The sequence below is a fragment of the Symphalangus syndactylus genome, chromosome 19 (assembly GCF_028878055.3).
Source record: "Symphalangus syndactylus isolate Jambi chromosome 19, NHGRI_mSymSyn1-v2.1_pri, whole genome shotgun sequence".
NCBI classification, from domain to species: Eukaryota; Metazoa; Chordata; class Mammalia; order Primates; family Hylobatidae; genus Symphalangus; species Symphalangus syndactylus.
Window position 1 is genome coordinate 88,792,692 of NC_072434.2, and position 288,358 is coordinate 89,081,049.

General features: G+C 41.2%; 3 protein-coding genes across 13 annotated transcripts; 2 read left to right on the forward strand and 1 right to left on the reverse strand.

Moving 5' to 3' along the window:
- The first annotated feature begins 1,730 nt into the window (after positions 1-1,730).
- CATSPERE (catsper channel auxiliary subunit epsilon) lies at positions 1,731-172,058 on the forward strand. Of its 10 annotated transcripts, none has more exons than XM_055233566.1 (23): positions 1,731-1,872; positions 4,775-4,823; positions 18,584-18,657; positions 18,949-19,018; positions 20,768-20,835; positions 28,779-28,832; positions 29,783-29,807; positions 34,698-34,775; positions 52,786-52,892; positions 87,624-88,116; positions 95,862-96,339; positions 107,319-107,761; positions 113,189-113,247; positions 115,252-115,327; positions 119,839-119,891; positions 123,063-123,113; positions 124,795-124,828; positions 124,899-124,978; positions 137,451-137,550; positions 142,004-142,090; positions 149,270-149,427; positions 167,283-167,336; positions 171,711-172,058. In XM_055233566.1, exons 9-23 carry the CDS (start codon positions 52,810-52,812, stop codon positions 171,862-171,864), a joined length of 2,403 nt encoding a protein of 800 aa, XP_055089541.1. In that variant the 5' UTR covers positions 1,731-1,872; positions 4,775-4,823; positions 18,584-18,657; positions 18,949-19,018; positions 20,768-20,835; positions 28,779-28,832; positions 29,783-29,807; positions 34,698-34,775; positions 52,786-52,809; the 3' UTR covers positions 171,865-172,058. The 10 variants fall into 10 exon arrangements, with proteins under 10 accessions (XP_055089541.1, XP_055089537.1, XP_055089535.1 ...); XM_055233560.2 differs by lacking the exon at positions 1,731-1,872 and adding an exon at positions 2,169-2,366; XM_055233562.1 differs by lacking the exons at positions 1,731-1,872; positions 28,779-28,832 and adding an exon at positions 2,163-2,366.
- Positions 172,059-185,142: 13,084 nt separating this feature from the next.
- On the forward strand, positions 185,143-242,621 carry DESI2 (desumoylating isopeptidase 2). Of its 2 annotated transcripts, XM_055233584.2 has the most exons (5): positions 185,143-185,444; positions 219,926-219,998; positions 222,569-222,662; positions 225,234-225,375; positions 238,875-242,621. In XM_055233584.2, the coding sequence occupies exons 1-5, from the start codon at positions 185,403-185,405 to the stop codon at positions 239,106-239,108; spliced, it is 585 nt and encodes a 194-aa protein (XP_055089559.1). In that variant the 5' UTR covers positions 185,143-185,402; the 3' UTR covers positions 239,109-242,621. The 2 variants fall into 2 exon arrangements, with proteins under 2 accessions (XP_055089559.1, XP_063469625.1); XM_063613555.1 differs by lacking the exon at positions 222,569-222,662 and having other exon boundaries at positions 185,182-185,444; positions 225,239-225,375.
- Positions 242,622-265,333: 22,712 nt separating this feature from the next.
- On the reverse strand, positions 265,334-266,581 carry C19H1orf202 (chromosome 19 C1orf202 homolog). Its single transcript, XM_055233575.2, has one exon. The coding sequence runs from the start codon at positions 265,934-265,936 to the stop codon at positions 265,349-265,351; it is 588 nt and encodes a 195-aa protein (XP_055089550.1). The 5' UTR covers positions 265,937-266,581; the 3' UTR covers positions 265,334-265,348.
- Between the last annotated feature and the right edge of the window lie 21,777 nt (positions 266,582-288,358).

Here is a 288,358-nt window from a genome sequence, read left to right on the forward strand (position 1 = left end):
CAGAGTCTAGTTCTGTCGCCAGGCTGGAGTTCAGTGGCTCAATCTCAGCTCACTGCAACCTCCGCCTCCCAGGTTCAAGCGATTCTCCTGCCTCAGCCTCCTGAGTAGCTGGGATTACAGGCATGCATCACCATGCCCAGCTAATTTTTGTATTTTTAGTAAAGATGGGGTTTCATCTTGTTGGCCAGGACAGTCTTGATCTCCTGACCTCGTGATCCACCCACTTCAGTCTCCCAAAGTGCTGGGATTACAGGCATGAGCCACCGCGCCCAGCCTGGGCTTGGCTTTTAAAAAGTCTTAGCTGAGATTCTTCATGGAACAGAGTTCTATCAGAGCCAATGAAAAAAGCCTAAGTGAAAAATAATTATTCTTGCTGCACTTTATGCAAATAATCAGGCCAAGTACAGTAAGACTAAAGTTTATTTTGTAAACAAATCAGTTCTATCATGGTTTGTTTTGAATAAAAATGGAGACTGGAGAGAGAAAAATTATGCTTCAAAAGAAAAACTATGGTATACCGTTGTTAGCTGGTCTTGAGGTTTTTTTGTGCAGTTTAGACTACACACTAAATTATTTGTGGGTTAGAAGTCCCCAGACTAATGCTTTCAAATCTTTGCTTTTAAAATTGGGAATTGTACTCCTCATCCTAGGACTCATTATTTACCTTATAGCAGGCGGTTCACTTAAACACTGTAGTAAAGCTATAGATGAGAGTGCTAATGTGTTCGCCATGCAAGCCTTGGAAACTCAACCAGGCCTGCATGAGTCACTCAGACAGTTGCAAAGCGATTCCACTCTTCTCATCTTGGGGTTTGCTCCCATTCCCATTACGTCCCCTGTCAGCAGGAAGAAGCCACAGTGATCAACGGCCTTTTCCCATCTTCATAGCCTACCCAAAGGGAAGGATTGAAACCATCTTTGCAAAATTATGATTGAGACAGTGAAAGAGATCTAACTTAACAGACTGCATCTTGCTTCTAACCTCAAAGCTGTCCTTGTTCATTCCTGGGCATAGGCTGAACTAACTTTGGGAGAAACTTAGTTAATAGTTTACATAAAGACGGTAACAGCCCTTTCCCAAAGCAGACCTCCTTCTTGCCTGGAGACTAGATTGCCTTTGTAGGGCCAACATTAACCGCAAGATTTGAAATCAGGTTTAGGAGTCATGCAGCTGGAGGATACAAGATTCTGACTTGCCCCAAACGGCTCCTAAGATCAGTGCTTGAGAGATTTTGCAGACCCTGCACTTGATGGATCAGCTGGCACCACCCAGATCAATAAACTGGATCATCTGATCTTGCGGCCCCACCCAGGAAGTGACTCAGCACAAGAAGACAGCTTCTACTCCCTAGGATTTCATCCCTGACCAATCAGCACTCCTGGCTCACTGGCTTCTGCCAACCCACCAAGTTATCCTTAAAAACTCTGCTCCCCAATTGCTCTGGGAGACTGATTTGAGTAATAATAAAACTCCAGTCTCCTGCAATAAATAAATTAATTAATTAAATAAAAATCATTTATGGTGTGCCTGGCAAGGTCTGGTGGCTCATGCGTGTAATCCCAGCACTTTGGGAGGCTGAGGCGGATCACTTGAGGCCAGGAGTTCGAGACCAGCCTGGGCAACATGGTGAAAACCCGTCTCTACTCAAAATACAAAAATTAGCAGGGACTTGTGGCACACGCCTGTAATCCCAGCTACCCTGGAGGCTGAAGCAGGAGAATCGCTTGAACGCGGGAGGCGGAGGTTGCAGTGAGCCGAGCCAGATGGCGCCACTGCACTCCAGCCTGGGGGACAGAATGTGACTCTGTCTCAAAAACAAACAACAACAAAAATCACTTATGGCGTTCCTGCCCCCTGGAGAGCATTGCCAGGTATGTATTTGTTATTGCAGTGTCTATACACAGTCACATGAAGATTTGGGCTAAAAGACACACTAACTTAAAAGTTTCACATTCATTCTGGCAAATTGGATTTTTCTTTTTCCTTCCTTCCTTCCTTCCTTTTTTTTTTTTTTTTTAATTGGCAACTCGGATTTTTCGAAGTGTTTTTGCTATCTCACTGCTGGAAAGCCTGGTTCTGCCTTTCCTAAAATCTGGTGTGCAGGTTTGCACTCCGGCTACTTTCAGGCCTCTAGGGAGCCTAGGTAGCGGCGCGCATGCGCACACTTCTCCCTCGCTGGTCATCAGGCCCGGCCCGCCCTGTCAGCGCCTGCAGCCGCCCGCCTGTCTGACGTCCCCCGGGAATGCGCGAGGCCTGGACGGGAGTGGCCGAGGCGGTTGGGCGGAGGCGGAGCAGGCGCCATGTCAGCCCGGGAAGTGGCCGTGCTGCTGTTGTGGCTGAGCTGCTGTGGCTCGGCCCTTTGGAGGTAGAGAGACGCCAGTCGCAGGCGAGCGACTAGACGGGGATTATCCCCGGCGGGGCAGGCGGGAGGGTCCTGCTCCCCACCCCATGCGCCCCGGGACCGTTCGCCCTGCCGACCACCGCCTCGTCTCCCGGCTCCCCAACAACACCACCACCAGTGTCCCGCCGCTCCCACCCCATGAGCGAGAGGGGACGCTGTTAGCACTTTGCTACCCTGATCCAGTTCCTGCAGTAAGGTCGCAGTACCTTCATGCTGCTGTCCTCACAACATCTGAGCCCCAGTGAAATCTTACTTTTTTGGTTTTTTAGGGCGGGGGTTGTCTGTTTGTTTTAGAGACGGCCTCTTGCTCCGTTGCCCAGGCTGCAATGCGGTGGCGCCATCATAGCTCTCTGAAACCTGAAACTCCTGGGCCCAAGCGCTCACCGCACCTCGGCCTCCTAAATAGCTGTGACAACAGGCATGCGCCACCACGCTTGGCTAAATTAAAAAAAAAAAAAATGGTAGAGACAGGGTCTCACAATATTGCCCAGGCTGGGCTTGAACTCCTGGCCTTAAGTGATTCTGCTGCCTGGGCCTCCCAAAGTGCTGTAATTACAGGCCATGAGCTCTGAGCCATGAGCCATCACACCCCAGCCCCTGTGAATTCTTACATTCCTCTCACTTTGTGCAGCCTTCTTTTGCCAGAGGAGAGGATCATTGTGGTCCAAGAGTGAGATGACAGTGCCCTTTTCATTAAAAAATAGCACATGTCCATCTGCACACCCCACACACCTATGGGCCTCTTAGATCCGTTTCCAACAAGAATACATTAAATATTAGACATTAATAAAGCAAGGATGAAAAGGCATTATCATTGTTATCTGGGACTAAATTAATAAATTAAACGTGACTCTGAGCTACTGTTCTCTCCCTAGCCTGTCCTCAGCCCCAGTAGGAGTGAGAAGCTGCTGAGGGAGCAGTTGAGGAGAAAAGGCCTGCCAGGAACGGTCATTTCATCCTTTCACTACCAGATTTTATTAAATTGCATAATTTAACTTTGTAAATTAAAGTACAAAATTTGCCACTTGTATTTTTCTCTCTGTAATGAAAGGGATCTTAGATTCATAAGAAGTGTGAGGTGGTTCACGCTTCAATAAAAGCCTTTGATGAGAATAGATTTCATTTTTATGTATAGGTATATACATGAACTTTTTTTATTCGATCTCTATATACAGAAAATGTGTTTCATTATAAAGGTGACTGATTTCTGTTAAAAATAAGAATTCAGAGTGCTATTAAGGCTTGTATAATTCTGATAAGGGAATTGCATAATGATATCCTAGCAACTCTTCTCTACATACAGAAAAAAGGCCTCTAATTTAAAACTTTAGAGATGGAGCAATTCCAATTGCAATTAGGTATGCAATGTAGACATGGAATAGATTCTTGAAACAAATGGAAGGTGAAGGAATTGTAGGGTGATGATTTATGATAGTCACCAGCTACATGTGCCTTTTGAGTACTTCAAATATAGCCCAAATTTAGATGTGTTGTAAGTGTAATGTACACACCAGATTTCAAAGACTTAGTCTGAAAAAAGAATGTAAAATATCACTAATAATTATTTTGTACTGATTACATGTTGAATAAAACTTAAAATTAAGTGTTAATTTTAAGTTTAATTTAAGTTTAGTTTTAATTAAAAGCTAAAAATTAATTATTAAAATTAATTTCACCCATTTCTTCTTGTGCTTTTAAAGTAGCTACTTGAACATTTTTAATTAATAGGAGGTGGCTTGTATTATATTGGACAGTGCTGTGTTAGATGAATCAGATAGCAATTAAGAACCCTCCATTGCAGCAACATGGCAAAACCCTGTCTCTACTAAAAAATACAAAAATTAGCTGGGCGTAGTGGCATGCGCCTGTAGTCCCAGCTATTCGGGAGGCTGAGGCGAGAGGATCACTTGAGCCTGGGAGGTCAAGGCTGCAGTAAGCCAAGATCACTGCACTGTACTCCAGAGCAAGACCCTGTCTCAAAAAAAAAAAAAAAAAAAAAAAAAAAGAGAAATACTGAGTTTTTAAAACTCCAGTCTTTATTATTCTTATTTTAACTCTTTATAAGTGAAGGAGTTAGAGCCAGTGTTCTTCAAGAGTTTTCATCCTACAAAAAAAAAAAAAAACAGGTAAAGAGTATTAACTTCTCATCTTATTTTATTGTCTTTAGATACTGAGCAAACCCTAACACATCTAGAGATGTGGGTAGAGGTCACTGATAGCCCCAATTTTAGCCCTGAGTTGCTGTCAAGGAAGGGAATGGGGCAGAAAGGTGAAGCTCCTGGCAGCCCAGCTATGCCCTGACCATGTAGAGAATCTTCATATTTGAAGAATAAATTAGTTTTAATATTCATACTTGGCCTCTTCCTCCACAGGTATTCCACCAACAGCCCAAACTATCGCATTTTCAGTACCAGAACTACTGTAAGTGTTGAATTTTTAATAAACTATAGTTAAATATTAAATTTTTTGAACTTTAGAGCAGAGAGCAGAGTTAATCATACTGAGTTTTACAGTCATTGTCACTCTTCTGTTTCGTTTCTTTCATCCCGTGTATTACCCTAACATAGGTCCCCTCCTTAATCCATGTCCTTAAGTTTGCATGTAGCAAAAATAGTGTTGTTTTGAGTGTTTTCGTGATTTGCTATTCACAACGTGATGTTATTATATAGGTAGGATAACCATTCAGTATGTTGCCTAAACCCATGAGAATGGGAGTGCTGTTAATAATTACACAACAGGTGGCCAGGCGCAGTGGCTCAAGCCTGTAATCCCAGCACTTTGGGAGGCCGAGGCGGGTGGATCACGAGGTCAGGAGATTGAGACCACGGTGAAACCCCGTCTCTACTAAAAAATACAAAAAATTAGCCGGGCGTGGTGGCGGGCGCCTGTAGTCCCAGCTACTCCGGAGGCTGAGGCAGGAGAATGGCGTGAACCCGGGATGCGGAGCTTGCAGTGAGCCGAGATTGCGCCACTGCACTCCAGCCTGGGCGACAGAGCGAGACTCCGTCTCCAAAAAAAAAAAATAATTACACAACAGGTATAAATTAGAACTGTCTAGACAGATCAGGATGTATGGTCGCCCAAACTATAGACCTCATTCTCTATATTACTTTTCTTATTCAACACTTTCTACTTCGTTTCTTCTTATCTGCCTAATTACTGGTGTAAATCAATTATATTTTATATACCCCTACTGCTGGACATATATCTTCCTACCATCACAAACAATACTGGGATGAGTGTCCTCTACAAGTCCTTTTATGTATCTGTGTATCTGTGCAATCATTTTCCTGCTATATGTGGCCAAATAGAGTTGCCTGGCCATGGGAAATACACTTAATTTAACAAAGTTCCGCAAGATTGTTTCCAGAATGGCAGTTACAATTTATATTCTCACTCAATGTACATCTTCACAGAAATTTGGTGTTATTAAATTTCCTACTTTTTACCAATCTCGTTATCCAGTGATAGTATTGCTGTTGTTATTTTCAGTTCTTTGATGACTAGTGATTTTGAGCATCTCTTTGCATATTATGCAGGCTTCTCCTTCTATTACCTGTTCATACCCTTTGCCTATTTTTCATTTAATTTTCTGCCTTTTTCTTATTGATTAACACAGTGCTATCTACATTGCATTGTAAAAATTAATCAAATGTTGGTTTCAAAGATTCAGTTATCTCAAGTTTCTCTTAACTTTGTTTATGGATACTTCACTGAAAAAAAAACTGAAGTTTCATGAGCCAAATCTCTCCCCTCCTTTGCCTTATGATTTAAACTTTTGGAGGCTCTTTTTTTTTGAGACATAGTCTCACTCTGTCACCCAGGCTGGAGTGCAGTGGTGCAATCTTGGCTCACTGCAACCTCTGCCTCCCGGGTTCAAGCGATTCTTCTGCGTCAGCCTCCTGAGTAGCTGGGACTACAGGCGCACGCTACCATGCCCGGCTAATTTTTGTACTTTTAGTAGAGACGGGATTTCACCATATTGGCCAAGCTGGTCTTGAACTCCTGACCTCGTGATCCACCTGCCTCGGCCTCCCAAAGTGCTGGGATTACAGGCCTGAGCCACCACACCTGTCCAGGGCTCTTACTTAATAAAAATCTTTGCTTACCCTGAACTGAAATTTTTTTATAATTTTATTTTATATTTCTTACATTTTTACCTTTAAAATATAGGTCATAAATCCATCTAGAGTCTACTTTTTATATAGTACAATAGGCATTCACATTACTTTTTTCACATAATGAACCAGAATCTATTAAACAACTCAGTGTTCCCCTATTACATTTCTCATGTCACCTTTGTTCCATATGTAGATGAGTTGATTTGTGAACTCTCTTATTTGTCCTAGTGCCAATTCTACACTCTCTTAACTGCTATAGCTTTCTAATGAGTCTTCGTATCTGGTCCTGTGAACATCCAGTTTGTTCTTCCACAAGACTACTTTGGCTATTTGCGTTTTTATATAAATTTTAGAATGAGGCTGTTACTTTTCACAAGCAAAAATCTGCTGAGATTTTGATTGGGATTGCACTTGGGGAGAACTGACATTGTTATCATAGTAACTGGTGTCATTATGACATTGAATCTTCCAATTCATGAAGAATGATGTAGCCCTCCAGAGTTGATCTCATTATCTTCTTCCTAACTTTAGTAGATTTCTTCTAACGTCTGCCAATTAAACAGATGCTCCCTTTTGGGCAGAGAGAGATACATTTCATTAAATTAACTAAGTATTCATTGATTCCTCATTTATTGAATATGGTAAAAATAGCTGCTATAAGTGATATTGATAGTGAATTGTGAAGTGCCTTTTCACAGTCTACAGAAAAAAGTTTCATGAGTTTTCTCAGACTTGTTATCATAGTGAATCATATTAATATATTCACTTATATTGTATCATCTTTGGATTTTGAAAAAACCCCACACGGTACCAATGTGGTATATCAATATGCTCTCAGGGACTGTTGTTAATATTTTGTAGAAGATTCTTTTATCGATATTCGTACATGAGTTTGCTCCACAGCAGTGTACCTCAGTGGGGATGCCACTGAAATTTCGAGCAGGAAAAGTTTTCATTGTATGGACCTATCCTTTGCTTTGCAGAACAACTTGCTTCCCTGGTTCCCAAACACTAAGTAGCAGTGACAATCCTCAGGGATTGTGTAACCTGAGACACTCTTCCATATTTCCAGATGCCCTCTAAGGCAGGCAGAATCCAGCCGGTACACACTTGGATAGCATGCTGCCTGCCTGGTATTCGCTTGGAACTGACAGTGTCTGTGCTGTACAACTTGTTAAATACTTGTCATATTATCCCTGTCTTTAAGGGAGCGTGTAGCAGTCAGGGGTCAGAGGACAGCAGTAACCACTCTAGATATATCAAGCAGAAATTTATTTGCTACAGGAAATTAGGTGCTCACCAAACTGTTGGGAGGGCTAGGAAAGCAAGGGTCTTGGAAACCCCCACTAGTTCTTAGGTTTATCAATAGTCAAAAAGCTGCAGTTGCCACCAGAGATCAGGACCTGGAGGAAATTGGTGCCCATGTCACAAGTCTCTCCCAGTACCTAGTGGGGGATGGTGCTCAATGGAAAGATAGGATAGAGGCCTTCCCCAAAACCACCTATCTTTGAAGCCTGGACTTTTGGTACCACTGCTTGAGGAAGAAGAATGGCTTCCTCTTTTTTACAAGTTCCAGTCCACATCTGATTTTCAATCATTCAGAACCCTTGAGGGTTCCTGGTTTCCAGCTCCTGCAATCTAGGGATAGCCTAGAGTTACGTAGGAATGCACAATCATGGCTGAGAATACAATACACAACAGTCAACTCCTAGCACTGTGTGATGTCACCCGTAAATTAGAATCAGGAGTCTTTAGTTAACTTTTACTAAATAATTCAACAATTTCTGTTGTGTTTTCTATCAGTGTTGTGCTCCCTTTATAAATAAATAAGTATTTATAATTTGAACCAGGCCCAGATGGTTTCGTATGGGAATTCTACCAAATCTTTAAGAAGCACATCATTTCAATGTTGATTAAATTTTTCTAAAGTATAAAAAAGAAAGGAGGAAAAGACCTAAGGGGATATTTCACAAAAAAGGATGTACAAATGACCAGTAAACTTATGAAAAATTAGTGAAGTGTGAATTAAAATTACAGGGAGATGTAATGACAAGCCAATCAGAATGCCTAAAATTAAAAAGACTGAAGATAACAAGGGGTGGTAAGAATGTAAAGCAATAGGAACTCTAATACACTACTAGAAGGAATGCAGGTTGGTATAACCACTTTGAAAACCTGTTTGCTATTATCCAATAGTGTTGAATATATATGTATCCTGTGACACACTAGTTTGACTCCTAGGTATACATCGAGCACCAGAAGACCTATGTAGGAATGGTTACGACAGCATTATTCCTAAGAACTCCAAACTAGAAACAACCCAGTAGCATGTCAATCAGTAGTATAGAGGGATAAATGCATTTCTGAATATTCACATAATGGGATACTATATGGCAATGAAAATAAGTGCATTGTGTCTACATGTCAACACAAAACAATATGGATGAATCTCACTATAGTGTGTGAAAGTAGCCGTACAGAAAATAACACATTCTGTATAAACTTTATAATATTCCAAACCAGGCAAGAGGAATCTATGTAATATATATTTTGTTTTACAATTGTGTTTTCAAATTTATTGCTATTCATTTCTTTATAATCTTTGCTTACCATTTCAATCTCTATTTTTAGCTGTTTTGTGTCTCTAATAGAATTTATTTGGGTACTTTATCTTCCTTTCCTGGACAATTTTGCCATGTATTGGACCATTTTATTGTTTTTTTTTCTTTTTTCTTTGAGACAAAGTCTCGCTCTGTCACCCAGGCTGGAGTGCAGTGTGCAATCTTGGCTCACTGCAACCTCTGCCTCCCGGGTTCAAGCAATTCTTCTGCCTCAGCCTCCCGAGAAGCTGGGACTACAGGTGTGTGCCACCATGCTCCGCTAATTTTTTGTATTTTTAGTAAAGACGGGGTTTCACCATGTTAGCCAGGATGGTCTCAATCTCCTGACCTCATGATCCACCCGCCTCGGCCTCCCAAAGTACTGGGATTACAGGCATGAGCCACTGCACCCGGCCTTATTGGTCTTTTTAAGAATCACCTTTTTAATCTCCATGTTCCTTTATTATTTTTATGTAGGTGGCAGAAATGGTCCATCTTTAATTCATAAATGACCGCCAAAACAGTTATGTCATTTTAGAAATGCAAATTGGACCCTAGAGTTTGATTATCAGCAAGAAAGGTAGATAAAGGGCAAGTGAGTAATATTACAAAGCCAATGATATAGCAGCTTCCTTGAAAGTGATATTAAGAGAAAGGAAGGGGCCTGGTGTTGTGGCTCATGCCTGTAATCCCAGCACTTTGGGAGGCCAAGGCAGGTGGATCGCTTGAGCCCAGGAGTTTGAAACTAGCCTGGGCAACATGGCAAGACCCCGTCTCTACAAATAATAATAAAATATCAGGGCATGGTGGTGCATGCCTATAGTCCCAGCTACTTGGGCAGCTGAGGTGGGAGAATTGCTTGAGCCTGGCAGGGAGAGGCTGCAGTGACCTATGATCATGCCACTGCACTGCAGCCTGGGTGGCACAATGAGACCCTGTCTCAGAGAGAGAGAGAGAAAGGAAATATTGAATGTACAGAAGACCAGAGATTTTCCATGACTCTTCTTGATGAAAAGCATGTCTAAAAAATCCTTCTCCACTCTATGTAAATTGAAACAGTGTATCAGTTTTCTGTTTAAATAATACCAAGTCACTTAAACATGAAGTTGGTAAGCATAGTGGGAACTTTCTGCAGGGACTTGACTACATTTAAGTTAATCATTGGGGAGGTTTATATGTAAGCTTGGTAATTTCCACAGAATTTGTTCTCTGTTTTGAACTTACATCTTTGAAACTTTTATTAGTAAAACATTTAAATATACATAAAATATAGAAATTAGTATAATTTAGACATACATAAAAGTATGGAGATTAAGTCCTTATATATCCATTACTCAGCTCCAGTATTACAGCTCATGGCCATTCTTCTTTCGTTGACTTTATCACCCACTTTCTTCCCTCCTGAATTATTTTGAAACTATCCCAGACATATCCTTTCATCCATACCTATTTCAGTGTGTACCTTTAAATGATAAGACTCTTTTTAAAAATGACCACAGCCAGGGCAATAATGCAAGAAAATGAACTAAAAGGCATCCACTTTAGAAAGAGAAAGATAAACTATTTCTATTTGCAGATGACATGATTCTTTATATAGAAAGCCCAAGGAATCTAACAAAAAACTATTAGAACTAATAAATTATTTTAACAATTTCTTATGGCAATTCAAAGGAAATTGTAAATGGAAATTCAAGAGTACCAGAATAGACAAAACAGTCTTGAAACAGAAAAAGTGGAAGGACTCACAGTTCTTGACATTTATACAATAATTGGTCATTTGAATACTAAGCTTACTACAAAGCTGCAGTTAATTGAGACAGTTTGGTACTGACATAGGATAGGAATATACATCAATGAGATAGAATTGAGCGTTCAGAAATAAAACCTCATATTTACAGTCAGTTGATTTTTGATAATGATGCCAAGAGAATTGAATGGAAAAAGAATGGTACTGAAACAACTAGATATCTACATGAAAAAAATGAATGTGGACCCCAACCTCACACCACATCCAAAATTATAACTCTGAATGGATCAAAGACCTAAATGTAAGAGCTAAAACTGTAAAACTTATAGAAGAAAACATAAGGGAAAATCCGTGACCTTGGATTAGGCGATGGTTGCTCAAAAGCACAAGCAACGAAAGAAAAAATAGATAAATTGGACATCATCAAAATTAAAGTCTTTTGTGCTTCTAAGGACATCATCAAGAAAGTGAAGACAATTCACAGGATAGGAGAGAAATTTTGTGAGTCGTATATCTTATTATGGACTTGTTTTTAGATATATAAAGAACTACTATTGATATAATTTGGTAATAAAAATACAACCCAGTTTTTTAAATGGGCAAAGGATCTGAATTGTCATTTCTCCAAAGAAGATATCCAAATGGCCAATAAGCACATCCCCGTCAGGGAAATGGAAATCAAAACCATAATAAGATACTACTTCACACCCGCTCAGATGTCTATAATCAAAAAGACAGATAATAACAAGTATTCTTGGGGATGTAGAGAAATGGGAACTCTTATATTGCTGTCAAATGTCAAATGGTGCAGGCACTTTAGAAAACAGCCTGGTAGCTCTTCAAACAGTTAAACATAGTGTTACCAATATGTTCTGCAGATTGCACTTCCAGTTTTACATCCAAGAGAAATGAAAATATAATGTCCACACAAAAACTAGTATATGAATGTTCATAGAAGCATTATTCATAATAGCCCCCAAGTGCAAACAATGCAAATGTTCATCAACTAATGAAAGGATAAATAAAATGTAGTATATTTATATAATGGAACATTACTTGTCAATAAAAATGAATGAAGTACTTTTATGTGCTACAATATAGATAAGCCTTGAAAACATTATGCTAAGTGCAAGAAACCTTTCACAAAGGACCACATGTTGTATGATTTCATTCGCATGAAATGTCCAGAAGAGGCAAATGTATAGAGACAGAAAGTAAGTTAGTGCCTGCCTAGGGCTAGGAGATAGGGCTGGGGTGGTAACCTCTGAGGAGTGTGGCAGTTTTTTTGTGGAGTGTTGAATATGTTCTAAAATTGATTATAGTAATAGTTGCAGAACTATATGAAGATACTAAAAACCATTGAATTTTGTACACTTTAAATGAATGAATTGTATGACATGAATTATATCTCAAAGTTGTTTAAAAAACCATAACCACAATACTAATTAGCACACCTAAAAATTAATAATCATTCCTTAATGTCATCAAATATCTAGTCAGTATTCAAATGACCAATTTTCATATAAATGTCATTTTCTGTTTATGTAAATCAAGATCCAGATAAGGTTTATACATTATGATTATATATTTCTTTAGTTCCTTTTGTAAAAGGCAAATTAATTGAGGTAATTACATGCAATGAAATTTACTCCTTTTAAGCATATAGTTTGGTGACCTTTGGCAATGCATACAGTTGTGTTATCACTGTAATAATGAAGATATACAACATTTACCACACCCCAAAAAGTTTCATCATGCCCTTTGCAGTCATGCTTTACCTTCCCCATCTCAGCCATTGGCAGCCACGAGTCTATTTCCTGATCCTATAGTTTTGCGTTTTCTAAATAGTCATAGAAATGAAACCATACTGTATATAGCCTTTTGGGGTCAGTTTTCTTTCACTTGGCTTAGTGCTTTCAGATTCATCCATAATGTTGCATATATGAGAACTTCATTCCTTTTTATTGCTGAGTATTCCGTTGCATTCTTATGCCACCATTTGTCCATTCTCTTGTTCATGGCCATTTGGGTTATTTCCAACTTAGAGCTATTTCAGATTAAACTGCTATGGACATTCATGTACATATGTGGGAACATATATTTTTATTTTGGTTAAATACCTAGGAATAGGATTACTGTGTTAGAAGGCAATGATATGTTTACAGCAAATAAGAAACTACACAACAGTTTTCTTCTTTTTCTTTTCTTTTTTGAGACAGACTCTTACTCTGTTGCCTAGGGTGGCGTGTGTGGCGCGATCATGGCCCACTGCAACCTCAAACTCCTAGACTCAAGTGATCCTTCCGCCTCAGCCTCCTGAGTAGCTGGGACTGCAGGCGTGCACCACCACACCCAGCTAATTTTATTTTATTTTTAGTAGAGACAAGGTCTTATTATGTTGCCCTGGCTGGTCTCAAACTCCTGAGCTCAAGCAGTCCTCCCATCTCGGCCTCTGAAAGTGCTGGGATTACAGGCATGAGCCACTGCACCTGGCCCACGACTGTTGTCTGAAGTAGGTGTACCATTTGCATTCCCACCAGCAGCAGAGGAGAGTTCTCATTGTTCTGCATCTTGAATACGTTTTGGCTTGAATTCTACCTTATCTAATATCAGAGTCACAATTCCTGCTTTTATATTGATTATTTTTTTGACAGGACCATTTTCCTGGTATACGTTTGCCCACGGCTTTTAAAAAAATTTTTAAGAGTTAACAGACTTTATTTTTAGAGCAGTTTTAGGTTCATAGAAAAATGGGCAAAGAGTATAGAGAGATCCCATAAAACCTCCCCAGTTTGCCCTATTACTAACATCTTGCATTAGTGTGCTACATTCCTTACAGTTGATGAGCCAATATTGATACATCATTATTAACTAGAATCTCTAATTTACATTAGTGTTCACTCTTTGTGTTGTACATTCTGTGAGCATGGACAAATGTTTAATGACATGTTTCTACCATTATAGTAACACACAGAATAGTTTCACTGCCCTAAAAATTCTCTCTGCTCTGCCTTTTCAATCCTCCCTCTCCCCAGCCCCTTACAACACTGATCTTTTAACTGTCTGCATAATTTTGCCTTTTCCAGAATGTCATTTAGTGGGAATCAAACAGTATGTAGTCTTTTCAGATTGGCTTCTTTCACTTAACAATACACATTTAAGTTTCCTCCATACCTTTTCATGGCTTGATAGCTCGTTTCATTTTAGCACTGAGTAATACTCTATTGTCTGGATGTACCATAGTTTATCCATTCACCTAGTGAAAGATATCCCAGTTGCTTCCCAGTTTGGGCAATTATAGATAAAGCTGCTGCAAACATTCACGGGCAGGTTTTCGTGTGTACCTCATTTGGGTAAATACCAAAAGTGCAATTGCTAGATATATGGTAGGAGTATGTTTGGTTTTGTAAGTAATTGCCAAACTGTCCTCCCAGATGGCTGTACCGTTTTACATCGTCACCGGCAATGAATGACAGTGCCATTGCTCCACATCTTCACCAGCATTTGGCGTTGTTAGTGTTTTGGATTTTTGCGATTCCAATAGGTGTGTTGTGGTATCTCGTTGCTTTAATTTGCAGTTCCCTAGTGACATACAATGTGGAGAGTCTTTTCATATCTTTGTCACCTGTATATTATCTTTGGTCAGGTGCCTGTTCAGATCTTTTGCCCATTTTTAAAGATGGGTTTTCATTTCCTTATTGTTGAGTTTTAAGAGTTTTTTTGTGTATTCTGGGTACCAATCTTTTATCAGATATGAGTAACTTTGCAAATATTTTCTCCCAGTCTGTTGCTTGTCTTTTCATTCTCTTAACAGTGTCTTTTACAGAGCAGAAGTTTTTAATTTTAATGAAGTCCAATTTATCAAACTTTTGTTTTGATTTGTGCTTTTTGTGATGTATCTAAGAAGTTGTTGGCAAACCCAAAGTCACCGAGGTCTTCTCTCATTACTTTAGTCTTTCTGGGTCACTTTTTCTTCTGGTATTTCTTTCGAACAGCATGTATTGGGTCTTGCTGTGTGAGTTAAGCCCATTCACATTTAATTATATAACATATCTTTGGTCTCAATTTTCATATTAGTTTATCTTAGGTGTGTTATATTTACTGTTTCTTTCTCTGCTGGATTCTTTTCTTTTAAAAAATTATCTTTCTATATTTAGAAAGGTTTGTATTTTTGTTTGAGTGATTACCTTTGTGCTTATACCTTTTGAACATCTTTGGTGTCCTGCTCTTTTATTTACTCTTTTACTGCCTGGTTTCTTTCTTTTCTTTTTCTTTTTTTTTTTTTTGAGATGGAGTCCTGCCCTGTCACCCAGACTGGAGTGCAATGGCATGATATCGGCTCACTGCAACCTCCGACTCCCAGGTTCAAGCAATTCTCTTGCCTCAGCCTCCTGAGTAGCTGGGATTACAGGTGCCCACCACCAAGCCTGGCTAATTTTTTTGCATTTTTAGTAGAGATGGGGTTTCACCATGTTGGCCAGGGTGGTCTCGAACTCGTGATCTCATGATCTGCCCGCCTCAGCTTCCAAAGTGCTGGGATTACAGGCGTGAGCCACCGCACTCAGCTTACTGCTTAACATCCAGGCAGTGATCTTATTCTACTTTCCTTTTTCATTCTCTCCCATATTTTTTAGTCAATGACTTTATTCTACTTTCAATGACCTTATTCTATGTTCATTCTAGTTTTTCAATTTTATGTATTACTCTTTAATTATAGAATATTACTATAAGAAGATTATTGTTCTTTGATTATATTTACTGTTATTGCTGTGTTCCAAACATTTTGGTTTTCTTCTTCAGGATCTCTGGATATATGTATATTGGATTTTCTGTGCCTATCTTTCATATTTGTCGCTTACTCTTAAATCACTTAATCATTTTTTAATCCCTTCTTTTTCTTCTTTTTTTTTTTTTTTTTTTTAGAGACAGGGTCTTGGTCTTGCTCTGTCATCCAGGCTAGAGTGAAGTGATGCAGTCACAGCTCACTGCAGCCTTTAACTCCTGCACTCAAGCGATCCTCCCACCTCAGCCTCCCAAGTAGCTGGGGCTACAGGTGTGTGCCACCACACCCAGCTAATTTTTAAATTTTTTATACAGAGGGGTCTCCGTATGTTGCCCAGGCTGGTCTTGAACTCCTGGGCTTAAGTGAGTTTTATTATTGATTGTTGTCCAGTGTTTTTGGGGACTATCCTAATTGTTCTTTCTGTGTTTATTAGGAAATTTAAATAGATTTTAAAAACTACATCCCCAAGGCCCCTTCCCAATGCTCTTTCATTTGTTTTCTTTTATAAATTTCTATTTTTTCTCTTTCTTATATCCTTCCTTTTATTTGGGGGGATTTTCTCTATTGTCCTTTTATTATCATCTTACACTGAAAACAGAGTTTATTCACTTTCAAATTATCTTGAGACTTTTTTTTTTTTTTTTAATCTCACTCTGTTGCCCAGGCTGGAGTGCAGTGGTGTGATCTCGGCTCGCTGCAGCCTCCTCCTCCCGGGTTCAAGCGATTCTTCTGCCTCAGCCTCCTGAGTAGCTGAGACTACAGGCATGTGCCACCATGCCTGGCCAATTTTTGTATTTTTAGTAGAGACAGGGTTTCACCATGTTGGCCAGGCTGGTCTCGAACTCCTGGCCTCAAGTGATCTACCTACCTTGGCCTCCCAAAGTGCTAGGATTACAGGCATGAGCCACTGCACCTGGCCATAATTTTTTTTTTTTTTTTTGAGACAGAGTCTCACTCTCTTGCCAGGCTGGAGAGCAGTGGCACGATCTCAGCTCACTGCAATCTCCAACTCCCTGGTTGAAGCGATTCTCCTGCCTCAGCCTCCTGAGCAGCTGGGATTACAGGCACGTGCCACCACGCCCAGCTAATTTTTGTATTTTTCGTAGAGATAGGGTTTCACCATGTTGGCCAGGATGGTCTCGATCTCCTGACCTCGTGATCCGCCTGCTTCAGCCTCCCAAAGTGCTGGGATTACAGGCGTGAGCCATACCACAGCCATACCACAAATTTTTATAATATTAAATGCTTTTACTGTTTATTCATAAACATTTTATACTTTACATTATGACTTTTGCTTATGAATCATTTAGAAGTACAGTTTTTTTTTTTTGTTTTTTTAAAGACTCCAAATATCTTAGGATTTTTTTCTGGCTAACTTTATGAGAAATTCTAATTTTACTTCACTAATATCAAAGGGCATGGTATATGTGATAGTAATTCTTCAAGGTTGGTTAAAACTTTCCTTGTAAATGTGGTCAGCTTTGCTAATTGTTCTATGTGAGCTTGCAAATGATGTATATATTTTATATTGCTTAATTTTAGGGGCTGGGTACAGTGGCTTATGCCTGTAATCCCAGCACTTTGGGAGGCTGAGGTGGGAGGACTTCTTGAGGCCATGAGTTTGAGACAAGCCTGGTCAACATAGTGAGATCCTGTCTCTATTTAAAAAAAATAAAAAGAAAAAACTTTAGGAATGTATATAGTTTTAACATATATATCATAAACTTACTAATTATATTTTTTAAGTTGTTGACTACCTTTCCCTCCCCTCCCCAAGTTTATTTAGTTTGAGAAAAATGTATTATAAAATCTACCACTATATTTATGGCTTTTGAAATTTCTTCTAGCAATTCTATCAAAATTTGCTTATTATATTTCAAAGTTACGTTGCATCTTCTCATGTATTTTTCTCTTTTTTCTTCTTATACACTATCCTATAATGTCAAATCTATGAAATGGTTTACCACCTGTTATAATCTCCATTTTCCGAGTTAAAACACCAAAGCAATTTTCGTGTATTATCTATGTGTATATAATTTTGTGTCACAAATATTAAAAGGTAAACTGGAGTTCCACCTCTGGCTGAAGAAGAGGATCAGTGCTGAAACTAAGACTGACAGTGTTAGAAAGTGAATTGGTATACTTCAGGAGGGGAAAGAGAATTTCTAAATGAAAGAATAGAGAGGCAGGAAAAAAGTAGCTTTAGAAATAAGAAAAAGATGATGAAAGTTATGTTAATAGTCAGTAATGGGTAAATAATAGGATCTCAGAATTAAAAGTGACTTGTGTTTAAGCGAAGGATCATTTCTCATTCGTCTTTTTTTTTTTAATCCCCAGAACCTTCCAGAGTGTCAGTCCCTTCTTAGATACTTAATAGATTATTTCTTTTCTTTTTTTTTTTTGAGACGGAGTTTTGCTCTTGTCTCCCAGGCTGGAGTACAATGACGTGATCTCGGCTCACTGCAACCTCTGCCTCCCAGGTTCAAGCGATTCTCCTGCTTCAGCCTCCCGAGTAGCAGAGATTACAGGCGTGTGCCACCACACCCAGCTAATTTTTGTATTTTTAGTGGAGACAGGGTTTCACCATGTTTGCCAGGCTGGTCTCAAACTCCTGACCTCAGGTGATCTGCCTGCCTCGGCCTCCCAAAGTGCTGGGATTACAGGCATGAGCCACTGCGCCCAGCCAATGGATTATTGCTGAAGTAAATAAAATTAAAAGTTTACAGTTTTTTGGAGTGACTGCTTAAGTGTCCCAGGTGGGTTAAGTTACCTTCTCTTTGTCACATTACTTTGTACAATTTAAAGGGAATTGAATTTTAGTTATTCTTTCTTTAAATAATTAGGACCCAGAAAATTGAATCCTACAACTGAACCCTGAGGTGAAAATTTTGAATCATAATTTTTGTTTGAACTCTTGTTTTCTTTTTTAGATTAAGTTAGAGTATGAAGGAACATTATTTACTGAGTGGAATGTGCCAGAAACTTGTTTTGTGCTAAATAAAAGGTAAGATTTATGCCATGAATATCAATGTATGTGTATATTTTTTAATTCATTCATATAATGTGAACATTCAGATTCAAGGCTGTGATTTAATATAAATTTTCTTTCATTAAGTAGATGTGAAAAGCAAGACAAAATCAGGTCGAATATAGTATAGAAGTAAAATATTGCAAATATTTAAAAATATCTCTTATCAGCATACAATTGAAGTTTTTAGGCTTAAAAAATAGTAAGGGAATTTTATTAATATCATATGCACCTATAATTATTCTTTCCCATCTTTTTAAACACTAGCTCACCCACGACAGAATTGCATTGTTCCTCACCTGGTGTTCATGCTGTAAAACCAATTGTTACCGGCCCAGTAAGTTGATTTTAATGATATGTTATTAAATCTTGAATAATCATCCTGTTATCCTGTTACATTTTATTTTGCCTTTCTTTTGAGATTCTCAGTCTAATTTAACTTGTTTTAAATAGTATTGTTAACTATAAACAAGCCCTATTTTAAAGTTATTGTCAGTATGTCAATTTTTAGATATATCTCATGTTAAATTCTAAATTATAAAATTATATGCATTTTTATCTTAGTCTTTTTATTACTAAGTATGTTAAAGTTCATAGCCACAACCTTAATGATAATAGGACCTCAGATGAGTGGGTCTCCTGTCATACACTCCTGTGACAACGCTAGGATTAAGAGTAATTTCTAGCAGATTTATTTTTACTCCACTGCATTTTCTTCAACTGAAGAAAACATGAGAATGCAAATGAATTAGAATGAGGTTGAACCTCTCTAGTTTACCAAAAACACCCAAAGACAAAGTAAAGCATTTTAAGACACTGGCATTTTAGTAATTAGTAACAAAATACTGGCTACATACCTCACAGCTGATGTTCCCACGCAAGTGTGCCTCAAGCTGCGGTTCTACAGATACCATGTCACCAATCCTGCCTTTACTTTGAGGCTTGTGACTTCTCTTTAATTAAAAAAGCTTTATTGTCAAGGCACAAGTAGACAGAGCGATGTGGGAGAGTCCAGATGAATATTTATTCATTTTTCAATCCTTATGAAGTGAAACATATTTGAATTTGTCTCTTTGAGTCTATGAGTATTTGCCAGTTTCAAGAACACAATTCATGCGGGGTGTGGTGGCTCATGCCTGTAATCCCAGCACTTTGGGAGGCGGGCAGATCACCTGAGGTCAGAAGTTCAAGATCAACCTGGCCAACATAGTGAATGAAACCCCGTCTCTGCTAAAAATACAAAAATTAGCCGGGCATGGTGGCAGGCACCTGTAATCCCAGCTACTCAGGAGGCTGAGGCAGGAGAATCACTCGAACCCGGGAGGCAGAGGTTGCAATGAGCCAAGATCGCACCACTGCACTCCAGCCTGGGGGACAAGAGTGAAACTTCATCTCAAAAAAAAAAAAAAAAAAAACCGATTTATGAGGAAGTAAGGGACTCCTTTTCCTTTTGTTTTTTGTTTTTTGTTTTTTTTCCCTTGAGATGGAGTTTCACTCTTATTGCCCAGGCTGGAGTGCAATGGTGCAATCTAGGCTCACTGCATCCTCCGCCTCCTAGGTTCAAGCAATTCTTCTGCCTCAGCCTCCCAAGTAGCTGGGATTACAGGCATGTGCCACCACGCCCAGCTAATGTTGTATTTTGAGCAGAGATGGGGTTTCACCATGTTGGTCAGGCTGGTCTTGAACTTCTCACCTCAGGTGATCCACCTGCCTCGGTCTCCCAAAGTGCTGGGATTACAGGTGTGAGCCACTGCACTAGGCCACATCTGACTTTTGAAAAGCACTCAGTTGTAACAACCAAAAGCATCTCTAGGCATTGCCAAAAGTCCCTGGGGAGCAAAATTACCCCACTGAATGAGAAAATTATTTGAATTGTATTTCAGTGAGGAAGACAAATGTAATAAAAATGATAAAGATGGCAATATATAAATATTTAAATATATATTTAAATTCTGTTCTGAAATTTATTCTTCTTCCTCTGATCTTAGATAAGTAACTTACTTCCTCTGTGACTGTTATGCCTATATCCATATTTGCATTTGATTTAATGTTAATATATCACAGTTTCTTTTGCATTTTCTTTTAGGATGAAGAAGAACGCTATTTATTTGTGGAAAGTTCTCATACTTGCTTTCTGTGGTACTATACAGTTAGGTAAGTAATGCAGTACTGAATAGGTAATTATGCTTTTAAAGAATAATTTGCTTCAACTTTTAATTAACCACAAATAGATTATCTATATTATAGTTTCCATACAACCTTCATTCACCAACCAAGCTATTCTCAAATATACTACCAAAGAAATACTGAAGAACAAACAGTAAAAATAAGAGCAACCACTATTTGAGCACACACTATGTCTACATGTTTGTGTTTTAATATAAATTCTTTCTTAATTTTTATAATAACCATACAAATGTAAGTCTTTATAGATGTGGAAACATAAGCATGGATGGGTTAAACAATTTGGAAAAAGTACAAAGCTACTAAAAGACAGCATTGAGATTTGAACCTGGTTTTTCAATCTGCAGCCTCTCCTATTATATGCATTTCAAAAATACCTTCTTTGTATTGGATAGCTTTTCAAACTCATGACAAAATGAAGGTAGCTGAATATAAGAAGGGAAAAAGTGGTACATAACTACATAATTAACTGCATAAAAATCATTCAATAAGTTAAAAAAGTATCAGTGATTCAGAATATGCTTTAGCATCATAGTCACAGCAACATCCCAGGCACTGTGTAGGATATAAGGAACTATAGGGTGTGGATCCTAACCTCAAGATGCCTGGAAGATACTTATTTCTTTTTATCCACTTCACATTTATTCCCTTGGGTAAACTACTCCTCCCTATTCTGTGATACTATTGTTAATTTCATGTGACATATATGGTCTAACTCTACAAACCCACGTTTCCTTGGTTACAGTTATTAGTTGAGGCTTGGCACATACACGATCCAGGCAGAACCAATCAGAATACTCATGTCTTCAGTAAAGCATGGTTGCTGCTAATAGTTTTATTGTCCTGGTCCACGCAGTTCCTTAAAGTCGGGTGGTTCTGCAGTTTATGTGGAATTTTTGGATTGGACATCCTGAGCTAGATTGTAAGTCCTAATAATACCGAGGTTTCAGCAAGCCCCACCGCGAGTACACATTAACCCAGTCCTCTCTCACGCACTGCCACTTTCCCGGAGTCTTATTGAGAAGCAGGGAGGATTGAGTCTCTGCTACTCATGAAACTGGCAGGCTTCTGTCCTTGTTGGCAGTTTCAGAAATCCCAATCACCAGCTTTTCCTCTATGGGTTCTGAACCAGTTGAGAAATAGACAAGGGCAAGTTTGGGGATAACAAATCCTGGTAGAGGCCAGGCACGGTGGCTCATGCCTGTAGTCCCCGCTACGCAGGAGGCTGAGTTAGGAGAATCACTTGACCCCAGACATTTGAGGTTACTATGTCAAGGTTACAGTGAGCTGTGATTATGCCACTGTACTCCAGCATGGTGACAGAATGAGACTCTGTCTCATAAAATAAAATAATAGGCTGGGCACAGTGGCTCACACCTGTAATACCAGCATTTTGGGAGGCCAGGGCGGGTGGACCTGAAGTCAGGAGTTCAAGACCAGCCTGGCCAACATGGTGAAATCCCATCTCATTAAAAATACAAAACAAGATGGCCAGACGTGGTGGTGGGCGCCTGTAATCTCAGCTACTCGGGAGGCTGAGGGAGGAGAATCACTTGAACCTGGGAGGCGGAGGTTGCAGTGAGCTGAGATCGCGCCACTGCATTTCAGCCTTGGCAAACGAGCAAAACTCCATCTCAAAATAAATAAATAAAAATAAAATATTCCTGGTAGAGTTGAATTGTAAAAAAGGACCTGCCCCTTTGGCCAAATGGGCTACTTTCTATTCTCCCAAGTAGAGCTCTTGGGAACCCTCAGAGAAGATAATCTGTTGCAATAAGACCATATGTTTGTGTCCCACCCCATTTACCCCCAAATTTTTATGCTGAAACCTAATCCCTGATGTGATGGTATCTGAAGGTCACACCTTTGGGAAGTGGTTAGATCATGAGGGTACGGTCTTTATGAATGGGATTAGTGCTCTTACAGAAGAGCCCAAAGAGTTCCTTTTTCCCTTCCACCATGCGAGGACCCAGCGAGAAGATAGCACCTTGATCTTTGGACTTTGCGGCCTCCAGAACTATGAGAAATAAAGGTTTGTTGTTAAAGCCATGCAGTCTATGGTATTTTTGTTATAGCAGCCCGAACTAGGACATCTGCCAAGAAGCATTGAATGGATTACCAATTTCATTTACACACATTAAGACCCGAGAGCTAGGGCTGAAAGAGGTGGGCCTGCACGCTACCCTGATCTAGACGTTTTCTCCATGTAAGTAAGAACAGAAGGAAAAGCACCTATCCAGGGGGCAGGTTAGTCCGAAAGAGAGAACTCCGTAGGGGCTAAGAGTTTTTTTGTAATATATATTGTAAGAATTTTCAGTCTGTCACCTGTAAAAATATCAATTAAAAATAAGAATGAGGCCTAGCATGGTGGCTCATGCTTGTAATCTCAATGTTTTGGGAGGCCAAGGTGAGAGGATTGCTTGAGCCCAGGAGTTCAAGACCAGCCTGGGAAACAGAGCAAGACTTGTCTCTACAAAAAACATTAAAAAGTTGTCAGGAGGTTCGCTTGAGCCCAGGAGTTCAAAGCTACTGTGAGCTATGATTGTGCCACTGCACTCCAGCCTCCATGACAGAGTGAGACCCCATCTCTAGAAAAAATAAAAATAAAAACAAAATAATAATAATTAATGGCTAGAAAGATTACATAAAGAATAAAAAGGATAGTAATGAAATCAGTACCCACATATGCATTACCCAAATCAAGAAATAGAACATCACACCTCTTTATGCCCTACCAATCACATTCTATTCACCCTGCAAGAGTTAGACACTATCCTGGATGTTGTTTTTTGTCTTTTTGTTATTTTATCCTAAATATCATGTAATGAGTGATTCCTTGCTTTTTTCTTTTAGTTTAGCGACTATGTTTGATTGTAATAAATTGTTTAGTTTTGTCAGTTCTTGAACATTATTTAAATTGAATCATATGGTAAGTATTCTTCCATGAGTTGCTTGTTTCTCTAAAAATTGTGTTTTTGAGACTTATCCATATTTAAATTAGAATCTTTAGTTCTTTCATTGTGACTGCTCTATGGTATTTCATTGTATGACTCTGTTCATTCTGCTGATGCATTTTATTTACAACTACAAATGAGGCTGTGAATGATCCTGAACATACCTCATAGTATCTTGCTACTCAAAATGTAATCTGAGGATCAGCAGCACTGACATCACCTGGAAATTTATTAGAAGTGAAGAATGTCAGGCCTTATTCCAGACCTGTAGGATAATAATATGCACTTTAAGAAGATTCTATAGTAATTTACGTGTGCATTATAGTTGGGGAAGTAGTACTGATTTAATGCATATAAATGAAAGTTTCTCTAAGGTAGAGACCTAAAAGTACAATTGCCTAAAGGTAGGATGTGCATTTGTTCACCTTTACTGGGTGATGCCTAAGTAACTTTTGAAAGATTGTCCAATTTTATATCCACACTAGTAGTACATGAAAGTTTCCATTTTGCTGTATCCTCACCAACACTTAAAATTGTCTGACCTTTTAATTTTTCCAGTCTACTAGGTACGAAATTATGTCATTGTATTTTTATTTACATTTTACTGATTACTGATGCACTGAGTATTTTTTGTCTATTCAGCAGGAATTTTTCTTCTCTTTTCTATTCAGTAAGTATTTTGATCCACTTTTGAGTTATTTTTATTTTCCTAATAATTTACAGTATTTCATTATATGTCTTAATTACTACTCCATTATCACTTATATATACATATTGAAAGTATTCTGTCCCAGTTTATGCAGATTTTTACTTTCCACGCCTCCTATTGATAAGAGAGGTCTTTAGTATTGTGGATAAATTTATTAATCCTTTCCTTCGTGGGTTTATGCCTTTTAAAATCTATTTAAGAAATCTTGCTACTTACAAGATCATAAGGATTTCTCCTATATTGTTTTTTTTTTAAGTTTTATGTTTTTTTCTTCTAAAATTAGGACTTTAATCCACCTGGAATCAGTTTTTGTACAAGCTTAGAATAGGAATTCACTTTATTTTTTCTACATGAATAATTAATTTTCTCATACTCAGTTAATGCATAATCTATTTATCCAGAATATCTTCTCTTTCACATATCAATTTTCCATGTATGCATGGGTGTTTTTCTGGGCTGGCTATTCTTTTCAGCTGATCTATTTGTCCATACTTGAACAAAACTATATTATCCTTATTACTATAACTGTATTTTTTAAATCTTGACAAGTGATAGTAGAAGTACCCACCCCACTCCAACTCTTCCCAACTTGATTTATACATTCAATGCAATCCCAATCAAAATCCCAGCAAGTTATTTTATAAATATCAATAAACACATCCTAGAGTGTATATGGAGAAGCAAAAGACTCTGAATAGCCAACACAATATTGAAGAAGAAAAACACTGATAACACCCACTTCTGGTGAGGACATGAACCAGTAACAACTGTCTTTCATTACTGGTGGGAACACAAAGTGATACAACCATGTAGGCTTCAGATGAGCAGTCTTATGCATCTTCTGTTCAATTTATTTTAAAGTATTTTATGTTTTTGGTGCAATTGTAATTGGTGTTGCAAACTTTAGAATTAGTAGGAATTTTACCTCCAAATATTCCCTTCCCGGTTTTTGGCTTACTCCTTACCATCATTTTGGTGCTTTCTAGTTGTTTGTCTATCCTTCATATTGGACATTTTTCAGTCAATATTTATTTGGGTTTATCCACAGACCTATTGTTTCTTTGGTCAACAATGCTTATATTCTCAGACGTGTTTTCTCATATTACTTTCTCTTCCTGAAGTATAGCCTTTAAGGGTTCCTTCAGGGAAGATTTCTTAGTGATTAAATTTCTCAGTATTCGTGCCTCTGAAAATATCTTTATTCTATCCTCACTCTGGAAAAATCATTTCTCTGGGAATATTATAGGTTGCTTGCTATTTTCTCTCAATGCTTTAAAATTATTTTTTCTTATGTCTAGCTTCGACTTCAGCTGGTAAGTCGGCTGTCTTTCAAATGGTTTTTCCATTTTAGGTAATCTGTGTTTTCTCTGTGGTTGTTTTAACATCTTGCCTTATCTTTGGTGTTTTACTATTGCATATTTCTTTTGAGATGTATTGCAGTTCCTGAATCTGAATATTGGTGTCTTTCATCAATTCTGGAAAATTCACATTGTCTTTTTTCTTTTTCTTTTTTTTTTTTTTTTGAGACAGAATCTCACTCTGTTGCCCAGGCTGGAGAAAGGTGGCATGATCTCAGCTCACTGCAACTTCTGCCTCATGGGTTCAAGTGATTCTCCTGCCTCAGCCTCCCTAGTAGCTGGAATTACAGGTGCCCGCTACCACACCTGGCTAATTTTTGTATTTTTAGCAGAGATGGGGTTTCATCATGTTGGCCAAGCTAGTCTCGAACTCCTGACCTCTGGTGATCCACCCACCTCAGCCTTACAAAGTGCTGGGATTACAGGCATGAGTGGCTGTGCCTGGCCCATCTTTTTAAATATTCGTTCTCCCTCATTCTTTTTTTTTCTTTCTAGATTTTCTTAAGAGAAATGTATGTCACCTTTTAATTCTGTCCTTCCTGACTCTTAAAATCTTGTCAACTTTTTCCATCTTTCTGTCTTATTGTGATTCGTTCTTGGTTATTTTTTAAATGTTTCATTCAGTTCACTAATTATCTCATTATCCATGTCTAAATTTTTTTTTTTTTTTTTTTTGAGATAGGATCTTGTCCTGTCACCCAGGCTGGAGTGCAGTAGTGCAATCATAGCTCGTGTAACCTCAAAGTCTTGGGCTCAGGCACTCCTCCCACCTCAACTTCCTGAATACCTGGGACTACAGGCACACACCACTGTGCTCTATCTTGTTTTTTCTTGTGCAGACAGGGTTTCACTTTGTTGCCCAAGCTAGTCTCCAGCTATTGGCCTCAAGCAATCCTCCTGCCGTGGCCTCCGAAAGCACTGGGAGCCACCACACCAGGCCTGTGTCTACATTTTGTAATCCCTGAAATTCTTTCACCTAGAGGGAATTACTATACTCTTCTGCCATTTCTGCATCATTACCTCCAAAATTGGCTACATAAATTTGTGGGGCCTGATGTAAAATGAAAGTGTGGGGGTCTCTTGCTCAAAAAGCAGGGGGAAAATACTGTTAAAGGTATCAAATATAAAGCTTTTTTCTCCTATAGTCACTCTCATTACCTGTCATGGTGTTTTTTTATTTGCAATTTAAGGTCATGCTCCCTTAGACAAGGAATACTCGTGGGCCAGGTGCAGACCCCCGTAGTCACCTGGTGGTGGTTCAGCGTGTGGAATACTCGTGGGCCAGGTGCAGACCCTCTTAGTCACCTGGTGGTGGTTCAGCGTGTGGAATACTCGTGGGCCAGGTGCAGACCCTCTTAGTCACCTGGTGGTGGTTCAGCGTGTGGAATACTCGTGGGCCAGGTGCAGACCCTCGTAGTCACCTGGTGGGTGGTTCAGCGTGTGGAATACTCGTGGGCCACATACAAACCCTCATAGTCACCTGGTGGGTGGTTCAGCATGTGCACGCCCACCAGCCGCCAGATTTCCCTTCTCAATAGACCTACACATCATGCCAGCCAGTGGAGGGGTCTGAGGTAGTCAAGCCATGTGTCTTCCCTTCATGGGCCTCCCACCTCAACCCATGGCAGATGGACAACCCCCGAGGGTATTGCAGCCTCTACACTGGGCCATGCTAGATACCTGGATTACGGGGAGGCAAGAGGTTTACTTCTGCCAAGATGAGTAAGCCACGCCATCATCACCATCATCACGCCATGGTGCTGCCAGCCAGCATGGGACAGCCGCTGCCGTGCCTTACTCCAGGACACTGCAGTGTGCAGTTGCCCTACCCTGACAATTCCCCAACACCTGAGCCTAGGCCCTCACCCAGGTCAAAGACAGAAGCACCTTGTGGGACAGGGGTTAAGGAGGGGAAGGCTGGTCAGGACCCAAGGTGCCAGACCATGGAGGGGAATCAGGGGTAAATAATCCATCCCAGGGAGGCAGAGAGGCAGCAGGAGGCGGGACTGTACGGGAGCCAAAACCCCTCGTCCCCAGTGCATGCTTCATTGTCTCATCACATTTCGCTTACAAAACATAATTTCAAAGATAAATTTGTTAAGAATTTCAAGATAAATACTGTAGAGTACAGGACCCTCCTAAGCACTGCCTCTTTCCCCAGGCTCTGGACACCTATTGACTCTGCCCCCAAACTAGAGTTCTGACACTAGAAAGAATTCAGGAACAAGTATCATGTTAGCATCCAAACTCTCTTGCTTTCTTCTTTCTCTGTCTCTCAAGGGTTAGAACAGAGAATAAAAAGGGGAAAAAGGATCCATGGAGCTGTGCTGAAACTAGCCTTCCCAAGTTCACTGTGACATTTCTCTGTTTCATCACTGTATCCCACTACTATCTCTCTATCTACTGAAACTGCTGTGGCAAAGTCACTGAAGGTAATTGCCAAATTCGATGGGATTTTTTTGATCCTCTTACTGTAATACTTAATTTCTATACCACATTTAATTCTGAGAATCACTTTCTGTTTGAAACTCTTTCATTCCTTCACTCTCTGATACCACTATGTTCTATTTCCATAATGTTTTTTTCCCAGTCTTTTTCTTTGGCTTTTTCTCATCTGTCCTTACATTAAATGTCAGTTCAATCCAGGGTTTTCTCTTCGGTCTTATTCTCAACTCTACACTTCAGCCTGTGCATGCACTAACTCAAGAAAGCCAAGAGAACTGATAAAGACCCAGCAGAATGCTGCTAATATTGTCTTTCCATGGAAATTGAGGCTGTCACTTTAATGTCAGCTGGCACTGATTCCTCCTCTACAAGGTTACTGTATTAATACCAAAGGCTTTCTTTTATTATCTACAAGTATTTCCTTTTGCCTTCAAATTTTCCTTCCAGATACGCTGGTAACTCACTCGGTGACTCAGTTCTTCTTTCCTGTGCCTCTGACAAGTAAGCATAACACAAGGCCGAAGGTATCAGCCCTGGAGCCGGGGTCTTCTTAATCAACCTTGGACTGTGTTGAACTCTGGGCATAGTTTACCTATTAAGATTTATAGTAGCTATTTTCAGCAGCTTTCTAACATATCAGATTGAACACATGAAATAGAATATTCATTATATGGTCTCAGAAACTCACTGCATACTCATTTACTGATTCCCAAAACATTTTCATTTTGTTTTGTGCATGATAACGTACTAGACACTGCAGTAATCAGCAAATGGAAGGACATAGTCATGAGGCACTGACTTTTAGAGATGATATATGCTAAAAATATGCAGGTAATTTTACAGTGAAAAAAACTTTCTAGAAAACATACAACTAAACATACAAATGAATATTAGTCCTTTTTTATTTTATAATTAAAAATAGAGACACGGTCTCACTATGTGTCCCAGGCTGCTCTCAAATTCCTGGGCTCAAGCAGTCCTCCCGCCTCGGGCTCCCAAAATTCTGGGATTACAGGTGTGAGCCACCAGGCCCAGCCTGTTATTCCTTTCAGGGCTGGTGAGGGAAGGATTTGTCATGCTAAAAGACGAATTTCTGTTTGACATAAATTATAACATGTAAAGACTGTAGGGTTTTTTATGTAGAATGACAATATCAACATTTTAAAGAAGATTAATCATGAAGTTTTGATTCTGTGAACTTGCAGTATTAAGGAAGCATGCAGATTTAAGCCACTCAGCCTTCTGTGATGACAAATGAGAATCAATAATGATATTGATAAATAGACATATGTGAATTTTTTGTTTTTACATTTAGCCTTTAATTTTATATACTGTAATGAAATATAAAGAGAATATGCAAAGGTTTAGAAACATGTATCTTGAAAGTAGAATATTCAAATTCATGTTTAACAGGCTGTTTACTAAAATGTGTTTCCTCTTTTTCCAAGCAGACATTTCTTTAACAACTTTACCCAGGTAAAATATTTTTTAAATTTTGTATTGCCTTCATATATCACTACTATATTGTTTCTCTCTTATCTTCTATATTTACCAGATGAGGAATTTTTCAAACTAATTTTGCAATGATATTTGCTTAGAGTATATCTTTCTGTAAGACCCATTCAGAAGGTCCATGAGGTTCACCCTTTTCCAACCACCTATCTGCGTAAGGATGGATTTTCCCCCTTTTACTTCTACTGAGATAATTTTCACCAACAACTTGGCTGAAGGAGCAGAGATGAATATCCAGCTGTCTTTTATTAATACAAATATTAAAGATAGTTTTTAAAATATTGAGCATCCATTCTTAATATTTTTCTTTTGAGAAATAGTTATTTTTCATAAAAATATGTTAACATATAATAGATTTACCATAGTTTTGAAAATAAATAAATTATCTTTAAATGTTCTCAATCTTAATTTGTTATATAGTAAATACAGGTGGATCTAAACCACGTAAAACAAACGCCTTGTAGGATTCTCAATAATTTTTAAAAGTATGAAGGGGGTCCTAAGATCAAAAAGTTTTAAAATTCCAGAATAGAGGATGATTAGAAGTATGATGGAAAGATATATTCAAAATGTTGAAAATTGAAATGAGGTTATAATATTTGGAAATTACACCTCTATATAGATATTATAAGTCTCTAAAAGCAGCAACTTACTGGAAAAAAAGAAGTAGTAAAAAAAGATAAACTGTGTGTAGTGGATCAAGATGATTGAGTAAGCTCATGTGCCCGTAACTACTCCTACTCCAAATCCCATTGATATTACTGAATTATTTTTTGAGACTACAACTATAACAATGCTCAAATGCAAGAAATAATATTATCAGTAATTAAGGAATTTTAAGATACATAGAAAATATAGGAGAACTTACAGAAGTAGAATATATATTACAGACTCAAAAAATGCAGAATAACCTCCTTCTCACTCAAAACACATAGAAATGCCTATAGAAAATATATGTGTGTATGCTGCTAGTACACACACTCACAGACCTTTATGTTAATATAGGTGCGGGTGTGCATATGGAATTTAAAAGCAAGAAAAGGAATTTCCTGATGGTCAGAAATAATTAAGGAACTCAAAGCCATAGTTGTAAGATTGAATTAGAACAGAATGTGAGCTTTCTAGAAAATATACAACTAAACATACAAATGAATACTATTCCTTTTTTGTTTTATTTTATAGTTAAAAGTAGTGGAAAAGGGGTGATGTTTTAATGATTTTATGGGAATAGGGAATGAAAGTTTTGGCCTGTGGGAGTAAAGGGAGCTGAAACTAACCTCCCTATATGAAGTTAGGATTTAGAAAATGTCTTGGCCGGGCGCGGTGGCTCACGCCTGTACAAATCCCAGGACTTTGGGAGGCCAAGGCAGGCAGATCATGAGGTCAGGAGATTGAGACCATCCTGGCCAACATGGTGAAACCCAGTCTCTACTAAAAATACAAACATTATCTCAGCATGGTGGCATGTGCCTGTAATCCCAGCTACTTGGGAGGCTGAGGCAGGAGAATCACTTGAACCAGGGAGTCAGAGGTTGCAGTGAGTCGAGATCGCGCCACTGCACTCCCGCCTGGCAACACAGCAAGACTCCATCTTAAAAAATAATAATAATAATAAAATCTTTAAAATGTATAAATGTCTGTAAAATGGGGACTGGTAAAGCTCTACTGACTGGCTTAGGATAATTGCAAAGAAATGATACACCTCTTTTTGGGGCTGTAAACAGATAAGGGATTACCCAGATTTCAGATGCACATCCTAATTTAACAGCCCAAGAGATTCAGGAAGCTACAGCCAAGAAATATATACAAATATAACTTTGCAAGCAGTCAAACACATAGCGCCCAGGCGGAAGTGATTGCAAAACCTATTTCCATGACATGACCTTGCTAAGTTTTGATTTATATTCAGGCCTGTGAAATCAGTAACAAAAACAAAAAAGGATCAGTAACAAAATTACCTAGAAAATCCCCATGTTGGGGAATTTAAACATTTCTGTATCCATGGGTCAAAAAAGAAACCAATCGTTTAAACTAAATAATTAAGACCTCCAGGCAGATAGTAAAGGACACAAAACAACTTCACTCCTGCTTTAAAAAGAAATCACGTGATAAAATGTTAAAATTCTTTAAAGTCTCAAAGAGCTGTGAGTAAAATGAAATCTAAAGGTGTTACATTCCAGAAGAATGAGTCCTTGCTAGGTGAACAAAAGCCAGAGAGTACTTTCATGCTTAGGACCACTTGCTAAGGTTGGAGACAGGACAGAAGAGCAAACTGCCCAATGATGGATGGATAGACTTGGCTGGGATGAAGTGAAACCAGTTGAACTTTTGACTAATGTGTGAGCTGGTGTATCTGATTTGAATCTGAAAGAGTACCAAAGCAAAGATAATTCTCTCCGCTTGTCAATGTCTCACATGGGAATTTTACTTAATAATATGCATGATACCTATATGACAAAACTTCAGAACTCTCCCGAAGGAAAGGCATACTATTCCCTTAATAAATGTGCTCTACAACGTAAAGATGTGGATTTTCCTGAATTTATAAATGCAATGCCATCTTAATGAAAAAAATATACTTTTTCAGAACTAGACAAGATGTTTCCAGAATTCCTATGGATTACACAAAAACAGTGTTCAGAAAAACACTGAATAAGAACAGGGATAGGGTACTGGTCATGGCAGGCATTAAAATACACTGTGAAGCCTTCATATTTAAAGTGTGAGATACTAACTCTTGAAAAGGCAGTCAAGATCAATAGAAAAGCATAAGAATCCAGAAATAACCAAAATACAGTTAGGTCTTTACTAAGCAATGGAGGTAGCATCTCAAATCCCTGGGGAGAAGATGGACTAGTCAACAAATGATATTTAGATAAGTGGGTAGTCACACTTACTTAATAAAAAGCAAAGATTGGAGTCATATCTTACAGAGTACACCAAAATAAATTCAAAATAATTTTACATTGAATATGTAAATACAATAAATCCAGTAACAATTAAAGAAAACATGGAAGAATTCTCTTACAACCTGATAATTGGAGACCTTGCTAACTATATCACAAAATCCAGAAAACAAACCAAGCTATATGATAATTTTTACTCCATAAAGCTAGAAGATAAGTAAATGACAGATAACATGGCCAAAAATTATCATAAACTCAAAAGAAAATGGAATACAGGTAGAAAAATACAACTGATTCAAGTAAACAAATCAATGTGTTCTTCATACATAAAAAAATTTCAAATAAGCCATTAAAAGAGAAAAAGTCCAACAAAAAAACGAGCAAATGAAATACAAGTGGAACTTGAACATATGAAAAGATGCTCAAACTTTCTCAAAATAAGAGAAATGCATATTTAAACTATACCGCAGTACCAGGCTGGATATGGTGGCTCATGCCTGTAATCTCAGCACTTTGGGAGGCTGAGGCAAGCAGATCACTTGAGGTCAGGAGTTCGAGACCAGCCTGGCCAACATGGTGAAACCCCGTCTCTATTAAAAATACAAAAAATAGCCAGGCATGGTGGTGGGCACTTGTAATCCCAGCTACTCAGGAAGCTGAGGCAGGGAAATCGCTTGAACCCAGGAGGTGGAGGTTGCAGTGAGGTGAGATTGCACCATTGTACTCCATCCTGGGTGATAGAGCAAAACTCCATCTAAAATAAAAATAAATAAAATTTTTAAAAAATGATACCACAGTACCATTTTCCACCCATCAGACTGGCAATAATCAAATGTATGACAAAACCTGATGTTGGAAAAGAACATGAGGAAAGATTGGTGCAACTGCTGCAGAGAGCAATTTATCAGTATCTATGAAAATTACAATGTATTTACCCCATGACTCAACAATTACACTTTTAAGAATGTGCCCTACCAATATGCTCAAAGTTGTACAAAGTTGCTCATTGTAGCATTGATTGATTATAATGGCAAGGGAGAAACAAACGGTTATCAGTAGGCTACTGGTTAAATAAATTGTAGTTCCTCCATAATTTAGAATAATATCCAACTGAAAAATCAGTGAAAATATGTAAAGATCTCTAAAATAACTTTAGATGATGAACAGAAGATTCAGAAAAAATATGTTTAGCATGCTAGCATTTTGTAAAAGGGATGAAAATAATATATCTATTGGTTATACACAAACGTTTTATAGGAATCTAAGCAAGAACTTATGAATAATCCTTATCTATGGGGTGCAGATGGATTTATGGGAATTGAGTGATGGAGTACAGGGTGGGAGAGAGCTTTTACTATATTTTTAATATAATTTTTAAGTATATGAATAAATATTCAAGAAAAATAAGAAAGAAAACAATTAGTTCTGTATCTATTGAACTGGCCTTGCATCAGGTGACAAATGTTAAGTTACAAATAACAGGTACAGGGTGATTTCATTTTTATAAAAAGTATGTGAGTGGGGGTGAGGTTGCCGTGTCTATTTATGGCTATAAAGAAAGATGGGCCGGGCATGGTGGCTCACGCCTGTAATCCCAGCACTTTGGGAGGCCGAGGCAGGCGGATCACCTGAGGTCAGGAGTTTGAGACCACCCTGGCCAACATGGTGAAACCCCGTCTCTACTAAAAATACAAAAATTAGCCAGGCATGGTGGTGGGCACCTGTAATCCTAGCTACTCGGGGGGCTGAGGCAGGAGAATTGTTTGAACCCACGAGGTAGAGGTTGCAGTGAGCTGAGATTGCACCCCTGCACTCCAGCCTGGGCGACAGAGCAAGACTCCATCTCAAAATATAAAAAATAAAAACGTGTTTATAGCTATGTTTTGCCACAACTAAAAATGAAATTTGTACAAAATGTAAAGAAATGCAAACAAATTTTATTTTCTAGCTTGTCATTGTGTGGGCATATGATCCAGAAAGTGCAGATCCTGATGAGTTGCTCGGGAATGCAGAAGAACCTTCAATAGTAGGTGGAAACATTAGTATCGTCATAGTAAGAACAGAATGCTGCCTTTCTTTTGTAGGGACTGTGAATAATTTATAATCAATAGACAGGATTTTAAGCTGCCCACACCTAACTAAATACATTTGCATGATCCCTTTTAGTTGAGCCATTATAGTGGTTTTGAACTCATGCTCGATCTCTACAATAATAAACCTTTCTTTAGAACTCTAATTGAACATTCTTCATATTTTCTTTTTTCTTTTTATTTATTTATTTTTAAATTTTACTCTAAGTTCAGGGATATATGTACAGAATGTGCAGGTTTGTTACATAGGTATACATGTGCCATGGTAGTTTGCTGCACCTATCAACCCATCAGCTAGGTTTTAAGCCCCGTATGCATTAGGCATTTGGCCAAATGCACTCCCTCCCCTTTTCCCCCACCCCTCAACAGGCCCTGGTGTGTGATGTTCCCCTTCCTGTGTTCATGTGTTCTCATTGTTCAACTCCCACTTGTGGTGTTTGGTTTTCTGTTCCTGTGTTAGTTTGCTGAAGATAATGGTTTCCAGTTTCATCCATGTCCGTGCAAAGGACATGAACTCATCCTTTTTTATGACTGCATAGTATTCCATGGTGTATATGTGCCACATTTTCTTTATCCAGTCTCTCATTGATGGGCATTTGGGTTGGTTCCAAGTCTTTGCTATTGTGAACAGTGCCGCAATAAACATACATGTGCATGTGTCTTTATAGTACAATGATTTATAATTCTTTGGGTATATACCCAGTAATGGGATGGCTGTATCAAATGGTATTTCTGGTTCTAGATCCCTGAGGAATCGCCACACTGTCTTCCACAATGGTTGAACTAATTTACACTCCCACCAACAGTGTAAAAACGTTCCTATTTCTCTGCATTCTCACCAGCATCTGTTGTTTCCTGACTTTTTAATGATCACCATTCTAACTGGTTGCAAGATAGTATCTCATTGTGGTTTTGATTTGCATTTCTCTAATGACCAGTGATGATGAGCTTTTTTTAATATGTTTGCTGGCTGCATAAATATCTTCTTTTGAGAAGTGCCTGTTTATATCCTTTGCCCACTTTTTGTGTTTTTTTAATTGTAAATTTGTTTAAGTTCCTTGTAGATTCTGGATATTAGACTTTTGTCAGATGCATAGATTGCAAAGATTTTCTCCCATTCTGTAGTTTGCCTTTTCACTCTGATGATAGTTTCTTTTGCTGTGCAGAAGCTCTTTAGCTTAATTAGATCCCATTTGTCAATTTTGGCTTTTGTTACAATTGCTTTTGGTGTTTTAGTCATGAAGACTTTGCTCATGCCTATATCCTGAATGGTATTGCCTAGGTTTTCTTCTAGGGTTTTTATGGTTTTAGGTTTTACATTTAAGTCTTTAATCCATCTTAAGTTAATTTTTGTATGAGGTTTAAGGAAGGGGTCCAGTTTCTGTTTTCTGAATAAGGTTAGCCAGTTTTCCCAGCATCATTTATTAAATAGGGAATCCTTTCCCCATTGCTTGTTTTTGTCAGGTTTGTCGAAGATCAGATGGTTGTAAATGTGTGGCGTTATTTCTGAGGCCTCTGTTTTGTTCCATTGGTCTATATATCTGTTTCGTTACCAGTACCATGCTGTTTTGGTTACTGTAGCCTCGTAGTATAGTTTCAAGTCAGGTAGTGTGATGCCTCTAGCTTTCTTCTTTTTGCTTAGGATCATCTTGGCTATTCAGGCTCTGTTTTGGTTCCATATGAAATTTAAAGTAGTTTTTTCTAGTTCTGTGAAGAAAGTCAGTGGTAGCTTGATGGGAATAGCATGAATCTATAAAATTACTTCCGGCAGTATGGCCATTTTCACAACACTGATTCTTCCTATCCATGGGCATGGAATTTTTTTCCATTTGTTTGTGTCCTCTCTTATCTCCTTGAGTAGGGGTTTGTAGTTCTCCTTGAAGCGGTCCCTCACATCCCTTGTAAGTTGTATTCCTAGATATTTTATTTTCTTTGTAGTAATTGTGAATGGGAGTTCACTCATGATTTGGCTCTCTGCTTTTCTGTTATTGGTGTATAGGGCATATTTTCTATTAACCTCATCATTCATGAAGGGGCTGACCATTAAGGTGCTTTAGAGATGTTCATTGAGCATCCATATCAAAGCCTTTTTAAAAATCTGTCTAATCACTTATTGAATCCTTTATCACTTGAAGATAAATGAATTTTCTAAAAGTCCAACACAGTGAATAAATAAATCCTTTCTTTTTTTGTTACAAATTTACCTCTTTCAAGATTTAAATTTTGTCTTCTGTTACAATTAAAATGTATTAAAGAAAAATCTAAAATGAGGAATTAGCTAACTTAATTTCTCATGGGACTGTTTACATTTTAATGAGTCAAGAGCTGTCTGATTTTTAAATAGCATGTTATCCTACCTCATGGTAATCAAATTCACAAGGGAAAGATTGATAAATCAGAAGGATATGCAACCAATTGTTTCATCTGGTAATCAACTTTAGAGGGAATAAAATAAATTAATGGTAATTAAACACTTTATGATACTGACCTAATTTCTAATCATTTTAAGTAAATATGCACATTTTAATGTTATTTAGTGCATTCATACTTAATACTTTCTTTTCATCTGCACATTTATCCATGATGATGTAATTTTATCAAATCCTTTCTATGGCTCTCCATTAGAAACAGCATAGACTCCTAACTCTTCGGCCCTTAAAATACAAAACCTTATCTGCCTCTGCCCCTCTTCTCTGGCCTCAGCTCTCTACACATCTTGCCTCTGGCCATTGGACTCTGCTGTCTCCTCACACACACCTGCTGTTCTATGCATCTGTGTCTTGGCTGATGCTGTTCCCTGCACATCAACCGCCCATCCATTTTCTTCGTCTCGGTAACTTCTACTCATATTTTAGGTCTCTAATTAGGTGTCACTGCCTCCAAGATGACTGCCATAACCAAATCAGGGCTTTTTTTTCACAGGAGCAGTTTGAGGGGATTATTTTGAAACTACAGTTTTGATCAATCATCCACAATGATGAAATGAAGTGATGACTATCTTTATCTTTAGAAATGCTTGGTTTTACAATGTGTTTTTCTGATATAGCTAAACCAGATTTGGGGGGATGAATATTTGTGGGTGTACATTTTTCCTGCTTTCACTTTCAGCTTCCTGTATCCTTACAGTTTTTTTCAAACACCAACTCAAACCAGACTTATATTTTTAATGTGTCTTATAAACACTATAAAGTTGAGTTTTTGTTTCTGTTTTTCATCTTGACTGGTATTATATGTCTTTAATTAGAGCATTACGTTCGTTTTTATCTAATAGAGACACAATATATTCTTAGATTTGCTTTATATTTGTTCTGCCTGCTGTATATTCTTTTTAACTGGCAACTCTCTTCAGTTGCCAGTTAGCAGTTTTTCTGTCTCAGTGTTTTGAAGATACTGTTTCACTGGCTCCTTACTTCCATCGCTGCTGTTAGGAAACCATCTTTCTGCCTGTTACTCCTTCAAAAGTGTCTTAACCTGGGCTCCCCAGAAGTGTGCTTGTAGTTCATTTTTGGAGGTGATGCCAGGAAATAAGAGTGGAGGACCAGGAAAAGTGTGCCAGGAAAGGAGGGAGATAAAATTTTTAGGCTATCGCTGCCGTGGACCACTAGAGCATAGTCTCGCTGAGCTCCTCCAAGAAGCCATGTGGAATAGGTTTTAAAATTGTCCAACAGAAGAACAGAAAATGCCTCAGAGTTGCCTCATAGAGGAGAGAAAGGTTCCCATCCCCCATTGGTCAGAGGTTTCCCCCTGGCTTGTTAACTCCTGGTACTTCCTGTCCTGGTTGTGCATATCTAAGTGCAGAATAGGTTTCCACGGACAGCCAAGATGCAGGGATAGACAGGCCTTGACAGAGAAGGGAAAATGATGCTTGAATTGATGATGCTAGAGTTGATGTGAGATTCTGTCAGGTTATAAATGTGTGAAGTGTGTTGCCAGAATTGGCTAGATTAAAAAGTAGGGTACTACAGGTTACAAGAGGTGTTGAATAAGTAAGTAATCCATCTTTTCTCCTCTGGCTGCTTTTGAGATTTTTCTCTTTGTCTTTGTTTTCTGCAGTTTTACTATGATGTATCTAAATGTGAATTTAAAAAAAAATTTACTCTACTTGGAATTATTTGACTTTATGAATCTGTGGATTGGGCTTTCCACAATCTTCTGAAAATTATTAGCCATGTCTTCTCAAATATTGTCTGTGCCTCATCATTTTTCTCCCTTTCCTCTGGGATTCCAAATAAACATGTTCTTATTCCATCTCCTGAAATTCCATTTCAACATATATTAGACCCATCTGATTCATCTGCCATCACATTTACCCTCTTATCAATATATTCCCTCTTTTTATCTCTGTGTGCCATGTTTGGCTCAGATATTTCTTCTGACCAACTTCTAGGTTGCTAAAATAATTTCTTTTTAAAATTTTTGTTTCTTTTGAGATGAGGTCTCACTCTGTCACCCAGGCTGCAGTGCAGTGGCACAATCATGGTTCACTGCAGCCTCAACCTCCTGGGCTCAAGTGATCCTCCCATGTAGCTGGGGCTACAGACACACACCACCACACTTAACTAATTTTTGTATTTTTTGTAGAGACCAGGTCTTGCCACGTTGCCCAGGCTAGCCTCAAACCTCTGGGCTCAAGCGATCCACCCACCTGAGCCTCCCAAAGCACTGGGATTACAGGTGGGAGCCACTGCACCTGGAAAATTATTTCTAATATGGTATTAAACCCACTCACTGAGTTCCTCATATCAGCTATTTTCAGACATTTTATTTGGTTATTTAACAAATTTTGTGTTTCACTTTTATTGTTTTCTATGACCTGGAGATATTTCATGCTTATTTTTTCCTTTTTTTCTAAAGTTTTATTTTTGACTCTGTATATAAGCATGCTTATTTTTTATTTAACATGGTAACCATAGTAGAATGTAAAACCAATGTGGGACAGTTAAATATTCCTCTATTCACCATGTTTAACAAATAAAAGAGCACACAAATATCCAGCTATTTATCTGCACTTGAAATACTGATGGCAATACCATGTTCCTTTTATTTCATATCTAAGCATTTTGAAAGAGTTTTTTAAATATAAGGTTTCTATGTCCTCACCTTGCATTCATTCACTTTTCAAAAACACTCTTTCTTTTAGAACAGTTTTAGTTTTACAGAATTATTACAAAGATAGTACAAGGAGTTCCTATTTATCCCACACCTAGTTTTCTCTATTATAAATATCTTACTCTTGTATATTTGTCATAATTACTGAACCAATATTGATACATTATTATTAACAGAAGTCCATATTTTATTCACATTTCCTCAGCTAATGTTCATTTTGTATTCCAGAATCCCACCAGGAATAGCAAATTATATTTAGTTGTCTTATCTCTTTACGTTCTTAATTGTGACAGTTTCTAGACTTTCATGGCTTTTGATGCCCTTGAAAATGTTGAGGATTGCTGGTCAGATATTTTGTAAAATGTCAGTCCGTTGGGATTCATCTGAGATTTTTCTCATAATCAGATTGGAGTTAGGTGTTTCAGGCAGGAAGACCACACACGTGAAGTGGCATTCCCATTACACACAATCAAGGGCGCATACAATCACATGATGTGTCGCTGCTGATGTTACCGTTCATCACCTGGCTTGAGATCGTGATCGTCTACTGTGAAGTTCCTCTTTCTTCTCCCCGTCCGTGTTGTTCTCCTTGGAAGTAAGTCACTCAGTACAGTTATACTTTACCTTCTTAAGGAAAGGAGCATCTATGTAAATATTTTTGGAATTCTTGTTTTATGGCAGACTTGTCTTATGCCTGATTTATTTATTTACTTATTCAATCATTTATTTATATCACTATGGACTCATAAATATTTATTTTATGTTTTGGGTTATAATCCAATACTACTTTATTTATTGGGAGCTCTTTCAGTCAGCTCCTGCATCCCTTTGACATTCTCTCATCATTGTGGGGTTTTGTTGTTTGGTTGTTTTGTTGTTTTCTTTGTTGTTAACACTCTCTTACTTACTGGCACTATAAGATGCTCCAAGCTAATCCTGTATAATTCCTGCATCATAGCACGTGCACCATCTTACATTCCCAGTCCTAGAATCAGGCATTTCTCCTAGGAGCTCTGGACCCTTTTGGTTCTTTTATTAGAGAATGGTATTAGAAATCAAGATCGGGGTACTAGGTGTGCTTATTGATGTTTGGTTGTTTTCCTCTCTCAGCTGTCAGAGCAAAGAAACATATATGTGCACTAATCCAACATATAGACACACATATCTATAAATTTTTCCATATTTAACTACCTGTATTTATATTAAGCTAAATGTGAGTTTATACAGATGGCTTCAACTCTAATCTATGACCTCGTTAATCATTCTGGACTCCTTCCTTGCTTAGCTGTGATCTCCTACCTTAAGAATCAGAAACCAGCCTCTCTTCACCACCACCCCCACCAGCCTTCCCAGCATCTGGTGACCGCTTTTCAACTCTCTACCTCATGAAATCCACTTTTTTAGCTCCCATATGTGAGAACATACGATATTTCTCTTTCTGTGCCTGGTTTATTTCACTCAAAATAATGGCCTCTAGTTCCATGCATATTGCTGCAAATGACAGGTTTTCATTCTTTTTTTTTATAGCTGAATACTATTAATGTATATATATAGACTGCATTTTCTTTATCCATTCTTCCATTGCTGAATATTTAGGTTGTTTCCATATTTGGCTATTGTGAATAATGCTACAATAAACATGGGGGCTCAGGTATCCCTTTGATATCCTGATTTCATTTCCTTTGGATAAATACCTAGTAGTAGGATTGCTGGATTGCATAGTAGTTTCATGTTTAGTTTTTTGAAAAATCTCCATACTGTTTTCCATAGGAGTTGTACCAATTTACATTCCTACCAACAGCATATGAGGGTTACCTATCAAATGAATAGTTTGCAAGTATTTTCCCCCATTCTACAGACTGTCTCTTCACTTCGTTGATTGTTTCCTTTGCTGTGTAGAAGCTTTTTAATTTAATAAAGTCCCATTTGTCTGTTTTCGTGTTTGTTGCATATGCTTTTGAAGTCTTAGCCATAAAATGTTTGCCCAGACCAATGTCCTAAAGCATTTCCTCTGTTTCCTTCTAGTAGTTTATAGTTTCATGTCTTACCTTTAAGTCTTTAATTCATTTTGAGTTGATATATATATAGTGAGAGATAAAGGTTTAATTTCATCCTTCTGCATATGGATATCCAGTTTTCCCAGCACAATTTATTGAAGAGGGCATCCTTTCCCAAATGTATGTTCTTGGTGCCTTTGTCAAAAATTAGTTGGCTGTAAATATGTGGATTTATTTCTGGATTCTCTATTCTATCAGTCTATGTTTTTATAACAATACCATGCTGTTTTTGTTACTATAGCTTTGTACTATATTTGAAGTCAGGTTGTGTATGCCCCTAGCTTTGTTCTTTTTGCTCATTATTGTTTTGGCTACTTGGGATCTTTTGTGGTTCCATATGAATTTTAGGATTTTTTTTTTCTATTTCTGTAAAGAATGTCCTTGATATTTTGATGAGATTGCATTGAATTTGTACATTGCTCTGGGTAGTATGGTCATTTTAACAATATTAATTGGTCTGATACTGCATTATGGAATGTCTTTCCATTTGTTTATGTCATCTTCAATTTTTTTACCTCAGTGTTTTATACTTTTCTTTGTAGAGGTCTTTTACTTCCTGAAATTTATTCCTAGGTAATTTTTTGTAACTATTGTAAATGGAATTGCTTTCTTGATTTGTTTTTCAGCTAGTTTGTTATTGGTGTAAGAAACACTACTGTTCTTTCTTTTCTTTTTTTTTTTTTTTTTTTTGAGACAGAATCTCACTCTGTCACCCAGGTTGGAGTGCAGTGGCGCAATCTTGGCTCACTGCAAGCTCCACCTCCCAGGTTCACACCATTCTCCTGCCTCAGCCTCCCGATTAGCTGGGACTACAGGCACCCACCACCATGCCCAGCTAATTTTTTTTGTATTTTTAGTAGAGATGGGGTTTCACCGTGTTAGCCAGGATGGTCTCAATACCCTGACCTCGTCATCTGCCCACCTCGGCCTCCCAAAGTGCTGGGATTACAGGTGTGAGCCACTGCACCCGGCCAGAAACACTACTGTTTTTTCTATGTTGATTTTGTATTGTGCAACTACTGAATTCATTTGCTAGTTCTACACATTTTTTTGGTGGAATCTAGGTTTTTCTATATATAAGATTGTGTTGGCTGGGTGTGGTGGCTCATGCCTGTAATCCCAGCACTTTGGAATGTCAAGGTGGTGGGGATTGCTTGAAAGGAGCTCAAGACAAGTGTGGGCAACATAGTGAGACCCTATCTCTAAGAAAAAAAAAAAATACAAAAATTAGCCAGGCATAGTAGCACATGCCTGTAGTGCCAGCTTCTTGGGAGGCTAAGGCAGGAGGATCACTTGAGCCCAGGAGTTTGAGGCTGCAGTGAGCCATGATCTGAGTGAGATTCTGTCCCCCTTCCCCCACCAAAAAAAAAAATTGTGTCATTGTGTCATCTGCAAAGAAGAACAATTTCTTTTCCAACCTTGATCTTTTTTTTTTTCTTTTGTCTATTGCTCGGCTAGGACTTCCAGTATTATGTTGAATAGGAGTGGTAGAAGTGGGCATCCTTGTTTTGATCCAGTTCTTAGAGGAGAAGCTTTCAACTTTTCCCCATTCAGTATGATGTTAGTTGTGGGTCTCTGATATATGGCTTTTATTATGTTGAGGTATGTTCCTTCTATGCCTAATTTGTCAAGTTTTTTTTTTTTTATCATGAAGAGATGTTGAATCTTATCAAACACTTTTTCTGCATCTATTAAGACAATCATATGGTTTTTGTTCTTCATTCTGTTGATGTGATATATCGTATTTATTGATTTGCATATGTTGAACCACCCTTGTATCCCTGGGATAAATCTCACCTGATCATGGTGAGTTATCTTTTTGATGTCTTGTTGGATTCATTTTGCTAGTATTTTGTTTTGAATTTTTGCATCTGTGTCATCAGGGATATTGGCCTATAGTTTGTCATTGTTGTTGTTGTTGTGTCCTTGTCTGGTTTTGGTGTCAGGGTAACGCTTGCCTTGTAAAATGAGTTAGGGAGAATTTCCTCCCCTTCAAATTTTTGGAATAGTTTGCAGAGAACTGATATTATTTATTCTTTATAAGTTTGGTAAAATTCAGCAGTAAAGCCATCTGGTCCTGGGCTTTTCTTTTTTGGGAGACATTTTATTGGAGATTCAATCCTGTTACTAATTATTGGTCTATTCAGGTTTTCTATTTCTTCCTGGTATAATCATGGTAGATTTTATGTGTCTAGGAATTTATTCATTTCCTTTAGGTTTCACAGTTTTTTAGCATATAGTGGTTCATAAGTAGTCCTTAAGGATCCTTTGAAGGTTTGTGGATCCACATCAGTTGTAATGTGTCCTTTTTTGTTTCTGATTTTATTTATAGAGTCTTCTCTCTTTTTTTCTTGGTCACTCTAAGTAGCAGTTTATCGATTTTGTTTACCTTTTTTAAAAACCAACTTTTTGTTTTGTTGATTCTTTGTATGTTTTTTAGTCTCTATTTCATTTAGTTCTGCTCTGTTCTTTATTCTTTCTTTCTTTCTACTAATTTTGGGTTTGATTTGTTCTTGCTTTTCTGGTTCCTTGAGGTGCATTATTAGGTTGTGTATTTGAGATCCTTTTGCTTTTATGACCTAGGTGTTCATTGCTATAAACTTTCCTCTTAGCAATGCTTTTGCAGCATCCCATAGATTTTGGGATGTTGTGTTTCTATCTTCATTTGTGTCAAGGAATTTTTAAATTTATTCTTAATTTCTTTCCTGACCCAATGGTCATTTAGGAGCATGTTGTTTAATTTCCATGCATTCTTTTCTTCCCCAGAATGTCCACTTTCATCCACGTACTTTTATAGTGTCAAATATTCCTCTTGTTTTTGACATCTAATTTTATTCCACTGTGGTCAGAGAAGACACTTGATATGAATTCAATTTTTAAAAAAATGTTTGAGACTTGTTTTGTGTCCTAACATATGGCCAATTCTGGGAAATGTTTCACATGTTGATTAAAAGAATGTGTATTCTGCACTTTTCATGCAAAATGTTTTGTAAATGTCTGTTAGGTCCATTTAGTCTGAAGTGCAGTTTGAATCCAATGTTTCTTTGTTGATTTTCTACGAGAGTTCTGTCCAATGCTGAGAGTGGGGTGTTGAACTCCCCAACTATTATTTTTATGGAGGTCTACTTCTCCCTTTAGATGTAATTATATTTGCTTTATATATCTGGGTGTGTTGAGTGCATAAAACATTTCTTTCTTTTTTTTCTTTTCTTTTTTTTTTTTTTTTTTTGAGACAGAATTTCGTTCTTGTTGCCCAGGCTAGAGTGCAATGGCAGCATCTCGGCTCACTGCAACCTCCACCTCCCAGGTTCAAGCAATTCTCCTGCCTCAGCCTCCCGAGTAGCTGGGATTATAGGTGCCCACCAGCATGCCTGGCTAATTTTGTATTTTTGGTAGAGACAGCGTTTCACCACGTTGGTCAGGCTGGTCTCAAACTCCTGACCTCAGGTGATCTGCCCACCTCAGCCTCCCAAAGTGCTGGGATTACATGCATGAGCCACTGCGCCTGGCCTAATGCATATAACATTTCCAAATAATGCTATATCCTCTTGCTGAACTGATTTATTTATTATTGTCTAATGACTTTCTTTGTCTCTTTTTATGGTTTTTGACTTAAAGTCTGTTTTACCTACTATAAGAATAGCTATTCCTGCTCACTTTGACTCCATTTGTGTGGAATAACTTTTTATATGCCTTCACTATGAATCTTTGTGTATCTTTACAAGTGAAGTGAGTTTCTTATAGGCAATATATAGTTGGATTGTGTTTTTTTTTAATCCATTCAGCCAGTCAATATCATTTAAATGGAAAATTTAATTCATTTACATTACATTCAGGGTTATTATTTATAGGTGAGGACTATTTCTGTCATTCTGTTAATTTTTTTCTGGTTCTTTTGTATATCCTTTGTTCCTTCATTCTCTCATTGTTTATCATGGCAGTTTGGTGGTTTTCTGTAGTGGTAACATTTGATTCCTTTCTCTTTCTTCTTTGCATTATTGATATACCATTGAGTTTTATGCTTTTGCGTGTTTTCATTATGGTAGATACCATCCTTTCACTTCCAGATGTAGGACTTCCTTAAGCATTTCTTGTAGGGCTGATCTATTGTTGATGAATTCCCCCAGGTTTTGCTTACCTGGGAAAAACTTTATTTCTTTATTTTTGAAGGATAGCTTTGCTAGGTATTGTATTCCACACTGGCAGTTAGAACTTTGACTATATCATCTCATTCTCTCCTGGCCTATTAGGTTTCTGCTGAGAAATCCACTGTTAATATGAGGAAGATTCCCTTATATGTGACTTGATGCTTTTCTCTTGCTGATTTTAAAATTCTCTTTTTGCCTTTACCTTTTGGCAGTTTGAAATTCATGTACCTTGGAGAAAACCTTTTTGGGTTAAATCTACTTGGAGATCTTTGAGCTTCCTGTACCTAGATATCTACATATCTTGCAAGACTTGGGAAGTTTTCAGTGATTATTTTGTAAAATAGGTTTTCTATGTGTTTGTCCATCTCTTCACCTTCTGGAGCTCTCAAAATTCAAATATCTGGTTGCTTTATGGTATCCCATATGTCATATAGGCTTTCTTCATGCTTTCTTATTCTTTTTGTTTGACTGGGTTATTGCAAAACACCTGTCTTCGAGTTCAGAAATTCTTTCTTCTGCTCGATCTAGTCCATTGTTAAAGCTCTTAATTGTATTTTTTATTTTATGCATTGAATTCTTCAATTCCAAGATTTCTGTTTGACCTTTTTCTATCTGTTTGTTAAACCTCTTATTCAGATCTTGAATTGATTTCCTAATTTCTTTATATTGTTTATTTGTGTTCTCTTGTATCTCACTAAGTTCCTTTTTTTCCTCCTCTCTGAGTTTCTTTATTATCTTTACTTTTCCCCCTCTCTGAGTTTATCTTTATCTTTATTTTTATTTTTCCCCTTTATCTCTTTATCTTTATTTTTTTCCCCTTTTATCTCTTTATCTTTATTTTTCCCCCTCTCTGAGTTTCTTTATTATCATTATTTTCAATTCCTTTTCAGACATTTCTTAGATTTCCTTTTTGTTGGGATCTGTTACTGAGAATTATTGTGTTCCTTTGGAAGAGTCATGTTCCCTTGCTTTTTCATGTTTCTTGTGTCTTGCACAGATACATTGGTATCTGTGCATCTGGTATAAAAGCTGCTTCTTTCAGTTTTATAGATTGGCTTTCATAGTGAAAGACATTTTCCTTTGGATATTTCTTCAATGTTGGTTGGGTAGGTTGCTTTGGCTTTAATTCTGGATGGGCACAGTAGTGTAGTCTCTGCATGATTTCTTCAGCTGTATAATCAGCATCAATGATGTCTCTGAGTTTTTCAGTGGCTTAGGCTGTAGTTGTTATTGAAGGCTATGGTGGGGCTTTGTTGGGGACAGAAGAACCAGGCAGGCTGGTCCATGGACACCAGTGGTAGGGGCAGCTGGCTAAACATCAGGTTCTTGAAACCCCTGGCAGCCTACATGGGCACTAGTAGTAGCAGGTCTGGGTAGACCAATTCTTGGGCTTCCAGGTGGCTTGCTTGAGTGCTGGCAGTGGCAGCAGTGGGCCAGATGGGTGTCAGGTCCGCAGGCCGCTTGGCAGCATTCATTGCATAAGCAGTGGCAGTAGCAGCAGCAGGCCAACCCTTCAGCCCCCTTGCAGCACTTGAGTACCAGCAATTGCAGTGGTGGGCTGAATTGGCCAATCCCCAGGCCTCCAGGTGGCACACACGTGGGTACCAGTGCCAGTGGCAGGTAGAGCAGGCCAGTCCCAAGGTCTTCAGTAAATCCACATGGTGGCAGTGATGAGCAGGACAGGTCTATTCTCAGGCCCCTGAAAGGCATACATAAGTTCCAGTGGTGTCAGGCAGGGCAGAACAATCCCCAGGCCCCTGGAGGGTATATGTGAGTGTCAGTAGTAGTAGTTGGGGCAGATCAATCTCCAGGCCCCTGGACAACACGCATATACACTGGCAGTGGCAGTTGGGGTGAGTTGACCCCTAGGCTTCTGAATGATGCATGTGGGCACTGGTGAAGGTGGAGGTAGGCAGGTCTGGCCTATCCTCATGACTCCAATGGTGCATGTGGGTGCCACTTGCAACAAGCAGGGTGGATCTATCCCCAGGTCCCCAGACAGCATGCTGGGGCACTGGTGGTGGTGGTGGTGGCAGTGGACAGGTCAGGACCATCCTCAGGCCCTTGGATGGTGTGCATGGGCACTGGCAGTGGTGGGCAGGGCAGGTGGATCCCCAGGCCTCCAGATAAAAAATGCATGTAGGCTCCACTGGTGGAAGCTGCAGGTGGGTTGGGTATAACCTTAGGTCCTCCAATGGTGTATATGGCCACTGGCTGTAGTAGGTGGAGCAAATTGATCCCTGTGCTCCAAGACTCGTTTTCTAATTAGGTTGTTTGGTGTTATTTTTTATTGCTCAGGTTTAAGTTTTCTATATATTCTGGATATTAACGTTTTATGAGATATGTGATTTGAAACTATTTTCTTCTATCCTGTGGATTATCTTTTTATTCTGTTCATAGGGACTTTTGAGGCACAGAAGTTTTTAATTTTAATGAAAGCCATTTTTCCTTTTGTTGCCTGGGCTTTTGGTGTCATATCCAAGAAATCATTGCCAAATCCAATGTCATGAATATTTTTCCCTATGTTTTCTTCTAAGAGTTTTATTGTTTAGCTCTTAACATTTCAGGAATTAACTATTGATAACGCCCAACAACTTGGATGGATACTGAGTTAAATAGCCACCTTCAAAGTGTGTTGAATACTGTATGATTCCATTTATAGAACATTTTAGAGGTGACAAATTGTAGCAATAGAAAACAAATAAGTGTTTTTCGGGGCTTAGGATATGTGGGCAGTTGTGAATCTTAAGTGGTAACATGACGGAGTTTCTTCTATATGATGTATTCACTCTTGTGTTCTGGTTGTGGTGGTAATTACGTGAATCTACACGGGTGATAAAGTTTTACAGAACTATGCTAAATAAACAAATAAAAGAGTGCCTGGAAAAATTGGTGAAATCTGAATAAGGTCTGTACCCGAGTTAATAATGTTGTATCAGCATCAATTTCCTAGTTTTGACAATGCATTAGGATTATGTAAACTATTCCCATTGGGAAAAGCTGGGGAAAGGGTACATGGAAACTTCTTGTGAGTCAAACAATTTTGAAATAAAATAATTTAAAATCCTATTTTAAAATCTCTTCAATGTTTGCCATTGTACTAAGAATAAAATCTAACCTCTTTTCCAAAGCACACAGTGCTTAGCATGATGTAGCCCTTGCCTATCTCTTCTCTGACCTTATCCACTTACTAGTCTCCCCCTTCTACTATACACAAGCCATCATTTTCCTGTCAATTCCTCAAGCATAGTAACTCCTCTCCCACCTCAGGGACTTTGTAACTGTTGTTCCTTCTGTCTAGAATTCTGTTATCACAGCTGTCTCATGAAAGATATGAAAGATACATACTCTCCTCTGGGTGGTGAGATTTTTTTCATTATTTGTTCAACAAATATTTATAAATGCAGGTTTGAGAGGCAAAGCCTCAAGGCAGCAGTGTAGTTTTGAACATATTGGTTTAAAGTGCTTCTGAGACAACTGGAAGTCACAATTAATAATCTAATTAGATCCTCAGATCTAGAACTAGATATAAAATTTGGGATCTGGCTTACAATTTGATGAGTTGTACAGGAATTGGATGGTACTTGAAGCCATGTGAGTGAAATGAGATCACGTAGGAAAAGAATATACTCTGAGAAGAGAGGGGGGCCTAAGGCCAGACCCTGGGAACCATTAGTAGAGCAGGAGGGAGTGATAACATGGAAGCCAAGTAGAGTGTTTCAAATGGGAAGATTCATCCAATGTACCAAATGCTGCTAAACAATCAGGTAAGATCAACAGAACTATGTTTATTAAATTTAACAACATGTATAGCCATATATTGATATAACTAGAAACATACTATTAAAAATAATAATCCTATTATTTTTAATACGATTATTACTTTAATAACAATACTATAATATTTTATAATACTATTTTGTATATTTTTAAATATTATTAAAAATAATAATATAATAATAATAATACTATTAAAAACAATAATACCAGGCATGGTGCCTCACACCTATAATCCCAGCATTTTGGAAGGCTGAGGCAGGAGGATTGCTTGAGTCCAGGAGTTCAAGACCAGTCTGGGCAACATAGCAAAACCCCATCTGTACAAAAAATGCCAAAATTAGGCAGGCGTGGTGGCACACACTTGTTGTCACAGCTATTCAGGAGGCTGAGGTGGGGAGATTGCTTGAGCCTGAAAGGCAGAGTTTGCAGTGAGCTGTGATTGAGCCACTGCGCTCCACCCTGGGTGACAGAGTAAGACCTTGTCTCTAATAATAATAATAATAACACAAACATGAGCAGTAATATAATGAAATTTGTTCTGTCATAGATCACTAGTAATAACATAAATTGGTATAATTCTTTTAGAAATTATTTTGGCAATATGTATCAAGAGAGTTTGTTTGTTTGTTTGTTTTTAGAGATGGGGTCTCACTCTTTTACCCAGGCTGGAGTGCAGTAGTGTGATTATAGGTCACTGTAGCCTCAAACTCCTGGGCTCACGTGATCCTCCTGTCTCAGCCTCCTGAGTAGCTGGGACTACAGGTGCACCCCACCATGCCAGGCTAAAGGGGTTTTTTTTTTTTCTTTTGGAGACGGAGTCTCTCTGTTGTCCAGGCTGGAGTGCAGTGGCACGATATCAACTCACTGCGACCTCCACCTCCTGAGTTCAAGCGATTCTCCTGCCTCAACCACCTGAGTAGCTGGTACTACAGGCGCATGCTACCAGGCCCAGCTATTTTTTGTATTTTTAGTAGAGACAGTTTCACCATGTTGGCAAGGCTGGCCTCGAACTCTTGACCTCAGGTGATCCACCTACGTTGACCTCCCAAAGTGCTGGGATTACAGGCTTTGAGCCACTGCACCCAAATTAAAAGAGTTTTTAAAGTGTTTATAAGTTTTGACCCGGCAATCACACTTCCAAGAATCTTATCAAAAGAAATAGTCCTAACCATGGAAAAGACTGTGTATCTGATGATGTTCCTAGCAATAATACTTACCAATAGTGAAAAAAATAAAATCACCAAAATGTCCAATACAGGAGTGTTAAGCAAATGATGATAATTCACTCAGTGAAAAATTATGCAGACATTGAAAATGATGTTTATAGACTGAACATGAATATAAAACAGTAGCCTGTACTTGGTAAATCTGAAGAAAACACTAATGTGGTTTTTGCCTTTTTGATAATTTCTATGTGTTAATTTTTTCCATATTTATAAAATTATCTTTAATGACCATGAATTACTTTCTTAATCAAAAAATATATATTTTTAAGCTTGTTTATATGATTATATTAACTTTTTCTTGATATTTTTCCTACAATCTTCTTATATGTGTTATTTATTATACTTTACTTCCATCTTACTCTTTGCTACATTAAGAATGCTTCATTTACTCTTTCCTCAGCAGTTATACAAAAGGTAGTTGTATTTAAAATTCTGAATAGTGAATATGATTTTCAGAAACAAAATTGAAATATCTATTATTTATTATTTATTAGGCAAACCTATATTTCTCTATAAAAATCATCAAATGGGCTGGGTGCAGTGGCTCATGCCTGTAATCCCAGCACTTTGGGAGGAGGAGGTAGGTGGATCATCTGAGGTCAGGAGTTCGAGAAGAGCCTGACCAACATGGTGAAACCCCATCTCTACTAAATATAAAAAAATTAGTGGGGCATGATGGTGCATGCCTATAATCTCAGCTACTTGGGAGGCTGAGGTAAGAGAATTGCTTGAACCCAGGAGGGGGAAGTTGCAGTGAGCCGAGATTGTGCCATTGCACTCCAGCCTGGGCAACACAGCAAAACTCTTGTCTCAAAAAAAAAAGTCATCAAATGAGTATTCTTCAGGAAAGGCCTTCCCTGACCATTATTACTACTTCCCACAATGGGTTCTACTGTCAGATAACCCCGTAGCCCCCCTAATTACTCCTTACTGACACTCATGATAACAATCTTAAAGATTCCTTTGTGAGTGGATGCCATGTTTTTAGAAAATTAAACAAAAGCAGTATTAGAGGATTAGGATAGAATTCTAGACTAGCCCTCATCATCTGATTTTTTAATTCTAGAAATTTCCCATAGTAAAACAGTTGCTTCCATTCTAAAAGTACCTTATTAGGAATAATTCCAACTCGATTCCCCTTCTCCTTATGTATCATGAGAAAAAGGGAGCTTTTCAGATCTATCTGATTTCTAAGAGCATTTTTCTTAAAGCCACCAGATATCGTTTGAAACCTGCCTTGAAAGAGTATGTCATTTTGAAGGCAGGCTCATGTAGAAAGAATTCTAACAGATTAGTTTCAGAAACTCTACTATGTATTTCATTGAGATTAACACTAGGGTTATTTATTTAAGTATCCCCATAGTTTCAGTGCATTCAGGATTCTGATTGTGTGTAGAGTTTTTGACGAGTTGGAAACTGTATTACGACTTATTTATAATTCATAAAGTTCGCATGGGGAGGAGGCTATAAGGTAGAAAGAACAAAGCTGAATCTTGAGCACGTGGTAAATTTACAAATGTAAGCAATGTCTTAACCAAAATAACAAATTCAATATATCATGATGTCATATCAAAATACTTTAGCTATGAAAATAATAAAAAATGAAATTTTATTTTGTTTTTACAGAATTCCATAGTACTCAGCACACAGATGGCCACATTGGGACAGAAGCCTGTCATACATACAATTCTGAAGAGAAAGGTTTATTCTTCAAATGAGAAAATGAAAAGGGGGTATTTAATTTTTTTAATTTTAAATATAGAAATATGAAAACTTAAACTAGATTTTAAAATCCTAGTGGAACTTAATGGAATGTGTCTTATATGTTGTTTTCAAGTGCCTTCTTTTATAAAACACAAAAAATTTGATAATCAGAACTAATTACTAACTTAGAAAATGCTAGACTCTTGGATTAGAGTTTTACAATTTGTGTCCATACGTAATCCTCAATCCAAGAGCCTCATTCAGGTTGGTGGCAAATCCTGGAAATATCTCAAAATGTGTCCTACTGGTTTATAAAAGTCAACCACGGTGGTGTCCAGTGCCCATACACACACATACACACACACACACACACACACACACCACAAATTCTACCTGAGAGGCAAGATACATTACTGTTAAAGTTAGTAGGTTATCACAAGGTATAGACAGACTTTCTTAGTCTATTAAGCACCTAGACACAGGGCAAGGTGCTTTTAACTAAAGGATAAAGTACCTGCCTTCAATAATCTTTCATTTAGTGCAAGAGACAAACAAGAAACAGATATTCTATAGGAGTGAGGCCAGGGTGCAGAGGAACACAAAGAGGATGCACCAACCCTGGCCTGGAGGAGAGGGAGTCAGGGAGGACTTTCCTAAAATGGTGACATCTGCATTATTGCAAAGAAGTAAAACCTAGCCAACTGGGGGAGAATTCCAAACATAGGAAATGACAAACAGCAGGTCCTCAAATAATGTTCATTATAACATTGATTAGAAAAAACTTGATTCCCTGTTGGGGCCACTGCTGTGTGGAGTTTGCATGCTCTCCCTGTGTCTGCGTGGGTTTCCTCCAGGTATTCTGGTTTCCTCCCACATCCCAAAGCTGTGCACTTGCAGTTCATTGGCGTGTCTGCGTGGTCTCAGTTGGAATGAGGGTGAGTGTGAATGTCAGTGTGCCCTACAATGGGATGGCGTCCTGTCCAGGGTAGGCTCCTGCCTTGAGCCCTGAGCTGCCAGAATGGGCTCTGGCCAACCACAACCCTGAACTGGAATAAGCAGGTTAGAAAATGGATGAATACAAACTATTGTAAAAGAAGAATTTGTAAAGTAGACAAGGCTATGACATGACAATAAACAAGGCTATAGGAAAGCGCTCAGAGAGCCGCCGCATTTGTGATTGTTGAGTTTTGAACTGTGTGATGGTAGGAGGTGTTTCTTAACAATTTGGCAAACATTAATTTCTTGATTTAACCCACCATCACTATGATCACCCTCACTCACTGATTCACCAAGAGTTGGGTCAATAATTACCTTACTTGTGAGCCACCACAACTAGCCCTAAGAGTTCTTTATATTCTAGATACAAGTCTTTTATCGAACATATGATTTACAAGGATTTTCTCCCATTCTGTGAATTGTCTTTTCAGGTTCTTCATGATATCCTTAAAGCACAGAAGTTTTACATTTTTATGAATTCCTAATGACCTGTTTTTTTCCTTTGGTTCTGTGTGCTTTGGGTGCCATATCAAAGAAACCATTGCCAAATCCAAAGTCACAAAGTACCACACTGTTTTTTCCTGTAGTATTATAGTGTTCGCTCTTACATTTAAGCTCTTGGTTTATTTTGAGTTTATATTTGGTCTATATTTGCAGTGAGTTCATTTTGTGGTAGGGGTCCAAATGAATTCTTTTCTTTCTGGAGATCTAGTTGTCCCAGCATAATTTGCTGAAAAGACTGTTGTTTCCCCCATTGAATTTTTTTGGCACTCTTGTTGAAAGTCAGTTGAGTGAATGTGACAGTATATTTCTGGATTTTTAAATTCTATTCCATCGCCCTACATATTCATCCTTATGCCAATACCACACTTCTCCCATGGGTCTCTGCAACCCACGATCAGGAGATGCCCTTATGAGCCCATGCCACCAGGACCTTGGGTCCAACACACAGAGCTGTGTGGAGTCTCGGCAGAGCAGCCACTCAGGCACACGCAGAGACCCAGGAGTTTTACATACTGTGGACCCAGGACCCCTGCCAAGGTGGAAAATTTGTCCGTACATATCCCTAGGAAGGGGGCTGAATCCAGGGAGCCAAGCAGCATTGTTCTGTGGGCCCCAATTCCACAGCACCTAAGGAAAAATTCTAGAAAAATATAAATCATCAAAATTGACTCAAAAAATACATATAGAACTTGAGTAATGTTTTAACTGAAAAGAAACAATTATTATTTAACAATCATTGAGGAGGGGAAGAAAGCACTAGCACAGATAATTCCAATCCTAAACAGTGAGATGAAGTTATCAGCATACCCAAATTCAGGCAAGAGCTATATAAGAAAGGAAAATCACAAGCTAATCTTATTCGTGAATGTAGATGCCAAATCCTGAATAAAATATTATCAAATAAATTTAGCAATAGGCCAGGCATAGTGGCTCACACCTTTAATCCCAGCACTTTGGGAGGCCAAGGCAGGAGGATTGCTTGAGGCCAGGAGTTTCAGACCAGTCTGGGAAACATAGAGAGACCCCATCTCTATAGAAAAATTAAAAATTAGCCAAGTGTAGTGGCATGCACCTGTAGTCCTAGCTACTTGGGAGGCTGAGGCAGGAGGATTGCTGAAGCCCAGGAATTTGAGGCCACAGTGAGCTATGATCATGCCACTGTACTCCAGCATAGGTAATAGAGTGAGACCTTGTCTCTACATAAATAAAGAAATAAATCCAGTAATATATATGAAAAATATATGATATATGATCAAGTTGATTTATACCAGAAGTGCAAGTTGAGTATAATATTTTTAAAAGTTTTAATGTAATTTATTACATTAATAGCTTAAAGGAGTAAAATTAGATGAGCATCTCAATAGGGACAAAATAAAACTTTATTTCAAAATGTTTTTTACTTCCTGCTTTCCTCAGCTTAGTAAAAAATAAAATAAATTTTTTTAACCTCATACTGTACGTAAAAATAATCTCAGATGAATTAAATATGTACATATGAAAGGCTAAACTGAAAAAAACTAGAAATATAGAATATCTTTATTGTCTTAGGATAGTGAAGGATTTCTACAACAATTCAAAAGTTACTCAAACTATACAAGTAAACATTTGATAAATCCAGTTCATTAATGAATACATGACCTGATGTTCAGCCTCATTAGTAATCAAAGAAAAATATTAATAGCCCAGTGAGATCCATTTTACACATACCAGATTGATAAATATATTAAAGTTTTAGAAAGTCATTGGTGAGGATACGCCACAATGGAACACTAATGTGGATCACTGATGGAAGTGTAAATTGGCACAACCAATTTGAAAGAATTTTACATTATCAGGCAAAGTTAAAGATGCACATACCCCATGGTTACAAGCTCAATACCACTCTATACCCTAGAGAAACCCATGCACAGTTACCTCAGGAGATGTGTAAAATAATATTTGTAGCAGCATTGTTTGTAATTGCAAAAAAAGAAGAAGAAAGAAACTTTAATTTCCACTCATGGAGAAATGTATAATGAAGAAACCAAACATGCCTATTAGTATTGGTTTAACTGTAAATAACAGAAAACTTGATTAATAATGGCTTAACAACAAAAAAAAATTTTCTGCTACTTAAAAAGAAGCCTAGAAGTAGCCAATGGTTAAGGCCCTAGGCTTTTTCCAACCTTCTTCTCCACCATCCTTAGAGTGTTGGCCTCATCTGTGGCCTTATGGTCACAAGATGGCTGCTGAAGCTCTAACAGCACAAGTCTGCACTCGGTGTGAGAAAGGCAGGTGACAGTGAGTGGGTAGCCAACATAGCAAAGACGACCTTTTCCTTAATGGTGCTAACCTTTTCTCGGAAAAGAAAATAACTGTGCCAAGTGTGGTGGCACATGCCTGTAATCCCAGCACTGGGAGGCTGAGGTGGGTGGATTGCCTGAGCTCAGGAGTTCAAGACCAGCCTGGGCAACATGACAAAACCCTGCCTCTACACACAAAATACAAAAATTAGCCAGGCATGGTGGCACACACCTGTAGTCTCAGCTACTGGGGAGGGTGAGGTAGGAAGAATGCCCAAGCCCAGGAGTTTGAGGCTGCAGTAAGCTATGATTGGGCCACTACACTTCAACCTGGGTGACAATGAGACCTTGTATCAAAAAGAAAAAAAAAAAAGGAAAAGAAAATAATTTCTTACATGTCCTTGTATATCTCATTGGCCACAGTGGGTTATATGGCCAATTCTAGCTACAAGAGAGACTAGAAAAAAAATATCTGGCTTTTCCAGCCTATACAATGGGAGGCTAGCAAGGATAAGGCAATGTTTTTCAGTGGCACTCACTGGTTTCTACCACAACAAAATCACCTGCGATTCAACCAATAGATTGGCTTAGTCTTTTTCTTTTTTTTATTTTTAGACAGGGTCTCACTCTGTCACCCAGGCTGGAGTGCAGTGGCATGACCACAGCTCACCACAACCTCAAACTCCTAGGTATCGGGGGAACCTGCCCCCGATAGTCACGTAGGTTCTTTTCAATTTTCCCTAAGTGTCGGCCGGCCTGAGAAATAAAGGGAAAGAGTACAAAAGAGAGAAATTCTAAAGCTGGGTGTCCAGGGGAGACATCATATGTCGGCAGGTTCCGTGATGCCCCACAAGCCACAAAACCAGCAGGTTTTTATTAGTGATTTTCAAAAGGGGAGGGAATGTACGAATAGGGTGTGGGTCACAAAGATCACATGCTTCACAAGGTAATAAGATATCACAAGGCAAATGGAGGCAGGGCAAGATCACGGGACCACAGGACTGGGGCAAAATTAAAATTGCAATGAAGTTTCAGGCACGCATTGTCATGGATAACAACTTATCAGGAGACAGGGTTTGAGAGCAGACAACCAGTCTGACCAAAATTTATTAGGCGGGAATTTCCTCATCCTAATAAGCCTGGGAGCACTACGGGAGACTGGGGCTTATTTCATCCCTACAGCTGCGACTGTGAAAGAGAACCTCCCCTGAAGCGGCCATTTCAGAGGCCTCCCCTCAGGGACACATTCTCTTTCTCAGGGATGTTCCTTGCTGAGAAAAAGAATTCAGCGATATTTCTCCCATTTGCTTTTGAAAGAAGAGAAATATGGCTCTGTTCCACCCGGCTCACTGGCAGTCAAAGTTTAAGGTTATCTCTCTTGTTCCCTGAACATCACTGTTATCCTGTTCTTTTTTCAAGGTGCCCAGATTTCATATTGTTCAAACACACATGCTCTACAAACAATTCGTGCAGTTAACGCAATCATCACAGGGTCCTGAGGTGACATACATCCTCCTCAGCTTACGAAGATGACAGGATTAAGATATTAAAGTAAAGACAGGCATAGGAAATTACAAGGGTATTGATTGGGGAAGTGATAAGTGTCCATGAAATCTTCACAATTTATGTTCAGAGACTGCAGTAAAGACAGGCGTAAGAAATTATAAAAGTATTAATTTGGGGAACTAATAAATGTCCATGAAATCTTCACAATTTATGTTCTTCTGCCATGGCTTCAGCCAGTCCCTCCATTTGGGGTCCCTGACTTCCCACAACACCTAGGCTCTAGCAATCCTCCCATCTCAGCCTCCCAAGTGGCATGTGTCACCATGCCTGGCCAATTTTTCCACTTTCTGTAAAGACAGGGTCTCGCCCTGTTGCCCAAGCTGGTCTTTATTTTTTTTCTTCAACTTTTAAGTTCAGGGGTATAGCAGGTGTGTTACATAGGTAACATGTGCCATGGTGGTTTGCAGCACAGATCATCTCATCAGCCAGGTATTACACCCAGCATCCATTAGCTATTCTTCCTGATGCTCTCCCTCTCCCCATTCCCCCCAACCAACAGGTTCCCTGCATATGTTGTTCCCACTCACCCCACCATGTGTCCATGTGTTCTCATCATTCAGCTCCCACTTATAAGTGAGAACATGCAGTGTTTGGTTTTCTGTTCCTGCATTAGTTTGCTGAGCATAATGGCTTCCAGCTCCATCCATACCCCTGGTATAAACATGCTAAAAATGTATACACTATACAACAGTGAAAATATACAAAGCAACACTAATCAATATGAATGAATCTCACAAGCATAATATAGAATGATAAAAGCAAATCATAGAGGAAAGGTAAAGTGTAATTCCATTTATATAAAGTACAAAACTAGAAAAATTAAATAATACATTGTTTAGTAATGGGCAAACTAGTTTTTTAAATTTTTTTATTTTTAATTTTTGTGGGTACATAGTAGGTATATATATTTTGGGGGTTTATGAGATTTTTATGTAGGCATACAATATATAATAATCACATCAGGGTAAGTGGGGTATCCATCACCTTAAGTATTTATTCTTTGTGTTACAGTCTAATTATACTCTTTTAGTTATTTTTAAACGTCCAATTAAATTATTATTGACTATAGTCACCCAGTTGTGACATCAAATACCACATCTCATTCTATTTTTTGAACCAGTTAACCATCCCTACTCTCCCCCACAACAATCCCCCACCACACACACACACACACACACACTACTCTTTCCAGCCCCTGGCAACCATCATTCTACTCTCTATGTCCAAGAGTTCAATTGTTTTAATTTTTAGCTCCCACAAATAAGTGAGAATATGGTGAAGTTTGTTTTTTTGTGCCTGGCTTATTTCACTTAGCATAATGGCCTCCAGTTCTACCCATATTATTGCACATGACAGGATCTCATTCTTTTTTATGGCTAAATAGTACTCCATTGTGTATATGTGCCACATTTTCTTTATCCATTCACCTGTTGATGGACACTTAGGTTGTTTCCAAATCTTGACTTGTGAATTGTGCTGCAATAAACATGGGAGTAGATATCTCTTCAATATATTGAATTCCTTTCTTTTGGGTGTATACCTAGCACTGGGATTGCTGGATCATATGGTAGTTCTATTTTTAGCTTTTTGAGGAACTTCCAAACTCTTCTCCATAGTGGTTATACTAATTTACATTCCCACCCACAGCATACAGGGGCTCCCTTTCTCCAGCATTTGTTATTGCCTGTCTTTTGGATGAAATCTATTTTAACTGGGGTGAGATGATATTTCATTCTAGTTTTGATTTGCATTTCTCTAATGATCAGCGATGTTGAGCACCCTTTCATACACCTATTTGCCATTTTTATGTCTTCACCTAAGAAATGTCTATTTAGATTTTTGCCCATTTTTATCTGGATTATTAGATTTTTTTCCTATAGTGTTGTTTGAGCTCTTTATATATTCTGGTTATTAATCCCTTGTCAGATGGATAGTTTGCAAATATTTTCCCCCATTCTGTGGGTTGTCTCTTCAATTTTTTGATTGTTTCCTTTGCTGTGCAGAAGGTTTTTTTTTTTTTTTTTTTGAGTCTCACTTTGCAGAAGCTTTTTAACTTGATGTGATTCTACTTGTCCGTTTTTGCTTTGGTTGCCTGTGCTTATGGGATATTGCTCAAGAAATCTTTGCCCACTCCAATGTTTTGGAGAGTTTCCTAAATATTTTCTTTTAGTAGTTTTATAGTTTGAGGTCTTAGACTTAAGTGTTTAGTTCACTTGTTTTTTGTATATGGCAAGAGATACGGGTCTAGCTTCATTCTTCTGCATATTGATATATAGTTTTCCCGGCACCAATTTTTTTTTTTGAGACAAGAGTTTCAGTCTTGTCGCCCAGGCTGGAGTGCAATGGCATAATCTTGGCTCACTGCAACCTCCACTTCCCATGTTCAAGCGATTCTCCTGCCTCAGCCTCTGAGTAGCTAGGATTACAAGCGTGTGCCCACCATGCCCGCGTAACTTTTGTATTTTTTAGTAGAGATGGGGTTTCCCCATGTTGGCCAGGCTAGTCTTGAACTCCGGACCTCAGGCAATCCCCACCACCTCAGCCTCCCAAATTGCTGGGATTACAGGCGTGAACCACCGTGCCCAGCCCCCAGCACCATTTCTTGAAGAGACTGTCCTTTCCCCAATATATGTGCTTAGTACCTTTCTCAAAAATGAGTTCACTGTAGATGTATTGATTTGTCTCTGGGTTCTCTGTTCTGTTCCATTGGTCTATGTGTCTGTTTCCATGCCAGTACCATGCTGTTTTGGTTACTGTAGCTCTGTGGTATAATTTGAAGTCAGGTAATGTGATTCCTCCAGTTTTGTTCATTTTGTTTAGGATAGCTTTGGCTATTCTGGGTCTTTGGTGGGTTCCATAAAAATTTTAGGATTTTTTTTCCTAATTCTGTAAAGAATGTCTTTGGTATTTTGATAAGGATTGCATTGAACCTGTAGATTGCTTTGGGTAGTGCGGACATTTTAACGATATTGACTCTTCCAATCCATGAACATGGAATGTTTTCCTTTTTCGTGTCCTTTTTAATTTTTTGCATCAACATTGTATCGTTTTCATTGTAGATATCTTTCGATTCTTTGGTTAATTCCTATGTATTTAGTTTTATTTGTACCTATTGTAAATAGGATTAATTTTTTATTTCTTTTTCAGATTGTTTGCTCTTGGCATATAGAAATGCTACTGATTTTTGTATGTTGATTTTATATCCTACAACTTTTCTGAATTTATGTATCAGTTCTAATAGTTTTTTGATAGAGACTTCATGTTTTTCCAAATATAAGATTATATCAGCCAGGCACGGTGGCTAACACCTGTAATCCCAGCACTTTGGGAGGCTGAGGCAGGCAGATCACAAGGTCAGGAAATCGAGACCAGCCTGACCAACATGCTGAAATCCCGTCTCTACTAAAAATACAAAAAAAAAAAACACAAAAATAGCCGGGTGCGGTGGCATGTGCCTGTAATCCCAGCTACTCGGGAGGCTGAGGCAGGAGAATGGCTTAAAGCCAGGAGGCGGAGGTTGCAGTGAGGAGAGATTGAGCCACTGCACTCCAGCCTGGGTGACAGAGGGAGACTTGGTCTCAAAAAAAAAAAAAAAAAAAAAAAGATTATATCTTCTGCAAGCAAAGATGATTTGATTTCTTCCATCCCAATCTGGATGCCCTTCATATCTTTCTCTTGTCTAATTGCTCTAGCTAGGACTTCTAGTACTGTTGAATAACAGTGGTGAAAGTGGATATACTTGTGTTCCAGATCTTAGAGGAAAGGCTTTCAGTTTTTCCCCATTTAGTATGATACTAACTGTGGATCTATCATATATGGCTTTTATTATGTTGAAGTATGTTCTTTCTATACCCAATTTTTTAAATGTTTTTTTTTTGTCATGAAGGGATGTTGAATTTTATCAAATGCTTTTCAGTATCAATTGAAATGATCATATGGCTTTTATACTTCATTCTGTTGATATAATGTATCACATTGATTGATTTGCATATGTTGAACCATCCTTGCATCCCTTGGATAAATCCCACTTGGTCATAATGAATGATATTTCTAATGTGTCGTGGAATTTGGTTTGTTACCATTTTGTCTTAGATTTTTGCATTAGTGTTCATCAGGGATATTGACCCTGTAGTTTTCTTTTTTTGATATGTCTTTTTCTGGATTTGGCATCAAGGTAATACTGGCCTCATAGAATGAGTTTCAAAGTATTCCCACCTCTTCTATTTTTGGGGATAGTTTGAGTCAGATTGGTATTAGTTCTTTAAATGTTTGCTGAAATTCAGCAATGAAGCCATCAGGTCCTGGGCTTTTCTTTGCTGGGAGACTTTTTATTATGGCTTCAATCTCATTACCTGTTATTGGTCTGTTTAAATCTTAGATTTCTTCATGATTCAATCTTGGTAGGTTGTATGTGCTAGGAATGTATCCATTTCTTCTAGGATTTCCAATTTATTGGCATATAGTTGCTCATAGTAGCCTCTAATGATCCTTTGATTTCTGGGGCATTGGTAGTTGTCTTTTTCATCTCCAATTTTATTTATTTGAGTCTTCTCTCTTTTTTTCTTAGTTTATTGATTTTATTTATCTTTTCAAAAAACAAATTTTTCCTTTCATTGATCTTTTGTATTGTTTTCTTCATTTCAATTTAATTTTTTTTTTTTTTTTTTTTTTTTTCTGAGACAGAGTCTCGCTCTGTCGCCCAGGCTGGAGTGCAGTGGCGCGATCTCAGCTCACTGCAAGCTCTGCCTCCCAGGTTCATGCCATTCTCCTGCCTCAGCCTCCCGAGTAGCTGGGACTACAGGCGCCCGCCACCATGCCCGGCTAATTTTTTTTGCATTTTTAGTAGAGACGGGGTTTCACCGTAGTCTCGATCTCCTGACCTCGTGATCCACCCACCTTGGCCTCCCAAAGTGCTGGGATTACAAGCGTGAGCCACCGCGCCCAGCCCATTTCAATTTAATTTATCTCTGCTCTGATCTTTGTTATTTCTTTTCTTCTACTAATTTTGGGTTTGGTTTGCTCTTGCTTTTCTAGTTCTTTAAGATGTATCATTAGGTTGTTTATTTGATGTTTTGCTACTATTTTTGGTATAGGCACTTACAGCTATAAACTTCTCTCAGAACTGCTTTTGCTGTATTCCCTAGGTTTGGGTATGTGTTATGTTTTTTTTGTCATTTGGTTCAAGAAATATTTCAATTCCTTCTTTCATCTGTGCCTGTTGTCTGAACTGTAATTGCCTGCCCTTCAGTTCCCTCTTAACTTCTTCAGTGACCCACTGGTCATTCAGGAGTATATTGTTTAAATTTGATGTGTTCAAATAGTTATCAAAATTCCTCTTGTTATTGACTTGTAGTTTTATTCCATTGTGGTCAGAGAAGATACTTTATATTTGAATTTTTTTAATGTTTTAAGACTTGTTTTGTGGTCTAATATATGGTCTGTCCTTGAGAATGATCCATGAGTTCAGGAGAAGAATGTGTACTCTACATCTATTGAATAAAATGCTCTGTAAGTATCTATAGGTCCATTTGGTCTGTAGTGGAGATTAAGTCCAATGTTTCTTTGTTGATTTTCTGTCTGGATAATCTGTCCCATGCTAAAAGTGGGATGTTGAAGTGTCTGGCCATTATTGTATTGGGGTCTCTCTCTCTCTTTAGCGTTAATAATATTTGCCTTATATATCTGGGTGCTTCAGTGTCAGTTGCATATATATTTACAATAAAGTTATGCCTTTTGCTGAATTGACCCCTTTATTATTATGTAATAACCTTATTTGTCTCTTTTTATGGTTTTTGTCTTGAAATCTATTTTGTCTGATATAAGTGTAGCTACTCCTCCTATTTTGTGTTTTCCATTTGCATTGAATATATTTTTCCATTCTTTTATTTTCAATTTATTCATGTCTTTATAGGTTAAGCATATTTCTTTTAGGTAACAGATTGTTGGGTCTTGTTTTTTAATCCATTCAGCCACTGTATGTCTTTTGATTGGAGAGTTTAGTCCATTTACATCCAGTGTTATTATTGATAAGTAATGATGTACTGCTGTGATTTTGTTATTTGTTTTATGGTTGTTGTGTAGTCTTCTCTTCCTTCTTTTCTTTCTTTCTGTCTTCATTTTAGTGAAGGTGATTTTCTCAGGTGGTATGTTGTAATTTCTTGGTGCTTTTTATTTTTTGTGTAGCTGTTGTATGTTATTTGATTTAAGACTGCCATGAAGCTTGCAAATAATTATAGCCCATTATTTTAAACTGATGACAACACTGATTGCCTAAATGAATGAGAAATTTGAAAAGAAAACTAATAAGAATTCTACACTTTAACCTTGTCCCCCTGCTTTTAAACTTCTTCTTGTTCCTATTTACATCTTATTGTACTGTCCACATCTTGAAAGTTGTTGTAGTTATTATTTTTGATTGGTTCATCTTTTAGCCTTTCTACTTAACATGTGAGTGATTTACACACAGCAATTACAGTGTTTAATATCCTATGTTTTCCTGTGTACTTAAAATCAGCAGTGAGTTTTGTGCCTTCAGATGATTTCTTTTTTTTTTTTTTTTTTTTTTTTTTTTTTTTTTTTTTTTTTTTTTTTTTTTTTATTATTATACTTTAGGGTTTTAGGGTACATGTGCACAATGTGCAGTTTTGTTACATATGTATCCATGTGCCATGTTGATTTCCTGCACCCATTAACTCGTCATTTAGCATTAGGTGTATCTCCTAATGCTGTCCCTCCCCCCTCCCCCCACCCCACAACAGTCCCCGGAGTGTGATGTTCCCCTTCCTGTGTCCATGAGTTCTCATTGTTCAATTCCCACCTATGAGTGAGAACATGCGGTGTTTGGTTTTTTGTCCTTGCGATAGTTTACTGAGAATGATGTTTTCCAGTTTCATCCATGTCCCTACAAAGGACACGAACTCATCATTTTTTATGGCTGCATAGTATTCCATGGTGTATATGTGCCACATTTTCTTAATCCAGTCTATCGTTGTTGGACATTTGGGTTGGTTCCAACTCTTTGCTATTGTGAATAGTGCCGCAATAAACATACGTGTGCATGTGTCTTTATAGCAGCATGATTTATAGTCCTTTGGGTATATACCCAGTAATGGGATGGCTGGGTCAAATGGTATTTCTAGTTCGAGATCCCTGAGGAATCGCCACACTGACTTCCACAATGGTTGAACTAGTTTACAGTCCCACCAACAGTGTAAAAGTGTTCCTATTTCTCCACATCCTCTCCAGCACCTGTTGTTTCCTGATTTTTTAATGATGGCCATTCTAACTGGTGTGAGATGGTATCTCACTGTGGTTTTGATTTGCATTTCTCTGATGGCCAGTGATGATGAGCATTTCTTCATGTGTTTTTTGGCTGCATAAATGTCTTCTTTTGAGAAGTGTCTGTTCATGTCCTCTGCCCACTTTTTGATGGGGTTGTTTGTTTTTTTCTTGTAAATTTGTTTGAGTTCATTGTAGATTCTGGATATTAGCCCTTTGTCAGATGAGTAGGTTGCAAAAATTTTCTCCCATTGTGTAGGTTGCCTGTTCACTCTGATGATAGTTTCTTTTGCTGTGCAGAAGCTCTTTAGTTTAATGAGATCCCATTTGTCGATTTTGGCTTTTGTTGCCATTGCTTTTGGTGTTTTAGACATGAAGTCCTTGCCCACGCCTATGTCCTGAATGGTATTGCCTAGGTTTTCTTGTAGGATTTTAATGGTTTTAGGTCTAACATATAAGTCTTTAATCCATCTTGAATTAATTTTTGTATAAGGTGTAAGGAAGGGATCCAGTTGCAGCTTTCTACATATGGCTAGCCAGTTTTCCCAGCACCATTTATTAAATAGGGAATCCTTTCCCCATTTCTTGTTTTTGTCAGGTTTGTCAAAGATCAGATAGTTGTAGCTATGCGGCATCATTTCTGAGGGCTCTGTTCTGTTCCATTGATCTATGTCTCTGTTGTGGTACCAGTACCATGCTGTTTTGGTTACTGTAGCCTTGTAGTATAGTTTAAAGTCAGGTAGCGTGATGCCTCCAGCTTTGTTCTTTTGGCTTAGGATTGACTTGGCGATGCGGGCTCTTTTTTGGTTCCATATGAACTTTAAAGTAGTTTTTTCCAATTCTGTGAAGAAAGTCATTGGTAGCTTGATGGGGATGGCATTGAATCTATAAATTACCTTGGGCAGTATGGCCATTTTCACGATATTGATTCTTCCAACCCATGAGCATGGAATGTTCTTCCATTTGTTTGTATCCTCTTTTATTTCATTGAGCAGTGGTTTGTAGTTCTCCTTGAAGAGGTCCTTCACATCCCTTGTAAGTTGGATTCCTAGGTATTTTATTCTCTTTGAAGCAATTGTGAATGGGAGTTCACTCATGATTTGGCTCTCTGTTTGTCTGTTATTGGTGTACAAGAATGCTTGTGATTTTTGTACATTAATTTTGTATCCTGAGACTTTGCTGAAGTTGCTGATCAGCTTAAGGAGATTTTGGGCTGAGACAATGGGGTTTTCTAGATATACAATCATGTCATCTGCAAACAGGGACAATTTGACTTCCTCTTTTCCTAATTGAATACCCTTTATTTCCTTCTCCTGCCTGATTGCTCTGGCCAGAACTTCCAGCACTATGTTGAATAGGAGCGGTGAGAGAGGGCATCCCTGTCTTGTGCCAGTTTTCAGAGGGAATGCTTCCAGTTTTTGCCCATTCAGTATGATATTGGCTGTGGGTTTGTCGTAGATAGCTCTTATTATTTTGAGATACGTCCCATCAATACCTAATTTATTGAGAGTTTTTAGCATGAAGGGTTGTTGAATTTTGTCAAAGGCCTTTTCTGCATCTATTGAGATAATCATGTGGTTTTTGTCTTTGGTTCTGTTTATATGCTGGATTACATTTATTGATTTGCGTATGTTGAACCAGCCTTGCATCCCAGGGATGAAGCCCACTTGATCATGGTGGATAAGCTTTTTGATGTGCTGCTGGATTCGGTTTGCCAGTATTTTATTGAGGATTTTTGCATCAATGTTCATCAAGGATATTGGTCTGAAATTCTCTTTTTTGGTTAAGTCTCTGCCAGGTTTTGGTATCAGGACGATGCTGGCTTCGTAAAATGTGTTAGGGAGGATTCCCTCTTTTTCTATCGACTGGAATAGTTTCAGAAGGAATGGTACCAGTTCCTCCTTGTACCTCTGGTAGAATTCAGCTGTGAATCCATCAGGTCCTGGACTCTTTTTGGTTGGTAAGCTATTGATTATTGCCACAATTTCAGAACCTGTTATTGGTCTATTCAGAGATTCAACTTCTTCCTGGTTTAGTCTTGGGAGGGTGTATTTGTCGAGGAATTTATCCATTTCTTCTAGATTTTCTAGTTTATTTGCATAGAGGTGTTTGTAGTATTCTCTGATGGTAGATTGTATTTCTGTGGGATCGGTGGTGATATCCCCTTTTTCGTTTTTTATTGCATCTATTTGATTCTTCTCTCTTTTCTTCTTTATTAGTCTTGCTAGCGGTCCATCAATTTTGTTGATCTTTTCAAAAAACCAGCTCCTGGATTCATTAATTTTTTGAAGGGTTTTTTGTGTCTCTATTTCCTTCAGTTCTGCTCTGATTTTAGTTATTTCTAGCCTTCTGCTAGCTTTTGAATGTGTTTGCTCTTGCTTTTCTAGTTCTTTTAATTGTGATGTTAGGGTGTCAATTTTGGATCTTTCCTGCTTTCTCTTGTGGGCATTTAGTGCTATAAATTTCCCTCTACACACTGCTTTGAACGTGTCCCAGAGATTCTGGTATGTTGTGTCTTTGTTCTCGTTGGTTTCAAAGAACATCTTTATTTCTGCCTTCATTTCATTATGTACCCAATAGTCATTCAGGAGCAGGTTGTTCAGTTTCCATGTAGTTGAGTGGTTTTGACTGAGTTTCTTAATCCTGAGTTCTAGTTTGATTGCACTGTGGTCTGAGAGACAGTTTGTTATAATCTCTGTTCTTTTACATTTGCTGAGAAGAGCTTTACTTCCAACTATGTGGTCAATTTTGGAATAGGTGTGGTGTGGTGCTGAAAAAAATGTATATTCTGTTGACTTGGGGTGGAGAGTTCTGTAGATGTCTATTAGGTCCACTTTATGTAGAGCTGAGTTCAATTCCTGGATATCCTTGTTAACTTTCTGTCTCGTTGATCTGTCTAATGCTGACAGTGGGGTGTTAAAATCTCCCATTATTATTGTGTGGGAGTTTAAGTCCCTTTGTAGGTCACTGAGGACTTGCTTTATGAATCTGGGTGCTCCTATGTTGGGTGCATATATATTTAGGATAGTTAGCTCTTCTTGTTGAATTGATCCCTTTACCATTATGTAATGGCCTTCTTTGTCTCTTTTGATCTTTGTTGGTTTAAAGTCTATTTTATCAGAGACTAGGATTGCAACCCCTGCCTTTTTTTGTTTTCCAGTTGCTTGATAAATCTTCCTCCATCCCTTTATTTTGAGTCTATGTGTGTCTCTGCACGTGAGATGGGTTTCCTGGATACAGCACACTGATGGGTCCTGACTCCTTATCCAGTTTGCCAGTCTGTGTCTTTTGATTGGAGCATTTAGCCCATTTACATTTAACGTGAATATTGTTATGTGTGAATCTGATCCTGTCATTATGATGTTAGTTGGTTATTTTGCTCGTTAGTTGCTATAGTTTCTTCCTAGCCTCGATGGTCTTTACAATTTGGCATGTTTTTGCAGGGGCTGGTACCGGTTGTTCCTTTCCATGTTTAGTGCTTCCTTCAGGAGCTCTTTTAGGGCAGGCCTGGTGGTGACAAAATCACTCAGCGTTTGCTTGTCTGTAAAGTATTTTATTTCTCCTTCACTTATGAAGCTTAGTTTGGCGGGATAGGAAATTCTGGGCTGAAAATTCTTTTCTTTAAGAATGTTGAATATCGGCCCCCACTCTCTTCTGGCTTGTAGAGTTTCTGCTGAGAGATCAGCTGTTAGTCTGATGGGCTTCCCTTTGTGGGTAACCCGACCTTTCTCTCTGGCTGCCCTTAACATTTTTTCCTTCATTTCCACTTTGGTGAATCTGACAATTATGTGTCTTGGAGTTGCCCTTCTTGAGGAGTATCTTTGTGGCGTTCTCTGTATTTCCTGAATCTGAATGCTGGCCTGCCTTGCTAGATTGGGGAAGTTCTCCTGGATAATATCTTGCAGAGTGTTTTCCAACTTGGTTCCATTCTCCCCATCATTTTCAGGTACACCAATCAGACGTAGGTTTGGTCTTTTCACATAGTCCCAAATTTCTTGGAGGCTTTGTTCATTTCTTTTTATTCTTTTTTCTCTAAACTTTCCTTCTCTCTTCATTTCATTCATTTCATCTTCTATCAGCGATACCCTTTCTTCCAGTTGATCGCATCTGCTACTGAGGCTTCTGCATTCTTCGCGTAGTTCTCGAAACTTGGCTTTCAGCTCCATCATCTCCTTGAAGCCCTTCTCTCCATTGGTTATTCTAGTTATCCATTCTTCTAATTTTTTTTCAAAGTTTTTAACTTCTTTGCTATTGTTTTGAATTTCCTCTCGTAGCTCAGAGTAGTTTGATCGTCTGAAGCCTTCTTCTCTCAACTCATCAAAGTCATCCTCCATCCAGCTTTGTTCCGTTGCTGGTGAGGAACTGCGTTCCTTTGGAGGAGGAGAGGTGCTCTGTTTTTTAGAGTTTCCAGTTTTTTTGGTCTGTTTTTTCCCCATCTTTGTGGTTTTGTCTACTTTTTGTCTTCGATGATGGTGATGTACAGATGGGTTTTTGGTGTGGATGTCCTTTCTCTTTGTTAATTTTCCTTCTACCAAACAAGACCCTCAGCTGCAGGTCTGTTGGAGTTTACTAGAGGTCCACTCCAGACCCTGTTTGGCTGGGTCTCAGCAGCGGTGGCTGCAGAACAGTGGATTTTCGTGAGACCACAAATTCAGCTGTCTGATAGTTCCTCTGAAAGTTTTGTCTCAGAGGAGTACCCGGTTGAATGAGGTGTCAGTCTGTCCCTACTGGGGGGGTGCCTCCCAGTTAGGCTGCTCAGGGGTGAGGGACCCACTTTAGGAGGCAGTCTGTCCGTTCTCAGATCTCCAGCTGCATGCTGGGAGAACCACTACTCTCTTCAAAGCTGTCAGTCAGACAGGGACATTTAAGGCTGTGGAGGTTCTCGCTGAGTTTTTGGTTGTCTGTGCCCTGCCCCCAGAGGTGGAGTCTACAGGGGCAGGCGGGCCTCCTTGAGCTGTGGTGGGCTCCACCCAGTTCGAGCTTCCTGGCTGCTTTGTTTACCTAAGCAAGCCTGGGCAATGGCGGGCGCCCCTCCCCCAGCCTCGTTGCCGCCTTGCAGCGTGATCTCAGACTGCTGTGCTAGCAATCAGCGAGACTCTGTGGGCATAGGACCCTCCGAGCCAGGTGCGGGACACAATCTCCTAGTGTGCCGTTTTCCAGGCCCGTTGGAAAAGCACAGTATTAGGACGGGACTGACCCGATATTCCAGGTGCCGTCTGTTTCCCCTTTCTTTGACTAGGAAAGGGAACTCCCTGACCCCTTGCGCTTCCCGAGTGAGGCAATGCCTCGCCCTGCTTCGGCTCGCGCACAGTGCGCTTCACCGACTGTCCTGCACCCACTGTTAGGCACTCCCTAGTGAGATGAAACCGGTACCTCAAGCAGAAATGCAGAAATCACCCGTCTTCTGTGTCGCTGGGGCTGGGAGCTGGAGACCGGAGCTGTTCCTATTCGGCCATCTTGGCTCCACCCCCCAGATGATTTCTGATTGCTCACTCATGTCTTTTTCTTTTAAATTAAATATCTCCCTTTAGCATTTCTTGTAGGACAGATCTTGTGTTGATGAAATCCCTCAGCTTTTGTTTGTCTGGGAACATCTTTATTTCTCCTTCATGTTTGAAGGATGTTTTCACCAGATTTACTATTCTAGGGTACAAGATTTTTTCCCTCAGCACTGTAAATATATCATGCCACTCTCTCCTTGCCTGTAAAGTTTCCACTGAAATGTCTGCTGCCAGATGTATTGGACCTCCACTGTATGTTAGTTGTTTCTTTTCTCTTGCTGCTTTTAGGATCCTTTCTTTATCCTTCACCTTTATAGTAGCTTGATATTAAATGTCTTGAGGTAGTCTTCTTTGGGTTAAATCTGCTTAGTGTTCTGTAACCTTCTTGTACCGAATATTGATGTCTTTTTTGAGGTTTGGGAAGTTCTCTGTTATTATCTCTTTGAATAACCTTTCTACCCCTATCTCTGTCTCTACCTCCTCTTTTAGGCCCATAACTCTTAGATTTGCCCCGTTGAGGCTATTTTCTAGATCTTGTAAGCATGCTTCATTCTTTTCTATTGTCTTCTATGGTTGTGTATTTTCAAATAGCTTGTCTTCAAGCTTACTAATTCTTTGTTCTGCTTGATCAATTCTGCTATTAAGAGACTCTGATGCATTCTTCAGTATGTCGATTGCATTTTTCAACTCCAGAATTTCTGTTTCTTTTTAATTATTTCAATCTCTTCTTTTAAATTTATCTGATAGGATCTTGAATTCCTTCTCTGTGTTATCTTGAATTTCTCTGAGTTTCCTCAAAATAGCTGTTTTGTGTGTTAGAAAGACCACATATCTCTTTCTCTCTGTGATAGGTCCCTGTTGCCTTACTTACTTCATTTGATGAAGTCATGTTTTACTGGATGGTCTTGATGCCTGTGGTTGTTCACGGGTGTCTGGACATTGAAGAATTAGGTATTTATTGTCGACTTCACAGTCTGAGCTTGTTTTTACCTATCCTTCTTGGGAAGGCTTTCCAGGTATTCAAAGGGACTTGGGTGTTGTGATCTAAGTTTTTGGTCACTGCAGCCATATCTGCATTAGGGGGCACCCCAAGCCCAGTAATGCTGTGACTCTTGCTGGTCTTGGAAAAAATCTGGAAAAATTCTCTGAATTACCAGGCAAACACTCTTGTTCTCTTCTCTTACTTTCTGCCAAACAAAAGGAATCTCTCTCTCTCTCTCAGTGCTGAGCTGCCTGGAGCTGGCGGAGGGGTGACACAGCACCCCTGTGGCCACTACCACTGGGACTGCACTGGGTCAGACCTGAAGCTAGCACAGCACTGGATCTCACCCAAGGCCCGCTATAACCTGGCTACCACCTATGTTCGCTCAAGGCCCTAGGGCTCTACAACCAACAGGTGGTGAAGCTAGCCAGTCTTGTGTCTTTCCCTTAAGGGCTGCAAGTTCCCCCAGGCCCCATGTGGGTCCAGAGGTACCATCTGGGAGCCAAGGCCTGGAGTCAGAAACCTTAGAAATCTACCTGGTGCTCTATTTTTCTGCAGCTGAACTGGCACTCAAACCACAAGACATAGCCCTTTCCACACCTCTCTTTCCTTTTCACAGACAGAGGAGTCTTTCCCTGTGGCCACCACCACCATAGGCCCGCAGTGAGTGCTGTCAGGCTACCATTAATGTTCACTTAAGGACCACTTAGTCAGCTTGTGGTGAATGCTGCCAGGCTTGGGACTCACCTTTCAGGGCAGTTGGTTCCCCTCTAGCCCAAGGCAAGTCTAAAAATGCTGCAAATGCTGTCCAAGAACCAATGCCTGGAATTGGGGATGCTAAGAGGCCACTTGGTACTCTACTCCACCGTGGCCAAGCTAGTACCTAAGCTGCAAGACAAAGTCCCTTTTACTCTTCCTTCTGCTCTTCTCAAGCAGAAGGAGTCTCTCTTTGTAGCTGCCACAGCTGGGAATGTGCCGGGTCACACATGAAGCTGGCATATCTCAGAGTCTCATCCAACGCCCATGGTGTGTACTACTTAGCTACCTCTGCCGTTTATTCAGGGCCCAAGAGCTGGTGATGAATCCTGCCAGGACTGGCTCCTTCTCTTAAAGGCAGCAGGTTTCCTTCTGGCCCAGGTTGTGTCTAGAAATGTCATCTAGGAACTAGGGCCTGGAATGGGGGCCTCAGGACTGCCCAGTGCCCTTTCTACTGTGGCTGAGCTGATATCCAAGTTGCAAGACAAAGCCCTTTGTAGGCTTCCCTCTCCTCTCCTCAAGCAGAAGGAAGGAGTCTCTTTCATAGCTGTGAGCTGTGCTGCCTAGCGTTGGGGAGGGGTGGCACAAGCACTCCATTAGCTACCCAGGGTGGTGTCTCACTAGGTTGCACGCCACCCCTGTCCACTGGCTCTGAGCCCAGTACAGCACTAGGTCTTGCCTAGGAGTTGCAGTCTTTGTGGCCTCGACTATCTTTCAAGTTTATTTAGGACTCCAGAGAACTTTAGCCTGTAATGGCAAGGCTTGCCAAAACCCATGTTCCCACCATGAGGATGGGCAATTCCCTCTGGCTAGGGCTGGTCAAAATGTTCCCTCTGCGGTTATCATCTGAGTTCTCCCTGGTGTTGCTTTCCACTGTGACAGGGCAGCCCTGAATTCCGATGGAAAGTCCCACAGTCACTGTACTCTGTTTCCCCAAAGCACACAGATTCATTGTCTGCACTATGCAGCCACTACTGAGAGATGGGGAAGGGGTGATGTTGGCAACTCAAGACTGTCTTTCCCACCTTCTTCAGTGTCTGTTTCCTTGATATCATGTTAAAACCAGATACTGTGATTTACTCACTTGATTTTTGGCTCTTATGAAGTTGCTTTTTTGGGTAGATAGTTGTTAAATTTCATGTTCCTATGGAGAAGATGTTTGGTGGAGGCTTCTATTCACCCATCCTGTTCTGCCTCCATCCTCAAACTAGTTTTTTAAAGCATGTGAATTGACTTTTGTATGGACTTTGTATCCTGCAGGTATAATTTTTATTAGTTCCAGGAGGTTTTTTTTCTGTTCTTTAAGATTTTCTAAATAGTCATTTATGTCATCTGCAAACAAAAACCAGTTTTATTTATGCCATCCCAATCTGAACACCTTTTATTTCACTTTCTCATGTTAGCTAGCATTTCCAATGCTATGTTGAATAGAAGTAATGAGAGGAGACATCCTTGTCGTGTAGCCAGTCTTAGGAGGAGAGCATCCAGTTTCTCACCGTCAAGTTTTTGTATGCTTTCTTTAGACTTTTTTTATCAAGTTTAAGAAGGTCCCCTCTGTTGCTAGTTTGCTTTGAGTTTTTAGCATGAATGAGTGTTGACTTTGTCAAATGCTTTTGCTGCATCTACTGTATGATTTTTCTTCTTTAGCCTGTTAATTTGGTGGATTACATTAATTGATTTTTGAATGTTGGACCGGCCTTGCATATCTGGAGTAAATCTCATTTGGTCATGGTGTGCAATTCTTTTTACACATTGTTGGATTTAAAAGGTCTGTAGCTTTCCTTTCTTGTGATGTCTTTGTCTGGTTTTGGTATTAGGGCAATGCTGGCGGGCTTCATAGAATGAGTTGGGAAAAATTCCCTCTGCTTCTATTGGGAGAGTTTCTAGAGAATTAGCATTATTTGTTCCTTAAGTGTTAGCATTCACTCGTCTAAAAAGAAAGTCATTGGGCCTGGTGCTTTGTTTTGGAAGATTATTAATTATTTTTCCAGTTTATTTAATAGATACAGCTTTTTATGTGGATTTGACTTCTAGTTTTAATTACATTGTGGTTTGAGACCGTACTTTGTATGATTTCTATTCTTTTAAATTTTCTTAAGGTGCATTTTATGGCCCAGCGTATGGTGCATCTTGGTGAATTCTTATGTGGGACTGAGAAAAATATGTATTCTCCTGTTGTTGGATGAAGTAGTCTATAAGTATCCATTAAATCTAGTTGATTGATTAGTTCAGCTATGTCCTTACTGATTTTCTGCCTGCTGGATCTGTTAATTAATGATAGAGAGGTGTTGAAGTTACAAAAGATAATAGTGGATTTTTCTATTTCTCTTTGCACTTCTATGTTGTTAAGACATATATGTGGCAAAACTAGTTGTAGAAACGCATGGGAGGCCAGGCACAGTTGCTCAGACCAGTAATCCCAACACTTTGGGAGACCAAGGTGGGAGTATTGCTTGAGCCCAGGAGTTCAATGCCAGCCTGGGCAACATAAGGATACCCCGTCTCTTTAAAAAAAAAAAATGTTTTAATTAGCTGGGCATGGTGGTTTGCACCTGTGGTCCTAGCTACTTGGGAGGCTGAGGTGGGAGGCTGTCTTGAGCCCAGGAGACTAAGGCTGCAGTGAGCCATGATCTTGTCACTGCACTCCAGCCCGGGTGGAAGAATGAGACCCTGTCTCCCCACCAAAAAAAAAAAAAAAAACCCATGGGAATGTAAACATAAATGCAATCACTAAATCAGGTCAGTGATTACCTGTGAGCAGGTGGGGGAGGTAGGGAAGGTGAGGCATACGGGAAATTTCTAAGGTATTGGTAATGTTCTGATTCTCGGTCTGGATGGTTAACACACAGGTGTTCATCTTAGTATTCTTTAAATGGTGTATGTGCATTATATACTCCTTTGTATACATGATACAGTCATAATGAAATTATTAAGTTATACTTTAAAATAAATATGAGGAAAATATGCCTATGTAGAGAATTCAGAGAACCATTTAGAATATGTAGCCTGGGATGTCATAACATTTTATTAACATGATTGACTAATATGAGCTTAGGAAATATTATTCCTATAAAAGAGATATTTTGTGGGAAAACAAGAAAGAAAAATACAAGAGGTAGTAATTGTGCAGGACCTTGAAGAACAAGTATAGTATAGGGAAGGAGAAGAGGGAAGTGGGTACTCCAAGACAGGGGAAGACTATAAACAGTTTTGGAAGGAGGAAAGAACACATCTGAAATATAATATGACAAATGAAACTGAATGGCAAAGAAAAGGAAAAAATATGGAGATTCCCAGAAAATCATTTGGAAAAGTTTGAGGTTTTTTTCCTGTATATAATTAAGGGGCCACCTAAGCTCCTAAGCAGAACATAACTAGGCTGGGTGCAGTGCTGCGCACCCTCGGGGGGCTGACACAGGAGGATGTCTTGAGCCCAGGAGTCTGAGACCAGCCTGGGCAACATAATGAGACCCCCATCTCTTATTTTTAAAAAATCTTTTCAAAAGAAAAAAAGGAACACGGCTTATTGAAACTTAGTTAAATGAAGATAAATTAAAACATGGCAGATTAAGTACGTTCATTTATCTCTATTCTCTACCAAAATCTTACCAAAACGACAGGGAGAAAAAAAATTTTTTAAGGTTACAAACCTATAAAGTCAAAAATTGGAAGGGAGGCAAGAACAAAAGATAGAAAGCAGAGGGAGAAGTGGTAACTGAGTAGTGTTTAGCAATTCTGTTAAGTAAGCACTTATAGAAGAGAATTCTAAATTGCTGGGAAGTTGCATCAGCAAGATGGTAGAATTGGAGTTCTCTGGCCCAACTCCCCTCATCCCTAGAAATCCAGCTAGCAACTATCCACAAACAAGACTACCTTTGCCAATATCCAAGAACTCAGAAGTGAGGCTGAAACACCCCGTTGGACTGCAGAACTAACAAAAGCCATATTCAAAGGGTAAGAGGAATTGTTTCTCTTTGACCATGTCACATGTCTCCCAAGCTGCACAGCGGCACACATAGATACCCCTAGGCCCACAGTTTCCCCCATGGGGAAAGATAGTGGAGCTGGATATTCAACTTTCCCACCATTCTGGGACCCTTCACAGGAGGCTTAGTCGTGTCTCACCCCACAGGACCTCATTGGGAGTACCAGCAGGGCTAGACCACCTGGGATCAGTTAGAAATGAAGAACGGGGCCTGGAACATACAGCAACCAGTGCATGATATTAGTGAGGCCTCTGCATTCTGGCAAATGGGGCGCCACACCAGAGGGACTAGCCAACAGCATCACTCTGCAAGAAACATGATCCATAGGTCTGCCAGCCTCATGTCGCTAGCTAGCTGCCCCATCCAGCTGTAGCATTCTCCTTAAACCTTCCCCAGGCCAGAAGGCAGGTGCAGGTCCGTGTTTTCCTCTGGAGGGAGCATCTGGCCCTGCTCAACCGCAGAAGTAGGGCAGTGTTCCAACCAAACCCTGGTGCTTTCCTGAAGCCTCCCCGACCAGGAGGCAAGTGGAGGTCAGCATTTACCTGCAGAGGGAGTATCTGGCCTCACACAACACCAACAGCTGAGTGACAACACCAACAGCTGAGTGGCAACTCCACCACACCTTGATGCTGTGCTTTTCTGTTTTTAAATTTTAGATTCAAGGTGTACGTGTGTAGGTTTGTTACATGGATATATTGAGTAATGGTAATATTTGGGCATCTAGTGTACCCATTACCCAAATAGTGAACATTGTACTCAATAGGTGATTTTTTAACCCTCACTCCCCTCCCATCCTGTCCCTTTGTGGAGTCCCCACTGTCTATTATTTCCATCTTTATGTCCTTGTGTACCCATTGTTTAGCTCCCACTTACTTATAAGTGAGAACATGCAGTATTTGATATTCTGTTTCTGAGTTATTTCACTTAAGATAATGGCATCCAGCTTCATTTATGTTGCTGTAAAGGACATATTTTATTCTTTTTTATGGCTGCATAGTATACCATGGTGTATAAGACTACCCTGGATCTAAAGATAAGCTCAGCCAATGCATATGTGTGGAGCATAGCCTCTGGCCCTGTCCACTCTGTAGCCCTCACCTAGCCTTAGGTCCCAGCATGCAGCCCTGCCCAACTACAGATTCCAAACAACAATACAATAGGTACGTGAAAAAAAGTGCAGCATCTCTAATCATTAGGGAAATGCAAATTAAAAGCACAGTGAGGTATCACCTCATACCTATTGGAGTGACTTTTATCAAAAAGATGAAAGATAACAAGTATTGGTAAAGATGTGGATCAAAAGTATACCTGGTACATTGTTGTTGGGAATATAATTTAATATAGCCATTATGGGAAATGGTATGGAAGTTTCTCAAAAAACTCAAATAGAATTACCAGCAATCCACTACAGCTACCAGTGGGATCCAGCAATCCCACTTCTAAGTGTATATCCAAAGGAATCGAAATCAATATGTGGAAGGGATATCTGCATTCCCGTGTTCACTGATTCACAATAGCTGAGACACAGAAACAACTTATGTGTCCATCAGAAGATGCATGGATAAAGAAGATGTGATATATATACACAGTGGAATACTATTCAGCCGTCTAAAAAGAAGGAGATTCTGTCACTTGTAACAGCACAGGGAAACCTGGAGGACATTACACTAAGTGAAATGAGCCAGGCATAGAAGGACAAATACTGTATGATCTCACTTATATGAAAATGCTAAAAAAGTTGACCTCATAGAAGTAGAGAGTAGAATGACGGTTACCAGAACCAAGGTGGGGGAGGGTGTGAAAAGGAGGAAGTATTAATCAAAGGGTACAAAAGTTCAGGTTTACAGGAGGAATAAGTTTTCAGATTATTGTGCATCAGGGTGACTATAGTCAATAACAGTAATATATATATATTTTTATTTTTATTTTAAATTTTACTTTAAATATATATATTTATATATATATAAAATAAAAGTAAAATAATAATATGGTAGCAACTCCCCAGTGTGCATTCAGCCCTTTTTTCCAGCCCTCCTCCCTAAATATAGAAATATATATCCTCTTGACAAGGTAAGAGAGGATTCTTCTATGGATTAACTGATCAGACCTACTTAAAAGAACTTATATTATGAGGTGTGGGGAGAAACATAGTGGGTCACAATGGAAGCAAGAGGTGTCATACGCTCAGTGATAAAGCTGACTCGCACCTTGTCATGGCTCCTCTCTTAAATATTAGTGTACAGTGAAGGACCACCAGAAAATTTCAGAAAGCCTACAACATGAAAGTCAGACACCTAACTCAATAACCAGAAAAATGGAAATCAGAAGAAACAGCACAAAGCAGGGAGCAAAAGAAAACTTCACAAAAAATATACATAGCAGACTTGAGCCTGTCTATAGACCCAAAAGCCCTTAAATAAAGAGGTGGGTGCATCCCCTTCAGGAAGGACCTTTATACATCATAAAAATTTATGTTGTTAATCTTTTTCCCAGCCTACCTCAAAGGGACCTGTGGCCTCTAACCAGGGTAATTGTACATTGGGGAAAAGGAAATATCAGACATTTCACAGATTACTGGCCACTGGCTCTGAACTGACACTGATTCCAGGAGATCCAAAATGTCACCATGGGCCTCTATCAGAATACGGGCTTATGGAGGTTAGATGATCAATGGAGTTTTAACTTAGGCCTATCTCACTGTGAATCCAGTGGTCTCCAAACCCACGCTGTGATTCTTCCTTCAGTTCTAGGATGCATACTTGGGATAATACTTAGCAGCTGACAGAATGCCCATATTAGTTCCTGTCCTGTGAAGTGAGGAGAATTATGTTGAGTAAGGCAATGTGGAAGCCATTAGCACTGCCTCTACCTTGGAAAATAGTAAATCAAAAGCAGTGCTGAATTCCTGGAGGGATTGCAAAGACTAGTGCCACCATCAAGAAACTGGAAGATGCAGGGATGGTATGATTTCCACGTCCCTATTCAACTTATCTATCTGGCTGGTGCAGAAGACAGATGGATCAGTGGACAGTGGGTCGTCATATGCTTAACCAGGCAGTAATTCCAATTGCAGCTGCTGTACCAGATGTGTTTCATTGCTTGAGCAAATTAACACATCCCTTGCTACATGCTTTGCAGTTATTGATCTGGCAAATGGCTTTTTTTCCATCCCTGTCTATGAGGCCCAACAGAAACAGTTTACCTTCCATGGGCAAGGCCAGCAATACACCTTCAATGTCCCACCTCAAGGGTATATCAACTATCCAGCCCTATGTCATAATTTAGTTTGCAGGCATCTTGGTCACCTTTCCCTTTCATAAGATATCACACTGGTCCATTATATGGATGACATTATGTTGATTGGACATAGTGAGCAAGAAGTGGCAGTGACCCTAGATATATTAGTAGGACATTCACAAGCTAAAGAGTGAAGAAAAAATCCAACTCAAATATGGGGCCTTCTACCTCAGTGAAATTTCTTGCAGTCCAGTGGTGTGAGGCCTATCAGGATATCCCTTCTAAGGTGAAGGTTAAGTTGTTTGCATCTGACCCCTCCTATAACCAAGAAAGAGGCACAATGCCTAATGGGCCTCTTTGGATTTTGGAGGCAACATATTCCTCATTTGGGATTGTTATGCTGAGCCATTTCCCAGGTAGCCCAAAAAGCTGTGAGTTTTCAGTGGGACCCAGAATAAGAGAAGGCTCTAGAATAAGTCTAGGCTGCTGTGCAAACTGTTCTGCCACTTGGGCCATTTGATCTAGCAGATGTCAGTGGCAGATAGGGATGCTATGTGGAGCCTTTGGCAGGCCCTTATAGGTAAATTGAACCACACTCCTTTTGGATTTTGGAGAAAGGCCCTTTCATCATCCTTGGATAACTACTCTCGTTTTAGGAGACAATTCTTGGCCTACTATTGGGCTTTAACAGAGACCGAATGCTTGATCATGGGCCAGCAAGTTACCATGCAACCCTAGCTGTCCATCATGAACTGAGTGTTACTTGACCCAGTGAGTCATAATGTTGGACATGCACAGCAACACAATACTCCATTATCAGATTGAAGTGGTATATATATGATCGGGCCCTAACAGGCCCTCAAAGGACAAGTAAATTTTAGGGGAAGTGGCCCAAATTCGCATGGTTCCTACTGCTGCTACACTGTCTTCTTTCTCCCTATTTGCACCTCTGGTCTCATGAGGCATTCCCTACAATGAGTTAACAGAGGAAAAGAAGATTTAGGCCTGGTTTACAGATGGCTTTGCATGCTATGCAGCAGCACCAAAAAGTGGACAGCTATAGGAACATAGCCCCTTTCTGGGCACCCCTGAAGCAGAATGCTAAGGTAAATTGACTCAATCTCTGGCCTGCATCACTGCCAGCTGACTACAGAGGCCTTGGGTTTTGGAGAAACCTCAGCAGCAGGCAGATCTTAGAGGCTGTGGACTTCAGATGCACCCCATCACTACACCATCTTCAGTGGCCAAGGGTTTCCAGCTTGGTGCTGTACCAACTGTGATGGTCCTGGGCTTAAGGTGCCCCCCAGTGTTTCAGTGGCTGCCATGGTCATAGGTTTATGGGCCACACCAGCTGACCCACCTAGAATCTCTGGACAGGCTTACTGTTGAATTGTTTTCCCAGACAAAACTATACTGTGAAGATTGGAATAAATATCTACTACTTCAATGCACAGATATCAATGCATGACCAGAAAGATCAAGAAAAATCAGGGAAATATGGTGTCCCCAAATGGACAAAATAAAGTGCCAGTGACTGGCCCTAAAGAGATAGAGATGTATGAACTGTCTGACAAATAATTCAACATAACTGTTTTAAGGAAGCCCAGTGCACTTCAAGAAAATACAGAGAAACAGTTCAACAAAATGAGGAAACAATACATGATCAGAATGATAAATTTAACAGAGATTGAATTTTTTAATCAAACAAAAATGCAAGTGCTGAAAAATAAGTGAACAAAGGGAAAAATGCAATAGAGAGCATCAATAGCCAGTTGATCAAGGAGAAGAAAATATCTGTGAACCTGAAGACAGATTATTTGAAAATATACAGTTATGATGGAAAAAAAGAATGAAAGGAATGAAGAAAGCCAGTGGGATTTATGGAACAGCATCAAAATAGCAAATGCTTAAGTCATTGGGGTTTAAGAGGAAGTAGAGAAATATAGTGGGGTAGAAAGTTTATTTAAAGAAATAGGAAACTTTGGCCGGGCACGGTGGCTCAAGCTTGTAATCCCAGCACTTTGGGAGGCCAAGGCGGGCGGATCACGAGGTCAGGAGATCGAGACCGTGGTGAAACCCGTCTCTACTGAAAATACAAAAAATTAGCCAGGCGTGGTGGCGGGCGCCTGTAGTCCCAGCTACTCGGAGAGGCTGAGGCAGGAGAATGGCGTGAACCCGGGAGGTGGAGCTTGCAGTGAGCCGAGATCGCGCCACTGCACTCCAGCCTGGGTGACAGAGTGAGACTCCGTCTCAAAAAAAAAAAAAAAAAGAAAAGAAATAGGAAACTTTTGAAACCTGCAGAAAATTATAATTATCCAGGTACATAAAGATTAAAGGTCATCAGTCAGATTCAATCCAAATAAGACTACCCCAAGACTTATTGTAATCAAATTGTCAAAGATGAAAGACAAAGAGAGGATCCTGAAAGCAGCAAGAGGAAAGAAGCAAATAACATATAAGGGAGTTCCAATACACCTAGCATCAGACTTCTCAGCAGAAGTCTTACAGGCGAGAAGGGAATGGGATGATATATTCATATTCAAAGTGCTAAATAAAAAAAAAATGCCAACCAAGAATACTGTGCTCGGCAGGCCATCCTTCAAAAATGAAGATTTTCACAAGCAAACAAAATCTGAGGGAGTTTATCACCACTAGACCTGTCTTACAAGAAATACTAAAAGGAGTGCATTGAGCTGAAAGAAAAGGATGCTAATGAGTAGTATGAAAACATCTGAAAGTATAAAACCAGTGGCAAAAATCAGTCAAATTTAGAATATTCTAATACTGTAATGATAGTTTGTAAATCACATACTGTATAAAGGTTAAAAGCCAAAACTATTAAAAATAATAACCACAATAATTTGTTAAGGTATATGCAATATAAAAAGACATAAATTGTAAATTGTGAGGAAGAGTAGAGTAAAATATAGAAAAATTTCAATCCAAGTTAAGTTGTTATTAGCTCAAAATAACCTATTATAACTATAAGATGTTATGTGTAAGCCTCATGGTAACCACAAAGCAAAAACCTGCAATAGATTCACAAAAATAAAAGGGAAGGAATAAAATCATACTACTAGAGAAAATCTGTTAGCGAAAAGAAAGATAGTAAAACAGGAAGAAAGGATCTATAAAACAACTAAAAAACAATTTTAAAATGTAAGTAGAATTACATTGAATGTAAGTGGATTAAATTCTCGAAAGACACAGAGTGGCTGATTGGATTGAAAAATAAGACCCAATTACAAGCTGCCACTTCACCTGTGAGGACACACATAAACTGACAGTAAAGGGATGGAAGAAGAAGAAATGACCAGACACGCTATTATATACCAATTCATGGGCTGCAGCCAATGGTTTGGCTGGATGATTAGGTACTTCAAAAGAACATGATTGGAAAATTGGTGACAAATAAATATGGGGAAGAGGTATGCAGATAAAGCTTTCTGAATGTGCAAAAATTGTGAAGATATTTGTATCCCATGTGAATGGTCACTAAAGAGTGATGTCAGCAGATGAAGATTTAACAATTAAATGGATAGGATGACCCATTCTGTGGATACCAGTTAGCCTGTTTCTCCAGCCACCATTGTCATCACCCAATGCACACATGAAAGAAAGCAGCCATGGTAGCAGAAATTGAGGTTATTCATGGGCTCAGCAACATGGACTTCCACTCACCAAGGCTGACTTGGCTATGGCCATCTCTGAGTACCCAGTCTGCCAGCAGCAGATACAAACAGTGGACCCCCAATATGACACCATTCTGTGTGGTGATTAGCCAGCTACCTGGTGGCAGGCAGACTACACTGAACCATTTCCATCATGGAAGTGCAGTGTTTTGTTCTTACTGGAATAGACACTTACTTTGGATATGAATTTGTCTTCCCTACACATAATCGTTCTGCCATTATTATCATCCGTGGACTTACAGAATATCTTATCCACTCTCATGGTATTTCACACAGCATGTCTTTTCAGAACAAGAGAAGACAGCACTGGATCCATGCTCCTGAAATTCACTGGTCTTACCATGTTCTCCAGCTGGCATGATAGAAGAGTGAAACGGTCTTTTGAAAACTCAATTACAGTGACCCCAGGTGGCAACACCTTGAACGGCTGAGCAAGGTTCCCCAGAAGGCTATGTATGCTCTGAATCATGCCTAATATATGGTGTTGTTTTTCTGATTGCCAGGATTCTCAAGTCCAGGAGTTGGGGTGGAAATGGGAGTGGCATCACTCACTATTACCCCTAGAGACCTATTAGCAAATTTTTGCCTCCTGTTCCCAGGACTTTATGCTCTGCTGGCTACCACCTCACCACTTGGGACTCCTCATGGCTCTGAGTCAACAGGCAAAGACAGGAGATACTGTATTTGCTGGAGTGATTTATCCAGACTACCGAGGGAAAATTGGACTACTATTCCACAATGGAGATAAGGCAGACTATGTCTGAAATACAGGAGATCCCTTATGCATCTCCTAGTATTACCATGCTCTGTGATTAAGGCCAATGGAAAACTATAAGAACCCATTCCAGCCAAGACTACAAATGGCCCAGACACTTTAGGAATGGAGATTTGAGTTATCCCTCAGGTAAAGAACCATGACCAGCTGAGGTTCTTACAGAAGGCAAAAGTAATACAGAATGGGTAGCAGAGGAAGTCAGCTATAAATACCAGCCTATAACCACATAACCAGTTACATAAATGAGGAATGTAATTGTCATGAGTATCTCCTCCTTATTTTGTTAAGAATACATTTGTGTGTGTGTGTGTATATATATATATATATATATACATATACATACATAATATACATATATTAAACAAATATATTTGTTTTCCTTCCTCTCTTATCCCCTTATTATGTAACATAACATGTATTAACTTTGTCTTTAAGTATTGTTAACTTTTTACCATATAATTTAAGTTACAGAAGAGCCAACATCACTCAAGGACTTTAACCTCCTCTTCTGGAGAAGAGAGTAGTGCATTTTCAGTTGTTGTGCAGGATAGTTGTACCATGTTAGGTAGAATTATGACCTTGTTATTGTCTTTATTTGGAGATACTTTGAGATGCTTATGGGTGCCAAGTTGACAAGGAATGGACTTGTAATGGTTAGTTGTATACATCAACTTTACTGGGCTAGGGGATGCCCAGATAGCTGGTAAAACATTATTTCTGGGTGTGTCTGTGAGAGTATTTCTGGAAGATATTAGCATTTGAATTGGTAGACTGAGTAAAGAAGATAACCCTCCCCACTGTGGTTGGGCATCATGCAGTCCATTGAGGGCTTGAAAAGGACGAAAGGGCAAATGAAGGGCAAATCCACGCTGTCTTCTTGAGTTGCAACATCCATCTTCTCCTGCACTCAGACATTGGCATTCGTGCTTCTCAAGCCTTCAGACTTGGACCAGGACTCACACCACTGGCACCCCAGTTTTGGGGTCTCTGGACTGAGACTGAGACTCACTCTGTTGGTTCTCCTGGTTCTCACACCTTTGGACTTGGACTGGAACTACACCACTGGCTTTACTGGGCCTCCAATCTAGTAGACAGCAAATCATGGGACTTCTCAGCTTCCATAATCATGTGAAAGGCAACCACTCATAATAAATCTCTATATATTTCTATATATCCTATTCTATTCTCTGGAGAGCTCTTACTAATATGAATAGCTTCTTCACAAAAATAAGAGAATATATATACTAGGATGCTATACAGTGGAAAGCCAAAAAATTTCTGAAAAGTGTATAGTCACAATTTTAAAAATTAAAATTTGAAACAAAATGATTGATAAGGAAAATTGAAAAAAGAGCAGTTTGCCCTGTCCCATCCTATTTATCCCTGTAGATAATCAATTGTCCATTCAAACAAAACAGTCATAAATATCTAGTTACAAGGTGACCGCATATGTGAGGTTATTATATAACCAGTGGACAATGTAGCAAAATGACACTGTGATTTAAGAAACTGTAATTGGAACCAATGTTAGAGCCGGTGATGTGGCTTGCAAAAAGTGGAAATTACACTGAGTTTCTTTTTGGCATGGTTTAAGGCATAAGAGGTTTGGTGACAGTTCTACAACTGCCCTAACTTGAGGTCCCCTTTACCTGGGTCCTGCTGAGTGGGCACAATGTCATCATCACCAACCCAAGTATGTATTCATTAAGAAAAGGAGTGACTCAAGCAGTGCTGACTGAACATCTTTCAGGCTGCTGTCATTTGGATTGTCCAGCTGAGAAACTCTGCTCAGAAATGTTCAGTACTTCTAAGAGATGTCAGAGTGTTTGCTTTTATAGATTACTCCATGTTCCCACTTCAAAAGATAGACTCTGCCCTGTCAAATTTTAGATTAGCAAGAAAAAAGAAAGATCCCAAAAACTTACAGAAGGACAATTTAAATAATAAAAATCAATCTATCACCTCACTTTCTTATTAGTGATTCTGATTATCAAAGGACTGGAGAAAATGCCCTCTCCCTGTTATTCATCAGGTGTGTAAAATAAAGCTCTTTTCAGATATTCAGGGTCTCAAAAAATGTATGTTTATACATCCTTTCACAGGAAGGTGCTAAAGAATGTGCTTTAGCATAACAGAGAAGATCAAAGCGTGAGATCCTGTAAATGGCAGCTAAGAGAGAGAGTAATGAAGGGAAACCCCAGGAAACAAGTACTGGATTATCTCTGCATTTATCACATGCAAAATATTATAAAATGCTATTTTAACTACCTATTGGAAAACTAACCAAAAATTTTAAACAAAACAAGTATTAACTCCAGGAAAATTTATGTATATGTATGTATGTAGAGAGAAGAAAACATACTCATAGCAGAACTGGTTCAATAGTAAGCAATATTCACACAGTAAATCTAAACAATATAAACACTCTATTCATTTAACTGAAAAGTTAATATAATGAATTTGAGAGATGGAGAGAAGATGTATAAGTAGGTATGGTACATGAGAGATACATCTTCATCTGCCATATAAGAAGGCAATAGGGTTGGCTCTGGGTACACTGCCTAGGAGTTAGCCCTGCTCCACAAGCAGCAGGAATAAAAGAGAAAAAAGAAGGTAATAGATAATGTATAAAAATTATGTATTAAGAAAGAGCATATAAGAATCTTTACTTGAGGCCAGGCGCGGTGGCTCACGCCTGTAATCCCAGCACTTTGGGAGGCCGACGTGGGCGGATCACGAGGTCAGGAGATTGAGACCATCCTGGCTAACACAGTGAAACCCCATCTCTACTAAAAATACAAAGAATTAGCCAGGCATGGTGGTGAGTGCCTGTAATCCCAGCTACTCGGGAGGTTGAGGCAGGAGAACGGCATGAACCCGAGAGGCGCAGCTTGCAGTGAGCCCAGATCACACCACTGCACTCCAGCCTGGGCGACAGAGAGACACTCCGTCTCCAAAAAAAAAGGAATCTTACTTGAGAATACAAGAGACAGAAACAGCTGCAAGAGTCAAGATTGTTTTCCTTTGGGACCAGAGTGAAGAATGGCAAAAGCAATGTGGCAGTGGTTGCATTTTAATATTATTTGTCTTATCCAGATTTGTATTGATAAAAATTTAAAATGTTTTAAAGATGATAAATATCAACTGTACAAGATGGATCAGAGGAGGGAGAGATCATTTTATTCTCTTTTCTTTCTCTTCTTAGGACCTGGCGTATTGTAGTACCAATGACAAAAGATGATGCACTAAAGGAGATTAGAGGAAACCAAGTTACTTTTCAAGACTGCTTTATTGCAGATTGTCTTATTCTGTTGACTTTCCCTTTGTTGACCATACCTGAAATTCCTGGTTATTTACCAATCTCCTCACCACGTGGTAGTCAATTAATGGCTTCCTGGGATGCTTGTGTAGTTGCATCTGCTGTTTTGGTAACTGATATGGAGACCTTTCAAACAACTGATTCATTCAAATCTTGGACCAGAATCAGAGTGCCTCCAGACATTCTGAGTGATGATGAAAGACGGAGTGTGGCTGATGTGATCTTATCGCGGGATGGAATAGTTTTTCTTATAAATGGTGTTCTTTACATAAAAAGTTTTCGTGGATTTATAAGACTGGGAAGAATTACAAATCTTGCTGATGGTGGAATTACTGGCATTTCATCAAGAAAATGGTGTTGGGTCAATTATTTATTCAAGGTTAGTAAAAGATATTTTATATTTTATAAATATATTTATATTTTACAAATGTATTTACTATACCATTTACTCAGTGATAAACAGAGACTCACTATGCAGCTTTTTGCCCGGTTGCAGCTCTAACTCAACTTCTCAGAGACCTCCTTACAGTAGAGATACACCTCCGACAACTAAAAATAAAATTAATCTTGTATGTTATTATGTAGTTCAGTCATGAGGGCTTTGTTTTACCTTGATATGGGCAAAAGACCCAAAAATTATTTTCCCCAAACAAAGATTATATGAGCTCTCCAAAATGAATAATGAGTTTTTGTTACATGCATAGAAAGTGTAATGATCAAGTCAGGGTCTTTGCGGTATCCATCTCCTTCAGTGTTTACTGTGTCCATGTGTTGGTATCATTTGCTCTCTCCTAGTTACTTTGAAATGTTAAAAATATTCTTGCTGGCCGGGCGCGGTGGCTCACACCTGTAATCCCAGCACTTTGGAAGGCCAAGGCGGGCAGATCACAATGTCAGGAGATGGAGACCATGGTGAAACCCCGTCTCTACTAAAAATACAAAAAATTAGCTGGGCACAGTGGTGGGTGCCTGTAGTCCCAGCTACTCGGGAGGCTGAGGCAGGAGAATGACTTTAACCCGGGAGGCAGAGCTTGCAGTGAGCCGAGATCGCGCCACTGCACTCCAGCCTGGGCGACAGAGCAAGACCCTGTCTCAAAAAAAAAAAAAAAATATATATATATATATATACACACACACACACACACACACACATGCATGCACACACACATATGTATATATATATATAGTTGCTACGTGTAGATACCCTGGTCTGACTATAGACAGACTAGAAACACTAGAACTTATTTCTTCTATCGAACTATATGTCAGTTAGATATAAAACATTAGAACTTATTCTTCTATTTAACTGTATATTTGTACCCATTAACCAGCCTCTCTTTGTACTCCCTCCCATGCACCCCTCTCCTTCCCAGACTATAATATCTATCATTCCATTCTGTTTTCATGAGATCATGGTTTTTACCTTCCACATATGAGTGAGAACATGTAGTATTTGTCTTTCTGTGCCTGGCTTATTTCACTTTACAATAATGACCTCCAGTTCCATCCATATTGCTGCAAACGACATGATTTTGTTATTTTTATGGCCAAATGGTATTCCATTGGGTATATATACCCCATTTTCTTTATCCATTCATCCATTGATGTACACTTATGTTGATTCCATGTCTTTGCTATTGTGAATAGTGTTGCAATAAACATGTAAGTACAGGTGTCCCTTTGATATACTGATTTCTTTTCCTTTTGATAAATACCCAGTAGTGGGAATGCTGGATTGTATGGTAGTTATATATTTAGTTTTTTGAGAAACCTCCATACTGTTTTTCATAGCAGTTGTACTAATTTACATTCCCACCAACAGGGTATATGAGTTTCCTTTTCTCTGCCTCCTTGCCAGCATCTGTTATTTATTTATTTTTTGTCATTTTAATAATTGCCAAGCTGGGCAGGATGGCTCACACCTGTAGTTGCAGCACTTTGGGAGGCCAAGGTGGGATGATTACTTGAGCCTAGGCGTTAGAGACCAGCCTGGGCAACATGGTGAGACCCCATCTCTAAAAATAAAATAAAATTTAGAAAATAAAAAATAACAATAATAGCCATTTAACAGGGTAAAATGATATCTCATTGTGGTTTTGATTTACATTTCCCTGATGATTAGTGATGTTAACTGTTTTTTCACATACCTGTTAGCCATTTGTATATCTTTTGAGAAATATCTATTCATGACCTTTGCCCACTTTTAAGTGGGATTTTTTTTTTTACTATTAAGTTGTAAAATTGAAGAGGAAGGAATTATCCCTAACTCATTCTACAAGACCACCCTTACCCTGATACCAAAACCAGAGAAGAACACAACACAAAAAAAGAAAACTTACAGGCCAATATTCCTGATGCACATAAAACACAAAAGCCCTCAAAAAAAATTATAGCAAACTGAATGAAATAGCACATCAAAACCAGAACACACCATGAGATTTATACCAACAATGTAAGGATAATTTGACATACACAAATCAATAAGTGTGTTACATCACATCCACAGAATGAAGGACAAACATCATATGATCATCTCAATAGATACAGAAAAAGCATGTGATAAATTCAACATCCCTTCATGATAACAATTCAACATCCCTTCATGATAACAATTCAACAAACTGGCCAGGCACAGTGGCCCACACCTGTAATCCCAGCACATTGGGAGGCCGAGGCGGGCAGATCATGAGGTCAGGAGTTCGAGACCAGCCTGGCTAATATGGTGTAACCCCATCTCTACCAAAAATACAAAAATCAGCTGGACGTGGTGGCGCATGCCTGTAGTCCCAGCTACTTGGGAGGCTGAGGCAGGAGAATTGCTTGAACCCGGGAGGCAGAGGTTACAGTGAGCCAAGATTGTACCACTGACTCCAGCCTGGTGACATAGCAAGACTCCATCCCCCCTCCCCAAAAAAATCAAATTAGGCATAGAAGGAACATATCTCAAAATTATAAAAGCCATATATAATAAACCCACAGCTAAACATCATACTGAGTACATAAGTTTAAAGTTTAAAGCTTTTCCTGTAAGAACTGAAACAAGACAAGGATTCCCACCCTCACCACTCGTATTCAACTTAGTACTGGAGGTTCTAGCCAGAATAATCAGTAAAGAGAAAGAAATAAAAGGCATTTAAATTGGAAAACAGGAATTCAAACTGTCCCTTTTTGCAGATAATATGATCTTATATTTAGAAAAACCTAAAGACTCCACAAAAAAAATCTTGGAAATGATAAACAAATTCAGTAAAGTTGCAGGATATAAAATCAGCATACAAAAATCAGCAGCATTTCTATATGCTAATAATGAAATAGCTGAAAAATAAATCAAGAAGGCAATCCTATTTACAATACCTACCAAAAAAACTGGGAATAAATTTAACCAAGGATGTGAAAGATCTCTGCAAGGAAGACTACAAAACACTGATAAGGCTGAGTAGAATAGTTCACATCTGTAATCTCAGCAGTTTGGGAGGCCAAGGCAGGAGGATTGCTAAAAGCCAGGAGTTTGAGACCAGCCTGGGCAATGAAGCAAAATACTGTTCTCTACAAATAAAAAATTTAAAAAGTTAGTCAGGTGAGGTGGCCTACACCTGTAGTCCCAGCTACTTGGAATGCTGAAGTGGGAAGGTTGCTTGAGCCCAGGAGTTCAAGGCTGCAGTGAGCTGTGATCACACCATTACACTCTAGCTTGGGTGACAGAATGAGACACTTTCTCTAATATATATATATATATATATGTATATATATATATATAAATTTAATAAATGTATTGTAACCCTGATAGCAAGCACTAAAAAAATTTATACAAGACAGAGTAAAAAATTCAATGAACTAAAATGAAATACAAAAAAAAATTATAAAATCCAAAAGAAGGCAGAAAAGGGAAATAGAGGAACAAAACCCTGAGGATACAATAAATAAATAAAATGTATAACTCAATCTAAACACAACAATAATTAGATTAAATCTAAATGGTCTAAAACCACTAATTAAAAGGCAGAGACTGTCAGATTGGATTTTTTTTTAAAGACCAAATTATACATTTTTATTTAGAAGCCCACTTTAAATATAAGGGGATAGGTGGACTAAAAGTAAAACACTGGAAGAAGTTATAATATGCAACATGAAATTTGGGAGGGGACACAGATCCAGACCATATCGACCAATGTCAAGGTGGTTTATTGTGTTTTCTTCTAGGAATTTGAGAGTTTCAGATATTACATTAAGTTTTTAATCCATTTTGAGTTAATTTTAATAACTACTACAATTTCAATTTTTATACCTTCTTTTTTCCTTTTCTTTCTCTCTCTTTTTTTCCCCAAACTGTTAGAACTAACAAATAAATTTAGTAAAGTTGCAGGTTACAAAATCAACATACAAAAATCAGTTGCATTTCTAACAACAAGCTAGCTATACAAAAGAGAAAGTAAGAAAGCAATTTTATTAATTATAGCATAGAAGAATTTTTTTTTGCATGTGGATATCCTGTTTTCTCCACACCACTTATTGAAGAGACTCTTCTATCTGGATTGTGTTCTTTGCATTATTAAGAAAGATTAGTTGGCCATATATGCATGGGTTTACTTCTGGGTTCTCTATTCTGTTCTGTTGGCTTATGTGTCTATTTTTCAGCAAGTTCTACACTGTTTAGATTGCTATAGCTTTGTAATGTAGTTTGAAATGAGGAACTATGATGCTTTAAATTTTGTTCTTCTTCAAGATTGCTTTGGCTCCTCAGGGTCTTTCATGGTTCCATATGAATTTTAGGATTGTTTTTTCTATTTCTATGAAAAATTCCCTTGGAATTTTGATAGAGATTACACTGACTCTGTTAATCAGAGTCTATAGAAGGTGGTATTAGTATGGACATTTTAACAATAGTAATTATTCCAATTTAAGAATATGAGATATCTTTCCATTTATATGTGTTTCTTCAGTTTTCTTCATTAATATCTTATAGTTTCCAGTGTGCAGATTTTTTACCTCCTTGGTCAAATTTATTCCTAAGCATTTTATTCTTTTATATATTTATTTATATATATGTATATATAATTTTATTTGAAATATTCATATATATGTATATATGAAATCTCCCAGGTTCTTGGAAAATTTCTTTCTGGTTTTCAGCAGTTTTACTATGTGCCTAGATGTTATTTCCTTTGTATTTCTCCTACTTGAGGTTCAATTGAGTTTCTTGGATTTCTGAGTTTATGTCTTTCATTAATCTTGGAATGTCCATGGCTATTATCTCTTCAAATGTTTCTTCAACCTCATTCTCTTCTTCCTTTCCTACTAGGATTCCAAAAACACCTGTATGAGACCTTTTAATGTTGCCTCATAGATCTCAGATGACCTGTTCATTATTTTTTCAGTGTTTTTTCCTTTGTATTTCAGTTTGTAGACACTTGTATGTTCACTGCTTTTTTCCTCTGCTTTTTCCAGCTTCTTGGTAAGTGCATCTGAGTTTTTTTAAGACAGGGTCTCACTCTGCCACCCAGGCTGGAGTGCAATGCCACAATCAAAACTCACTGCTGCCTCAAACTGTTGGCGTCAAGCAATCCTCCCACCTTGGCTTCCCAAAGTGCTGAGATTACAGGCACGAGCCACCATGCCCACGCCCAATTATTTCTCTCTCTTTTTTTTTTTTTTTTTTGATGGAGTTTTACTCTTGTTGCCCAGGCTGGAAGTGCAGTGGTGCGATCTCAGCTCACTGCAACCTCCGCCTCCCAGATTCAAGTGATTCTCCTGCCTCAGCCTCATGAGTAGCTGGGACTACAGGCACGTGCCACCATGCCCGGCTAATGGCTAATTTTTGTATTTTTAGTAGAGACAGGGTTTTGCCATGTTGGCCAGGCTGGTCTCAAACTCCTCCAATTATTTCTTTATTCTTGATTTTTGTTTTATTTCTAGCATTTCCATTTTGTTACTTTTTTATCATTTCTATATCTTGGCTGAAATTCCTCATCTCTTCACTATGTTGCCCATCTTTTCCACTAGAACCTTCAGCATTTTTATTATAGTTATTTTCTCTTTAGACATTTTGGGTACCTTAGCATTGACAACATTCCAGAGACCTCTTAATACTTTACAGTGGTGCCACCACCCTTCGAAATCCTTGGGAGAGCTATCTCTGCTTTACAACCTAGCTTCTAGCTTTTTGATCATTGGGTGATCATCTTTACTTTCTCATCTGACTCTGAATTTTGGTGCATCTTCCTCTCTTCCTCCCCTCTCCTCCCTCTCCCTCTCCTTCTGTCTCCTATTTCCCTGTCCCAATTCTGTCAGGGAGGCTGCTTTACACTCTGGGTGGAGGCCACGCATGGCTCAAGGAGAGTTCCTCTCCACTCCCTTACCCCACTCCTAGTCACGGAGCTGAGAATCCAGCGTGTGGATGGGTTTCTCTCAACTTGTCCAGCTTGATGCCCCTTTCCTGCCTTCAGAGACTTACTACCTTACATTTTGAAGAGACCTTGAATGCTTCAAAGGCTCTCTCACCTCACCTGCATGATTATGCCGAAGCGTTAAGTGGAGTTACGTGGGAAAGGGTTTGTGAGTGAGAGTGAAAACTCACTTCTTGGCTGGGAATCCTTGGAATTCTCATCTATCATGTTTATGATGTGTTCCTCTTCCCATCTCTCTGACAAGAGTGAGAATGGCTGTGGGTTTCTTCTGTAGCTCACCATTTTGTTTCTAATCTATTTCTTCTTTAAGAATTGTTTCCAGCAACATAAGTTCTATACTTTAACGTGAATCCACATTTAGCAAAATGACCTTTTATCCCAAATTGTGTCTTTCTTTGGTTACCAGTTTGATATCTGCCTACCTCCTGTTTCAGTATACACTAAATATTTGTACATTAAGTAAAATGAGGACAACAAGATGTTTTCAAAAGATTCCTTTTGATTGTCATGTACATAGAAATTACATTTTAAGTAAAAATCCCAAAAAATTAGAAACAGTGGGGAGAGGAGGCAGAGGAGGAGGGAGGCCTTGGACTCCTTGATGAAATTAGGCCCACTGAGTTTCAGGCACAGCAGTTTTTGAATACCCTTCCCATCTAGCAGCCTATATCCATAAAAGGGTAGAATTCATTCGTCTAAGGTTTTAAGTTTCTCTTCTCTTTATCTGGTAACCAAGGAATCTAGAATTCCGAAAATGAGTTAATATTTGAAGAGACTTTATATATTGACCTTAGTAAACATCAAGGTCAAAGGGGCACTCCAGGCCAGAGTGATAAATACATAAACAGAAGGCTGATGTGCTTAAAAGATTTAAAAAGAATTAAAATTTATTATTCCTACCGATAGAAACAATTTATAAACAAATAATTGGGATAATTTATTTTTATGGTTATATGTAATATGATCAATTTCTATTTAATATATTTCTATGCCTGAAGTATTATTCAAAAATATATTGAAACAAATCAAACCTTAGTATTTACTACCTTTAATTTTTATTTATTTTTTTTTTTAGAGACAGGGTCTCGCTCTGTCACCCAGGCTGGAGTGCAGTGGCATGATCATGGCTCACTGCATCGTTGAACTCCTGGGCTCAAGTGATCCTTCCACCTCAGCCTCCCAAATAGCTGAGACTACAGACACACACTAACTAGTTTTTAACTTTTGTAGAAATGGGGTCTCATCGTGTTGCCCAGGCTGGTCTCAAACCTCTGACTTCAAGTGATTCTCCTGCCTCAGCCTCCCAAAGTGCAGGGATTATAGGCATGAAACCACCACACCTGGTCTCTATCTTTTAAATGTAGCAAATTAGAAGATGGAAGTTGTTAGACCTTGGTAGCTAAGCTATGAGGACACAAAGGCGTAAGAATGACACAATGGACTTTGGAGACTTGGGCGGGGGTGGGGGGCAGGATGGGAGCGGGCTGAGGGATAAAAGACTATACACTGGGTACAGTGTACACTGCTCAGGTGATGGGTGCACCAGAATCTCAGAAATCACCACCAAAGAGCTTATTCATATAATACCACCTGTTCCCCAAAAACCTATTGAAATAAAATTAAAAAAAATAAAAAATAAAATTTAAATTTAAAAAAGAGAAATTGTTAGGCCCATCTCTAAAATCGAAGATTTTTCTCATCATTTTTCATTTTGTCGCAGGCTAAAGGAGAAAGAAGCAACTTTGCAGCCTGGACAGAAAATGAAATTTACCTCGGATACATTCGTCTTGAATTTGCCAGATTAGTAACTACCACAGAACTGAAAAACATCCTAAATCTATCAGTAACTGCTACTCTGACTATAGGCAGGGTTGAGTATACAGGACACCCTCTGGAGATTGCTGTGTTTTTAAATTATTGCACTATATGTACCGTCACCAAAAAGATTTTCTTAGTGATATATAATGAAGATACAAAACAGTGGGTTTCCCAAGACTTTACATTAGATGCCCCTATTGACAGTGTTATCATGCCACATTTTACATTTTCAGCACTGCCAGGATTACTGCTATGGAACAAGCATAGTATCTACTATTGTTACCATAATTTCACCTTTACTGGGATTTTACAGACACCTGCAGGACATGGAAATCTATCAATGCTATCAAATGACAGCATTATTCATGAAGTTTTAATAGGTAAGGCGTTCTCAGTCTACTAACATTATTTTAGATTTCACTATAGCTATCTTCCCTATAATGATGTAACACTTTTTAATGTACCAATATGTGGTGTTTTGGACAGCCAAAGGTGCACTTCTTATCACCTACAAATGAATTGACTTTAAATTCAAGTAATGTTAACTATGATCTCACATAGCAAAAGGGCAAACTCAATTTCTTTTTGCGGGGGAGAGGGGAGTTTCATTTTGGTCAATCAGTAGATTCTAACTAAGCAATTTGTATATACGTCGTAGGGTGTAGGAGGTGCTGTGGTATTGTGTTACGTTTCCTGGGGCTACCATAAAAAAGTACCACAAACTGGATGACTTAAAACAACATAAATGTATTACTTCACAGTTCTGGAGGCTAGAAGTGGAATATCAAGGTGTTGATAGGGCCATGTTCCCTCTGAAACCTGTAGAGGGAGGTTTTGTGTTATAAAGCACATATGAAACAGGATCATATGTGTTTTTTAAACAACCATGAGCCACAGTGATAAGAAGACAAGGTTAGAATGATACATTGGGGATAGATTTTAGAGGAGGTCAGATACCTAGTTTGAATGTTGTACTGAAGGTCATTCAGAAACAATGAAATATAACACGCTCAAACAATTCATAAGCGTATGAAGTACGAAGTTAAAGGCCTTCATCTCTCACCATTCTCATTTCCCAAATAACCAACTATTAAGAAACTCCTGTGAGGCCAGGCATGGTGGCTCACGCTTCTAATGCCAGCACTTTGGAAGGCCAAGGTGGGAGGATCACTTGAGCCCAGGAGTTCGAGTCCAGCCTGTGCAACATGGTGAGACCTCATCCCTACTAAAAACTTAAAAATTAGCTGGGCATGGTCGTACGCGCCTGTGGTCCCAGCTACTCAGAAGACTGAGGCAGGAGGATCACTTGAGCCCAGGAGGTCAAGGCTGCAGTGAGCCATGTTCACCTCACTGAACTCCCCAGCCTGGACAACAGAGCAAGATCCTGTCTCAAAATAAAAAAAAAAAAAGAAAAGCTCCTGTGAGTTTGTCCAGACTTTCAGACAAGCAAATACTAAATATAATGGGCATGTTTTCAAAACAAAACATATAATAGATATAAAACTAATGCCATTTTAACTGCTGTGTATTGTTCCACTGTCTATGCACACTACTGTCTAATTAATAGGGGTGTAGATAGATATTTAGACAGATATTAGGCTTCGGTTCTTTTTCCATTACAAATAATGCTGCAGAAAATATGCATATGTACACACACTGATACAAGTGTTTCTGTAATATAAATTACTGGATATAGAATTCCTGAATCAGAGATTACAAATATTTAAAAAGTTGATAAATCTTACTCACTTACCCACCAGCAAAGTTTGTCACAGTCTAAACTCCCCCAAAAGTATTGAAAATGTATCATTTTCATATAATCTATTTAACAGTTACTGGTTATATAGAAGAAAAATGTTATTTTATTGCACATATCTTTTATAATTAGATGTTTTATCTAGTTTCATAAATTTATTGGCCATATTCTTCTGTGAATTTTTTTCTTGTCATTTCCTTATTTCTGTTTTATTTTTTATTTGTTTATTATACTTTAAGTTCTGGGATACATGTGCAGAACATGCGGGTTTGTTACATAGGTATACATGTGCCATGGTGGTTGGCTGCACCCATCAACCTGTCATCTACATTAGGTATTTCTTCTAATGTTATCCCTCCCCTACCCTCCCAACCCCTGACAGGCCTCGGTGTGTGATGTTCCCCTCCCTGTGTTGATGTGTTCTCATTGTTCAACTCCCACTTATGAATGAGAACATGTGGTATTTGGTTTTCTGTTCCTGTGTTAGTTTGCTGAGAATGATGGTTTCCAGCTTTATCCATGTCCCTGCAAAGGACATGAACTCATCCTTTTTCATGACTGCATAGTGTTCCATGGTGTATATGTGCCACATTTTCTTTATCCAGTCTATCACTGATGGGCATTTGGGTTGGTAGCCAGCCTATCATTGATAGGCATTTGGGTTCCAAGTATTTGCTATTGTGAACAGTGCTGCAATAAACATAGGTGTGCATGTGTCTTTATAGTAGAATGATTTATAATCCTTTGGGTATACACCCAGTAATGGGATTGCTCAGTCAAATGGCATTTCTAGTTCTAGATCCTTGAGCAGTTGCCACAGTGTCTTCCACAATGAGTGGACTAATTTACACTGCCACCAACAGTGTAAAAGCATTCCTATTTCTCCACGACCTCTCCAGCATCTGTTGTTTCCTGACTTTTTAAAGATCGCCATTCTAACTGACGTGAGACGGTATGTCGTTGTGGTTTTGATTTGCATTTCTCTAATGACCAGTGATGATGAGCTTTTTTCCATATGTTTGTTGGCTGCATAAGTGTCTTCTTTTGAGAAGCGTCTGTTTATATCCTTCACCCACTTTTTGATAGGGTTATTTTTTCTTGTAAATTTGTTTAAGTTTTTATAGATTCTGGATATTAGCCCTTTGTCAGATGGATAGATTGCAAAAATTTTCTCCCATTCTGTAGGTTGCCTTTTCACTCTGATGATAGTTTCTTTTGCTGTGCAGAAGCTCTTTAGTTTAATTAGATCTCATTTGTCAATTTTGGCTATTGTTGCCATTGCTTTTGGTGTCTTAGTCATGAAGTCTTTGCCCATGACTATGTCCTGAATGGTATTGCCTAGGTTTTCTTCTAGGGTTTTTGTGGTGTTAGGTCTTAAGTTTAAGTCTCTAATCCATCTTAATTTTTGTATAACGTGTAAGGAAGGGATCCAGTTTCAGCTTTCTGCATATGGCTAGCCAATTTTTCCAACACCATTTATTAAATAGGGAATCCTTTCCCCATTGCTTGTTTTTGTCAGGTTTGTCAAAGATCAGATTGTTGTAGATGTGTGGCGTTATTTCTGAGGCCTCTGTTCTGTTCCATTGGTCTATATATCTGTTCTGGTACCAGTACCATGCTGTTTTGCTTACTGTAGCCTTGTAGTATAGTTTCAAGTCAGGTAGCATGATGCCTCTAGCTTTGTTCTTTTTGTTTAGGATTGTCTTGGCTATACGGGCTCTTTTTTGGTTCCATATGAAATTTAAAGTAGTTTTTTCTAATTCTGTGAAGAAAGTTAATGTAATTTGATGGGGATAGCATTGAATCTATAAATTACTTTGGGCAGTATGGCCATTTTCACGATATTGATTCGTCCTATCCATGAGCCTGGAATGTTTTTCCTTTTGTTTATGTCCTCTCTTATTTCCTTGAGCAGTGGTTTGTAGTTCTCCTTGAAGAGGTCCTTCACATCCCTTGTAAGTTGTATTCCTAGGTATTTTATGCTCTTTGTAGCAACTGTGACTGGAAGTTCACTCATGATTTGGCTCTCTGTCTGTTATTGGTGTATAGGAATGCTTGTGATTTTTGCACATTGATTTTGTATCTTGAGACTTTGCTGAAGTTGCTTACCAGCTTAAGGAGATTTTGGGTTCAGACGATGGGGTTTTCTAAATATACAATCATGTCATCTGCAAACAGAGGCAATTTGACTTCCTCTCTTCCTATCTGAATACCCTTTATTTCTTTCTCTTGCCTGATTTCCCTAGCCAGAACTTCCAATACTATGTTGAATAGGAGTGGTGAGAGAAGGCATACTTGTCTTGTGCCGGTTTTCAGAGGGAATGCTTCCAGCCTTTGCCTATTCAGTATGATATTGGCTGTGGGTTTGTCATAAATAGCTTTTATTATTTTGAGACACATTCCATCAATACCTAGTTTATTGAGAGTTTTTAGCATGAAGGGGTGTTGAATTTTATTGAAGGCCTTTTCTGCATCTATTGAGACAAACATGGTTTTTGTCATTGGTTCTGTTTATGAGATGGATTACATTTATTGATTTGCATATATTGAACCAGCCTTGCATCCCAGAGATGAAGCCGACTTGATCATAGTGGATAAGCTTTTTGATGTGCTGCTGGATTTTGTTTGTCAGTATTTTACTGAGGATTTTTGCAACAATGTTCATCAGGGATATTGGCCTGAAATTTTCTTTTTTTGTTGTGTCTCTGCCAGGTTTTGGTGTCACGATGATGCTGGCCTCATAAAATGAATTAGTGAGGAGTCCTTCTTTTTCTGTTGTTTGGAATAGTTTCAGAAGGAATGGTACCAGCTCCTCTTTGTACCTCCGGTAGAATTCGGCTGTGAATCTGTCTGGTCCTTGGCTTTTTTTGGTTAGTAGGCTATTAATTACTGCCTCAATTTCAGAACTTGTTATTGGTCTATTCAAGGATTCGACTTCTTCCTGGTTTCATCTTGGGAGGGTGTATGTGTCCAGGAATTTATCCATTTCTTCTAGATTTTCTAGTTTGTTTGCATAGAGGTGTTTATTCTCTGATGGTAGTTTGTATTTCTGTGGGATCAGTGGTGATATCCCCTTTATCTTTTTTTATTGTGTCTATTTGGTTCTTCTCTCCTTTCTTCTTTATTAAGCTGACTAGTGGTCTATTTTGTTGATCTTTTCAAAAAACCAGCTCCTGGATTCATTGATTTTTTGAAGGGTTTTTTGTGTCTCTGTCTCCTTCAGTTCTGCTCCAATCTTAGCTATTTCTTATCTTCTGCTAGCTTTTGAATTTGTTTGCTCTTGCTTCTCTAGTTCTTTTAATTGTGATGTTAGGGTATCAATTTTAGACCTTTCCTGCTTTCTCCTGTGGGAATTTAGTGCTATAAATTTCCCTCTAAACACTGCTTTAGCTCTGTCCCAGAGATTCTGGTACGTTATGTCTTTGTTCTCATTGGTTTCGAAGAACTTATTTATTTCTGCCTTAATTTGTTTACCCAGTAGTCATTCAGGAGCAGGTTGTTCAGATTCCATGTAGTTGCATAGTTAGTTTTGAGTAAGTTTCTTAATCCTGAGTTCTAATTTGATTGCACTGTGGTCTGAGAGACTGTTACGATTTCCATTCTTTTACATTTGCTAAGGAGTGTTTTACTTCTAATTAATTATGTGGTCGATTTTAAAATAAGTGTGATGTGGTGCTGAGAAGAATGTATATTCTGTCAATTTGGGGTGGAGAGTTCTGTAGATGTCTGTTAGGTCCGCTTGGTCCAGAGCTGAGTTCAAGTCCTGGATATCCTTGTTAATTTTCTGTCTCGTCGATCTGTCTGGTATTGACAGTGGGGTGTTTAAGTCTCCCACTATTATTGTGTGGGAGTCTAAGTCTCTTTGTAGGTCTCTAAGAACTTGCTTTATGAATCTGGGTGCTCCTTTATTGGGTGCATATATATTTAGGATAGTTAGCTCTTCTTGTTGCATTGATCCCTTTGCCATTATGTAATGCCCTTCTTTGTCTTTTTTGATCTTTGCTGGTTTAAAGTCTGTTTTATCAGAGACTAGGATTGCAACCCCTGCTTTTTTTTTTTCTTTCCATTTGCTTGGTAAATATTCCTTCATCCCTTTGAGCCTATGTGTGTCTTTGCACATGAAATGGGTGTCCTGCATACAGCACACTGACGGGTCTTGACTCTTGATCCAATTTGCCATTCTGTGTCTTTTAATTGGGGCATTTAGCCCATTTACATTTAAGGTTAATATGTTTTGTGTGAATTTGATCTTTTCATTATGATGCTAGCTTGTTATTTTGCTCGTTAATTAATGCAGTTTCTTCATAGTGTCGATGGCCTTTACAATTTGGCATGTTTTTGCAGTGGCTGGTACTGGTTTTTCCTTTGCATATTTAGTGCTTCCTTCAGGAGCTCTTGTAAGGCAGGCTTGGTGATGACAAAATCTCTCAGCATTTGCTTGTCTGTAAAGGATTTTATTTCTCCTTTGCTTATGAAGCTTAGTTTGGCTGAATATGAAATTCTGGGTTGAAAACTCTTTTCTTTAAGAATGTTGAATATTGTCCCCCACTCTCTTCTGGCTTGTAGGGTTTCTGCAGAGAGATCTGCTATGAGTCTGATGGGCTTCTTTTTGTGGGTAACCCAACCTTTTTCTCTGGCTGCCCTTAACATTTTTTCCTTCATTTCAACCTTGGTGAATCTGACGATTATGTGTCTTGTGGTTGCTCTTCGCGAGGAGTATCTTTGTGGTGTTCTCTGTATTTCCTGAATTTGAATGTTGGCCTGTCTTGTTAGGTTGGGGAAGTTCTCCTGGATAGTATCCTGAAGAGTGTTCTCCAACTTGGTTCCATTCTCCCCGTCACTTTCAGGTACACCAAGCAAATATAGGTTTGGTCTTTTCACATATTCCATATTTCTTGGAGGATTTGTTCATTCATTTTCATTCTTTTTTCTCTAATCTTGTCTTTATGCTTATTTCATTAAGTTGATCTTTAATCTCTGATATCCTTTCTTCTGCTTGATCGATTTGGCTATTGATACTTGTGTATGCTTCACAAAGTTCTCGTGCTGTGAAGCTCCATCAGGTCATTTATGTCCTTCTCTACATTGGTTATTCTAGTTAGCAATTCATCTAACCTTTTTTCAAGGTTCTTAGTTTCCTTGCATTGGGTTAGAACATGCTCCTTTAGCTCAGAGGAGTTTGTTATTACTCCCCTCTGAAGCCTACTTATGTCAATTCATCAAACTCATTCTCTGTCAAGTTTTGTTCCCTTGCTGATGAGGAGTTGTGATCCTTTGGAGGCGAAGAGGCATTCTGGTTTTTGGAATTTTCAGCCATTTTGCGCTGGTTTTTCCTCATCTTTGTGGATTTATCTACCTTTGGTCTTTGATGTTGGTGATCTTCAGATGGCATTTTTGTATGAACGTCCTTTTTGTTGATGTTGATGCTATTACTTTCTGTTTGTTAGTTTTCCTTCTAACAGTCAGGCCCCTCTGCTGCAGGTCTGCTGGAGTTTGCTGGAGGTCCACTCCAGACCCTGTTTGCCTGGGTATCACCAGCAGAGACTGCAGAACAGCAAAGATTGCTGCCTGTTCCTTCCTCTGGAAGCTTTGTCCCAGAGGGGCACCCGCCAGATGCCAGCCAGAGGTCTCCTGTATGAGGTGTCTGTCGACCCCTACTGGGAGGTGTCTCCAGGACCCACTTGAGGAAGCAGTCTGTCCCTTAGCAGAGCTTGAGGGCTATGCTGGGAGATCCACTGCTACTTCAGAGCTGGCTCACAGGAATGTTTAAGTCTGCTGAAGCTGCGCCCATGGCCACCCCTTCCCTCAGGTGCTCTGTCCCAGGGAGACAGGAGTTTGATCTATAAGCCCTGACTGGGGCTGCTGCCTTTCTTTTAGAGATGCGCTGCCCAGAGAGGAGGAATCTAGAGAGGCAGTCTGGCTATAGCAGCTTTGCCGAGCTGTGGTGGGCTCTGCCCAGTTAGAACTTCCTGGCAGCTTTATTTCCACTGTGAGGGGAAAACTGTCTACTCAAGCCTCAGTAATGGCAGATGCTCCTACCCCCACCAAGTTCGGGTGTCCCAGGTCACTTCAGACTGCTGTGCTGGCAGTGAGAATTTCAAGCCAGTGGATCTTAGCTTGCTGGGCTCCATGCGGGTGGGATCAGCTGAGATAGACCACTTGGCTCCCTGGCTTCAGCCCCCTTTCCAGCGGAGCGAATCGTTCTGTCTCACTGGTGTTCCAGGCACCACTGGGGTATGAAAAAAATAAAAATAAAAACTCCTGCAGCTAGCTTGGTGTCTGCCCAAATGGCTGCCCAGTTTTGTGCTTGAAACCCAGGGCCCTGGTGGTGTAGTAACCTGAGGGAGTCTCCTGGTCTGTGGGTTGCAAAGACTGTGGGTTCCTCATGGAGGAACCAGATTGTTCCTCATGGCACAGTCCCTCGTGGCTTCCCTTGGCTAGGGGAGGGAGTTCCCTGACCCCTCGCACTTCCCCAGTGAGACGACGCCCCACCCTGCTTCAGCTTGTCCTCCATGGACTGCACCCACTGTCTAACCAGTCCCAGTGAGATAAACCTCAGTTGGAAATGCAGAAATCACCCGCCTTCTGCGTTGATCTCGCTGGGAACTGCAGACTGGAGCTGTTCCTATTCTCCCATCTTGCCCAAAACTCCCCCTTTTCTGTGAGTTTTCTATTCATACTGTTTGGACATTTTTGCATTGGGTTTATCTATACTGATATGTTCTTTATCTCATGTATTGCAAATATTTTCTCTAGTGTGTAACTTCCTGTACCTTTTTGGAGGGAGTTTGATATTTAGAATTTGTATTTTTAAATGGTCACATTTGTTAATATTTTTATTTGTAACTTCTGATATGCCATAATATGACAGGTCATTTCAATTATAAAAATACTATATATTTTCATTATTCTTATAATTCTGATTTTTATGTTTTGATATTTAGCAAGAGTTAGGAATCTAATTGTATTTTTCCCATTGAAAGCTGATGTTGCCTTAAACCATTCTTCTATTAAGCAAACCTCTCCCACTGATCTGAAATGCTACTTGTATTATGTATTCATTCCTCACATTAACTGGATTGTTTCTAGGCTATTCTGTTCCACTAATCTATTTGTCCTAGTGCTATACTTTTTTGATTACTATATCCTTAATCACCTAACACACCAAATAATTTATTTTCATGTTTATTGGGAGTCTTCTCTGCTGGAATGTAAGCTACACAAGAGAAGGAATTTTCTGTTTTTTTCATGAATATATTCCTCCCAAGTACCTAGAACAGTATAGCCCCATAGTAGGCATTCAATACATTTGTTGAATAGATGTTTGCAATATTTGTCTTTCCAACCAGGAATGTTGTATCTTTTCATTACTTTTATTTTCTCTAATTGATCTATTCTAATATTTTATTCCTTCTTGAGTCAATTTCAGAAGTTGGTATCTTTCTAGGAAATAATTCATTTTATGTAGATTTTCTAATTTATTGGTAAAAGTGGGCTATTTTAACTTTTAAATTTCTTATGTACCTATAATTATCTTCATTTATAATATTGCTTGCGCCTAACTCCCTTGTTAGTTTGGCTTGCAAGAGACTGTCTATTTTTTTAGGTTGTTTTTGTTTTCTTTTCCTTTTAAAAAGAATTCTTAATTTTATCTACTTTCTTTTTAATTTAATTTCTGCTTTTGTCATTATTGATTCTTCACTTCTGCTTTCTTTTTGTAACTTTAGTCATCTCTTGCCTGCTTATTAAGTTAAATGGTTAGTTCATTTATTTTTAGTCTTTCTTATTTTCTAAGCATTTAAAGCTACACACAAGCAAAAGGCTATGAATTTTTCTCTGTGTGGCTTTAGCCACATTATCTTTGAAATTATTCTTAATTCTCATTTTAACTTCATATTTAATGCAAGGATGATTTATAATGTTTGTAGTCAGCAGTGTGATCAGCAAAAGAGAAGGTGCTATGAAAGCAAATATTGGGAACATCAATCCAGATGTATGGGATCAGAAAACTAGGTGTGGAAGAAATGACTTCTAAACTGAAAACTAGGGTGAGAGTATATATATTAGAAAATGATTTCACTGGTTAGGCTGGGGGATTGAGGTAGCATTCCAAGCTGAGAATACAGCATGTGCAAAGATGTGGAGGTAGGAAAGAACATGGCAAGTTTGGGGAACTGAAATTAGATCAGTCTGACTAGATAACACAGTGTAAGGCAAAAAATGGCAAGAGACAAACCTGGCTAAAGAACACACAGGCCATATCATGAAGCAATTTGGACATTATATATAATCCAAAAACAATGTATTGTTTTGTTTCCTGAGGCTTTAAATTTTATATATCATTATACTGCATGCATCCTGCAACTACTTTTTCATTCAGCATAGAATTATATGTTATTGTGTCATCCATTCACATCTCTCCCCTTCCACCTTGTGATCTACTGCACATATTTCTGATTAGGTAAGTTTAAGTAGAATACAATTTAAAGTAATTTGTAAAAATGTTCCTGACTTATTCTGATTTCAAATGTAAGATGCATAAACACAACACAGCCTGAACCTCCCTGACTTGATGAATTCCCCTCTTCCTTCCAGCTAGTCCTCTCCAAGTGTTGTCTTTTGACAATTAAAGTATCTTCCTAGAGGCTGTGCACAGAAAATGTCAGATCTTGAAAGAAAGCTATGAAATCATCTAGCCCGACTGCTCATTTTACAGACATAGCAACAGAACTAAAGAGGTTAAGATAGTTACCCACTATGACCCACTGTGAGTTAGACAGAATATTAAGTGGAGAAAGCTGATTATTTGCTATGAGGGAACCTGCAGAGGTAGGCTATGCTTTATACCACTCTCACCCCCACTCACCTCCATGTCTTCATTCCGGCTATATTAGCCTGCTAGGGTTGCCATAACAAAATCCCACAGACTGGGCAGCTTCAACAACAGAAATTTAGATTTTCTCATATTTCTAGAGGCTAGAAGTCCAAGATCAAGCTACTGTCAGGATTGGTTTCTGATGAGGCCTCTGTTCCTGGCTTGTAGAAAGTCGCCATCTTGCTGTGTCCTCATGTGGCCTTTCTTCTCTGTGTGTCCGGAGAGATCCCTGGTGTCTCTTCCTTTTCTTATAAGGGCACCCGTTCTGTTGGACTAGGACCCCCTGCTTCTTAGCCCATTTTACCTTAATTACCTCCTAAAGGCCCTGTCTCCAAATACAGTCTCATTGGAGGTTAGGGCTTCAACACAAGAATTTGAGGGGACACAATTCAATCCACAACACAATGCAGAATTCCTAATAGCTCTATTCCAGCCATGCTCATCCTTGTTATTACTGAATACATGAATTCCAGCTCTTTTTTTATGTTAAATGATGTTATATATCTAAGTGACATAGTATTCAAGAAGAAAACTCATACAATGAAGTGGCAGAGAAGTTCCCCAATATAGTGTAAAGTTATGGGTTCATATCTGCACATTCTAACTTTCTCAAAGTATGAAAATACTGGGTCATTATCAAAGAAATTATTTTGGTTAAAAGTACACTTAACTAAAACAGCATGATTTATGGTTACTTAGACTAACACAAACTTTTCTCTTTTTTCCAGATTATTATGGAGATATTTTGGTAAAAATGGAAAATAATGTAATATTTTTTTCCAAGATTAATACTAGAGATGCAGTAAAGCTGCATTTATGGACAAATAACACAACAAGAGCATTCATTTTCTTAAGTACATCCGGTCAAACATATTTCCTGTATGCTTTGGACGATGGCACAATACAAATACAGGACTATCCCTTACATCTGGAAGCACAAAGTATAGCTTTCAAGACAAAAGACAAATGCCCATACATGGCATTTCATAATAATGTTGCTCGTGTTTTTTACTTTTTGGACAAGGGAGAGGCTCTGACACTTTGGACTCAAATCGTCTATCCAGAAAATACTGGTCTGTATGTTATTGTGGAATCCTATGGCCCAAAAATATTAGAAGAGAGTCATGACATTTCCTTTGAAGCTGCCTTTGGATACTGCACCAAAACTCTGGTAAGCTAATATTTTAAATTTCTTCATTTGATTTTAATAAGTATAAAAGTATAATATTAACATTTTTATAAATGGATTTCCCTTCTAGGCTTAGCTGGGAAAATGCTGAGGAATGTCTGAGTTTTTAATAAATAATAACACGATAAGCCATTCATTCCCAAGCCATTATTTTCGCTTTCCACATCCAAGCCCTCTTTGCCACCTAATAACACATTCCTTCAAAACTCATTGTCAATCATATTGTTCACTTCTTCTTTTTTTTTTTTTTATTGCCTGTAGACTCCTGTTGTCTATTGTAGTATAACAAACCACTCAAAACCTAATTGCTTAGAACAACAACCAATTCTAGGCCGGGCACGGCGGCTCACACCTGTAATCCCAGCACTTTGGGAGGCCAAGGCAGGTGGATCACAAGGTCAGGAGATCGAGACTATCCTGGCTAACACGGTGAAACCCCGTCTCTACTAAAAATACAAAAAATTAGCCAGGTGTGGTGGTGGGTGCCTGTAGTCCCAGCTACTCGGGAGGCTGAGGCAGGAGAATGGTGTGAGCCCAGGAGGCGGAGGTTGCAGTGAGCCGAGATTGCACCACTGCACTCCAGCCTGGGTGACAGAGCGAGACTCCCTCTCAAAAAACAAAACAAAACAAAACAAAAAAACCAATTCTATCCATCAATAGTTTGGGCTGTGAGTAGCCGGGCAGTTCTGCCGGTTTCATCTGGGTTCATGGATGTGGTGTGGGCATCTGGAAATTCATCTGCAACTACATGACCTAAGATGGCCTCATTAATCTAAGGGGCCTCAGCTGGAACACTTGTCTCTGCTGGATAAGCTAGGTCTAGTGTTATCCTCCAGACTAGACCTGGCTTCTTCTGTGGCAGTCTCAGGGCAGTGTTCCAAGATGGTGAGAGCAGAAGCCTAGGTTTGGCCACATATCCCTAACTCATAGGATGGTGACATAAACTCCACCTCTTATGGAGAAATAGCAAGTTACACTGCATACGGGACATGCATATGGGAATGGAAAAAATTATTGCAGCCATCTTTGCAAACAATGTCATAATAGATGTTATAAGTAAAATGTTTGCTTAGGAACAGAATGCTTGTTCTTCGGTACTACAAGGAAAAAATCAGCATTTAGACAAAAAATTTTCTTAGCAAGGCAATTTTACTTTCTGCAGAAAGGGTGCTCCTCGCAGATGGAACAATGGCAAGAGTGCACCTGAATAAAGGAGGGAAGCAATTTTTATCCTTTACAGGGCTTGTCCTTGCTACTGTGTCTTGTCTCCATTGGCTGAAGCTAGACCTCACAATCTAAGCTGAACCTGACTGGCTAATAATTTAAAACTTTCCTAAATAGGTAAAGGCAATAGGGAACAAAGGAAAAAAGGAGGTTGCTTATGAAAAGACTTAGAAAAATAATAACATTCCTAAATAATAAAGGGGCATAGGCTGCGAGCTGGAACATGCCTGTGAGCATGTCCAGCACAGTTATCTTGGTTAAAGTACAGAGACACAGGATGTACTACCTGCTTGTGAGCACGTCTAACAGCTACATAGGATAGGGCTTAGCAAAGAGTTATTAGCACCAAGTAAGGAGGCTTGAAGGCTTGAAGGAAGTTAGTCTTTAAAAGAAACTATTATTTCTAACACTTATGATTTATTCTTTAACAAGAAGGGAAACTTTGAAGAGGAAACTTTTTACTTTTACAATTCCTTCCTCTTGATTTTATAGTTTTTTTTTCCTCTTCAAACTTTTTTAACGTGTTTGGCTTAGCTGTTTTGCTTGAGTTTTTAAAAGAAAAAGTTTTTGTGGTTGATGAAACGCTAGGGTAAAATGGATAGCCAGTTGAACTAGGGCACAAATACTGCTCTAATTATTTGGCAGAGTGTTCAGTAAAGGTCCTCTATAATACTATTGTACATTCACTTGGGGATGAATAAGGGCAGACTGATGGGTCAGCTCTTGGAAGTGTCTGACTTCACTGCATCCTGTTAAGTTTCTAAGAAACTTAACAAACTTTAAGAGTTTTATATTCAGGAGGCCTAATTACTTTTAAATTATATAATATTTCTTGCATAAATTCCCTTTTGTAACTGTTTTTATGACTTTCACAGACAATCTTTGACATGCCTTAACTTTCTGACTTCTTTTTACACTTTTTCTTCCTAGTCTTACCTTCTGTGTCTTTCTCTGATCTCTGTCTCTTTCAGTCTCTCTCTCACTTATTCTCTCCCTCTGTCTCTCTCTCTCATTTGCATTCTCTCCCTCCTGAGTTCTCCCACTCTTGCAGCTGGCAGGGCCGGGCAATGGCACGGGCCCTGCCCCAGAGCATGTGCCACCATCTGTCTCTCCTGTTTCTTTCTGATTTTCCTTTTTACTTTCTCGCTTCCTCTCTTACACTTAGTTTCTTGGGCTAGGCGGGATCCTCGTGGCCACTGCCCAGGCCCCGGGCTGTCGCTGGCCCAGAGGCTTGTCAGATGCCTGCCGCAAGTTATACGATCATGCTGTTTCGCCTCCTCTGCTCTCCTCCTGACACCAGTCCTTGACCTCTTCTTCCACGCAGAGCCAGGCTGGGGAGAGGGACCTACCTCTTGGCTGCCGGGCTGCACGGCATGGTATCCTGGCCCTGGCACACTCACACTTTCCCACTCAGCTCTAACTTGCAGGCGTCCATGGCCAGCTGTCCTCCGAGGGTGGCAGGACATGCCTGAGCAGCACAGAAGGCTTGGGGCTCGACAGCTGGTGGCCTGGATGGCTCTAGCTGCATGGCTGGGTGTGAGGAGAGCATCCTAGCCACTGCCACTCTGCCAGGTGCTAGCAATCTACAACAATGTGGAGCTGCACTTGGTGCTGTTGCTCTCTTTCTCTCTGACTTCCTCTCCTAGTTTCTCTTTCCTCTCTGCTGGTCTTTCCCTTGCCTCTGCCAGCCGCCTATGCTGCTGTTCTCCCCCTCCTTCCCTTTCCCCTAGGGAGCAGCTGGTGGGAGTGGAGCTTAGCCTCTTTCTTCCGCCGAGAGGAGAGGAAAGAGAAGTTTTGAATATTTTTCCTGTTGCTGGAGGTTTGTGTGAGGTTCGGTCTCTCCCTAATGGGGATTTCTCACCTCTTTTTAACCTCTAAGACACCCTGACTAAGAAGTACTTCACCGCCTCCCATGGCTTTTCTTTCCTTAGTCCTGACTAAGGAACGCCTTACTGCCTCTGCAGCATCTCTTTCCTTGGTATATCCTGTCCAAGGAATGCTTTACCACCCCGCGGCTTTCTTTCCTTAGTCCTGACCACCAAGGAAATACTTTACCGGCTCCTCCGGTGTTTCCTTCCTTGGCTCGTGCACGAGGTTACCTGGTCCACGTGGTATGTGAGGATCGTTTACTCCAGGTTGCCAGCCAGTTTCTTTCCGTATTGCTGAGAGTCCAGATTTATTCATCACACCGAGTGGGTCTCAATTCCTTACCCCTGAGGCCACCGCAGTGACGCAATGGGGCACCTCCTCATTAGAGAGGACTAGAGACTGCCACCAGAGGAAAGTGTATCCCTGTATGGGTCACCATTTTGTTATAAGTAAAATGTTTATCCAGAAACAGAATGCTTGTTTCTCGGTACTGCAAGGAAAAATTAGCATTCAGATAAAAAGTTTTCTCACCAAGGCAATTTTACTTTCTGCAGAAAGGGTGCTCTCGCCATTGTTCCATCTGTGAGGAGCATCCTTTCTGCAGAAAGTACAATTGCCTTGCTGAGAAAACTTTTTATCTGAATGCTAATTTTTCCTTGCAGTACTGAGAAACAAGCATTCTGTTTCTGAATAAACATTTTACTTATAACAATAGGTATAAATATACTGTGTATATTATTTTGTATAGTGCATTTCAAATTAATATCATAATGTGAGCATTTTACATGTTACTTCAGTTTCTTCTTGAAAACTGTGTAACTCAAGTGGCAGTTTCTGTTCCCCACCTTGCATTTCTATGCTCAGCTTCCTTAAGCACATACAATAGTGAGCCTGCTATCTGATACAATGGAATGGAAGTAGTCAGTTAATTCCAAAGTCAGTGAAGGCAGAGAATCATAAAAAGTGAAACCAATATATGTGAAACATTTTACTGTAACTTAAATATATGTGAAACATTTTACTTTAACTTAAATAAATGAACATACTTTTCATATAGGACCAAAGCCTTTTCTTTAAAATAAGTCCATTTATTATAGTTCCTCATCTCCTTTCTTGTATAACCTTGCTCATAATGCATCATTTCTGAGTTCCTATTTCAGTTTCTTTAAGATAAAGAAAAAAAATACTTGAAGGCACTGGAAAAGCAACTGAAAGTCTAGAATTTTATAAATTTTTTCAGCTTTTTAGTATTACCTTGCTCATACCTACTAATTCAGCAATTTCTTCAGTGACTTGGTTTATCAAAATTTTCCAAAAAAAATCAACTTAGTTCTCAGGGAAACAGTAACTCTACTTTCATTTGATACTTACTTTATCAATCTATAATATTATATATAATTACTTATTTTAAATAATCATATAACCTGGCATCAACAGATTTGGAAACAACATGAGGTGGAGGTTGTAGTGAGCCGAGATTGCGCCATTGCACTCCAGCCTGGGTGACAAGAGTGAAACTCCATCTCAAAAAAAAAAATAATAATAATAATAATTTCCTCACTTTTCTTAATAGTTTCACAACCTACATATGCATCACTAAATAATATAGCTAAGCTTTGTCTATTTTTGAACTTCATATGAAGGGAATCATTGCATATATATTATATACACAAAACCATCCATAAATATCTACACATATTGTAATTTTGTCTTGCTTTTGTCTTTGAATATGATGCTTATGAAAGTCCATGTTTTCTGTAGCTGTCATTCATTCATACTCACTGATCTATTGTGTCGCTCTGTATGAATGTACTACAAGATATCCTTAGGCATTTTACTGTTGATGAACATTGATCTGTTTCTATTTGGGGGCTATTCTGAGTAATGTTACAATGAATATTTTAGTATATACCTCCTGAAAAGCACATATGAACATTTCTATCAGGTAGAATTACTTTTATGTGAGATTCTTGGTGAGGCTATGAATTCAATTTATATTATAATTTTGCAACATTTTATTATGGAAAATGTCAAACATACAGAAAAGTTGAAAGAATTTTACATTTAACAGCTCTATATCTATACCCACTATGTGCATTAATATTTTATTATATTTGCATACTTGCTTTATTACATATCTATGCACCTGTCTATCCACCAGTCAATCTTGTTGATTACTTACAAGTGATCAACATCATTACGTACCCTAGTGAAGGCATTTTACATGCCTAGATGTGGAAAGCCACATGCTGCTAAAGTGGGATCACCACCCCCAATTTCCCTGCTTTACATAAATTTTAAATTTTCGTTTTTCAGACACTAACATTTTATCAGAATGTAGATTATGAGAGAATACCTGATTACTTTGAGACGCAGTAAGTATAACTTTTAAAAGAACTTTCTCAGTATCAAATATGCTACTCGGGTTATTGATTTGTGGCTGTTCTTTTATTTAAATGGCCTCATATTCTTTTAAATATTCAAATTTCAGATTCCTTTCAATGTCTGGATAGATGTAAAATTAATATTTAACTGTATAAAATGTAAAATACTCCTTGTAGTTTAATAAGAAACATGACCTATCTGAATTTCTCGTTCATCCAAATGAAGATGCAAAAAAAGGGCTATTTCTTAGTTGAATAATTTTCAAGCATGTTTTATCACTAGTTCCCATCTCAAAGTTTCTACATACCATCACTAGCATAAACAAGAACTCTGATATCACAGAAACTCTTTATGCATAGAGCCAGATAAAATGCTGTCTTTGACTCCTGCAGTAAGGTAGCAGCTAGGCTACCTAGAGGAAGACAATCAACATGCAATGCTGTGTGAAGGCATTCCTATGGCTGTCATTACAGCCTGGAAGTATTTTCTTGGAAAAATAGCATATTTTCTCTATGAAAAATCAAATTTTCTTTTTTCTTTTTTTTTTTTTGAGATGGACTCTCGCTCTGTCATCCAGGCTGGAGTGCAATGGCACGATCTCGGCTCACTGCAACCTCCGCCTTGCAGGTTCAAGTGATTCTCCTGCCTCAGCCTCCCAAGTAGGTGGGATTACAGGCATGCGCCACCACACCCCGCTAATTTTGTATTTTTAGTAGAGACATAGTTTCTCCATGTTGGTCAGGCTGGTCTCGAACTCCCAACCTTAGGTGATCTGCCCGCCTCGGCTCCCCAAAATGCTGGGATTACAGGCGTGAGTCTCTGCGCCCAGCAGGAAGAATCCATTTTTCTTTAGTCTGGTGCTACTCCAAGTGAGTTTGACTACCTGCTCTATGCCAAGCACTTTCTAGGTATTTGAAATATAGGGTAAATGAGAAAGATGAAGTTCTAGTGTCATGGAACCCATTCTCCAGTGGGAAAACAGTCAATCATCAAATAAGTAATTCCAAATACTGGTAAGTGGTATGAAGAACACAGAATTTATATATATATATATACACATATATATATTATATTTATATGTATATATAAATATAAAAATCAGGCACAGAGACTGCCCAGGAAGAGTAGGGAGAAATGCTGCTTTAGACTCCACAGCCAGGAGAGGCTCAATTCCTTCCTTTCCCTTTCACCCACCAACTTACCTATTTATGCTCCTAATGGTCTGGGTTCCTTTGGATATTTTTGGTTTTGTGGATATTTACTAAGATTTATATTGCTATAGAATACACGTAAAATTGCCCAGGATACTTTTTATGTTTGTTTGTCCTCATTTTTTTTTTTTGACAAGAAAAATCTTAGCAGGTGTAGGTATAAATCAAACTTTCACATTTTCTTCTTCTGTAATTTTTTTAGCCCTCACATTTTTTCTGAACACAAAATGATTCTTGTGCACTTCATAGTGGAGAAAGGCATCCTATCTGACCTAGCTTTCAATCCCAGTCAGATCATATTACACAGTTTAATGTGGCTCAGAAAACTAATTTTACAACTCACTCACCATTGCTCCAAAGGTGTTATCAATACGAGGGGAAAACGGGTAGGAGCCAGAAGAGGAACCCACACAGTGGCTGCCACCTTCAGACAGGTCAAGATGTCAGCAGCAGAGCCCCATTGCCCAGGGACTGTGTTAATGAAATAGGGGGGTTGAAATGCTGGTAGGATGCTCATTTCTGTTTCCCATCGCATTAACCCTATGGTAGCCAAAACATGGGATAGCATGAGGTGGGAGCAACTTTACAATAGGACCAACATGCAGAGCTGCCTTAGCAGAAGCAGAGAGCTGTTGCCAGCAGCACCATCCTCCAGGCCTCTAGAAATTCGCGTGGGAGGTCAATCACACCGTGCACATGGGACTTTGCACTTGCTCTACAGAAAGACAGTGTCATGCCTGTCTCTCACATGACACAATAACCTGCACGGATCGTTTCTCCTAGAGACAACCACACGGGTCTTGTGATGGTTCAGTTTCGACCTAGCGAATATTCAAAAACATGTCGAATGGCCCAAAAGGTAAGCGAGATGGGTTGAAGACCCAACTATTTTACTTCAAGAATGTATAGGTGGTCAACCAAATAATGCATACAGTACTCCATACAATACCACCCTCCTATTACCTAGCAAGTTCCACATTTATCCTGCACTTACTTCTTCAAAAAATCATTTATTCATAATTTAATAAAAACAAAGAAAAAATCATTTATTCATTTTTAAAAGTTTATTGTATGCCTACTCTATTTCTGTGTGTCAGTCTATGTGCTTGGTAATGGGAGTTGCAAAAATAAAAAGACAGAGTACCTTCCCTAGAGGTAAACATAAACTAGCTTAATTTTGCGACATTTTATTATGGAAAATGGTATACACAGTTCTCAAACAGCCCAGAGGAAAGTAAACTAAGGAAGTTTACTGAGACTGGGAGGGGAAAGGTGAAAAGAAAGGGATACACAAAATGACCAGCGATGAATGAGTAGAAGTTCAGCAGGCAGGTGCAAAAACATTCCAGGAAAAGGCATGGAGGGATGAAATAGTATCAAGGTGTTCAGGTAACTGCACATTATTATTATTATATTATATATTATTCTATTATATTATTGTGAAATTCAACATAAATTCTTAACAACTCCGCCTCCTTTGAGTCTATATTTCACACTTGTCTCCTCTCTCTATTACTTCTCAGCCTAACGTTCAATAAACATATATGGAGCACCTACTATATACCAGGCATTGTGTTATATATGGGGAATACAAAGCGAGATAGGACCGGCCCTTCCCATTCAGAACCCAAGCATGAGGAACCTGTGTTCCTACCAGGGCAAGTTTCCATACATTTAGAGGAAGCCTTGAACTGAGGCAGACGTGATCCATCCTTGAGCACTGCGGACACACGCTGCTTCCCCAGGAAATCGCCTGCAGGTACACACCAACAACTCCCCTGTCTGCCTACCACATGCCAGCTTAATCCATGTAGGAAGTAAGAAACCACAACCTAGCAAGGTCCTACTCTAGCCTAGGTCTGCAGTTTCTGTCTTTAACTGCTTTTACCCTCTTCCTTTATGGATGCCTTCCCGAAGCACCATGGTTTCCTCCAGCCCTCTCTAATCTATAGATTTTTTTAGGGATCTCTATTCATTCTATCCTGCCCAGCCAAGGCATTACAAAATCAGGTTCATCTAACCTGAGTTCAGATCCATGCTCTACCATCCACTGGCTTGGGTAGGCTACTTACTCTGAGCCTCAGCTGCCTCATTTGTAAAAGGGAAAATGTACCATCTATCTTACGGGGTTGTTGAGAGTATTAAATGAGATTATTCATGTAAAGTACCCAAAACAATGCCTATTACACAGTAATTATCTAATATACTGGTTTCTTCCTTCTGTTTCCTCTTTGGTACCCTGCAGACAAGGACAGGACAAATCTAGCCATCCTCTGTGCCCACTGCAGGTAGTTCGTCCTGACCTACCCACTGAAATAGAATGAGGAAAGATGCAGCAGCCCTTTCAGGCAACAGGAAATGTGGCCTTGTAGAGGCAGGTCCTCTAGTCAGCCAAGGAAATCCAAACATGTGCACAACTGCGAAGTATGCCTTCAACCACAAGGTCCCTCCCTTGTGCTCCCATACTCGTGGCTTAGCAAGCCATCAGCCTCCCAGATAAATATTGTAGAGACATAGGACCCAGCTCTGTGTATACACAGAACCGTGGCCTACAGACTTATCCCACTGGGTGAAGTTAGGCCCTTGCTAAACCTGCTGGACCGAAGGGACACGGACTGCACTATTTGAATAGGAGCCTGTTGTCTTTGTCGTTGAGTGTTCAGAGCCTGCAGCAGAGCAGCAAACAGAACTGGCAGCTCCAACAAGGCTGCATCTCACTTCTTAACCATGCACCAAGAACTGGAAATGCAGAAATGTAGGCCAGCCCCTAGAGGGCCTTAGTAAATCCTTCCGAGATGAATTTTCCCTGGGAGGGGTGACTACAACTTTGTGCAGTGCATTATCTAACAGCATTGGTGTTGAGGGCCTTTAGAATCCCTGTCCCAGGTCAGTTAATCTGTCTCGTTAGAAGAAATACACTATGTCCGACTCTTGGTTAAGGCAGGAGCTGTCCGGCTCTGTCTCTGCACTGAGGAGAAATGTTGTCATTTAGGCTATATGCCAGAATCTCTCTAATTAGGTGTCCAGTTCTGGGGAATATGTGTCAGCCCTGCAGCAGTGGGTACTCTCGGAAACAGGGTTATTTGTGCTCCCCACACTATACCTGCAACTCCTTTTCAATATCCACCTACAGGTTAACTCACATTTTTAATCCTAGCCATGGTTGTTGATCCTGAGGCTTGGGGTGATTTTTTTCAACTAGGACAAGGAAGAGAAGAAATATTGCAAATGAGATCATCAAGTGATGGTGGGTCCTGACTATGATAGATTTGAGAACCTTTGTCAACCCTTATATAGATAATTTAGTAAAGATAAAGGGCAGGCCAGTGATTCTGATCAGGAAAGCAAAGATTTAATGATGGTGGCTGGTGAGGACTGTGGGTAGAGTGGTTGGGAGAACAAATCAGGCCCTGTGCATGAAATTAAGTGGTCCAGGAAATAAAACATGAACTCCCACTGTGAAGCAGCCCTTTGAAATGAAGACTTAAAGGTCTTGGTTTAGCAGGGTCAACTCTTTAAGGCCACCAAACTTGGCTGGACATCATTCTTCTATCCCCACCCTCCTGACCCCCAAGTCCTTCTTATAGGGTAGGGAGTATTAGAGTTTTTCCAGATTTGCTTTGTGGAAATGTGCAATATCCAACAACATGCATAAGGCAGAATGCAAGTGTGTAGACCCTACTGAGACAGCCTGCTGGAAGGGCAGGGGTCCTGGAGCCAGGTGGAAATGGAAGTAGGAATCCCAGCGGAGGGAGAACCAGGACCCTGGTTACAAGAAGCCATGATTCTGCCTGGAAAATTGACAGTTCTTATAAATAAAGCTAAAGCATTCATCCACTTTATTTTTAACTTTCACTATCTCTGTAAGCCTTCCTTTAATATCTGTATAGTAATTAATTGTATTTTACTTCCATGGAACCTGTATATTATTTTTAAGCAACATGTATCTAAGCATTACAAGCAGGGTAAGATATTTTGCAACAGTTCATTTTCCTAATAACTGAGATTTAATGAAGCTAATAGTCTCATCTTTAGATATAATGCATTCCACCTACCAGATATAACCTATCTTCTTAGCAAAGTTCCATGAAATTCTATTTTAATTTTTGTGTGTAATATTCATTCTACCCTGTTCTTACTGCAAAAGTATTGAATCTGTTAAAAAGAGAAGGTAAAAATTGCTACTAACGGTAGAGGTACATTTGGGGATAGATGCAATATACTTATTGCATCAGATTCTAATGGGATTTTATTTGGTTGAGAGTTAGCCTTTTCCATATCAAATGCCCTTCTTGGGCGTTTCCAGCCCATGCAACAAGACATCATGGAACAGCCTGTCTATACAATGCCATTGTTTGATTTTACACTTGCCTTTCTCCACTGTATTCCAAAGTTGACCTACAGAGAAGCATGGGCTCTGTTAACAAAGCTATAGGATCCACAGGTCATTTGTTTTCAAACAAAGCACGTACGTGCATTTCTTTAAAAAAGCAATTATGAGTAATGTTTAGAATAAATATCCATAAAATGAGGACAGTGGTTTAATAGTTAATAATTAGCCTGTGGCCAGTGCTCTTGTGAATAGAGTATTGCTGCTTAAAGGAGGAATAACAATAGTAAGATGCTATTTCACGTGATGCTCAGTACCCTGAGAAATTACTAGTTTACAAAAGTGAAAACAGCAAGTCAGATTAGTAGCTGGATAGATTATAGAAACCTGCCAGCTGAGTCAGAGGTACAAACTGGAAGTAGGAAGTTGATAGCCATGGTTGTAGAGAAACAGGTAAAAGATGAGTTCGAGCCAGGTGTGGTGGCTCCCACCTGTAATCCCAGCGCTTTGGGAGGCAGAGGCAGGTGGATCACATGAGGTCAGGAATTTGAGACCAGCCTGACCAACATGGTGAAACCCTGTCTCTACTAAAAACACAAAATTAGCTGGGCATGGTGGTACATGCCTATAATCCCAGCTACTTGTGAGGCTGAGGCAGGAAAATCGCTTGAACTCAGGTGGCGGAGGTTGCAGTGAGCTGAGATCGCACCACTGCACTCCAGCCCGAGCGACAGAACAAGACTTCATCTCAAAAAAAAAAAAAAAAAGGATGAATTTGGATCAATTTCCTGAGACACAAATGTAAGAAAGGAGAGACCCAACTTTTGGGCCTCGTGAGCAGTAAAGACAAAAGGAAGCAAAGAAAAAAAAAGTGATCAAGGAAAGAGGAAGAAAACAGTGCAGAGCAGTAGTATAAGAGAACCCTACATTTTACAAGTTGTTATTTTAAATCTAAAATGCAATTGGTTTTAGCTGTCATAATATTTTAGATCATATGAATCAGAACTGCTGAACTCACTACCTAAGTTACTTCATTTTAGGTATTCCAAATAGCTGTTGGCTGTGATGATAAAAAATTCATTGCAATTAAAGGGTAAGTATATTTCCATTTGACCTGTGTTACTCTTTAAGTTTTAAAACAAATGGTAAACTAAGTGATAACTACTAGTGATAATAGCCTAATGACTGACACATCCACAATGAAATCCAAAACTGAATTGATGTTCATGCCTAGATTCAATTGGTTTAAACTTTGGTCAAGTTAAATACTACATTTGAATCATACTAAAAATAAAAAGAATTAGCCTCTTTCTCTATTACTAACATTTTTTCTCCACCTTCCCTTTTAATAAGCCAGTCTCTATCCTTCACGGTTGCCTGTCTCAACTAAGTCTATGGCTTAGTCCCAGAAAAATAGGAGGGAGAAACATTAGCTGTTTTCCATCCTTCTCAAACCAGTTATAATTTCATTTCCATCAGAGAACTGCTTACACCCATATCAGAGAAGCCTCAGTTTTCTGCACAATTTTCTATGGGAAATTTCTTAGAACAAGCCTAGCAGAACCACAGTGATTGCCCCAAAGAATCCCAACATGTGAATTTTCTCTGTTCTACTATGGTTCATGATGAAGCACGTTGGACTCTGTGTCTTCCATTCACCATAGCTCTCTTTCTTCTACATGGGAGAAAATCAGAGGCAGCATACACAAATCTGTTTAGCTGAGGCTAAATGTATAACAGAGACAGAAATGTATTGTGATTCCTTTCCTTCAGTTAGGAGTGGGAGTGAGAGTGGGGGAACATTGACTCTTATCTGAGTATTTATGAAATTACTTGCTAACATCCAAAACAAATGTCTACTCCTCTGTCATTCTAATAATCTTTTAATTATTACTGAGTTGTAATAATCAGTTGCTGGATTGATAATTAAGTATTTGCATCTCATTCAGCATTTCCTAAATGTGCATTTCCTAACATCTTTGCACCGGTAATTCCTTTCCCAGGAAATGCAAAAAGGCTAGTTGATTTATATAGCCGGTATCATTCCTATTTCAGGGATGATTTACATCTTTGCTCCTTAGAGTATGGCCTATGGACCAACACTGGCATCACCTGAGAACTTGTTAGAAATGTAGGTTCTCAGGCCTCATCCCACACCTGCGGAATCAAAATCTGCATTTTCACAAAATTTCCAGGAGATTGCAAGGGGCACTAACGTTTGAGAATAACTGGTGTAAACATGTTACCAAAATCAATTCCCAGTACCACTGCATGCAGAATTCCTTCTCAGGCCCGATTTCCTTCTAAAGTGAGATGGAAAGCAGTTTGAAGCAGTCTGTTTCTAGAAGGGTCCAAATAATAACTATCAAGCTCAGTTACTCATCAGAATCACTTGGAGAACATGTTTTGAAAACACGATTTTAGGACCTTATTCTGGGCCTCTTAGTCAATGACCCACTTTCCTGGAACCCTTAAAACTCTAATATCTTGGGCTCAGGTTGCAGTGGGCCTATGGATTTTACAGTCACCAAGGGAGACCTGGAATAGCATGGGGTCCAAGATACTTTTGGAGAGCCAGGGACTTGTCAATGAAGGAGAGTTGTCAACTCTTGGGGTCCAATTTGGGTTCAGGGTGAGAGATGGTCTAGACTTCCAATATCTATCTAAAAATGGTGGTGACAAGGGTTCTTTCTAAGTTCCACTGGAAGCAGCCAGCTAAAATGGTCAGATGAATAATTTACCTAACTAAAAACTCCTATAATTACAACAATCATTATAGCCTTCTGTCTTATGAACCCTAACTAGAAATTATGTTAATCCTTAAAATAAGTCCTTACCTGCACAATAGTAGCAACTAGAAATCTTGTGTTTAAAAGAAGTTTACATCTAATAAAACAGTCCAAAGAAATTTGTTTTCATTTTGATAGATTTTCTATGAGTTTTTATTTTTGTGTGTGCGTGTGCATGTTTTACCACGGCAGCTTTTTAAAAAGTGTGATGAAATTCACATAATATAAATTTACCATTCTAAAGTATACAATTCAATGTAATTAAGTACTGGACTTAATTCTGAGTCCAGTTCACGATGTTGTACAGCTAGCACCACTATGTAGTTCCACAATATTTTTGTCACCCCAAAAGGAAACTCTTTACCCAATTAGCAGTCATTTCCCATTCTCCCTTTCCCCCAGCCCCTGGCAACCATAATCTGCTGTCTCAAAACCATAATCTCTATGGATTTGCCTGCTCTGAATATTTCACATAAATGGAATCCTACAACATATGACCTTTTGTGTCCAGCTGCATTCACTTAGTCTGCTTTTGAGGTTCAACAGGCATGTATTAGTCCTTCCTTCCCTTTTACGGCTGAGTAATATTCCATTGAATGGACATACCACATTTTGTTTATCCATCCAGCAGTTCATGGATATTTGGGATGTTTCTACCTTCTGGCTTTTGTGAATAGTGCAGCTATGAATATTTGTGTACAAGTGTTTGTTTGAACACCTGTTTTGAATTATTGTGGGTATGTACCTAGAAGTGGAATTGCTAGGTTGTATGGTAATCCTATGTTTAACTTGTTAAGGAACCTCCAAGCTGTTTTCCACAGCAGCTTCACTGTTTTACATTATCACCAGCAATATATATGGGTCCCAATTTCTCTGCTTCCTTGCCAACTCTTGTTTCTTTCTGTGTTGGGGAGTTTTTTGGTTTTTGTTCTGATTTGACAGATAAAATTGTATGTATTTAGCATGTACCACATGATGTTTTAAAATACATTGTGGAATGACTGAATCTAGCTAGTTGACATATGTCTTACTTCAAATAGTTATCATTTTGGTGGTGAGAAAACACTTCACATCTACTCTCTTTGCATTTTTCAAGAATACAATATATCATGAACTAAAGTCACCATGTTGTACAATAGATCTCTGGAACTTACTCCTCCTATCTAATTGAAATTATCTATCTTTTGAGCAACCTCTCCCCAAGCCCTGCATCTGCTATAAATTTTTAATAAGCATGTGTCAAATATAAGAGATAAATCAGTAGATTTCAAATTCTGGTATCTCCTGAAACATTTATGAAACTGATGTTTTAAAAACAGAAATGCTAAGGCCACACGCTAACCAGAGATTCTAATTCAGTAAATGATGAGTCTGTGACACTCTCCAGTTTGAGAATCACTAAGTTAAATGATTAAATGTTTGTGCAAATATTTAAGAAATGATATTACAACTTCATTATGTTTTGTTTTTTGTAGATTTAGTAAAAAAGGATGTCATCACCATGATTTTTCATACGTGATTGAAAAGTAAGAAATTTTTTAACATAAGCACTGAGTTTTATATTAACGTAGTACCAATACTTTGCAATCAGTACTTATTCAGTGGATTATTATTAGCATCCATGTGTTCAGCCTGACACTGTGCAGTCAGTTTTAGCATTAAGCAAAATGTGTAGATAGTATAATTAACTTTCCTGAAACATACAACAGTCAGTCTTCCCCCTTCAATTTAATTGGATAAGCAAAGCAAGCATCATTTACATATATGTAGTCTCAAATCTCATATTGCTCCCTGTAATTTAAGGAAGACATACAAGAATTTTTTTTCCTTACATAATTTTTCTCAAATTCTACATGACTGAAACCAGGTGCAGTGGCTCACACCTGTAATCTCAGCACTTTGGGAGGCCAAGGCAGGTGGATCACCTGAGGTCAAGAGTTCAAGACCAGCCTGGCCAACGTGGCGAAACCCCATTTCTACTAAAAATACAAAAAACTAGCCGGGCATGGTGGCTTAAATTCTACAAGACTGTAGTTCAGCTAGTTAGAAGTAATATATTTACTCGGAAAGTCCTGACATCAAATATTCTACTAACTGAAGTTTTTCTAGATTTTATATTTAATTGTATGCATATTTATTTTTAATAATGTGATGTATTAAAGATATAACTAAATAAAATTTGACTTTTACCTTTGTAAGATAAAGATCTTCATTTTAAAATGTTAAATATTTATTAGACTGTCAAAATATAGAAGTCCACAGCCTCTGAAATATTTACAAGCATCTTTGAAAAGCTGTGAAATTTTCTAATTCTAATTAGAAATTATTATTTAAAATCAGTAGTCTAATTTATTAATTAAAATAAATGAAAGAATGTTTAACCAGTAGGCATATTCTTTAAGTGATTTCATTAATTAAGGCAGGGTGGAGAGTGGCCCAGCCTACATACTCCAGGTTGCAATGCTTAGTGAAAGCCGTTGGTGAAATACAAGGATGAGAAGAAAATGTTTAATAGTTGATGAGGACACCACCTTTTAGTGTCTAGGTGGCAGCTGCGCCTGAAAGGCAAGAATATGAAATAGACTCTGTCACTGTGATGGGAGTTTCCTGAGTCTGTCCCCTGCAACGTGGTAACATACATGGAACATGTGGCTGGAAACAGTGATTCAAGTGTGAGGACTGAGAAGACAGGGAATGTGGGGGAGGTGATTTTGAAGGAATAAGTCCTTGAGTTCATGAACGTGCAGCATTCCACTCTCGTGAGAAATCTAAATTAGGAAACAGCTGAAGTTTTAAAATACACATCTATTGTTACTGACTCTGAAGTATCTTATTCTTTCATCTGCTAATATTCTGGGAAGAACTGCATTGGAATAGCACAACGAACATGGGCTTTATTGTCACACATCCTGCTCAGTAGTAAAGCAAGGTCTGTAGCCTTGAACGAGTTTCACACAATTTCTGAGAATAGTAACAGATCTACAAAGAGAGGACAGCAATTCACACCTTAGTTGTTGTAAGAACGTGTTAATATGTGTGGATATACATGTGGAAAGTGCCTGAAACATAGTAAGCACTCAATATTTCATAATTCTATTTCTCTGTTTGACCTTTGTGTACCTCCTTACCTAAACAAAGTCATGGGTTTCGTTTTTAAGTTTGAAAAGAGGAAAGAGAAATAAATAATGAGGAATGTCTTTTTTACAGGTCATATCTGAGGCATCAACCATCTAAAAACTTGGTAAGAAAACTATAAAATTTTGTCAATGGACCAAATATATAAAATCACTAAAGTATTTTTCCTTTTCTAGAGAGTAAGGTATATTTGGGAAGAATATGGCTGCCCTCTAAGGCTTGACTTCAAAGAAAAGTTTCAACCTGTGGTTCAACTGTAAGTATATTCTCATCAACATTTTAACTTATATTGAAAGTTTCAAACTAAAAGTATGAAAACAAGACTAATTGATCATGCATCTAACACATATTTTTGACTCTACTCAATATATGCGAGACTTAGTTTTCGGTACTAGCTATACAAAGCTGGGCTGTGATGGTCCCTGCATGTTGAGGGACATTACTGTTTGGCAGCTGAAATTTCAATGGGTAAGAGAGCTGAGAGCCTGCCTGTCAGGGAAGCCCTTGCTTTATCCCCTCTGAATCTCTCCCCAGGCTCCTACCAGCACCCCTGCCTATTTGGTAGGAACTACCTTCCCCAGGTGATATAACTTCTCTTTCCACAAGCCAATAATAAATGAAAGCTTATAAGGAAAGAAACTAGATTGCCGACAAGTACATTGAGGGCATTTCAAAAATATTATCCCTAAATCAATTCTTATAAACAATATTTCAGCCAGGCACGGTGGCTCACACCTGTAATTCCAGTGCTTTGGGAGGCTGAGGCAGAGGATGGCCTGAGCCCAGGAGATCAAGATCAGCATAGGCAACATAGCAAGACCCTGTCATTACAAAAATTAAAATAATTAGCCAGGCGTGGTGGCGTGTGCCTGTGGTCCCAGCTACTCAGAAAGCTGAGAGGGGAGGATCACTTGAGCCCAGGAGGTAGAGGATGCAGTGAGCCAAGATTGCACCACTACACTCCAGCCTGGGCAATACAGTGAGACCTTGTCTCAAAAAACAAAAACGAATAATATTTCGTAATAAAAATATGAATGAAATGCTATTAGGAAGACTTTTCCAAGTGATTTTGTATTTGTTCGCTTTCCTGTCTGACTTTATTCCTTTATTCTTGGTTTATTATTATAAAAGTTATACAGCTTCTTACAAAATTTAAAATATAGAAAAAATATGAGGTAAGTGACTCATATTTCTAAATTTTTTGCTATTGTAAATAAATAATAGTGAATATCCATTCATGTACATGTTTGGTCACTAGTGCAGGTACGCTGTTAGGGTAGATTGCTGGAAGTAAAATTCCTATGTCTAAAACATCAACAAAATGTTCTTAGTCAAGGCTTTCAGCTTTTGGGGACCTCTTAGGCTGCAGACAGCTTCTGAGATCTCTCAGGGTGGGTAGGTATAGAAGTAATGAATCAGAAGCTACCAGAACCTTTCCCACTGGGATCCTGCGGGCCTCTGCCAGCATGGTCTGGCCCCTACCCCTCACCCATGGCACTTCTAAGACTCTACCATGTGCCCTTTCCATCTTAAATCATACTCCAGCAGTCCATCTGTCAGAGCTCTCCATGCTATCCGGCTAATCTGCTTGCTTTTTTAGTTTTGATTTTCTTCTAGACACCCAATCATGCCACTGCTTTTCCTGGGCACCTGAAGCACTGCTTTCCCTATCAGAGGCCTAGTGTATGTGTGTTTTCGTGTTTGTTTATGTAATGCTTAACCCACCAAGGTTAAAAAATCTTAATCTTCCCTCTCAGAGAACTGCACTCTTCAGTTCATCATCGCTAAACACCTACTTTACACCAAGGACTGTGCTAGTCCCTGGAAATGGGAAGATAAGTGACAGGATTTCTACCCTCAAAAGCAGAAGAGTCTGATAGAGCAGATAAACATATGCACAGATATGCTGAGTGTAATGACAGAATGGAGCAGTGTGGGTGGATAGTATTGAAACTCAAAAGATTCCAACCCAGCTATAAAGAGAGTGGGGCTCTGGGAAATGTTCCAGAAGACTTGCATTTGAGCTGAGTCACTGAGTCTTAAGGATAATGAATATTTTGCTAGAGGCAGAGGAGGGAAAGAGAGAAGTGGGGAGAGTAATGTTGAATTCTGCTGGGTAAGTCTTTCAAGTAAAACAGATAGTTGAAGGAAGAAAATTTATAGTTCAAATGGTATGATATTTTTGAAGCAAAAATTAGTCATGAAGTCTCAGGAGAAGAGGCCGGGAAGTTAGCTAGGTGGATTCTACACCATGGAAGGCCTTCTATCAAGTCTTACGGTGGAGTGGCATGATCAAATATTTGCTTTAGGCTGGGCGCAGTGGCTCATGCCTGTAATCCCAGCACTTTGGGAGGCCGAGGTGGGCAGATCACGAGGTCAGGAGATCGAGACCATCCTGGCTAACACAGTGAAACCCTGTCTCTACTAAAAATACAAAAAATTAGCCAGGTGTGGTGGCGGGTGCCTGTAGTCCCAGCTACTGGGGAGGCTGAGGCAGGAGAATGGCATGAACCCGGGAGGTGGAGCTTGCAGTGAGCCGAGATGGTGCCACTGCACTCTAGCCTGGGCGACAGAGCGAGACTCCGTCTCAAAAAAAAAAAAATTTGAGGCCGGGCGCGGTGGCTCACGCTTGTAATCCCAGCACTTTGGGAGGCCGAGGCGGGCGGATCACGAGGTCAGGAGATCGAGACCACGGTGAAACCCCGTCTCTACTAAAAATACAAAAAAAAATTAGCCAGGCGTGGTGGCGGGCGCCTGTAGTCCCAGCTACTCGGAGAGGCTGAGGCAGGAGAATGGCGTGAACCCGGGAGGCAGCGCTTGCAGTGAGCCGAGATCGCGCCACTGCACTCCAGCCTGGGTGAAAAAGCGAGACTCCGTCTCAAAAAAAAAAAAAAATTTGCTTTAGCTAGTTCTCTCTGGGAGAGGGGTAGAGGATGAATTCCAGAGAAACAAATCTAAGTAGGGATACCAGCTAGTCAACTGTATTGGTAGTCCTGGTGAGGTAGGAGATCAGCAGGACTTGTTTTCACAACCCTGCCGATCAAAACAGGATGTAGCCAAGAAACTGGCCAAAATCAGCTAACACTTGGAATTATAATACATTTGCATAAGACATTCCCACTGGCACCATGACAGTACAAATGCCATGACAATAACTCAGAAGTTTTCTTATATGGTTCCAGAAATTCTCTGCCCCCCCTTCTAGAAAATTATTGAATAGCCCTCCCCTTATTTAGCATATATTTAGGAATAGGTATAAACATAGCTAGCCAGCAATCCATGAGTGCTACTCTGCCTATGGGATAGCCCTGCTCCGTCTACAGAGCATCCATTCTGCTGTATGCTTCACTCTAATGAACTTGCTTTCACCGTCAGCTCAATCTTGAATTCTTTCCTGAGTGAAGCCAAAAAACCTCCCAAGCTGAGCCCCAAGTGTGGGGTTCACCTGCATCACTAGGAAGAGAAAAACAGATGACTGAAATAGCAACAAGGACAAAGAAGAAGAATCCTGTATAAGAAAATTAGTGATTATACACACTGGGGCCTGTCAGGGGGTGGGGGGCAAGGGGAGGGAGAGCATTAGGACAAATACCTAATGCATGTGGGGCTTAAAACCTAGATGATGGCTTGATAGGTGCAGCAAACCACCATAGCACATGTATACCTATGTAACAAACCTGCACGTTCTGCACATGTATCCCAGAACCTAAAGTAAAATTAAAAAAAAAAAAAAAAAAAGAAAATGAGTGATTGTAATAGGCAGGGCTTGATAATTGATAGATGTGAGTGGTAAGGGAAAGAGAATGAGGAACATGAATGACTCAAAGTTGACATTAGTTAGAAGGGATCCTCCACAAACTTCTACCACCATATCTGTCCATTCTCAAGCAACTGTACCAGGAACTCTTGTCTGCCTTCCTGCCACTATAGATCAACTGTCTATGCATCTGTCTAAGGACTGTCTCTCCATTTGTAAGCTAGATCCCCACCGGTTTTCCCAGTCAAGAACATTGCTACTGAAATTGCCCTCCTCTTTCTCCTGCATCATCAACCTTTCCCTCTCTACTGACTCATCCTACAAATATACAGGCCTTTCTCCCACCAAAAAACAAAGCAAAACAAAACCAACAAACACAATCACAAAAAAACCGTCTCTTGACCCTACTAGCCCTTCAGCTTCTATGGTCACTGTCATCAACTCTTCTCCCATTCTCTCCCAAATCGCCCTCAGCCTGGTTTTTGTGCTCACCACTCTATTGGCGCTGGCAGCCAACATGATCAATGACCTCCATTCGGCTAAACCGATGGTCAATGTTCAGGTCCCACCTTCCTTGATCTCATTAACAAGAATTGACACGGTTAATCATTTACTCCTACTTGAAATATTTTCTTCATCTGGCTTCCAGGATAGCTCATTCTCCTATTTTTCCTGCTTCCTTGCTGGTAGCACCCCCTTAATTACTTAGTTCCTCCCTGATTTCTTTTTTTTTTTTTTTTTTATGATCTGGGATTTTGTTTTTAATTTTCTTAAGTCTTACGATCACCTATAATTTATAATTTTGTATATAGCTCCTCTACTTTAATCCCTTTAACAAGTTGGCAAAGCACCATTGCCAATCACACATACATAGTAATTCTACAGTTTAGTATTTTTGAATAGCTGTTTAATGACAATCCTAAGTTAAAACTTAGTCCGACTTAGTCAAGAGTCTGAAAGTAAAGTTTAACTTGCTACTATTTCTTGTCACACTGACTTTTAAAAGGTGACAAGTGTCATCTATAAGTGTGAGAAGTGTTTTTATTTGATATTACACATAAACCATTAAAATGCCCTGCAATAAGTAAAAGGCAGCATTTTAGATACAGGGAATTCTAATTAGATTGGCAGAGTTAAGACCAAAAACATAAACATTGCGTTCTTATCTTCAGCCCTTGCCTTTCACAGGCAAATGAACACAAATTTAAAAAACAGGTGAGTCTTGCTCAGTTCTGAGACAGTGCAAGAATTTTTCCAGTATTAAAATATATTCATTTAACTAGTTATACACATCTAAATTAAAAACCAGCCTCCAATAGGTTTGGGGATGGCGTTCTCGTCTTTGTGAACAGTTGAACGTTACTCATCAAGTCCAGTCATATCTTTAGAAGAGGAAACAGGGACAGCATTTACTGAGTCCGAATTACTGTCAAAATTCAAAAAAACTGATCATATTCATTTAACTAGAAGCCAGTCTTACTTATCAGGGCTGTCCAACAAAAATATTCTGCCAGTCATACATGACCTGAACTCTGGTATATTAGATCAATTACACTACAGTACACATAAAATCATGAGACAATTCTGGTTTGTAAGTAAATAAGGCAGTGACCAATTCTTTCTGCCTTCCTTTTAGCACCAGTGGAGATCATTTTTGTTCCAGGGATGTACTTCTTAGGATTCTCCAATTGCTACTTCCGTAGATGATGCCTTTGTTCTTCTTGGTGTCTGTGTACGAGAATCCAGCCACCTCACCTGTCTTCCACCCACAGAGGCCATGGAGATTGGGCCCAGTCTTGTGCTTGCCTCCCTTTTCCACGGTGTGGCACTGGACACACTTCCAAACAAAAATATTTTTGCTTTGTTCAACATCACCCATATTTAATTCTCTCTTTTGTCGCTCGCACTACAAAGGTTCCCGCTCAGAAGCTTGACACCCGGCTCTCTCTCTCCCTGATCTCTTAGTGTTAGAATGCCCGGAGGCTCAGGGATTTCTTTTCTTTTCCCCACCTCAACTTTCTCTCTGAATGTCATCATCCAGTTGCATGGGCCAAGATGTCTCAATATATTGATATATCCCAACACTGCATCTACAGCCTGACCATCTCCCCTTACATCTGTCAAGTATGCTTAGGCTATGCTGCAGTAACAAATAAACCCTAAAATCCCAGTGCCTAACTCTCCATGTCATAATCTGATAAATAGAACTACATCATCTAGACATGGTCTCTCCTAGTTTGCCACTGTGTCTGGGAAAAAGACTGGAGGATTGTATGGGATGTTTTAAAGGCTCAGAACTAGAGGTGGTTTCCACCCACATCCCATTATCCAGAACCTATTGCCATGGCTCAAATCTAACTGCAAGGTGGTGTATAAAATGTAATCAGATACAGTTCCTGAACCCCAGACTGACACATCCACTGAGATGCTAAATACATATATCACTTTTGCACTTAGATGTCAATAGATATATCAAAAGTAACCTGTCCAAAACTGAACTCCTGATCTTCCCCTCAAAACCTGCTCCACCAGTAGCCTTCCTCATTTTAAGTGATAGCAACTCCAACCTTCTTGTTGATCTGGCCAAAACTTTGGAATCTCCCTGACTCCTCCCTCTCTCATATACCCTACATCCAATCCATTAACAAAGCCTGTTGGGTCTATTTATTTGTCAATGCCTGCTGTTATACTGACGCAAGCCATCACCACTGACCAGATTATTACAATAGCCTTTTTGTTGCTCTCTCTGTTCCCACTCTTGCCTCCATGTAGCAGCAAGAGTAAAACCTTGAAAACAAAGTCAAAGCACATTGCTCCGAAGCTCGAAATCCTTATCATGGAGTAAAAGCCAAGCCCTTACAATGACTTCCAACGTTCTATTTGATTTTCTGCCTCTGTTACCTTCCTCCCATTAAGCTTCACCACACTCACTCAGATGCAGCGAGTGGCTTCCTTACCCTTCCTCAAGTAAGAGTAGTTTCTACGCAATGGTGAGAAGAGAAGCCAGACTGCAGGGGGTTTGCAAAATCAATGAGAAGTTTACAAGTAGAGGCAAAATGTAGTCTACACTTTTTCAGCTTTGGGCTGGAAAATAGAAGAAAGAGACAGGAATTTACCTATAGAGAAAAACACAAAATATGACCTGGATTTTTAAAGAGGAAGACAGATGAGCATGTTTACAGTTTGAGGATAAAGAAAGGAAGGTTAGAAATGAGTCATTCTGATTATAGTAATATAGCAGACTGAGCTAAGTTGAGTCACTCCCTACCCGTGATAGACACGTCATCCTGGATAAAACATAACAAAAATACTTTGTACATAACTAAGCTTGAAAGAAAGAAGGCGCACTCTCAGAAGTGAAGAGAGAACTGAAAGTTAGAGCAACACTCTTCAGCCTACCTATGCGATCCAGGGGTACTGGCCCAGCATAATGAAACTAGAAATTGGAAGCTGGGTTTTCAAGCTCCTGTCAGGCCAGAGGCTCTTTCACAAATTCAGGATATATTAAGAGCTACCTAGTCTAAAAAGAGAGAGAGAGAAAGAGAGAGACTAGAAAACTCTGCTTAATGCCCAGGTCAATCACAAGGAAGGTTGTAACCTACATGAATTTGTAGGCAAAAATATACCTCCTATAAGAATGGGAGATGTCCACCAAAATGTTCACCTCAGGCCTCCTATGGATCTGAACTTACACCTAATAGGAATAGAGTTTAGTCATAGAAAGTGCCATATGCAAAATGAAGCTAAAAATTATCAAGTAGCCTTGAAACCCCTAAGCAAACCCCTTGAAACAAAGGCAACTGGAAAGGCAAATCCAGAGACAGAGGATTCTCACTGGAAAAGTCACCACCATCAAAGAATCGATCATCTAAATTTACAAACATGTAAGGAAACGGACTCCCCATGAGGGCGAGTCAGCAGATAAAATAAGTTGAAAATGAGCACACAAAACAAATGCTTAAGAATAACAGAACAATCTGAACAATATAGAAAATGTAGAAAATGTGTTCAAAATGAATAAAGAGGAAAAATAAAATAGAAATAATATGACTATGAAAAGAAAGTAGGCATATTTTAAAAAATTTGAAATTCTAGACATGAAAATGTAGTCATTAAATTCAAAATTTTAGACATAATTACAAACCAGATCAGATATAGGTGAAGAGAGAATTACTGAAAAAAGAGAGATGTGGAAATTAACCAGGATGCAATACAAATAGGTAAATAGATAAATAAAAAAGAGGATAAGAAACAATTTCAGCAGAACGACAAATTTCAACATGTGCTTAATAATTTTTTCCAGAAGGGGAAATTACAGAAAATGCATTGAAAAAAGAGGCAACATTCAATGAAAAGAAATAAAATATGAAAACTTTTCAGAATTTAAGGCCCAAGTTATAAGGTTGAGGATTGGCATAAAGTCTCAGATACCTCAGAACGAAGCCATAAAACAGCAAAGAAAAAGGGAAAATCACATACGCTGTCGTATAAATAATACAGATTACCTACAGTGGAATGTCACCTAGACTGACAGATTTCTCACCAGCAAAAATAGGATAAATATAACTGGGGGTCAGATAATTAGCCATGAGACTGGGCTGAGTAGGGAACGAAGAGAATGTAGGACAGAAATGCCGTGTGAAAAAGCAGGGAGGGCCGGGCGCGGTGGCTCCACCCGTAATCCCAGCACTTCGGGAGGCCAAGGTGGGCGGATCACTTGAGGTCAGGAGTTCGAAACCAGCCTGGCCAACACGGTGAAACCCCATCTCTACTAAAAACACAGAAATTAGCCGGGCGTGGTGGTGGGCACCTGTAATCCCAGCTACTCGGGAGCCTGAAGCAGGAGAATCGCTTGAACCCAGGAGGCAGAGGTTGCAGTGTGCCAAGATCGCACCACTGCACTCTAGCCTGGGCAACAGAGTGAAATGGAAGGAAGGAAAGAGAGAGAAGGAGAAGAAGGGGAGAAGGGGAAGGAGAAGAAGGGGAAGGGGAAGGAAGGAGGAATTGGGGAACTGGAAATCTCTACGAGGTCAAGGGGCAGATGAGAGGACAAGTGGGGGATGGGAGAGGGTGAGGTGGGAGAGTAGTCTACTGGAACAGCACTATTTGGGATTTTTGTGGCAGCACTTGTTTCTAGAAATAAGTTATTTGTCTGCTACTAGGAATCATTTGATAAAACCTTTTACTTCCAATTCTCCTAAGATAATGAACTGAATACTAGAGGCCAATGACAGAGGGACAGATGGGTAAGGTCCATTGTCCAGTTCCACTTAATTATAGTATACATAGTTGAAAACCAGGTATCCGATCAGGTATTCATCAGAGATAAATTTAGCTGCTCACTTTGAGACTCTGGCAGACTTGAATCAATCAAGCTTTGAGAATCAGCGGCAGGGGTGGCCACTGGGAAATTAGCCCATAGTCTAGGTCTCTGGATTACAATAAATGCCTTAACGTTACAGGGAATGGCTCAGGTACAAGGCTCGACAGAGTTTGACCGATAAAAGGACAATAGATTCACTGTCCAACACTCATAAGAAGGAAGCCAGTCCTGGGAGTGTGATCTAGCTGGGAACCGAAGTCATCACAGCTGGATTCAGAGTCCCAGGGCTTGCCTCACGCTTACTAGCATTTGATGATGAGTCTATTACTCTCCAATCTCAAACTAGAATTTAGTGCCACAGAAGCAGCCCTAGAGGAAACAGTGCAGCACAATTTCTTTGTTACCCTGCAGGGAGTTCAGGAACAGATATTCTGGGTGTTTTAAGGGTCCTGAGGATTCGCTTTAGTCAGGTATGGTAAGATGCACAGATGCGGAAATGACCATCAGGAAGGAAGTGCATTATACATACACATCCCTAGAAACTGGGGGCAAGGCATGCCCCACGGGGCCACACATGGAAACGTCAGGGTGAGTCAGGAGGCAGAGGGGAGTGAGGGGGAAATGTGGGCAGAGCCTGATTGCAGTTTCTGTGTGAAGGAATGGGAGAGGCAGGGTAAGCACGTTTGAAATTGGCTACTTTGAATAATTTCAATGGGGCTCTGGGGACTAGGGACTATCCCTGCTTGTAGGGTGTCTGCCTCTGGGGTGCTGAGGGTAGGAGGATAGTAGCCCAGGGCTACTAATAAAGAACCCCCTTCCTTAGGCAGGAGCTCCTGGAAGAGCTGGTTACTATCTCTAGGAATTGGCTAACCTTCCGCAGACCCCCTAGAGCAAGGCCCCAGAAGTTATGGCATCAGAATACAGAAAATTAAAGTCATGGTTAATACAATGGGATAGCCACAAGGATTTGTCTAATAGGTTTGCAGGTCCACAGAGAAGTCTCTTTCCCAGTTCCCAAAATGGAACTACCACTGTGGGGAGGTGACAAATTGCAAAGAAGAGCTGCCAACTAGGAACATTTCTGCATTTCTTAGGCTTAATTAGTATTATACCCTACATTAAAGAACATTCATGAAAATAGGCCATGCTTATATAGACAAGTATTTTTTCAAATATATTCAATGATATAAATTAAACATCATTGTAAAAGATCTTTACAAACCCAGAAATTATGGGTCATGCAATTTACACATATTGCCACTAGATGGCACTGTAGCATATTGCTCTTGCAAAAGATGCCAGCTCAGTCCAATGAAGATTTTTTTTTTTAATAAAACATATGGCTTCCGGCCGGGCGCGGTGGCTCACGCTTGTAATCCCAGCACTTTGGGAGGCCTAGGCGGGCGGATCACGAGGTCAGGAGATCGAGACCACGGTGAAACCCCGTCTCTACTAAAAAAAATACAAAAAATTAGCCGGGCGTGGTGGCGGGCGCCTGTAGTCCCAGCTACTCCGAGAGGCTGAGGCAGGAGAATGGCGTGAACCCGGGAGGCGGAGCTTGCAGTGAGCCGAGATCGCGCCACTGCACTCCAGTCCGGGAGACAGAGCAAGACTCCGTCTCAAAAAAAAAAAAAAAAAAAAAAAAAAACATATGGCTTGTAACTAGTTCTTAATAATGTAAGAATCTGGCCAGGCATGGTGGCTCACACCTGTAATCCCAGTGCTTTGGGAATCAGAGGCGGGAGGATGGTTTGAGGCCAGGTGTTCAAAATGAGCCTGGACAACATAGTGAGACTCCCCATCTGTGCAAAAGATTTTAAAATTTACTGGGTGTGGTGGCACATACCTGTAGTCCTAAAGTTAGGAAGATCCCTTGAGCCCAAGAATTAGAGGTTATAGTGAGCTATGATTGTTCCACTGCACTCCAGCCTCTGCAACAGAGCAAGACCCCATCTCTAAAATACCAATAAATGGTAATAATTCAATAGTCTGATGACTTTTGGAAGATGCAAACATTCTGCTCTTTCCAAAGCTCCTAGAATTAGAGCTTTGCTAAAACCTGACCCAAATCTCTGAAACTATACAAAAATATGTGTATGCCTACACATGTGTGCATTTGTCTGTTGCAAAAGGGTCCCAGAGCTCTCAGTAGAGTTTTCGAATTCTCTGTGGCCTTCTTCCCCGTCAGAAAAGAAGCCAAACACCAATCCTCCAATCCCTAGCTAGTCACGCCTGTTTGAGAACTAACCTTCTAAGTTCATCTCTTTGTGACTTCTCCAAACTAAATAGGGATGGAAAGAAAACAACTTCTCAGGTACCACTTTTTGACATTTAAAATTTTTGTCCCCAGTTTGTGAGAATGGGACAATAAATGCTTTTAGTAACAAGGTTTGGGCGGTAGCAAGTTGTAGCAGACCTAGAAGGCCAGATACAAATGCGAGGTGAAGCAGAGATGGGGCAGTGAGCCAAGAGACACTGTGAAGACCTGTGATTTTGTATGATAGACGCAGAGCAGTGAGTGCAGCGAGAAGTTCTATCAGAAGGAGAAGGTGGGGTGACAGTCCCAGAGCCAGCAGCCTCGAAGCAAGTGCCTGACACTAAGGTCCTAAGTGAAATTCTACCCAACGGGCATGGGGGACAATTTCATTCAGAAATATGGGAGTAACTGACGGAGAAGGCAAACATGTAACCATTCTTACGGTCACAAGTTCTGGTGTGCAAAGGCACGACTTTATCAAGAATTGAACTTTTAGCTCTGATCTCAAGCCTCTAAGTTCACATGGTAGCAGGGAGAAAAATATTAATATGAAGCACTACAGCTCTTTTGAACACTCACTGAGTTTGCAGTAAATAAGCCCAATGGGGCCTCCTGTGTCTCCAGCCGTAGCATCAAGGCAGGGGTAGCCAGTCCATCTTGGACTCCCCTTGCTGGTGTCTGCTGTTGGTAGAAGTCGTCTTCCATTCTCTGAGCATGGGCTAGGCGTGACTGTAGATCCAGGGAGCGTACAGGCTTCTCAGCCCCACCTCGACTTACCAACACCACTGACCCTTCCAGACTCAGCCACAGCTTCCAGCTGGTTCCTCCTAGGGGGATCTGCAGCATCTCCGTTCTCATCATAGTAATTCTGTGGTTTCATTCTCTAGTACATCTAGTACATAATAGGCAGCCAATGAATATATGAGCTAAAAGACAACAGGGCATCCTGCTCTGCCCTTGCTCTGCCCTTTCTCCATCCATCACATCCTTCCATCTTTCTCCCTGCTAACACCCATGACAGCAGTGCCTAAGCTACGCTCACCTGATCGACAGAGGGACCCTGTCCAGTGAAGAGAACTTAGAGTTCCAAATGGTCAAAAAGTAAAACATTTCTCCTTCATTACTATCAGGTTTTATTTTGAGAGCTGAATGAAAGAACGTCTGCTTGTTTAATCCAGCTGTCAAAAGACACCTAAACAATAGGTACTGTTACTATTTTACAGAAAAAAAATCAAGGCTTCAAGAGTTTAAGTAACTCCCCCAGAGTTACTTTATCACTTTATGAAGTGATAAAGACAGGATTTAAACCTAAGCACTTCTGACTCAGAAGCTAGAACTCTTAACCCCTCTATTTTATATGAAACTGATATCTTTCTGTTTGTTTCTTTCAGATTTGATGATAATGGCTATGTTAAAGATGTGGAAGCAAATTTCATAGTGTGGGAAATACATGGCAGGGATGACTACAGCTTTATTAATAGTATGGCACAGGTATGGCGTCTTTGGATTTAACCAGAATTTAGCATGCAACTAGACAATGTCTTTCTGTTTTACATTTATAAACAAGCAATCTAAGGAAAATAGAATAAGGCAGCAGTGGGTAGGGAAAAAATCACCTCTAGATTAAATTATATGGCTACTAAAATTCATTTATGAAAAATAGAAGTTGTCACCTAAGACATAAAGGGGTCAGAAAAAAATAAAATAACATTTATAATAGGATGATGCAACTCTATGAGTCTTCTTTTCTCTCCAAACTGTATTCAGTGTTTGATTATTTATGGGTCTGCCTTTGGCTTTAGGGCATTTATCACTTTTGCACTAAAGTCAAACGGACACTCTGGGCTTCGTCTCATGTGACTTCTCCGCATCATTTGACCCCGCTGACCTTGGCTTCAATGTCCCTGCACTCTCCCGGTTTCCTTCCACCCTCCAGGACTGGTTGCTCTTGGCCTCCTCGGTGAATCTCCCTTATTCTATCCTTTCCCTTTGTAGGCCACAGCAGAGTGGTCTTACCACTCCCAGTCAACACATTTCCCCTCCCTGTGTGGGCCTTTCTACCCTGAGGGCCTCCTGTCATGATGGAGCCTCTCTAGAAGTTACCAGCACTGATTTCTAATATTCCCCACAGACTTCACTCGCAAAAAAAAAAAAAAAAAAAAAAAAACCAGGGATGGCTGTTTCCAAAGTAATGTTCTTATCTACCAGACACCTTACTTATCCAGAAGTATAACCCATCTAGATGGCAGCCAAGAGAACTGAGTTCCACCTGCCACCCCCCAGAGTATTGCAAGAGTTCTTTCTTTTGCTTTTTTTTTTTTTTTTTAAGAGTCTCTGTCGCCCAGGCTGGAGTACAGTGGTGCAATCTCAGCTCACTGCAACCTCCACCTCCTGGGCTTAAGCGATTCTCCTGCCTCAGCCTCCTGAGTAGCTGGGACTACAGGCACACGCCACTACACCTGGCTAATTTTTGTACTTTTAGTGGAGATAGGGTTTCACCATGTTGCCCAGGCTGGTTTCGAACTCCTGACCTCAATTGATCCACCCGCCTCAGCCTCCCAAAGTCCTGGGGTTACAGGTGTGAGCCACCATGCCTGGCAATTGTCTTTCAATTATGTAACCAAATACATCCATCCCACCACACATTCCACCTATACTTGTTCAGCACCTAATATGTAAGTTCTCCTGGTCTGCTTCCTCTGCACAGTCTCATCCCTATACTATTGTATCCATCTTCTCCCTTGGTCCAGACTCCCGTCACTCTCTTCCTTCTCAAACCTTTCTATTATGCCTCAAGGTTAAACGTTCTAGATCCTTCTTTAATAAAAGTGCCTCAGAGGATAACCCTTTCCCTACAGTTCGATCGAACCAAGAGTACTCTTTCTCTCACCCCATATACTTAAGGGTGAGATTTGGGGTTGATGTTCTCCCTCATCCATAGTATCATTCCTGCACTTGATCTTAGCCAAAAGGCCACTAAGAGATACAGTATCATTTCCAGGTCATTCTCTCTTCGCTCTAAGTAAAACTCCATTTGTTTGAGGCTCCTGCCATTCAGTCAACATCTGTGCCATCCCTACATACTGGTACCATATACTCAGAACTGGATCACTTTTCCTCCTGCCCTGAAAACAATCACCATGGACTCCTGAATTCTGCCATCCATCCTATGGGGGTATTGCTGGGAAAGTTTCTAAACAGGGCCTACATTTCCCAGATGCATTTGCATCTAGTTGGGGCCATATGACTGGTTCTCATGGCTGGAATATGAGCAGAAGTCATAGGTGTCACTTCCAGATGAAGTGCTTAAGAAGGAATCACGTGAACCTTCACGCTTTCCATCGTACCTCACATCAGTGTATTTTAGCAACACGTAAGGCTGGAGTAGATGAGAGCTGGAATGCAAGGAGCCACTAGACATTTTTAAAAGCCTTGGTTCCTAATTCACAGCTTTGAGGAGAGGCACCGTCAGAACCATCTAACCAGGGACATCTGCATTGGGCTATATGTGATCAAGAATTAAACTTGTTGGCCAGGAGTGGTGGCTCATGCCTATAATCCCAGCACTTTGGGAGGCTGAGGCAGGCCGATCACGAGGTCAGGAGTTCGAGACTGACCAACATGGTGAAACCCCATCTCTACTAAAAATACAAAAATTAGCTGAGCATGCTGGCACACACCTGTAATCCCAGCTACTCAGGAGGCTGAGACAGGAGAATCACCTGAACCCAGGAAGTGGAGGTTGCAGTGAGCTGAGATCGTGCCACTGCCCTCCAGTCTGGGTGACAGAGTGAGACTCCGTCTAAAATAATAATAATTTTTAAAAAAAGAATTAAATTTGTATTCTGTAAATCCCCTGAGAGTCGGGGTTTATTATTGCAGCACGTAGAGACTATCTTGACTAATAACTAAGATAGCAGCCCCTATTAAAACTATATTTAAGGACGGGACATGGTGGCTCACACCTATAATCCCAGCACTTTGGGAGGTTGAAGCGGGATCGTCGCTTGAGCCTAGGAGTTTGAGACCAGCCTGGGCAACATAGTGGAACCCCTTCTCCACACACACAAATTTTTCAATTAGCCGGGTGTGGTGATGCACACCTGTAGTCCTGGCTACTCAGGAGGCTGAGGCGGGAGGATTGCTTGAGCCCAGGAGGTCAAGGCTGCAGTGAGCTGTGATCCTGCCACTGCATTCCATCCTGGGTGACAGGGCAAGATCCTGTCTCAAAAAAAAAAAATAAATAAATTGCATTTCAGTTCAAGTAGTTTACCCTCTGACCTCAACCCCCAATCCTTTAGCTCTCTCGTTGTGATTCACGCTCCTCCAGTCTCTACTTTGTCTCACACAAACTGGCCATCTGCTGTACTGAACCCTCTGCTTTCTCCTCCTCTCTCTCCCTCATGTTTCCTCCCTTCCCTTCCTATCCGTGTGAGCTCCATAGTTCAATTCTCCAGCACCATCTTGCCAATATCAATTTCTCTGTATCTCTATCCGTATCTCATTTTTCCCCAGTATTATTTCTGCTTGCTGTTCGGGCAACTTTAAACACTCATCTTTCTGCTTTATCCATGCCTGTATCGGAGTTGCTCAATTCCTATCTTGGAGCTCATCACTTTCAGAAAAAAATTACAGCATTTTGGGAGGCTGACGCAGGCGATCACTTGAGGTCAACTCCAAGACCAGCCTGGCCAACATGGTGAAACCCCATCTCTACTAAAAATATAAAAATTAGCTGGATGTGGTAGCACACACCTGTAGTCCTAGCTACTCGGGAGGCTGAGGCAGGAGAATCGCTTGAACCCGGGAAGTGGAGGTTGCAATCAGCCGAGGTTGTACCACTGCACTCCAGCCTGGGCAACAGAGCAAGATTCCGTCTCTAAACAAACAAATAAATAAATCTTAGAAAATTATGAATAGATAGAAACAGCCTTCACTTAATGAGATGTAGATACAAAAAATTATAGCAAACATTATATTTAATGGTAAAAATTTGAAAATTTTCACTTTGAAATCAGGAACAAAACAAGGGTGGCTATTATCACCACTTTTTTTTTTTTTTTTTTTTTAGAAAGACAGAGTCTCACTCTGTCGCCCAGGCTGGAGTGCAGTGGCATGATCTTGGCTCACTACAACCTCCACCTCCTGGGTTCAAGCGATTCTCCTGCCTCAGCCTCCCGAGTAGCTGGGGTTACAGGCACACACCACCACACCCAGCTGATTTTTATATTTTTAGTAGAGACAGGGTTTCACTGTGTTGGCCAGGCTGGTCTCAAACTCCTGACCTCTGGTGTTATCACCACTTCTATGCAACACTATTCCTGAAGATCTTTGTAATAAGAAAAAAATAATAAAAACAAATAAAAGGTATAAGGATGAGAAAGAAAAACATAAAACTGTCATATTCACAGATGACACAACTGTTCATGTGAAACAATTAGAATTAGTAAATGAGTTCATAAATTCTGTTGGCCAAGCACATGCCTGTAATCCCAACACTTTGGGAGGCTGAGGCAGGAAGATGGCTTGAGGCCAAGAGTTCAAGGCCAGCCTTGGCAACATAGCAAGGCTCCATCTCTACAAAAATTAAAAAACTAAAAGTTAACCAGGCATGCTGGCACACGCCTGTAGTCCCAGGTACTCGAGAGGCTGAGGCAGGAGGATCACTTGAGCCCAGGAACTCGAGGCTGCAGTGAGCTATGACCTTCCCTGCACTGCAGCCTGAGCAACAGAATGAGACTGTCTCAAAAAAAAAAAATTCTCTCAACACAAGATCAATATACAAAAATCAATTGTCAATTATTCCTCTGTATACCAGCCAACATGTAAATAATGAAAGTTTTAAAAATACAAAATTTTCAATAGCAACAAAACATTAAATACTTAGGAATAAGTTGATATGAAAACTTCTACCTATCCACATATATATGCAATCTTTTGACAGAGTGGTTGTTTACATGAAGCACAGACATGGAAGTCAATGATTGAACTTAACAAGCACCTCCCACTAGAAGAAGTCTGGGGACCTGAGGTAAGAGAAACATTACCTTCCAAATTGTTTATTTGGAATAACTAATCTGGCATTTTGCTATTAACAAAAACTTGATGGAAACATTTTGGATTTAAATTTGTTTTGGTAAATGAAATCCTATTTTTATATTAAATTGTATCATGGTATTTTTAAAATGCTTCATCTTAATTTCGGTTTAATCTTTTGTTGGTTCTGTGTCACTATTTTAATTTTCACTGCTGTAAATATGTGTTTGCAGATTTTAAATATCTGTTAAACATGTGAAAGCATCAAGAGTGAGTCTTTTTAAAGAATACCTAGCTCCCTTACTTCCTCAGGTCTTGACTGAAAAATCAAGTTGTCGATGAGGACTTCCCTGGCCACCATATGGAAAAACTTCACCATCACTTTCATGAAAGCCCATATTTCTCCCTCCCTATTTTCTTTCTTTCTTTTTTTTTTTTTTGAGACAGATCTCTCTCTGTTGCCTAGGCTGCTAAGCTGGAGTACAGTGGCACAATCTCAGCTCACTGCAACCTCCACCTCCCAGGTTCAAGTGATTCTCCTGCCTCAGCCTCCTGAGTAGCTGGGACTACAGGCATGTGCCACCACGCCCAGCTAATTTTCGTGTTTTTAGTAGAGACGGGGTTTCACCATGTTGGCCAGGCTGGTTGTGACTCCTGACCTCAAGTGATCCACCTGCCTCAGCCTCCCAAAGTGCTGGGATTACAGGTGTGAGTCACCGCGCCTAGCCTCCCTCCCCTATTTTATTTAATATCATTAGCATTTATAACTATGATACATTACATAGCCTACTTTCAAAATCTTATTTATTTTCTAGCTCCCTTACTAGAATGTAAGCTCCATGAGGGAAATTTTGTTTTGTTCACTGCATCTAATGCATTGTAAGTGCTCATTAAATATTTGTGGACCAAATTAATTAATTATAGATCATATACCTATTATAAAGAGTACTTTTCTACTATTTAAAAATCATAAGGGGGCCAGACATGGTGGCTCACACCTGTAATCCTAACACTTTCTGAGGCCGAGGCGGGTGGATCACTTGAGCCCAGGAGTTCAAGACCAGCCTGGGCAACATGGCAAGACCTCATCTCTACAAAAATTTAAAAAAAAAAAAAATTAGCTGGGCCTGGTGGTGCATGCCTGTAGTCCTAGCTACTCAGGAAGCTGAGGTGGTAGGATCACTTGAGCCCCGGTGGCTGAGGTTGCAATGAGCCATGATCAGGCCTCTGCATTCCAGCCAGGGTGACACAGTGAGACCTTGTCTCAAAAAAGAAAAAAAAATCAAATTAAAAATAAAAATCATAAGGAATTAAACTGGTAATTCAATCAGTTAAAACAAAACTTACCCCCCTGATTTTTCACTGAAGGACATCCAAGGTTCTGGAGTTAGGGATAGGTATAAATGATAGGTGAGGATGATATCCCCAAATCTAACAAAAGGCACTTAAATATTCTAGGATTCTACCGAAATAACATACTCCAAAGAAGCAGTGAGCTCACTGGGTAGTTAACAATCATGAAGCTTGCCTCAATCGGTATGATATGGTACAATGGTTCTCAAACTTTAGCATACATCAGAATCGCCAAAAGACCTTGTTGAAATAGATGGCTGGGTCCCACTCCCAGAGTTTCTAATTCAGCAGGTCTTGGGTGGGGCCCAAAAATTTGCACCTCGATGATACTGATATGCTGATCTGGGGACTGCATTTAAGAATAAATAGTAGCGTATAGTCTAGAAAGACTCCAGAGTGCCCACGTCAGGCCTGCATGTTCCATTCTACTGCATGAGAAACTTAAAGCTCACCACTGAAAGGGTGAATTCAATCTGAAGTCTGAATATAATAGAAAGCAGGTACCTGCAAAGACTAGTTATGTCCTCATGAATAAGCCTACTCTTACTGAAGGGTGTCATTATTACATTGTATCTTAACTCAACATGGCAATCAGGGCTGCTTTCTTCCTGAAACATACACCTGAAACGAAATAGAAAGGCTTCCAGTTCTTGGAGCTACACTGATTGCTACATAGTCCTTCTGATTCTAGAAGGATGAACGACACCTACATTTAAAAAAAATCAGGGAAGTAGCTCTGGGGACTGTAAATTCTTAGGGAAAACACTGAAGGGCTCATCAGCAAAAGTGGCATTTTCACAGGTTCTCCTGGTCGGGTTGGAGGTTGAGAAGGAAAGGTAGACTATGGGTGCACTCATGCTTGTCTACATCCACACGACACAGAATCAGATTTGAGCTTCTCCATGAGGCTGAAAACACTAGACTGGGAAGTCCTTGGCGAAAAATTGAGTATAATGCATGAGGCTAGGGGAGATTTTTTTTTTTCTTTTTTTTGAGATGGAGTTTCACTCTTGTAGCCCAGGCTGCAGTGCAGGGGTGCAATCTCAGCTCACTGCAACCTCTGCCTCCTGGGTTCAAGCAATTCTCCTGCCTCAGCCTCCCAAGTAGCTGGGATTACAGGTGGGCCACCACGCCCGGCCAGGAGATTTGTTTTCTAAGAGACTGGGTGATTTGATCAAGTGGGCTTTCGCGTGACAAAAGAAGGGGGAAAAACAATCATGGTGGGGGAAGGGGGAGTTTTAATAACGTAACAGGAAATATCAGGCAGTGATATCTTTCTGACAGTGACATAGAAAAAGGAGCAAGAGTCAGCAGGCATCATCATTCACATTAGGAAATAACAAAATAGGAAACAATATAAATATTCCTGCATGTCTATATACAAAAATATATAATGATACAAGGCTACTAGGTCTTTACTAGCAATGTTTTGTTGTATGATATATGCACAGCTTCCGAACATATTTAGAATATACCACATACTTTTCCAATTAAGTTCATGGACCCATGTATTAAGTAACTTGGTAGGACAAGTTTCACAGTTTATTTTTGACCTGGAAGAACCCTTCACCAAAAAATATAAGACATTTTGTATTTTCAAGTGGGGATACATCAAAAAAATGAGTCTTTTACTTATTTTTCATTAATGCAACATATTGTTTTATAAAAGTGCTACAGACCACAATGGCAGAAAGGTAGACAAAGGCAAGAAATGCTAGAAGAAACAGATTTTTTGAAAAACAACGTCAGAGTTTATCGAGACATATAGTAATATTTTTAAATTAAATATAATCAAGAGTTTTAGGGATGCCACTTATGATTAAAATGTAATTATAGAATAATTCACCTACATAAAATAAAATGACCTGCTAAGAAGGGAAATAGAGGAATTTTCAGTGAGAAGGCAATATTCAGCCTTTATCCCTCCCCTTACAGTAACTAGTCCTGATCTGTGTCCATTGAGGCTTCTGTTCCTAAGTTCCTACTCCTGAACCTGGCCTTTTATCAAACTAAGGATGCAGTAGCCTGTATACAAGAATCCTTCAAAAATCCTTCCCTGGATGATTAGTCAGTTCTGGTAGTATGTTTTGAATTTCTGTCCCTTCCAAAACTCATGTTAAAATTCCAACTCCAGTACGGCAGCATTGAGAGGGGGAGCCTTTAAGAGGTGATTGGATCATGAAGGCAGAGCCCCCATATGTGGACTAATCCATTCATAGATTAATGAATTAACGGGATAATGGATTCGTGGGTTTCATGGGAGTGGGACCGGCAGCTTTATCACAACAGGAAGACAGACCTGAGCTATCGTGCTCTGCCCCCTTGCCATGTGATGTCCTGTGACACTTTGGGACTCTGCAGAGTCCCCACCAGGAAGATGGCCCTCACCAGATGCAACCCTTCGACCTTGGACTTCTCAGCCTCCTTGGAAAGGAATGAATTCCTTTTCCTTATAAATTACTCCATTTCAGGTGTTCTGTTATAAGCAACAGAAAACAAACTAACACACAGGGAAGGCCTCCTCAGCTCAGCACAGGTTGCTCAAGCTGTGTTCCTAGAGCTTCTGCAGCTGGCACCACCCTGCACGTGAGTCAAGCTGTTGAGTCTCTTCCTTGCAGTTTCCTTCCCGGAAAGACTGCCATGGACAGGGCAGGTATGACAACATGGGCACACAACACATTTAGATTCTTGACAGTGACTCTAACTGAAGCCAGAGGATCTATGTATGACAAGCCTGTTTTCTCCAAAAGTTCCTCGACAGTACAGGTCCCTACAACTCTATACACAACAAAACCCTGTCCATCTGGGGATCTCCTGCTTTGCTTTTTATACAAATATCTTCCAAAGTTTTCCCAGAGGTCTGTCAAAGTCGAGCGGGAACACATGTGTTCTCTGTCCCTGGTTACTATTCACTTCCTCTGCTCTTTCACGTCACAGCATCATTAACGTGAGGAGGGAACCCACAGCCAAGGCAACCAGCCAGGGGCGCACACACAGCTCAGTATCAAGTGGGCCTTCTGCTCCATTTAGTCAGACTGGGTTTTTGGAAAGCTCCACTCATACCTGTGGCTACCAGAATACAAATGTTAAGCAACCTTCTCCTCCTAATCTTTTTTCTTATTTTTAAAATTAATTTTTTTATTTTCGTTTTTACCATGTAATATATGCATGTAAAACTCCTCATCATCTTGATGGCCTACACATATGACTCTGAATTCAGTTATGTAACATGTTACATTTTTATCTGGAATGCATTTTAACCTAAAATTTTATTACTCCAAACAATTGTCCTTCAACCTGGCTGGGGCACTGGCACTCTGATGAACGACCTCTAAACATTCCTCTCATTGTTGCAGCCCTCATTGTTAATTCATATTCCTGGGAGATTGGTAGAGCTGCCCTGCCACCACCCCAACCATGTCCTGGGGTTGGGAGCAAAAGAATCTGTGCCTGTGAGCTTGGGGATTTGGAATTACCCCCACTCTGATGATATCCAAGAGGAATCAGCATTCTATTAAAAATGACAATGGACTCTGGGCAGACCAAATTAAAAAACAAAAGACAAATATCCACAAACATTGCTCTCAGGAACAGGTGCTACTGGAATTCTTTAATTAAAGTTATACTGTTAAATTAGCTGCAGACCTTGATGACTATTTCATCTCCTAGAATAAATGAAGAATACAGTCATACATCACTTAACAATGGGAATATGTTCTGAGAAATGCTTTGTTAGGCAATTTTGTCATTATGCAAACATCCTAGAGTGCACTTACACAAACGTAGGCAGTGTAGCCTACTAGATAACTAGGCGATATGATAGAGCCTATTGCTCCCAGGTCACAAACACGCACAGCATGTTACTATACTGAATAACGTAAGGAAATGGTAAGTATTTGTGCAATAGGAATTTTTCAGCTCCACTGTAATCTTATGGGACCACTATTGTATATGTGTTCTGTCAGTGACCAAAACATTGCTATGCAGTACATGACTGTAATTGGTTATTGGAATGGAAGTAATAGTATGTAGGATATGTCTGTATCCTCACATTTCATGATATCCAGGTAAGTAACGGCAGGCATAATCAGAACTGTACCACGCATCTGAATAAAACAGTTTTCAAGAATTTCAGGCCAAGTATTGTGGCTCATACCTGTAATCCCAGCACTTTGGGAGGCTGAGGTGGGAGGATTGCTTAAGTCCAGAAGTTTAAGAGAAATCTGGGCAACATAGTGAGACTCCCATCTCCTAAAAAAAAAAAAAAAAGTAGAAAATTAGCCAGGCATGGTGGCACATGCCTAAAGTCCCAGCTTCTAGGGAGGCTGAGGCAGGAAGATTGCTTGAGCCTGGGAGACCGAAGCTTCAGTGAGCTGTGATCATGCCACTGAACTCCAGCCGGGGTGCCAGAGCGAGACTCCATCCCTAAAGACAAAACAAAACAAAACACACATTAATTCAACAAATGTATCTTGACTACTGTGTGCCAGACTGAGGATACAGCAGTAAGCAATAAGCTTCCCTCTAGAGCTTATCGTTATTGCCATCTAATCATGATAACATTTTTGTCCATAGAGTTGCCATGAGGAAGTCTCTTTGAGACTGTGCAAGAGCTGATTGACTGCAAAGCTCTATTGACTGGGAAGTTGTTCATGAAGGAGGAATATTTCAAAATACGTAGAAAAAAGGAAAATACCATTGTCTGAGTACATTTTGTGCTGCTATAACAGAATGCCAGAGGCTGGGTAATCTATAATAAATAGAAACTTATTGGTTCATGATTCTGGAGGGTGGGAAGTCCAAGATCAAGGAGGTGGCATCTGGTGAGGACCTTCCTGCTGCATCACCAGAAGGCAGAAGGCAAAAGGAGAGAGAGGGTGAGGGCAAGTGAGAGGGCAGGCAAAGGGGGCTGAACTCATGTTTTATAAGGAACCCACTCCATGATAATGGCATTATCTCATTGATGAAGGTAGTGCCCCTGTGATCCAAACCCCTGGTGGGACCAATTAGACCTCACTTCCCATCTCAACTTTTGGGATCAAGTTTCCAACACATGAACTTTGAGGGATGCATTCAAACCATAGTAACCTTGAAGGATGTTGATAGACAAAAGCTCAGACACATCCAAAGTAATTGCCTTACAGGGCTTCCTGTTTCCTTCAAATGAGAAGCTTTCAGAGAACAAGAATGGTAGAGGAAGAGTCCTTTAAGTAGGGTGTGAAAACATACAGGATCTAAAAAGACCCAGAACCAATGCCATGTAATAGTAGGATCAGGTATCTGCAAGTTTTAATAATCATTTTCTTTCATTGTATTTGTTTTAACAGAGTAACTTTTAAAAATACAGGCTTGTTTCATCTGTGTTTTTAAAAAGGCAGGCAGGAGAGAGTTTGTATCTTGAGACCCACAGAAAGACATGGTAATGGCAATGGAGCTAAATGAAGATCCTAGGGGAAGATAAAAACCCAAGGATGTACCACCTTGACTGTTGTGTCTGTACCTTATGGTCAAAACTGTTTCTGTCCCCAATTAAGCATCTTTGGAACATTTTGTATTTTGTTGATTTAGGAAAATAATATGCTTACATATTCTCAATACTCTAATTGTTTATAAATACAACATTTGCTTTCACTAAGGTTCACTTTTTATCAAATTTTAACCCAGTATCGCTCTTAAAGTGCTATATAGAGCACTGCAGTGGTAAAATAGAAGGGAATAGCCATTACATCTCTAAATAATTTTTCAAGATAAATGAGACTATAATTTTGCTTATCAAAGTCATAAAATGACCTTAAAATTTTTGTCTTTGTTTCTTGTTCAGAACTATAAACCCTGTTTTTCTTATGCTATTGGAAAACCAGGAGACTTAAATCAACCATACGAGATTATCAACAGTTCTAATGGTAACCACATATTTTGGCCCATGGGCCATTCTGGAATGTATGTATTTCGTGTGAAGATCCTGGATCCAAACTATAGGTGAATATATATGTTACTGTAATAGTGTTAGCATTAGTTCTTCAAAATGAAATCTTTATTTTTTTAATTTGATGCATCCTATACATTCAATCATTGTTATTCTTGTTATTTACATATTTGCTTTTTCATTTTGTAGCAATCACATGAAACATTCTATGTGGGTAGAAGATTTTATTTTAAGTGTTAATTAAATTAATCAATTTACAGTTACATTCTGAGGACTTTCCTGGGTTCAGTTGCCATAAAAGATCCAAATATAAGCACAGTCTCATCCTTCAAGGTATTCACAATTAAGCTGCCTAGAGAAGGAGGAGTTGGGGGGAGAGGTGCACATAAAAGCCAAGAAAAGTTAAATCAGAGCAAAATACAGGAGATATTTCTTAAATATAATTATTTGCATTATTGACAGGCACAACAGTAAGTCACAGATGGGAAAGATTAATGCTATTTTGAGCAGTAAAAGAAAACTTTCTGGAAAACACAGAACATCAGTAGAATTTACATTGCCAGAAGACAGGGACAGACACTTCCAGTGAAAGAAATCACACTGGTAATGGGATGGAGCTAAATGTTAGCAAAAGGTTAGCATGTTGTCTGCGGCTTGTGGAGTTGCAAAGGAAGGCAGAAAGTGCCCTGAATGGGGAAGGCAGAAAACAAAGGAGGGAGACAGACTTACAGCACTTCATAATGTTTAAGTAAATTTCAGCCCATGTCCTAGAGACCTTCATTAGTGTCTTCACTAGGAAAGCAGTGTGATGAAAGCATAGTTCTAGGGAAATTGACCTGAAAATAGCAGAATGGTACAGAAGAAAAATAGGTCAGGCACAGTGGCTCACATCTGTAATATCAGCACTTTGAGAGGCCGAGGCGGGAGGATCACCTGAGGTTGGGAGTTCGAGACCAGCTTGACCAACATGGAGAAACTCTATCTCTACTAAAATACAAAATTAGTTGGGCGTGGTGGCGGCATGCCTGCAATCCCAGCTACTCGGAAGGCTGAGGCAGGAGAATCGCTTGAGCCCGGGAGCCAGAGGTTGCAGTGAGCTGAGATTGCGCCATTGCACTCCAGGCTGGGCAACAAGAGCGAAACTCCCTCTCAAAAAAATAAAATAAAAATAAACTCTACATGGATAATGGAGAAGAGTGACGTTAACAAGGAAAGAGGTCAAAGGAAGGCCTAGTGGCAGTAAGAATGGAAAGAAGGGAAAAAAGAGTCGAATGACGAGAGATTATATCAATCTAACATGGCAAGTGAAGAAGGAATCGATATAGTTTCATGTTTTCTAGACCAGGTGATTAAAATAATGGTATTTCCTTTGACCTCAATAGGTAATGGGGTGGTTTTTCTTTGGGTGAGGTATTGAGATAAGAGTTCTGACTTTGAATTTGAGGGGACACTAAGACATCTAAGTGAAGATGTCCTATAAACAGTTAAGAACTCTAATCTGGGCCTGGAGTGGAAAGGAAGAGCTGATGATAAAAAGTTAACTGTACGGATGTGGGTACCTTCTATGGGGATTCCAGGAGCATACATAAGTTCGCTGACTGATTATAAATAGAGAATGGAAGGGCTTTGGGGGACACCCACTATTAAGGAATTCGGGGTGATGAGGAAGGGACAGAGCAGTGAGTTCTTCAAATCAAAGAAAAATGAAGACAAAAATAGAAAGTTAATTTTTAAAGACGCAGTAAAACAGGATATTTAAAGGTGACTGTCACTAACAGAGAGGTCCCAAACATGTTCTAAAATCATGATTATCAATGCAGGATTTGAAAAGAGGGTGTTTCAAAACTGGTTTTTTTCCACGATTAGCCTCTAAGCTATTCAAAGGCAGCTTTGAAAGAAGGCTGGGAGTTCATAAGAAAGGCTAATGGAGAGGATTTCTTCCAAGAGACTTTTCCGAATGCCACGGGGACAGGAATGCTTCCCCACAAGTAAGAGGGGGCTTCAGAAAACCACTCAGGGAAACTAACAGGGGCCTCCTGGTTTGGGGATGGGGGAACAAGTATTATGCCTAATTCTCATCTAGAAAGTTTGAAGGTAAGAGGATGCCTACAGGTGCACTGACAATAGGACACATTAAATGGGACTAAAAAAACGGTATTTTATAGTGATATGAGGTATAATCCATAAGGAAGATAAAATATTCATGAATTTTATGCACCCAACAAAAAGCCAAATACATGAGACTAAAACTATTAGAAACAGGGTAAGAATATGACAAAAACACAATTTTATTAGGAGGCTTTAATATATCTTTCTCAGAATCTGATAGATCAAGTAGTCATAAAATAGATAAGCAAGTGGAGAATGTGAATAAAATTATTAATTAACCTAAGTCGAGAGATAAGTAAAGTGGAGTCTTGGCTTATCTAGGAATTAGGACCTAAAGTCAGTTTGTAAGGATAATATTGTATGTGGCCGAAATTCCTTTTGATTTCTCATAAAAGGTGTCATGCTAGAAACTGAAATAGCATCTCTCATTGAGTCCAGTAGAGCCAGTAGTTCCACCAACATTTCAACAGATCGCTGTTGCTTTCGTTTTGTCGCAGTTGACATACTTGATCCACATTTTAAGCCATGTGGTAGCAAAAATGGGTGCTATTTCTCTTTTAACACTACAATCATATTTGTTGTGTAAGATGTTCACATGTGAAAGGCTCAGCAGAACTAAGACCGACTACGAAAAGGGAAGATTCCAGTTTCCCATCTCTCATTCACTTCAGAATAGAAGCACACTGAGTGGTAGTGGGGAGAATCTGCCGTATCTTACAATACCTACAGAGCACACACATTCTCTTCAGTGCCTAGGGAAACACTGTAAGTTACAATAATCTTATGGTGAACCAAAAATAAAATTTTAACAAGTGAAAGAACATCATTTTATAGGCTACAATGCAGGCGAGAAACTAAAAAATATAAATAGAATTCTATTTCTTGCAATATGACAGATTTAGTGTTCAGGGGAAACCTTTCCTGTACAGTACATTTAACACGCATACACCTTTTAAATGCATGGCCACATTGATGGGAAACTAAGGGAATTATTTGTAGGCCAGAAATTCCAAAAAAGTGCAAATGCATTACATCCTATTGGAGTTCTCTAAAGACACTCTATCCCCCCAGGGTTATCTGTATATCCCTGGTGACCTGGATCACAAGGCAACATGTGGGAGAAAGGAGGACAAGTGTAAAGCCCTAGCAGAGATAGAGATTACATCAGAGAACCCAAGGCTTTGAAGGGCAAAATCCTTAGGGAAGATGGCAAGGATGCGCGCCTGAATCCATGTTGGCTCCAGGTTAAAATATATATATATATATTTCCTAACAGTTTTAACTACAAATCTATACTCAATAGATTTGAGGCTGGATTTCATATTAGTTGACTGTCCAAAAAGAAGAATAATCCGGCCAAAAATTTAAAACGGCCCCAGCTTATGAGTGCCTCCAATATGCTCAGCAGAAGCAAATGTATATCCCCTCTGGAGGATTGTGCTTTAAGCTCAAGCCTCAGAAAATTCCCAAAGGAAAAGCGCCAACCAACAAAACATAAGAAAAGAAGAAACCATGAACAAGGGTCAACAGAAGCAACAATCCACAAAACCAACCTACAAAGGCTTCCAATATTGGGTTTATTAGATACAGAATACAAAATATCTTAGCTTAAATGCTGAAATGTATTTATAAGAGAGCTCTGAAAGTGTGATGAAAGAACAAGAAACTATCCAAACTGTCCAGAAGACCTGGAAAGAAACAGAGAAAATTTCTAAAAACGAAAAATATAATCAGCTTAACTAAAAACTCAATACAGATTAAACAAGAGACTACATTCACGAAAAGAAAACTAGTCAACTGAAAGAACAAATGTCCACTACAGTCCACCTCATCATTTACTTCTCCAAAAAGTTCAACTTCCAAATACCTCCACCTACCACAGTGTCATTAACCATAAATAATCACAAATGTACTTATTAGCCCCCAAAAGAGAACAAACTGAAGTCTCACAGTTTATCGCATCTATCTCCAAGTCCAAAGTCTGAATGATACCCAGGCCTCCTCTAATTTTGTCACGATCCTGCCTTCCTATTCTGTACCCTGTGGCCTTTATGGTGGCAGAGTTTGCCACTACCAACACACCTTACATAAAAGAGGAGGGGAAATGGGAGAAAGAAAGATCAGTTCAAACAGATGACAGCTAGGTAGAAAATAAGTACCGATAGTATATTCCTAGTATCTATATGTGGTCATAAGCTATAGTTAGTATTTTTTGTTTTCTCCATTTTCTAACCTATATTCACTGTGTCTTTAGCCAGCATTTCAGGTTTATTTCCTATCAGAATAACCTTTTCTTTTTTTTTTTTTTTTTTTTTTTTTTTTTTTGAGACAGGGTTTCACTCTGTCACCCAGGCTGGAGTGCAGTGGCGCAATCTCAGCTCACTGCAACCTCCGCCTCCTGGGTTCAAGAGATTCTCCTGCCTCAGCCTCCCGTGTAGCTGGGATTACAGACATGTGCCACCACGCCTGGCTAATTTTTGTGTTTCTAGTAGAGACAGGGTTTCGCCATGTTGGCCAGGCTGTCAATTTTCATTCCTAAGGAATCTGAGCTCTTAGCAATCTGTACATTCCCGGGGCCATAAGTGAAATCATGAAATTCCACTCCCAGTTCCATCACTTTGGTTCTTAGATTCCCGTATTCTGGCTGTGGGAGAAACACCTCCAAATCTTACTCACCGACAAGAGTATTTACTTCATCCAAAGAGAATTCCCCAACCTCACAGATAACCTTTCCTGCTAGCTTTACAGCTTTATAATATAATCACCCACACCAGAGCACTTCTGCAAGTAAAATAAAGCTTTATTAACATTTACACCCAAGCAGCAGGTATATACCGAAAGTGTCCTAGGTAGCCTGTAATTATGTTTACCCTCATAGTAAATAGCAGCCTTAAAAGTCCATGCTACTATTCTATGAGGCCAGTGAATTACATGTATATCAGTCGTTTGTCTTGTTTTTTTTTTTATTTTTATTTTTTTTGAGACTGAGTCTTGCTCTGTCGCCTGGGCTGAAGTGCAGTGCAGTGGCGTGATTTCAGTTCACTGCAACCTCCACCTCCCAGGTTCAAGCAGTTCTCATGCCTCAGCCTCCCGAGTAGCTGAGACTACAGGCACCCACCACCACACCTGGCTAATTTTTGTATTTTTAGTATAGATGGGGTTTCGCCATGTTGGCCAGGCTGGTCTCGAACTCCTGACCTCAGGTGATCTGCCCACCATGGCCTCCCAAAGTGCTAGGATTACAGGTGTGAGCCACCACCTCATTACCTTCTTTTGCTGTAAAATGAGTTCCTTGGCTAGAAGCAATCTTGTGGGGATAACATGAAAATACATATGACACTCGTTATATCCATGTGTGGTGTTGCAGGCAGAGGCTTTGTAGAAAAGGCAAATTCAAATCCCAAACATGTCACAGCAAGAATAAATCTCTGTCCCCTCCATGACATGATCAACCTGTCACCAGATGGCTGTCTGATGCCTCTGGATTCATATACACAGAGAAGGCTTTGGTTGGTTGCTGCCACTGCCAAATACAGGCACACCCCAGAGATACTGTAGGTTTAGTTCCAGACCCTGCAATAAAGCGAGTCATGTGAATGGTTTCCCAGTGCTTACAAAACTTATGTTTACACTATACTGTAGCCTATTAAGTGGGCAACAGCATTGCACATTGTCTAAAAAATATATAACTAGCTTAATTTTAAAAATGTTGCTAAAAAATGCCAACAATCATCTGCGCTTTTAGCAAGTCACCATCTTCTTGTTGATGGAGGGTCTTGCCTCACTGTTGATAGATGCTGACTAATTGGGGTGGTGGTTGCTTATGGCTGGGGCAGCTGTGGCAATGTCTTTTTTTTTTTTTTTGAGACGGAGTCTCACTCTGTTCCCAGGCTGGAGTGCAGTGGCGCAATCTCTGCTCACTGCAAGCTCTGCCTCCCGGGTTCACACCATTCTTCTGCCTCAGCCTCCCAAGTAGCTGGAATTACAGGCGTCCGCCACCAAGCCCAGCTAATTTTTTTTTTTTTTTTTTTTTTTTTTTGTATTTTTAGTAGAGACGGGGTTTCACTGTGTTAGCCAGGATGGTCTCGATCTCCTGACCTCATGATCCACTTGCCTCAGCCTCCCAAAGTACTGGGATTACAGGCATGAGCCACCGTGCCTGGCCGGCAGTTTCTTAAACTAAGACAACAGTGAAGATTGCTGAAACTATTCCTTTCATGAAAGATTTCAATGTAGCATGCGATGCTGTTTGGCAGCATTTTACCCACAGTGGAACTTTCAAAACTGGAGTCAATCCTCTCAAAGCTTACCACTGCTTTATCAACTACGTTTATGTAATATGATAAACACTTTGTTATTTCAACAGTATTTACAGCAACTTCACCACGATTAGATCTCAACTCAAGAAAGGAACGCTGGGCGCGGTGGCTCATGCCTGTAATCCTAGCACTTTGGGAGGCACACGTGGGTGGATCACTTGCGGTCAGGAGTTCGAGACCAGCCTGGCCAACATGGAGAAACCCCGTCTCTGCTAAAAATACAAAAAATTAGCCGGGCGTGATGGTGGGCGCCTGTAGTCCCAGCTACTTGGGAGGCTGAGGCAGGAGAATTGCTTGAACCTGGGAGGCAGAGGTTGCAGTGAGCTGAGATCGCACCACTGCACTCCAGCCTGGGCGACAGAGCGAGAGTCCATCAAAGAAAAAAAAAAAGAAACCACTTTCTTTGCTGATTTATGAGAAGCAGAGTGCTATCATCCATTCAAGTTTTATCATGACATTGCGGCAATTCAGTTCCATCTTCAGGCTCCACTTCTAATTCTACTTCTCTTGCTATTTCTGCCACATCTGCAGTAATTTCCTCCACTGAAGTCTTGAATCCCTCAAAGCCATTCATGAGGGTTAGAATCAACTTCTTCCAAACTCCTGCTAATGTTGATATTTTTACCTTCTCCCATGATCATGAATGTTCTCAGTGGCATCTAGAATGGTGAATTCTTTCCAGGTTTTCAATTTATTTTGTCCAGATACATCAGAGGATTTACTATCCATGGCAGCTATAGCCTTGTGAGATGTAATTCTTAAATAGTAAGACTTGGAAATCAAACTTACTCATTGATCATAGGCTGCAGAATGAATATTGTGTTAGTAGGCATGATAGGCATGAAAACAACATGGATCTCCTTGAACACCTCCATCTGAGTTCTTGGGTGACCAGGTGCATTGTCAATGAGTAGTAATATTTTGTTTTTTGGGGGATTTATTTATTTTTTTACTTTTTTAATTTTTATTATTTTATATATATATATATATATATATATTTTGAGATGGAGTCTCACCGTGTCTCCCGGCTGGAGTGCAGTGGCGCGATCTCGGCTCACTGCAACCTCCACCTCCAGGGTTCAAGCGATTCTCCTGCCCCAACCTCCCAAGTAGCTGGGACTACAGGCATGTTCCACCACGCCCGGCTAATTTTTGTATTTTTAGTAGAGACGGGGTTTCACCATGTTAGCCAGGATGGTCTCGATCTCTTGACCTCGTGATCCGCCCACCTTGGCCTTCCAAAGTGCTAGGATTACAGGCATGAGCCACTGCGCCTGGCCTATTTTTATTCTTTTATTTATTTATTTATTTTACTTTTTAAAATAAGAGAGAGGGTCTGGTTCTGTTGCCTAATCTGGTTTCAAACTCCTGGGCTCAAGCAATCCTCTTGCCTCGGCCTCCCAAAGTGCTGGGATTACAGGTGTGAGCCACCATGCCCGCCTAAGTAATAATATTTTGAAAAGAATCTTTTTTTTTTTTTTTTTCTGAAAAGTAGGTCTCAACAGTGGGCTTAAAATAGTGAGTAAAGCATTCTGTAGACAGATATGCTGTCATCCAAGCTTTGTTATTCCACTTATAAAGCACAGGCAGAGTAGACTTACCATAATTCTGAAGGGCCTTAGAATTTTTGGAATGGTAAATGATTGCTGGCTTTAACTTAAAATCATCAGCTAGGCCGGGCGCAGTGGCTCACGCTTGTAATCCCAGCACTTTGGGAGGCTGAGGCGGGCGGATCACAAGGTCAGGAGATCGAGACCACGGTGAAACCCCGTCTTTACTAAAAATACAAAAAAAATTAGTCGGGCGTGGTGGTGGGCGCCTGTAGTCCCAGCTACTCAGAGAGGCTGAGGCAGGAGAATGGCGTGAACCCGGGAGGTGGAGCTTGCAGTGAGCCGAGATTGCACCACTACACTCCAGCCTGGGTGACAGAGCAAGACTCCGTCTCAAAAAAAAAAAAAAAAAATCATCAGCTACATTAGCCTCTAACAAGAAAGTCAGCCTATCTTTTGAAGCTTTGAAGCCAGATACTGACTTCTCTTCTCTAGCTATGAAAGTTCTAGGTGAGGCTGGGCCTGGTGACTCACACCTGTAATCCCAGCCCTTTGGGAGGCCAAGGTGGGTGGTCACCTGAGGTCAGGAGTTCGAGACCAGCCTGACCAACATTGTGAAACCCTATCTCTACTAAAAATACAAGACTAGCCAGGTGTGGTGGTGGGCACCTGTAATCCCAGCTACCTGGGAGGCTGAGGCAGGAGACTCGCTTGAATCCAGGAGGTGGAGGTTGCAGTGAGCCAAGATCACACCATTGCACTCCAGTCTGGGCAACAAGAGCAAAATTCCATCTCAAAAAAAAAAACAAAAAAACAAAAAAAGTCCTAGATGGCATCTTCTTCCAACAGAAGGCTGCTTCATCCACACTGAAAATCTGTTGTGTAGTGTAGCCACCTTTATCAATCATCTTAGCTAGATCTTCTGGATCACTGGCTGCAGCTTCTCCATCAGCACTTGCTGCTTCGCCTTGTAATTTTATGTTATGCAGATGACTTCTTTCCTTAAACCTCATAAACCAACCTCTCCTAGCTTCAAACCTTCCTTCTGCAGCTTCTTCACCTCCCTCAGCCTTCCTAGAATTGAAGAGAGCTAGGATCTTGCTCTAAATTAGGCTTTGGTTTAAGGGATGTTGTGGCTGGTTTGATTATCTGTCCAGACCATTCAAACTTTCTCTATATCAGTAATAAGCCTGTTTCAGTTTCTTACCATTCATGTGTTCACTAAAATAGCATGTTTGCATTCACAGTGTGGCTAAGTGTTGGTGCAAGCCTAGCTTTCAGCCTGTCTCATCTTTCAACATGCCTTCCTCACTAAGCTTAATCATTTCTAGCTTTTGATTTAGAGTGAGAGACATGTGCCTCTTCCACTTACTTGAACACGTAGAGGCATTTTTAAGGGTATTAATTGGCCTAATTTCAATATTGCTGTGTCTCAGGAAGTAGGGAGGCTGAGGGGAGAGATGGAGGATGGGGGTCAGTGAGCAGTCAGAGCATACATAACATTAAGTCCACTATCTTATATGGTCACCATTCATGGTGCACCAGGACACTTTCAATAGTAACATCAGAGATCACTGACCACAGATCTTGTAACAGATATAATAATAATGAAAAAGGCTGGCACTTTGGGAGGCCAAAGTGAGAGGATAGCTTGAGGCCAGGAGTTCAAGACCCGCCTGGGCAACATAGTGAGATCCCATCACTACAACAATTTTTTTAAAAATATTATCCGGGCATGGTGGCATGTGTCTGTAGTCCTAGCTACTCAGAAGGCTGAGAGGGAGGATCACTTGAGCCCAGAAAGTCAAGGCTGCAGTGAGCTGTGACTGTGCCACTGCACTCTAGCCTGGATGACAGAGCAAGACCCTATTTAAAAAAAAAAAATTGAAATAATGTGAGAATTACCAAAATGTGACAGACACAAAGCAAGCACATGATGTTTATAAAAATCGAAGGTTTGTGTTAATCCTGTGTTGAGCAAGCCTGTTGGTGCCATTCACAGTATCTGCGAAGCACAATAAAGTGAAACTCAATAAAACAAGGTATACCTACATGCTATTTCTCCTTATCCACAGTTTCGCTTTCCATGATTTCACTTACTTACAATCAACAGTGGTCCAAAAATATGAGATGGAAAATTCCAGAAGTAAACAATTCATAGATTTTAAATTGCATGCCATTCTGAGCAACATGATGAAATGTAGCACTGTCCCACCTCGTCCATCCTGGGACATGAATGATCTCTTTGTCTAGTGTATCAGTGCTATGTGCATAACCTGCCTGATAGTCACTTAATAGCCATCCTGGCTATCAGATCCATTGTAGCGTGAAAGCAATACTGTTGTGTTCCTGTAACCCTTACTTTAGTTTGTAATGGCCACAAAGTGCAAAAGTAGTGATGCTGTCATGTTGTTATAATTGTTCTATTTTATTACTGGTTATTGTTCAGCTCTTACTGTGCCTCATTTACAAATTAAACTTTATCATAGGTTTGTATGTATAGGAAAAACATAGTTATATGTAGGGTCTGGTACTATCCGTGGTTTCAGGCATCTAGTGGGGGTCTTGGAACTATCCTCTGTGGATAAAGGGGGACTAGTGTATGGTATTTTGTAGTGGTGGTATCCAGGTCATCCTTGGTAAGGGAAATCCATGCTTATAAGGCCATCCTAGGCACCACAGCCACATTGTTTATGAGCCCATTGAGCAAGCATTCGAGTAGCTGGGGAAGGAGGCTAACCATATGGTGCTCAGGTGATAAAGTAAGAGCTTCCTCGCTAGTAGAAGTGTTTTGAGAAACATTCACATAAAACCCCAAATTTCAGATATACTAGTCTCATTCTAAGAATTTTATCTATATGCTTTTCCCTAATATTTCTTCTCATCAACTCGTTTTTTCCAAGTCCTGGCCATGTCGCCACATATTTACCCCTGCCCGTGATTATGCCTCAGGCCATCTCTCCTATTAGGAAAAGTGGGAAAATTATCATACTTGAAGATTTTTATGCTCGGAGGCCTTTTCTTCTCCACTGTTCCTCAAGACTACATCTGGATTGAGCTGTAGTGCCACAGCTGTCCACATCTGGATTCAGAGCAATCTGTAAATCTTTCTCATATTTTTTTCTTTATAGTCAGAAACTCCCCACATCTAGGCAAACGGGAGCTGAGTCAGCTATTCTCGTGCTTATTTGTGCATTTTGGCATCCCAAGACCAGTTCTGTACTTACACTTCATGACAGAGTTCATCTGAGCACTTCCAACCTCCTGGTGTTAGAGGTAAGACTAACACTCAGTTATAAGAGGCAACCCAGGTTTTGTGGTTACTTGGTGTTTGGGGGTCAGAAGTTCAATTTCTGCCAATACCTAAGCCATGAGCTGTTTCTCAAGAGAACTGTTACTTGCCCAAGAGTACTTGCATTTGCTTCAAAACTGTAGAGGCATCTGCTGATATTCCCCATCAGAACTTCCACAATCACACAGCTTCCTCATCTGCCACAGACATATCAAGCACCTTTAGATCTGTTAGGTCATGAGAGCCAGATCTCAGCCCTGTTTGCATCATCTGGACCATCTAGATGGGCTCTTCACCCTGGACCTCATTCTGGCTGACTTTCAGGTCCCTCTGCATATTTGGAGAAGCACATCCAAATTACGTGCAGTACATGATGTCTCCAAAATCCAAAGTGTGCCATAAAAAGCCATATCCCTTTCTCGTGGAAGGAAGTATAAAAAGCAGGAACTTGCCTTTTACTCTCAACAGTATATCATGTACCCCACAAATCATGGGATTTGTCTCTTTTACTTTTTTTTTTTTTTGGTAGGGACAAGGTCTTGCTATGTTGCCCAGCCTGGTCTTGAACTCCTTGCCTCAGTCAGTCCTCTCAAAGTCCTGGGATTACAGGTGTGAGCCAGCAGGCTTGGCCTTGTCTCCTTTATCTTTTGTTTTTGAGACAGAGTCTTGGTCTGTGGTCCAGGCTGGAGTACAGTGGTGTGATCTCAGCTCACTGCAACCCCTGCTTCCCAAGCTCAAGCAATTCTTGTGCCTCAGCCTCCTGAGTTGCTGGGATTACAGCCGTGCACCATCATGCCTGGCTAATTTTTGTATTTTTAGTAGAGACGGGATTTTGCCAGGTTGGCCAGGCTGGTCTCAAACTCCTGACCTCAAGCAATTCACCTGCCTCAGCCTCCCAAACTGCTGGGATTACAGGTGTGAGCCACGACGCTTGGCCTTGTCTCCTTTATCTTACTAATGTATCTGCAGTATCTGCTACCTCCTGCCCTCCAGGTCATGTATCATCAATATAGTGGACCAGCATGATGTTCTATGAGATGATGATAAAAACAAACAGCAGATCCTGACAGCAGGATCATAGAGTGGATGTGGTCCTGAAGCAAGAAGGGAGGTGGACTACAGTATTCCCCAGGTGAAAGCAAACGGCCTCTGATCCTTTCTGCTTGTTGAGTTTCTTGCCCAGGGCCACAGAGAATGTAGTGAAACAAGACTTGAGCCTCAGTCATTCTGATAGCAAAGCTCATGTTCTTTGCTCTGCAGATATCAGAGTGTTGACGGATGGTGGTGAAAGCTCCCACATCATATGTACTTTTTGAGTTTTACTGTCTTCTGTACAGTGTAGTATATTTAAGTGTCTGGAATTCAAAGCTCATTCAGATTGGAATAGCAGTTTGTTAAAGGTTTACATGTTAGTGGTGTGGGAAGGAGGGAATAATTTGCTAAATGAATGGCTGCTTATCAGATGCTGGGGGTGGTATGGATTTGCTTCTTTGATGAGACTACATTGCGTGGGGGAAATAGCAACTATTGATTAATCTCATAATATTCTATCAGTCCCCAAAACTCATCAGTCTTCTGAACAGTTCAACCAAATAACTTAAATTGAGTTATTCTAGGTGTTGCAGGTTCCCTGGAAAGGAAACTTTGAGATGAAGGTTAGCATGCAGGAAGTTTACTGGGAAGCATTCTGGGACCAACACCTTTGGTGTTTCTGTCACTGATGTAGTTCTCAATGCCATGGTGAATGGAGTATCTTATGGGTCCTATCTCAGGGAGAATGAGTGGTTCACATCTGATCAATTCACTCCAGTATTCCCCTTTCTCTAAGTCTTTAGACTTATTCCTATACATTATAATAGAGGATTTCTTGCATCTCAACTTCATTTAATGCATTCATATCAACAATTGAATATGACTTAGAGTTATGCTTACACTTCCTGGTCTAACACTCTCAGAATTCATTTTTTCTATACATATCCTTAGGGTATTGCTTATATAAGTTAGCAAAATTCTGCAGTTATTTTTCTGTGTCACCCTTCCTCTCCTGAGTTTGACTTTCATATTGCTCTCTAGAACTTGGAAAGATCTAAATCTGTCTACAAACAACGTGTTTGTTGAGATGGAGCGTGATAAGAACTGGGTTATGCTTGCAACGTAAACCCCTCAGTAAAAGTAATATAGCTGGGCATGGTGTTGCATGCCTGTAATACCAGCTACTCAGGAGGCTGATGGGAAGGATCATTTGAGCCCAGCACTTCGAGCTCAACATTGCAAGATCCCATCTCTAAAATAAAAAAAAAGGAATACAGAAATCATAGACCTAAGTGTCAAATGCAAAACTATAAAACTCATAAAGATAACTAACATAGGAAAAAACCTAATTAACCTTGCATATGGCTATGACTTTTTGGATAAACACCAATGGTATGATCCCATGAAATAAATCATTGAAAAGTTGGACTTCATTAAAATTAAAAACTTCTGCTCTGTGAAAGACAATGTCAAGAGAATGAGAAGACAAGCCACATGCTGGGAGAAAATATTTACAAAAGATAGATCCAATAAATAATTGTTATCCAGAATATACAAAGAAGGCTTAGAACTCAACAATAAGAAAATAACCAGATTTAAAAATGGGCAAAAGATCTGAACAGACACCTCTCCAGAGAAGATAAATGGATGACAAAAAAGCATATGAAAAAAATGTTCAACATCATATGTCATTAGAAAATGCAAATTAAAACAGTAAGATACCACCACACACTTACTAGAGTGGTCAAAATCCAGAACACTGACAATATCAAATCTGACAAGGATATAGAACATCAGGAACTCTCATTCATTGCTGATAGAAATCCAAATGGTGCGGCCACTTTGGAAGACAGTTGTTTGGCAGTTTCTTACAAAACTAAACATACTCTTACTGTATGACCCAGCAGTGGTACTCACTGGTATTCACCCAAATGAGGCTGAGGTGGGAGGATTGGTTGAGCCTAGGAAACTGAAGGTGCAGTGAGCTGTGATGGTGCCACTGCACTCTAGCCTGGGTGAGAGAGTGAGAACCTGTCTCAAAAGGTTAAAAAACAACAACAACAAAAAGCAAAAATAGTCAAAGAAAATACTGTGGCCAGGTACAGTGGCTCACGCCTGTAATTCCAGCACTTTGGGAGGCCAAAGCAGGCAGATCACAAGGTCAGGAGTTTGAGACCAGCCTGAACAATATAGTGAAACCCCTTCTCTTCTAAAAATACAAAAATTAGCCAGGCATGATGGTGCACACCTGTAATGCCAGCTACTTGGGAGGCTGAGGCAGAAGAATCACTTGAACCTGGGAGGTGGAGGTTGCAGTGAGCTGAGATCGTGCCATTGCACTCTAGCCTGGGAAATAGAGTGAGATTCCAACTCAAAAAAAAAAAAAAAAAGGAAAAAGAAAGAAAAGAAAATACTGTGGAGTTTATAACATAATAAAAGTAAAATGGATGAAAACAATGGCACAGAGGATGGGAGTAGGGATTAGAAGCATAGTGTTTTAAAATTCTTATACTTAAGAATGGTATATATGCAAATTTGCCAGAAAAATGTGATAAACGATTTATACTGTATACAAACCACATTAGAAAAAGATACAAACCTATAAAAACCAACAGGGGAGATAATGTGGAATCATTAAAAAAAAACTTTATTTATACAAAAAAGGACAGAAGAAAAGGAGAAAAGAAAAACAAAATGGGCGGGCGCCTGTAGTCCCAGCTACTCGGAGAGGCTGAGGCAGGAGAATGGTGTGAACCCCGGAGGCGGAGCTTGCAGTGAGCCGAGATTGCTCCACTGCACTCCAGCCTGGGTGACAGAGCAAGACTCCATCTCAAAAAAAAAAAAAAAAAAAAAAAACAAACAAAAAAAAACAACAAAATGATAGCAAACAAATAGCAAGACTGTAGATTTAACTCTAATGATATCAACAATTACATTAAATACAAATGGTCTAAATATCCCAATTAAAGAACAGAGATTGTCATATTGGATAAAAATATAAGACCTAACTACAGAGTGTCTACCAGTAACCCATATTAAATATGAAGACACAGATTGATTAAAAGTAAAAGGATAAAAAAGATAAACCATGCTAATAGTAGTCAAAAGAAAGCCAGATTGGCCATATTAATAGCAGATAAAGAGGAATTCAGAACAAGAAAGGTATAAAGAGACATATTACATAGGGATAAAGAAGGTGTAATAATCCTAAATGTGGATTTACCTTTAAAACAGCTTCAAAATACGTGAAACAAAAACGGATAGAACTAAACAGAGAAACAGACAAACCCTTAATTGCAGTTGGAGATTTCAACACTCCTTTCTCAGAAATTGATAGGACAAGTAGAGAGAAAATCAGTAAGGATACAGAATACCTAACTATGCTATCAACCAACTCAATCCACTTGACAACACTACATCTAACAACTTTTAAACCAGAAAGTTCCGATTGCACTTATCCCATGCTGATTCATCACAATTTCATTCTATCAAAGGTCAACTTGGCCCTCTTTTCCATCACAATTGCCTCTACCCAAGTCTAGACCTCATTATCACACAGCTGGGTTGTTTACTACTATGTATAATTTTTCCATATGGCCCACTTACATCTAATCTCTCTATTCCAAATCACTTTACAAACTGCTATTGAATTAAATTCAAAAACAGTCATGACTCCTTTATACAAAAAGGGTAAAGTCAAAATTCCTAAGCCTTTCATTAAAGCCCTCTGGAGGACACATGTGCTGGCATGAGCACACGCATGCATGCACACACACACACACACACACAAAACCCCCACTACTTTCCTCTACGTGCACCAAGATAGTTCCTCATTATCCCTTAAACCTCACAAATTCATTCCCATTTCCAAACCTTTGCTCATCTCTCCCTACACCTGGAATGCCCTAGCCCTTCATCCTTATTTAAACTCCAACCTTTAGGACTCAACACAAGCCTCTTTGCCGTGCTGTGAAAATTCCTGATAGGTGTTTACATCACCCACTTTTTTTCTGAGACGGAGTCTCGCTCTGTCACCCAGGCTGGAGTGCAGTGGTGCAATCTCCACTTACTGCAACCTATGACTTCCGGTTCAAGCAATTCTCCTGCCTCAGCCTCCCGAGTAGCTGGGACTACAGGCGCAGACCCCCACACCTGGCTATTTTTTTGTATTTTAGTAGAGACGGGGTTTCATCATGTTGCCCAGGCTGGTCTCCAACTCCTGAGCTCAGGCAATCCACCCACCTCGGCCTCCCAAAGTGATGGGATTACAGGTGTGAGCCACCATGCCCAGCCTAGAATTTATAACACCGTATCTCGTATTGTTGTTTGTGGGTTGTATTTACATGCCAATTCCACAAGTTGATATAAGGGTAGAGTCTGCTTCGGTTTGAATCCCAGTTTTGCCGCTGCTAGCTATTCAGTCTAAAGAAAATTGCTTACTCTTTTTGAGCTGTTCTGTATCTGTAGAATGGGTTGACAATACCTGTCTTACAATATTCTGAGGAGTAAATGAAGCATCTGGGTAAAAATCTCTAACTTTGCTGAGCACATAACAAATACTCAATAAAAATAAGTTCCTTTCTTCTGTGTTCTCCCACATGTAGGTAGGTGAAATCATGTCATAAATGTTTGCTTAGCTGTATCCTGCCTCATTCCAAGCAATATACTTAATAATGAGAGACATTCAGTAACATTAGAAATGATAATAGTTTTATATATTGAGCCCCTAATACTCAGCTTCCTGAAGGAGTTGGCCTACGTCAGGTGAACATGATGGGCAGCAGGGTCAGAAAAACCTGAATTCAAATCCCAGCTCTGCTACTAACAGCTGTGTAAACTTTCTCAAGTTGCTTAACCTATCTGAGTTTCCTCATCTAAAAGGAAGGGTTGCTGTGAAGATCAACTAAGATAATGCATGTAAGCATTTGGCATGCTGCCTAGTACATAGTAATGCTCAATTAGTATTCATTTTCTTTTTTTTTTTTTGAGACGGAGTCTCGCTCTGTCGCCTAGGCTGGAGTGCAGTGGCGTGATCTCAGCTCACTGCAACCTCCACCTCCCAGGTTCAAGAGATTCTCCTGCCTCAGCCTTCTAAGTAGCTGTGACTACAGGTGCCCACCATCATGCTTGGCTAATTTTTGTATTTTTAGTAGAGAAGGGGTTTCAGCATGTTGGCCAGGTCGGTCTTGAACTCCTGACCTCAGGTGATCCGCCCGCCTTGGCCTCCCAAAGGCTGAGATTACAGATGTGAGCCACCGCGCCTACCAGTATTCATTTTCAATAAGTATTAATGCTCATAAATGTTAGCTTTTTATTTCTGCCAATACTTATTATTAATATCATTACTGTTGCCTTGGGAACCACTATCAAAATGATGTAAGGCTGTTATGATAGACAGCTCTTGAGGAATCTCAGACAAGCCTGAGATGTACATATGGAAAAACAATCACAGCTGTTCTGTAAATCTATCCATTCTGTCCTTTGTCAAGAAAATGACACCTTAACTAGGATTATATATGGTTTGATTGTTACCATAGGGACATGGAGAGCGTTTTAAAATATATTGTACTTAACTTAATCTTTAATATTATTTTTCTGCTTTGCAGTTTCTGTAACCTAACAGCTGTGTTTGCAATAGAGACATTTGGACTGATTCCCAGGTAAGGAGCAGCACCTAACTGAACTTTAATTAGGGAATTTCTAAGATACAAGTGGCAGCCAAGAAGGAAAAGCACCTCTCCCCCGTGTCTCCCAGAAGCAGCCTGTGCACTCCCTTTTCAGGGTCCCCAGCTTAAATCGTTTTATGAAAAATATTATTATACAGTATATAATGCAAATGAATCCTAAAACAACAACAACAACTTGTATGAAGTGTTCACTGCAAAGTCAATGGTTTTAATAAGTCTATATTTAGATTTTTGGGGGGCTATGAAATCTGTCTTCCCAAATGACAGAAACTTGCTCTTTCCCTGAAGCCCCCTATATGACATCCTAAAAACTGTACGTGTGTATAGTGTGTATACAGGGGCACAGCAGGAAGGAATTCCTGACAACTGTTGCTGCAGCAAAGGTCCCCTTTCGTGCCATCCCACTCAACAGCCACTGTCTTCCTATCAAACATGTCTCAGCCCCTCTTACTTGGCAGATGTCAGAATGCAGCGGTAGGGATTGGGAGGTGACAGTGGCTGTGCCCTCTGCTGTAAGCCTGGGTCAGCTTTCAACCACAGACCCTCGTTCTGATGCATTTAGGAAACAGTAAAGGGATTTCCCTGGACTCAGCTCCAGTTCCCTTGGAGGGCAGAATGAAAAGTCCTAATACTAAAGGTAGGACCCCAAATGACTTTGCTACTCCGTTTTGGGCCTGGTGTTTGGAATTTCGGTGTTTGGGTTTTGTTTTACGGTTGTTTTTTTTTTTTTTTTTTTTTTTGCTGAGGGGAGGGGAATGTTAAATAAAGGCATAATAAAAACAAGTTACTCATGGCCCTATTGTAAATATGACTGACTCCTGGAGTTTTTGTGCTAATGGAATGTTAATAGTGTGAATAATCTGCAAATGAAGTCGAGTTGTTTCTACATAACTTTGGGAAACATGCACAAACTTTTCCTAGTAACTTTTCTTCCTCATGGGGTTGGTATGTTTGATTTAGGTGAATAGTAAGGTCACTGGGTTGGTATGTTTGATTTAGGTGAATATTAAGGTATATACCCACCCAAGTACCCACCAACTGAAGAAGGAGTCGAGTTAGCCGGGAGAAAGAGCAAAGGAGGAGGATCTCACCCACCTGCCCCGCTCTCACCTGCCAGCAGCTAGTCCAGCAGCCAAGGCATATGAGCACAGCATACAGGATAGTCTCTGTGGTTAGTGGCTGTAGGTTAGCCTCCGTTAACACCTGAGCCCTGAAGAGTAGCAGAGGCAGACAAGGTCTGGCGAGTGGTTGATATTTTCTTAATAATGGAGCCCTTTTCTTGAGCAGCGACTGGAGATGAGTTTGTAGAAGGCAGGGAGCTCAGCACTCAAGCCCACCACTTTCCCAGTGTCTCCATTCTGCTCTCTGGAATTGCCATCCTTTCACCAGCAGACTCACCCAGCTCTTCAGCCATCCTCTGAGCCCTCCCTCTCCCTCCTTCGGGGAAACCAGGCTCCCCCCGAGGACACTGCTCCCCCTTCAGGCCTCTCAAGTGATGCTCTTTCCTTTCACCTCCCATGTACCTCAGGGGGCCTATTACCAATCCCAGATATTATTTATCCTCGTTCTTTTAACAGAACCAAAAAAATCAACACAAAACATACCATGATCCTTTGAGGCTCATGGCGTCTGCTGCAGCCCCAGCTGTCTGTCCTCATCACCATGTCCTCCCCACAGTCTGCTGCATTCATTCTCAACTTTGGCCGCGTCACACTGTTTTCCTCTCCACGTCAAGCCCCACCATCAGTGTTCGCATCCAGCATCCAAAATCGTGGCCTTATCACATCCTTGGTGACCTCCCTCTACTGCACGTCAGCCGTCCACTCCCATAGTTACACCTTCCACACTGTCATTACTTGTAACTTCTCTGCTTCCTAAAGCATCAATCCAGACATTCCATTCTCTGATCACAACCTCCTGTCCTTCCAGCTTGTTAATTCCACGACACCCACCGCAACCCCCCTTCACCCTTACTGGAACCTCCACCTCTACTTTCAATCTCTCTTTTTTTACTTTGCATTTCCTTCCATTTCAAAGTCTATTATTTCAACAACACTTACCGGTACACCCTCACCCCTCTGAGATTTGTTCCTCCCTCTGGCAAATCCCCAACTACCTACTTTCTCTGTGACTACACCTGAGCAGCATTCTCTGTAACAGCGATTTCAGATTGTGTCTAATTAGTTTCCTCCTCAAACCTGCTTTCCTTAATCATCATCAGATGAGCTTGTTTCCACCCTCACAAAGGAATTAGAAACCGTCAGACAGGCACGCCCTCTATTCCAGATTCCAGATTGCAAACATAAAAATCTACTAACATCTATATCCGTCCTCTCCTCTTTCCATCCTGTTACAACAAAGGAAATATTATTCCTCCTTTTTAAATATAATTCTTCCAACTATGCTTTGCACACTCTCTGTTCCTCTCCACTTACTGAGGAAACTTTCAAGTCAATTATTCCTTCTCTCTTCTGTACATTCAACTTTCCCTTTCAACTAGATCCTTCTAATAGGTTTTTAGTGACCCTCAAGTTTCTCTGTTGCAGGACAAAACTTCTCAAAAGTATTGTCTACACTCACAGTCTCCATTTCCCTGTGTCCAGCCCTCTTTCTCCAATCCATCCAGTCAGGTTTCTATCTCATCACTCTGCCGATTAGTTCTCATTACAATAACTTTGGCCTTCATGGAGCTAATAGATATTTTTCAGTCCTCAACTTATTACATCTTTCTTCAGCGTTGACTCTACCTTTGGCTGTTGTATCACACTGTGGGTTTTCCCAAACTTCTGTAGCCACTGCCTCTCTCTCCCTAGTAAAGAAAGCCTCACCCTCCTTTAGCAGCCTTTAAATGTTGGCCTCCCATGAGGCTCAGTCCTGTCCTGAGCTTCTCACTCTGGCAAACTTATCCACAATCACAACTTCAGTTAGCATCTATATACACATGACTCCCAAATATCTCTAGAACAGTCCAGAGCCATACATCCTACTGTCTACTTAACTTCTTCTCTTAGGTGTCTCAAAAACTAGTCAAACTGGACATGTCCAAAAGTGAACTCATGATCTTATCACACGCTCCCCTATCCCATTATTTAATCTACCTTAAAACTGATCAGTTAGGGCAATTACATATAGCTGTATGGAAGGAAGATAACCTTTATTCCTTCATATTTCTCAAACCCCACATCTTAATAATCACCAAGATTGATCCAATCTAACTTCTAAATGTATATTAGATACGTCCACTTCTCTCCATTTCTTTGGCCATTAATTTTGTTAAGACTCTCATCATAGCTTACCTGGATTATTCAAATATTTCATAACTGCTTTTTCTACCTTCACACTCATGCTTTGCTTTCATCCATTCTTCACACTCCAGAATCATCCTTGTAAAATGTCAATCCTATATCATCCCTCTGAAGCTCTCTCCTGCCTTAGGCTAAAACCCACTCTCTAGCTTGACTTAAGCAGTTTTTCTCATCTGGCCCTGCCCACCTATCAATCCTCATCTCCAACCACTCCCCCTGGCACCTGAGCTGCTGTCATACTGAAGGAGCTGCAGTTCCAGAATGTCTAGGAGTGGTCCTGAGGTGTTACCACGTTTCCATGCCTTCCCACACCCTTCTCCCTTTGTCTGAAACACTGTTCCCACCTTGGTCTATTCCTCCACTCTTAGGCATTTTTATCTAGCTAACTCCTACTCCCACTCATACTCACACCGAGCTAACTCCTGCCCAGGCTCAGTTCAGACATCCCCTCCACTGGAAGGCCTTCCATGATGTGTAGCTCCCGCAGAACTTCATTTCCAGCCGGGCGCGGTGGCTCACGCCTGTAATCCCAGCACTTTGGGAGGCCAAGGCGGGCAAATCACTTGAGGTCAGGAGTTCGAGACCAGCCTGGCCAACATGGTGAAACCCCGTCTCTACTAAAAATACAAAAGTTAGCTGGGCGTGGTGGTGCCCTCCTGTAATCCCAGCTACTTGGGAGGCTGAAGCAGGAGAATGGCTTGAACCCAGGAGACAGGGCTTCCGGTGAGCCATTGCACTCCAGGCTGGGTGACAAAGCAAGACTCCATCTCGAAAAACAAACAAAAAAAAAAAAAACCCAACTTCATTTCCTCCTCTCATTGCATCATTGCATTGATCACCTTGTCTATTTTCCTCCCTGGTCAGCCTCAAGCACTGAAAGGTAAACACCGTGAAGGTGGACAGTGTGTCTTATTCACCTTTGCTCTCTGTCAATGGCATAGTAGCTAGCTATTCAAACATTGTTTAAATAAATTAACAGCCAAAGTGTGGACAATGACTTCTAATGCCTTTCTTTTTTTTTTTTTTTTTTTTCTGATTTCAGTCCAAGCGTCTACCTGGTGGCTTCCTTCCTCTTCGTCCTGATGCTGCTCTTCTTCACTCTTCTTGTTTTGAGCTACTTTCGGTACATGAGGATTTATAGACGATATATTTTTGAACCACTTCACAAACCTCAAAGAAAACATAAGAAGAATTAGGAAAACTGAAAGTTTATTACGGATATATGCATATAGAGAAACAGTGTATTATATAGTTATATTGAGAGTATGTGTTTGACCAAGAAATACTAAATATAAGCTCATAGTAGGCATCACCAAATTCAAGATCTGAAAAATATTCTTGAACTGTCTCCAAAATAGAAATGTTTTCATATATATTGTTATTAAATTAATCCTTTATGTGTTTGCCTTCATTTTAAAGGTACTCTATGTACTCTTACGTGGCATGAAAAAATAAACTAAATTTGACTGTTACAATCCTTTGTAAGAATGAAAGTGAATTTTTGAAAATATATCTATGTGTCAAGTATCATTTTGCATGAAACTTTTCACATGAAACCTTATTTGACTATAGTTAATTTATATATAAAGGATTTAATAAAGGTGTGTGGATTTAAATAAACTGCCCTAAACAGATTTTTTCTACTGGTAAATTCACAGATGAAATGTAAAATATATTAAAAATGAGCAGCTGATGTTCTAAATTTTATTTTATTTTATTTGAGACAGGATCTTGCTGTGTTGCCCAGGCTGGTCTTGAACTCCTGGGCTCAAGTGGTCCTCCAGCCTTTCATGAGATTACAGGTGTGAGCCTGTAAAATTTGGAGCTGCCCCTAAATTTTAATTCTAAGTTTTAAATTTTGACTTTGATGCTCAAAATATGCTTCTTAATTTGCTCGAATATTACCACAGCCTTCTAAATAATTAGTTTTTGTATGTATCAGTCCGGGTTCAACCAGAGAAGCAGAACCAGAGGGAGGCGTGGGTGGGTGTGTGTGTGTGGGTGCATGTGTGTGTTGTGTACGCGTGCGCACACCTCCTCTCCTCTAAAGAGATTTATTTTAAAAGAATTGGATTGTGTGATTGTGGAGGATGGCTAAACAAGTCTGAAATCCACAGTGCAGGCAATCAAGAATGGAAGATCACAAGCAAGATGAAATTCCACAGGCATTGATCAAAGCTGTTGTCCACAAAGAATTTCTCATTTTACCAAAATCAAGAATATGACAGAGATACCTGCTGTTCATCGCTGTTTTGAAAGTTCTGACATCACAGGAGAAAAATAAACAGTACAAATGCTGGGAAAAAAGAAACAAAATCCTCTCTTTAAATAATATGATGTGCTAAGAAAGTCCAAAATTCACAACAAGGTTTACCAGAATAAGAGAATTTGATGGCTGTGTACTAGACCAATATTTACAAATCAATACTTTCTCTATAACAGTTATAATCTGTTAGCAATACAAATAATCTATTCATTGCAGTGACAAATTATATAAATTTAATATGAGAAGAACATGACCTATATGAAGAAAACTTTAAAATATTTAATGAAAGAGGTGAAACAAGATCTAGATAGGGGGAGAAAAGACAAACTACTCAACAGAAAATGAGCAAAGTTGCAGTCATCTCACAAAACAGCATATCCAAACAGCCAATAAACATATTTAAAACAACTTTTTTTAGTGTTTATTATATGCCAGGAACTTTTCTAATAACTAAACCTCCTCAATAACCCTATGAAACAAGAACTATTATTATCCCATTATAGAGCTGATAAGGAAACTGGCACATAGAGGGTAAATAAATCTACTAAGCTCATATCATTGGTAAGTGATGAAACCGGAATTCAAACTCAGGCAGCCTGGCTTCAAAATCAGGTAATTACCCACTAAGGAAGCTCAACCTTGGCTGGCAGTCGGAAGGATGCAAACCAAAGTCACAGTGTGGCAGCATTTTTCACCTGATGGCAAAAACTCCAAAGGGTAATAATACTTGAGAAGGAATGGGGGTCAGGGACGGGAAGGAAATTATCTTGCAGTTCTGAAGGAAGTGTAAGTTGCTGTAGTTTTTTTTTAAGCAATCTGGCAAAATCTGTTAAAATTAAAAATACAGACTCTCTTGGACCCAGCAACCCCACTCTTAGGAATCGTTCCACACAGTGTTATGGGGAGGACCAATATATCAGGATATGTGTATATGTGTGGGCGTAGATGGATAGATGAATAGATAGAGACGCTATACACATAGATAGATACAGATATATAGAGAGATGGCATCATTAGTTACTGTGGCAAAACTCTACAAAGAGAATTAACACCTACCAACAGGTGAACAGGGAGTGAATAAAGGTTTGATTGTACGTTGACCACACAGTCTGTGCTAAGTGACTTAGAAGGTTTTTAACAAGGTTTTGTTAAATGAGAAAAGCAAGCTACGGGGAAGCATCTATAGTCTGATCCTGTTTTTATGCAAACAAAATAAATGTTGTGTGTTTGAGAACATGGAAGAAAGCATGGCAGTGATATGGAAGCAGGGCAGGGAAGTGCTGGGTAGAGAAAGGCAGGTCCATGGCTAGAGATCCACCCTCAGGCCTGTGCCCACGGACCTAGGTGAGGATAGGCACTCCTGCCTTCACACCCAAATGTTGCGTTTCCCAAGAACACCCTGGCCTGCCACGACCCCATCCTGTGCCTATTAAAACCCCAAGACCCTAGTGGGCAGAGACAACAAGCGGCTGGACATCGAGAGGAACACACATCAGCGAAAGAACACACAGGCGGCTGGATGTCAAGGAAGCACATGGGCTGGAGAGCACAGCCGGTGGCTGGACGTCAAGGAAGCACATGGGCTGGAGAGCACAGCCGGCGGGCCACTGACCAGCGGAACCACGCGGAGTTTGGGAGTTTGGCTGGGACGGTGGGAGGAGAGCTTGGCTGCCAAGTGCCCGACTCCAGGGGAAAACCATCGCCCTTCTGGCTCCCTCATCTGCTGAGAGCTATTTCCACTCAATAAAACCTTGCATTCATTCTTCCATCAAGCCCACGTGTGATCTGATTCTTCGGGTACACCAAGGCAAGAAACCCAGGATATAGAAAGCCTCTGTCCTTGCGATAAGGCAGGGGTCTCATTGAGCTGATTAACACAAGCTGCCTACGGACAGCTAAACTGAACCAGCACCCTGTAGCACACACCCACTGGGGCTTCGGCTGTAATCATTCGCCCCTAGACACTGCCCGGGGTCGGAGCCCCACAACCTGCCCGTCTGCATGCTCCCCCAGAGGTGTGAGCAGCAGAGAACCAAAGAAGCAAGCCAAACGCCCATCGCATGCCCTGCGAGGGGGATAAGCGAACCTTCCCCGTTTCAGCAGTATACACACCACTTTGTTTACACTGTGTGTGCAGGCATGCACGTGTGTGTACACGACAAGGGGCGTGCGGCTGCATCAAGAGATGGAGAGAAAAACAAGGCCCTCCAAACTGGGGTGAAGGGGAACAACAGAAAAGCAGCCTGGAAAATGTTCTTTCTATGTAAACCAGTATGTATGCACGTAAAGACAAATGAAGTCACCAAACTTCAAATGATGTCATTTTTTGAGGAAAATATTTTTTAGTTGACATAATAAATGTACATGTTTATGGGGTACATATTGCTGTTTTTTATTTTATTTTATTATTATTATACTTTAGGTTTTAGGGTACATGTGCACAATGTGCAGGTTTGTTACACATGTATACATGTGCCGTGTTGGTGTGCTGCACCCATTAACTCGTCACTTAGCATTAGGTATATCTCCTAATGCTATCCCTCCCCCCTCCCCCCAATAGTGCTGTTTTTATACATATAAAGTATAGTGACCAGATCAGGTAATTAGCACATCCATTATCTCAAACGTTTGTCATTTCTTTGTGTTGGGAACATGCAATATCCTCCTTCTAGCTATTTGAAACTCTGTGTCATTATTAACTAATGGTCATCCTACAGTGCTATAGAACACCAGAAATTCTTCCTTTTATCTAGCTGTAATTTGTATCCTTTAACACAGGGGTCCCCAACCCCCACCAGAGCATTACCGCCTGAGCTCCAACTCCTGTCAGATCAGTGGCATTAGATTCTCGTAGGAGTGTGAACCCTATTGTGAACTGCACGTGCAAGGGATGGAGGTTCCAAACTCCACGAGAGTCTAATGCCTGACGATCTGTGGTGGAAAAGTTTCATCCTGAAACCATTCCCGCTCCCCACCTTCCCCATGCCCTGTCCATGGAAAACTTGTCTTCCACAAAACCAGTCACTGGTGCCAAAAAGGCTGGGGACCGCTGCTTTTTTTTTTTTTTTTTTTTTTTTTTTTGAGGCGGAGTCTCGCTCTGCCGCCCAGGCTGGAGTGCAGTGGTGCGATCTCGGCTCACTGCAAGCTCCGCCTCCCGGGTTCACGCCATTCTCCTGCCTCAGCCTCTCCGAGTAGCTGGGACTACAGGTGACCGCTGCTTTAACAAATCACTCCCTGTCCTTCCCTTTCCCCTAACAAAATGATGTAATTTTAGATGCTATTTGCTTTCTTCCTACTTCCCACCACATTGTACTTAAATGTTTTAATTAATCATAAAAAGTAAGGCTGCTCTTACTGTGAGCAAAGAGCTGGGAAATGAAGAAGTGGAGGCAAGTATCGACAACTCTTTCAAGAAGTTCCCCCCACCTCACTTTTTTTTTTTTTTTTTTTTTGACAAGGAGCAAAGAAATGGCAGGCACCTGAGCACAAGTGAGGTCAGGAAAATGTTACTGATGATGGGTGGAAATAATCAAGTAGCTAGGAGAAACTGATGATACAGGAGGAAAGAGGTAAACGCTGAATCAAAATCCTTGAGTCAGCAAGAGAGAATTAGATCTTGTGCTGAAAACTAAGAATGGAATATTTCATGAAAGTTCATTACCCATGAACTCTGGCTTCCCTCCTGTCACAGTGGTAGGTAGGCTCGCAGGAAGATCAGTGGTTCCTGGAGGCGATGAGATTGTCCCTCAAGTCTCCCACTGCAGGAGTGTAATTGACCCAGAGCATCAGCTGCTGCCCTCTGAAACTCACCACCACATTTGCACCAAGCCCACGGCCCCTCAGGCTGCTCCCCACCTGTAACTGAGTGCAGTGGCAAAACTAAGGAAGACCCAATGCTGGTAGACACAGGACTCTTATCAGCCCGGCTCAAGGACTCCCGAAGGCATTACCAAACCTTCCTTAGATTGCACAGCAGTTTAGGCAACTCTATCCAATCTCAATCTGCACCATCTCTCTCCCCCACTCTCTCTCTGTCTGGTAAGTCTCTCAACTTCCACAGCTCCTCATTTCCTTTCACACAAGTATTTCCCTTAATGAAATCCTTGCACATTGAATCCCAGGTTAGTAACTGTTTCTCAGAGGACCTGGATTAGCACAAGTCATAAGTGAGCGGTCTGAGAAATCAGGCAGTCAGATGGTAATTTGGGACTGGCTCAGCCAGCACCCAGAGGTAGTCCTTGGCTCTAAGTGGTGGTTCAGTTTTTAATGTTTTCATTGATAGTGACCTGAGAAAATGTCCTGGTGGAGGGGAAAGCTATGGCAGGTGCAATGGTAAAGGGATTTGAAAAACATGGGGATCACAAAGACAGTGATTGAGTCATACTAACGACCTGCAGAAAGTAGAGACCAAGAGCCATAGCAGCTAATGGGGATAAGAATAAAAAGCAGTGTCTCTTATAAAGAGGTCATCGTCACCAATAGTAAAAAGGCAGACACAATTGAACACTAAGCTGAAGACCTGGGAGTCACAGGGCTCCAGAAATGTTTGCACACAGCTACTTTAGGTCTGTTACTGGGCAGTTGAGGCCCTGGTAGAGGAAACTTTTGATTCTAAAAACTGGGACAGGAAAATCTGGATGGATGCCCCTGAAGGTGTTGAGCTCTAAAACCTCCACCCTCCCACCCGCCTCTGGGCATGCAGAGATGGCCCATGGCTCCCTATCAAGGGTTAGCCCTCTGCTGTGCTACGAGATGCTGCAGAAGCCTCGGCCTCACAGGGCAACAGGTGCCCCCCGCCTACAAGACTGTTGGTTAATATCTACAATAATAATAACAAGAATGAAAGAAGAGGCTGAGGGACATTGTCTCAATAAGAAGTCGTGGTCCCTTGCTCAGTCCTGAGACCGGGAGTACATTTTCAGACCCAGAACCCATTGACTAAGGAGGTGGCCAGGTTCCCAGGAAGAAGGATCCTGCAACACTGTGGCGAGTATTATATATCCTGTGACCAATTCCCCCAGAGACCTGTGGCTGCTTACTCAGGTGACTTTCCTGGGGAAAGAGGAATAAGCAGACTTTTTGAGGACTATTACACACAGGTCTCAGTTGACATTAATACCCAGAGACCCAAAGTGTCATCAAGCCTCCCCTTTAGAGTGAGGGCCTATGAGAGCCACAGTGGCTCCACCCACCCAGGGGCCTTTCCCAGTCTCCAAAGTACATACTTAGAATTATATACTTGGCCGTGGGAGTAACGCCCACATTGAGGCCCTTGGTTTGTGAAGCAGGAGCAATCAGAGTGGGAAAGGCCAAACAGAAACGTCTGATACTGGCCCCTCCACGAATCCCGGCAAAGTGAGAAAAATGTTATTCTAAGGGGTTGCAGGGGGAGGCAGATATTATTACCATCATTAAAGACCTAAAAGATGCAGGGTTGATGGTCCCTGTTGTATCTTTGTTTAATCGCCAGTCTGCAGAAAACAGATGGATCCTGGAGAATGACTGTTGACTCCCGCAGACTCAACCAGGCAGTAGCACCAGTTGCAGCTGGTGTGCCAGATATGGTGTCACTGCTAGGGTGGATTCATCAGACCTTGGGTATACGGCATGCAACTACTGACTCTGCAAATCTGTTCTTTTCCATCCCAGTGAGAAAAGAGGATGAGAAACAGTTCACATTCACATGAACAACAATATTCAATGATCTACCTATTCTACGGAATTTCTAAGTAGATATCCTCATTTAGATAACAAACTAGCAAACCAAGTTCATGTCTGGGCCGATCACAGTAGAACAGTTGCCACGGTAGACTAGATGCCTGGGTGCCATGTCGTTGTGGGCCCCAGGTTATGTTGTACCCATTAAGAATGGAAAAGGCACTAGGGAAGCTGACTGCCCAAGTTTCAACAAGGATGACCTCCATCTTGTCACCAATAGGGGATCATGTTCTTGGAGACGAGGGAGGCACAGAATTGAGAAGTGAGCTATGTTGAACCCTTACCACCTATCTAGGGAAAGTTATTTGCCTTGCCTGAAATATAACCTTCAGATATAGACTAGCAAAGCATTATCAAAAACCTAGCCAATCACATTTCACTTTCATTTGAACAACCTGGTACAATTACCAATGGCTTCAAAAGTCAAGTATATCAATTCCAATTATGTATAACTTCATAACTAAAGACATCTAAAACAAAGAGCACCATTGTCCCCTGAATTATCTAACTAGGCTATCTTCTCAGGGACCTGGTCATTCTGAAGTGGAAAATAAACAATTTCAAGATCTACTAGAGAATTCATATGCCCATCTTCTAACACTGGACTGTATATCCAAATCTTGCAGTAAGTGTAGTCAACCAATAACAACTGATCTAACAGAGGATGGGGCATGGGGAGTAGGGTGAGGGGAGCTGAGAATGACCTCTCAAATATTTCTCATGGTGGAGCAGACAGGAAACCAGCAGGGGTCTGGAACACATAAGCCATTCTTCACTCTGGCTACCACCTCAGTGGAGGTGACAGAGTTTGATATAGCCATCTGTGGTAGCCAGCTTCCAGGATGGGCTCCAGTGATCCCTGTATTCACACCCTTGTGTAGTATCACCTCATATTACTCCAGAGTTGGTCAGTATGATCAACAGAATATAGCAAAAGTAAGGGTAGGTCCCTTCTGAGACCAGGTTATAAAACACTGCAGCTTTCTTGTTGATCACTCTCTCATTCTGGTTTTGGATCAATTGCTCTGGGAGGAACAGCTACCACGTCATAAGTAGCCCTACAGACAGGCCCATGTGGTGATAAACTAAAGCCTCCTGCCAGCTGATATGTCAGTGAGCTTGGAAGCAGATCCTCAGGCCCCAGTCAAGCCATCAGATGACTGCAGCTCCACCAGAGACTCAGAGCCAGAAACACCCACCTAAACTGCTCTTGGATTCCTGACCTTCAGAAACTATGTTTTAAACTGCTATGTTTTGGGGTAATTTGGAACAGAACAATAAATAAAACACAGACTCCGTCCATCTCTACAACACAGAGAGCAATAAGCTTTAAAATTAATTTTCTTTTATAGTGGTTTGGGCAGCTTAGATCTCCCCCCAGGTTACCTAAGAAATAGTTAAGTGATTTTCTATGCTTTGCTTTCTGTTGCCAGGGCCTCTCTATCTAGGAAGGGATATTGGCAGGAAACTGGAAGGCAGGAGGAGGAGGGACTTCCTGTTTTCTACCTTCCCGTCAGCAGAAATGTAGGCAGGCTTCTTCATCTAGCAGCAGTAGCGCTTGATTTCAGCAGCGGTGGATAATTCCTAGCTCGAAGTTTTTTAAACTTTCCACGGCCGATGTCATTGTGCCCCTTTAGAAATACCAGAGACCAGCAGTTCTCTTCTTCAGGGTTTGCAATTCCAGCTTAATAGGGCTCTCCTGCAAGCTTCAAAAATGTTTCAATTCTGACCTCTTTATTCCCCCAGACCTAAGTGTCCTAGCTGTTTCTAGCTTTCTGACACCTCAGTGTTCCCTTTTTGTTTCAGCCCTCTAATACCCAATTTACAGTTCTGTATACTAAATTCTCTTTGTTCATCCATTTCCTGACAACTACCTCAAATAAGTCTGTGTGTTATGTTCTACTATTGTCTCCTTCAATTTAAGTTATAAAATTGAGTGAATATTTATATTCTATTGTATATTATGTAATAGAATAATTACATTCTTTATATAAGAATTTATATTATATATTTTATTATAGGATATATGTAAGTATATATATTCTGTTCTTTCACTGGATTATAAGCTTCATGAGGGTAGGGTCATGTCTGTTCTATCATAGTGAATTAGTGATACAGATACATAATACATATACATAAATAAAATATATAATACAGATTATATATGTAATATAAGAATATTATTATATATTTTTGGGCGGGCGCAGTGACTGACACCTGTAATCCCAGCACTTTTGGAGGCCGAGGCAGGGGGAATCACCTGAGGTTGGGAGTTCGAGACCAGCCTGACCAACATGGAGAAACCCGGTCTGTACTAAAAATACAAAAAAATTACCTGGGTGGGTGGTGTGCACCTGTAATCCCAGCTACTTGGGAGGCTGAGGCAGGAGAATTGCTTGAACCTCACTGGCAGAGTTTGTGGTGAGCCGAGATTGCGCCACTACACTCCAGCCTGGGCAACAAGAGTGAAACTCCATCTCAAAAAAAAAAAAGAATATATTTTTATATTATATTTATTTTATATATAAGAATATATATATTCTTCTCTGTGTTTCACTGGATTGTAAGCTTCATGAGGGTAGTATCGTGTCTGTTCTATCACAGGTGAATTAGTGACGCAGAAGCTGACACATCAAAGGTACTCAGGTAACACTTGTTCAATGAATGAAGGATGGATGATTCATTATTGATGGATCAATACCTGAATTACACAAGCAGTATAACTCATTCCATCAGTAGATGATGAATTCTATTTTGTACCTGATAAATTCAAAGTAACCATGGGCCATCCTGTGTGGTAGGGCAGAATCCCAGCCCCCCGGAGATGTTCACATCCGAATCCCCAGAATCTGTGGCTGTTGCCTTTCATGGGAAGAAAAGACTTAGCAGGTGTGATTAAGGATCTTGAGATGGCAAGAGAATCCTCAGTTATCAGGTGGGCCCAATCTAATCACAAGGCTCTTCATAAGTAAGAAGGAGAAACAAGGGAGTCAGAGAAGACATGATGATGGAAATGGCATCGGGGGGTGGGGGTGGGCACTGGAGTGACGGGGCCATGAGCCATGAGCCATGAGCCAAGGAATGAGGGCAGCCTCTAGAACGCGGGAAAGCAAGGAAGCAGATTGTCCCCTAGAGTTTCCAGAAGGAACACAGCCCTTAATGTTAACCCAGGGAGACCCATTTTGGACTTCTGATCTCTAGAACTATAAGAAAATAAGTTTGTGTTATTTTAAACCACTAAGTTTGTGGTAATTTGCAGCCAAGGGAAACCAATACATCCTGGTAGAGAAGTCCAAGAGGCTGTAGGTGATACTGGCCTAGCACTCTGGAGAGAGAAGAGCACTGAAGACAGAGACATGCGGCTCTTCAGCATACATGTAACAGTTACAGCTGAGAGTGGATGAGATCAAAGGGCAAGGGGAGTGTGTACAGTAAGAGTTAAAGTGAATCTGTGGTTTCAGCCCTCAGGGGACTGCAGCCAGGACTAAATAAGGTGCAAATGCATAGTGCCTTATCCCCACCTTTCACAGGAAAAAGGACTTAGCAGATGTGATTAGTTTGTGTAATTGCTTAAGGTGGGGAGGAACACCACGGTAGGAAAGAGAAACAAGGCAGCTGATACACCAAAAACAGGTTTTAGAACTTTGTCAACAACCTTCCAGAGGACAGTCAAATAAAGATGTGCACAGCATTTATTGTCCCCCCAACACTACCTGACCATATTTTCCAAGTTTACCTATTTCCCTATTTTACATCACCTTCTGTCTCTCCAAACTCCCTACGCCCCTCTCCTCACGTCTCACTCTTTGATGACATTCTTGCCTCATAATTCACTGAGAAAATCAAAGTAAATCAGGAACAAACACCCTCATTTCCTACACTCCCATATTTCTAACCTGCCTACCTGTCTCCTTGCCTTCTATGCCATAACTATGCACCTGCATCTGCCTTCTATGCCATCACTATGGATGAAGCATCCCCCCCTACTAAACGGCAACCCCTAACTTGTGTCCTGGATCCCTCTCCCTTCTTTGCCCTTGCAAATCTTTCCCTCTCCTATATCAATTTTTCTCTCTTTACATGCAAGTATGCCTCGGCATCTCCCATCTTCAAAATGCCCTCCATTGACCACGCAGCCTTATCCAGCCCCCAAGTTTAAGTTGTCTCCCTTTTGTCACCTTACATTTGCTTCTCAAACCGTTAAAGCAGTTATTTAAATCTCACTCCTCCCAGAGACTGCTCACGTCAAAGCTACCAGTGATCTCTATATTGCTGAATCCAGTAGTCTTGACATCAACGTTATCATGTTCTTTCTGATTTTCCTCCTGCCTCCATGCTTCCTCTTCGTCCTTTACTTGACCTCTACATGGTGAAGGGTCCTAGAGCTTTGTTCTTGGCCCACTTCTTTTTAGCTACACATATTCCTAGGTCATCCAACCAAGCCCCAAGTCTGCAATGGCCACGACTCCAGTTTATTCAAATGTCTACTACTTGGCAGTCATGGATGTCTAAAAGGCATCTCCAACTTAGCATGACCAAACCATAACTCTTGATTTCCCTCCCTCAGCCTGCTCCTCCCCAAAATGTTTCACATCTTATAAATGCCAGGACTATCCACTCAGTTGCCCAAGTCAAAAATCTAGAAGTTATTCTTGAATCTTCTCTCCCTAACCAACTCAACATCTAACCCATTAGCAAGTTCCACAGATTTTACTCCAAAATATTTAAACTCTAATTATTTCAGTCTCCGCCACTATCAGCAACAACGAAGCCACTTTCTGGCATGCACTTCTGGAACAGCATCCAATTGGTGGACTCAATTAACTTTCGCCACATAACCACCTCCAAAACTTTGTGACTTAAAACATTATTTCTCACATTCTGTGGGTTGGCTGGTCAGTTCATCCGATCAATGTGGTTGTGGCCAGGGAAGGACAGTACGGGAGAGCTTCACATGTTCGCAGTTGGTTGGTTGTCAACTGGATGTGGGCCGTGACTTGACCATGTGTCCCTCATCATCCATCAGGCTAGCCCACACTCATTCCTAAGATGGTGGTCACAAGACTCCCAAGTTCAGCAAGAGGGCAAGCCCCAACTCACAAGTGTTTTTTAAGCCTCTGCTTCCATGATGTTAATGTCCCATGTCCAAAGCAGTCACAGTCCAGTGCAGTCAGTGGGAGGAGACACCACCAAGGAGTGTAATTTGGGAGACTGGAAACAATTTGTGGCTATTTTTACAATCTGCCACACTCATCTCCCTATTTCCACGTCCTTTGCCTCTGAAATCCATTTTCCACACAGCAACCCAAGTAATCATTTTTAAACACACGCACACTCATTTCACTCCCTGGTCCAAACTTATGGCTTCATTTAAAATACAACCTGTTACGAATTTTAAAATCCTTCCGGGATCTGGCCTCTGCCTACCTGCCCAGCTCATCTAATACCGTCGACTCCTTGCCTATTGTGTCCCAGCAACAGTGATCTTTTGTTTCCTTGAATACAGAAAACTCCTTCATGCCTCAGATATTCGCATTTGTTCCCTTTGACTGAAATACTCCTCCCCCTCATATTTGCGGAACTCGCTTTGCAATTCTTATTTCAGCTTAAAACTCATTACAGCGATCTTCCCCGTGCAGCCAATTTAACAATGACTTCACCTTACTTACATTTCTGCAAAGCACATACCAGTAATATTTTGTTTGTCCCTGTTCCTGTTTATCACGGCATTCCCGAGGGCCTACAACACTGCCTGGCACATAGGAAGCACACAACAAACATTTGTTGAATTAATGCAGAGCTGCATACTACGTCCCAGGATTGTGCTAAGCTACGGTTACTGTACCCTTCCCATCTCAGCAGGATAGTTTCACAAAATGTAAATTCCACATTGAGGATTAACTGGATGCACGTTACACCTCATCCCACACCAGTAACTCGTCTTCCTCTATTTCCCCACCCCCTCCCCTTGCCAAATAAAAAGTGAGGAGGGATTTGGAAAACTTAGGGTCATCACTCTGGTCTTTTGCCACATTTCGTTGGCTTCATCGAGCTCAACGCGACATGAACTACTAACAGCAGCAGCACCGGCGATGAGAGGGTGAACGAAGGTAGAAGATTCCGCCGCCCGCGGACCGCAAGGGATCTGCCGCAGCTCTAAAGCACTGCATGCTGGGAGCTGTAGTCTCCCGGGGAGGCCTGGTCTGGTAGGACCGGGGCCCCCGCGGCATGCAGGGAGTTGTAGTCGAAGGGCTGCTGAGACTCCCCCCTCTGCACTTATAGTAGCAAGGGGAATCCTCACTGCATGCTGGGAACTGTAGTCTTCATGGGTCCCAGGTCCTCCAGGACGCGGAGGCGCCGAAACTGCCGCCATTTTAGGTCCCGAGGTGCGCCGGCCGAGAGCCAGAGCGCAGGCGGGCTCAGTCCTGGCGCCGGGCCGGCCCCGCCCCCGGGGCGCCTGGCGCCCGCCCCTTGCTCAAGCCCCGCCTTTCCCCACGTGTCTGCCGCCTAGGGGAGGTACCTCATCCGGAGCGGGCCGCCAACGGTCCGGCCCCGTCCGCACAGAGGCTCCTGTCGGCAGCGCCCGCGAGCGGCTCGGCTGCCCGATGCTTCCGCCCCGGCTGCCGCGGGCCGGGCTGTACGCTTAGTGCCCGGCTCAGGCCCCCTGAAGCGCCAGCGGGGGTGAGAGCGGCCTCCGGCCCCGCGGAGACGGAGCGGCTTGAGGACGAGGCGGCGGCCGCGGGGAGGAGGATGGGGGCTAACCAGTTAGTGGTGCTCAACGTGTACGACATGGTGAGTGCGGCCCCTGGCGGCCCCGAGCCCCGGCCCAGGCCGGCTTCCTCTCGCGGGTCGGGCTCGGACCCCGGCCCCAGGCGCTTCCTGCCTCGCGTCTCCGCCTCCAGCCTAGTTCTCGGGGGAAGCCGGGGGTAAAGGAGGGAGTATTGTTATTTTTTAATCCTCGCACTCGTCGACGCTCCGGTGAACCCAGTCAGCCCGAGGGTTTTGGCCAAAGCTCGGGTGGGCTTGAACCTCTCCCATCCGCTCAGCTTGGCCCCGACCCCGGCTCTGGGCCCGACCCCTTGGCCGACGAGCAGTGTCCTTTCGGCAAAGCTTCCGTTGCGTTTCCAACCCCACTTGCCGGCCCCCGGGGCTGCCCCAGGACCCCGTCCCGACCGCCTGCGCTCCCAGCTCCTCTGCTTCTGCCGAACTGTACATCTCTCTCCATGACTACGTCTTCAAAAACTCCCAAGCCCCTCCAAGTCCAGAAAGTCACAGCTTTCGGGTGCCTGTGCTAGAATCTCTTCAAAGGTGAACAGGAGCCAACACACCCTTTCCTTGTGTGTTAAAGGCAACCTCGTTAAAATATGAATGAGGCTAACATTTATCAAGAAAATAGCCCAGCTGAATTATTTAGAGATCCTGGTGGTGCTCCTTTCCTACACCCTGAAGACCACTTTCCAGGTGATGCAACAGGTGACGTGACCACAGGAGAGGGAAGGGAAGAAGTTGTTTATCGTATCATCTAACTTTGGAGTATGGCAAGCACGCAGAATCGAGTCCAAGAACTGGTTTGCCTGATTTTTGCAGTGAAATGCCCCCAGAAAAAAGCACCCGGTAGAGAGTTGTCGTCGCAGTTAGATGCATGTTTGGGTGTGATTGCTCGCTTTGGGTTGATGGGTTTTTGTTCTGTAGAATGGATTACTACCTCTGACTGCAGTGCTTAAAATTCCTTGTAAGTTGACTGACAAATGAAAAATTGCCCGTCGTTATTTTTGTTGGCTTAAAGATGCAGGAGAGCAGAAATACTACAGGCCAAGAGTCTTATACAGTTCTAAACTTTGTATTCCCTTGTATTATTTATAAGTTTCTAAATTGACAGTGTTATTATATCTTGGGTAGAGTGGGATTTCTCATGCCATATCTGGGAATTGTGTCAGAAGGGTGTAGGAACTGCCTGCCACTTGAGATGAGTCCTCTGTTGAATGCTGATGTGAGCCTGGAGATGAAAGGGGATGAGTTAACATGCTGAGAAAAGTGGAACAGAACAGAAAAAGTTGAAGTGAAGAATAAGCCAAACAAAAGATCCTAGAAAACCATGGCGCTTTGTAAGTTCTTTGGCCTGTGTCACTGGTTGAGAAATAATTCTCTAGATTTAAACTGTGTTCAGCTGAACACCTTTATCTTTCAAGACTCTTATTGCCCTTTTACTTTTTCTGTGCACACTCCCCCAATCTGAATTTGGTTTGTTTTTTATTCATGAAGGCTATTACTGTCTTTCAGAATATATTCTGCTCTTGAGATCACAGTGTGCCTTTTCTCCTAGATTATTAAACAAACTCGTTTATAAATTAGGAGTATACAGTGGCCAGAAACCATGGTTTCAGAGCCTAAAAGAATTTGTGAGAATAGAGGAAGAGAGTTTTACCTTTTATATGAAAACGAAAATGCATTTTTTGGCATATAGTGGGCTTCTTTACACTTCAGGCATTCTGTGATACAGGAAAATCTTTGCTAATTGTGGTCGATTGGGAAAAGCTAGAGATGGTATTCAGTATTTTCGAAGGGAGGACTGTTCTGAATGATGTTAAAATATTGACTAATTAACAAGATCTTATTCTTCACATCAAGTTTGTAAAATAGGTAGTTACAGAAGCAGCAGACAGGGGAGAGAGTAAGCGATCTGCCTAAATAACTAAAAATATAATCTAGAATTTGTAGACCAAAATCTGATTCACTATCTTCTCTACTAATTCCTGCACTTATGTCTTTATATTGCTTTTGCCTATGAACAGGAGATGAAGCATATGAATGTTTATCGGAATGATAAATAGTTGAATTATTAGACTTTTAATAAACTTGATCTTGTATGTTCTTTTGAGGGCTTTGAGTGTTTTATGTCACTAATTCAGCAAGCTACCATTACTTATTATTTTTGACCTGGTAGAAGCCACAAGGATGAGTTAACTGTCCTTTCTTCTTTAGGGAATTTAGAGTATTGTAGAGGAGATACACAACAGTGGTAACAATTCAAGACAGAATAGCATGGTTTTGATAAGAGCAGACAAGGATGCAAAGGAGGAGACTATATGTAGTTGTAGGATCAGGGAATGCTGAAAAATCAAAGGTATGAAACTTGAAGAATGGGTAGCATCCACAAGGGCAGAGAATAATTGGCATGAACAAAATGGTAGGAATAGGGAAAGCACAGGTGGGACTTGGGAACTATCAGCTGGTCCAGTATAACTAGAGTATAGCATAAATGAAAGGAGACAAAACTGAAAGTTTGATTAGAGCTTCATTAGTCAGATGAGTTGCCGGCTTGGGTGAAGGGCTGAGGGGGCTCCTTGAGCCAGCAGAACCATTTAAGGTTTTCATGGAGGGGAACAGTGTGATCAGTTGTTTAGATTGAGATACAAATTTTGGTCTGTTATACGGATTTTTCTCAAGTCAGTTTTGGTTTTTGAAACATTTTTGCTTGATGCCAAGGGTAAATACCTTTTATCTTTGGTAATTCTTCCTATTCATCAGAGATGCTTTGGATGAGGGTTGCTGTTGTCTGTATAGGCCTAGTACATCAGCTGTCTGGTTCAAACTCTGTAAATATGAAAATCAACCTTAGGGATGCCCTTATAATCATGGTTATAGGGACCTCTTGCCATGTGTCCTTATGTCTGTTAGATTGTCACCCATTCCAGCTCTGATTGTATTTTTCCTATTCTCTGGATTGGGCAGCTGCGGATCATTTCTTTTCTTCCGTAACTCTGCCGTATGCATGAAAATAATTCTATTGGGGTCACCAGTATTAACTTCCTTCTCATGGAAGAAGAGTGTGATCCTCAAAAGGTTACTTAATCATGCATAGTGTTCCTAAATTGTTGCTTGCTGCCTTCTCAGTGATTATGTTCCTCTGTGTACTTTGGAGTAATCTACCACCAATAAAAATGTCCTGGAGCTACTTTCCGAGTCGTGGGAATGAGCTTGTTCACATATTCCTAATTGACTGGCACGCATAGCAAAGCAGGTGACTCAGATTAGTTTCAAATACCGAGACAAATCTCTGATGTAGTCATTTTAACAGTCTTCATTTTTCATAGATCCAGATTTTGTGCTTTTCAGGTTATCCTGACTAATGAATTTTTATAAAATAAAAATATGCAGGTATTTGATGATGTTTGTAAATTCATTGTGTTAACAAGTTTCTACCAATTTTATTTATTTATTTATTTTATTTGTTTATTTTCTCACTCTGTCACCCAGGCTGGAGTGCAGTGGTGCGATCTCGGCTCACAGCAACCTCTGCCTCCCAGGTTCAAGGGATTCTTCCGCCTCAGCCTGCCAAGTAGCTGGGATTACAGGCACCTGCCATCATGCCCGGCTAATTTTTGTATTTTTGTAGAGGTGGGTTTCACCAGTTGGCTAGGCTTTTCTCAAATTCCTGTCCTCAAGTGATCCGCCCGCCTCAGCCTCCCAAAGTTCTGGGATTATAGGCGTGAGTCACTGTGCCCAGCCTGTACCAATTTTATTATAAAATAGTACCTATACATCTTCTAAGTCTTTAAAGAATAGAAAAGAACCACTTTCTAGGACACTTCAAATAAGGACATTTTTGTCTGGACTCTGTTCTTTTGACGTCTATCTCCATTAGACTCCTCCAACAGAGTGTAAGATCAGGCAGATGTGATAGATCCGATTTCTCATACATCTGCAGATCTAATTCAGACTTTTTGAACAAGTTCCAGAATCACACATCCCACCTAAATGATTCCTTCGTATCTCAAATCAGCGTGTCCAGGAATAAACTTCTTCACTTTCCCCCTGTCCACACCGCACATTCTTCCCTCTTGCCCCATGCCACTGCCCAAAAAGCCACCACTTTTGTTGTAGTTTCCCAAACCGGAAACCTGGGAGTAAACTTAAATTCTTCTTTATTATAAACCCTTCACAGTCAGTCAGCAGGCCCTGTCTCTTTGTTGTAGTTTGGTTGATTCTGTCTGAAAGCAACAGAGAGCTTGAGAGTCAGTGGCTTAAGCTGGAAGGATACTTAAGTCCAGAGATAAACAGGCCCTGGATTAGTTCACCAGCTCAGCTGTGCCATCAAGAACCAGGACTTTCCATCCTTTTACTCTACCATCCTTAGCACGTTAGCTTTTGCCCTTGGTTTGTCCTCTTGTAGTTGTAAAGTAACTGCCATAGCACCAAATAGTATCCTCAGTCAGCAGTATGTGAAGGAAGATGGAAGAAGATAGGGTCATTTTCTACATGCACCTCTGTTCTTTTAATAGAAAGGAAAAACTTACCAGAGCCACACCTTCCCCCAAGAGATTATCTAGAATTGGCTTGTGTGCAACTGTGATGAAGCTGAGTAAGTGGATATCTGGTGTTTCTAACCTTTATGGTGAGTTGTGGGTGAGGAAGGCAAAAAGTTGGAAATGGCAATTTGATGGGAACCTATGATGTCTGTCACATATTTTACTTTCTGGATATTGTTTAAATTGGTTACTTTATCCCCATTTCCACTAATGCTTCTCAAGTTCAGGCCCTCATCTCTATTCATATAATGGCGTCCTTACGAGTTTCAATCTCTAGTATTACTTCGTTTTAATCCTCCCTCCATTCTATTACCAAAGTAACCTTTCTGAAACATAACCAGGATAAAGTGTAATGCACTTTATGATGTGGCCCCTGGCTGACAGTTAAAGGTCCATTTCCCTCTTCTATATAACACCCTTTATTCTCACACAGTGAAATTTTTTAGCTGTCCAAACAGGCTATATCACATCCCCATATCTTTATGCATGCCCTTCCTTCTGTCTGGAGTGGCCTTGTCCAACATTGATCACCTGCAACCTCCTGCTTGCTCCTTCTGGCTGTAGCTTAGTCTTTATTCCTCAAACTTGAGTGAACTACTATGCCCTAGTTGTACTTTGTGCATGTCTCCTTTACTGCATATATTATCCTGTGCATCCCACCAGACTGTAAGTTCTCCAATAGCGCCATACTATTACCAGTGTCTAGAACAGGGCCTGTCACTAGACGGTGTTCTAGAAATATCCGCTGAATGAGTGGGGCTTTAGCCAGTTTTTATTAGGAGAGTTGCCAGTACTTAAATGGCATGAAAAGATCATGTGATCCTCCTCTTTGTGCCAAATACCTATTTCTGGTGTTTTTTTTCTTGTACCTTTGCTTAAGTGCATTGCTAGATTTTAGCTTTGATTGTTGGACTAGGGTGTCCAGATGAAGGGAAGGGGAGGATTATAGGAATGGGACAGAAAAAAATCAAACATTTTTCTTTGACAAAACTTAAAACACTATGGGACTAGACTGAGGAAATGTTTTTAATGAGTTTATTTCTTGAAGTTGGATCTTAATTACTCTTTGGGAGATAATCTTTCCGAAAACATTGTCAGTTCCTGAATTTTAACATAAATTAACTAGTTAATAGGAATAATAGGAGCAGGTCATCCATCTTTTTTTTTAAACGGTAAGGAATTTACCTTAATTTACTTGTATCAATATGCTTCTTGGGCAAATAGTGACCCATGAGTCTAGCTAAGCAGAAGGACAATTGTACATCTGCCCTCCTACATTATTTATGGCATTGTCCTCTTTTCTTTTTTGGGGGGAGGGGGGTGGGGGAAGCTAGTATGTATGAGAAAAGAATTCAGTTTCCATACATACGTACATTTGTTTTCTATTGCCGCAATAACAAGTTGCCAAAAACTTAGTGGTTTAAAACAACACCAATTTATCGTCTCACACTTACGTAAATCAGAAGACCAGGTGGGTTTGCCCAGTTCTCTGCTATAGTCTTCACAAGCCCAAAGTCAAGGTGTTAGGCTCTGGGGCACATCTGCTTCCAAGCTCATTCAGATCAACAGAATTCAGTTGCTTCTGTTTGTAGGCCTGAGGTCTCATTCCTTGCTGCTGTCAGCTGGGATCCTTTCTCAGTTGCTTCAAGTGTCCTCCAGTCCTCCATCTTCAGACCGGCAATGGTGTGGAATCCTTACGCTTCAAATATCTCTGACTTCACTTGCCTCCACATCTGTCCTACCTCCAGCCACAAAAAGTTTTCTGTTTTTAAGAGCCCAGGTAATTGAGACCCACCCAGATATTCCAGGATAATTTCCTGATGTTGAGGTCCATAATTTCAATGACATTTGCAAAGTCTCTTTGCTATGTAACATGTTCATAGGTTCTGGGAATGTTTTGGGGAGTCATTCTGCTACAATGCCATCTGTGAAAGGGGTTTTATAAACCCAAACGTGTTCAGTTAAAAACTGTTTCATCATAGCAGTCACTTGACTTGGCATAGCATATTGACTTAGTAACTTAAAATGGAAAACTTGAAGTATTTGAAAAATACAACTCAGATGCCAGTAGGGTCCAAGCGTATTGGTGACTAAAACCCCTTCAGACTTGCAGTGGCATACTGTAGTGTATATCAGTTCCGTGGCCACATTTATAATAGTGGATAAAGTTAACAAAACGTTTGAAACTTGTAAATCAGATACTTTAAAAATACCAGAAAGCCTGCTATTTAGATGAATGCTTTGTTTTATGGATTTTTTTTTTTTTTTGGAGACAGAGTTTTGCTCTGTCGCCCAGGTTGGAGTGCAGCAGCACCATCTCTGCTTACTGCAACCTCTGTCTCCTGGGTTCAGGCAATTCTCCTGCCTCAGCCTCCAGAGTAGCTGGGACTACAGGCGTGTGCCACCAAGCCCAGCTAGTTTTTTTGTATTTTTAGTAGAGGCGGGGTTTCACCATGTTGGCCACACTAGTCTCAATCTCCTGACCTCATGATCCACCTGCCTCAGCCTCCCAAAGTGCTGGGATTACAGGCGTGAGCCACCACACCCGGTCAGATTTTTCTTAAGATGGGATGTACTTACACTTTCCGTTTATTGACTCTCAAATTCTCTACAAGATTATTTGAATTCCAAAGCAACATTATTGTGCAAATGTCAGCCAGTTGGTTAATAAAATGTAAAGTGAGAACTGCCAAAATCTTAAACTGTAAGAAAGGCAAAAATAATAATAAAAGGACAATGGGATGCATGAAAATAATTTTGTTTTAGTTGATCTGGAATGTATTTTGGTATAGATGTGACAGTAACTTAAAAACAATAAATTAAAAATCAGCTAATTGGCCCCACATTATTTGAAATAAGTCTTTCCTGTCTAAATTGTGATGTCGTCCTTAATCATAATACTAAATTCTTACCCATACAGAATTGTTGATTCTAGCCTTATTATCACATTATTTTAATTATTATACGTTCACATTATATTTGGAATCTGATTAGGCCAGTTTCCCGTTATTATTATTCCAAAGCTTTATTGGCCCTCATTTCCTTTTCTAGGAGTACTTTGTAAGGCTCTCTGAAAAAAATTCCATAGGTTTTTGTTTTAATTGTGTTAAAATACACATAACATAAAATTTACGTTTTTAACTATACAATCTACTGTGTTAGGTATATTCACATTTTTGTGCAACCAGTCTTCAGAACTTTTTTATCTTGCAAAACTGAGACTCTATACCCATTCAACAACAACTCCCCATTTCTCCCTCCCCTCAGTCCCTGGTAGTCATCATTCTGCTTTCTGTCTCTGTGCATTTGACTAGATACCTCATTTAAGTGAAATAATACAGTATTTGTTTTGTGACTGGCTTATTTCACTTAGCATAGTCCTCAGGGTTTATCTGTGTTGCAGCATGTATCAGAATTTCCTTCCTTTTTAAGGCCGAGTAATATTCCACTGTGTATGTATATGCCACAGAAATCAAGCTAATTTTCTTTTTCTTTTAATTATACTTTTTTAGGGTACATGTGCACAACGTGCAAGTTTGTTACATAGGTATACATGTGCCATGTTGGTGTGCTGCACCCATTAACTCGTCATTCAGCATTAGGTGTATCTCCTAATGCTATCCCTCCCCCAACCCCACAACAGGCCCCGGTGTGTGATGTTCCCCTTCCTGTGTCCATGTGTTCTCATTGTTCAATTCCCACCTGTGAGTGAGAACATGTGGTGTTTGGTTTTTTGTCCTTGAGATAGTTTGCTGAGAAGGATGGTTTCCAGCTTCATCCATGTCCCTATAAAGGACGTGAACTCATCATTTTTATGGCTGCATAGTATTCCATGGTGTGTATGTGCCACATTTTCTTAATCCAGTCTATCATTGATGGACATCTGAGTTGGTTCCAAGTCTTTGCTATGTGAATAGTGCCGCAATAAACATATGTGTGCATGTGTCTTTGTAGCAGCATGATTTATAATCCTTTGGGTACATACCCTGTAATGGGATGGCTGGGTCAAATGGTATTTCTAGTTCTAGATCCCTGAGGAATTGCTACACTGTCTTCCACAATGGTTGAACTAGTTTACAGTCCCACCAACAGTGTAAAAGTGTTCGTGTTTCTCCACATCCTCTCCAGCACCTGTTGTTTCCTGACTTTTTAATGATGGCCATTCCAACTGGTGTGAGATGGTATCTCATTGTGGTTTTGATTTGCATTTCTCTGATGGCCAGTGATGAGCATTTTTTCATTGGTCTTTTGGCTGCATAAATGTCTTCTTTTGAGAAGTGTCTGTTCATATCCTTCGCCCACCTGTTGATGGGGTTGTTTGTTTTTTTCTAAAGCTAATTTTTAGTGTCGTTGGACACAGGTTACTTCCATCCTTTGGCTGTTATGAATAATGGTGTGTGAACATGGGTTTATAAAAATAAAAATGTCTATTCAAGTCCTGCTTTCAGTTTTTTTGGATATATACCCAGAAGTCCATAGATTTTTTTAATTGGGCTTGCACTAAACTTATAAATTAACTTGAGAAGAGCGGACATCTTTTCTATCATATTCTTCCCCCCACCTCATTGATGAAAACAGGATTTTTTTTGTTTTTTGAAATTTTTATCCAGAAAATAGTTAAATAATGCCAAACTCATGTATCTAAACTGTCTATTAAACAGAATAAAGCTAATAAATAAGTAAAATATATGAGATAGTAAGTGGTAATAAGTGCTAAAGAGGAAAGTAAAGCAAAGAAAGGAAGGGACAGTGTAAGTCAGGATGGTATAGTTACCAGTTACTGCAGTTTCAAAGAGAGTGGTCAAGAAAGGCCTAAGAAGGCATTCCTGAAAGGTGAAGTATACCATGTAGGCCGGGCGCTGTGGCTCACGCCTGGAATCCCAGCACTTTGGGAGGCCGAAGCAGGCGGATCACGAGGTCAGGAGATAGAGACCACGGTGAAACCCCATCTCTACTAAAAATACAAAAAATTAGCCAGGTGCGGTGACGGGCGCCTGTAGTCCCAGCTACTCAGGAGGCTGAGGCAGGGGAATGGCGTGAACCTGGGAAGTGGAGCTTGCAGTGAGCTGAGATCGCCACTGCACTCCAGCCTAGGCAACAGAGTGAGACTCCATCTCCAAAAAAAAAAAAAAAAGTAGTATACCATGTAGAAAGGAGAAAGTGTTCCAGACAGAGGGTAAGCAAACATCAAGGCTGTAAGTCAGGCCACATGCCACCTGTTAAGTAAATGTACAGCAAGAAACAAGAGAAATTTTTAAGGAATTGCTGATTTAAGTTCTCAGGTAGATTCAGGAGGATCATTGAAAATAGAACAAGCAGTACCACCAGAAAGGGAAAAATCTGGGATTCGGATAGATTCTACAAAAATGAAAAGCACCATTTCCTAATTTTTAACTAGAAAGGGAGTTAGATTGGGAACTAAAGAGAAAATAACAAGATTTAGAAAGTCAGAAATTCAAGTAGAAGGGTCAAAAGGATCAAGTGATGGGCAAAAGTTTTTAAAAGTTAGGACCATTCAACCAAAGCCTGGTTTAACTTGCAATTTTTTTTTCTTTTTTTTGACACTGAGTCTCGCTCTGTCACCCAGGCTGGCACCCGTCTCGGCTCAGTGCAAGCTCTGCCTCCCGGGTTCACGCCGTTCTCCTGCCTCAGCCTCCCGAGTAGCTGGGACTACAGGTGCCTGCCACCACGCCCAGCTAATTTTTTGTATTTTTAGTAGAGACGGAGTTTCACCATGTTAGCCAGGATGGTCTCAATCTCCTGACCTCGTGATCCGTCCGCCTCAGCCTCCCAAAGTGCTGGGATTACAGGCGTGAGCCACCGCGCCTGGCCGCAAATTTTAAGAATAAGGTAAAAAATCCTACAAATACACAAAGGCAAAAAAGTTACACGGGAACAAAAATCAGGCTAATTTCAGACTTCTCTTTGCTTATACCAAAGGCTGAATAATAAAGTGGAGCATTATCTACAGAGTATTAAAAGGGAAAATATTTATGTCTGAATACTATAGCTTCTTCAATTGTCATTCATGTACAAAAGGACATAGACAATATGTAGATACCTTTCTGGGGGTTAAAAAATTATTCAAGAACTTGGCCGGGCACGGTGGCTTACGCCTGTAATCCCAGCACTTTAGGAGGCCAAGGCAGGTGGATCACGAGGCCAGGAGATCAAGACCATCCTGGCTAACACGATGAAACCCTGTCTCTACTAAAAATACAAAAAATTAGCCGGGGATGGTGGCAGGCACCTGTAGTCCTGCCAGCTACTCGGGAGGCTGAGGCAGGAGAATGGCATGAACCTGGGAGGCGGAGGTTGCAGTGAGCCGAGATTGCACCACTGCATTCCAGCCTGGGTGACAGAGCGAGACTCCGTCTTAAAAAAAAAAAAAAAAAAAAAATCAAGAACTTAACAATGGGGTGGTTACAGTGTAAAAGGAAAGGCCATGGCCATCAATACTCATTTAACATAGCTAAATCTTATAACTGTGGTTAAAAACAAGGCCAGTATCCAGAATTACTCTTTGAAGAGAACAAGCATGATGACTTTTAAAAATTAAGTTTTCAGGTTATGTTGAACAAACCTTGGGTGAGAGAGAAGAGGTAAAAGCTTGTAGCAGCCATGTATAGATGGAATTGTGTTGTAAATATAATTAATTCTTGTTTTGGAAGATTATATTTGAGTGTATGTGTAAATTTTTTTCATTAAGATGTATTATTGGGCAAAAATCAAACCTACAGGGAAAAGAGTAAAGAAGACGTAATCCATATGGTGTAATAAAAAAAACAAAGAGAAAAGTTCAATATGAAATGAAGACAAGGCCAGGCACTGTGGCTCAGGCATGTAATCCCAGCACTTTGGGAGGCTGAGGTGTGTGGTAGTGGGACCTTATCGCTACAAAAAAATAAATAAATTAGCCAGGCCCACGCCTGTGATTCCAGCTACTCAAGGGACTGAGATGGGAGGATTGCCTCAGCCCAGAAGGTCTAGGCTGCAGTAAGCCGTGATTGTGCCACTGCACTCAGTCTGGGCAACAGAGCAAGACCCTGTCTCAAAAATAAATAAAAGTAGGACCAAGCATATAAGTTAAGAAATGACAGTAAATAAATTAAAACCCCCTATTAAGCTCGGTAAGTGTATTTATACGTGTCCTTTGCCTTACAGAAATTTTGTTATATGTGGTCAAAACTGTTGGTCTTTTATAACCTTTCATCTTCCAGTCCTTCGCTAGAAAGATTTTTCCTTGCAAGAAATGATAGAAACAATCTACATGTTTGTTCCCAAGTGGAATGCCAGTTATCCCAATGCTGTTTATTGAATAATGCATGCTTCCCCATGTTAATTTGTGGCACATACTATGTTTATGTTGTACTACATTATCATGGATATTTAGGTCTATTTGAAGACTGTCTGTGCTATTCATTTCCACCTCTTCCTGCACCGTTATTAGATGTTGAATTATACTAGTCTCTTCCAGCAAGTTTTGATATTGGTGATGCAAGTTTCTCTTATTCTCTTTCAGAATTTATTTTACATACCCATTTTTCAAGTAAAATTTAGAAGCAATTTGTTAAAAACAAAAAACCTCAGTGAAATTTTAAGTGTAATGACATTTATGAACAATTTGAGGGGAAGAATTGATACACTTACAATATTGAATCTTCCCATAATAATACCTGATTTTTTAGTGTTTTCAATATGCCACTATACTAAGCCATTTCCTTATATTATTATCCCTTTTTAAGTTGATGAAACTGAGGCCTAGTTGAACAGCATGCTCAGAGTCATGCCATAGTGGTAGAGCACAGTCTTGAACAAGAGCTCTTAACACTAAAATCTGCACTCCTAGCCATCATGCTGTATTTCTTTTTCCTCATCTCATCCCCTCCGTAACCCAGAAATGTGCTGATTCTCTTTTTGTTTGTCCTCATCTTACACCCCTACCTGAACTAACTTCTGCACTCTGTGGCACTCATGGATATACAGTGATCTAAAAACTGCCCTACCTCCGAAATCTTTTCTGTGAATATTTCTTTGATAGTTAATGCTATGTGTCAACTTGAGTAGACCATGGTACCCAGTTTTAGTCAGACACCAGTCTAGATGTTGCTGCTAAGGTGTTTTTTAGAGGTAACAATTAATTTTATAGATTTTGAGTAAAGACATTACCCTCCAAAATATGGATGGGCTTCATCCAGTCAGTTGAAGGCCTTAAAAGAAAAACTAAGTTCCCCAAGGAAGAACGAGTCTTGGGGAAGCTGCAACATCAACTCTTCCCTGAATCTGCATCCTGCAGACCTGCTCTGAAGATTTCAGATCTACCAAGCCCCACACTTGTGTGAGCCGGTTCCTTAAAATAATCACTTCTTTGCTCCCCTCTTCATCTAGGCTATTCTGCAGTCTACTGTTAGAGTCACTCCCTCTGTCATACTTGTCTCCATAGTTAAAATTGGCTCACCATCTACACCTTGGCAGCTGAATACGGCTAGAGAAAAACAACTATACTGACAGATCTCACTTTACAATTGTGACCACAAACCCCAAGAGGGCCCTAAATACTGTCTAGCAGTGCTTCCTTATTTCTCTGGTCAGTTCAGTTGACATTCTCACTCTCCAAGACGACTACAATATGTCATACTTTCTCCCCATTCCTTACTCTCAGCTTATTTTCAGAGATTACCTCACAGCTTATTTCACTGAAGAGAAAAAAAAAAAAAGGCAGTTTTCTCATCCTTCCACCACCACTGTTTTACCATATGTAGTCTGCCTTCTCTCTGATCATATGGAATGAATTGTCCATGTCTCTGAGATGAAACCTTCCACTGTGTACTAGACCCCATCCTCTCTCCTATCTATACAAGGACTTCTCTTTCAGAATTGTCACCACTCTCTTCTGCCTCATCAGTTTTTTTTTTACTTTCTACTCTATCACTCCAATCAGTGAATGAATATGCTATATATTATAGTCCCCATTCATTCAAACTGAGGAGAATTAGTGATTACTTTAATATTTATCTCTATTAACCATCAACCATATTGTATCGTGTTCTCAAACTGAAGGCTTGTCTTTTTAAATGAAGTTCTTTAGAAATATATTACTTTTAAGCCTAACAAATAAGTGAACAAGAACTGTTTTATTCAGTCTCATTCCTTCTGACCTGTTGCTCTTTTATCTGTGGGTATCAAACAATAATACAGCAATAAAGGTTTTTTAAGTTTGCCACTCTGTAGTGACCCTGAGGGCAGACGCAGTGTCTATATTAGTTCCTTTTTAAAGACATAACTGAAACTGGGAACAAAAAGAGGTTTAATTGGACTTAAACAGTTCCATATGGCTGGGGAGGCCTCAGAATCATGGCGGGAGGCAAAAGGCACTTGTTACGTGGTGGCAGCAAGAGAAAAATGAGGAAGAAGCAGAAGTGGAAATGCCTGATGAACCCATCAGATCTCATGAGACTTATTCACTATCACGAGAATAGCATGGGAAAGACCGGCCCCCATGATTCAATTACCTCCCCCTGGGTCCCTCCCACAATACGTGGGAATTCTGGGAGATATAATACAAGTTGCGATTTGGTTGGGGACACGGCCAAACCATATCATTCCACCCCTGGTCCCTCCAAATCTCGTGTCCTCACATTTCAAAACCAATCGTACCTTCTTAACAGTCCCCTAAAGTCTTAACTCATTTCAGCATTAACCCAAAAGTCCACAGTCCAAAGTCTCATCTGAGACAAGGCAGGTCCCTTCCTATGAGCCTGTAAAATCAAAAGCAAGCTAGCTACTTCCTAGATATAATGGGGATACAGGTATTGGATAAATACAGCCATTCCAAATGGGAGAAATTGGCCAGAACAGAGGGGTTAAAGGGTCCGTGCAAGTCCGAAATCCAGTGGGGCAGTCAAATTTTACAGCTGCAAAATGATCTCCTTTGACTCCGGGTCTCACATCCAGGTCACGCTGATGAAAGAGGTGGGTTAAAATGACTCACATGATCCTTACAATGATACTGTATGCTAGGTATTATTACTATTCCCATTGTAGAGAGGCACAGAGAAGTTAACTAACTTTCCCAAGGTCACACAGCTAAAAAGAGGGTAAGATACAAATCCACGCATCCTGATTCCAGGTTGTACCACAAACTGCATTACACTGCCTCTTGCTATAACAGAAGCAGGCTTGACCAAGGAGGAAAAGGTCAAGTACAGCCTCTTGCTGCCCCCTCCTCAGTCCTAACTTTTCCTCAGTCCTGACTCTTACTCTGAACTAATGTAATGGTTTAGGGCTCTCACCTGTCACCGGACAGGCTAGGGAGATCCATTAGGATAGCAGAGAGAAGCAGGCCTCCAGAGATGAACAGCCAGTGAGAGGGCTGAAAGACACAAGCCATTGCTGGTGCTGAAGCGTAGTCACTCATGATGTGATCTTGGGTAAATTAACTTGGCTGAACATCCCTGACATAATTTACATATTTTACATGAACTATTTCATTATGAAAGAAAATGCTGAAAGTACATTTTAGAGTGACAGCCACAAAATGAGTTATTGACTATATGTATACATTTGTTGTTTTAACACTTATCAAATTGAGATTATTTACATACTTAGTGAGTTCCTTATGGACAAGGACTGTGAATTAATCATCCTTGTATCCCCACTGTCTAGCAAAGTTCTGGACACAGCACAAGAGGTATACCTATGTTCTGTTCAATCAAAGTTGCTTTGTTTATAGATTTGCTGGTATGCTTTCTTTTTAAAATGAGATTTAAACTGACATACAATTTAGGGTGGTCTTTCTAGAATAGTGTTTCTCAATTTTTATCTTGAATTCAATGCATTAGCACCAACAAGACCTCATAAGGTAGTTTAACAGTGTAAACTTACATCAAAGACAGTTTCATATGAGATGGCTTTATAGTAATTAGCCCATGATCTCCACTAGTCACAACTGATATGGGGCTTTTTAAAAACTCAAAAATTGAAATGTCGTCTTTTCGCTGAGCATCCTTTTTTGAGAAATAAGTCAAACACTTGCTTCAACTCACTCAACCTCTAACATGAACAGATTCTAGTTTTTGAGGAGAAATGGTCATTCTTTATACTTATCCAGATTATTTAATACTATCTTTTATGGAAGTCAGGCCCAGGCCCTAAGTGGTTATATTAAGTGTTTTAACTTACAGACAAAACAGATGGCATTTGTCAATGTTGCTTTCAAGCAGGAGGCATAAAATTTTATTAAACTGATGAGGCAAATCATTGACAAAAATGAAGTTTAATGAATGTTCTCTATCTGAAGAATAACATGACAGTAATATGGCACAATCAATTCGTTTCTGTAAACAATACTTTAATGAATGGAAATATTTAGGCCAATTTTTTGCATTGAGGCAAAATTGAGCCCAAAAATAATTGTACTTATTTGTGTAGTTATTGCCTTCCCCCATATTTTAAGAGGATAATTTTTCTACATTTTTTTCTCTTCCCTTTTATCATATTAATACTTTAGAATGCTTCTTAAAAATATTTTAAAAGGAAAGGCCCTTTTTTGTGAGACAGGGTCTTACTTTGACACCCAGTCTAGAGTGCAGTGGCATAGTGATGGCTCACTGCAGGCTTTGACCTCCCAACCTCCAACAAACCTCCCAACTCAGTCCCCCGAGTAGCTGGGACTATGCACCACCACACCTGGCTAATTGTTTAATTTTTTTGTAGAGATAGGGTCTCACTATGTGGTCCAGGCTGGTCTTGAACTCCTGGGCTTAAGTGATTCTCCCATCTTGGCCTCCCAGAGTGCTGGGATTACAGGCGTGAGCCACCGTGTCTGGCCAGAAAACCCATTTTTATTAAACTTGTACATTTTACTTTCTTCTTTTCAGAATCTTAATAACAAAACCTTTTTATTCTTGCTTAAAAAAAGAAACTAGACTGGCCGGTTGCACTGGCTTACACCTGTAATCCCAGCACTTTGGGAGGCCGAGGTGGGCGGATCACCTGAGGTCAGGAGTTCGAGACTAGCCTGACCAATATGGAGAAACCCCATCACTACTAAAAATACAAAATTAGCTGGGCGTGGTGTGGCGTATGCCTGTAATCCCAGCTACTTGGGAGGCTGAGGCAGGAGAATCGCTTGAACCGGGGAGGCGGAGGTTGCCGTGAGCCAAGATCGTGCCATTACACTCCAGTCTGGGCAACAGGAGCAAAACTCCGTCTCAAAAAAAAAAAAAAAGAGAAAACAAACTAGACTTGAGTGACACTGGATGGTGTCAGAGGAGGTCAGTGTGTATTAGTGGTCATTCCTTGGCCACCTTCTGTGTAATTACTATCTCCATGGACTTAAGGAAGTACAGGGCTATAAGATCCTAGCACCCAAGTAAGATGTGGTTCTCCAGCTCTCTGCTCATGTACTTCACTAATATATAGGCATCCTTTAAAACTATTGTCTTACTTGAAGAAGGCTTTGACTGAGACCTATACTTCTCAAGAATATAAATAATTCTTTTTTTTTTTTTTGATAGGGAGTTTCGCTCTTGTTGCCTAGGCTGGAGTGCGATGGCACAATCTTGGCTCACTGCAACCTCTGCCCTCCTGGGTTCAAGTGATTCTCCTGTCCCAGCCTCCTGAGTAGCTGGGATTACAGGCACATGCCACCACACCCAGCTAATTTTTGTATTTTTAGTAGAGATGGGGTTTCATCATATTGGTCAGGCTGGTCTCGAACTCCTGACCGCAAGTGATCCGCCTTCCTCGGCCTCCCAAAGTGCTGGGATTACAGGCATGGGCCACCATGCCTGGCAGAGTATAAATAATTCTTGTAGGAGTCTTTAAATAGAATCAAATTAACTCTACCATTGTTTGCTATTCATTTTGGTGAGTCACTACTCTTGGTAATTTGACATCAACTCCCAAAAATTTTTGAAAATTTTGAGACTGTACAGATAACCAGAACTCATCTGCCTATTTACACACGCATACAATCTTCCCCGATATGTAGAACAAAAATTTGAGGGAAGGATCATATTGCCAATAAATACATGTTTTGACTACAACTAACACTCAAGATAATCTTTATGGGACAGGCACTCTTCTAAGTACTTTATACATACTAATTTATTTATTCCTCGTAACAGTCCTCTGAGGTAGATTGTATTTGTTATCCCCATTTTGTAAGTAAGGACATCAAGGGACAGAGAGGTAACTATCTTTCCCAAAGCCATACAACTAGCAAATAGTGGACTTCAACCAAGACATTGTGGCTCCAGGATTCTGAATTAGAATCAAACACTTTTTGAGACAGATTGAGTACCTTAAAAAGTTATCAAATACATATGAACAAACCAAAGCAAAGCACATAGGTGTCCCAACTCAGTCTAATTGCTGCCTTCATTACAGTCCAAATGTTTCCGTTTGTGTTATAATACTTGGATAATCTTTTTTAAATTCAAGCAGTAATCTCTGAGATTAATGAAAATGTAATAGAAGAAATGCCCTCGGGATCTAAACTGGAACTAGGGGGACATTGTGGGCTTTCTAGTTTGACCCTAAGGGAAAGAGATCCTTGGATTAAACTGACCAAATGATATCTTCAGTACAAATGGTTTACATAGGTGGTTGACATTGGGATGTTGTGGTAATTCTTCTATTGTTTCGTGGTTTAAGAGATACTATTTTGTGGTAGCATCTGGCTGCTTTACTGTTTTCCTTTGGTATGTTAGGAAGGGTTTGAGAAGAATTAAACTGTAAACTAACTTTCAAATGAAAACGTCTGATTGTTCATGTAATCCCTGAGGGATGATCTAGTTGTCAGCACTGGGCACTGGGTAAGCTTGAATATATAGCCACCTTAAGTAGATGTGCTTCTAATGTTCTGTGCCATTCCTGCCTTGTACAGCACCACTTTTGTGTGCTAACCTTTCTCTGCAAGGCCGGCCCCCAGTGTCATTATATATAACTCTTCATCCCACCTTCTGCAGCTGCCTGAGAGCAATAGTTCTTTAACTAGTCTGCTGAATGTTAATACTAACTCTACTCTTATACTTGAACCAAGCTCTAGAAATAAAAGTGGTCTTTCCCCAGCTCAAATAAAAAGCCAACTTCTAGGGCTTTATTTGGATAAAAATGTCCTGGATTATCCATTTTTCCCAAGTATGTGTTTTTAAACTTTTGGCATCTGCTACTATTGAGACAACAAAATCAGTGAAGGCTTATCCAGCAGAAATCTTGCTAACATCCGGTTATATCTAGTTCACCAGCTTGCTTTGTTTGTTTTTTTATGGATACATGTTCTTGGCTATGATTTTGTTTTACATATTTATAATATTTTCTGTTCGAAAAATAGCTTCTAGTTTGTAAAATGAGGTTAAATATATCAATATTATATGGTATTCTACAAAAGCATGAATTTCCTCAGCAATTTTGAGAAGTTCTCTTGACCTGTGTAGGGAGATTTTTACTGAAGAGATGCTATGTGACATAAGTTTTGACAGTAGTAAAATAATTTTTAAATGTAATGACAAAAGATAAAACCAAGTTACATGATTTGGATGTTTGTCCCCTCCAAATCTCATACTGAAATGTGACCTCCAGGCCAGGTGCAGTGGCTCATGCCTGTAATACCCGACACTTTGGGAGTCTGAGGTAGGAGGATCTCTTGAGGCCGGGAGTTTGAGATCAGCCTGGGCAACATAGCAAGACTCCATTTCTATAAAAAAAAAAAAAAAGAAATGTTGGAGGTGGATCCTAGTGGGAGATATTGGAATCATGGGAGAGATCACTCATGAATGACTTAGGGCCATCCCTTTGGTGATGAGTGAGTTCTCATTCAGTTCATGGGAGATCTGGTTGTTTAAAAGAGCCGGGACCTCCCCACTTCTCCCTCTCTCTTGCTGCTGCTCTCGCCATGTGACGTGCCTGCTGTCCCTTTGTTTTCCACCATGATTGGAAGCTTCCTGAGACCCTCGCCAAAAACAGATGCTGGAGCCATGCTTGTATAGCCTGCAGAACTGTGAGCCAGTTAAACCTCCTTTATAAATTACCCAGTCTCAGGTATTACTTTATAGCAACACAAAAATGGACTAACACACCAAGTTAGAGAAGCGTTGAGAAACACTACTATTGATTTCAAAAATTAATAGCAGTTGGCCAGGCGTGGTGGCTCATGCCTGTAACCCTAGCACTTTGGGAGGCCAAGGTAGGCGGATCACAAGGTCGGGAGTCCGAGACCAGCCTGGACAACATGGTGAAACCCCATCTCTACTAAAAATACAAAAATTAGCTGGGCATGGTGGCACATGCCTGTAATCCCCGCTACTCTGGAGGCTGAGGCAGGAGAATCGCTTGAACTCGGGAAGCAGAGGTTGCCGTGAGCCAAGATCGCCCCATTGCACTCCAGCCTGGGTGACAGAGCGAGACTCTGTCTCAAAAAATAATAATAATAATAATATAATAATAGCAGTTACTTCAGCATGAATAACTGCCAGCAGTAAATCATTACTGTAGGGGAGTAGGATAGTTTCACAACTGAAATCATTCAGTAAAAGGCTCAGCTCTCATATGCTTTTTTGTTTTGGTTTGGTTTTTTTACAGTTATCTCACTAAATACTCACTTAAAATAGACATCATCCATATTGTCTGCATAGCTTGGCAGGACTTTGAGGCAGAAGGACTTGATAAGGCATACTGACCTTGAATTAAATTTGCATCTTCCACAGGCAGCCTGCCCAGTTTGTAAGGATTGAGCCTTCCAGGCGTGTTCTCTAATAATAGATCTAGGAAGCCCTAACAGGAGCAGAAGCATTTGGAGGGCATCTCTTTCTCTAACCAACTCTCCCTGGAAGGGCTCACCCTCTTTTCCTCTGAATCTATTACGAAAAAAAGTCACACCAAAGAAAAACATCTAATTTATTCACTTCATAATGTATATTCTAAACATTTATTCAGAAATGTGCTACTGTTCATATATGAAGTGGCTGACCAAAATACATATTTAGAATTGTTTCCTTCTGCTCTTGATATATTCCTTTTTTATATCCTGTTTTCCTTGTGACTAAAAGCAGATGTTTTTAGAAGGCAGCTGGCTAGAATTAGGAATGCAGCCCATAATTTAAGAAGTACCGTATTTAAAGGTTTTTGATTGGGCATAGAGAGTTCAAGAAACTAATTGGACTGTCTTGTGTTATTAGAAAGTGTTTTATGGTAGCTAGTATTTTTTTTCACTTTTTTTCCATTGAGAGTTCCATTCCCATAATTTACATATTTCACGCATAGTAAACTTTATTGGATCATGTCTAATAATAAAAACAGGGAAATGGAAACTTTTTTGAATTTCTTGGTTCACATTTTGCTAATAGAGGAAAAACTTCGTTATAATGCCGTTATTATTTTTTAAGGAGCAAAGTATGTTCTGTATCTAAAGGAATATTTATCCTTGGAGGCTCAAGGTATGTATAGAAGAGGTTTTGTTTAGGTTTGCCAACTAGAAAATGATGTACTCTTCTGCCATTTGGTACAAGTTAGTAGATTTACTTTACTTCTCTCTCTCTCTTTTTTTTTTTTTTTTTTGAGATGGAGTCTTGCTCTGTTGCCCAGCCTTTAGTACAGTGGTGCAATCTCAGCTCACTACAACCTCCACCTCCCGGGTTCAAGCAATTCTCCTGCCTCAGCCTCCCAAGTAGCTGGAACTACAGGCACCCGCCACCACACCCAGCTAATTTTGTTTTGTAATTTTTGTAGAGACGGGGTTTCACCATATTGGTCAGGCTGGTCTCAAACTCCTCACCTCAGGTGAGCTACTGCGCCCGGCCGATTTACTTCTATTCGTAAGTCTTTTTTTTAACAGCCTTATTGAGATACTGTTCATATGCTAGATGAACTATATAAAATATACACCCATTTAAAATGTACAATTCAATGAATTTTAGTATATTCACAGTTGTGAAGCCATCATTACCACAATAAATTTTAGGATATTTTCATCACTCTAGAAAGAAGCCCTGGCCGGGCGCGGTGGCTCACGCCTGTAATCCCAGCACTTTCGGAGGCCGAGGTGGGTGGATCACAAGGTGAGGAGATCGAGACCATCCTGGCTAACAAGGTGAAACCCCGTCTCTACTAAAAATACAAAAAAATTAGCCGGGCGTGGTGGCAGGCGCCTGTAGTCCCAGCTACTCGGGAGGCTGAGGCAGGAGAATGGCGTGAACCCCGGGAGGCGGAGCCTGCAGTGAGCCGAGATCGCGCCACTGCACTCCAGCCTGGGCGGCAGCGAGACTCCATCTCAAAAAAAAAAAAAAAAAAAGAAGCCCATACCCATTAGCAATCACTTCCCATATCTTCCCAAACTCCCAGTCATAGAACCACGAATCTACTTTCCGTCTGTGTAGCCTATTCTGGGCATTTCATATAAATGGAATCATGTAATATGTGGTCTTTTGTGATTGGCTTCTTTCACCTGGCATCATGTTTTCAAGGTTCATTCCTTTGGTAGCATGCATCAAGTACCTCATTCCTTTTTACTGAGAAATAATATTGCATTTTATGGATAATACCACCACATTTTATTTACCTAGTAATCAGTTGATAAACATGTAGTTGTTTCTACTTTTTGGCTATTATAAGTAATGCTGCCATGAACATTAATTACAAGTTTTTGTGTGGCTATATATTTTCATTTCTCTTGGGCATATGCCTAGGAATAAAATTGCTAGGTCGTATGGTAACTTTAGGTTTACTTTTGGAGGAACTGCCAAACTTTTCCAAGGCAGCTGTACCATGATACATTCCCACCAGTAATGTATTAGAGTTCTAGTTTCTCCACATCCTAACACTTGTTATTATCTGTCTTTTTGATTATAGTCATCTGAGTAGGTGTGACATGATAGATAATGGTGGTTTTAATTTGCGTATCTTCTTAGAAGAAATACTTTTTTTTAGATCCTTTGCCCATTTTTTAGTTGGGTTATGTGTCTCGTTGAGTTCTAAGAGTTCTTATATGTATTCTACATATAAGTCCCTTGTCAGGTATATGACTTGCCAAAATTTTCTCCCAGGCTATGGTTTGCCTTTTCACTTTCTTGATAGTGTTCTTCAAAGCACTAAAGTTTTAAACTCTGCTTTCATCAATGTTTTTCTTTTGTTGCTTTTGCTTTTGGTGTCATATCTATGAAGCCATTGCCTAATCCAAGATCATGAACATAGGCTTCTCTTCCAAGAGTTTATAATTTAAGCTCTTGCATTTAGGTCTTTGATCCATTAAATTAATTTTTATATATGGCATGAGGTAGAAGACCAGCTTCATTCATTTGCTTGTGGATATCCAGTTGTCTCAGTTCTACTTGTTGAAAAGACTCTTCTTTTCCCACTGAATTGTCTTGGCACCATTGTTAAAGATTAGTTGGCCATAAATACAGGGGCTTATTTCTGAACTCTGAATTCTGTTTCATTGATCTGTATGTCTGTCTTTATGCCAGTAATACACTGTCTTGATTACTGTAGCTCTGTGCTAAATGTTGAAATCAGGAAGTCTGAGTCCTATAACTTTTTCAAGATTGTTTTAGCTATTCTAGGTCTCTTGAATTTCCATATGAATTTTTAAATTTGTCAATTTCTGCAAAAAATGGCAGCTGAGATTTTGACAAGAATGGCAGTGAATCTTCAGGTCAACTTGGAGAGTATTACCGTCCTAACAATATTAAATCTTCCAGTTCATGAGCGTGGAATGTCTTTCCATTTACTTAGGTCTTCTTTAATTTCTTTCAATAATGTTTTGTAGTTTTCAGATACAAGTTATGAACTTCTTAAATGTGTCCATAAGTTTATTTTTTATGTAACTGTAAATGGAATTGTTTTCTTAATTTCATTTTTTGATTGCTTATTGCTAGTGTATAGAAATACAGTCGATTTTTTTTTGAGACGGAGTCTTGCTCTGTTTCCCAGGCTGGAGTGCAGTGGCACGATCTCAGCTCACTGCAAGCTCCACCTCCCGAGTTCAGGCCATTCTCCTGCCTCAACCTCCCGAGCAGCTGAGACTACAGGTCCCTGCCACCACACCCGGCTAATTTTTTGTATTTTCAGTAGAGACAGGGTTTCACCGTGCTAGCCAGGGTGGTCTTGATCTCCTGACCTCGTGATCCGCCTGCCTCAGCCTCCCAAAGTGCTGGGATTACAGGTGTGAGCCACTGCGCCTGGCCTACAATCGATTTTTATATATTGATCTTGTACCCTGCAATGTTTTTAACTTATCTATTAGTTTTAGTAATTTTTTAGTGGATTCCTTATGATTTTCCTGTATACAATATCATATCATCTGCAAAATGAGATAATTTTACTTCTTTTTTTCCAGTTTGAATGCCTTTAATTTTTCCTTCTTCAGTAATTGCCCTGGCTGGAATCTCCAGCACAGTGTTTAATAGAAGTGGCAAGAGCAGACACTCTTATTTTTTATTTTAAAGGGAAAGCATTCAGTCCTTCACCATTAAGTATGATATTAGCTGTGAGGTTTTTCATAGATGTTCTTTATCAGCTTAGGGAAATTTCCATCTATTCCTAGTTTATTGAATAGATTTAAAAAATATATAATATACAATGTATATTTTATATATTGTATAAAATATATATTATATATTATATATATATCATGAAAGGGTATTGGATTTTGTCAAATGCTTTTGTCTGTCGGGATGATCATGAGGATTTTGTCCTTTATAAGGTATATTATGTTAATTTTTTTTTTTTTTTTTTTTAAGATTAAGCCCACCTTCCATTCCAGGGATAAATCCCACTGGGTCATGTTATATAATCCTTGAGTCTGTTTTCATAATAGATATTAGTCTCTATTTCTTGTGATGTCTTTGTTTTGGTATCAGGTTTATCTGGCCTCATAGAATGAGTTGGGAAGTGTTCCCCTTTCTTCTATATTTTGGAAGAGCTTCTGAAGAATTGGTATTGATTCTTGTTTAATTTAGTAGAATTTGCCAGTGAAGTCCCCTGGTCCTGGGCTTTTCTTTGTGGGTAGTGTTTAAATTACTAGTTCATTCTTTTCTCATTAGAGGTTATTTAGATTTTCTGTATCTTCTTGAGTCAGTTTTGGTAGCTTGTGAGGTTGTCCATTTCATCTCAGTTATATAATTTGTTGGCATACAGTTGTTCTTAGTCTTCCTTGTAATCCTTTTCATTTCCATTATGTCGGTAGAGATGTCTCTTCATAGATTTCTAACCAGTAAATAGATCGCTACTTTAACTTTACAAAGAAATTAACTCTTCAACTTCTGGGGGGCCTTTCTAAGGATAGAAAATACAAGGAAATGTGAAAAACAAAGAACTACTGAGTTCATCATTATTATTGCTAACAATGAATAAGCAACATCAACATTAATTTTTGCCTTGCACAGAGTATTGAAACAGAGCCTTCAAAAAAATAACAGTAATGAGTCTGGGCACAGTACTGGGCACGGCTCACACCTGTAATCTCAGCACTTGTGAAGGCCAAGGTGGGAGGATTGCTTGAGACCAGGAGTTCAAGACAAGCTTAGGCAACATAGCGAGACCCTGCATCCACAAAAATAAAAGTTAAAAAAATTAGCCTGGCATGGTAGTGCATGCCTGTAGTCCCAGTTTCTCAGGAGACTGAGTTAGGAGGATTGCTTCAGCCCAGGGGTTTGAGGAGGCAGTGAGCTATGATCGTACCACTGCACTCTGGCCTAGGCGACAGAGCAAGACCCTGTCTCTAAAAAATAACAGTAATAATGATGATGATGTTAGGAGTGAGGGGTGGACTTACACTGTTTAGTACTGTCCAAAGGAATATATCTCTAGGTTTAGAAATCATTTTCCTAGCAACTTGTGGGCTTTGTATAATCTTGAGCAGAAACACTTGACCTGATTGTTCAACTTTCTATCTGAGAGTAGAGGTAACACTATCACTAGCAAAGCAAGCAGATACTCATTTTCACTGTACTGTCTCAGCATTTCTTTAGAAACTTTATTTAGGCCACATCTCATTATAGTGAATTCCAAACTACTGACCAAATTTTTGGATGGAATATTTCTCCTGCTTTTAAGTTTCCTTTTACAGTTTTCCCCTTTACAAAATGTGTCAAAATATACCTTTATTTTTTAGAATGTAAAATCTTGAATATAAGGAAATTTCAGACTGAAGAAGTATAGTACTCAGGCAACATATAGGAGTTCTAAGCATGGAATCCCCAAGCATAGAAGAAATTATTTTCATTTGTGAAAAGGCAGAGAATAAAAGATTTCTGAGTTTAGGATGCCCACTTTGATAAGTTCATTCTCATCCTAATTCTTTACTAAAAGTCAACATTTGGGTATAATTTTTTTTATGAATATCTTTCCCATTTTTTAATAAAACATTTGGGTTCCCGTTATGGAAATTTACAATAAATCACTTTCAGAAGGCTATTTACTGCTCAGCAGAAGAGATTGTTAAAATTAAGTGATATTGAACATAAAATGGAAATGTTCAATTTACTAAGCATTTAAAACCTTTTGATTATTGTAGCCAAACCATTATGTATACATCTCTTTTTGGAAAATATTCTGTATTTTGAAAAAGAAGCTATGCTGCAAAAAGAGAATAGCCCACTTTAAAATAGAGCCGCCTGCGTCCGGAACAAAAACCTTTTGGTGCCGTCGTTAAGGAAATCAGCAGTACACAGACCAAATTATTGGTTGCAAACTGTATAAACAATGGGATTTCTCAATTGGAAAAGGCAATTTAAGTCCTAGAAGTTGGCTGCCAAGGAAACCACTACTTGGAGAAAGCCTAACAAAATTTTTATGTGAACTAGCATGATACCTTGCAGTATTTTCCACTCTTTTTCTCTTTTTTTCTTTTTTTTTTTGAGACAGGATCTCACTCAGTCGCTCAGGCTGGAGAGCAGTGGCACAATCACAGCTCACTGAAGCCTTGACCTCCTGGGCTCAGGTAATCAATCCTCCCATGTCAGCCTCCTGGGTAGCTGGGACTACAGGCACGCACCACCGCTCCCAGCTAATTTTTTGTATTTTGTAGAAATGGGGTTTCACCATGTTGCCCAGGCTGGTCTTTTTCTGTGAAAAGGGGGAGAAAGTAGGAGGATAGCAAGAAACTTAGAAATGCATCTCTTGTAAGGAGGCGAGGACTAGATTATTCTCTTTAGTTCCCCCGAATTTTTTATTGTGAAATTTTTTAAACCTTCCCAAAAAGTTTAAGGAAGAGTACAATCTGTATATACCCTTCATTCAGAGGTACCAGTTTTTAACCTTTTGCTACATTTGCTTTCTCTCACACCCGTCCTACAGTCTGTCACACATAGATCACATAGAAAGTAAGTCACAAACATAGCAGTTCATCCCTAAATACTTTAGTATGTATTTCCCAAGAAGACATTTTCTGGCTTGGCGTGTTGGCTCACGCCTGTAATCCCAGCACTTTGGGAGGCCAAGGAGGGTAGATCACTTGAGGCCAGGAGTTTGAGACCAATCTGGCCAACATGCCAAAACCCCATCTCTACTAAAAATACAAAAATTATCCAGGTATGTCAGCACAAGCCTATAATCCCCCTTGCATGGCTGAGGCACAAGAATCGCTCGAACCTGGGAGGCGGAGGTTGCAGTGAGCCCAGATCGCGCCACTGCACTCCAGCTTGGGTGACAGACTGAGAGACTCTATCTCAAAAAAAAAAAAAAAAAAAAAAGACATTTTCTACCTAACCATAGTACTGTTATCACACCCAAGAAGTTTTTCATTGATGTAGTATTACTGAATATATAGTCTATATTCATGTTTTCCCCAATTGTTCCAATAATGGTTCTTTTTAGCCTTTTTTTTTTTTTTTTTTTTTTTTAACAAAAAATCTAGGATCCAGTCAAGGTTCATTCACTTCATTTAATTGCCATAAGAGTAGCCCACCCTTCCTCTGCCTTCTTTTGACTTTGCTATCACTGATATTTTTTATTTTTTTATTTTTATTTATTTATTTATTTATTTATTTTTTGAGATGGAGTCTCGCTCTGTTGCCAGGCTGGAGTGCAGTGGCACGGTCTTGGCTCACTGCAACCTCCGCCTCCTGGGTTCAAGCGATTCTCCTGCCTCAGCCTCCCAAGTAGCTGGGATTACAGGCACGTGCCACCATGCCTGGCTAATTTTTGTATTTTTAGTAGAGATGGGGTTTCACCAGGTTAGCCAGGCTGGTCTTGAACTCCTGACCTCGTGATCCGCCCACCTCAGCCTCCCAAAGTGCTGGGATTACAGGCGTGAGCCACCGCGCCCGGCCTATCGCTGATATTTTTTTAAAAACCAAGCCATCCATGGCCAGGCACAGTGGCTCATGTCTGTAACCCCAGCACTTTGGGAGGCCAAGGCAGGTGGATTGCTTGAGCCTATGAGTTCGAGACCAGCCTGGACAACATGATGAAACCCTGTCTGTATAAAAAATAGCTGGGCATGATGGCGTGCGCCTGGAGTCCCAGCTACTCAGGAAACTGAGGTGGGAGAATGGCTTGAGCCCTCCCTGCAGTGAACTGAGATCAGGCCGCTGCACTCCAGCCTGGGCAACAGAGCCAACACCTGTCTCAAAAAAAAAAAAAAAAAAAACACCAGGCCAGTTTTCTTGTAGAATGTCTCATAGTCCAGACTTACCTGATTTTTCCTTATGGTTGTCTTCTGGTTTAACACATTTGACAGGAAAACTAACAAAGCTAATGTAGCTTTTGTATTTCATCACATCCAAAGGCACATAATATCAATTGGTCCAACTATTAACGATGCTCAGTTCAATCACTGAGTATTGATAAGGTGATTACACCATATTTTTCCATTGCAAAGGTATCTTTTTTCTTTGTTATTTAGGAAAAATAGTGGGGTTGGCAAGTGACATTGGTGCAAAAAATGGGGAGAAAGGGCGGGGGAGAAGGAGGTGATACTTTGAGACAATGTGGATATCATCGTTAAACAGCCTTTCTTCTAATGGTTTTATCATCCATGATCTTTGCCTGACTCAACTGGTGGCAACAAAATGGTGATTGCCTAATTTTGCCCTTTCGTCTACTTGTACTAGCTGGCTTTCTTCTATTAAAAAAAGAGCTTCCCTCCTTTTACTTTTTTTTTTTTTTTTTTTTTTTAAGTATTACTGTGGACTCTGAGATAGTCTTTTTATTCAATATACTATAGTCCATTATCATTATTCTTTTTGATGTTCACCTTTTCCCAAAGTTGACTAATGAAAACTGCTTCAGGCCAGCTTCACTATAATCTTGACATGTGTCCATCATTCTTTGAGCAATTCTCACCTTACACGTTTTTGCCCTAACTTGGAATCAACCATTTCTCCAGAGTCCTGATTCCTTTTAGGAAGAGAAACCAAGATCTGGACAGTATGTTCATTGCTTCTACTTCAGTGGGCAAGCTAGGTAATAATATATATTCTTTATGAGTTTATACAGATGCCTCCTGTTACAATCCAGTACCACGGGCTTCTTCCATTCCATTTCCTCTTCCTTGTTTTTATCTCCCTCTACTACCTTGACAACTCTGGTTCCCACCATCAGTATATGTACTCACTTGCTCTGTACTAGAGCATAGCAGTCCCCAACCTTTTTGGCATCAGGGACTAGTTTCGTGGAAGACAATTTTGCCATGGACCTGGGGCGGGGGAGGGAGGATGGTTTCAAGATGAAACTGTTCCACCTCAGATCATCAGGCATTTGTTAGATTCTCATAAGGAACGCACAACCTAGATCTCTTGCATCCACAACTGCCCACCTCTTGCTACATACGTGTCCTGTGGTACATACAAATAGTCTTGGAATTACACCAGTACCACTATGAACAACACGTCTCAGTTTGAGATTTCTTTGCACTTCCTTTTGTCCTTAGTATATATCTCAGTAAGGGTATATAGACAGAATACTATATTCAGAAGTTAATTTTTTTTATTTTCTGTGTGATTATCAATTTGATACACAACTAGGTTCATTTGTTTTTGTTTGACTTCAGTTTTGAGGTGTACTTCTGTTTCCAGAATTGGTTCCTTCTGGTGGGTTCTTGGTCTCACTGACTTCAAGAATGAAGCCGCGGACCCTCGCGGTGAGTGTTAAGTTCCTAAAGATGGTGTATCCGGAGTTTGTTCCTTCAGATGTTCAGATGTGTCCAGAGTTTCTCTCTTCCAGTGGGTTCGTGGTCTCGCTGACTTCAGGAATGAAGCCGCAGACCCTTGTGGTTAGTGTTACAGCTCATAAAGGTAGTGCGGACCCAAAGAGTGAGCAGCAGCAAGATTTACTGTGAAGAGCGAAAGAACAAAGTTTCCACAGCATGGAAGGGGACCTGAGCAGGTTGCTGCTGCTGGCTGGGGTGGCCAGCTTTTATTCCCTTATTTGGCTGCACCCACATCCCACTGATTGGTCTATTTTACAGAGCACTGATTGGTCTGTTTTTTACAGAGTGCTGATTGGTGTGTTTTTACAGAGTGCTGATTGGTGCATTTACAATCCTCTAGCTAGACAGAAAAGTTCTCCAAGTCCCCACCTGACCCAGGAAGTCCAGCTGGCTTCATTTCTCACTTCTTTTTCTGTTTTAAAGTTTAACTTTGTGAAAAACATTTACGTCCTTCAAATGTCAAAACTATATATGAAAAGATATCCCAGGAAGTCTCCTATCTCTTTCCCTTTTATCCACATCTGGTAGGTAACTATTTTCATGATTTTCTGGCTTTTTCTTCTTTTTCTTTTTTGCAAAAAAATCGATATTTGCATATGACAGAACACAAACTTTTTCTGTAAATAACCAGATAGTAAATATTTTGGTTATCTATCACACTCACCTCTGCCATTGTGGCATAAAGGCCACATAGACAATTTGCAAACAAATGAGTGTGGCTGTGTTCCAATAAAACGTTATTTGCAAAGACAGGTTGGGGGCCAGATTTGGTCTGCAGGAGTTGTTTGCTGGCTGTAAGATGTAGATGCAGACATTCTTATACAAAAGCATGTATATAGTGTACTGTCAAAAAAAAAACAAAACTCAGTGATATTTGTTAAAGCATAGTAAGGCAAACTCTTTTCAAGACCATTGTGATAGGTAGAGGGGCCATGGCAATGGGATTTTGCAGTGGAGTAGAGAGACTGTGTTCAACTCCAAACACAGCATGGGCAAATGGGAATTTGCAGCCAGGGAGCAGGGTGGAGGGTCAGTGGATGGAAAATTTCTAAGAGGAAACATTAGGGATCGGGGGGTTCTGGCTAAACCAACCTAACACATTTCCTAGTGAAGATATGCCAGGGTAATCTGACATCACCAGGGGGATGGCGGAGGGTGAAGAACCTCACCAGATATGGAGGTGATGAGATAGCAAGGGTTGGGGGGTTCTTGCTGAACTGAATTAGCAAGATTCTTTGCTAAAACCTGATTTTACAGGTACGTGTACACATGGGCCTAGGAGAAGGTTCAGGAGTCTAAGTCTTTGCCATATAATTATCTTTTTCTTTTTTTGAGACAGAGTCTCGCTCTGTCACCCAGGCTGGAGTGCAGTGGCGCGATCTCAGCTCACTGCAAGCTCCGCCTCCCGGGTTCACGCCCTTCTCCTGCCTCAGCCTCCTGAGTAGCTGGGACTACAGGCGCCCACCACCACGCCTGACTAATTTTTTGCATTTTTAGTAGAGACAGAGTTTCACCATGTTAGCCAGGATGATCTTGATCTCCTGACCTTGTGATCCGCCTGCCTCAGCCTGCCAAAGTGCTGGGATTACAGGTGTCAGCCACTGCGCCCAGCCTTTTGCCATATATTATTTTGCAACTTGTTTTTGTTTCCCTAACAAATATATCCTGGAAATTACTTCCTCTTCCTCTTAGTTCCTCAAGAGCATCACCCCTCCCCCAACAGTTTTTGAGTTTTTTTTTTAGAGACAGGGTCTCACTTTGTTGCCCTGGCTGGAGTGCAGTGGTGTGATCGTAGCTCACTGCAACCTCGAACTCCTGGGCTCAGTTCTCCCACCTCAGCCTCCCAAGTAGCTAGGACCACAGTTACCTGGCTAATTTTTTTTTTTTTTTTAAGAGATTGGGTCTCCCTGTGTTGCCCAGGGGGGTCTTGAACTCCTGGCCTCAAGCTGTCGTCCCGCCTCAACCTCCCAAAGTACTGGGATTACAGGTGTGAGCCACCACACTGAGCCCTTCCCCCCTTTTTATGGCTAAAGAATATTTCATTATATAGATATATCATAGTTTATGTAACTAGGACCCTATAAATGAACATTTAGGCTGTTGTCAACATTTTACTAACATAAATAATACTGCAGTTAATAGTCTTATGCTTATGATTTTTTATATGTGCAACCTATTCTCTTACTATAGTATAAAGATTCAAATAAATAAAAACCTGTTAAACTAAGATAATAGCATTTTACTTTAAAATGACATTTTTAACTATAAAAGTAATACTCTTTATCAAATTTAGAAAAACAATCCTGAATGTATGGAGCTAAAACTGAAAGTATTGCATTATAGTCCTCCACTCCCACCCTAGCCACATGTACTCCTCTCCCCCAAATTGTTAACAGTTAAACACAGGTGCTTCAGACCTTTCTTTTGTTGCAATTGGTGGTCGTTTGATTTTGTCATCCCATACTTAACATGTAAGTATATCCTCAGGCTAACTTATTTTTCAAAAATGTGATCATGCTACACATAATATATTATGACTTGATCATTTTATTTTATGTGGTTTTTAAATATCTATCGAGTTACCTCATTCTTTTTTCTTTTTTAAAAAAAACTCTCAGCTAATTTTCCCAAGTCAACCTTATTCTTTTTTTGACTGATAGTTTATAATATGAATGTACCATAATTAGCTATTTCTCTATTGATATTTAGACTTCAGTTTTTCAGTATTGTAGACAACTACAGTTAATATCCTGGGACACGCCTTTGCATATGTACTAGTTTTTCTATAGAATAGATTCCAGAAGGTGAAATGGTTAAGTCACTTTCATTGATTTTCACTTGTGCAATGTCTTCTTCACACCCTTCCCATTACCCAGTATTAGCAGTATTTTTAATATTTGCCAATCTGATGGATAAAAGAAGGATGGTACCTCATTGTTTTAATTAGTATTTTTCTGTTTGCTACTGAGATTGTTGAGGTTTTTTGGCCACTAATTTCTTTTCTTTTTTTTTAATGGAGCTTTTATTTACAAGTATACTCATATCTGAACTTTTGCTGCCCAAACTCTGGGATTAAATAGATTTGGGTAAATGTTTTGAAGAATCCTTACTGTATGTAATCTTACTACTCTCCTTTCAAAATCAAATTGATTCACATAAAAAAATGTATCCTTCATTTCCTAACTTGCTATCCAAATTCTGGCTCTCCAAAATCAGGAACTCAAAAAATTCAGATTGACGGGGATACTTACATTCTCATATGAATCTTTGTTATATCTACACAGATTCTCTCTTCTTGCGTATTATCTTTTTATCTTGTTTTTATGTAGTTTTATAAAATAAAAAGTTGTACATTTTTATGTAGAATATCTGTTGATATTTTCCTCTATAAATTCTAGGATTTTGCTTTACTTAGGTTGTCTTTTCCCACCTAAAATTTTTTAAACTCTATTTCCTTCTATCCATATATAGTTATTTTTAGACACACTAGAATTTTTAGGCACATGAAATGTGTGCATAATCAATTTTGTCAACATGTTTTTAGTAATTCATACTTTGTCATTAATTTTAAATATCTCCTTTATCATATATCAAATTCTTATATATACAAGGGTCTGTACCAGCATCTGTTCCTGCAACAGTGCCATATTGTTTTAATGACTATTTCAATTTCTAGATGGGAAAATTCCTGTTCCTTTTCATACATTTATTTATGATTGCTTAATTCTTCTTCCAGGTACATTTTATTTTATTTTTATCCACCCTCTGCCCCAAGTACATTTTAGAAAAAAACACAACTGACTTGTTCATTTATGCTTCTTCCAGCAATGCATGAGAATGTGTGTAGGTCTGGGAAAGACTGGCTAGGGGTCTGGAGCCAGGGTTAAGACTTGAATAAACCTAGAACAATTAAAGATAAATTATCTGTCCCCTAACGTGGGAGAAATCCAATAGGTTTGTAACACTTCTGAGTGGTACCTAAGTGTTTGTTTAGTGAGCTCTTAACTCATTTACCTTTTTCTCAGTTTAACCCCCTCCACTTCACCTTTTTTAACCCCTTTCACAGTCATTTCCTGTAATTTCTTATCATATAACCCATGTACATCCTCTTCCCCCTTCCTGGCATTTCTGTCCATCCCCATAGGCCCCATGGCCTAGTTTTCTTACTGGGAAATCTGATTTGTTCCTAAAGACTCAGTTCAGATATTACCTTTTCTGGGAGGTTTTTGTTCATGCTGATGGTAAGAAGTAAGAATGTTGTTCTAATCTTTGTGCATTATTTATTCCTATATTATTACCATTATCAAACTTTGAGCTGAATCAGGACACATGATACATGCCATAAATGTTTGTTGAAAAAGAATAAAGTATTTCTGCTTTCAGGGAGCTCACCAAAGAATAAGAAGAAAAGCTTAGGAAGCTTAGGATAGGAGAAAAATAGATATGAAAGCACACTGTGTGTGTGTGTGTGTGTGTGTGTGTGTGTGTGTGTGTGTGTGTGTAAGTCACTAACAGCAGAGCTCTTATATAATCTCTCCCCCCCAACCCCACAAACTGATGAAGCTTTTAATTGTATTGCTTGCCCTATAAGCCTTAGATAATGTGCTTATACTCAAATTTGGACAATCATTTTGACCCAGAAAGGCATTCCAGATGTGGTACAGGCAGAGGCACAGAGGCACAGAGATAGGACCAAATGGATCATTATCATGGGAGTTTCAGAGTGAAAGATTTGGGGAGTAGTCACTTCTGTAGTGTGGAGTTGAGTTGTAAATGAACAGGTATTCTGAATCTTTCCTTTCTTTTTTTCTTAGTATTGGATGAACGAATATACCTCATCCATTGGAATTGGAGTTTTTCATTCAGGAATTGAAGTCTATGGCAGAGGTATGTGTACACACAGTCTAAATATACTCTCTGAAGATTTTGTACTTTAAAAGAGTTGCAAAATCATAACTATAGGTCTCTTTTTTTAACCACTTCCATATGTTATTACAGAAAGTAGAAGAAAATCTCCCCATATTCATTTATACTGCGTTTTGGAAAAATGCCCAAAGTAGAATGTATTTGGGGAGAAAGTACTCAAAATACAAGAGTATACATTGATTTCATTCACTTTATCTTTTATTCTAAATACTATGTTTTAAAAATTATTTTCCTTTTGTGATTGTCATAAAATGACAGTTTGTTTTGTTCTCATATATATTGGAGCTCCTAAGAAACCTTGCACTTCGAAAATAGCATGATAAAAACAATAATTTTGGTTGGAAAGGTTGGTGCTAGAAAGTGTCAGACTTGAAATACTGGTTTCCTGAGGGAATTTCAGTAATAAATTTGGTTTGTAGACCTATGCGTCTTATAGAATCTCTAAGTTTTTGAAGTCGAAAAACATTGCTGAGCGAATCCTGCCGTGATTACGTCTAATCATGCCCTTTGTCATTAACTCAGCCCTTTTCATTCTCCTTATCATCCTTTATTAGGATAAACGTGTCAGGAGTCAACTCAAACCAAGCAGCTGTGTTTTCAACAGTTTTTTTCCGCTATTCTAATTCCTACTCTTGATGCAAGATAATCTACCCCGATCAAGTTGTAACTAATAGTAATGGTCTGCCTAAGACAGATCACATTGCTGATTTCATTCAATGTATCATTTTGAATTATAAACTAACCCTATAGCAGAAATGCCTTTGTTCGCTTCAGCTAGGCAGTCTTTGTGACCTCTTAAGAATATATTATTGCAGTCTACTCAGGGTTACCCCTGAACACTATACACCAGTTTTAACCAACATAAAGAAAAGACTCATTTACTTAAATGTGTCAGTATGGTGGTTATACTCTTTTTTATATTCCATTTTACCTGCTTCCAGGTGCAGTTTAGCATATTAAATGTTGGCTATAAAAATCTGCCATTTAAGCTCTATTTTACTTGAAAGTCTGCATCTACCAAATAATCCCAGGAAATACTGAGGGGCTCTTGCTGAAAGTTTCATGCTTAGGAGTATTGCTGTGGGTGGGATCATAGTCTGTGGGGTTACTCTTTTGGTTGATTTGGCTTTTGCCAAATTTGCATGTGTATTTCTTGAATTTGTGTGATGTGTTACCGTTTTTAAAATGCCATCAAGTTGTGAACCACATGATCATGGTGGGTTAGGTTAAGGGCAGGTGGCATCTTCTCCATTTTTCAGCTGAAGAAACTGAGGCCCAAACTTGCTGGAAGTCATAATGCTAATAATTAACTAAAACTTGAACCCAAATGTTCTTGTATGCTAGTCCATGGCTCTATTATCTGCCTAATCATTGCTCCCCTTCATAAAATGATTTAGTAATAATTAGAAACATGTTTCAAAACATGTTCATGTGAATTTAGTAAAGCTAGAATCAAATATTAATATATTCCTGAAAATTAATGATTGCTTTTTAAATAGAAGAATGGGTCTGTGACTTTCCTTACTATAATTGAGAAAGTTAAGAATCCAAATATAATCTTACCCTTTCCAACCTGATAATCTACAATATTTTGTAAAATTTTGTCACTAAAAAACTTTAAAAATTATATTTCAAAATAGCCACTTTATTTCTCAAACTACATCGTTGCTTTTTTTGGACAGGTCTGAATTAAAAGTAAATTTAGTATCTACTTGTTCTTTCCTGTGCTTTGTTCTAAGACCTTTTAAGGTATATTTTTAAAGTGATGAAGTTGATTTAAGCACGGTTTGGAATTCTTTAAATTTGTCTAGTAAGATTTAGCCACTAAAATATCTAAGTGAAATAACAGAAAATTACAGGAATTTTTTATCTAAAATTATTCTCCATTTTGTTCTCCAGAGTTTGTATCTGATGTACATTTTGTATTGGATGTACAGTCAAAAAATAGTTTATCTTAGCTAAAAGACTTGCTGTGGAGATTGGATGGGAGGGTGGATGGGTATGTGTGTTAATTTGGCAGTTTTTTCTTAAATGAAGAGAATTGAGTAGTGTTTTAGGTTTGGTAATGTTCCACCCTACTCAAAGGTAAACCAGTAGTCTTTATCCCAGAAACCATGAAACTCACTGTTACTAGACAGTTTCTCCAGTAAGATATGTGTTTGAAATTAGATCACTTTAATTTAGAAAGTCACAAAACACTGAACTGACCACCTACCTAGATTGGCATGATATAGACATGCAGAGAGAACTGTATTTACCTTTGTGTGTTAGTCACTCTCTTTCTGCCATTATAAGAAAGGGAAATATGGCAGTCAAGAATATCTCTGAGTGTCTTCTGTTATTTGAGTTTCGGGTCTTTTGTGACAATTGTTCATACGAGTAATAGCTAAGTGAGATATTTGTGAAAGCATTTTATAAACTGAAAAATATTTAGATGGTGTCACTGTTATCCTCAATTATTAAAGCTAATTCAGCATTCTGGTTGAATTTTATGTGATACATACTAAAAATCATGAGTTTTCTCTTTTCAGAATTTGCTTATGGTGGCCATCCTTACCCCTTTTCTGGAATATTTGAAATTTCCCCAGGAAATGCTTCTGAACTAGGAGAAACATTTAAATTTAAGTAAGTAGGGAGGATAATTTTTATTACACTGTCTTAGGTGCCATAGTTTCTTTTCAGGTATACAGAATTCACTCTGTAAATCAAAACATACCCAAGAAGTTAAAAATGTCTCTTTGTTTTAATTGCTGACATTTTATATAAGTCAGGTTTGCCTCAGGAAACTCATTTCTTTTCCTTTTTTTTTTTTTTTTTTTTTTTTTGAGATGGAGTCTCACTCTGTCTCCCAGGCTGGAGAGAAGTGGCGTGATCTCAGCTCAGCTCACTGCAGCGTCCGCCTTCTAGGTTCAAGTGATTCTCCTGCCTCAGGCTCCCAAGTAGCTGGGATTACAGGCGTGCGCCACAACGCCCGGCTAATTTTTGTATTTTCAGTAGAGACGGAGTTTCGCCATGTTGGCCAGGCTAGTCTTGAACTCCTGACCTCAGGTGATCCACCTGCCTCAGCCTCCCAAAGTGCTGGGATTACAGGCATGAGCCACGGCGCCCAGCCCAGGAAACTCCTTTCTAATGATTTCTTCCCCCTCAATCTCCTGTTTTAAAGGAGAAAAAGTTTTATTGTGACCTACCTAGCAAATTAAAAATGTCTTTATTGTCCCAATGAAAGGGACACTTTATACGTTTGAAATAATTAAACAGTTGATTAGCGTAGAATCCATTGTTAAGGTACATGTATTACATGTAATGATAAACCTAAAATATATGGATGTAAGTGTTCACTGGAGTCTTATGAGTAATAAAAAGCAGAATATAAATTTTTTTTATTTATACTTTAAGTTCTAGGGTACATGTGCACAATGTACAGGTTTGTTACATAGGTATCCATGTGTCATGTTGGTTTGCAGCACCCATCATCTCATCATTTACATTAGGTATTTCTCCTAATGCTATCCCTCCCCCAGGCCCCCTACCCCACGACAGGCCCCGGTGTGTGATGTTCCCCGCCCTGTGTCCAAGTGTTGTCATTGTTCAGTTCACACCGATGAGTGAGAACATACGGTGTTTGGTTTTCTGTCCTTGTGATAGTTTGCTGAGAATGAGAATATAAATGTTAATAATCAAATTTTCATTCCTTAATTGAGGTTTGTATTTAAAGTGATATTTAGGGCCGGGTGCAGTGGCTCACGCCTATAATCCCAGCACTTTGGGAGGCCAAGGCAGGCGGATCACCTGAGGTCAGGAGTTCGAGATCAGCCTGGGCAACACGGTGAAACCCCATCTCTACTAAAAATACAAAATTAGGCAGGCATGGTGGCACATGCCTGTAATCCCGGCTACTCGGGAGGCTGAGGCAGGAGAATTGCTTGAACCTGGGAGGCGGAGGATGCGGTGAGCTGAGGTCGCGCCATTGCACTCCAGCCTGGGCAACAAGAGTAAATCTCCGTCTCACCAAAAAAAAAAAAAAAAAAAAAAAAAAAGGGATATTTAGAATGTGAGTTTCAAGGAGCTTTAAACTTCTGGGCCTATAACAGATGGCTTGCCAAGTGAAAAATAGACAGTGAAATGAGGTTCCAACATTAAACTTCAGTAGAGAGCTACACATTAAGCCCCCTACTGAGTTCATAGTTCTCTTAGCCTATCACTGAATTGAAAGATTTTCGCACATAAGTGCTATGATACCATCCTGAATCCACTCCTTTGGGCTCTCTTTTGGCAAGACTACTTGATAAAAGGATTTTCTAAGTATTCAGGTTTCTTGGATGCCTAACTTTTATCTGACTAAAATTCCACTTTCTCTTGGATAATGTCTGTCGCCTTTCCAAGGTAGTAGTTTGGAGTCCTTTTTATTTGTGTTTGTTTGTTTAGAGATGGAGTCTTGCTCTGTCACCCTGGCTGGAGTGCAGTGGTACGATCTTGGCTCACTGCAACCTCCGCCTCCTGCGTTCAAGCGATTCTCCCGCCTCAGCCTCCCAAGTAGCTGGGATTACAGGCACTTGCCATCATGCCCGACTAATTGTTGTATTTTTGTAGAGATGGGGTTTCACCATGTTTCCCAGGCTGGTCTCGAACTCCTGACCTCAGGTGATCTGCCCACCTTGGCCTCCCAAAGTGCTGGGATTACAGGTGTGAGCCACCACACCCGGCCAGGGTCCTTCTTTTTAAAAAAAGTTTAGTCAGGTTTGACGGTTTGTCTCATTGCAGCACAGTGACAGATAACTTAAAAGTTTGTTTCTAGGTGAGATTATAGCCAGCCCTTTAATGGCAAGTGAAATTATGCAGGAATATTTGCAGCATGGATCTGGTTCTCTAATAATACAACTGCTAATACAATAGTTGTGAAAATAACTGTAATATTACATGTTACATAAGGACATATATTTCATAAAGAAAATGACTTGTGCTTTTCTAGTATCCATAGGTAATATACTTAAGAGTTTATCGCAGAAAAGTAGAAACTAAAATAGGACTTTTAAAGTATCTTATTTCACTTTTAGTCTTGTTATAGTAACCCTGATTTGTTATGTCAATCATAATATTCCTGGAAATAAGCAAGTATTTTAAACATGCTTTTTATAAATATTTGACACAACTATGTCCTTATTTTTCTTTCTCTTTTTTTTCTTTTTGTTCTTTAAGAGAAGCTGTTGTTTTAGGGAGCACAGACTTCCTAGAAGATGATATAGAAAAAATTGTAGAAGAACTGGGAAAAGAATACAAAGGCAATGCTTATCATTTAATGCATAAAAACTGCAATCATTTTTCTTCAGCTTTATCAGAGGTAAACTAAATTTTATCCTAAAAGTTCTTCAAATAAATATTTGCTATCCCACTATACTTGATATCCCACTATATTCGATCTTGATTCATTTCTTTTCTGATTTTTTGTGTTGTATGAAATATGGTATTGTATTTCAATCTTGTATGAATGACCTTTCCAGAGTTGGTAACTTGAGAGTCCGCACAGTTTTAAATGGTAATTCTATTCATTACTTTGCAGTAGGTAGAGAGTAAGTACAAATAATGGTCCCTTCTTACTCTATTTTATTATAACCTGAAACTTTCACTTTAAAAAAGTAAATGCCTAGACACTTCTGCTTCTTAGCCACTAAGGTTTCTCCTTTGCTGAGTTTTTTTTTCTGGCTCTTATTAATAAGTAATTCGTGTCTTCCATCTTGAAATTTTCTTCTGCTAACATAACACATAGGCACTTACTTGCCTTCTCAATTCTTGAATCCCAAGCAGAAGATCAAAACTAGGTCAAAATTAAAGAACCATAAAAAGAAAATGGAGGAAAGAAATTAAAAAGATTATAAAATAAGATCTAGAGAATTGGCACTTGAAACAGCTTCCCAGCTTTCTGATTCTTAGCAGATGGTTGCTGTGGCAGCATCTAGGTACCACAGAAATTGTGAAGGGTGTAAGGGAGAAAACGAGCTGCTATTTCAGTGACCTCTGCAGAAGTGCTCAGTTCCTTGGCCCTTTTTACTTCCCTCATGGCTTCTACAATACAGTTTTCAAACAACTCTTACAGACTGTTACCGTGCTACTCAAAGTGTGTTTCATGGACCAGCAGCATCAGCATCTCCTAGAAATTTGTGAGATATGTATTATCTCTGCCCCACCAGAGATATACTGAATGCAAATCTTCATTTTAACAAGATCCCCAGATGACTCATACAAACATAAAAGTTCAAGAAACACCTCTAGTCTAGCGGATGCATCAGTACCATAGAAGTGACCTAGTCAATTTTCAGGCAAGGGGGAAGGTAGTTCTGAGCTTTCTTGACCCCAGACATTACATTTGTATGGAATGCTTTCAAAGATCTATTGAGTGCTAAAATTGGTGGAGAAATAGACAACATCCTAATCCACTCTTATTTTCCAGACAAGGAAACAGACCCCAATTGGGAAAATGACTTATCAAAGATTGTCATGGAGAATTCAGACTAGACCTGACTTCTTACTCCAGTGCTTATTATATTTTATCATTACTTCCTCTGGTTCTAATTTATTCTGTCCTTCAAAAACATTAAGAACGTTATTGAGCATCTATACCACCCCATCAGCCCTGGTCCAACCCCAAAACCATGTCCCATTTGGGGCCCAAAGAGCAATTCTAGATGTCCCTGGAGCCATCTTTGTAGGCCACAGTTTTTATGCTTTTCCCCATATGAGTGCTGAATTGTTTGTTCTTTTTTTTTTTTTTTTTTTTTTTAGATGGAGTTTTGCTCTTTGTTGCCCAGGCTGGAGTGCAGTGGCACCATCTCGGCTCACCACAACCTCTGCCTCCCAGGTTCAAGCGATACTCCTGCCTCAGCCTCCCGAGTAGCTGGGACTATAGGCATGCGCCACCACGCCCGGCTAATTTTGTATTTTTAGTAGAGGCAGGGTTTCTCCATGTTGGTCAGGCTGGTCTCGAACTCCCGACCTCAAGTGATCCACCTGCCTCAGCTTCCCAAAGTGCTGGGATTACAGGCGTGAGCCACGGCGCCTGGCCTAGTACTGAATTGTTAAGCTGGGAGACCCAGAAGTTAAGTGACTTGACCCAAGGTTACCTAGCCTGTTAGTGGCAGTGCTGGAACTAGAATTCTGGATAGTGAGAGATAAGGAGCTATTTTAATAAAATATGGTATATATTCCATTAAATGGAAATATCAGCTCTTGCCTCTTGTGAAATGTAAAAGCTACCTTTGGAATTTGAAATGATAGATGCAACTCCCATATAACGAGGACAAGCAAATTGATATTAGGCACTCTAATGAAAAGTAAAACTGGTATGCTTTTATATCTTTGACAACATAATGTGGAGACGTACGTCATATAACCAGTTGCAAATAAGCAAAATCATCACTATATTAATAATTGATTGTTGATATATGTACTTTTCTGTTAATATTGTTCTTAAAAATTCTAAGAATTATCATTTAACACCATAATGTTATCAGTTCCGATGCTTCCTCTACAGCAGGGATTAGCAAACTACTATAGCTTGACCTTTGAACCAACACCAGCGTGTCATTTGTCCTTGTACAGCCTGCAGGCCGAAATGGTTTTTACATTCTTTCTAAGGATTGAAAAAAGCCAAAAGAGTACTATATGGTGACATGTATAAATTATGTAAAGTTCAAACTTCAGTATTCATAAAGTTTTTTTTTAAACCAGAACATTTATTGCATTACTAATCGTTGAAATTCTTCAGATGAACTGGATGCTGCAGCAGCTGCCCTCTTGGGTTTAGGTGTTGTTCCTTCACGGAATCTGTGCCTGAATCTGCGGTCTACAATTTTTAGGTGCCTCATTCGACCAGTCCCCAGTCCCGGTGGTATTTTGTCTTTTAGCCTTGGCACTGCAGTTATACTTTCTCTTGCGCTTGGCGGGGTAGCCACACTTGCCACAGGTCAACTTCTGAAGGTGGTAGGCCTTAGAGCCACAGCAGTGGCACGTGTGCATCTTATTGCGATGCTTTCCAAACGATGTTGCCGCCTTCGTGACCTTGCTTCTGCGGCTAAGACCAGAGAGATTCATTAAGTTTTATTAAAACATAGCCATGCTTATTTACCTGTTTCCTTGACTGCTTTCCGGCTGCAGTGGCAGAGTTGAGTAGTTGCAGCAAACATTTATGGCCTATAAAGCCCAAAATATTTATTGTTTGACCTTTAACAGAAAAAGTTTGCCAGCCTCTACTCTGCAAGATAGGTCCCTTCGAATTGGGTGCTAATTGGCTTAAACATTGAGGAAACGTTACCTTACAAAACAAGTCCAGAATAAGGCAGGCTCCATTCCAATGTGGTCAGTGTCTCAACTGTGAGTGTCATAGGGATGTAAGGTCTTTATTCATTTCACTAAGCTGCCATCCTTGGGATGTTGGCCCTACCAGCAGGCCAGCTCCCTTTATGGTTTTCAGATAGAGGTAACAATTTTAGCACAACAACCAGAGGAAGACTATGTCTCTCTCCCTTTGGAAACAGTGAAACTCTTTCTGGAACTCCCTTTTCCCTACCCTTCCAAAAGCAGCCATGTTTTACAGCCAGAATTGTGTCAGATGCCTAATTGTGAACCAGTCACTAGCAAAAGGACTGGCATTACCATTACTAAATGCCACTCGTCTAATCTAAATGTCTTTTTAAAATTAATATTTTCGGCCAGGCATGGTGGCTCACACCTGTAATCCCAGCACTTTCGGAGGCCGAGGTGGGGGGATCACAAGGTCAAGAGATCAAGACCATCCTGGCCAACATGTTGAAACCTTGTCTCTAACTAAAAATAAAAAAATTAGCTGGGCATGGTGGCAGGCACCTGTAATCCCAGCTACTCAGGAGGCTGAGGCAGGAGAATCGCTTGAACCCAGGAGGCAGAGGTTGCAGTGAACAGAGATGGTGCTGTTGCACTCCATCCTGGGCAACAAGAGCAAAACTCTGTCTCAAAAAAATAAGTAAAATTAATATTTTCAGTAGAAAATTCAAAACATATAAAAGTAGAATAATATAATGAGCCCCTATATAACTGTCACTTAGATACCACTCCAGCCCCAAATTGTTTTGAAACAAATCCCAGATTTCATTTAGAGACAGGGTCTTGCTGTTGCCCAGGCTGGGGTGCAGTGGTGTGATCATAGTTCATTGCAGCTTGGAACTCAGGCACAAGTGATCCTCCTGCCTCAGCGTCCCAGGTAGCTGGAGCTACAGGCACCTGCCACTATGTACAGCTTTTGTATTTTTTTTGTGAAGATGGAGTTGCATTATATTGCCCAGGCTGGTCTGGAACTCCTGGACTCAAGCAGTCCTCCCACCTCAGCCTCCCAAAATCCTGGGATTACCTGCATGAGCCATCGCACCTGGCCTAATTTCAATTATAAATATTTCACTCTGTATCTCTAAAAGATAAAGATTATTTTTAACATAACCACATTATGTCATCACTCCTAAAATTAACTCCAAAAATTATGTTATCACTCCACAAATTAACATTTCTTAATATTATCCAAATAAACAACGTTCAGATTTCCCCAATTGTCATAATTTTTTAGCAGTTAGTTTGAATCCAAATCTAAACAAAAGTTCATACAGCTGGTCACCCTGAGATACATTCCCCATAGAAAAGGCAAGATAGCTGGGCACAGTGGCTCACGCCTGTAATCCCAGCACTTTGGGAGGCTGAGGCGGGTAGGTTGCTTGAGCACGCAAGTTCAAGACCAGCTTGGGCAACATGGCAAAACCCCATCTACAAAAAAATACAAAAATTAGCCAGGCATGGTGGTATGTGCCTGTAGTCCCAGCTGCTTGGGAGGCTGAGGTGGGAGGATGGCTGAAGCCCAGGAGGCAGAGGTTGCAGTGAACCAAGATGGTACCACTGCACTCCAGCCTGGGTGATAGGGCAAGATAGATGCTTTTTTTTCCCCCTTGTTTTCAAAAAACAAGTTGGTTCCTGTACAGAAGAGTTAACTAACATCATAGGCCTAAAACTGCTGTCCTTAGAAAGGCCTGCCTGCAGGATTGGCCCTGAGCTGGCATCTACGAGCTTGGACTTCTGTAAGGTTCTCATCATTCCTAGAACTGAGAAGAGTGGCTCCCTTTGCCTAACCTGTTTGTACAACTTACTTGGTTTATGCTAAAAACCTGCTTTCCCTCTGGGACTCGGATTTTGGCAGAGGACGCCTGCATGACCAGCCCCCAATAAAAGTCTCAGGTACTGAGTCTGTAATGAAATTCCCTGGTAGACATTTCACATATGTTGTCACAGACCATTGCTGGGGGGATTAAGCGTGCACATCCTACCTGACTCTACTAGGAGAGGATCCTTGAAGCTTGTGCTTTCCTCTGGACTTTGCCCCACGCACATTTTCCTTTTGCTGATTTTGTTTTGTGTCTTTTTGTTGTAGTAAGTCATAGTCATGAGGATGCTATGCTGATTCCTGAGTCCTAGCAAATCACCAAAACGGGGCGGTTGTGGAGACCTTTGACTCACAGAAATATGACAAAAGGACTGGCGAGGCACAGTGCCTCACGCCTGTAATCCCAGCACTTGGGAAGTTGAGGCGGGCGGATCACTTGAGGTCAGGAGTTTGAGACCAACCTGGCCAACTTGGTGAAACCCCGTCTCTACCAAAAATATAAAAAATTAGCCTGGTGTGGTGGCACACACCTGTAATCCCAGCTACTCAGGAGGCGGAGGTTGCAATGAGCCGAGATCGTGCCACTGCACTCCAGCCTGGGTGACAGAGGGAGCCTCTGTCTCAAAAAGGACTGAGAAAAGAAAGGATGAAATGGGTGGAGGTATGGTAAACCTTTGATGTCTGGATGGCTGTGGAGTTATCCATGATATGAAACAGCAGCTGAGCTGTTGCCTGTTACGAAAGGTAGAAGTTACCTGTCGAATTTCAGATGATAGATCCAACTCCAGGAGAACTGACTCACTAGATCACCTGGCTACTTTTGGCCATGCTGGTTACAGTGAGGAGAAAAAAGAAGTGTAGCCCAGGTAATACCTTCAGTTTTTGTTCTCTCCTCCCGGAAGAAAGAAAAAAGGCCCAAAAATTCCCAAAGATGAGCTTTGGTTGGGCCAAAAATGTTAAACGTTTATGGCACTGTTTCCTCACAAGTAGGAGGAAAAAAGGTTGAATCAGTTCTCAGGGCTGGAGCAAAGTAAAACAGGGCAGGGGACATCCTTCAGTTGTTAGTCTGTCTGCACGCCCTCAACCCCATTCCAGATAGGGTCTCCTCCGCAACTGTAATATTAAACCTTTTGCTAAATTTACTGCATGGGGTTGAATACATCTGCAGTGAGGAAGGTGCCGGGCCGGGGTGGGGCAGCGGGGGGAGGTGGTTAATGGCCTTGTATTTTGCAGTTATCACATCTATGGATATATGATAGAAGTTGACGTAAAATGTTTTATGCTTATAATGTCGCAGATGCTAGAGGGATTAGCTCAATAAGGCAATGCTGCAAAGAAAAAGTTAGTGGGACACAACTTCCTTGCTTTTTGCTGCTGTAGGATAGATGGAAATTTAAATCCTTTGTTGAAAGCAAAATATGTCTCACAGCTGATGATATTTACTATGATTTTTGCCCATTGGAGCCTCTGGAAAAAGGAAGACACACACTTTTAAACGTTTTTAAAGCAGTTTTTAATTGCAAGTGAGCTCATATAAAATCAGATGTCTGACCCTAGAGGCTGGTGATTTTCTAGCCTGAGGTGCATAATTTTGAGTGGGTCTTAGAAAGCACTTAGGAAAGCTTTGCTTTTTGCTTGGCCTTGGAAACATGACTGGCCCTTCAGCATCTCAGCTTTACCGCTGCCAAAGAAAAGTCTCTGGCATATTTTGGAATCCTGAATTCATAGATCCTAATTGCTTGGACTTGACACTTGAGCTAAAACTTGACATTGTCTCCTACACACTATTTCAGTCTTAGCACAAGCTGTGTTAAACTGAAAGAGATACAGGCTCAGGGAACAAGACTTCTCCTTGGGGATCAAGGCAGATTTAGGATACCCCTCTGTGGGGCTCTTCACTGTAAAAACATGGATGTTGACGGAACTACGTGGATTATCACAGGTGTCCATGGGAACTGGCTTCTCTGGTGGGACCATACGAAGTCAAACTGCTGATCTGTTCTGTATTTCTCATACAGGGACTGATTACATTCCTAACTTGTGATTATTGACAAAAGCTACATGTTGAGGGGAAAGCATATCACTAGGACTGTGACCCCTGTGCCTACCCATCTCACTCTCCACCTCTCTGGGGAAAGTTTCACTGTGTTTACTTGGGACTTCTGGACTAGCTGCCGTTTGCAACAGTGGACTTAACAGTTTGCTGCTACTCTGCTACCTTTCTACTGGTGCACAGACCTTAGTAAGGCAGTTTGATTACTAAATGCACCTGTCTCCAGAAATGGAATGATGCTATAGGCCACTTACTAAATGAATGATCAGGAGGAAAGCAGTGAGTGGCTCTCTGAAACCATTTTGAAGTATTTTGAAAATTCAGGATTTAATTCTGACCAGTTCTGAAAATGGCATGTCTTTCTGGTTACGTTATATACAAATATTTTGCAGCCGGGTGCAGTGGCTCGTGCCTGTAATCCCAACACTTTAGGAGGCTCAGGCAGGTGGATCACGAGGTCAAGAGATCGAGACCATCCTGGCCCAACATCGTGAAACCCCATCTCTACTGAAAATACAAAAATTAGCCAGGCGTGGTGGTGCAGGCCTGTAGTCCCAGCTACTCGGGAGGCTGAGGCAGGAGAATTCCTTGAACCCAGGAGGGGGAGGTTGCAGGGAGCCGAGATTGTGCCACTGCACCCCAGCCTAGCAACAGAGCGAGACTCTGTCTCAAAAAAAAAAAAAAATTCTGTGAAAACTTTTGTCCTTCTTTAATATATCCCTTCCAGACAAAAGGTCTGGATGAGAGTAGAGGACAATTTTTTAAATGTGAAGCTATGACTGCTAAATGGGACATACTGATTTTGTAACAACAACAAAAAACAAACCTTGGCACCTAGGGAATCTCAAAGGAGGCAAAGACTGATCATCTTTGTTTTTCAAAGATGCCTTTCCCCTCTTCCTAAAGAAAAACTTCCATGCTACCTTTTTAAGATGCTGCAAGCACTTTGAATTCAAACAGCCTGCTGAGCCTGTGCTCAAACCTATGAGAGCAGGGAGTGACCTCAGCTCCTGCACTTCCCACACGGAACACCTCCAGATGTCATCCACAGTCGTGAGGCTGATAACCTGATGTCATGGACCAACATGGAACTGACTGTCTTCAGGTAGTCCTTCTGAAACAAAAACTCAAACTAAGTTTTCAGGCTGGAGTGGAAACCTGTTTTCCTCTAAACTTTACCCCATGCACCTTTTCGCTTGCCAATTTTGTTTCATATCCTTTCGCTGTGATAAGTCATACCTGTGAATACAGCTATATGCTATGTCCTGTGAGTCCTCTAAAATCATCAAATCTGGAGGTGGAAAAACTGGGTCTTGGGCATCCCTGACACAGTTCCCTAGTATTGTCTAAGTGGTTTTTTTCTCCCCGCAAAATGTTTTTTGTTTTGAAAATTTAGCATCGTGAATATCTCCTCCCCAGATTTAAAAGTATTTTATGTTTCAGATCAGTGTAATGACTGTTTTTGTCCCATCTTTGATGCATGGGAGCCTCTTCAAGTTGGCTCATAAGTCTTTTGATTTGTCCCTAATAATCTTCTACAGCCTTCTGTTATCTGGTATGACAAGATATTCCAGGCTCATCTACATATTTTCTACCTCAGAACTGTTTCCTTCTAATAGCAAATATTTAGAAACTTTAATCTGGGCATTAAGGTTGCTCACGACTACTGAATTGATCATTGTTTTTAGCTCCTCACCCCCCCCACCCCCCCCCCAGTAGATGAAACTAGGACTTTTTTACAGGTTCATAGTGACGTTCCTACTACACATTTGGGCTACAGCATTTTTACTTAACCTCATCAATGATATAGCTACATTTTATCTATCCCATGTCAAAAATCTAAATTGTCAGCAACAAGAAACATAATTGCTCATTTGTTTTACTCCTCTGTACCTAAAACAGCTGTAGAATAATAGTGTTAACCATAACCACCACCAATATGAGTACTAGAAAGTTAAGGTTTTTTGTCGTTCTTTCATCTTTAGATTGTGACTTAATAGATACAGTAAAATTCATGTGTTTTACAGTTAATCGGAATTTATTTCTGTGGAGTTATGATATTTAGCTGAGGAGATTTCCAAGCAAAGTATAGAAGGTGCAGCCTGCCTTGTTGCTTATAATAAAATGTGAGAAGAACAATAGAGGGAAGAACTGTTAAAGCACAAGAAGGAATCAACATTTTTTTCAGCCTATCTAGATTGCAAAAGATGCTGAAATTAGGAGCTTCACTATTAGGAAAGGATGCTACAGAGAAAGCCAAGGGTATGACTGGACCACCTTTTTTTTTTTTTTTTTTTCTTTAACTGCTGAAGAAATTAAATATGTGACTCGTGGATCATCTCAACCATCTCAACAGAAACCAAGAATGGAGATGGGATTATTCAGGAAAGATCTGTGGAGGAACATCTTTTCTAATGGAGTCGATCCCATGACATACGCAAGAGATCCACAATGTTTTGAGAATGATATATTAGCAGAAACACTGCCATCTTGGACTGAAAGAGACAGAGAGGGGACAAAATTAAAGAAGATGCTTGGACTGTCAAAATTCTACAGGCAGGTAATTGGCTGGAGAAAAAGGATGACTCAAAGGATAGAATCTCCAGATGGCAGAGCCAAGGGCCATAGAAGATTATTCCCAGGCCCTGAAACCTAATGGACGTTGCCTTGTTGGGTTCCAAAATTGTTTGGGACTAGTAACTCCTTTCTTCCTTCTATTTTCTCCCTTTTGGAATGGGAATGTCTATAAATTTTATTCTCTGCCTGTTCCACTATTATATTTTGGGAGCATCCTATACACGCTTTTCTCCATTTTGCTTTTTTCACTAATAGTATATCCTGGAGTACATTCTGTAGCAGTATATAGAAATATTCCTCACTTCTTTTTTTAGCTGAATAGTCTTCCTTGTGTGGATGTACCATAATTTATTCAACCTGTTAATGGCATTTGGTTATTTTTAGTCTTTTGCTGTTACAAAAAGTGTTGTAATGAATAACCCTGTACATACATACATCTTTTTATTTTTACCACTATATCTGTATGCTTGATTTTCTAGAAGAGGGATTGCTGGATTGGAGCTTAAATGCAAAATTTCATTTTGCTATATAAACCAAATACTATTTGATCACTAGCCACCTAAGAAATACATTTTGCATTGTGACCCAGTTACACACACACAGGCACGTAACTAAGATGTGTCATGGTTACCTCGCTACCTACAATCTGTTTCGTTTTAAAAATTCAGGTAGCAATGCTAAATGACCTACTAATGGGTCATGACTCAAAGTTTTAAAAACATTAGCTTGGCCGGGCATGGTGGCTCACGCCTGTAATCCCGACACTTTGGGAGGCTGAGGCAGGCGGATCACCTGAGGTCAGGAGTTTGAGACAGCCTGGCCAACATGGTGAAACCCCGTCTCTACTAAAAATAAAAAAAATTAGCCAGGTGTGGTGGTGCATACCTATGATCCCAGCTACTTGGGAGGCTGAGGCAAGAGAATCGCTTTGAACCCAGGAGGGTGGGGGTTGCAGCAAGCCCAGATCACGCCACTGCACTCCAGCCTCAGTAACAGACCAAGACTCCATCTCAAAAAATAAATAATTGGCTTGACCAGGGATTGGTACACTTTCATTTGAAACAGCCAGGTAATATTTTAGGCTTGTGGACTACTCATAGTCCCAACTCTGCCTCTGCTATTGTAGCCTAAGAGGCATAGGCGATACATAAACCAATAGACACGGCTGTGTTTCAGTAAAACTATCTACAAAACCAAGTGGCGACAGATAGGGCTCTGTTGTAGGCTAATCAAGCCACACCCTCAGGGGTTGGAATGAAGTCAGCTTCACCTGTAGCACATGGATATATGGAGGAGGGTAGATTACTGAATGAAATTAGGACTTGGGAAGGAGAATGAGGGAAATGGCTGAATAGGCAACAGTCACTATCACATTAAATAGTCTTAGTCATGACTTACATGGTTAACCTCTAAATAGGCAGATAGCCCTAAATATGTCTCAGGTGTAAAGTACAATGTAATATTTGCCAGCGTTTTTTTTTTGTTTTTTTTGTTTTTTTTTTTGGTGAGACGAAGTCTTGCTCTGTCACCCAGGCTTGAGTGCAGTGGCATGATCTCGGCTCACTGCAACCTCTGCCTCCTGGGTTCAAGCGATTCTCCTGCCTCAGCCTCCTGAGTAGCTGTGATTACAGGTGTGTGCCACCACACCTGGCTAATTTTTGTATTTTTAGTGGAGATGAGGTTTCACTGTTGGCCAGGCTGGTCTCGAACTGCTGACCTCAAGTGATCCACCCACCTCTGCCTCCCAAAGTGCTGGGATTACAGGCGTAAGATACTACCTCACCTGCCCGGCCTGTTTGGCAGCGTTTTTAAGAGCAGATGTAGTTGATATACATTCTTTTTTATTTGTTTTGTTTTTGAGATGGAATCTCACTGTGTCATCCAGGCTGTAGTGCAGTGACACACTCTTGGTTCTCCGCAGCTTCAGCCTCCTGGGCCCGAGCAACCCCCCTGCCCTAGCCTCCCGAGTAGCTGAGGCTACAGGCACACACCACCATACCCAGCAAATTTGTGTGTGTGTGTAAACAAGATCTTACTATGTTGCCCAGGGTGGTCTTGAACTCCTGGCCTCAAATAATCCTCCTGCCTTGGACTTCCAAAGTACAGAGATTACAGGCATGAGCCACCATGCCTGGCCTCATGTACACATTCTTCAATTTTTTTTTTTTTTTTGAGACGGAATCTCGCTCTGTCGCCCAGGCTAGAGTGCAGTGGCATGATCTCTGCTCCCTGCAACCTCCGCCTCCCAGATTCACGCCATTCTCCTGCCTTAGCCTCCTGAGTAGCTGGAACTACAGTGCCCGCCACCACACCTAGCTAATTTTTTGTATTTTTAGTAGAGACAGGGTTTCACCGTGTTAGCCAGGATGGTCTCAATCTCCTGACCTCGTGATCTGCCCGCCTCGGCCTCCCAAAGTGCTGGGATTACAGGTATGAGCCACCGCGCCCAGCCCAAATATTTTTAAGGGTCTACCTCTCTGTACTCCCAGGCAATGTGATAGGTGCTTGGTAATCAAAAGTGGTTAGCACATGCCACCTTCCCTCAAGTAAGACCATCTCACTTTCCCTATAGTTAAGACAGAGACATACTATTTAAAATAAATGTAATAACCATTAAGAGGTACGGCTAAACTTTTAGGGAGAAAAGGTACACGTATAATTATAGGTGCCAGCTTATTAAATTTTAGCTAATTTTTAGACATAAGGTACTTTGAAACCTCTTTCCAAAGTTATTACCTAAGATATGCAGATATCTAAGATGGTCCCCTGAGATCACACGATCATAATCTTTGGTATAATTGGAGGCAAAAACAACAAAGTGGCAGTGGGGCATGAACGGCAGCCCAGTCCATTGTCTGCACAAGAGAAAGAGAATAATAAAGAATAAAGTTAGGGGCACAGAATAGACCCAGTTCTTACTATTTGAAATAGCAGCGGGGGGGGGAAGGGTTCAAGAGTCCTAAGGACAGGAAGTGGGCAACTATAGAAGCAGCAGATCAGCAGCGGGCAGGGATTCCTCCTGGCACCTGTTTGTACCCTGTAGTGCCTTGAGACTGAAGCGTGGCCAGGCTTCCATGCCTTGTCTGACTCTAGGCCTGCTTCTGCAGAGGAGTCACAGAGCTAGGTCTTTGGGAAAACTGGGTGTGTGTGTGTGTGTGACGGAGTCTCTGTTGCCTAGGCTGGAGTGCAGTGGCGTGATCTCGGCTCACTGCAACCTCCACCTCCCGGGTTCAGGCAATTCTCCTGCCCCAGCCTCCCGAGTATCTGGGAATACAGGTGTGCACCACCATGCCTGGCTAATTTTTTGTATTTTTAGTAGAGATGAGGTTTCACCATGATGGCCAGGCTGGTCTCGAACTCCTGACCTCGTAATCTGCTGGCCTCAGCCTCCCAAAGTGCTGGTATTACAGGTGTGAGCCACCGCGCCTGGCCCACACTTTTTTTTTTTCTTTGAGACACTCTTACCACACCCAGGCTGTTTTTTCTGGACCAGGATGAGCTCCTTGAAACAAGTGGGTCAGGGAGAGAAGTAAAGGGGTAAAATGCAGACCAGGAAAAATGGAGTGATAGACACTGGAGGAAAGGGGAAAGTCGAAAAGAATCTGTGAAAAAGAAGAATTCACAAATAGGAAAATATCTAAGATTGACTCTTCCAATTGCCTGGGGCTTCTGTTACTCTAATAATATATTGTATTAACAAGCATCTTCTGTGTGTTCAAAGCACTTTTCAGTGTGTCTCACAGCAGTTGCAGATATCAAAGAAAGGAGCCAAGTGAAATTAGCTTGATTCCACAGATATGAAAAGTAAGCAACTTAACAAGGTTCTTTAGAAAGGAAGGAATGGAGCCAACAGTAGGGACCCCAGGTCCTGAGTAAAGAGCTGCTTGTTATCAAAAGCCTGGAGTAACACCACTGAAGGCTAGTCTGCCGTGGCTTCTCTGTACGCCGTCCCCCTCCTCCCACCCTCCGCTCCCTGGCAGTGGACCAGGTAATCTTAACCTCTCTTACCTAATACAGAACTCTTTCTCTTCTGTAGATTCTTTGTGGGAAAGAGATTCCTCGCTGGATCAATCGACTCGCCTACTTCAGCTCCTGTATACCCTTTCTACAGAGTTGCCTCCCGAAGGAGTGGCTCACGCCTGCAGCCCTGCAGTCTAGTGTCAGCCAAGAGCTCCAGGATGAACTGGAGGAAGCAGAGGATGCTGCCGCATCCGCTTCCGTGGCAAGCACTGCAGCAGGCTCCAGACCCGGGCGCCACACTAAACTATAAATGTCTCCAAAGTCACACATTCAGAACTGTCTCTGGCAGTCGAATATCACTAGAGAAAAGTAAACAGAGAAGCATCCTTTAGATATTTTGTATGCAAAGATGGCTCTCCCCCAAATCCCAGTTTTTCAGCTCAGGATTATATTTGTAATCAAAAAAAAAAAATCACTTGGCGCAGGAGGGAGAACTTTGTAAGAAGCTGCCCTCTGTTTTTTATCCACTCGGAAATCTGGATTTACTTCTTCTGTTTTATACAAGCTCTGTTAAGTTATGTTTACAGTATTTTGTGTCGCCGTTTACAAACCTTGCATGGACTCCTGCCACCGTAAAAGAAGAAAATCTTCATGTCTTCAAAAATTAGGCAGGTAATCTTTGTATACTTCTGACAATTGCCAGATCTGTGGCATAAATAGGCACACAAAAAGGTACTTAAACAGTTATAGTTACCATCACCTGCTTAAGAATGGTCTTTTAGATTTGTGTTTGTTTTGTTAAAGTTGTTGGCACCAGGATGCAGAGAATCAGACGGGCCTGAGGTGAAGGAGCACAGAGCCCTGAGGGCTTGGAACCCTGGGTCCAGTTCCTCTTCACACCCCCTTCCACTCTGAGTAGCACATCTCCCCAGGTGTCCATGGAACACCTGCTTTCATCCCAAATATCCGTCCACCTAGGCGGGGTGGTCTGTTCCTACGTCTCTGACTTTGATGCCACTCATTCTATAGTTTAGCTGTTTTTCGTTCAAGGTATTCTTGGTAGTAACTGACAAGTGTGTTGCACATGCATTGGGGGAGGGGCTTCATTTTTATTTTAATACACACGTATTTCCTCCTTGCACAGGATTTTGATGGTGTGGGAATATCCTAAGTGGTAGCCTTCCAAGTAGCAGTGAGTTGATATTCAACTGCTTTTAACTATTCAGGCTACCTTTTATACTAAACCTTGAAAACTAGAATCTAACGTCTACCCCAAAAAAGTAGTTCTTTGATATTTTATACTCTTTATGTACCATGTCGGCGTTGGTCATGGGAGTCATTTCACATCATAATAGAATGCCTAGTCTCATTGCCCGGTCGTTAAAAAGTCATATTTGTGTGTCTTAAGATTCATATTTATATGTTCTCTCAAATGTATGTCTCTTACGTAACATACTCTAAGAATGAAATTGTCACCACAGATAAATCCTTGTTAGCAAGGAATCTGTCTGCTCCAGTCTACTCCTAGTTTGACCCTTGGAAGTAAGAACCAAGTCATTACATGTCAAATTCAATTTTTCTGCCTTAAGAATGAATGTCCTACGTAAAATATTGGATGTAGTGTAAAATTATCCAAGGCAGTGACTTCAGCTTTATATATATATAAAACATAGTTAGTTTTAAAGTTATTGACATTTATTTAAACTTTTAGATTGGATTGTTTGCTACTGCTCTGTGTGGGGTTACATAATCTTTCAGTAAACTATATTTTTAACTTTTCCATAAGCTGATTTTGGTTCATTTTATCAGCATAAGCACACCCTGTTCATAGGGAAAATAAACCTTGGGTTATAGACATTGGCCTGAGGACAGTGAAGCCACTTAACCTAATTTATGCTTTTGACTGTTCTGTTTCCAGAGAGGAAAGCCTTTACAAATTACTCTCAGTTCTTTAGGGGCAGAACGCTTGTTTCAAGAGGTTTGACAGAAGAAAGGAATATATGAACTTAATGAGATGTCGACTTGGTTCAGGTCTAAAAATGAGGGCAAAACACTAAGGCTCTAGCAGTGACTTGTTCACTAAAAAGAGTCCTGTCCCCAAACCCAGGTTAGTACAAAGCCTTGGATACCGTTTGCTTGTAATATTTTTAATAATGTGAGGAGTGCAGTTTTTTCTAATTCATTCAAGTATATGTGATTTAAACCTGGGCTGCTGACACACACAGTAGCCATTAGTTAGACACTTCTTGGTGAATATCAGGAACATCCCATCTGTGCTTAAACAGAATCCAGCAAGTCAGCACACAAGTGATTTGATTGATTGTTATTTTGTTGTATTTACTTTTTTTTTTTTTTTTTTTTTAAGACGGAGTCTCGCTCTGTCGCCCAGGCTGGAGTGCAGTGGCGCGATCTCGGCTCACTGCAAGCTCCGCCTCCCGGGTTCACGCCATTCTTCTGCCTCAGCCTCTCCGAGTAGCTGGGACTACAGGCACTTGCCACCACGCCCGGCTAATTTTTTTTTGTATTTTTAGTAGAGACGGGGTTTCACCGTGGTCTCGATCTCCTGACCTCATGATCCGCCCGCCTCGGCCTCCCAAAGTGCTGGGATTACAAGCGTGAGCCACCGCGCCCGGCCTGTTGCATTTACTTTCATCTGCAGCATTTGGAGTTTAAAAATAATGTAAAGGGTTCTAGTAAAAATAGTGTCCTAAGGCCAATTACCATACTAACAATCAGCAGATAAAATTCTGGACATGAGATTCCTTATAATCTAATTATACCTGAGGTTGAGAAATAAATGTCTTCCTTTAGAAAATCTCATTCAAGTCAGGTTCTTCTCTACAGTTCAAAATTATTGAGAATTAATTTAATTAACTAGCATTTAGCCAGCTTTTTCTTGCCCTTGGAGAAAAAGAATCATTCTCAACCTGATAATCTGTTAAGAAAAATCCTGTATGAACAATCTGGTCATTAATATACATATGATACGGAGTCTCTTTGTTGTAACCAGGTGAACATACTTCTCATGGTGGGTTGGACAATAATACATGTTAGAGGGTCAGAAGCTTCTGGTTTCTGCTGTTTGCTTTAAATACCCTTGGGGGTTTTTTTTTAAACCCTTACAAGGGGAGCATCAGCTTTGGAAAGTGTGACTCTGTAGGAGTGTAGAAGGCAGTGGTGTATGATCTTAGCCTCGTCCTGATGCCTGAATCCAGCCAGCTGTTGCTCTGACCCACAGCAATAGAGCAAGTTACCCATCACCAGCATTTGTACAGAGCAGGGAATTCTGGTTTTAGTCCATTGGTAGCATTGTGTGTATGAGGAGATACAACACCACAGACAGCTGCAGGACTTGATATCCATGGCTTCTTTCCATCACAAAACGGGTAGAAACACATTCACTGCTTCAGGGTTCTAATCTGTGTGTCTCCTTATGACTCCATTTCTGTAAGATACTCTGTAACTTTGATATATGCTGTATTTTCTTTAAAAGATTTAGATTTTGTTCAGCAAGCTAGCCATACAACCATTGTATCTCTTTCTCTTCAGTGTGGCTTAGAGCAGAGCTCAGTTAGTAGGCTTTCATTGTCTTCTCTTTCAATACATGTACATCTTTACTGTTTGAAAGGTGTTAACAGCTGTCAGAGAATCTTCATGGACCTGAAGATAATTTCTTGTGAAGTTGAATGCAAGTGTACTGTCATTCATAGTGTTTATATCAAAATACCAGGAATCTTCACTTTTGCTACCTTGATATAGCATTGAGCTATCATGTTACAGCATTGAAATACATTGATTTATTAAAAAATACTTTTATAAGAAATGTTTTATAGTGCTTTCTGACTGAGATTATAACTGTTGTGTGTTTGTGTTGGGCAGGGGGGAGGTGTAGTTTTAAAACCCAAGGATCCCGTGTGTTTGGCAGGAACATGACGGCCAGCCCCTCCATCCTGTCTTCCTCACACGCACATGGACCTTTACTCACCTGCATTCCTGTTGTGCGCAGATCTGTGGGCCAGTGCCTTAGCTGTCAGAGCATAGCCACACCTGCTCACAAGTAGGGGTGCCAGCCCTGGCTTCTGGGGAATGGAGGCAGAGGGGCAAGCTAGAACGGATTCCTCCCCCGGAGTGCAGGGAACAGACCTGCAGAAGAATAGCCCAGACATACGCACACACCGTCCCTTGTCTCGAAGCAGCAAAGCAAGCAGGAACCTGAGAGAATGAGCTCATTTCCTGCGGACCTGTTCTCCAATGCTTGGCACCTCCAACCTGCCCCTTCCCCTTTCTCCTCCACTGGCCTTTTTGCACACTGTGGAGCAATATTTTCCTCTACTAATTCAAAAATTTCTCTTGAATTAACTATTGTTAAATAAATGAATACCAGCCTTTTGTGACCTGTCAATGCCTGTCCACTCTAAGCAAGAATCATCTATGTACAACTTATTTGTTCTGGCCTCCAGAACAAGAAGCAAAGGGGAGCCCTTCCCCCAGGCTAACACAGGTTCCTCATAGACTATAACAAGGAGGTTACAAATTCAAATCTGGTAAAGCAACTTTGGGATCTTGCTTGGAGAAAGAAGGCCAAGTATCTGGAGGACAATGGTCTTTTGTTGTGTGTTTTTCATTACCTGCCCCTGAAGTTCTGATCACCCAGATATTGACCTTGTTCTATAATAACTGTGCAGAAGTCAGTGCTAATAAAGGTTAACAGCTTCTTGCTATACTTTCCAGGAAGTAAATCAGTGGCAGACAGCTACTTACTTCCTTATGGATTCAAAGCCCAGAGCATTGCTGAGGCCTCTCATACCTGCCCCTTGGTCGTTCCTTCCTGTCAAAGCCAAGAGGGGAAGGAAAGAAGAGCCTCCTCTTGCCACACTCAGGGAGGCATTCGTTCTCCTGAGAGTAGATGAGCCCATCCGTATTCTGGGGCCCTGCCCTGATCTGGGAAGGTGTCATGGTCCCAGTAGAGAATGAACCAGTCCCATGCTGGTGAGGGCTGGAGTAGAACCCCCATCTTTGAGCGCTTCCCTGACACCTGACCCCCTCCCTTAGGAACAGCTGCCTGGTTCTGCCAAAGCCACTGGCTACCAGACTGTTTCCTTCACACCCCAAACTTCTAGGTGATCTGTGGGATTTATACCTGGGCAGCTTCAGGTACGTCTGAAGCCCCACCCATGAGACTCCTTGAAGTGGAGTGGCGTGAACGAGGCCTGCTTTACTCCACTGAAGAAGATGCATTTGAATGGAGTGGAGTGAACGAGGCCTGCTTTACTCCACTGAAGAAGAAGATGCATTTGATAGGGGAGTGAAGAACAAATCAGACTAAGAAAAGCAATTTGGTCTACCTAGCGCTCTCGGTCTACGTGGCCAGTGAATATCCACTTCAGTGGGGCTGGGATTTTCAGATCAAAAAACCAGAATAAGATGTATGGGAGCCAGGCCACAAGACTCAGGTATAAACAAAGACTGAGGAAAACTTTCATGCCTTCCTCTCCCTCTGCCAGGATCAGTGAGTGGGTGCCACAGAAATACCCTGGCATTACCCCCTGGCAAGCAGTTGAGGATCCACAGAAGGTCACTTTGTGGGTTTTGAGGACAAGACAAAAAAAAGAAAAAAGAAAATCTTTACCTCTGCTTCGCGCTTGGGCCCATGCTGAGTACTACACACATTATTTAATTCTCACAACAGCCTATGACATCATTCCTGCTTTACACAAAGACAGTTGAGAGATGTTTAGCCCAAGACCACACAGATGGCATAGGGAAGGCCCATATTTGAACTCAGACAATTCTAAAGCATCTCTTCTTTCCATGCAAGCATATACTTCTCTGAAATGGCAAATCTGCCCACCCCAGGCCTACTAAATGAGAATTGGCATTTTAGCAAAATCCCCAGGTGATTCATGAGTACATTCATGTTTAAGAAGCACTGCTGAATTTCATAAGACTCAGTTCTGCATGGTTCCTGGATGAGTTAATCTCAGACAGCCTGGACATGTGAATATTTGAAGGACCTGCTAGGTGACTCCCCTCCAAAATTCAGTAGAGGTACAGTAAGACTTTCTAAATTTTTACTGGGTTTGACTCAAGCTATATAAATTATTCAAGGAATACCCACCCCAATAAACATGAACCATGAACTTGAACCCTCTGGTGTTGCTACAGGGAGTAGTTACCTAGAAGCCCCTGGTCCATGCACTAAGGATTCTGGACAATTGTCCAAATGAGATCCAACCTCCTGTGAGAGACCGCCAGGGGCAGGCGCTTCAGGCGCTCCTGTTCACATGAGTCATCACTGAAAGCTCAAGCCCCCCAGGCCATCCGTCCCCAGACTCACCCCCAACAACTCTCCACGTGCCCTTATCTGGCTGGCACCCCTATTCATCCTTACTGTCCCCTCCTTTCCAATGTGCCCTCTGGAACTCTCAATCTGTGACAGGCAAATGACCCAATAGACTCCATTTTTTCAAATATTTCTTGACCTTTCTGCTTTACCCGAAACCTGGCTGTCCCTTGAGAATCTCTCTCCCTAAGTGTACCCTCCATCTCCCAACTGCTGCTTCAAAATGATTTCTCCTCTTCCCTTCAAAACCTCCAGCTCCAGTGAAACCTGTGCCAGCCAGTTCTGCCAGCTACTCCCCTTCATTGTTCCTCTTCCTGCTTAGACTTTCTCTCCAGCATTTCCCTGTCGTCACTCTCCACTTCACGTTCACGCAGGGGATCTGTCCAATACCCTAGCCTGGTGTTTCTTAACTGGGGCTCTGTCATTTGGGGCAGGACAATTCTTGTGATAGGCAATCCTCTACAGTATGACCCTAATGGCATCTCTGCACCCTCCCTGCACGTTACCAGCCTTTTACCCCCTCCACAGTCTGCAACATCCCATGTCCTTGTGCACTCGCCCCACATTTCATCCCCCAGGAGATCAGCAGTCCTGACCTCAGCTGAGAACCATTCAATGTCTTGATCTCATGTCAGCCATTCTTTGAAGCCTTCAACTTTTCATCACTAGTAACTTTTTTTTTTTTTTTTTTTTTTTTTTTTGAGACGGAGTCTTGCTCTGTCGCCCAGGCTGGAGTGCAATGGCGCGATCTCGGCTCACTGCAACCTCTGCCTCCAAGGTTGAAGCGATTCCCCTGCCTCAGCCTCTCTAGTAGCTGGGATTACAGGCACCCGCCACTATGCCCGGCTAATTTTTGTATATTTAGTAGAGACAGGTTTTCACCATGTCAGTCAGGCTGGTCTTGAACTCCTGACCTCAGGTGATCCGCCTGCCTCAGCCTCCCAAAATGCTGGGATTACAGGCATGAGCCACTGCGCCCGGCCCATCACTAGTAACGTTCTAAACCACTTCTAAAAATCTTAATTTTAAGCATCGCTAACCATGAACTTCCCAGCTCACGCTACTACCCTACATTCCAAAAGTCTTCAACTTATCAAGATCCCAAATCCATCAATCCCAACATCACCTCCCTCCCATCTTCGTTTCTCTTTTCACTCAGCCTAAATTCCATGGCCAATAATTCAATCACTTCCTTCTCAGTACCCTCCAGGTCTATGCCCCTTTCTCCATTTTAATAGCCTGGCAAACCCTGTACTGTTCTGGGACCTCTCTGCATCTGAGCCTGATGAGCTGAATGTTGCTGAAGAAAAACCACACGACTAGGCTGACTGATTACAGTTTACTGATCCTGTCCACAGACCTCACATGGGCACATGACACCACGCCACGGTTTCCTACAGTCCCTTGTCAGCCTGCTCTCCTGGATGACACTCATAGCTTCCGTCTTCACCTCTCCCACACGTTCCCCGCACATTTCAGCTGAGAACCTCGCTTTACACTTCAGTGAAAACAGAGACAATCTAGGCAATCTCCCAGTCTACAAGCTCACCTGAATTTGTGCCTGTCTCTATAAATAAACAAATAATGCCTTGTGAAATATGTATGCAAGAGAATGTATATGTTGGTTGGTTGGTTTATTTATTTATTTAAGACGGAGTCTCACTCTGTCGCCCAGTCTGGAGTGCAATGGCGCGATCTTGGCTCACTGCAACCTCCGCCCCCTGGGTTCAAGCAATCCTCCTGCCTCAGCCTCCCGGGTAGCTGGGATTACAGGCACGTGCTACCACACCCAGCTAATTTTGTTTTTTTTTTAGTAGAGATGGGGTTTCACCATATTGGCCAAACTGGTCTCGAACTCCTGACCTCAGGTGATCCGCCCGCCTCAGCCTCCCAAAGGGCTGGGATTACAGGAATGAGCCACTGTGCCTGGTCAGTATATGTACAATTTAAAAAGTGATAAAATGAACACCTCCCTGAACAACCATTCAGCGTAAAAAATAGAACATCAGCAGCACATATAGGCTTCCCCAGCCACTTCCTCTTCCCCCCACTGGAAGGGTAACCACAATCCTAGTTTTGTGTAATCGTTCCTTTGCTGCCTACATATGCATCCCTGGACAATACTGTATGATTTGGTTTTGCCTATTTTGAACTTCATAGAAATGGAATCATAAATTTCAGTTATTTTTTAAATTTTTATATTTTTATAATTCATGCATATTATATGTATAGTTGTAGTTCATTCATTTTCACTGCTGTATAGTGGTTTTTTGTTTGTTTGTTTTTTGAGACAGAGTTTTGCTCTCATTGCCCAGGCTGGAGTGCAGTGGCAGGACTTCAGCTCACTGCAACCTCCGCCTCCCAGGTTCAAGCAATTCTCCCATCTCAGCCTCCCGAGTAGCTGGGATTATAGGCGCACGCTACCACACCTGGCTAATTTCTGTAGTTTTAGTAGAGACGGGATTTCACCATTTTGGTCAGGCTGGTCCTGAACTCCTGAACTCAGGTAATCCACCTGCCTCGGCCTCCCAAAGTGCTGGGATTACAGGCGTGAGCCACCGCGCCCCGCCTGTATGGTATTCTGTTGGATAAATACAGCACAATTTTATGCACACATTCTACCTCTAACGGGTATTTGGACTGTTGCCAGTTTTTATTGCTATTATGATCAACGCTCCTATGAACATTATCATGCATATCTCCTGCTGCAGATGTAATGATTTCTCTAGACATGGGATTGGTCGATTGTAAGGAGAGTGCACGTTTAATTTTATTAAAGTATAAAAAAAAGACATTATACTTTCATTAAATGAAGCCTTACTCAGCCCTCTCTCCATCTTCTAATCAAACAGCGCCACAAGCTAGTTATTCTTTTCTAATGTCGTAGAATGAAATTCTAGAGCCTGACCTTAAAAATTTTTTTATAATTAACTAAAAGAGTCAAAGAGATCAAAACTGGTGCCCAACTCCCACGCAGCCACTGGGAAAGATAACACTCAGCATCACAAAAGTAGTTTAAAGAATCTGATCGATTTGGTTAAGAACTTTCAAAAACAAAACTATCTTGGTCTATGAAGAGTGGATATGTATGTGAATATTCATTATTATTTGCAGCTCTGAGCGATAGGGTCTTGTTAGACTCCTACAACTCTAGGAAATAAATTAAATGGATAAATAAAAATATTTGTGCAAAGAACCACCATGCGAAAATAATCTCCAAAAAGAACCTCTATTTGCCTACTTGTCTTGATAATTTGCTGTCTTGGTTATAGTGTTGTAAATGACATCTTCATATTCCTAAAAGTTATACATACTTGAAATACAGATCATGCTAGGTGCAGTGGCTCATGCCTGTAATCCCAGCACTTTGAGAGGCCAAGGAGGATGGGTCACGAGGTTAGGAGTTTGAGACCAGCCAGGCAAACATGGTGAAACCCTGTCTCTAACAAAAAATACAAAAAACAGCCGGGCGTGGTGGCGCACGCCTGTAGTCCCAGCTACTCAGGAGGCTGAGGCTGCAGAATTGCTTGAACCCACAAGGTGGAGGTTGCAGTGAGCGGAGATCGCACTACTGCACTCCAGCCTGGGCAACAGAGTGAGACTCCATCTCCAGAAAAAAGAAAAAAGAAAGAAAGGGAGGGAGGGAGGGAGAGAGGAAGGAAAGAAAAGATCAGAAGAGGACTGTGCACTTTTCTTCTATATGCATGATGAAAAAAATCAAAGCCCTTAACACTCTGCTAGATATATTATTTAAAAGATCTGATAGTTCCTGCTTCATAGCATCAATCAAACCTATTTTCCAAAGTGGCTGTGACACTTTGGAAACTCCTACCAGCAGAAAATTTTAGTCTCCATTACTCCATATCCTTGCCACTTGATGCTGACCAAATCTTTAATGTTTGCCAATCTGGTGGGTATTAAATTGGCATCTAGCTGTGCTTCTGATTTACATTTTCCTGATTATTAATAAGGTTTAGACTCTTTATATGTTTCTGGGCCATTTAAGTTTTCTTTTTTCTGTGAAATGTTTGTCTTATCTTTTGCCCCTTTATTTTATTTATTTATTTATTTATTTATTTATTTATTTATTTATGAGACAGAGTCTCGCTCTGTCGCCAAGACTGGAGTGCAGTGGTGCGATCTTGGCTCACTGCAATCTCTGCCTCCCGCGTTCAAGCAATTCTCCTGCTTCAGCCTCCTGAGTAGCTGGGACTACAGGCGCCTGCCACCATGCCCGGCTAATTTTTGTATTTTTAGTACAGACAGGCTTTCATCATGTTGGCTAGGCTGGTCTCCAACTCCGGACCTCAAGTGATCCACCTGCCTCAGCTTCCCAAAGTGCTGGGATTACAGGTGTCAGCCTCCTCATCCAGGCTTTTGCCCCTTTTTCTGTTGGATTATTACTTCTTATTTGTAGGGTTTCTTCACATATCTTACTATTCTTTGACAGTTCTGTAGCTGCCAATATTTTCTCCCAGTTTGAAACTTGTCTGTTCACTGTCTTTAAAGTGTTTTGAGAAACAGAAGCCCATTTTAATGCAGTCAAAAATATCAGTAGTTTTTCAGCCATAACAAAGAATGAGTTCATGTCCTTTGCGGGAACATGGATGAAGCTGGGAGCCATCATTCTCAGCAAACTAATACAGGAGCAGAAAACCAAACACCCTATGTTCTCACTCATACGTGGGAATTGAACAATGAGAACACATGGACACAGGGAGGGGAACATCACACACCAGGGCCTGTTGGGGGCAAGGGGAGGGAGAGCATCAGGACAAATACCTAATGCATGTGGGGCTTAAAACCTAGATGATGGGTTAATAGGTGCAGCAAACCACCATGGCACATGTATACCTATGTAACAAACCTGCACGTTCTGCACATGTATCCCAGAACTTAAAGTAAAATTTAAAATATATATATATATCAATAGTTTTATCTATAGTAAATAATTTTTGTATCTTAAGAGATCTGTTTCTCCCTCTAAATCATATTCTTTTTTTTTTTTAAAGAGACAGGGTCTTGCTCTCTTAGCCAGGTTGGTCTTGAACTCTTGGCCTCAAAGCAATCCTCCTGCCTTGGCCTCCCAAAGTGCTAGGATTACAGGCATGAGCGGTGGTGCCTGACCCTCCTATATTTTCTTCTAAGTATTTTGTCTTTTGCATTGGTCTTTAATTCAACCACAATTGATTCTGTGTGTGTGTGAAGTTGGGAGCCAATGTAATTTTTTTCGTATGAATAACTATTTGTCCTAACACAATACACTGGATAGTCTGTCCTTTAGCCACTGTTCTACAATTCCTACTTTTCCATTAGTCAAGTTTCCATATATATTTGACTGTTTCTAGACCCTGTAGTTCCATCAGTCTGTTTAAATACTCCCTCCAGACCAATGACACACTATCTTAATTACTGAAGGTTTATAAGTTTTAATATGTGGTAGAGCAAGTTCTCCTAACTTATTCAGGAGTTATTATGTGCTATTTTTTGGCCTTTTACTCTTCCATATAAATGTAGAATCAGCTTTTCAAGTAAAACACCCAAATGCATACACATATTGGAATTCCATTATATATTTATGATATATATAAAAACTTGGGTTTTTTCATTTGTTTGCTTGTTTGAGACAAAGTTTCACTCTGTCACCCAAGCTGGAGTGCAGTGGCGCGATCACGGCTTACAGCAACCTCCACATCCTGGCCTCAAGTGATTCTCCTGCCTCAGCCTCCCAAGTAGCTGGGATTACAGGCACCTGCCACCATGCCCGACTAATTTTTGTATTTTTAGTAGAGATGGGATTTCACCATGTTGGCCAAGCTGGTCTCGAAGTCCTGACCTCAGGTGATCTGCCTGCCTCAGGCTCCCAAAGTGCTGGGATTACAGGCATGAGCCACCACGCCCAGCCAAGAATATATGTATCGACTTGTAGTGAATCAACATCCTTATGATATTTTTAAATTTTTAATTATGGTAGAGGCGAGTCTCACTCTTTTGCCCAGTCTGGTCTTGAAGGAATTCCTGGGCTCAAACTCTCCTCCCACCTCAGCCTCCCAAAGTGCTGGGATTCCAAGCATAAGCCACCATACCCAGCCTGATAGTGAGTCTTTACCAAGATGATGATATATCATCACTCTGGCCAGGTGCAGTGGCTCACGCATGTAATCCCAGCATTTTGGGAGGCCGAGGTGGGTGGATCACTTGAGGTCAGCAGTTTGAGACCAGCCTGGCTTACATGGTGAAACCCCGTCTCTACTAAAAATACAAAAATTAGCCCAGCATGGTGGCGGGCGCCTGCGGTCCTAGCTACTCAGGAGGCTGAGACAGGAGAATCGCTTGAAACTAGGAGGCAGAGGTTGCAGTGAGCCGAGATAGCACCATTGCACTCCAGCCTGGGTGACAAGAGCGAAATTCCGTCTAAAAAAAAAAAAAGATATATACCACTCCATGTGAACTGATATTTAATGTTTTTCAATAAAGTTTTATAGCTTTCTCCATAAAGGATTTTCATGTATTTTGTTAGATTTATTCCCAGGATCCTTACATTTTTTGTTGTTGCTAATAGCATCTTTTATTTCTTATATTTTCTGATCCATTGTTTCTCATATGTAAAAATGCAACTGACTTTTTAAAATAATATGCTACTTTTTAGAACAGATGTAGGTTTACAGAAAAATTGGGCAGATAATACAGAGAGTTCCCACATACCACTCTTCCCCACAGTTTCCCTATTATTAACATCTTGCATTAGTGCAGTACATTTGTTAATTGATGAATCAATATTAATACATTATTATGGCTTGGCGTGGTGGCTCATGCCTGTAATCCCAACACTTTGGGAGGCCGAAGCAGGCGGACCACAAGGTCAAGAGATCGAGACCATCCTGGCCAACATGGTGAAACCCCATCTCTCCTAAAAATACAAAAATTAGCTGGGCATGGTAGCGCACACCTGTAGTCCCAGCTACTAGGGAGGCTGAGGCAGGAGAATCGCTTGAACCCGGGAGGCGGAGGTTGCAGTGAGCCAAGATCGTGCCATTGCACTCCAGCCTGGCAACAGAGCCAGACTCTGTCTCAAAAAAAAAAAAAAAAAATACACACACACACACACACACACTATTATTCACTAAAGTCCACTGTTTGCATTAGGGTTCACTCTTTGTGCTGTACAGTTCTGTGGATTTTGCCAAATGCATAGTTCATATATCTACATGACAAATGATAGAGTAGTTTCACTGCCCTAAAAACCACCTGTGCTCCACCCATTCATCCCTCCCAATTTTCAACCCCGACAACCACTGATCTTTTTACTGTTACAGGTTTGCCATTTCCAGAATGTCATATTGTTGGAATGAAAGAGTATGTAGCCTTTTCCAACCAGCTTCTTTCACTCAACAACATGCATTTACGGCTCCTCTTTGTCTTGTGGCTTGACAGCTCATTTCTTTTGTCACTGGATGATATTCCATTATATGGATGTGGACCACAGTTTGTTTATCCATTCACCTGCTGAAGAAGAACATCTTGGTTGCTTCCAGGTTTTTGCAGCTATGAATAAAACTGCTGTAAATATTTACGTGCAGGACTGGGTGGGGGAGTCACGCCTGTAATCTCAACATTTTGGGAGGCTGAGGCGGGCAGATCACTTGAAGTCAGAAATTCAAGACCAGCCTGGCCAACATGGTGAAACCCCATTTCCACGAAAAATACAAAAAAATTAGCCATGCGTGGTTGCGGGGCACCTAAAATCCCAGCTACTTGGTCAGCTGAGGCAGGAGAATTGCTTGAACCCAAGAGGCGGAGACTGTGCCACTTCATTCCAGCCTGGGTGACAGAGCGAGACTCTGTCTCAAAAAAAAAAAAAAAAATTCATGTGCAGATTTTTGTGTGAACTTGTTTTCATCTCATTTGGGTAAATACCAAGGAGCATGATTGATGGATCGTATAGTAAAATTTAAACATAAATTTACCATAATAAACTAAACATGTTTTATAAGAAACTGCCAGAATGTCTTCCAAAGTAGCTATACCATTTTGCATTCCCAAAATGCAAAATCAGTGAATGACAGTTCCTGTTGCTCTGCAGCCCTGCCAGCATTTGGTGCTCTCAATGTTTGGGATTTTATTCATTCTAATAAGTGAGTAGTGGGTTTATTTTGCAATTCCCTAAGGACATATGATACTGAGCATCTTTTTATATGCTTATTTGCCATCTGTTTATCTTCTTTAACGAGGTGTCTATTCAGATCTTTTGCCTACTTTTTAACTGGGCTGTTTGCTCGAGTTTCAAGAGTTCTTTGTATATTTTGGCACAAATCCTTTATCAGATATGTGTTTTGCAAATATTTTCTCCCAGTCTGTGGTTGCAGTTGACTTTTATAGACAGAGTTTTATCTAACAATCTTGCTACGCTGTCTTGTTAGTTCTAGTAGCATATCTGAGATTCTTTGGAGTTTTCTACTTAGTTGTATCATCTGCAAATGACAATTCTGTTTTTTCCTCCCAAATCCACATAATTTAAAACAAAATTTTGTATACACCTTTGACCAAGACCTCCCAATTTGCCTAGAGTTTTTTTGTTTTTTTTTTTTGGTGGGGCGGGGCAGGGGGTGGGGGGGTTGGGACAGAGTCTCCCTCTGTCATCCAGGATGGAGTACAACAGCGCAATCTTGGTGGTTCACTGCAACCTCTGCCTCCCAGGTTCAAGCGATTCTCCTGCTTGAGTTACTGAGTAACTGGGATTACAGTCATGTACCACCACCACCAAGCCTGGCTAATTTTTGTATTTTTAGTAGAGACAGAGTTTCACCATGTTGGCTAGGCTAGTCTCAAACTCCTGATCTCAGGTGATCCGCCCGCCTTGGCCTCCCAAAGTGCTGGGATTACAGGTATGAGCCACCGCGCCCAGCCTACCTTGATCTTAAAAGGAATATTTTCAGCATTTCAAGTTTTTGTCAAATTTTGCCTCATGTATTTTGAATCTCTGTTATTGGGTGCCTACACATTTAGAATTATGTCTTCTTGATAAATTCACCATTTACTTATTATGAAAATCTACTTTATCCTTTGTTATATTTCTTGTTGTTTTTTTGTTCATTTGTGTTTTTGAGAGGGAGTCTTGCTCTGTCGCCCAGGCTAGAGTACAGTGGCGTGATCTTGGCTCACTGCAACCTCTGAGGCCTGGGTTCAAGCGATTCTTCTGTCTCAGCCTCCTAAGTAGCTGGGATTACAGGCATGCGCCACCGCGCCTGGCTAATTTTTGTATTTTAGTAGAGACGAGGTTTCACCATGTTGTCTAGCCCGGTCTCAAACTCCTGACCTCAAGTATCCTGCCCGCCCTGGCCTCCCAAAGTGCTGGGGTTGCAGGCGTGCGCCGCCGCGCCCGGCCTCTATTTCCTGTTCTGAACTCGACTTTGATATTTCTATACTGACACCAACTTTCTTATGATTAGTGTTTTTTCAGTTTTTTTCCATTCTTTTATTTTTAATCTGTGTACATCATTATATATAAAGTGCATTTTTTAAATACAGCATATTTTGATCTTACATTTTTATTTCAATCTGACGATCTTTTTTTTTTTTTTGAGATACAGTTTTACTCTGTCACCCAGCCTGACGTGCAGTGGTGTCATCTCGGCTCACTGCAACCTCCACCGCCCGAGTTCAAGCGATTCTCACGCCTCAGCCTCCCAAGTAGCTGGGACTACAGATGCGGTCCACTAGGCCTGGCTAATTTTTTTGTATTTTTAGTAGAGACATGATTTCACCATGTTGGCCAGGCTGGTCTCAAACTCTGGACCTCAAGTGATCCACCCACCTCAGTCTCCCAAAGTGCTGGGATTACAGGCGTGAGCCACCGCACCTGGCCCAATCTCTGCCTTTTAGAGTTCTTAGACATTTACATTAAATGCAATTATCAATACGATTGAGTCTGAATCTACCAACTATTTTTTTCCAATTTTTCCTCTATGTTTTTTGTTCCTCTTTTCTTGCCTTCTTTTAGATTTGATATGTTCTAGTATTCTATTATATCTACTTTATTGGTTATGTATCTTTGTTGGGTTTTTTTAGTGGTTGCTTACAGTTTACAGTATGCATGTTTAGTTTACCACTATCTACATTCAAATATTTTACTATTAATATTTCATGTATATTTTTAGAGCCTTAAAATGGTATACTTCAGTTTCCTCTCTCCCATTCATAGTGTAATTGTTGTCATATATTTTGCTTCTACTTGTTATAAACCACACAATAATTGGTCATTGTTTTGGGGATGGCTTGCTTGGCAGTGTGCTTAGAAGCTGCCACTGTGTCAGAGTTGCCTTTCCCTTCCCCACTTTGCTGCTTCAGAAAAGGGCATTTTGGGAGCAAGGAACAGCCTTAAGTTTATAATCATCTTAGATCACTGGTGTGCAGGATGAATGGTCTGCAGTTCACACAATATGAAAGTCAGTATGTGTCTAAGAATGAGAAAAGAAATTAAAACAAATTTCTGGAGTCTCAGACATTCAGGTTCTTTTGTTTTGTTTTGAGACAGGGTCTCACTCCCTCACCCACGCTGGAGTGCAGTGGCACAATCACAGCTCATGGCAGCCTCGACTTCCCAGGCTCAGAGGCGATTCTCCTACCTCAGCCTCCCAAGTAGCTGGGACTACAGGTGTGTGCCACCACACCCAGCTAAGTTTTGCATTTTTTGTAGAGGCGAAGTTTTACCATGTTGCCCAGGCTGGTCTTGAGCTCCTGGGCTCAAGCAATCCACCCACCTCAGCCTCCCAAAGTGCTGGGACTATAGGCACGAGCCAACATGCCCAGCCCTTTGTTTTGTTTTTAGGACTTCTTTAAGCAGTTTACCAGAAATGTGCACATGGCAAGCCTTCCTGATGGCCACCCGGCTTCTCTTTCCCACCTGGAACTCTAGGGCCCTGGCCAGTGAGGGCCGTGGAGCTCACACTTCATTAGCTTCCTGGACAACCCCATTTACTGGTGTTAGAGAAGACAGAGAATTTCTTTTTTTTTTTTTTTATTATACTTTAGGTTTTAGGGTACATGTGCACAATGTGCAGGTTTGTTACATATGTATCCATGTGCCATGTTGATTTCCTGCACCCATTAATTCGTCATTTAGCATTAGGTGTATCTCCTAATGCTGTCCCTCCCCCCTCCCCCCACCCCACAACAGTCCCCGGAGCGTGATGTTCCCCTTCCTGTGTCCGTGAGTTCTCATTGTTCAATTCCCACCTATGAGTGAGAACATGCGGTGTTTGGTTTTTTGTCCTTGCGATAGTTTACTGAGAATGATGTTTTCCAGTTTCATCCATGTCCCTACAAAGGACACGAACTCATCATTTTTTATGGCTGCATAGTATTCCATGGTGTATATGTGCCACATTTTCTTAATCCAGTCTATCGTTGTTGGACATTTGGGTTGGTTCCAACTCTTTGCTATTGTGAATAGTGCCGCAATAAACATACCAGAACTGAAGGAAATAGAGACACAAAAAACCCTTCAAAAAATTAATGAATCTAGGAGCTGGTTTTTTGAAAAAATCAACAAAATTGATGGACCGCTAGCAAGACTAATAAAGAAGAAAAGAGAGAAGAATCAAATAGATGCAATAAAAAACGAAAAAGGGGATATCACCACCGATCCCACAGAAATACAATCTACCATCAGAGAATACTACAAACACCTCTATGCAAATAAACTAGAAAATCTGGAAGAAATGGATAAATTCCTCGACAAATACACCCTCCCAAGACTAAACCAGGAAGAAGTTGAATCTCTGAATAGACCAATAACAGGTTCTGAAATTGTGGCAATAATCAATAGCTTACCAACCAAAAAGAGTCCAGGACCTGATGGATTCACAGCTGAATTCTACCAGAGGTACAAGGAGGAACTGGTACCATTCCTTCTGAAACTATTCCAATCGATAGAAAAAGAGGGAATCCTCCCTAACACATTTTACGAAGCCAGCATCGTCCTGATACCAAAACCTGGCAGAGACATAACCAAAAAAGAGAATTTCAGACCAATATCCTTGATGAACATTGATGCAAAAATCCTCAATAAAATACTGGCAAACCGAATCCAGCAGCACATCAAAAAGCTTATCCACCATGATCAAGTGGGCTTCATCCCTGGGATGCAAGGCTGGTTCAACATACGCAAATCAATAAATGTAATCCAGCATATAAACAGAACCAAAGACAAAAACCACATGATTATCTCAATAGATGCAGAAAAGGCCTTTGACAAAATTCAACAACCCTTCATGCTAAAAACTCTCAATAAATTAGGTATTGATGGGACGTATCTCAAAATAATAAGAGCTATCTACAACAAACCCACAGCCAATATCATACTGAATGGGCAAAAACTGGAAGCATTCCCTCTGAAAACTGGCACAAGACAGGGATGCCCTCTCTCACCGAAGACAGAGAATTTCTGATAGAGTCCCAGTCCTGCCAGGTGAACAGTACACTTCCCCTCTGTGAATCTGAGTTTCCTGCTATGTTGCTGGTCCCCACGGTCGCTTTCTACTGGTTCTGCCTAGAGGTGCCCAGGCAGCTTGCAGACTTTTGGCACAGCCCTGGGAAAAGGCCTGCTTGGCTCAGAAGGTGGGCCTGGGAGACGGAAGAGAATTAGCCAGTGGTCCACTGAGGCTATTCCCCTACAATTCCCACCCCTTCCAGAATGTTCCCCAAACTGTATCCCTAAGAATCGTCTGGGAAGCTTCTTAAAACTCAGGTTCCAATAGGCATTATCTCCCCAAGAGTCTGAGTCAATAGGCCTGGAGGGAGCCCAGGCATATGCTTTTCTTGGAAACGGGGGCTTGCTCCATCTCCCAGGCTGCTGGAGTGCCATGGCATGATCATAGCTCACTATAACCTCAGCCTGCTTGACTCAAGCCATCTTCCTAACTCAGCCTCCTGAGTAGCTGAGACTACAAGTGTGCACTACCGTGCCCAGCTAATTATTATTTTTTGAGACAGGGTCTCACTGTTGCTCAGGCTGATCTCAACTCTTGGCCTCAAGGTAATCCTCCTGTCTCGGCCTCCCAAAGTGCTGGGATTACAGGCTTGAGCCACCAGGCTAGGCTAAGCAACTCCCTGGGTGCTTCTGACTCAGATACCTGCCAACCCATGCTTAAAGGAACATAAGGAAGGCTGGAGAGGGAGGGGACTTGTGTTAGCAGACATAGGAAGCTTCTTCCCAGACCCAGCTGCATCTCCCTGTTTGGTCCTTTCATCTCAAATTCTCTGGTAAAGCCGTAGGAGCCTCAAAGGAAGGAAAACAGGATTTGTTGAGAACCTTTCCCACCTTTACGTCATCTCATATAAACCTCACCCAGAAGTGAAAATAACTGGCCTTGGGTAAGGCAAAGAGCCTGGAAATGAACTCAAGTCTTACTTGGAAGCCTGTGGTCTTTTTCACGTCTCAGGTACCTTGTAAGAAATGGAGAACATGTTTACTGAGCACCTTCTATGAGCCAGGTCCTCTCGTGTACATTTTTTTTTCATGTAGTCCTCATACTAGTCTATATAGATATTATCCATATTTGAGAGATGCAGAATTGAGACTCAGCGTGGCTGAATCACTCCTCCACAGTCAACCCGCTCACAAGCTGCAAGAACTGGAATTCTCTCAACCCCCAATCTTACTCCGCTGTTCCTCTGACTGGGAAGTTGACCTTCTCTCCAGGCCAGGGGAAGAGGTCGGTGTTGCTAGGCCATTAATGCTAATCCCATTCCCCCTGCTGTGTCTGGTTTAGAGGTGAGTGTGTTCCGGCCACTGAGACATGAGTGGAGTCCACTGGAGGGATTCTCAGACAGGTTTCCAGAGAAGACTGGGGCCGGGCACAGTGGCTCACACCTGTAATCCCAGCACTTTGGGAGGCCGAGGCAGGTGGATTGCTTGAGGCCAGGAGTTCAAGACCAGCCTGGCCAACATAGTGAAACCTCGTCTCTACCAAAAATACAGAAAAAAAAAAAAAGTGCTAAAAACAAAAAGTGTTGGCAAGGATGTGGAGATAATGGAACCCTTGTTCACTGTTGGTGGGAAAGTAAAATGGTCCAGCTGCTGTGGAAAACAGTATGACCATTTCTCAAAAAATTAAACCTAGCATTGCCATAGGATCCAGCAATTCCTCAAAGCAGGGCCTCGAAGAGATATTTGTCTACCCATGTTCATAGCAGCATTATCCACAATAGCCAAAAGGTAGAAGCAACTACCCAAATGTCCATTGAAGAAGGAATGGACCAGCTGGGCACGGTGGCTCATGCCTGTAATCCCAGCACTTTGGGAGGTCAAGGCAGGTGGATCACCTGAGACCAGGAGTTTGAAACCGGCCTTCCCAACATGGTGAAACCCTGTCTCTACTAAAAATATAAAAATTAGCCAGGCGTGGTGGTGGGCGCCTGTAATCCCAGCTACTCGGGAGGCTGAGGCAGGAGAACTGCTTGAGCCCAGGAGGCGGAGGTTGCCGTGAGCTGAGATCACACCACTGCACTCCAGCCTGAGTGACAAAAAAGAAAGTGTCTCAAAAAAGAAAAAAACAAAGAGAAAAGAAAAAAGAATCCAAGTCACATAGTAATTCTGAGGAACCTAGTGCTGTGTAAACTAAGGTCTACGTGTACCTGTATAAATAAAAATGTTGGGCTACCTTAAATTTTACCTCTCTCCCCAGGGGCAGAAGCCTGCTTCACCACCAGGACCTAGCCCTATGTATGTATGCACCTTGGAGGACCGTGGCAGAGCAAGCACTCTGACCAGTTATTGGCAGAGATGAGGCTTCTCCTCTTGGGCTCATCAGTGATAACCCACCTCTCTCCCCTTTTCCTTCAGAGGCTACAGTTCAAAGTATCTCCTGAATTCTTTTCTCCAAGGAACCCCAGCATCATAGATTGGCCCCTATCACTCCCACATGAGTGACCCCCTCTGCCGGCCACTACCACCAAGATACTTAGGATACTGGTCTGCTAGAGGCTGACATCCCTCTTCACGAAGACATTGGGGGTTGAGGTGAGATGAGGCTCCCTGTCCCCCACAAGCCCCTTCCTTCAGGTCCCCAAGACTACCACGCAAGACTGCTCAGGCCCACCAGGCCCTGGGTCCCATAGTCAGTGGGGAGCCCCAATCCTGCTAGTCCGAGGGCCGCCTCATCCCCAGCCACAAGCTGGCTAGATCCATTTAATTCAGCACAGATAGTGCTTTTCTTTTCCTTCAAGATCAGAAATCTAAATAAACCATATTGAAAAAAGAAAGAAATTCTCATGTACCAAGTTGTCTCACTTTGTGGAGTTAATGGGTTCTCAAAATTATGTGACACAGCCTTTGGTGTCTTTCCTCCTCTACGTGGAATAGAAAAAGAACTGCCTTCAAGCTCTGAAGTTGATGACATTCTCCATTTGGGGAAAAAGGAGTTTTCAAAGGAAGGAAGGTTTCCCAGTCTCCCTGAGGTAATTTCACTGGCTCATTCACTCAATAAACACACCAACCATGTGCCAGAAACTTACAAACGTGATTTCCTATTTACAAAAGCCTTCTGGCATCACAGCTTTTCTGATCCACAAATTGCACTGGACTTGAAATAAGAAATATTTCCAAATCGCTGTTTTGTCATTAGAAGTTAGTACAACCTCTCTGAGCCTTGCATTCTTATTTTAAAATATAGTAAGAGCCGGTGCGGTAGCTCATACCTGTAAGCCCAGCACTTTGGGAGGCCGAGAAGGGCAGATCACCTGAGGTCAGGAGTTCAAGATCAGCCTGGCCAACATGGTGAAACCCCGTCTCTACTAAAAATACAAAAATCAGCCGGGCATAATGTAGTCCCAGCTACCCGGGAGACTGAGGTAGGAGAATCACTGGAACCCTGGAGGCAGAGGTTGCAGTGAGCTAAGATGGCGCTATTGCACTCCAGCCTGGACAACAGAGCGAGACTCTGTCTCAAAAATATATACATACATAGTAAGACTCCTTGTCCTGTCAAACTCACAAAACTATATGCAGATCACCTAAGAACTGCCGATGAACACGGGAGTCATGCTGTCATTGTTACAGTTAAAGAAAAAGATTGGTTGATTATTTTAAAATGAGATGGGGTCTTGCCATGTTGCCCAGGCTGGTCTTAAACTCCTGGCCTCAAGCAATCCTCCCACCTTGGCCTCCCAAAATGCTGAGATTGCAGGTGTGAGCCACCACACCTGGCCAAAATTTATTGTTAAATAGAAAGAGGGGAAGCAAGATGGAAGGGCCAAGGCACCTGTTAGAGCAGAAGCAGTTCTAGAAACCCCATCTCATAGAGTTCAGGGTGCAGAACTGCTGAAGACATCCTCCTTCTTTCTGGCTGGGCACCTCTCAGGGCTTAAACACAATGACAGCCATGAGTTTTATTAACTCAAATTGAGCATGTCAATCATGGGGCCTGTCTTACCCAACCGTCTATTCTAATGAAAACTCTGCAGCACCCAGCACACCCCCACTGCCTTTTCAGGAAAGCAGTACTAGGCTTCTCTTAACTAGGGGTTTGGACCAAGGGTAGGACCCCTGATCCAAAAGCAGCTAGACCCCAGGAAGACAGCCACGAAAGTAGCCTGGCTTCGCCAATAGCAATGGTGGTAATTACCAAAGTCAATCAGACCACATCCCTCAGACAGATCTGTCTGGGAGGATACAGAGTGATTATCAATGGGAAGAGAGAAAGAGGACAGGCCTGCACGAGGAGCAGGGAGGGAGGCTCGGCCCGCAGGGAGGACACAGCTGCAGCGCGCCTCAGGGCTGTGATCTAGCCTCACTTTCAGCACGGTGTTTCAACAAACACATTTCCCCTAGATTCCTTTTTTTTTTTTTTTTTTGAGATGGAGTCTCACGCTCTCACCCAGGCTGGAGTGCAATGGTGTGGTCTCGGATCACTGCAACCTCCGCCTCCTGGGTTCAAGCGATTCTCCTGCCTCAGCCTCCCGAGTAGCTGGGACTACAGGCCACCACACCTGGCTAATTTCTGTATTTTTACTAGAGATGGGGTTTCACTATGCTGGCCAGGCCAGTCTCAAACTCCTGACCTCGTGATCCACCTGCTTCGGCCTCCCAAAGTGCTGGGATTACAGATGTGAGCCACCACGCTTGGCCTCCCTTTAAGGTAACTGTACCTTAAAGGAATCTGAGGCTAGATAGAAAAGTCTGTAAAAGAGGAAACTAAAAGAGCTTCACTAACACACAAACTCACCTGACTTACCTCCTGTGGCCGAGACATGTTTCTGGAATATCTACACCAGAAAACACTCAACCACAGATGGCTGAATAATGAGGCACTACATTTTTGTTGGTTTTTTAAACTGGTTTTCAGCTAGAAAGAAGATGGATATGGGAGGAAGAAAAAGTCCCATGCTGGTCCTAATGCAGCTCTGCAAGATCAGAGACAAAAGTTGTCACCATGAAATACTGCAAATTCCTAAGCTTGGGGGTGGAGGTGGCGCAGGAGGGGGCAGTGGCAGAAGGGACCACCTGCAGGTACTCAACCCCAACAATGTAATGCAGCCTGGGTGCTCTCTCTGCATCCAAGGACCATGTTTCTGCCGAACTGGGGCCTTAGAGGGAGACATCTGTTGGTGTATCCACCCAGCAAATCTGGTAGAAGCTACCACTCTGCTCTTGCCCTGGGAGAGATCCATCTAATCAATAGCCAGGACGAGCCAATTGAAGGCTGACAGCACAGTGCCAAAAAGGTAAGGCTTTGTGTGGATACCTAGGAGGGAAACTAGGAAGACAGAGGACACGCGTGAAACCACCCTCATAAATTCTCTAAATAAGTTGAGCACTTACATTATGCTTATACACCAAGCCTGGGTGTGTGTGTGTGAGTAGAGAGGGGTCCACACAGACCCAGACACAATCTAGGCCAATTTCCTCAGCCTAGTGAAGAGGAAGTACAGTGGAGGGCCACAAGACAGTCGAAACAAAAAGGCATGGCTACATTCAAATTAAGCGTCAGAGAATTAACTGTGGTTTGTCTCTTTCCTTTCGGAAACAAACAAACCCAGAAGACATTAAACAGGTGGAATTTCTTACACATTATTCAACAGTGCCTCTATTCCAGGATTTGAGAATTCAGCAATTGGGTATTCTTCTAGAGGTCTTTTCTTCACCGGCCTCTTAGCTTCAACCCCTCGAAGCAGAGAGGGTTCAACCGGACTGCTACCTATAGAACAGCTTTTAATTCAGGCATCACGGGACCCCCCACCCAGCCAGCTATAGGCAGGCTAACAGGGTGGCTTTCCTCCTAAGGATGGGGCTATGAGGTTTAGCGGCTTTTCTGGTAAAAACGCCTTCCTGTATCACAGACCTACGAAACAATTTCATCTATCTGGGCAATGGCAAGAATAAAGAAGCTAGGAAAAATACAAAATGCACCTAACCAACCCCAAGTCACAGAATTACAGAGAATTCTTCCCTATGGGGCCCCAGCTCCTGGCCTCGGCTTTCTGGCGTATCCCTTGTTTTCTCTGTTTTTCATCTTCCTAGGTTCACTGTTCAAGTATCAGGCATCAGCATCCTCCACCTCCCACCCTTCCCCCAGTGATTTTTTTTTTTAAGACAGGGTCTGGCTCTGTTGCCCAGGCTGGAGTGCAGTGGTACAATTATAGCTCACCGCGGCTGAACAATGGGCTCAATTGTTCCTCCCACCTCAACTTCCCAAGTAGCTGGGACTACAGGCACGTCCCACCACACCCAGCTCAATTTTTAAATTTCTTTATAGAGAGAAGGCCTCCCCATGTTGTCAGGCTGGTCTTGAATACCTGGCCTCCAACGATCTTTCCACCTTTACCTCCCTAAACGCTGGCCCCTTCCCCAGCGTTGACTCTCTAGGTCAAGGGGGAGGGGAAATCCCTGCCTGGAAGGCACCGGGGACTCCAAAGCCGCTTCAGCAGCAGCACCATCAAGTGGAGAGCTTCCAGGCTCGCATTTGGCGTTTTTAGCTTGCTAGTGCAAAGAGTAAGCTGGGCCGGGCGCGGTGGCTCACGCCTGTAATCCCAGCACTTTGGGAGGCCGAGGCAGGTGGATCACCTGAGGTCGGGAGTTCGAGACCAGCCTGACCAACCTGGAGAAACCCCGTCTCTACTAAAAATACAAAATTAGCCGGGCATGGTGGCACATGCCTGTAATTCCAGCTACTTAGGAGGCTGAGGCAGGAGAATCGCTTGAACCTGGGAGGCGGAGGATGCGGTGAGCCGAGATCGCGCCGTTGCACTCCAGCCTGGGCGACAGAGCAAGACTCCGTCTCAAGAAAGAAGGAAAGGAAAGAAAAAGAAGAAAAGGGTAAGCTAGTGAAAAGCTTGCCAGCTTTGGCGCATGAGGCAGTGAGGGGAGAGGGAGGTGTGGATACTAGTCTGGGAACAGCCTGCGGAGAGACCATTATCACAGTTTAGTAACTACCTGTAAGGTGTGTCGCGCTTTCAGAGTCCCCACAGCACTTTCTACTATTTCACTTTCATCCTCACAAGTTTGTAGAGCCAGAGTATCATTTGCAGGTTTTTATTGATGAGGAAAAGGAAGATGTTCAAGACCCATCTGGGAGCCTCCAGGAATCCTTTCCCTTTGTTCTTTTAAGTCTAGCACTGGTTTCCAAACTCCCCTGTCCCACCCCCACCCCAAGCCATCGTTCCTAAATGCCTGTCAACAAAAGCATAAAAGTAGAGTTCGTTCACTTCAAAGTGGGATGTGAAGCTCAGCATCCTGCTTTAAACGGTGGTTTTTTTTTTTTGTTTTTTGTTTTTCGACGGGGCGTAGTCGCTCACGCCTGCAATCCCAGCGCTTGGGAGGCTTAGGATCGCTTGACCCCAGGAGTTTGAGTCCAGCCTGGACAACATAGATTTGTTGTTTTTTTTTTTTTTTTCCTGTCTCAAAAAAATGTAAAAGCATTGCAGAGATTGAAAACTCTTTCCCACCTTCTCCCCTGCGGTGTTTAGGAAGAGACAATCCGCCCCCGATTCAGCTCTTCCCAGCCCGCAGCAACTGCGCAGCGGTGGGAACCCAGGTCTCCGCGGCACCCGCAGGCTTTAGTTACTGCACCGAGGCCCTCGGGACAAAGGCTGCGAACAGGACGCGGCCCGTTTAGCTCGCTGCGAACCTCAAGATACCCTTGGTTTCCATGCACATCCTCCCAACATTGCATGTGCTTTCATTCCTACGGTGCTGGGTTTACTTTCATTTATTGCTTTCGTTGACCAAAATAATAAAAACAATGCTGAGCGTGCACAGGGGGCGCAAAGTGGGGCCGGCTCCTCGTGGCTGACCCGCGGCGGGGCTGGCGGGCGGGAGCGGCCTGTGCGGGCCGCCCGGGGGCGCTGCTCTGGGGCCCGGCCGCGGCCTCGTGGCCGCCCTGCGCGCGGTCCAGCGCCAGCAGCGGGATCTCCTCCAGCCGGTCCGGCCGCTCCTTGCGCCGCAGGTAGCGCCGCCTCCACGTCGCCAGCCTCTGGAGCAGCCTCTGCAGGCTCGAGGGGCCCCACAGGCCGCGCTCCGGGGCCGCCTTGCCTGCGCGCGCGTGAGCTTGCCTGAGCTTCGTCCTGCGCGGGCCGCGGAACAGCCGCCGCCAGCACCAGCAGCCCGAGCGGGAGCCGCCGTCGCCGGCCACCGCAGGCCGCCCGACTGCCTCCGTCTCCCCGCGCGGAGGGGGGCCCCGCTTCAGGCGCGCCGCCTTCTCCAGCAGCTCATGCTGCGCGCCGCCGCGCCGGGGGCCACCAAACCGGGGAGCCGCCGTGGCCCGCGCAGGCCTCTTTTCGGAGCGCGGGGCCCACATCTCGGAAACTGTCGGGCTGGACAACAACGCTGCCGCCTCCAGGACTCCAAAGGGACCCTCGCGTCCTCTCCGGGCAATGTGCCCACAGGCGCCCTCTACGCGCTTGGGTTGCCCAGGAAACCCCAACGGTGACCTCACAATGCCCAGCAGATCCCTCGCCCCCTGCCGCTGACGGGGTCACCAGAATCCAACGACCCAAGGAATCCCTCAAATAAGTCGGCCAAATTTCCCTGCGAACTTTCAAATATGGCCTCACCTGGACAAGAAGGAATCTTGGAAGTTCCTGGGGCCCAACTCCTGGTTCACGAAGACACACGGCGTCCTCGAGCAGGGGGCTACGCAGCCTTCCCTGGGTCAAGGCGCGGGTTTCAGCCTCAGGCGTGTGTTGCGCTGGAGATTTGTATTTTGTGAACTAGTTTCAGGTGGTCTCAGCACTTTTCTGTTAACAGGGAACCAGAGTTTCAAGAAAGATCTCAAAACCTAATTTTCTTCATCTCGCCTCACTCAAAGGCCTCTTTCTTGTAGGATTATGATTTATTTTTTTAAGTAATTTTTTTTCTGATTGCAAACATAAGACTTTTGAAGAAATTTTGTAAAACTAATAAAAAAATACTTTTTTCTGCTTTTTTATATATTTTTTCGTGCTTGTTAATTTTCTCCAATTCAAGGCAAAGTTAAATAATAATAGCTGCTATGGGGGCTGGTCGTGGTGCCTCATGCCTGTAATCTCGGCAATTTGGGAGGCCGAGGTGGGCAGATCACTTGAGCCCAGGAGTTCGAGACCACCCTGGGCAACATGGAGAAACCCCGTCTCTACAAAAAATACAAAAAAATTTCAGGGCATGGAAAAAAAAAAACGCTACTCTGGGCACAGCCCTGAAGGGAGGGGCAGGGCAGTATGCAAAGCTGTTCTGGCAGCTGACTCTGTGGGGCCCCCTCACCATGGAGAGTGAATGGGATGAAGGGTTCATGCTATGCACTAAAATACAATGCAAATATTGATGAAAATAAACTTTTTTAAATGAAATTGTTGCCCTCCTACCAAATGGGAAATTAATTTTATCGCTGGATAGACACTTATGAAGAAACTGGACTTCAAGGTTGTCCATCTCAGTATTCTGGCGGAAAAGCATGAAATTGAGCCATTCCTTGCAAAGACCAGGAAATCCAGCATTTCCTACAAGAATGGGGATTGCTTGGAAAAGAAGAGCTGGCAGAGCATCTCCAGATGCTGCCAAGCTTGTAGGACGTGTGCAGGACTGTTCATGAGGCCAGCCAGAGAGGCCCAACTGTGAGCCCTGTCCCTGTCCTTCAGGAGAGGCCCTGCGGCAGACCCTGGGCCAGCCCTGGGAGGAATACATCTACTCAGCTGTGTCCCTTCTGTATTCCCTTTCGTGGTCCTTAAGTGACTACATCATCTAGTCCAGACCAACATGCTGTGCCCTGAGCGAGGTAGAAGATTTGGGGACAAGCCTGGGCCCATGCTTCCTTCTTCACAAGAATGAAAACGACTTCACACTCCCAAGTTTGCCCCTACCTCTCTTATTTTCTCCTTAACAACTCATGCACAGAGCAGGGGTGCTGAGGGGCTCTGCTGCTGGCCCTGTTCTGGATGGGCAGGGCCCCTGGGGAGGGCAAATCGAGAGGCAGAGGCCCAGAGGGAGGGTCTGGATGACCTAACCCAGCCTTAAAGGTGCATGTTTTCATCAGCTCTTCCCTGTGTACTCAGCACCCTCCCAAGACCATCTGGGCCTGGCCCTTCCACCTTGCTCCAAAGCGGTCTGCTCTGGGACTCCCCACAAGTGAACTCTATTGAGGATGCCCAAATCCTGAAATGGGTTCTGGAAATCTTGGGTCCTCCATGGTCATCCCCACATGTGTCTCCCGTCTTTCTCCTGACAGACTCCACTCCCAGTAGTAGGAATCAACCTCTGCTTGTTAGAATAGGAAGCTAGGCAGACATGAGCAGGGCAGGAGACCTCCCCTGCCAGGAATGTCAGACAACCATCAGGTGATGGTCAGGTGGTTGTTACACTTTCTTTCTAAAATAATAATTGGTCACAGCAGGCATTAGGAAAAGGCGGTCTCCCAGTAGGTAGAAAACACCTGACGCTGGTGATTAGCAGCCTGCCAGTAAGTTCTCAGGAGTTGGGCAAGTAGGCTCAAGTATGTGCACTAAGAGGCAAAGCGGCGGAGTTTAACTGGTATATGACCTTCTTCTAGGAACACTCAGCGGACTCAAATGAGTATGCGCGCAACTGCAGTAAACACACTGCGCATGCGGCCCCTGCTCTCAAGTGCGATATGCAGCCCGCCACGCGCGCAGACAGCCCACCCCAAGGGAGGAACTGGGAGAAGGAACACGACCCCCCGGAAGCATGCCAACGTATAAAACCCCAAGTCAAAGGCTGAACAGTGCACCTGGACCGCTCAAGTCGCCCATTTGGCCTCTTCAACTGTACTTTCCTTCCTTTAGTTCCTGCTCCAATACTTTTTCCCCCCCCGCTCTATCATCCAGGCTGGAGCACACCAATCTCAGCTCACCGCAACCTCCACCTCTGGGTTCAAGTGATTCTCCTGCCTCAGCCTCCTGAGTAGCAGAGATTACAGGCACACGCCACCACGTCCAGCTAATTTTTGTTTTTTTTAGTAGAGATGGGGTTTCACCATGTTGGCCAGGATGGTCTCAAACTCCTGATCTCTAGGGATCCACCCACCTCGGCCTCCGAAAGTGCTGCAATTACAGGCGTGAGCCACCGCATCTAGCCCTACCATCTTCAACTGAAACAAAGATAGAAGGGTAGAGCTGAGGCCAGGAAAGAGAAAGTGACTAGAATAAAAAGGGTAAAAGAGGGTAAGATTTGTTATACAGATTATATCAGTGCCTTCTCCAATAATCAGAGTCTCCAGTGATTCAGTCATCTTTCTCTTTCTCGTACCAGGAGGGAGACACTCTTACAAATGGAGATTATTTATTTATTTATTTATTTATCAGATGTGGTCTCGCTCTGTCGCCCAGGCTGGAGTGCAGTGTCGTGATCTCGGCTCACTGCAACCTCTGCCTCCTGGGTTCAAGCCATTCTCCTGCCTCAGCCTCCCAAGTAACTGGAATTACAGGTACATGCCACCACGCCCAGCTAATTTTTGTATTTTTAGTAGAGATGGGGTTTCACCATATTGTCTAGGCTGGTCTGGAACTCCTGACCTCAGGTGATCCACTCGCCTCAGCCTCCCAAAGTGCTGAGATTACAGGCGTGAGGCACCAGGCCCGGCTGTATTTTTTTTTTTACCAATGTAAATTTATTTTACAAAAGGGTAACCACTCTTGTTTTCAGAGCTTCTGTTGTCTCTGCTGTTTCTCAAAACAACCAGCTCAAAATAATCCTTATACCTAAGAACAGAAAAATAGCTCAGAGATGTCTGAGCTATGTGAGGTGCGCAGGCCCAGATCCACAAGGCTGCAGGACTTCAGTTGTGGACCCTCTGCGTCCCAGGCTCCTACACATGCCTGGGGGCAATTATTTAACTTTTGTTCCTGACTAGCCTCACCCTTTATCTTCATGTTCTTGGAATTTGTGATGCAAAGAACAATGTATGGCCAACCAATAGCTTAATGTTATTGTATTTATTTATTTTTTTTTTTCTTGAGACGGAGGAGTTTTGTTCTTTTTGCCCAGGCTAGAGGGGTGCGATCTCGGCTCACCGCAATCTCCACCTCCTGGGTTCAAGCAATTCTCCTGCCTCAGCCTCCCAAGTAGCTGGGACTACAGGCGCCCGCCACTTTGCCCAGCTAATTTTTTTTTTTTTTTTTTTTTGTATTTTTAGTAGAGACAGGGTTTCACCATGTTGGCCAGGCTGGTCTTGAACTCCTGACCTCAGGTGATCCACCTGCCTTGGCCTCCCAAAGTGCTAGGATTACAGGCATGAGCCAAGGCACCCAGCCAATTGTAGTGCAAATTCTTGGTAACAACTTAGGAACTGCCTCTTCTTTCCCTTTATTTTTTATTCTTTCTGTTGAGACAGTCTTGCTGTGTCACCTAGGCTGGAGTACAGTGGCACAACCTTGGCTCACTGCAACCTCTGCCTCCTGGGTTCAAGCCATTCTCCTGCCTCAGCCTCCCAAGTAGGTGGGAATACAGGCACCTGCCACCACACTCGGCTAATTTTTGTATTTTTAGTAGAGGTGGTTTTCACCATGGTGGCCAAACTAGTCTCAAACTCTTGACCTCAAATGATCCACCCACCTCGGCCTACCAAAGTGTTCAGATTACAGGTGTGAGCCACTGCCTCTGGCCTTCTTTCCATTTAAAAACCCACTTGTAACTGCTGCTCATTGGAGTGTATCTTCAGGGCAACTTGAATCTATGCTCCCAGATTGCAGTTCTCAAGCTTGTCCCAAATAAACTCTCTACTTGTATTAGTTTTGCCTCTGCTTTTTCCTTTTAAGTTGACATATCCAGTGTAGTTAGCAGGATTCAGAGTGACTATCCCCACCTCATCCCCACTGAGAAAGGAGAAAGGAAAAACTCCGGTCAGGCAGGCAGTTAGGGTGGGTCCTCAGTTGAATCCTTTCAAAGAACAGCCTGCAGACACAGATAAGGGAACTTGCACAGGGGGCCTTGCCTAAGACATGCCCACAGCTGCACAGATAAGAAAGGCCACACAGGTGACTTGCCCAGACATGCCCACAATGGAAATTTCCATCCCCTGACACATGTGCAGTGAGGGGAACAAAGCAATAGGGAGGAACTCAAGCTAGGGGCCCACATTCACATTAGGAGGATGGGGCGAAGCTACCAGAAATTGGCATCGTATGCAAATGAGACGCCCAGCCCTTATGGGTTTCCTATAAAAGCCTTTGCATTCAACTGTAAAAGCAGCAACCCTCCTCTGGTTCCCATCTCTGCAGCGGAGAGCTTTCTTCTTCCACTTATTAAACATTTGCTCCAGCCTCACGCTTTCCTTTGTATCTACACTCCTTAATTTCTTGGTCCTGAGACAAAGAACTCCGAGTGATACCTCACAACAAGAGACTGCTACATCGGGGTGCATTGGCGAGACTAACACCACCACTGTTTCTGAAAATGGCCTTGATACTAGCATGAACCCTCTGTCTTCAGGAGTCCTTTCGTAAATGCTCAATGGGTTCACCTTGCCTGCTGCCTAGACAGAGCCGATTTATCAAATCAGGGGAATTACGATAGAGAAAGAGTTATTCAAGCAAAGCCAGCTGTGCCGGAGACTGGAGTTTTATTATTACTCAAATCGGGCTCCCCGAGCATTTGGGGATCAGAGTTTTTAAGGATAATTTGGTGGGTTGAGGGGAGCCAGTGAGTCAGGAGTGCTGATTGGGTCGGAGATGAAACCATGAGGAGTAGAAGCTGTCCTCTTGTGCTGAGTCAGTTCCTGGGTGGGGGGTGGGGCCACAAGATCAGATGAGCCAGTTTATTGATCTGGGTGGTACCAGCTGGGTGGTGTCTGCAAAATATCTCAAGCACTGTTCTTAGATTTTATAACAGTGATGTTACCTCCAGGAGCAATCTGGGGAGGGTCAGAATCTTGTAGCCTTCAGCTGTATGACTCTTAGACCATAATTTCCAATATTTGATTAATTTGTTTGTCCTACAAAGGCAGTCTAGTCCCCAGGGAAGAAGGGGGTTTGTTTCCAGGAAGGGCTATCATCTTCCTTTCAAACTATAAACTATAAACTAAGTTCCACTCGGCCAGGCACCGTGGCTCACACCTGTAATCTCAGCACTTTGGGAGGCCAAGGCAGGCAGATTACCTAAGGTCAGGAGTTTGAGACCAGCCTGACCAACATGGTGAAACCCTGTCTCTACTAAAAATACAAAAATTAGCCAGGCATGTTGGCTAATACCTGTAATCCCAGCTACTTGGGAGGCTGAGGCAGGAGAATTGCTTGAACCCAGGAGGCAGAGGTTGCAGTGAGCCGAGATCGTGAGTTCGTGTCATTGCACTCCAACCTGGGTGACAAGAGCGAAACAATGTCTCAAAAAAAAAAAAAAGTTCCACTCCGAGTTAGTTCAGCCTTCACCCAGGAATGAACAGGACAGCTTGGAGGTTAGAAGCAAGATGGAGCTGGAGCTGTTTAGGTGAGATCTCTTTCACCATCTCAGTTACAATTTTGCAATGGTGGTTTCACTATTGGGTGTTTCTGGTGAGTTCTCCTAAATTCAAACCTCTCACTCTTTGGTTGAAGGTCTAGACTATCTGAGCTGTTTTGCAAATGCTTTCTTGTCTTTGAGCGTGAGGGCCTCAGTCTCTGTCTTTGCACGGAAATTTGTGTAAAGAGCTATGCAGAGAACTATCTTTATTCTACCTCTGCCTCACAGCAGAGGTTCAAGTCAAAGAACTGGCAGTTAGGCACCAGTGGTTTTGTTTTATACAATATGCTTCTTTCTTTCTTTCTTTCTTTCTTTCTTTCTTTCTTTCTTTCTTTCTTTCTTTCTTTCTTTCTTTCTTTCTTTCTTTTTCTTTTCTTTCTTTCGAGACAGAGTCTCACTCTGTCATCCAGGCTGGAGTGCAGTGGTGCGATCTTGGCTCACTGCAACCTCCACCTCCTGGGTTCAAGAGATTATCGTGCCTCAGCCTCCCAAGTAGCTGGAATTACAGGCGTGTACTACGATGTCCAACTAATTTTTGTATTTTTAGTAGAGACGGTGTTTTGCCATGTTGGTTAGGCTGGTCTTAAGCTCCTGACCTCAAGTGATCTGCCTGCCTTGGCCTCCCAAAGTGCTGGGATTACAGGCGTGAGCCACCACGTCCGGCCTACATAGCATGATTTTAAGATTACAGCTGTTTCCTATCACTTGAAAATTCTGACTTAGGGCTGGGCACGGTGGCTCATGCCTGTAATCCCAGCACTTCGGGAGGCCGAGGCGGGTGGATCACAAGGTCAGGAGATCGAGACCATCCTGGCTAACATGGTGAAACCACGTCTCTACTAAAAATACAAAAAATTAGCCAGGCATGGTGGTGGGCGCCTGTAGTCCCAGCTACTCTGGAGGCTGAGGCAGGAGAATGGCGTGAACCTGGGAGGCGGAAGTTGCAGTGAGCCAAGATCGCACCACTGGACTCCAGCCTGGGTGACAGAGCGAGACACCATCTCAAAAAAAAAAAAAAAAAGAATACTCTAGCAATGTGCAAAAAGTTTCATGACTTCTGTTGTCTATTGTAGTACAACAAACCGCCTCAAAACCTAATTACTTAGAACAACAACCAATTCTAGGCTGGGTGTGGTGGCCCATGCCTGTAATCCCAGTACTTTGGGAGGCCAAGGCAGGCGGATCACAAGGTCAGGAGATCGAGACCATCCTGGCTAACACGGTGAAACCCCGTCTCTACTAAAAATACAAAAAATTAGCCAGGCGTGGTGGCAGGCGCCTGTAGTCCCAGCTACTGGGGAGGCTGAGGCAGGAGAATAGTGTGAACCCAGGAGGTGGAGCTTGCAGTGAGCTGAGATGGCACCACTGCACTCCAGCCTGGGCAACAGAGCAAGACTCTGTCTCGGGAAAAAAAAAAAAAAAAAAAGAATAGTTCATCAATTATGGGAAATTAAGCTTCAAAATCTAAGTGCTCTTCTTAGAGGCGCCGGCTGGATTTATGTATAGCACTGATGGAAAATCTCTTGGAAATATCTAGGGAAGTGAAACCATCTAACCCAGGAGAGCCACAAGCAGCAGCAGCCAAAAGAGAGATTCTCTGAAATGTCTAAAATAGCCGGGCGCGGTGGCTCAAGCCTGTAATCCCAGCACTTTGGGAGGCCGAGGCGGGCGGATCACGAGGTCAGGAGATCGAGACCATCCTGGCTAACACGGTGAAACCCCGTCTCTACTAAAAATACAAAAAATTAGCCAGGCATGTTGGCGGGCGCCTGTAGTCCCAGCTACTCGGGAGGCTGAGGCAGGAGAATGGTGTGAACCCAGGTGGCGGAGCTTGCAGTGAGCCGAGATCGCGCCACTGCACTCCAGCCTGGGGGACAGAGCGAGACTCCGTCTCAAAAAAAAAAAAAAAAAAAAAAGTCTAAAATAATTCTTCTGCACACACAATTGGAAAAAAAATAAAAATTAAAAAATTTAAAAAACACTGGTTTTAGACCCAAACCAACCAAATGGGAGATGTCCTTTATGTTTGTCCTTGCTGAAGTCTGATAATAAGAGATTTGAAAATATTATTTTTTGTGTTTTTTCTTTCTTTCTTTGAGACAGGGTCTTGCTCTGTTGCCCAGGCTGGAGTGCAGGGGGCCATTCTCAGCTCACTACAGCCTGAACTCTTGAGCTCAAGCGATCCTCCCACCTCAGCCTCCTGAGTAGCTGGGACTACAGGTGTGCACCACCACACTCAGCTAATTTTTTGATTTTTTGTAGAAACTGGGTCTCACTCTGTTGCCGAGGCTGGTCTTGAACTCCTGGCCTCAAATGATCCTCCCACCTCAGCCTCCCAAAGTCCTGGGATTGTGGGCATGAGCCACCACACATGGCTTTTAGAGCTTTAGGGTCGGAACTCAGCATAATTAAAAGCTGACATTTGGGCTCTCATTTTTTAGACAAAGATAAAAAGTCCCTCCTGCTTTTTTCCTCTTTTGGGTCTTCTTTCTGGGAATTTTCTTAGTTGACTGAAACCCCTTTTTAAATGTGTTTGCTTCCTACCTTGTTGGCATAATTTTTGCTGAAAAAAGTGTAAAATTTGTTGGCCTTTTAGAAAGCTTGGAATCTCCCCAAATTGCCTCTTTTAACACTTGTTCTTCTATTTCCTTCCACTTGAGACCAGCACTGCAAAATTATAACTGAGACAGTGAAAGAAATCTAGCTTTGCCAACTCCATCTCGCTTCTGACCTCCAAACTGTCCTTGTTCATTCCTGGGTGTAGACTGAACTAACTTTGGAGGAACTTAGTTTGTAGTTTAACTTTGAAACAAAGACATTAACAGCCCTTTCCCAGAACAAACTCCCTTCTTGCCTGGGGACTAGACTGCCTTTGTAGGACTAACAAATTAGCCAAAAGATTACAAGTTATAGTTTAGGAGTCATGCAGCTGGAGGCCGCAAGATTTTGAACCTCCCCATATTGTTCCTGGAGATAACATCACTATTATGAAACCTAAGATCAGTGCTTGAGGTATTTTGCAGACCTTGCATTTATGAATCACCTGGCACCACCCAGTTTAATAAACTGGCTCATCTGAGCTTGTGTCCCGCAACCAGAAACTGACTCAATGCAAGATTCAACTCTGTATGATTTCATCTCCAGCCCAACCAGGCAGCACTGCAGACTCACTGCCCGCCCCTGCCCACCAAATTATCCTTAAAAACTCTGATCCCCGAATTCTCAGGGAGACTGATTTGAATAATAATAAATCTTCAGGCTGGAAGCCATGGCTTATGCCTATAATCCCAGCACTATGGGAGGCCAAGGCAGGCGGATCACCTGAGGTCTGGAGTTCGAGACTAGCCCGACCAACATGGAGAAACCCCGTCTCTACTAAAAATACAAAATTAGCTGGGCGTGGTGGTGCATGCCTATAATCCCAGCTACTCCGGGGCCGAGGCAGGAGAATCGCTTGAACCCAGGAGGCAGAGGCTGCAGTAAGCCAAGATCGCACCATTGCACTCCAGCCTGGGCAACAAGAGCGAAACTCTGTCTCAAAAACAAAAAAACAAACAACAACAAAAAGTACTTTCCTTCCCCTCTTATTATTATTATTATTATTGTTGTTTTTTCGAGATGGAGTTTCACTCTTGTTGCCCAGGCTGGAGTGCAATGGCGCAATCTTGGTTCACTGCAACTTCCGCCTCCCAGGTTCAAGCAATTCTCCTGCTTCAGCCTCCCGAGTAGAGTAGCTGGGATTACAGGTGCCCACCACCACACTCGGCTAGTGTTGTTGTTTTTTTTTTTTTCTATTTTTAGTAGAGACGGGATTTCACCATGTTGCCCAGGCTGGTCTCAAATTCCTGGCCTCAGGTGATCCACCCACCTCTGCCTCCCAAAGTACTGGGATTACAGGAGTGAACCACTGTCCCCAGTCGTAAATTCTTATCTTAATGTGGAATGCCAATATAAGAAAGGAAGTGTAGGACAAAGGTGAAGGTTTCCAAGTTGTTGAAGGTTTATGAAAGATTAATCTCATGAAAAGAATTTTGTATGGCTGGATGCGGTGGCTCACGCCTGTAATCCCAGCCGTTTGGGAGGCCAAGGTGGATGGATCACCTGAGGTCAGGAGTTCGAGACCAGGTTGACCAACATGGTGAAATCCCGTCTCTACTAAAAATACAAAAATTAGCTGGGCGTGGTGGCGCACGCCTGTAGTCCCAGCTACTCAGAAGGCTGAGGCAGGAGAATTGCTTGAACCAGGGAGGGAGAAGTTGCAGCAAGCCAAGATCGCACTATTGCACTCCAGCCTGGGTGACAGAGCAAGACTCCATCTAAAAAAAAAAAAAAAAAAAAAAGGTTTACAGAAATCTTATCCTGTGTGGTCAATGTTGACTGAGATTAGATGAATTAATTTGTTTATTAGGTTTTGTTAACATTAACTTTAGGGCTGAACTCAGTATAGCTCACACCCGTAATTCCAGCACTTTGGGAGGCCAAGATGAGAGGCTCCCTTGAGCCCAGGAGTTCAAGACCAGCCTGGGCAACATAGTGAGCCCTTGTCTCTACTAAAACTAAAAAAATAAAAAGAATTAGTCAAGCATGGTGATGCACAGCTATGGTCCCAGCTGCTCCAAAGGCTGATGATATTGGCGGATCACCTGAGCCTAGGAGGTCACGGCTTCAGTGAGCCAAATTCATGCCACTGCACTCCAGCCTGGGCAACAGAGTGAGACCCTTTTTCAAAACAATAATTAGCTTTAGCATGAATAATATACTGACACAAAGATAGAATTTGGTTTTCTCTTTGAACATGATTTTCATATGGTATTACTAAGAGACTGGTGTGGTTGCGCACGCCTGTAATCCCAGCATTTTGGGAGGCTGAGGCATGCAGATCACTTGAGGTCAGGAGTTCGAGACCAGCTTGGCCAACTTGGTGACACCCTGTCTCTATTAAAAATACAAAAATTAGCCAGGCATGGTGGTGGGCGCCTGTAATTCCAGCTACTTGGGAGGCTGAGGCAGGGGAATCACTTGAACCTGGGAGGTGGGGTTGCAGTGAGCCAAGATCCTGCCACTGCACTCCAGTATGGGTGACAGAGAGAGACTCCATCTCAAAAAAAAAAAAAAAAAAAAAAAAACAGAGAGAGAGAGAGATAAAATAATAGGCAGGGTGTGGGGCTCACACCTGTAATCCCAGCACTTTGGGAGGCCGAGGCAGATGGATCATCTGAGGTCAGGAGTTCGAGACCTGCCTGGCCAACATGGCAAAACCCCGTCTCTACTAAAAATATAAACAGTAGCAAGGAATGGTGGCATGTGCCTGTAATCCCGGCTGCTTGGGAGGCTGAGGCAGGAGAATCTCTTGAACCTGGGAGGTGGAGGTTGCAGTGGGCCGAGATCATGCCACTGCACTCCAGCCTGGGTGACAGAGTGAGACTCTGTCTAAAAAAAAAGGGGGGGTGGGTAATAAAAGATTTTTGTTCATCTTTTGAGTAAATTGCCAAAAAAAAGAAAAAAAAAAAAAGGAGGGAAAGACAGATTCTAATAGTCTCATGCTATCTTTATTAGGTTTTTGTTGTTGTTTAAATCAACAATTTTTATTGTTGTTTTAAATAAACATTGATTGATTTTTTTAATTAAATTTTTTTATTTCCATAGGTTATTGGGGAACAGATGGTAGTTGGTTACATGAGTAAGTTCTTTAGTGGTGATTTGTGAGATTTTGATGCACCCATACCCAAGCAGCATACACTGAACCCAATTTGTAGTCCTTTATCCCTCACCCCCTTCCCACCCTGTCCCCCAGGTGCCCCAGGTCTTTTGATTATTTGGAAAACTGAGTCTCCTCTCTATCAAAAAGCAAAGGTTTTTGCTTTCTGAAATCTTTGAATTATCACTGGGGCTAAATGACCTACTATTATTTTACAGTGACCTATGATTTTTTTTTTTTAGACTGGAATGCAGTGGCACAGTCTCGACTCACTGCAACCTCCGCCTCCCGGGTTCAAGTGATTCTTGTGCCTCAGTCTCCCAAGTAGCTGGGATTCCAGGCAAGTGCCACCATGCCCAGCTAATTTTTGTATTTTTTTTAGTTGAGATGGAGTTTCAACATGTTGGCCAGGCTGGTCTCAAACTCCTGACCACAAGTGATCCACCCGCCTCAGCCTCCCTAAGTGCTGGGATTACACGTGTGAGCCACCACACTCAGCCCTATGATTCTATTTTGATCAAGTATTTTTAGTCTTAAATATTTGACATGCTTTCCAAATCAAATTTCAAATTCTAAAATCAAGTCTTTTGCAAATGGAAGCCCTGGAATGCTAAGAGGTACGTTAGGCTTATTTGTTATGTTAAAATCATACAGAAAACATTGTCAAATAAAAAATGGTATTCAACTTTCTTTGAGTTATATTTGTATGAATACGTTATTAATGTGTGTCCCAAAATTATATGAGATTCCTAAAATTCTGATATGTCTTGATATTGTCAGACATAATTATGGTTAATTTTTTTTTTTTTTTTTGAGATGGAGTTTTGCTCTTGTTGCCCAGGTTGGAGTGTAGTGGTGTGGTCTCGGTTCACTGCAACCTCTGCCTCCTGAGTTCAAGTGATTCTCCTGCCTCAGTCTCCCAAGTAGCTGGGATTACAGGCACCTGTCACCATGCCCAGCTAATTTTTGTATTTTTAATACAGACGGGGTTTCACCATGTTGGCCAGGCTGGTCTGGAACTCCTGACCTCAGGTGATCTGCCCACCTTGGCCTCCCAAAGTGCTGGGATTATAGGCATGAGCCTGTAAAATAATAGTAGGTCATTTAGCCCAAGTGATAATTCAGTTTAGGCACCCGGCCTAAATTGTTGTATGTCATAGAAATAACCACATTCCTTGTCAATTGCATCTTTAACTATGACTTCTCTGTCTTTTGTCAATCACAAACAATTATTATTTTACTTTGATTCTTCTCAAAAAGCAGTTTAAATTCATTAAAAGGGCCCTGCCAAGTACTCTTGGATATGGGTTTCTTTTTTTTTTTTTTTAACACGGAGTCTCGCTCTGTCACATCACCAGGCTGGAGTGCAGTGACACGATCTCAGCTCACTGCAGCCTCTGCCTCCCGGGTTCAAGTGATTCTCCTGCCTCAGCCTCCTGAATAGCTGGGACTACAGGCACGCACCACCACGCCCAGCTAATTTTTGTATTTTTAGTGGAGACAGGGTTTCTCCATGTTGGCTAGGATGGTCTTGATCTCTTGACCTTGTGATCTGCCCGTCTCGGCCTCCCAAAGTGCTGGCATTACAGGCGTGAGCCACTGCGCCCGGTCGGATATGGGTTTCTGATGACTTTGGAGATCATATCATTGGACTAAGTAAAAACTTTTAGAACTCTAATAAACTGATGCATTCATGAAGATTGCTAACCCAACATCAAGCAGAACAAGAATTCATTGCATGGGACTGACCTGATAGAGGACTGGAATGATTTTTATGACTTTTTGTTAGAAACATTGCTGAATCTTTTTATATTTGTTTCCCAGAGTCAATAAAACTTTTTTCTTTTGAGCTAGTTATAACTTATAGCAATTAGGTAAAATATAACTTTGGGAACAAAATTGAAACAATTGTCTTTCTCTCTACCTCATTTCTCTAAACTTTGGAAACTATGAATATTGTATTTTATGGCAAGCTAGTTATTTGTAGAAATTCAATAAGAATCTGTTTTATGTAACAGGACCCAGCCGAGACACTAGTTATTTTACCAAGGCCTTCACCCTCATAGCATATTTTCAGATATGATGAGACTGCTTTGAGGAACTGAGATTTTGACTTTACAAAGCCAATTAAAATCCCCTTTGAAAAACTGGCCTGGTACCTTGTGTACACAATTCCCTTTGAAGGTTTCTGATCTTGCAGTAAGTAAAGAATGTTACTTTCTGGCCTGGTGCAGTGACTCATGCCTGTAATCCCAGCACTTTGGGAGGCTGAGGCGGGCAGATCACTTGAAGTCGGGAGTTCCAGACCAGCCTGGCCAACATGGCAAAACCTTGTCTCTACTAAAAATACAAAAATTAGCCGGGTGTGGTAGCACACACCTGTGATCCCAGCTACTCAGAAGGCTGAGGCACGAGAATTGCTTGAACCTAGGAGGTGGAGGTTGCCGTGAGCTAAGATTACACCTCTGCACTCCAGCTTGGGTAACAGACCGAGACTGTCTCAAAAAAAAAAAAAAAAAGTCACTTTCTGATGGGCCCAAAAACATCCAGATGTTAGGCCAGGTGCAGTGGCTCACGCCTGTAATCCCAGCACTTTGGGAGGCTGAGGAGGGCAGATCATGAGGTCAGGAGATCGAGACCATCCTGGCTAACACAGTGAAACCCCGTTTCTACTAAAAATACAAAAAATTAGCCGGGCGTGGTGGCGGGTGCCTGTAGTCCCAGCTACTCGGGAGGCTGAGGCGGGAGAATGGTGTGAACCCAGGAGGCGGAGCTTGCAGTGAGCCAAGATCGCGCCACTGCACTCCAGCCTGGGCGACAAAGTGAGACTCCGTCTCAAAGAAAAAAAAAAAATCCAGATGTTTTGGAGACCTTGAGAAGAGAGGAACTCACTCATTTTGCACAGGTATTACAGGTACAGTCTAATAGCGAATTCTTGGCTTGGCTTCTTAGCCTTGAGGCTTTTAAGAGTCTAATTTGAAATGCCTTATGAAAGGTTCAGCAAAACCAACCTGAAAGAGTCTATATGGCTGATCACTATTCTTGTACTTTATGCAAATAATCAGCCCAAATATAATACTAAAACTTATTTGCAAGTAAATTAGTCCTAGTAAGATTTATTTTGGTAAAAATGGGGACTACAGAGAGGGAAAAGTTATGTTTCAGAAGAAAACCATAGTATACCTGTTATTCGATTCTAACCCTGCCCATTGTTTGGAGTTTTTATTATTTTCCTACAATTTGGACTGAATCTCCAATTGAATAGGTTTTTCACTATGTATTTCTCGTTTTACTTCTGAGTAAACCAAAAGCATGAAATTCTGAAGACTAGAGATGATTCAACATGCAACATCAGTTATATAAATTAGAGGCTTGACTGAGGACTATTCCGGAATAAGCCTTCCCAGGGCCGAGTTGCGAAGGACGTCTGTCACTCTCACCTGAGCAGAGATCGGTCACCAATGCTTTCACGGGAAGATTTTGATCAACAGTGGGGAAGTGAGAAAACAAAAGTAGCTCGGAGTAGTCTGAGCTATGTCAGGTGTGCAGGCCCAGAAAAAAGTGAGCACGGACCAGTCCTGCTGCCCACACATCCACGCCTAGGGGTAGTTGTTTAAAGCCACTTTGTTCCTAACTAGCTGCTTTACCCTTTATCTTCATGTTCCTGGAATTTGTGATACAAAGAACAACGTATAATCAATCAATAGTTTATGTTGTTGGTTTTTTTTTTTTTTTTTTTTTTTGAGACAGAGTCTGGCTCTGTCACCCAGGCTGGAGTGCAGTGGTGCAATCTCGGCTCACTGCAAGCTCCGCCTCCCGGGTTCACGCCATTCTCCTGCCTCAGCCTCTCCGAGTAGCTGGGACTACAGGCGCCCGCCACCGCGCCCGGCTAATTTTTTTTTGTATTTTTAGTAGCGACGGGGTTTCACCGTGGTCTCGATCTCCTGACCTCGTGATCTGCCTGCCTCGGCCTCCCAAAGTGCTGGGATTACAAGCGTGAGCCACCGCGCCCAGCCTGTTTATGTTGTTTTAATGTAAATTCTTGAGAAACAACTCAGAAACTGCCTCTTCTTTGTCTTTAAAACTCCACTTGTAATGCTGCTCATCAGACTGTATATTCAGGGCAACTTGAATCTATGCTGCCTGGCTGCCACCCCCAAGCTTGGCCCAAACAATCTCTCTACTTCTATTAATTTTCACCGTGCCGAAGAGGCATATTTTGGGGCAGCATATTCTGGTCTACACAATCATCCGGGCAGGGGTGTGTTCAGTTTCCATCACCTCTGAGCACACCCGAACTGTCTTTCGCTTGTCCCCTCACCTTGGCGTGACTGCATAGCAGCTGGCCCTTCCCTCACCCCATTCATTGCCCTTTAAAAATTGTTGCATGTGGGCCGGGCATGGTGGCTCATGCCTGTAATCCCAGCACTTTGGGAAGCCGAGGCGGGCAGATCACCTGAGGTCAGGAGTCCGAGACCAGCCTGACCAACATGGAGAAATCCCGTCTCTACTAAAAATACAAAATTAGCCGGGCGTGGTGGCAGGTGCCTATAATCCCAGCTAAGTAGGGAGGCTGAAGCAGGAGAATCGCTTGAACCTGGGAGGCGGAGGTTGCGGTGAGCCGAGATCACACCATTGCACTCCAGCCTGGGCAACAAGAGCGAGACTCCGTCTAAGAAAAAAGAAAAAAAAAGAATTGCTGTGTGTTGGCCGGGCGCGGTGGCTCACGCTTGTAATCCCAGCACTTTGGGAGGCCGAGGCGGGCGAATCACGAGGTCAGGAGATCGAGACCACGGTGAAACTCCGTCTCTACTAAAAAAATACAAAAAATTAGCCGGGCGTGGTGGCGGGCGCCTGTAGTCCCAGCTACTCGGAGAGGCTGAGGCAGGAGAATGGCGTGAACCCGGGAGGCGGAGCTTACAGTGAGCCGAGATCGCGCCACTGCACTCCAGCCTGGGCGGCAGAGCGAGACTCCGTCTCAAAAAAAAAAAAAAAAAAAAAAGAATTGCTGTGTGTTTTATTTGCTCCTTCCCTCTTCTCCACTAGGTGCTTCCTCCTTGCATGTAGGCTGTCAATGCTTCCAGCCTCCTGTGGTATAAGGCACAAGGCCAGGACTGCAGACAGATTCAGAGGGTAGAAATAACAAGCCCTAACTCAGGTTATTACTTACATAGATGGTGAAAGGAAAAGTAGGCAAAGATGTTAGCTCCCATGGCCCTCACACCAGGCAACGCTGAAGCAAAAGGGGTCAGGTGACTGCAGTGCCAATCGTGGGACATGCTGTTGCTGAAGAGCTACTGCCATGCGGCCACTAGTTTACCACCTGCAGCTGTGCCCTACGTGAGGGAGGGCAAGGGAGGAAGGCCCATACATCACCAGAACCTGTTGAACTAAAAGGAAAGCGCTGAGGCATAAAATAGAACGTAAAGAGGGTTACATGAGCCAAAGTGAGGAGAGCTGCCGGGGACACACTTCCAGGCTGCCTTGGGGAGTGCACCATTAGGTCCTTGTTACAAGCAGGCTTTTATGTTGTTGTTGTTCTTTTGAGACAGTCTCACTCTGTTGCCCTGGCTGGAATGCAGCAGCATGATCTCTGCTCACTGCAACTCCCATCTCCCGGGTTCAGTTCAAGCGATTATCGTGCTTCAGCCTCTCACGTAGCTGGGATTATAGGCATGCGCCACCATGCCCGGCTAATTTTTGTATTTTTAGTAGAGATGGGGTTTCACCATGTTGACCAGGTCGATCTGGAACTCCTGACCTCAAGAGATCTGCCCGCCACGGCCTCCAAAAGTGCTGGGATTATAGGGGTGAGCCACTGTGTGCAGCCTAAATTTTTTTGTGGTGGTTTTTATCTTTTTAATTTTTTTTGTTTTTTCTTTTTCTAATTTTTTATTTTTCTTTCTTCTTTGTTTTTCTCTTTTAGTTTTATTTCTTTTAGTGTTTTTTTTCACAAGTGGGTTTTGTTTTGTTTTTTTCAGGTGGAGTCTCGCTCTGTCGCCCAGGCTGGAGTGCAGTGGCACAATCTCAGCTCAGTGCAAGCTCCACCTCCCCGGTTCACACCATTCTCCCGCCTCAGCCTCCCAGGTAGCTGGGACTACAGGCGCTCGCCACCACGCCCGGCTAATTTTTTGTATTTTTAGTAGAGACGGGGTTTCACCGTGTTAGGCAGGATGGTCTCGATCTCCTGACCTCATGATCAGCCCACCTCAGCCTCCCAAAGTGCTGGGATTAGGGGCGTGGGCCACCGCTCCCGGCTCACAAGTAGGTTTTTAAAGGCAAAAGGAACAAGGAGTGGGCTGATACAAGGTTGTCTGCCAGGACTCCTCACTGGAGGACGGGGATGACCCTGGATGCTGATTGGCTCTACGTAGCTGAGCTATAGCATTTGAGGGAGGGTGCCAGTGTAGCACATTTTATGGCTACTTGGCATCAGTGAGCCTAGAGCCCACAATAGCAAGTGGCTACAAGAGGAAATTATTTAGCTCAAGGGGGAGTGAGAGGCAACTTTGTCACATTTTAAATGTTTCTCTGGGCCTGATCTTTTAAAGGTGCTCACATTCCTCAGATTAAAAGTTTTCTTTTTCTTTCTCAAACCTGAGAAGTCATAGGAAATGATCTCGTGCCATCCTCTCAGGAAGGTAGGAGTTGGGGAGCAAACGGTCTTGCAGCTTCTCACAAGCCTCCCATGACCCCGTGCTCCCAGAGTATCACAGGCTGATCCAATTAAATCCAGACTCACCGTCCACTGCAATTCAAGCCTGGCCTCTGTGGCCCCTGTGGGTGTGAACCAGGTCCCCGGGGCACTATTCCCCTGCACAAACCACTCCACACGTTTCCCGAACCTTTCTCTGGCTGTAATGGGCTGAACTGTGCACCTCCTTCCCCAATTCATATATTGAAATAGTAACCCCTAAAGCCTCAGAATGGGACTATATTTTGAGATAGGGCCTTTAAAGAGATAATTAAGTTAAAATGAGGTCATAAGGGTGTTCCCTAATCCAATACTACTGCTGTCCTTATAAGAAGAGGGGATTAGGGCCAGGCACAGGGGCCCACACCTGTAATCCCAGCACTTTGGGAGGCTGAGGCTGGTGGATCACTTGACGTCCAGAATTGGAGACCAGCCTGGCCAACATGGTGAAACCCCATCTGTACTAAAAATACAACATTAGCCAGGCATGTATGCCTGTAGTCCCAGCTACTCCGGAGGCTGAGGCAGGAGGATTGCTTGAACCTGGGAGGCAGAGGTTGCAGTGAGCCGAGATCACACCACTGCACTCCAGCCAGGGCAACAGAGAGAGCACTCACAGAGGGACGACCAGGTGAGGACATAGCAAGAAGCCATCTACAAACCAAGGAGAGAAGCTTCAGAAAAAAAGAACCCTGCTGACATCTTGACACTGGACTTCCAGCCTCCAGAATTATGAGAAAATAAATGTCAGTTGTTTAAGGCACCTATTCATGGTACTTTGTTATGGGGGCTTCCATAAATTAATACACTGACAGACTGGCATTGAACTGCATTTTATTTTGCCTCTCTTATTCCTAGGTCGTTCCATCCTCATGGCACCAAGAGGCACCTCCTCAGCAGCCCAGCGCCCAGGCTCCTTCATGCAAAGATGACCTTCTATGACTGTCTCTGTGTGGCTCCTGCCAGGCCTGTGCATCTGCAGATGCTCTCAGGCCACCCAGGGCCCCCTAGCGAAGGTTTGGGCAGCTGCAGATAGATCCTCGGGCCTGGCCTAGAGATGTGAATTTTCAGACACCTGTCGCCATCCACAGTTGCTCAGGCTAGTCCCAGAGCACCCCGGGTCGGAGCTTGCAGGTAAAATACAGGATGCTTTGCTGAAGTTCAGTGTCAGATAAACAAGAAATAATGTTCTAATATAAGTAAGTCCTAAATGATGTTGCATATATATATGCATATGTATATATATATATATTCATGTGTGTGTGTGTATATATATATATACATTTATTTTTTGAGACAAAGGCTCACTCTGTTGCCCAGGCTAGAGTTCAGTGGCACCATCTTGACTCACTGCAACCTCAACCTCCTGGGTTCAAGTGATTCTTGTGCCTCAGCCTCCGAATAGCTGAGGCTACAGGCGTGCACCACCACAACTGGCTACCTTTTGTATTTTTGGTGGAGACGGGGTTTTACCATGTTGGCCAGGCTGATCTTGAACCCCTGGCCTCAAGTGCTCCTCCTGCCTTGGCCTCCCCAGTGCTGGGATTACAGGCGTGAGCCATTTCTCCCAGCCAACATCCTTAAAAAGTATTTGTTTACCTGAAATTCAAATGTAACTGAGCATCCTGTATTTTTATTTGTTACCTACTGGGGCCGTGAGGAGAGCCCCTCCTCAATAAGGCACTTCTGGTGGGGTTTTCCTGCACACCCCTCGGAAGATCTCCTGGACCAAAAGCTGCCCAGAAGCCGGAGAGCTCTCCACATTCCCTACCTCCGAGCAGCGGCGGACTCTTCTCAGGCCACCCAGTCCTAGCTCAGGAACTCTGCGTAGCACCAGAAACCAGCAGTCTCCAAAATTGAGACGAGCTCACCTTATAAAATAACATGCTGTGAGAACTTCCGTTCCTCCTCCCCAGGATTCTAAAGAAGTGACAGCAGATTTGGCCATAGCTCATGGTACCCCAAATCCAGGCAAAAAAAAAAAAAAAAAAAAAAAAAAAAAAAAGGCAGAATAGTACAACTAAGAACTAAGCTTTGGGTCATACAGACCTGATTCTGAATTAGCAGTACGGCCTTGTGTGAGTGATGGGCCCACTCTAAATCCCAGTTGTCCCATCAGAACACAGGATTCTTATTCCTACCTTTCTTATGGTGTCATTATGAGGAGTAAATGAGACAAGGCATGCCGGGCGCGGTGGCTCACGCCTCTAATCCCTGCACTTTGGGAGGCCGAGGCAGGCGGATCACGAGGTCAGGAGATCGAGACCATCCTGGCTAACATGGTAAAACCCCATCTCTAGTAAAAATACAAAAAATAAAAAATTAGCCTGGCATGGTGGCGGGGTGCCTGTGGTCCCAGCTACTCTGGAGGCTGAGGCGGGAGAATGGCGTGAATCTGGGAGGCGGAGCTTGCAGTGAGCCGAGATCGCGCCACTGCACTCCAGCCTGGGCGACAGAGCGAGACTCTGTCTCAAACAAACAAACAAACAAACAAACAAACACAAAAGACAAGGCACATAAGGGCTGAAGACCACGCCTGGCACAAAGCAAGCGCTCAATCGTTGGTGGCTGCTACAGCCGTGGAATCCCATCCATTTTTGCCCTGCTCACATCTGCTCCACACACTCCCCAGCCTGTGTGGGTTCTCATACATGAGCCCCGTCAGTGCCTTTGCTTCCGAAAGCCTAGAGCTAATGACTTGCTCGGCGAGCTGAAACTCCTGGAAACTCTCCCAGGAAAACTCGGGATACGAAGATGTGCCCTAGAAGGGAACAGATGGCTTCTGTTTTTGTGTGTGGTATGGAATGGACGGCAAAAGGTCAGTAAGCTCTGTAGGAGACAGCACGGTGCCAAGGGGACCCGGGTCACCTTCCTCACCTCTGCCCCTGTCTCAGACACCTGCTGACATATGACCAGGTGCGGATGGAGCAGTGCCAGCCACGCCCTGGGATGAGGAGATCAAGCTGGTGCTCAGCCCCAGCAAGGCGGGGTCCGTGACATCCCTATATGTGAATGGGGACACATTTTAAGCAGAGACATGAAGTGAGAGAATGAGATCACCCACAGCGACATCTGCCACTACCCGGGTGACTGGGCCAAAAGTAGGCTGTGGAATTGGAACAAAATACAACAGATTGTATTTAGATATTGACTCCATTCTAATATATAGACTTTGCAAGGTAAACATTTCAAAATTGCACTTTACTATGAGAACCAAATGTTTCCTCCAGATATTTTGACATAAATTTTTGATGAAATAAATGCATCCTAGGAAAGGCCTTGCTCCCATATTAGGAAAGTGAATTCTATATCCAAGGACACTGGGTAACTACAGCCTTGAATGTTCGTGTGCTACAGTAACGACGATTATGAGGGAACCAGATTCTTTCTCCTTTACTGTGTGTGGGCAGATCCTTTCATCAGTATGTCAAGGCTACTGAAATGTTAGTGTAATCTTGATGTCAGACAGGGGACAGGGTCTTTGCTTGGAAGCCTCCCAAATCCAGGGCCGGTGGAAAGCCAAAGCATTCCCTCCGAGATTGCGGCGAATCTTTTGTCTCCTAATTCCCATTTCTTTTTTCTTTTTCTAGTTTTTTTTTTTAGGCAGAGTTTCGCTCTTGTTGCCCAGGCTGGAGTGCAATGGCTCAGTCTCAGCTCACCACAACCTCCGCCTCCCAGGTACAAACAATTCTCCTGCCTCAGCCTCCCAGGTAGCTGGGATTGCAGGCATGCACCACCACGCCCGGCTAAGTTTGTATTTTTAGTAGAGACGGGGTTTCACCATGTTGGTCAGGCTGGTCTCGAATTCCCGACCTCAGGTGATCCACCTGCCTCTGCCTCCCAAAGTGCTGGGATTACAGGCATGAGCCACCGCGCACGGCCTCTTTTTTCTTTTTATTTGTTTG

Excerpts from the sequence above, each read along its gene's own strand:
- CATSPERE (XM_055233559.2), top strand. The coding sequence starts at position 2,244 with ATGCGCGAGGCCTGGACGGGAGTGGCCGAGGCGGTTGGGCGGAGGCGG. Across the intron at positions 20,836-28,778 it reads CTGTGGTACTATACAGTTAG|ATACGCTGGTAACTCACTCG; the intron begins GTAAGTAATGCA and ends TTTTCCTTCCAG. Across the intron at positions 137,551-142,003 it reads TTATTAATAGTATGGCACAG|AGTGGTTGTTTACATGAAGC; the intron begins GTATGGCGTCTT and ends ATCTTTTGACAG.
- DESI2 (XM_055233584.2), top strand. The coding sequence starts at position 185,403 with ATGGGGGCTAACCAGTTAGTGGTGCTCAACGTGTACGACATG. Across the intron at positions 185,445-219,925 it reads TGCTCAACGTGTACGACATG|TATTGGATGAACGAATATAC; the intron begins GTGAGTGCGGCC and ends TTTTTTTCTTAG. Across the intron at positions 219,999-222,568 it reads AATTGAAGTCTATGGCAGAG|AATTTGCTTATGGTGGCCAT; the intron begins GTATGTGTACAC and ends TTCTCTTTTCAG.
- C19H1orf202 (XM_055233575.2), bottom strand. The coding sequence starts at position 265,936 with ATGTGGGCCCCGCGCTCCGAAAAGAGGCCTGCGCGGGCCACGGCGGCT.